The sequence below is a fragment of the Anolis sagrei genome, chromosome 3 (genome assembly GCF_037176765.1).
Source record: "Anolis sagrei isolate rAnoSag1 chromosome 3, rAnoSag1.mat, whole genome shotgun sequence".
NCBI lineage: Eukaryota > Metazoa > Chordata > Lepidosauria > Squamata > Dactyloidae > Anolis > Anolis sagrei.
In genome coordinates, this window is record NC_090023.1 from 209,777,162 (window position 1) to 210,041,293 (window position 264,132).

Genomic DNA, 264,132 nt, shown 5'->3' on the forward strand with positions numbered 1-264,132 from the left:
ATGCCATACATAAAATGCATAATAAATAAAACAAACAAATAGCCAACACCTGTAGGGAAAAGGTCCGCAAGGCTAAAGCACAAAACGAGCTCAGGCTTGCCAGGGACATTAAAAACAATAAAAAGGGCTTCTTTTCTTATGTTAGTAGAAAAAGGAAAAACAAGGAGGCGATAGGGCCTCTTCGAGGGGAAGATGGGGCAATGCTGACAGGGGATAGGGAAAAGGCAGAACTACTTAATGCCTTCTTTGCCTTGGTCTTCTCACAAAAAGAAAGTCATCTTCAACCTCAGCAAGATGGAGTAGATGAGGGATTTGAGGACATCCAACTCCAAATTGGGATACAAGTCGTCCAGGCCGCTCTAAATGAGTTCAAGTCCCCAGGGCGAGATCAACTACACCCAAGAGTACTGAAGGAACTAGCGGAAGTCATTTCCGAACCATTGGCAATCATCTTTGAGAGTTCTTGGAGAACGGGAGAAGTTCCAGCAGATTGGAGGAGGGCCAATGTGGTCCCAGTCTTCAAGAAGGGAAAAAAGGATGACCCAAACAATTACCGTCCAACCAGCCTCACATCGATACCAGGCAAGATTCTGGAAAAGATTGTTAAGGAAGTGGTCTGCAAACACTTAGAAACAAATGCGGTCATCGCTAATAGTCAACATGGATTTATTAAAAACAAGTCATGCCAGACTAATCTGATCTCTTTTTTCAATAGAGTTACAAGCTGGGTAGATGCGGGGAATGCCGTGGATGTAGCGTACCTGGATTTCAGTAAGGCCTTCGACAAGGTCCCCCATGACCTTCTGGCAAGGAAACTAGTCCAATGTGGGCTAGGCAAAACTACAGTGAGGTGGATCAGTAATTGGTTAAATGGACAAACCCAGAGGGTGCTCACCAATGCTTCCTCTTCATCTTGGAAAGAAGTGACGAGCGGAGTGCCGCAGGGTTCCGTCCTGGGCCCGGTCCTGTTCAACATCTTGATTAATGACTTAGATGAAGGGCTAGAAGGCAGGATCATCAAGTTTGCAGACGACACCAAATTGGGAGGGATAGCCAATACTCCAGAGGACAGGAGCAGGATTCAAAATGATCTTGACAGATTAGAGAGATGGGCCAAAACTAACAAAATGAAGTTCAACAGTGACAAATACAAGATACTCCACTTAGGCAGAAAAAACGAAATGCAAAGATACAGAATAGGGGACAATGCCTGGCTTGAGAGCAGTACGTGTGAAAAAGATCTTGGAGTCCTCATGGACCACAAGTTAAACATGAGCCAACAATGTGATGTGGCGGCAAAAAAAGCCAATGGGATTTTGGCCTGCATTAATAGGAGCATAGTGTCTAGATCTAGGTAAGTAATGCTACCCCTCTATTCTGCTCTGGTTAGACCACACCTGGAATATTGTGTCCAATTCTGGGCACCACAATTCAAGAGAGATATTGACAAGCTGGAATGTGTCCAGAGGAGGGTGACTAAAATGATCAAGGGTCTGGAGAACAAGCCCTATGAGGAGCGGCTTAAGGAGCTGGGCATGTTTAGCCTGAAGAAGAGAAGGCTGAGAGGAGATATGATAGCCATGTATAAATATGTGAGAGAGGAAGCCACAGGGAGGAGGGAGCAAGCTTGTTTACTGCTTCCCTGGAGACTAGGACGCGGAACAATGGCTTCAAACTACAAGAGAGGAGATTCCATCTGAACATGAGGAAGAACTTCCTGACTGTGAGAGCCATTCAGCAGTGGAACTTTCTGCCCCGGAATGTGGTGAAGGCTCCTTCTTTGGAAGCTTTTAAACAGAGGCTGGATGGCCATCTGTCAGGGATGATTTGAGTGCAATATTCCTGCTTCTTGGCAGGGGGTTGGACTGGATGGCCCATGAGGTCTCTTTCAACTCTATGATTCTTTGATTCTATGAAATAAAATACATCAACATGAAAAAAAATACATTACATGAACCAGGTATATAAATAGGGTAAAACAACTTCTATTAAAAATAGAATCAATTAAAAGATCCATGTAATCAATATAGCAGCCCAGCTGAATGCACAGAATATAGATGATATAAAGTGCGAAGTGATTGGCAATCCATTTTGGTTACTGTCTAAACATTATCAAATGCCTGCTGGAAAAATGGAGTTTTTGACTCTTTCCTAAAGTGTTGTAGTGTAGGGTCTTATCTAAGTTCACTGGGGAGAGCATTCCAGAGCGCGCCGGGGGGGGGGGGGCACCACTGAGAAGGCCCTCTCCCTTGTCCCCACCGAACCGTGAGGCCATGTGGACTCAGATAACCCAGTTCAAAGCAGAAATTGTGGTGTTTTCTGCCTTGATGTAAGTTATATAGCTGTGTGAAAGGGCCTGCAGTTCAAGTCTCAAACCACAATGCTATACTAGCTCTTACAGGGTACTTGGAGATAAAATAAGCCACAATAGAAGGAATAGATTATGGACTCATTGGTGTGTTGATTTTTTGGTATTTTCTAAACAATGGCATTTGGCACTGGGAAACCAGGGGACAACCTTTCAGACTGTTTTCCCTGTTGTAGATTGTTTTATTGTTGTAATGAATGCTACATCCTGTAGCAGGAAGATGGAAAAATAACAGGAAATGTACCAAGGAGAGAAGGGAGGATGCTCAACCAAAGAGGTAGGGCTGTGCTGCATGTTCATACAGCATCCTGCAACATGATCGGCTGTATGAGGAGACACGATTTCATTCTTCATCCTGTTTAAAAAGCTTCCTTATAGTTCAGTAGTGTTGTGTAGTGTTTTGGGTGCCTGGTACCCAAATCACACATATTAATTACGACACACAAAGTTGCTTGTTTAGTGGATCTTCCCCGTCCAGGATAAGGATAAGGCTAAATGTGTAGAAAGGCTATAGGTTGACATTATAGTAGTGTATCATTTAAATGTGATGGCAACCGCCCCCCCCCCCCCCCAACCCCACCAATATTCAATGTTGGCTATGTAGGTGGTGTGCCAAGTTTGGTGCAGATCCATTGTGGGTTGGATTGAGTGAACTATATATACTAACATCTTTTCCCCAAAGTCCACCAGTGTTCACATTTGGGCATATTGAGTATTCATGCCAAGTTAGGTCTACATCCCTCATTGTTTGAGTCCACAGTGATCTCTGTATGTAGGTGAACTACAACTCCAAAACTCAAGGTCAATGCCCACCAAATCCAACAAACCCTTTTTTCTTGGTTCTGGGAGTTCTGTGTGCCAAGTTTGGGTCAATTCCATTGTTGGTTGAGTTCAGAATGCTCTTTGATTGTTGGTTAACTATAAATCCCAGTAACGACAACTCCCAAATGACAAAATCAATGCCCCCCCCCCCAACCCCACCAGTATTCAAATTTGGGCATATCGGGTATTTGTGCCAAATTTGGTCAAGTAAATGAAAATGCATCCTGCAGATCAGATATTTACATTAGAATTCATAACAGTCACAAAATTACAGTTATGAAGTAGCAACAAAAAAAATTTTATGGTTGGGGGTCACCACAACATGAGAAACTGCATTAAGGGGTTGCAGCATTAGGAAGGTTGATTACCACTGCTCTAAAGCTTCTATTTATATAAAGAAACTGACTTCTTTTGTCCCTTCTGAATTACTTTCCATTCTGCCTCCAGGCCACACATAACCTGAAATCAAGAGGAAGTCTAAAATGCCATTCCTGGTTTGACAGGTCATAATATGAAAGCCTTTAATGAAACTGTTAATGGCACTACATTGGGAGGTCATCCAAGCCAAACGAGTTATGTGTCTTCCCCTCTCTACATTTTTCCCATCGGCATGCACCCAAGCAGTCTAAAACATGGGTGGGTGCACTACAGCCTCAACTTTTTTTGTACCCCAATCCCTGAAGGCACCCACAAAGATGCCAGCCTTTTATTTTAAATTACCATGTACAGTACCCTCTGTTCTCTCAGGAGACATTTAAAGTCCCCTTGCTCATTCATGACCACTCGCTGGGGCATTAAGCAGGAAAAGGTTTTGGACAGAGGCACATTGGGTGGCAAGAATATTAGGGAAAAAAAAAAGAAAGCCTGTTGGTTGATAGTTTTAAGCATGCCATAAAGAAAAATTACAATTTTGCAAAATAACTCAATGCAATGAACACGTGGCTATGGTAAGATACTCCCTTTTGTCCCAATGTTACTTTGGGTGGGGTGGTCTGTGTGGCTGTCAGCTCATATTAGAAGGGGTCTTTGTGACACAAACAGGGGTCAAGCTAGGACAGGATACTGCACACTGGAGCTGAATGATTTTGCTGGTGTGAATCCAGCCCTAATGGATTCAGCATTGGGAATATATAGCAACATTTTCCTACAAGGGCCCGTGTTGTTTTCTGTTATTTAAGCTGAAAAGCAAATGGCTTTTTAAATGGATCAGTGCCTGAGTGCAGCTTAATTAAACTCATTGAACAGAAACCACTTGCTGCTTGCTTTAGTGCTGCTTTGGAGAGGTTCCCTCTCCATGGAAATAAATGAAGCAGCGTGTGCTTGCTTTCTGGTTTGTTTACACTGTTTTGGTTCCTCAAACGTGGGACAAGAGGCAGTTTGGCAGGGCTCGAAGTAGCTTTCAGGCATAGATCCTTACTGCCTCCTCTTTTAAGGGGCACAGAGTAAGAATTAAGCTATCCTTTTGATTGTAACATTGGACAAGATCATAGGTTTACATTTTGGTGCCAAATTGAGGTTCCATGACTGTAAACTAGAAATGGCTGTTGTATCTTTAATGGTTGTGTAGAAGAGACAATTTCAGTAGATATTGTCCCTTGTTGCATGGCTGCATGACAAGCTACACCTGCTGAAATATCCTCTTCTACACAACTGCACAACATGTTTGAATGTTGGGATAAGAGAAGTAGCAGCAAAGGAGCAAGATCCACCATGCCATTCTTTGAGAAGGACAACTGGGCTAATGAGTTAATACTCTCTTTCTCTCAGTGTTGGATTATGACTCTGGAGATGAGGGTTCACTTCCCAGCTTCGTCAAGTCACATATTCTCAGGCCCAGAAAACCCCATGCTAGATTTGAAAAAATAAAACAACATAAATTGCCCCAACCAAGGCTGCACAACAACAGTTTTGCACAACAACAGAGCACCCGATGAACCAACCTGGACACAGCATATTATTTGAAAACATAGAAATTCTGGACCACTCTAAAAGCTACCATGTCAGACTACACAGAGAAGACATTGAAATCCACAAGCATTTGGACAATTTCAACGGAAAGGAGGAAACTAAACAAAATCTGGCTTGCCAGCTTTTAAAAAAGCCTCTAAAATCAGGACAGTAAATAAAGAACAATACTCAAAAAACAGGGGAATTCCAGACAAGTATCAATCTGGGCCAGCTAACACTTCCAAACAAAGGATTCCTCAGCAATCAGCGAGGCTTTGAAGCAGAAAGGCAATTAAATGCTTATCAAGGTGGCCAACTGCAACATTCACTCCTTCCTCAAGCAGACAAGAGTTCTTTCTCCCACCCTGGACGTTCCACAGATATATAAACCTCACTTGCCTAGCTTCCAAAAGACCCCTCAACCTCTGAGGATTCCTGCCATAAATGTGGATGAAATATCAGGAGAGAATGCTTCCAGAATATGGCCATATAGCCTGGAAAACTCACAGCACCCCAGTCATTCTGGCCATGAAATCCTTTGACAACACATTGAGCAACAGTCCCTGCTCTCTTGCTTCCTGATTTTCAGCTTTTTCTGTGGACTCTTTTCAATGATCTCATGCCCCACTTGGAATGTTTTTTGGGCTCAGACCCTGACTTGCATCAACTACACTCCTACTGTTATGGACCCTCTGTTTTGACCCTTGTCTAGCTTTACTTTTCCCTCTGGTTGCTCTCCTGAATCATCAAGATACTCAGCACTTTAAAACAGAACACTCTGGTCTCAGGAATTTCAAATGGTCAGCTCCTGAATAACCAGGATACTCAACACCCTGCTTGCTTTCCCACATCACTAGGACACTCTGATCTCATGGATCTGAAATTATGTAGTCAAAATATGGGGGAGGATGTCAAATATCAACATACTACACATGAGACTAACAACTACCTCATGTTGTGAGAACTCTGCTGATATCCAGCTTGACCTATGCCCACGTGTTGTTCTGTGGAGAAAGGAGCAGATAAACCACCTGCATAACACTGAGAACTTTGGACGAAGTGTGGGCTTGAGATGTAATAAACAGACACTACCATGCACCATTGATTTTTCTGTTTCTAGCAAGACATCGACACAAAGGAAATGTGGCAAAAATATCCCCAACTTTCTCATTGCTTTTTATGTTTTTCATCCCACCACTCTCAAAAACAAGAAAGAGAATTTATTGGCTATTTGAAGCTCCAGATGGGAATTGTTATTCTGAAAGACAACTCAGGAGAGTGACATGTATCTGCGCTGCTTGGAACTCCTGGGAACATTTTGATTGTCATATTTCGGTAGCTGATAATAGACATGGCTAAATAGGATGTAATTAAAACGCTGCGTCTTGTGTCTTGAATTAATGTGGCACTTCTCTGCTCAGAACCATAGAAATAATTAGCCTCTTCAAGGCTGTATGTTAATTATCTGCTACAAGCCCACTTTCTCTTACATAATGGGAAAGAAGAATCAACTTGGCTACCTTATAATAACTGGCTGATGAAAGTGATAACTGTTAAGCATTTGGCTCTTTTCCTTCTAATTGCTTCCTTTATCCAAAGAGATGTATGAGGATTAGACTGTTTACATAGAATAAAGAGCTACATCTCCCTCCTCCGTGCATTTCCTGTGCTAAATGGGCTTTATTTAGCGCAAGGATTCCATTCCCATATGCTCAAAAACAGGGTTCATGCTATTCCTCTGGAGATGTAGCTTCAAGTAGAACCTGAACTTTGTTTTGTGAAATGTTATGTATTTTAGAGAGAAACCCATCCCCAACTAGATTTGACTAGTCCCAAAACCATGGATCCTAATTTCTGTAGACGGGCCATTTTCTCTGTATATATGCCTGCCCCAGACTTCAGGTTTGTCAAATGGGCTTTTCTGAGTTCCACAAGTGGAGCAGTACACTATGGGAACCATGGGAAAGGGCCTTTTATGCTGTGACATCCCAATTATGAAATGCCCTCCCCTCAGAGTTTAAGCATTGGACTGTGGTTCTGGAGACAAATCAGCCATGAAAGCTATTTGACAGTGTAGACTCACTGCTTATCTGGCAGTGTAGATTATCTGGATTATATGGCAGTGTAGAAGGGCCATACTTTCTCAGCCTCAGAGGAAGGCAAAGACAAACTCCATCACAACAAATGTGGATTAAACTCTTATGCTGGAAGGATTGCTGACTGATCAGTCAGTGGTTCAAATCCGGGGATAGCAGGTTGAGCTCCCTCTGTCAGCTCCAGCTCCCCATGCGGGGACATGAGAGAAGCCTCCCACAAGGAAGGTCAAACATCCAGGTGTCCCCTGGGCAACATCCTTGCAGACGGCCAATTCTCTTCCCTCCCAAATCTATATAAATAAAAATGTAATGTTCGTTTGTGGGATTAACATAACTCTAAAACCACTGGACAAATTGACACCAAATTTGGACAGCATATATATAACAACCCAATGTATTTCCTTCACTCTAAAAATTTTGATTTTGGGAGTTGTAGTTGCTGGGATTTATAGTTCACCTACAATCAAAGAGCATTCTGAACTCCACCAATGGTGGAATTGAACCAAACATGACATACAGGACTCCCATGACCAACAGAAAACACTGGAAGGGTTTGGTGGGCATTGACCTTGAGTTTGGGAGTTGTAGTTCACCTACATCCAGAGAGCACTGTGGACTCAAATAAGGATGGATCTGGACCAAACTTGGCATGAATACTCCGTATGCCCAAATGTGAACTCAGATGGAGTTTGGGGGAAATAGTTACTGGGATTTATAGTTCACCTCCAATCAAAGAGCATTCTGAACCCCACCAACGACACAATTGGGGCAAACTTCCCACACAGAACTCCCATGAGCAACAGAAAATACTTAAGGCCATCCAGTCCAACTCCCTTCACCAGGACAAGAAAATGTAATCAAAGCCCTCCTGACAAAGAGTCATCCAGCCATAGATATACATAGATCAATATGATTCACGCACATGGAGATATAGTATCATAGATTTGAAAGGGACCCCTAAAGAAGGGCAATTATATGTTGCATGTTCCAGAGTAGGCAAACCAGACAATCTCCACATCAATACTGACAAAGAAACAGCAAGAAGTGCTGTTTACCCACAAGCATAAAGAAATTGCATATATTAGAAACCAACACTTTCTAATTACATTATTTTCCAGATCACCAGACTGGGCCATAGCAACGCATGGCAGTGGACGGCTAGTGAATTCATATATACAGTCCTATGTTGTCTCTACAAGAAAACCTCTCTCACTCATTTCATTTGGTGTAGTTCCTGTATCAAAATATAAATGTATATGTAGACCAATTATTATATTTGGAAACAACATAGTAAGTAATTGAGCAGACTATTTTCACTGAGTGATTTTTGGATCATCCCAAATCACATGCTTCTCCAGAGACAGGAGATGGAGGACATGTGTTCCATTGCAGGGGCATCATCAGCCTGCTTTGCAAATTGGCCTGGCCATGCCTGCCCTGAGGCGGTTTCTTCTCTGTTCCTTGCCCTTCATCCGCTCACGCTTAAAATGCCCTTGTGTCATTGTATCGCATGACTGGATCGAGAGGCAAAGCCACCAAACAAGCAGGCACTTGTGGAAACAAAACTGGCATCTTGTTATTACCTGTTTCTAGCATTCTCTTATATTAAAATGCCTCATGCTGGAAAGGGTTTATGTGGAAATCACAGCCAAAGAGCCCTTTGATGTTTCAGTAGTTTGTCAAAATGTGACCATCAGGTGGTTGATTAAAATCCCATGATACTGGAACCTTACTCCAATTTTTGGGCCCTACTTCAGTTCTTTAGCCAGCTGAAAAGACAAAGACCAGATCAATGTGACTCAAAAATGGTGGCCTCTGTGGATCGGGACCCCTGGGAGAGTCATGAAGGGGGTTTCAGAGGGGTCACCAAAGACCATCAGAAAACACATATTTCTCATGGTCTTAGGAACACTTTTGGCAGAGAAGGCAGAAGAACTCTCTGCCTGTCCCTCTTTTCCTTTTTGATGTTGGTGAACCATTGGCAGCCAGACCCCTTACATATTTACAGGAAATAAAGAAACAAATGTAGACAATGAATAGAAATAAGATGCTGCTCCCTAGCACACTATAAAAAAACCTGGCGATTTTCCACATTAGGTAGCTTGAGAAGCAACAACTTAAGAGTATTTTTAAAGTGCAATGTTTATCCATGGTGCAATCTTTATATTCAGGTCAAAGTTGAGCACTTACTACATTCAAAGAATCATAGAATCACTGAGTTGGAAGAGACTTCATGGGCGATCCAGTCCAACCCCCTGCCATGAAGCCGGAAAATCTCATTCAAAGCATCCCTGTCAGATGGCCATCCAGTCTCTGTTTAAAAGCCCCCAGAGAGGGAACCTCCACCACACTCTGGGGCAGATAGTTCCACTGTTGAACTGTTCTCACAGTTAGGAAGTTCTTCCTAATGTCTGGTGGCATCTCCTTTCCTATAGTTTGAAGCCATTGCTCCACGTCCTAGTCTCCATTGCAGCAGAAAACAAGCCTGCTCTCTCCTCCCTATGACTTTCCCTCACATTTTTATACATGGCTATCAAGTCTCAGCTTTCTCTTCTGCAGGCTAAACATGCCCAGCTCTTTAAGCAGCTGCCCATAGGGCTTAGTCTCCAGACCCTTGATCATTTTAGTCACCCTCCTCTGGACACATTGCAGCTTGTCAACATCTCCCTTAAATTGCGGGCCCAGAATTGGACACAATATTCCAGGTGAAGTCTGACCAAGGCAGAATAGGGAGGTAGCATGACTTCCATGGATCTAGAAAAGTGGTTCCCAATCTTGTTTTGACCAGGGACCACTTTCCAACATTAGTACTAAATGGGTTACGAATCAGTTTTTGGTCAACTTTAGATTTGGTTTGGGATGCTGATTCAGAAAATTGCATTGGTTAGAGGACATCAGCTCTAGTTTCTGATACAGAACATATGCCATGGTCAGCGACAGGGAAGGAGTGGCTGGTGGCATGAAAGGAGCAGAGAATAAATAAATAAATAAAGAGGAAGGAAGCTTGCAGACCAGATTTTTGTCCTCATGGCACACTGGTGGTCTGCAGCCCACAGGTTAAGAACCACTGATCTAGACGCTAGACTCCTATTTATGCAGGCCAACATCCCATGGGCTTTTTAGCTGCTGCATCTCATTGTTGGCTCATGTTTAACCTGATGGGTTCAGGATTCACCATCCTTTTTTTGCAAGCAAAGAAGCATGACTGAATTTCAGCAGCTTACTATTGGTTTACAAAATTGGGAAAGACTTGTAGTTTACTAAATGATTTACTACAAGCTGGTAGGGCGTTCACAAATTTATTCTTTGCTATGCCGTAGAGACAGTGTGCAACATGGAGAAAAGAAGCAACACAGACAAAATCATCACAGGACAGACAGAGGAAGGTTTCATTTTATGAAACATGATTTTTCATTTGTCAGCTTAGCTGACAGCTTATCACATTTGACTTGAGTTTGTAGAAATTGAAATGAATTGAGGACAAAGGGGAAAGTAGAAAGAGTGGAGAGAAACTGAGGTCCCTTCCACACAGTCCTATATCCCAGAATATCAAGAAAAGCAGAATAATATCTGCTTTGTGAACTGGGTTATCTGAGTCCACACTCAGATAATGTGGGATTTCCTGCCTTGATATTTTGGGATATAGGGCTGTGTGGAAGGGCCCTGAGACACTTTAAAAGGAGCTGAAAAAGTGAGATGACAGTAAATCAGCTGTCCTTGACAAATTGGGACATTTGGTGGGCATAGTACATGTATACAAAACAATGGTATGAAGTACTTCATCTTGGCTTCATCCTATAGCTTGGCTATGACACTCAAAAGACAAGCACTAGATTGACAGAGACCCCTTCCACACAGCTGAATAAAATCCCACATTATCTTCTTTGAACCGGAATATATGGCAGTGTGGACTCAAACAACCGAGTTCAAAGCACATATTGTGGGATTTTTTGTCTTGATATTCTGGGTTATATGGCTGTATGGAAGGCCCCATAGCTGCTTTTCCCTTATTACTAGCTGGACTAATGCTTGCATAGGCAAGGCTTCTGCTCAATTGGGTCCACCTATGTGTGGCTAGACCTTCAAACATTACAGCAGCCCCATGAAATCTAGAAAATGACACTCTCTCATACCATTTCTGTTAAAGCAGAGGCAAGAGAGATACTTTTGTTATATTTTTGTATGGTGAGGCATTGATGTTACCGCATATCCACATTCACCGCATATCCACATAAGCAAGATGTATCTGGACATGAATGGTTTCCCCTACAAAAAAGCCCACATGTGACTGGAGGGCCATATGAATTGGACTTTTGTCTCTTTAGACCAGGGTTGTATAATTTCCGGAGGGCCTTATACAGCTTTTTATCAGAATAGAAAACCAATTTCTTGCATTTGTGGCTGAAAGGGTGCATAATAATGTCAGTGTTTTTAATATTTATATTGCAGGAACTAGAATAAAAATAATAATAATACAATGTGCTTAAAATTACTTTATTTAGCGTAGGTGGAGGGGGGGGGGGGCTCTGGAAGTGCAAGAAGGTAAAATGCAAGATCTCAAAATGTTGCGCATCTCACTGCTTAATTCCGGTCTCTGCTTGTCTGGAAGAATAGATGATTCATCTGTTCAGGAAATGCATAGTATTGAGTCAAACATTAATCCACATCTTTGATCTGCTGAGTATAATAATATTATGATGATACTAAAATCATCACACACACACAGTGGGAATCTTTAACAACAATTTATATCATTTGTTTGTTTCCCCTTCTAAGGGGAAACTAAATGCAAAAGCAACCTACAATTTTATATGTTTGCGTCAGTCCAGTACCCAGATATGCCATTAGAGAGAAATTGGTTTTTATTTGTTGAAACAACAAATAAGTTGAAGCCCAAAGTATCAGAATGTGTCATGCAGAGGTGTTCTTCTTTCAAAAGGTAGAAGAATGAACAAATGGACCAGAAATCCTGGACATGATCTGAACCAATAGAAATAAGTTGGCCATTGGGATCAAAACAGAATTTGTGACTGGTGAAGAGCTGACTGAGGGATGACATGATGGTACTCTTTAAAAACCTCAGGGACTGTCACAGAGGAGAGGGGATAGGTTTGATATCTGCCACCCCATTGATTAGGACCGGGTATAATGTCTAAGTTACAAGAGGATAGATTTCAATTGAACATTAGAAAGGACATCTTGACAGTAAGAGCAGTTTGGCAATTGCATAAAGAGATGATGAGATCTCCTTCGCTAGGCCTCTTCAAATAGATGCCGGGCAGCTACTTATAGGAAAGGTAAAGCTTTTATCTTTCCTATAAGTAGCTATAAGTGGCCCTGGTGGTTATTCTTATCGACAGTTGGTTCCAATTTTTTTTCGTCGTGTCTGGAGCAACTTGAGAAACTGCAAGTTGTTTCTGGTGTGAGAGAATTGGCTGTCGGCAAGGACGTTGCCCAGGGGACGCCCGGGTATTTTGATGTTTTATCATCCTTGTGGGAGGCTTCTCTCATGTCCCCACATGAGAAGCTGGAGCTGATAGAGGGAGCTCATCCGCCTCTCCCCAGATTCAAACCTGTCTTCAGTCCTGCCGGCACAGGGGTTTAACCCACTGCGCCACCGGGGGCTCCTTAGTTAAAGCAATGTATTCCCCATAGTCACCTACGGATGTGAGAGCTGGACCATAGAGAAGGTTGAGCGAAGGAAGATAGATGCTTTTGAACTGTGGTGCTGGAAGAAAGTTCTGAGAGTGCCTTGGACCATGAGAAGATCCAACCAGTCCATACTTCAGGAAATAAAGCCCGACTGCTCATTGGAGGGAAGGATAGTAGAGGCAAAGATGAAGTACTTTGGCCACATCATGAGAAGAAAGAAAAGCTTAGAGAAGACAATTATGCTGGGGAAAATGGAAGGAAAAAGGAAGAGGGGCTGACCAAGGGCTAGATAGATGGCATCCTTGAAGTGATTGGAATGACCTTGAAGGAGCTGGGGGTGGTGATGGCCAACAGGGAGCTCTGGCGCAGGCTGGTCCATGAGGTCACAAAGAGTCAGAAACGACTGAATGAATGAACAAGAACAATGATGTATTGTTTGTATTCATTATTTGTATTTAATTTATTATGTATTTGTATTTGTATTTGTATTGTGTATTTGTGCAGCATCGAATGGCTGCCATCTATGTTGTAAGGCCCCGAGTCTCCAAGGGGAGATGGGGCGGGATACAAATAAATGAAGTAACTTGAGATGGTTTACCCTTGCTACCTACATTACCCACACCATGCCCATTAGAAGTGAAGTATAACAGGTAGGAACAGTTGTGTATTGAAAACTGGTTTAATAATGACCTCTCAAGCTCCTTCTTTCACAATCTGCTAAAGGAAATTTTAAAGATGTGTTAAACCAGTCAGGCAAGTTTAGCTTGATAGATGCCCTGGTGATTAGCTGAGCAGTAGCTGTCCTCATCAATTGCGTGTTTGAAAGAGAGTTACTTTCTCTTTATCCTCACTATGGAATAGAATAATTGAGTCTGTGTCTTGAGTATAATCGAGGCTCCTCCAGCTGGATCACATATGTTGTTGGGGGCCACAATATTTCTTCTTATATTCCTCTGTTTTTTAAAATTGAATGATGATTCTGTTGTCCAGACTTGCTTCCTTACTGAGGCAATCCCTCATTGTCCGAGTATGATGGCACTATGCTAACCCCACTTTTTCTTCTATTTTTCTTCTATTTTCACTTATGTAACTAAAATTCACTAATAAAAATAATTAAAAATAATCTGTTATCATTTCTAGCTAGCAGAGCCATGGAGGCCGAATACTGTCAATTGATGTCAACAAAAGTAGATCCCTCAAATAAAAGATACTTACTAATACACTGATTCACTATTCAAAAACTGATTCAGTGCTGTCTAGTTCCACTGAGACAACCAGTAAACAGTTTGTTTTGAGTACAACTCCCAGAATCCTTCCAGCCACCATGACTGCTAACCATGCTAGCTAAGATAAGGATTCCTCACATCTGAGGGCTGTGAGAATATACTGAATAATAACTCCTGGAGACACAAAACCACAACATGGAAAACTTATGTCATTTTCCTAAACTTTTGGATAGCAGCCACCAACTAACCGAGTGAGCAACTAGTGGAGATATGCTATAATCTTCATTCACACACCCACATCCACACCCATTGGCCATCTGTCTCTAGATTATGGTATTTAAACATTCTTTGAAGACTCCTTTGTAGCTAGAGATGCTTCCATACAATTTCGCCTCATAAAGCCATAAATAGATAGAGCAATAGACTCAGTCCATTGAATTTGGAAATGACAGTCCTTGTTGTTTCAGCATGAGACAGCAGCTAATAAAAAGCATTGCTTCTCAGGAATGCTGAGAATATGATTCAGCAGTAGCTGCATTCTTCTCTCTTTCTAGTTTTGGGGAGTGGTTCGACATAGGGAGCAAGATAGAGCCTATGTTATGTCATTGACAGGAGAAATGTGAACTGAGAAATTCATGACAAACAGGAAAACTTATTTCAAAATGTTTAGAAAACAACCTCAGCGACTCATGTAATGTTGTTACAGTAACTATTTAATTATTAGGTGGTTGGTTTCACCTGTGGGAAAAAATTGCAATGATTACACATATTCCTTTCAAGAGAAGCCCGGTTTGTTTTTGTCAAAGGCCACCAAATTGGTTTATTTAATGAGGATTCAAAATCTGGCCTCCTACTGTCTTGGTCCAACACTCAAACTACTATGGCACACTGCCTCTCTAAGCAGGATCCTCACAATTTAGGATTTGCATTAAAGACTATCAACAAATACAAGGTGTTTAAGGCTATATTTCAGAGGAAGAAACTGGCAAAACCACCTCTGGTTATTCTTTGCCTTAAAAAAAATCCTGAGAAATACATGAAGTTGCCATAAGACAACAGGCAGCTTGAAAAGGCGTAAACACATACAATCTTGTAGCACTTAACAACAGTGCTACAAGGTCTTTAGTTGGTGAACTGTTGCATTCTCTCCAGAATAACTTTGATCATATTAATTTTGTTATTCTTAAGTGGAAAGTAATACTGTTTTGCTAATAACAAGGACACTTGTTAGTTGAAGTCCATCAGCATTTTGAGGACGCATGATTCCCAGTCATGGATTACAGTGTTGGACACTTACCCTTCTCACCAGTGAGTCATAATAGAAATAGGATATTGTGGGATTGTATCAAAATTCTATGGCTTGCTGGCAGGAGTGGGCTAGATGCAATCATGCTAGTGCTTCAGAAATATTTCATTATGGCTGTCAGGATTTTTGGTAGATTTTAGAGCTATTTGGAACGACAAAACCAACACCAATAAAATATGTGACGACAACTAGGTGTGGTAAAGAGGAGGGTAGTTGTGTTTGAGCATTTTTATATTTATATGTATTATATTATGTTTGTGAGAGGCTTGAGTTTTAAAATGCTTGTTTGTGTCTCCTTAATATGTGTAACCCAGTACTATAAACTGTATTCAGATCCAATATATTCTTCAGCCGTCTTCCTGTAGAATATCTTCACTTCAATAACTTGACACAAGTCTTTATTATAAAGATTGAGCAAAGAAATGTTTATTTATAGATTCTCAGGCACATAAAGCATAATGGTTACACAGTATTTTTATTCTCAGTACTTCTTGGATATTGTTACAGTTGACTTTTATTATTATGAACACATGAAATCTTTAAGATGTAACTCTTTCTCAGTCTCCTGACGGTATCTTAAATACTGTAGTTTCTTCTTCTTATCAATAGTTTAACTGTAAATTCTTTTTCTCGGAGAACACTTTTCTCCTCAGTCCCACTGACTGACACTTAGGCACACATTTCTGTCACTGAAGGCACAATATAATACTGAGAACTTTTTCGCCTAGTGCTTAGGCTAGATTCTTTTTCAAAATTGATTCCTTTAACTCTTTAAAATTAAGGCTGAAGACTTTACTTATAATAGGAAACTCCTTACTCCAGCTCCCATGTAGCCAGAGACATCTTCCCTTTAGCTCACCTGGCTAAAGACTGGCTCATATTTTTAAAATGTCCACTCTCCTGTTGTCAGTTAGCTCTGCCCCTTTTTCCTCCTGGCTCTTCTGAAATGGATACCTTTCTACTACAGGAGCTTCGCCACTATGGCAACGCACCAACCAATCAGCTGTAGCTAAGGCTGGCCTGCACTTGCCATATACTAACATTAATAAACACCTTCTAAAATAATTAGATATTTTGTTACACCGGTCATGGCAGTGGTGTAATGATTGTAAGTGTGCATACAAAAGACATACAAGGTCATACTTTGGCTGTATCACAGGAAGGCATGACTCACGAGCAAAGGCAATTATGCTTGGTAAGATAGGAGGGAGAAGGAAAAGAAGGCAGCCACCGATGGATTCTCATCCAGGGGAGCCACAGCCCTGAGTCTGTAAGACCTGAACAAGGTTTGATGATAGGGTGACGTGAAGGTCTCTCATTCATGGGTCACCAGAAGTCAAAGCCACCTTGATGACAGTTAACAGCAACACCACAGTCTGTTATGTCATCATAATAGCTTAATAGGATGCCAACCAACATCTATATACATACAGTTAAATTTTTGCCTGTTTCTGTGTTAGCACATTCAACAAAAACATCAAATTATACCAAATTTGGTGGGTATGTTTGGAATGGTTGAACTCGGAATACACACAATGTTTGTTGTTGTTACATGTCTTCAAGTTGGCTCTGACTTGTGGCAGCTCTATAGTAAGTTTTTCTTGGCAAAATTAATAAAAAAAAAAGGTTTGCCATTGCCTTCTGTGATATATTTTGTGGTTTATTCATTTAGTCGCTTCAACTCTTCATGACTTCATGGTCCAGTCCATGCCAGAGCTCCCTGTCGACCATCACCACTCCCAGCTCCTTCAAGGTCAAGCTAGTCACTTGCCCTTGGTCAGCCCTTTTCCTTTTTCCTTCCATTTTCCCCAGCATCATTATCTTCTCCTGTATTCTCATTATGCTTTCAAAGTACTTCATCTTTCCCTCTACTATCCTTCCTTCTAGTGAGCAGTTGGGCATTATTTCCTGAAGTATGGACTGGTTTGATCTTCTTGTGGTACAAGACATTCTCAGAATTTTCCTCCAGCACCACAGTTCAAAAGTGTCTATCTTCCTTCATCCAGCCTTCCTTATGGTCCAGCTCTCACATCCATAGGTTACTACAGGGAGTACCATTGCCTTAACTAAGCGGATCTTCATTGCCAGTGTGATGTCTCTTCACTATTTTATCGAGATTGGACATTGCTCTCCTCCCAAGAAGTAAACATCTTCTGATTTCCTGGCTGCAGTCTGTGTCTGCAGCAATCTTTGTGCCTAGAAATAGAAAGTCTGTCAGTGCCGCCATGGTTTCTCCTTCTATTTGCCAGTTATCAGTTTGCCATAAACTTGGTTTTTTTAAATGTTTGTGATATATATGAAATCTATTTTAGGGGGAAAGTCTTGGCAGGGTGCATCAGTCATTATCTCTAATTAGGGAAGTCTGCTTGTTAAATAATTCAATAAATACAATTTGTATTGATCAATAAGATGATGCTTCCTGATCTGCTTACTTTCCAAATGCATACCTCCTTTACCTTTATGGCCTCATAATTACATCATTGCTTCACGAGCGTTGCAGTGAATATTTCAAAGGGAGAAAGCCTGAGGTGGTTATTAAAAATAAAACCATCAAGACTAACCTACGTAACAGTCCACAGAGACTGACCCAGTTTCTAAACTGCAGCAATCAAACAGGAAGGAAGTTCGAAGTATGCTAATTGGAAACTAATTATAAAAAAAATACCTCGAGGCAAGTGGGCACTGCTTTGCCAGTGGGCAATGAGCATCACTGGAACGTCAGTCTTCACAGTATCCCAGGTTTTGGCAGACTGTGGGCACGGCTTAAGAAAGTAATGAGCCTTTTCTACCACATAAAGTTTAGACTCTAAGATAGAAAATAAATTAAGATTCTCAAGGAACCTGAAGGTAACTGATTTTGTCAGCTGAAGAATGCCAAAATCAAAACTTTTCCCAAGGATCTTTAAATGTTTACAAAAACCAAATGCTATTATTTTTTTTACTATATCAGTTCTTTTCTTTGGTATTTCATATTTGTTTTGCCAAACATAATGTTCTGCTTCCCTAAGTTATGTTTGTTGGGGGTTATAAATGTAAATAAAAAGAAGCTTTACCACAGTTTCTGAACCAAGATATACCCTGCAGTATAATAAAGTGTCACTTGGGCTTGTGTAGCAAGTAACAGTATCTTTATTTCCATTCAAAAGTTCATACAGGGCAACTATATATACAGCAGTCTCTCTGAATTCACACAGAGAACAGAGGGAATAAACAGTCCTTTTAAAAATATGCTTCACACCTTAGAAATGACCAGGCTTCAGAGAGCTGGCAGTCATTTTCTTCCTGGCTGTTTTCAGTCATCACTCTCTTCACTCTCTGAGAGGAAAGTGACAGTTAAAACCATTTGTCTCAGCAGCAAGCCAGAGACAGCAGCCAATCAGAATTCTGGCCCCTGGCATGCTCAGCCAATCAGTTGCTGACATATGTCTTTCCGGTCATCCCACCACATCATGGTGTCTCTTTACAAATCCTCACAACGTTGAGGAACTTGGTAACTCTGTGAAGGCTAAAGATGTTTGCTTGGATAACAGTGAATCACAAACTTGAAATGCCTCATTGTACAAGATCTTGGGTGTGTCGTTTGTTGTGTTTGTTCTTGTAGAATTATCACAGAATCTTTAAAATACAAATAATAATTTTAAAAGATGGTTTGTCCATGTAATGATGAAAAGAAAAAATTGCGGACCATGTCTTCCCCCTTTCACCATCTTATTAGCAACTAACTCCTGGTCCTCTTCTTATTTCTTTGCCTTGTAAGTCACTAGATATTTATATACATCTTATAGAGTGGGAAACGGCAAGATCTGGACACAGCTAGTAAAACGTCCCTTTAGTTTTGTATCCTGGGATTTGTCTTTGTAGGGATTGTTGGGTTTTTTTCCTGTAGTAGTCTATTTGGATTCTGCTGATCTATATACTGTATTAATTGCACTGGAATTTGTAATGTTGTTAGTCTTGGCAGACAGCTAAAATCAATCAATTTATCAATATTTTATCATAAGTTATCTTGATAATATATTTCAATGTAAGTATAGAAGTAAATAATAAATAAATACAATCCTTTGGAAGCTGTCTGTTGTATTTTTCTGTCCTATTCTTTGTTACAGGTTATTAATTGATTAACTAATGTCCCATGGTAACAAGGGAAAGAATGAAAAACTCAATGACAAATAGGTATTTCACAGATCCAAAACCTGAGGTTATAGTCTGAACCTTAAAATAGTTATTCAAGCTCAAAATATCAAAATAGATATAGCACCCTGGACAGCACATTTAAAGTTGAAACTAAAACTTGGAATAAATTCATTACTTCAGTGACAGAGGCTGGATCTACACTGCCAAATAATGCAGTTTGAACTGCATTACATAGTCAGCTTATACCCATATAATGCTGTTCAAACTGCATTATATAGGTTAACACTGATCGTATAATGCAGTTCAAACTGTATTGGGTTGCTGTGAGTTTTCTGGAGTGTATGTTCCAGAAGCATTCTCTCCTGACATTTCACCCACATCTATGGAAGGCATCCTCAGAGATTGTGAGGTCTGTTGGAAATTAGGCAAGTGGGGTTTATATATATATGTGTTCCAGAAGCATTCCAGAACCATGTTCTAGAAGCATTCTCTCCTGAAGTTTCACCCACATCTATGGCAGGCATCCTCAGAGGTTGTGAGATTTGTTGGAAACAAGGCAAGTGAGGTCTATATATCTGTGAATTGTCCAGGGTGGGAGAAAGAACTCTTGCTTGTTGGAGTTAAATGTGAATGCTGCAATTGGCCAGCTTGATTAGCACTGAATAGCCTGGTAGCTTCAAAGTCTGACTGCTTCCTGCCTGGGGGAATCATTTTTTTTTGTTTTTAGTTTTCCTTTTTTTTTTAAAAAAAAAAATCTTTATTAGAATTTTTCTTAAAATATACAAATAGATTAAAGGTTTCCAAAAGAAAAAAGTTAAAGCGAAGAAAAAAGAAGCGGAAGAGAGAAAAGGAAGAAAAGAGAAAAAGAATAATTTGTCGGGAGGTGTTAGACTGCCCTAAATGTATCCTGTCTGCAATTTCTCTTTTTTCAGTGGGTTTTTTTTTTTTGTGTGTGTGTAAGGAGCAACATGAGAAACTGCAAGTCACTTCTGGTGTGAGAGAGTGTTGTTCTTTATTTACTGTCCTGATTTTAGACATTCCAGCAGACCTCACAACCTCTGAGGATGCCTGCCAGAGATGTGGGTGAAATGTCAGGAGGGAATGCTACTGGAACATGGCCATACAGCCCAGAAAATTCACAGCAACCCAGTGATTCTGGCCATGAAAGCCCTTGAAAACACACCAACCTGCATTATTTTGCAGTGTTGATCCAGCCATAGAGTCAGTATAGATGTAGTCATAGAATCACCAGCTGTCGCTAAAAGTTGTTTAGCTGGTTAACCAATTGAAATGTCATTTTAAAATATAATTATTGTTCCTTTTTCCCACCTGGCTGCTCCAGGTTGAAGAGCTGCCAATTTCAGAAATGATCATGGGCTGCAACTCTTACACTTTTATGTTCTGCAGACATCTGCAAACACTTTTCCAAGTCAAAGAGGGTCCATCCTCTTGATTTATGCCCAAGGACTGTTGCCATTCAAAAGAGAAAAATCATAAATTCCAGCAAGCACATCCCAACCCTGGTATGAACCTAAAGGAGGTCTTTGGAACCTGGCCAACATTCTCAGCTCCTGGGTTTTCTTTTCTCAGTTAATTACAGTAGCCTCATCTTTCCCTTTATAGGACAGGGAAAGGCTGAAAAGCTTTAGCCTTAACAGCTGGATCTTTTATTCCTTTTCACTTGATCCTGGAAGTCAATATTTCAAATTCAAATTTGCAAGCAGGTATTATAGACATAACAAAAATGCCAGCTCAGGGGGCCTCCTTCTTTTAAAAAACGCTTACATAAGCAGCTAACATTCTTCTTTCCAAAGCTGAAATGGGGCTTAACTTTGTCACAGCTCGGAAGCAGTTTGCAGCCCAAACATGGCTATACAGCCTGAAAAACTTATAGCAATCCAGTTTGTAGTCTTATGAAAGAGTTACAAACAGCTGCTAAAAATTCTTTTTTTCTTTCCACTGTAACAAACAAACAATAACAAAATCAAGCTAAATTAATGATTGTGGCAAAGTAAATCAATAAGTCATGTATCCAAATATTATGTGGTCAATATCACAGTATCTACTATAATTAGGAGTGGTTGGTATCTCCTAAAATTAGGAGCCATGGTGGTTCAATGGGTTAAACCCTTGTGCCAGCTGAACTCCTGACCTGAAGGTCAGTGGTTTGAATCTGCGAAACAGGGTGAGCTCCCATCTGTCAGCTCCAGCTTACCATGTGGGGATATGAGAGACGCCTCCCACAGGATGGTAACACATCCGGGCTTCCCCTGGACAACATATCTGCAGATGGCCAATTCTCTCACATCAGAAGCGATTTGCAGTTTCTCAACCTTCTGACACAATAAAATAATAATAATAATAATAATAATAATCTTTATTTATACCCTGCCACCATCTCCCCAATGGGGATTCGGAGCAGCTTACATGGGGCCAAGCCCAGACAACATATTACATCAAAATAAAACCAAAACATAAACAAACTAGCAACATCATCAAAATTACATTAAAAAATATGAATACAATAACAAAATAACATTACAATAAATACAGTCGCAGTATCACATTGGAGACCAAGGAGTGTGTGCCAGTTCTTTTGTGCGCTTCAAAGTTGGCCATGGATAAGCTTGGTATGAACCACCTTGAAGCCAAATTCCTTATGCATAAAATTCATCAACAGAAGATACAATGACACATAAGTGCTTGCATTTGTTCCAGCAAATTACAGTACGTTGATTCACTGGGGCTAAAATGACTTCAGCCTAAAATGCCATCCCATCATCCTGATATGGCAAAATGTGGGCTGTAAAATAGAGGCAAAATTACAGAAAGTACTACTTTAGAAAGAAACAGGCTTGAGGAAATTGGAGTAGAAAAGTCGTGCTTGAGTGCTGATTGCTGAGGCAGCTCATGTCTGAGTAAAAGTTTGAAATATTTATTTCCAAAGCCTGGTTGCAACTCTGTGGCTAATTTACCTGAGGGGAAAAGATCCAATTTAATTTACTAGGATGTAAAATATTCAAGGGATGCAGTTCAGCAGGTTAAACTGCTGAGCTGCTGAACTTGCTGACCGGAAGGGCTGCTGTTCAAATCCACCGGATGGAGTGAGCTCCTGCTGTTAGCCCCAGCTTCTGCCAACCTAGCAGTTCAAAAACATGCAAATGTGAGCAGATCAATAGGTACCGCTTCTGCAAAAAGGTAACGGCGCTCCATACAGTCATGCCGGCCACATGATCTTGGAGGTGTCTATGTCAACATTGGCTCTTCAGCTTAGAAATGGAGATGAGCATCACTCCACAGAGTTGGACTCGACTAGACATAATGTCAAGGGGAAACATTTACCTTTGGAAAATATTCAAGTAGTCTGCCCACAAAAGCTAAACCTATGAATTTTGGGGGCATTAAAAAAAACAGTTATGGGGGAGTATGTATTTTATGCCACTTGGCATTAAATTGGGGCTAGAAACTTCTGGCTGGATCTGACCATACTCAATTCAGGTGACATGAGTCACAATGACTTTTTAAAAAGAGGGCAGTTTTTGTCATTATCTTAGTTCTTGGTCTTCTTGGAGATCCCTTAACCTCTATAGAGAACTTCTATCCTGGTATTTATTTATTTATCATATCAGAAGTGAACTGAGGGTACAATATTAATGTACTAAAAATATCCTTGACATTATATATAAATTTCCTTTGACGAGTAACTAGCTGGCCACTTGGAGTGCCTCTGGTGTTGCTATATGAAGATCCTCCATTGTGCAGATGGCAGTGCTCAGACTGCATTGTAATAAGTGGTTTGCTCTTCTTCACACTCACATGTCCTGGACTCCACTTCGTAGCCCCATTTCTTAAGGTTAGCTCTGCATCTCGTGATGCCAGAGCACAGTTTGTTCAGTGCCTTCCAAGTCTCCCAGTCTTCTGTGTGCCCAGGAGGGAGTCTCTCATTTGGTATCAGCCATGGCTTGAGGTTGCAGGTTTTAGCCTGCAACTTTTGGACTCTCACTTGCTGATATCTATAGATCTTAAAAAACTATTTCTTGATTTAAGGCCACTTTTGTACTCTTGCTTACTGAGGTGTTCCTGTGAGTATCTCTCTAGATCTTAAAAAACTATTTCTTGATTTAAGGTGTTGCAGGACATGAGGGAAGCCTCCCCGCAGGATTGCAACATATCCGGGCGTCCCCTGGGCAATGTCTTTGTAGACGTCTGATTGTCTCACAACAGGAGCGACTTGCAGAATTCTTTTCTGGTTATGATGACCAAACCACACAAGTGATTCCTCAGAACATGACTTTGCCTTAGGATGAATGTCTTGTACTTTAAGCAATTAACTTCCATCAAAGTCTTTAACACTAAAGACTGAGTGGCAGAGAAAGCTAATAATATATGAAGCTCAGAAGCTCCTCAGTTCCAAATTTAACTCTACCAGGCTGGAATTTGTAGTAGAGTGTTAATCTTTGTTATTAAGTAGTTATGGAAAGGGAGATTTCCTTTGCATAGGGCTGCAATGGGAGCATTCTGCAAAAATGGGAGCGAATCATCAGTTGCCTTTGTGTCCTGTGTATGGTTGCTGCAATCCAAACAAGTTTATCCAAATGGAATACATTTCAGATGTCATTTTCATGTTTAAGATGGATTAGAATAACACGGCCTCAAGAAAGATGGAAGAATAATGGTGCTTCCTTACCAATCCCTGGGTTCCTGCTATTTTTTCCCCAACCTTTAAGGCTGAAAGTCTCTCAAAGAGAAAGATTCAAGGTTCCCAGAGTATGAGTATCATGGAAGGCAATGTCTAAAGCAGCAGTTCTTAACCCTTTCTGTTCCACAAACCACCTTTCAGAATGAAGTGGCAGATAGTTTTATGACACTCAACATGGGCATGTCTTTAATTGAAAATTTAGGATTATTTAAAATTATGTTTTACAATCTGCCCACAATTTCAGTACCCAATCTCCTTCTGTTTGTTACCAATTCTTTGTTGCCAGATAGTTGGCCAACGATGTCACACAATAGTTTGTACACAGCAAGATTGTGATCATGTGCAATGCTTTTGACACAAAATAAATAAAACCCCAGGCAACAGATTCCACGGTTGAACAGCTCAGATGCCAACTGTAAAACCATGGAATAGCTGATGCCTCTGGGGCATGATTCCTCCCCATCTTCCAATCCTCCTCTCAATTGAATGCAAAATGGCAACAATCCAACTGAGCATGTGCCCTTTGGGGGAGATGAAGCAGGGTAATAATAATAATAATAATAATAATAATAATAATAATAATAATATGATAAGGAGGAGGAGGATAAATTAATTGAGCTACTCTACTCAAGGGAGATGGTATATGACAAGACACCCATACACAGCTCACTACTCATCAGATTGAACAAGAGTTTCCATGATTATTATAGACCACAGCAAGAGGAGAGTGGGTGCTCTTCACACATCAGGTATTGGTAAAAGAAGAAACAATATTACATATACCTACAGATGCGCATTTATCATCTCTAAAAACAGAAGTCATTTGCATTCCTTAAACAATCCTTGTTAGTTTAATGAGGGCAGTAAGAGCTGACACCAGTGGAGCATCAGGGAGGGCATTTTCGAAAAATCAGCAGTTCATGTCTTCCCCTCAGGAAGACAAGGGATGATAACAGGCATCAAAATGTACAAACCTGTACATTGAATATATGTGCAAGGCAGCAAGTGTTCTCCCTATGGGACCAGGGATGCAAATCCTGTTACTGCTGGTTTGCTATAATTAATGTTATGAACCTCCAAGGATCCAAGAGCACTTCTCTGTCACAAATTCTTGTGGAACAAAGCCTCGCGAAGACACTGACATTTCTAGCAATGCAATGATGATTTGCCATAGGGGCAGCTAAGTAATTCAAACCCTGGATTTAATAGGGAGCTGCACTGAGACATGGATTTAATGGGAGGATCTTGTTTGTCTTATCAAACTGAGAATGTGCAATTAAACATTTGCTCTTTTCAAATCCCCTTTCCAATGCCATTCTGTTCTTGACAGTTTCTTCAACAATTGCATGCTGCAAGTTGCTTCTGGTCACTTCCAGTGTGAGAGAATTAGCCATCTACAAAGACGTTGCCCAGGGAACACCCAGATGTGTTGCAATCCTGTGGCAAGGCTTCTCTCATGTCCCCCATTGCATGGAGCATTGCAGCACACCAAAATACCTGGGAGTTACCCTGGACCATGCTCTGACCTATAAGAAACACTGCTTGAATATAAATCAAAAAGCGGGTGCTAGACACAACAAAAGCTGACTGGCACAATCTGGGGATCACAACCAGATACAGTGAAGACATCTGCCCTTGTGCTTTGCTACTCTGCTGCTGAATATGTGTGCCCAGTGTGGAACACATCTCACCATGCTAAAACAGTGGATGTGGCTCTTAATGAGACATGCCGTGTTATCACAGGATGTCTACGCCCTACACCACTGGAGGACTTATACTGTTTAGCCGGTATTGTACCACCTGACCTCTGCCGGGGAAGTAGCAGCCAATAATGAAAGGACCAAGGCAGTGACATATCTGGCCCACCCCCTGTTCAGATATCAGCCAGCATGCCAATGCTTTAAATCAAGAAATAGTTTTCTAAGAGATACTCATAGGAACACCTCAGTAAGTGAGAGTCCAAAAGTGGCAGGTTAAAACCTGGAACTTCAATCCATGGCTGATACTAAATGAGAGACTCCCTTCTGGGCACACAAAAGACTGGGTGACTTGGAAGGCACTGAACAGACTGTGCTCTGGCACCACGAGATGCAGAGCTAACCTTAAGAAATGGGGCTACAAAGTGGAGTCCACGACATGCGAGTGCAGAGAAGAGCAAACCACAAACCATCTATTACAATGCAGCCTGAGCTCGGCCACATGCATAATGGAGGACCTTCCTATAGCAACACCAGAGGCACTCCAAGTGGCCAGCTACTGGTCAAAGGACATTTAGTATAATGCCAAGTTTAAAAACTTTGTGTTTTTTAAAAGACGTTACAACTATACCCTCGCTTCACCACTGATATGATAAATAAATAAGTTTCTTCTACATTTATACAATTGGAGATTATAGAACTGTAGAGTGGGATGGGATAGTCCTGTTGATTTTGGAAATCCACAGCTAAGGCATTCATGACAAATGGCCATCCGGTATCTGCTTTAAAAAACTTTAACAAGGGGTCAACTATTTTCTAAGGCAATTTGGTCTACTGTTGAACAGCTCTCACCATCAAGATCTTAATCATACTTCTCATAGATGAGGTGAGAACAAGTGTGCTCAGTTTTCTGTGTGACTTTCCAAAAATCTGTCTGGAGAAACTGACCTAAGTTATTTCCTTAAAATGCTGTATGTTGACATTTCAAATTTAGGCTTTGTTGTTGTTGCATCATTGGAAAAAAGTAGTAAAAGTAGAGGTGACATCAATTAATGTATTGCACAACTTTATAGACTACAGCTACTACTAGACTACTGCTGAGTTCCTTTTAATAATGCAAGATACGCCAGTAGCATGAGAGTGAAATCTCCAAGGACATACTTTCATCACAGAGTAGTCTCAATCCAATGTAACATAAATATCTGAATGCAGACATGCACTTCAAATAGATATTTACCTTTTCACCCACATACTGATAATCCCCTGGTATGCTTTTTAGACATGAAATGATCACATCACAACTAAGACCAGGGTTACCCCTGGCTATGGGGAGACACAGCCAAATGCTGCTCTAAGTCTACATCTGCACTGTAGGATCACTGCAGATTAATACCATTTTAACATGTTTAACATAACTCATGTTATGTGTAGTTTTACAAGGTCTTTAGCCTTTTGCACCGAAGCTTGCTGGTACCTTGCCAAATTACAATTCACAGGATTTCATAGCATTGCGTTTTGGTAGGTTTTTTTTTTTTTTGGTCATGTCAGGAGCGACTTGAGAAACTGCAAGTTGCTTCTGGTGTGAGAGAATTTGCCATCTGCAAGGATATTGCCCAGGGGATGCCCAGTGTTTTCGATGTTTTTACCATCCTTGTGGGAGGCTTCTCTCATGTCCCTGCACGAGGAGCTGGAGCTCATCTGCGCTCTCCTTGAATTCGAACCTGCGACCTGTTGGTCTTCATTCCTGCCAGCACAGGGGTTTAACCCACTGCGCCACCGGAGGCTCCCATTTTGGTAGTTAAAGTGGTGTCAAACTGCATTAATTCTACAGTGTAGAAGATGCCCCCTTATGAGATGCATGTGAATGCATTCCCCCATAATCAGATATGACCCGGGTAGATCTCAGTTCTGAGGTTATAATTTTGCATCTGGCTATGGGGGACGTTGGGATTGAGAAAAGAGACAAAGTGTTGATGTGCTGAAAGAGATCATTTTATTTTTCTATTAGCCCAGTGTGTTTTGGCTTATAATATTTAATTCCTTTCTTCAGGGAACTTTAAAACCATCTGCAGGGATTAGAAAAAGGGTGTTTGATGAGCTTTTGACTGGCAGCTGATCCTCTTTTTCAAAACCCTTCAACTTTTTCTCTTCTCTATATAATTTCTATTGAATTTTACCATTCTTGAATGGCTATGTTGGTAGCATCAGAGTCCTATTGGTAGATTGTGGGGACTTTGCCCTGTGCAGGGAGGAAGGGAATATTAACCCACAGAGTAACTGAAAAAGGACATAATGGAAACCTATGCATGTGGATGTCCCACCAGAATTCTTGTCCTTGTTGGAGTCTGTGTAAGTACAGGCAGTCCCCAAGGTATGAACAAGATAGGTTGTATAGGTTTGTTCTTAAGTTGAATATGTTTTTAAGTCAAAACATGTACCTTTTAAAGTGTAACTCCATGTATACTCTGAAGATGCCTAGCTTTAGTTCCATATATCCATAATATATATATATATATTAACCCTTCCCTATGCTATCCAAAGCTATACACACAGAGATATCTATCTATCTATCTATCTATCTATCTATCTATCTATCTATCTATCTATATCTATCTATCCATCCACACACACACAGATATATATATATATATAGAGAGAGAGAGAGAGAGAGATGGGGGAGAAAGAGTGCTTTCGATAGCATAGGGAAGGGTTAATATATATGGATATATAATTAAGGTAAAGGTTTTCCCTGACATTAAGTCCAATTGTGTCCAACTCTGGAGGTTGGTGCTCATCTCAGTTTCTCCAGTTCTTCATTTCTAAGCCAAAGAGCCAGCATTGTCCGTAGACACTTCCAAGGTCATGTGTCCAGCATGATTGCATGGAGCACCATTACTTTCCCTATTTATCTACTCACATTTGCATGTTTTCGAACTGCTAGGTTGGCAGAAGCGGGGGCTGACAGCAGACGCTTACACCACTCCGCAGATTCAAACCTGTGACCTTTTGATCACCAAGTTTAGCAGCTCAGCGGTTTAACCTACTGGGGCTCTCATATCTATCTATCTATCTATCTATCTATCTATCTATCTATCTATCTATCATCTATCTTTGGATAGCATAGGGAAGGATTAACTCCCCCTGGGACATTTTTTTTTTTTTGGCTGTCCGTGCGCCTGTTCAGAAAATCTTGCCACACTTTCTGTCCCTGTGATAATTGGATTTTGGGGAAAAAATGAATTCAGTGGAGACACCTTTTCCCCATGAGTGAGTTTCCCTTCTGAAAGGTAGGTTTCTTTCACTTCCTATTGTCTCGCTCTTGTTCTTAACAATGAGTTGTTTGTAATTTGGACGTTTGTAATCGGGGACTGCTTGTACTTGTTTTGCCCCTTGCCACATTTAATGTTGCAACAATGTCACTGGGTACATCTTGGCTGCTCCTTGATCATGTGGATCCATTTATGCACCAGAATATTCCCATGAAATACCCATGACTTTGGGTTGATTTAAAGAAGTACACAAAGAGGTAAAAGAACAGGTAGAATGGTGGATGCAGTTAGATACAAAAACTGTGCCAAGACCGTTGTTTCTCAAGACCTAAAGCTAGGCATCTTCAGAGTATTGCAGATATGGCTGTGGCTTAAGGTCTAAAACAGTTTAGAGAAGAGAAGCAAGCTGCAATGAAAAGGAGTTTAAAAATGTATGTGTTTAAACATTCCTGTGTTTTAAATAGAAAATGTTTAAACAATTTATAGGGCTGAACAGCAAGAGGATCGTAAGCAAAAGTAACTAGAGACTTGATGCCGGATGAAATTTATCAAGAAAAGCATCAAGAATGACAGAGAAAGAGAGGAAGGAAGGAAGGAAAGGAAAGGAAGTTATTACAGATATGCCTGTTCCTCAATAAAACAATGTTGAAGAGAAGAAGAAAAGAAACCTTAATTTTTAGTTAAATAAATCTTAGGTGTAATATATATATTTATGTATTTTCAAAGGCTTTTGTGGCCAGAATCACTGGGTTGTTGTAGGTTTTTCGGGTTGTATGGCCATGTTCTAGAAGCATTCTCTCCTGAACTTTTGCCTGCATCTGCGGCAAGCATCCCCAGAGGTTGTGAGGCATATATATTTATGATTTTTATTCACAAATGTATCATTCTGAAATAAGAAAATAATGTTGATGATGCTGATGAAGATGTATCAGTTCATCATATCCTCCAAATTATTGCCCTGAGTGTCCAGTTAAAAGCAGTATGATTCATTTCTCAATAAATATATATTGGGTTGCTTCACCATATGCTTAATTTTAAGCTTGATTCACACCAGAAACATCTTGATGACAATCTTTAATGAAACCTGGCAAAAAGTACCACAACCCTTTTTCTATTTTCTGAAAAACTTTTCATAGAAATTGTAGCTTCTATTAATTCCCTTTTTACTATTGAGAGTATGTGTGCAGACTTGCTCTTCTTGTTGAATCAGTGTTTGGATTGAAGAGCAGTTTAATCTGGGAGCCATTGGGTTGAAGTCTGCACATGCCCCAGAAAGTGCATGTTTTTTTGGGGGGAGGGGGTCCACATGCCCTGCTGGGCTTTCCAGCAGGGTACCAGACACAAAAGAACCCCCCCCCCCATAAAAGCCTTAAAAAGAGAAATTAACTTACTCAGTCGCCATTCTCCCTTCTCTGGCACATAGAAATGATGCGCTAGGAGAAAAGGGGGGGGGGAGTATTTCTCCTCCTCCTCCTTCTCCTAGCATGCCATTTCTATGTGCCAGGAGAGCACTGGAGAAGGAGGAATGGCAGCCAGGTAAGTTGTTTTCTTTTTTAAATGATTTTCTGGGGAGTTTGGGGAGGGCATTAGAGCCCTCTTGGATATTCCAGGCTCATGGTGCCTGGAAAATGCATGAGGGCTGTGTGGATGGCCCCCTGAGAAGTCCCAGGGTTTCTGAAGGGGCAGTCCAGATTACACCCAGGTCTTTCCAGCTGACAAATTATTTCAGAACAAAGCAGGGCTTTCCTGCTTTGTCCTGAAAGCAGTTGCTTTTACATGGGGTGTCATATGGATGCTTTGTAAGAGGTCTTTAGGATTTTTCCAAGTTATAGACAAACCCCTTAAATTTGAGCAAAGTGAGTGAATTATTCCACTGCACCAACACAGCTGCGATGGCACAACAGGTTAAAAACCACTGAGCTGTTGAACTTCCACAGGACGGATGAGCTTCTGCCAACCTAGCAGTTCAAAACATGCAAATGTGATTAGATCAATAAGTACCGCCTCGGCAGGAACATAAACTGTGCTCCATGCAGTCATGCTGTCCACATGACCAAGGAGGTGTCTACAGAGAACGCAGGCTCTTCAGCTTAGAAATGGAGATGAGCACCACCTCAGAGCTGGGAGGGGAAGCCTTTACCTTGATCTGTATTTCGTTGTTTCTAGGCATTGAATGTTTGCCTTTGTGTTTGTGTATGCTGGAGTCCGCCCTGAGTCCTCTCAAGAGATAGGGCGGAATACAAACAGACAAATAAACAAATAATAATTAATATTATTATATCCCTTCTTAGAATTTGGCGGCATGCATGCAGGTGTTTTATACAACTCTACACAGTTTAAAATCACAGTTTAAAGACACAGGATAATGTAACAGGTATGTTTTCTAATCTGCCTTGCTGGGGAGCTGTGTTTCCCCTTCCCAGGATGCTTGTGCCCCACTTTGTGCTGGTAATAAAGTTTTGTATTGTATTTTATTGTACAACTCTACACAATATCAGTATGTGCTCCTTCACATACTGATATTGTATAGAGTTGTATAATACAATACAATGCACCATTATAGCACAATTATTTCACTTTAACAATCATTGCAACACTCTGTAAAATTCTGCCATTTGCAATTCATGGAAACACATTTAGAATTCTCAGACAGAGAACTTTAACCCTTCAGCAAACTAAAAATCCGAGGACACAACAATGGTAAGCAAAGTGGAATTGGTGCTATAACGCTTTACCATTTTCAATGGAAATGTTTATATCAAAGACCAGACTGGAAAAAAAATGCTGCTTCTGCTTCATTGTTGTTTTGTTCCTTCAAGTCGTTTCTGATTGATGGCAATGCTCTGATTAACCCAACACAGGTTTTTCTTGTCAAGGTTTGATCAGAATTGTTTTTACTTTGCCTTTATCTGAGATTGAGAGTGTTTCTAGCCCGATTCCTCAATAGATTTCCATGGCTGAACTGGGATTCAGACCCTGATCTCCAGCTTTGGTCTCCACTCATGATCCAGTGCTCCAACCACTACACAACGTTTACTATCTCTGCATAATCAACAGATGTCTTTTTGAAAAAACATCCTCACTTTAAAAAGTGTTGATTTGAACCATCTCATGCTCTGCTTTCTAAAAACTTGAGTTTACAATAATAATTCATTTTTCTGTTTCTGTATATTACTGTTTCCACTTCTCTGTTTAAAACCACAGAGTGAGGCCAATTAGAAATTTCTGACTTCCTCGTTTTATTTTGGTGCCTCCATCAGATAAACTGAGGAGGAATGACAGGGCATCACTTCCTCCGGTAAATGAGTGGGTTGTATATACTGTTCTCTCTCACGTAGTTTCCCTCCAGAAGGAGAGGTGAGAAAAAGTATCTGGGTCATGCTTATTTAGTGTGCAATTGAATGGAGGAAGTCCCAGAGAGTTTTTTAAAAGAAAGGTCTGTGGGGAGAAGAGCAGCTTGTTTTTCCGGTTCTGCAAATTATGCCGGGGAGAAAGGGGTAGCCACCTTCACAAGTGAATAAAAAAGGATATAAAACTGTCAGCCCTATTGATTTTTAGTCATGCTGAGAAGAGATGATTTTCCAGCTCACATTTTCCAGAACACAATGATCTGGGTGCTGTTTTTAGTCAATATGGCCTTTTTTTTAGAAGAACAACTCCCTCTACAAATATCTGAACTTCTCTACAGTAAAATTAGGCTATTATTGGACAGCAACAAGCAAATGGATCATTTTAAGGACTGATACTCCACATTACAACAAAAAGAATTTTTAAAATGATGGTAAATTTAATTCTTTTACAGTCTTTGCAACATCATATAAAATTATAGTAACAGAGTCCATAATAAAATAGAATAGTCCCAATTACACTATGTAACAAAATTTGAAAAAAAAACTGTTCCTGATTTGAAAGTGTTATTTCCTGCTTAAATGTGCAGTGCTTACTTTGAAAGTAGTTGTTATACTCCAGAAACTTCATTTTTGTGGATGCCACAAACTATGTTGACTTGGTTGAAAATCTATAAGATACTAATTGAAAAGCTATAGCAAAATATACTGCAGGATATCTTGCAAACACAAAGTTTTTACAGTTTTTGAAAAAATAAGATATTTCAATATGCATAAAATAAAAAGCAACAAATAAAAAACAAAAAAACCCACCATAGGACAACCATAGGGGTTGGGGTTGTGTGTGGGAAAGGTAAAAGCAGGGAAGTAAAAAAGAAAAAAAAAGGGGGAAGGGGGGGGGAGAAGGGATGTTGAGGACAGGGGAAAGGTAAGGTGAGTAAGGTAACTGTTGACTTCCATTCATCTTCCTTTCATTTATTACTTTCTTCATTATGCCTAAAAAAACCCAGAAAAAATCATGAAGACTTCTATTTCCCCTATAAATCAATGTTTTTGCAGTTTAATAAACCTTTTCCATGTTTTTTTTATTTATGATAGTACCAATTAGGAAATGAGATTTGTAACCCAGGAACAAAAATGTGTTACACAGTGTCATCCAAACAAATTCTTCTTTAAATTTAAGATGGCCAATGAATATGTGCAAGTGGGTTGCTGTGAGTTTTCTGAGCTGTATGACCATGTTCCAGAAGCATTCTCTCCTGACATTTTGCCCACATCTATGGCAGGCATCCTCAGGAGGTTGTGAGGTTTGTTGGAAACCAGATAAGTGAGGTTTATATATCTGTGGAATGTGCAGGGTGAGAGAAAGAACTCTTGTTTGTTGGAGGCAAGTGTGAATGTTGCAAATGGCCACCTTGATTAGCATTTAATGGCCTTGTAGCTTCAAAGCCTGGCTGGTTGCTGCCTAGGGGATCCTTTGTTGGGAAGTGTTAACTGGCCCTGATTTGTTCTTGTCTGGATTTCCCTTGTGTTTTGAGTGTTACTCTTTATTTACTGTCCTGATTTTAGAGTTGTTTAATATTAGTAGCCAGATTTTGTTCATTTTCATGGTCTCCTCCTTTCTGTTGAAATTGTCCACATGCTTGTGGATTTCAATGGCTTCTTTGTGTAGTCTGAGATGGTGGTTGTTAGACTGGTCCAGCATTTCTGTGTCAATGGGTACTCCACTACAGGCCAATGGATACTTCACCACAGACATCAGAAGAGCTGCAAGACTGAGAACAAGCCACGAGAATAAAGACAAAGATCCACCAAGAGAAAAAAGTGTTCAAGGGAACCACTGACTGCATAGAGAAGCTGATGAAGAAACACAACCTGCAAATAATCTACAGACCCACTAAGAAAGTCCAACAAATGCAAAGAACAAGCAAAGAACAAGAGGGATCCTTTCACCTCTGCAGGAGTCTACCGTATACCACGCAGCTGTGGACAGGTCTACATAAGGACCACAAAATGCAGTAATGCCCAAACATGAAACAAAGAACATGAAAGGAACTGCAGACTAATCCAACCAGAGAAGGCAGCCACAGCAGAGCACCTGATGAACCAACACAGCATATTATTTGAGAACACGGAAATGCTCGACCACTCTAACAACTACCATGTCAGACTACACAATATGTGCAAGGTTCTGTATTTCAGAGGAAGAAACTGACAAAACCATTTGTTTTTGTTTTAAAAGACTTTAAGATATCACCAAAAATTGACAGGTGAGTTTAAGGTACACATAGTTATTTAACAGTAGTATCAATGATTTCATTAGTAACATATTCAATAAAATGATTGCTTCTCAATTAACAGGAGAACAGGTCTACACTGATTCCTCCCTACATAGCCCCTAAACTGGTAAATATGTGATTATGTCACAGGTGCAAAACTGCCATAGAGGATTCTGGCCGAGGCTTTTGGAGCTCTTTTTCCACATCATCACACTAGAGAAAAAATCCACTTAAAATCCGGTTTCTGCCTCCTGCAGAATTCTAGAGTTTGTAGTTTAGTGGGGCTGTTAAAGACTTCTCCCTAAATTACAAACCCCAAGGAGACAGACACTGGATTTTAAGTGGATTTTTTCTCTAGTGTGATGTAAAACAAGCTTGACATTTACAGTTTTCCTTGAAATATAACTTGGGTGTTGATCAATAAAAAAATCAGATTGCATGGGCATCTTGTGCATTCCTTTTTCTTCTGCATCATATTATCAATAAGACATTTATGACATTCATACGTCTCCAATCATAATCATCATGCCACATACTTCACAATGAGCTTTTTAAACAGTGATTATTTCAGTGGAAGACATCCAGATCCCATAAGTAAATGATTAAAGGCAGAATATATGTTGCAGTGAAATCTTATCATGCTGAAAGGTCTAAACTGAAGAACAGAGAATATTTCTTTTGGTAGGTTTTGTTTTCTAACTGGGAATTCAAGTCTTGAAACTTGGATGGTTTTGTTTTTTAAAAAAATGATTGCTAAGTCACCCCTTTCTCCTTAAGACACTTTTTCCTGTCTTCTAGCCATGAAGACTCAAAGCAAAGCTACTCTTGTAAACAGTTATTTCCTCACTTATATAATAGAACTATTAATAATTCACATGTACCAACCTTACAACTGCCATGGATTTTCTAATTAGATCTTTTTGGATTCATAGCCCTGAAAATTTGAGGATATCTGGAATTGTCATGCCATATAACATACTTACATAACAAATATAGTGACAGCAGATAGCCAGTAAAAATCAGTTAATATTGGACCTTCATAATAACCCCTTACATCGTGTAGTAAGGTCTAATGGTGAATGTTTCTCATTTGAAGGAAAATTACATGTTGTCGATATTGGAGATTAATTCGCCAGCAATGTGATTGATGGATACTATATATTATCTCTGTGCAATTGTCTCTTTTGATTGTCCTTTTTTATTTCACTGAAAGCCTTTTTAAAAATGTTTTCTTTGGTATATATCACCTTCTTTGAGGAAAAAAAGCAAGGCATTCATGAGTTTTCTACAGATATTTTTGAAGCATGTGAGATTGTTTTCTGAAACGCAACAACAAAAATAAGCCTCCTCAGCATCACTTTGTTTTGCAAATGACAACAGCTTGTTCCATGTGCGAGGGACCACTTCCTAGCGCCCGTGCTTCTTTGAACAATTTTAATTGAGATGCATTTGGAAAAGACTGGCTGTTGTTAATTAGAGTCACAGGTCCCTTTGGAGAGAGACAGCCAACCCCGCTGTACTCTCGATTTCATAGAGAAAACAACAAGAGACACGAGGCACCATTATATTTTCCACCTGAGGGAAAAATCAATGCCCCTCTTAGGAAGCACAAAGGACTATTAGTACTTGTAATAGTGCAACTTTAAGGGGGGAAGCATATTTATCTTTCTAATAATGTATGGTTTTGGTTTATAGATACACCTACAAGTACTCTCAGAGGGACCTCTTTGTCTCTTAGATCTTGAAACTTGGATAGTTTCTTTTTTTTAAAAAAAAGATTTTTATTGGGGGGTTTTATGCAGTGTGGGTTAAAATAGTCTCAAAAAAGAGATGCAAAAGAGAAAAAAATAAAAAAGTGGAAGAAGGAGAAGTAAGAGAGGAAAAAATATATAGAAAAAATGAGTATTTTTTAGTTGGTCTTCCCAATTTTCTTCTTTGTGGTTACAAATTATTCCTTCTGATAGTATATTAACATCTTTTCCTCCTCCGTTTTTATTTCGCTAAATCATCCATCGTATTTATTTTATATCTTCATGTTGATTTTAAACTCTTTCAGATAGTCTTTAAGTAGTGTCCAAATCCGTTGTTTTTATATATCTAACTTGTGATTTTGCTACTACAAAGGTCAGTTTGTCCATACTCATTATATCCAGTATTTTGGCTATCCATCGGTCTAAGGAAGGTGTTTCCTTCTCTCTCCACACTTGCACGTATACAATCCTCACCACCATCATTAAATAGTAGAATATTTTATCCTTGTTGATGTCCCAGTCCATATTAATCATGCCCAGAAGAAAATGTTCCGGTCTAAATTGAATTTTTGTCTTTAAATTTTTTTGGCAAATTCCGCGGATCTCTTTCCAATATATTTTCGCCCTTTCACAAGACCACCACATGTGTAGGAAATTCCCTTCCTGTTTTCGGCATTTCCAACCATTGTTATTCATCTCTTTGTTAAATTTCAATATTTTTTTTGGGTGTTATGTACCATTGATATATCATTTTCAGCCAATTTTCTTGAATATCATATGATAGTGTGTATTTTATTTTTTTGGTCCAGATACTTTTCCATTCCTTCATCATAATTGTTCTCCCTATATTTTTAGCCCATTTTGTCATGCAATCTTTGACTTGTTCCCTTTCAGTGCACCATAATAGCAAAATTTTATAAATTGCTTTCTTTTCAGTCCTTAACATTCTCTCCCAAGTTGACTCCTGGGATAGTTTCCAACACATCATAAAATGGTGCAAGGTCTCCATTGCATAGCTTTTAACATTACACTAGAGACTTTCTGATTAGATATCTTTTTCACCCCAAAAGATCCAGAAAAACATCCCTTCGTAGCATCTTTTTCACAGAATGTGAACTACATTACTAAATGGATCTATCTCTTTCTATGAACTTACATCTACGATCTACTGGGGAGAGCCTTCTCTCTGTCCCACCACCTGCTCAAGCGCGTTTGCTGGGAACATGGTAGGGGGCCTTTTCAGTGGCTGCTCCCAGACTCCCTCCCAAGAGAGACCAGGAGGACCCCATCCCTGCTGTTCCTCCACAAGCAGATCAATACTTTTTTCTACAGGCAGGCCTTTGGCGAAGGATAAGGGGCACATTGCAGGAGAGGTTGTGGATGGCATTTGGGGGGATCTTAAAATGCATTTTAATTGTATTTATTGTATTGTAACTGTACTTTTAACTTAACACACAAAAAAACTGTCTAGGGTAATTGTTTTTTTTTAATTTTTGTATGTGCTTTGTTTTAAATTGATCAAAGTGTGTGACTACTGGTCACCTTGAGTCCCCTCAGGGAAGAAGACAGGTATAAATAAAGTAAATAAAATCATCATCACCATCAATGAAATAGTGTTCAGGTAAACAGACAAGATACTCGCTGGGATCTTACACCAGTGACATAGCCATGATATTGTAGCTACACCCCATCTCCTAATCCAGCCCCTGAAACCACCTAAGAGCCCGTCAACCATCCCAGGTGAATGGGGTCTACTGTGCTGGCAAGGAGAGTGCTGAAGGATGATGCAACCAGCCCCCTCCCACCAGGAAGGCACTAGTGGGAATAGACTGATCATGTCATCCTGTAGCACCCTACTCACCAATGCAGATGCAGAACTTTGTTACTCAGGATGGCTGACTGGCTTTTAGGGTGGGTTTAGGGACAATTTACAACTATGACAAGACAGTTATCCCTTATTCAAAACTAACCCTTGTTCAAACTATTTAGAACCAGAAGTGTTGTGGATTTCAGATTTTTAATTTTTTTTGGACTAAATGAAATGCAATTTGAGATATCTTGAAATTGGACCCAAGTCTAAACCCAAAATTTATATATGTTTCATATATACCTTGTAAAAATAGGGAGCCACAGTGGCACAATGGGTTAAATCCTTGTGCCAGCTGAACTGCTGACCTGAAGACCTGAAGGTTGGCAGTTCAAATCCATGAGATGGGGTGAGCTCCTGTCTGTCCGCCCCAGCTTCCCATGCAAGGATATGAGAGAAGCCTCCCACAGGATGGTAACACATCTGGGCAGCATCCTTGCAGATGGCCAATTCTCTCACACCAGAGGTGACTTGCAGTATATTCTCAATTTGCTTCTGACATGACAAAAAAAACCCTTTGTAAACATGACCTGGTGCTAATCTGATATGATATTTTTAATAATTGTGTACATGAAACAAAGGCTGTGTACACTGGACTATCGCAAAACAAATGTGTTTCTGTCTCTGCCATCCATGGGAACAATTTTGAATTTTGGAGAATTTCAGTGTTTAGAATTTTGTATAAGAAATAAGTAGTTATAACTGCAGCCTAATAGTGTAATCCTGTATATATCTTCCCATATGTCTGACAGTGCAATTGCTGTCCAAAGGTCAGTTTCACCATATTCAGTAGGACTTACTCTTTGGGTGTTTTGGTTCCAGGATTGCAGCCTGAAACAGGTTGTTCTTTCAGCTGAGAAAGGAATTTATGGGCAACAGTATTCTTCCCCTTTCCTTTCTCTCCTCCCCCTCCCATCCTTTTTTTGGTTTGGCAAGTGGCACATCTGGTTGGAAATCCAATTGTTTCAGTGACTGACAGTTGGCAGAACTTCATGGCTGATTTTCATGACAAAGGAACTTTTGTTTGGTGTTCCTCTCCAGTTAGCAGATGAGAAGCAGTGACATGCAGGAAGGCACAATGGAGGAGCACAGCAGAACGATTCCCAGGGTTATTCTCTTTGTTGCCATTGTGCGGCTAAAATAAGCTTTGCTTAAAAAAAATAATCCTGAAGCTTTTTCTGTGAATGCTCACAGAATAATTTTATTTATTTGACTGCTCTCAACATCTAGCTTTGATAGACTTTCACCTCACAGCTAGAGATAACATTTATCCAAGTTAGAATTTACACCTGCATTTTGTGTCTCTCATCCAAAGAATTGGTGGCACCGGAAGAAGAGGAAATAAAAGGCCTAGATATGCTATTGATTTTCATACGATCAGAATGAATCCAAGAGAGAAATCAAGACCATTCCAACAAGAACAGCAACAACAACAACAACAACAACAACTTCATTTTTCTACCCGGCCTCCATCTCCCCGAAGGGACGGCATACATGGGGCCAAGCCCGATCAACACAGTTAAAAATGTAACACATTAAAATACAAACAACAGTATAAAACAAGATAAAACAACAACATTATAACAAAATATCAAACCAACAAATTATCATCATGGATGGGCAAGCTGGTGCCACAATAATTTAAAGGATAGGCTAATGAATAAAGTGCATAGGTCATATGGCAACAGTAAGGATAAGCACAATAGTAACATGCGAGGTCACGATTTTGGGTCCTAGCTGGGACCATCTATCTAGGGAATTGTCAAAAGCACAGCGGAACATCCACGTCTTTAACTCTTTGCAGAAAGTTGATAGGGAGGGTGCTAGCCTGATTTCCCTGGGGAGGGAAGTCCAGAGCCAGGGGGCCACAACTGAGAAGGCCCTTTCTCATCCCCACCAATCGTACCTGGGACAGAGGTGGTAGCGAGAGAAGAGCCTCCCCAGAGGATCTTAAAGATTGTGCAAGTTTGTAGGGGAAGATGCGGTCACGAAGATAGACAGGTCCTGAAACATTTAGAACACTATAGATAATGACCTGCACCTTGAATTGGGACCGAAACTGCCCAAGGCAGAGCAACATATGAAGTCCTCCATGCCAAAATTGAATATTCTAGGCAGCTAATATATTTTGAGGCAGAGAATAACTTTCCTAGAAGTAGATACTTAATTAAATAACTAATCATTCTAACATTTCATAATATCCAAAATCTACTTCCTGAAGGTGGTTGCCTCACTTGCACTGTACTAACTTTGTCTTAAAAGTAACAATGCCTCACAGAACTATCACACTAACCTTCTATTCCACTACAGTTGTGTTAGTGCAAATAAGCATGAATGTCAAACATGTGGCCCTACGGGTGTCTTGGACTTCACCTCCCAGAATTGCTAACCATTGGACAAGCTGGCTAAGGCTTACAGAAGTTGGAATTCCAAACATTTGGAGGGCCACAGAATCGACACCTCTGAGGGATACATGCCAACTTGAGCACCTTCAATATCACACCTCACTTCATTTGCACAATTATGCTGAACTGACATTCTATAACACTGCTAATAAGAAAAAAACCTTGATGTTTTGTTTTTAGAGCTGTTCCTAGGGTAATTTGAGGCACTGATTTATAAAATTGCATTGCATCAGCTCTAGTTTCTTAGATTTGGTGTATCAAATGACTAGAAAGTTTGTATCATAAATCTGTGCTTTTGATATGAAATAAGCAGATTTTTATGTAGTATGCTTTTCGTTTAATGTTTAGTATGCTTCCCTCATGCTTAAAAGATATTAATTTAAATGCTACATTAAAATATCCTGATTGTATTTATTTATTTTCCTGAACATTACTTCTTTAATGGAAAATTTGGTACCAGATGCAGAAATAACAAGCAAAGCATAGGGATAGTTTCATACACTAGAGGAAAATATAACAGTTCCTTGATTTTCAGCAAACGTTTTATATAAAGCAGACATTTGCATATGCAAAATGAGATAACCATGCCCGATAAGCCTTGCAGGAATGAGCAAAGACATTTGAAACCTTCTAAAGTCCCTTCTTTCAAAATGCATGCAGGCTTATCTGCTCTCCCTCTCCTGTTTAGTAAGCAATTCTGGAAGTGGCTGCTGTTTACTTTGTCTGTTGTAGGCAGGCATACAGGACTACAGTAGCATCCACAAGAGTAGGTTTCTATTTTTTCTCAGATCAAGGTATGGGGTTTGTTTGTTTGTTTGTAGTTTATCTTTTTTGTATTATTTACTTCAGACATACTGCTGACAATAAAATTATGTGTTTCTGCAGTCGCCCTTCATCACCTTCCCATTGCTGATGCTATTGAAAAGCAAACATCCAACTAGACCAGTGGTTCCCAACCTTTTTTTGACTTGGGATATTTTTTGACTAGGGATATTTTTTCGAAATAAAATTTTAAAAAAAAGAAAAAAAGCAACGTCCAACTAGACCAGTGGTTCCCAACCTTTTTTTGACTAGGGATCACTTGACGAGGGACCACTTTGACCAGGGACCACTCTCCAACATTAGTACCAAAAGGGTTACGAATCATTTGGTTTGGTTATTTGGAGTGCTGATTCAGAAAATTCCATTGGATAGACCACCTCAGCCCTAGTTTCTGATACAAAACATATGCCATCCAGTAATTGCCATCTGCTTGCCCACAAAAATCATATTTAATAATCTAGAGCCGATATGGTCTATCCAATGCAATTTTCTGAATCAGCACCCCAAATAACCCCAGGAACAGGCATAACAACGAAGACACCAAGGTGCCCCAGCTTTCAGGTGCCACATGGAACAGCTCTGCTCAGGGGAAGGGAAGATGAGGAGGAGAAGCAGCAGTCAGGAGGCTTGTTGTAATGCCTTATGTGGGAAATCAGCCTCTTCCCTTCTGACATCCCCGTTGCCTTGGCACTATAAGAGGGATTTGTGAGACCAGTGTCATGTTGCCAGGGCTCTGCCGTTATTTGCAGCAGAAGTGAATCAAGCAAACACCCAGTTTGTGTTAAACAATTTAATTAAAACAGCACTTACTTTCTGGCTGTTTTAATAGTCCAAAATATAAAACATAAAAATAGCATTCAGCCACAGAATAAACAAAAACTGAATAAGCAAAAAGCTACACCGTAGTCAAAGTGTCCAGTCCAGTGGTCAAATGCTAAGAATTTAATGAGCAAAGTCCAGGGATCAAGAGTCGTTACCGTAGTGCAAAGCCAGTCCAAAGATTCAAGGTTCCCAAGAGTCCCCACAAACCTGGGGAAAAACCAGCAGCATCTACCACCAAAATAAAACAAATACATTTCTCCTGAAGTTCAGTTCCAAAGCTAGCTCCTTATATTCAGAAACACCCAGTTGCAACCCATCTCTTGCATGCCTCCACCTTTAATTGCTTTCACCCATGAACTCTTACTTACAGATTACTCAACCCTTTAGAACTAAGACTTACATTAACCCTTCCATCACCAACTGCTAGGCCTACCACCACCAATCACCATCAACTGCAGAACATATTACATGGCAACCAGTCACTCTCATTGTAACGATATCATAACGATGAGGTTGTGGATCATATTTTAGTTCTTGTGGACCACAGATTGGGAACCACTGAGCTAGACAAAGGAGAAAGAAGAAAAGATGGAGAGCCTGGCTGGCAGAAAAAGGGTTTGTAAAAAGAAGCTTGCTTGACTGAGGATTTATTAACAAATGTTTTACTTGTATCTCTTTTTATTCCGCAAACTGTCTTGAGTCCCACTTCTGAGAAAGAGGGAAGATTGAATATGGTTGCAGCAGCTTCCTTTCCAGAGATTGTTGGACCATTATTTCCATCAGTCTTACCACCACAGACAATGATGAGACATGCTGGGAGGGACAATTCAATCACAGCTGTGAGTATGCACTTTGCTGAACTCTGCCCAGTGAAACTCCATCTAGGACCAGTGGTTCCCAACTTTTGGTCCTCCAGTTGTTTTTGATTTCAAGTCCCAGAAATCCCAGCCAGCTTACCAGCTATTAGGAATTGTGGGAACTGAAGTCCAAAACACCTAGAGGATCAAAGGCTGGGAACCACTGATCTAGATGCTTGGGATTACAGTACACCAAGTGATCAAGGATTTAAAAAAATGCAAAATTCTGTTTCTGGTTTTAAAGTGTTATTTCCTGTTTAATTCTGTGGTGCTTACTTTGTAAGTAGTTGTTATACTCCAGAAACTTTGTTTTTGTGGCTGCCACAAAACAATGTTGAATTGGTTGAGACTCTATGAGATATTCATTGAAAAACTAGGAAAATGTAATGCAGGATGTCCTGCAAAAACAAAGTTTTTGCAGTTTAATAAGCTTTCCCCATGTTTTAATGATAGAGCCAATTGGGAAATGTCATTTATAACCCAGGAACAAAAATCTTGTTACATAATGTCATGGGAGTTGTCACCCAAGACATTGGAGAAAGGCTTCCATATCTCTGAGATCAGTTTTCTCCTTCGTCCCATCCAAAACAACTATTAAGAATTTTGAAAAGAACTTTACTATGAATTTTGGCAGCAATGTACTTCTTATTCAATTGTTTTTCCTTTTCCCTTCAGTGTTGCTTGGAAGGAAATGATTAGAGTAGAAGAATGAATGTATATATATATATATACACACACACAAATAAAACTTCCTCCCAAAACAGTAGTGCAACTGTTATGGGAAAATTTTCTACTAGTTGTCCTCTTCTGATAACACAAGAAAGAAATGCCATTGTGCAATATGTGCTGCATAAAAGCCATTCACAAACACAAATAGTTGTTTTGGAAGTTTCAGAAAGGAATGTGCGGTGAAGGTTTGGTATTTGAGATAGATGCATTACATTGAAGAAAAACAGCACAATACAACTCCATTTAGAAAAAAGCACAAAGCATACCCAAAATCCTGCTATGTCCTGTTTAGGATAAAATAATATAGTTACAAAAATGTATAACACTGTAGACTTTTAAAGACTTGTTTGTTAAAGCTATATGTCCTTTGAAGCATCATATGGGCCAGTGGTAAAAAGAAGAATAGAAAGTGGACTCATAACTTGTTTCACCACATAATGAGCTGATCCTTTGAAATTTGTCACTGTCCTATGTGTACATGCTGGTCTTTGTATGGAAACAGGATGAAGTGATCATGTGGCAACGCAGTTAAAAAGGAAGTGGGATCATGCGGTAACCTATACTAGCTGCCTTGGGGCTCTTGCAGATGAAAAGCAAGATACAAAGTTTCTGAACAAAAACTCAGTGAGAAGGGAAACTGGAAGGAAAAAGGTTTTGGTAGATTTGGGAAAAATTGGGACTGAAGTCCTATATGCATTGAGTCAAAAAGATGGTGGCGAAAGAGGAAGAACCTCGCTTTATTCTAATTGCAGAGTATTGGCATAACAAAGCCCCTCATTTTTGCACAGTCGAGTCACATCCTTCTAAACTCCCTCTCCTTGTCCTGATGATAGTGGTCTAAACTGAAATCATAAGAAAACTGGAGACTGGTGAAAGAAAAAAAAACATTGCTGGATATCTATAGAGAGTGTTTTTGTTTCCATATACCTTACTTGTTTTATTATTATTATTAAATAACCTATTCCTACAGTTGGTTTGGGGTAGTTGAACATGTAGAACTATAGTACTTTTCTTGTTTGTGGTGTGGGACTCTATCACTATTTTTACAAGTTATTTCTATTCCTGGGGTCAAATTTTCTGTAGACGAAGTAATGCCCAGGAACACATCAACTTCGCTGACTGAGGTATACCCAATTTTTATCACCAAAACTGAAATTCAAGGTGGCAGGATGGCATATTTAACCCAGAGGTAGGATCCACCAAATTTATTAGGATTCATTTCTGAATTTTTACTGAGAGTGGACTGTTGTGTGGTTTCTGGTAGGCTTGTGCCTTTTGGCTGAGCCTTGATCCATTTTTGATGGCCGGATTGCAGTAGATTCCATATCCATTTTCGCATGCTTCCCGAAAATGGGCAGGTAGCCAAATAGTGCTAGATCCAGCGCACTGGTGGAAATGGGGACTTTATAAGCCTCCCCCTTCTGTTCCTGGGATCCTTTTCTTTCTTTCAAGGGGACCTAGGCTTGAGAATTGAGGTTAAGGAAGCACCCTTCTAGGACCCTTCACTTTCTTCCCTTCGAGGGAGCCTGGGTTTCAGCAGCGGGGTTAAGATACATTATGGTGTTCTTCTATTCTGATTGGCCTAACAGGTAGGGCTCACAGTGAAATAACAACAACAACAACAACAACAACAACAACTTTATTTTTATACCCCGCTAACCATCTCCCCTAGGGGACTTGGGGCGGCTTACAAGGGACACGCCCAAGATTACAATTAAAACACACATGTAAAACACTTTAACCAATTAAAACATCAGATAAAACAAATAACAACTCAAACCCCATGCAAGCAGCACACGGCAGCCTCTTTGCTCGCTGTGTGATGCCAAATAGTTGAGGAGGAGCCATGATCGGCTGCCACTTGGTCCCGTAATGGACGAAAAAACATGACAGCTGGGCCCTTGCCGTTACAGCCATCTGACCAAGCCAAACAAGCTGGATTGGCTAAAGGAAACTGACCACTCCGAATCTGTGCACAAGCCTACTTTCCAGATAGTATGGCCATGTTCTAGCAGCTTTTTCTCCTGTCATTTCACCAATATCTGTGGCTGGCATCTTCAGAGGCATTTTCACTGAAAGTTCCTTTAGGATTTGGTAGAATCAGATGGTTGGTTGTCACATTTAAGGGGCATTTTTAAAATGGGGAAAATAGATCCTAGAGAACTTATATATATATTTGGCTTATGTAGGAAAATCAACAGAATATTCAAGAACAACAGAACATTCAAGATGGCTTTTGGGCCACTGAGGAACTCGCTTTGGCTAATTTTGTGTTTCTGTTTCAGACGTTTTCACAGAAGCTCTTTTCCCCATTCCATTTGGGTCTTAATGGCTATCATGCTGCTCGCTTATGGGGGAGCTTCAAAGTTAAGAACCCTCTCAAATGGAATCATAAAGGTGTCCTGAGGTGACAGAGAGTGTACTTGACCTTTCAGAGGGTCTCATCCTGTTGATTTTTTTTCTTTTAAAAAAGAAGAAAATCAGAGTGATGGAGTTTTCAGGGCATTTGCACAGCATGAGACAGAAAGAGCAGCCACCATCCGCCTGTATTTTACATTATGTTGCTTTTAGAAAGAATGCTGCTGTGAGTCTATGTGCTTCCATTATAAGAGACAACTTCCTTTTTGTGGAAGATAATTATCTGGAATATGAGCTGAATTTCCTTATCAGTTATGTTCTATAAAACCCTATATGGCTCTCACCTAGGTTATTTGAAGGTATGCCCTTCAACTCTCCTATTTGGCAGGGAGAGCCTTAATTCATTCTCTATAAGCTCCACTTTTTCAGTTGGTATTAAAACATCCAGGTTTCTCGCTCTTCCTCCCACTTTGTTTCCTTCAGTTGCTGCAAAATGAGTTCAAAATGCAAAGATAGCTTGCAGTCAGTGAACTCAACAAAGAGTAGAGAGGAAGGGACAGTACGATCAGTACGATCAGCCAAAAGCAAACTACTGAAGCTTGTCCTTGCTTGTGTGTTCTTCCTTATTAATATCATTTGCCATCTTGACCACACTCTGATGTTGCTTTGCCGCACATTCACCAGTTTTTATTTGTGAAATCTGGGAGAGCATATGAAGGACGTAGTCTCTTTTATGAGTGGGTCCATACTTTTTATTTATTTTACAGTATTTATATTCTGCCCTTCTCACCCCGCAGGGGACTCAGGGTGGATTACAATCTACATATACATGGCAAACATTTGATGCCATAGACACACAACATATATAGGTAGACACTGAGAGGCTATTTAACATTCCAGCTTCTGGCCACCAGGGGAGCTGTCACTTCACCATCCATTTGTGACACTAATAAGTACTTCCTCATTCTTGCATACTTCCTGGAGATTTTTATGGCCTCATAAATCAGTTAAATTAGCTTCCCCACATAAGTGGTACCTAAATTTTCTACTTGACAGATACAACTATTTGCAGCAGATCTCTTAGAAGGGTGCCTGTCACAATGTGTTGCATTGTTTATATTTGCTTCTTAAAAATTGCATGTTTCTATTTTTATAGTTACTTATTTTTTAACCTTTATATGCTGCAAATTTTTTGCTGTGTCTTCTGCAGAGCCCACTGTAAACACTGCTCAACAGATGCGTGTAAATGTCTAAAACAGCCATTAGTGACTTCATCCCATGAGTGGAGGGAAAGCAGAGGAAACTGTTTTACTTCGTTTCCTACCACTGAGGTTTGTCTTCTGGGATGGCCGGCTATCCCACATCCTTTCTCCCCCATTTCCCATTTCTTCATTTGGATTCAAGTAGCACCGGACTCTTGAAGATGCATTTTGGGCTCTGTTTCCATGTGTTGTGGAAATGGAGTCTCATGGAATCCCACTGGAAGTGCCCTTATGTCATGTGATGTTCCTCTGTGGGGCTCCTTATCTGAAGTGTATGGAAGTGGCACCCATAATGCATAGGATGAGATCCTAGATGACATTTAGAAAATGTTCACTGTTGCCAATTTTGGGGACCCTAATATTGAGCTAAAGGGACCCCATTTTGGGTGAAGACCCATAGTTTAAAAAGCATGGACTTAGAAGGCCATATGCTTCCCTTGAAGAGCTAGGTCTGACTTTTCTTAAGGTGGCTTTTATTTAATCCTACTCTCCAGATGTGTTAGTGCACAACTTGTTTTTGAATGTTATATATGAAACCCAAGTAAACTTGAAGCCAGATAAAAATGCAAGAATTCTGACTATGTCCTAAATCCCTCATCAGCCGTGGAAGCTCATTGAGTAACTTTGGGAACGTTACACTCTCTCAGCCTCAGATAAGGGCAAACCCCTCTAAACAGATTTTGGCAAAAAAAAACAAACCCCCAAACAAACAAAAAATTACAGGTTTGTTTTAGGTTTGCCAAAAATGAGAAGCAACTTCAAGGCAAACAACAATCTGAAATATTTTCAAAGTCCCACCATGTTAGATGGTAGGAAAGAGTTCCAGGACAAACACATACATTGTATTATGAAACACAACAGATGTCATTCCAAGAGTGACCCATCACGTACTGTGATAGATTGCTCAATGAAGCATGGCATCACGATTACCGTTGATAGCAGTCATCAAAAGCAAAGAGAATTACATGCACAAGCTTTGACAAATCAATGGGAAAGAGGCTTCATGGTTCAAAGTTTTTATCGGGAAATCGCTGTAATACTAGTATGCTCACTGGGGTGCCAGGCTGCGTTGTGGAGAGACAAAGGGCAGAGAAACCTTGCAAACTCTCTTCATCCTTTGTCACTCCAACAAAAGACGATCAGCACCCCAGTAAGCACACTACCTTTTCAATAGAAGAAATTATCACAGGACTGAAATCTCACAAACTCTGTAGCTGCCTAAAAAGTCAGTAGGCAGCCACAACCCATCATCACCGAAAGTGAATATTACAGGTCAGACATGAAAAGTAGTGACAAAATTACAAGGAGAGCAGATATTCAAGAAAAGCCATGTAGGTGAGGGATGGATGATGCTGGGATGGAAATATATATGCTAAAGCAGAATGAAAGATGGAGAATCTTTGAAGATACAAAGACCACAAAAACAGGAAACATTAGAATAGGAATGTAGAGTCTGCTTAATAAGAGAGGTTGTGGTCACTTTTAAATCTAAGTAGAGGAGAAAGAATCCCTGAAGGGCCAGGAGAAAAGGCTAGGAGGAGAGAAAATCTACTATGTTGCAAGCTGTATTAATATTGATTTATTATTTACCCTATTTATACTCTGCCTTTCTCGACCCTGTAGAGGATTCAAGGTGGCTTACATATATAGACAACAATTCGATGCCATGGAAATATACATACATAATAAAATAAACATATACTCGTATATTAAAACAATGATTAAAAACATATCAAACCTTGAAACACTTATTAAAATCACATTATCCAAAATCATAATCCATGGCCGTCCCAAATTGTTATTGCACTATTCCATAGTTCTCTAGTTGGTTACTAGCTGAATGCTTGATCCCACATCCATAAATTTAGCCTTTTCCTGAAGGCTGATCTGATTTCATAAGGGAGGGAGTTCCATATCTGAGGTCCTGTCTCTCATCCCTACCAACCGCACCTGAGAAGAAGGCAGGATCGAGAGCAGGGCCTCCTCAGATAATTGCAACCTCCTAACTGGCTCATCGAGGGAGATATGTTCAGACAGGTAAACTGGGCCAGAACCATTTAGGGCTTTATAGGATAAAGCCAGCACTTTGTATAGTTCCACAAACCAGAGTGAGGACTTTCATCCATTTCACAGGCCTGTAAAATTGAAAATGTATGCTGATTTTATAGAATTTTGTTCCAAATCCAAATGTAATCTGTATGTGATTTGTTCACATACAGTATTTATATAGCTTGTTTTGTCATTTCTAAGTGGTAAGATGTGACTGAATAAAATTCATATGAAAATTTGTTCTAAAAATTGTGGAAGAATTAAACTATGCAACAAAAATTGAAAAGTTTTCTGTTCCTGGTTTGAAAGTGTTATTTCCTGTTTAATTGTGCAGTACTTACTTTGAAAGTGGCTGTTATACTCCAGAAACTTTGTTCTTGTGGCTGCCACAAACTATGTTGAATTGGTTGAGACTCTATGAGATATTCATTGAAAAACTATAACAAAATGTGCTGCAGGATGTCCCACAAAAACAAAGTTTTTGCAGTTTAATAAACCTTTTCCGTGTTTTTGTAAGAGAACCAATTAGGAAATGACATTTATAACCCAGGAACAAGAATGCAAAGAAGTCAAGGAACACTTAAAATAGATCTGAAGAGCAATAATTATACAATTCTAGGAGAAAAATAATAATAACCTAGATCCTAAAGTATTGGCTGTGATGAAAGTAGTACTTCTCAAATCAAAAGACACTTTTTGTCAGCTTGAAGGTATATGCCCATAGATCAACTGAATGAACCTCATGGACAAGACTTCAGTCACACATCAATTATCATAGTTTTAGACATCATTTCTAACAAAAATGGCAGAAATGAGAGATTTGCATGCAAAACTCTTGGACTTAGGGTATGTTTAGCCTGTAGAATTCTCTGTCTTGTCATTGTATAATCAGCATTGAATGTTTGCCGTATATGTGTTCTGTGATCCTCCCTGAGTGCCCTTTGCAGTGAGAAGGGTGGAATATAAGAAATGTAAATAAATAAATAGATAGATAGATAGATAAATAAATAAATAAAATTAATGTAGTTGGACACCACCTTAATTATCATGGCTCAGTGCTTATGGAATCATGGGGCATGTACTTTTTACAAGGTCTTTAACCTTCTCTGACAAAAAGTGCTGGTGCCCCACTAAACACCAAAGGATTCCCTGGATTCCACAGCACTGAGCCACGGCAATTAAAGTGGTGTCAACCTGCATTGATTCTACAATGTAGATGTACCCTTAGATATTCTGATTAAATTAGTGTCATATTGGAACCGACCATGAGATCTGAATGGAGGTTTGAGTATGAACAGAGCTTTTGGAAACAGTTTTGGAGTTGTGTGCAGGATGTATTATAATACAATATAATGATTCTAATATTAGCCTGAACAATATTGGTAATCCCAACTGGGGCAGAAACAAACTGAAATAAATTGAATGTATGCAAATGTTGATTTACCATTCAGCAGTTGATTCAATGGGTGTATGAGTGGCAGCCAGGTTTCTAACTGGGGCGGCATACAGGGAGCATACAACTCCCCTGTTACATCAACTCCACTGGCTACCAGTTTGTTACTGAACATAATTCATAGGCTTTAGCTTATAAAGCCCTAAATGGTTTTGGCCCAGCTTACCTGTTGAACGTATCTCTATGAACCATTACGGAGGTTAAGATCTTCTGAGGATGCCCTACTCTCAGTCCCACCCTCGTCACAAGTGCGGTTGGTGTGGACGAGAGACAGGGTCTTCTCAGTGGCGGCACCTCGACTCTGGAACTGTCTTCGCCGTAAAATTAGATCAGCGCCTTCCCTTCTGGCCTTTAGAAAGAAAACAAATACATGGTTTTGGGACCAATCCTTTGGCCAGTAAAATAATGCAGTGCAAGAACAATTACAATATATATGCAATGACAATCGGAATGGCTATGGTGTACGATTTTTGGATCATGTGATTTTAATATTTATACTAGGGTGTTTTAATGCTTATCTTAATATTTAAATGTTGTTTGTGCCTTATGTTTAATGGTTTTAATGATTTTAATTTATAGTTATATGTTAGTGTTTAGTTATTATTATTATTATTTCTTTCTACATGTATGTTGGCATTTTTGCCATTAATATGTTGTAAACCTCCTTGAGTCCCCCCCTGGGGTGAGAAAGGCGGTCTATTAATATAGTAAATAAATAAATAAATATTCCAGTTTGTACTATAATAGGATTCAGGCAATTGGTATCTGATATTGCTTAAATCCATCATTTTAAAAAAAAGAGGATGGAAGAAGCAGCAGAGAAACACTGAGGTTCAGAAGCCACTGAATGGGTTCTTGATGGATGTCCCATGAGACCAGTCTGAGCATCCACAAAGGACTCTGAGGTTGTCCCCAACAGAGCCACATTCGGTCTTGCCTTCTTCAGTCCTTCTGTTCTCTTTTGGGCTGGCTGTAAGCCAGTGGTCTCAAACATCCTGTTCCAAACCATCACCCTTAAACAGATAAACTGACTCATTTCATAATTGCTCTTTGCTAATTGAAACACTTCCGTCAGATCAGAAATGAGTGATGTGGGGTGTCACTTCCTCATACAACATGTTTGAACGTGCATGATGCTAATTATCTTCCACCATTCAACTTTTTCTTCACAGTCGTACAGCAATGACACATGTTGTCAGTGGCACTGTCATGTCTTGCAGGACTCAAACATCTTTATTGAGGGAATACTCTGTATTTATTAAAAGGAGCTGGTTTCACTCACATCGTTGGAGCCATAATAAACCAAGCTTTTGCTATTGTGAGGAGAAGAGTGCACAGCATACCTTCTTGGGGTGTGCCTTCTTTGCAATCTGGTTTCAAAAGGATCTGCCGAGACACAATGTTCGCTTCTCACATCAGTGTGACATATGAGGTGTGACACATAACCTGTCTTTTGAGGCAGGAGGGAAGCAAGGCATTTAAAGAGTCACATAAGAAGTGACAAGAGAAACAACTAGTTTTTCTAGTCTTTCTTTTTTCTATTTTGGTTTCTAGTTTAAGGGATACTTGTTTTAGGATCAGTGCATGTAAAAAAGACCTTGGGATTACTGGTTATCATAAACTGAACATGTTTAAGGAGTGTGTTGTTGCAGCAAAGAATGCAAATAAAATTTTATCCTGCTCTGATCGTTTTCAAGACAAGGGAAGGTTTTTTTTTTTTCCAATCGTGACTTGAAAAACTGCAAGTCACTTCTGGTGTGAGAGAATTGGCCATCTGCAAGGATGTTGCCCAGGGGACACTCAGATGCTTTACCATCCTGTGAGAGGCTTCTCTCATGACCCCACAAGGTAAGCTGGAGCTGACAGATGGGAGCTCACCCTGTCTCATGGATTTGAACCACTGAACTTCGGGTCAGCAGTCCAGCTGGCACAAGGGTTTAATTACTTCCCTTGTGCAGCTCCCTCAAGGGAAGTAATAGTACCACTATATTCTGCACTACGCAGGATTTTTCTTGGACACTGGCTTCAGTTCTGGGCATTTCATTTTAAGGAAGTAGACAAGTTGGAGGAAGTTCAGAGAAGGATGATAAGAGAACCAAACATAGAGAAAGGGAATCATATTGCTCTACTGTTTAATTCATTCATTTGTAACCTTTGGTCTTAAAAACACACACATTCATCATTCCAGGATTTCTAATCTAACAATAAACATACCCCACCCCAAGCGAAGAAAAGATTCTGACGCCTATTTTGCAAAACACCTTAGATTCAGTTTCGTTATTTGGGTTGCTGATTCAGAAGATTGCATTGGATAGACCACATCAGTTCTAGTTTCTGATACAGAACATATGCCATCCACTAGTTGCCATTTGCTCGCCCACAGAAAACCATATTTAATAATATAGAGCTGATGTGGTAGTAGTAATGTTTCGTGGGTAGTCACCCTCTCCCCTCCCGACATTCCCGCCTCTTATAGTCCCGACATTCGGCACTATAAGAGGGTTTTGTGAGACCAGTCGCTCTCGTTGCTACATGCTTTTGAGGCAATGGTGTAGTAGTTGTGAGGCCCCAGACCATATTTTTGTTATTGCGGACCACTGGATTGAAAGATATTGTAAGATATTCTTACTGTATATTTGTACTTTTTTCTTCACATTTTCACTGTACATCTCACCCAAATAACAATATAGGTTTTGCTTTTAAGCAGAAGGAGAGGAGGTGGTGGTGAAAATCTCCAGAAGAACATTTCTTTCTGTGAAAAGGGCCGTTGTCAGTTATTTTTAGGTATTTGTTAAAGTTCATATCTTTAAACAGACGGCTGTGGTGGTGTTAAAGGCAGGCTTTTTTGTTTTGCCATATGGGGAGCACATATTTTTAGCTAGAAAATATTTTGTGGCCTCAAATTGCTTTTAATTGTTGCTTTGGTTTTATATTATTTTTAAAGCCATGGCAATTGGCAGATTCTGATTCCTATACAGGTTGAGTACCTCTCATCCGAGATGCATAAGGCCAGAAATGTTTGGGGTTTTCCAATTCTGGGAGATTTTGGAATGCCTGCATTTGCATTAACATATTGGCAGATCTTGGCTGTAGAACCTAATTCTAAACCTGAATTCATTCATCTTTATATACATAATTATACAAACCTTATACACATAGGGTTATTGTGAGTTTCTCAGACTGTATGGCCATGTTCCAGTAGCATTCTCTCCTGGCATTTCATTTGGCATCTTCAGAGGTTCTGTTGATAGTGAAGCAAGCAGACTGTGTATATATGTGTGTGTTTGTGTGTGTGTGTGAAATGTTCTTCGACAATACACATAACTCTTATCTGTTTAAAGCAATGTTTCCCAACCTGTGGTCCATGGACCATCAGTGGTCCGCAACAACGAAAATATGGTCTGGGGCCTCACAATTATTATATCATTCAGCAACGAGAGTGGTTGGTCTCATGAAACCCTCTTATAGTGCCAAGGCAACAGGGATGTCAGGAGGGGAGAGGCAAACTACCCAGGATAGATTATTACTACCACATCAAGTCTATATTATTAAATATTGTTTTCTGTGTATAAGCAGATGGTGACTACTGGGTGGCATATATTCTGTATCAGAAACTAGAGCTGATGTCTATCCAATGCAATTTTCTAAACCAGCAACCCAAATAACAAAATCAAATCTAAAGTTGACAAAAAACTTATTCGTAATCCTTTTGGTACTAATGTTGGACAGTGGTCCCTGTTCAAGTGGTCCATGCTCAAAGTGGTCCCTGGTCAGTGGTCCTTGGTAAAAAAAAAAGGTTGGGAACCACTGGTTTAAGGTAAAGGTATCCGACTATGGGGGTTGGTGCTCATCTTCATTTCTAAGCCCAAGAGCCTGCGTTGTCCATAGATGTCTCCAAGGTCATGTGGCCAGCATGACTGCATGGAGCGCCGTTACCTTCCCATCGAAGCGGGTAGTTGATTAAATGTCCTTTGACCAGTATCTGGCCACTTGGAGTGCCTCTGATGTTGCCGCAAGAAAGTCCTCCATTGCGCATGTAACAGGGCTCAGGTTGCATTGCAGCAGGTGGTCTGTAGAAGAGCAAACTCTAGGAGCTGGAGTTCAAAATATCTGGAAGACGAGAGTTTGAAAAACACAGTGACATACAGGCTCCTAGTACTAGTGTCCATCATTGTTCTTCCATTGCATGTAAGCTTGCCTAGATCCTCTCTGTCATTCTTCATAGAAAGGAGGAGGAATCTCAGGGTGAGAGCAATTCCTGGAAAAGTGAGAGTATTAATGTATTTGAATGACATGGTTTGTGCAACTGTAGTTGATGCTGAATGCATTATGATTAATGGCAGCACTACTGACTTCCCTTGTAACATCTGGAGAAATCTTGCCAAGAAAATCCCATGATAGATTTGCTTTAGGGTTGCCATAAGTCAGAAATGACTCGAGGGCACACAACAACAATAAATAGAATTGGACTTTTAGCAGTGACTTTAGAAATAAATTATTCAGACCCAAAGATTAAGAGAAAACATGAATGCTTACTGGGAAAGTTGTAATTGGGTAGTTGGTTGCAAAAAGAGAACCACATAAACTGGTCCAGCTTGGAAGGATTTTGTCATGCCAACTGAGCAGAAGGAATATTTTCCTTTGTCTTATCCTACAAGGATGAATAATGGACCACAGTTATGTCAGGGAAATGATTGTTATGTTGGTGAAATTATATAGATTAACAGGTCACGGCAAGTCTTAGTCATCTGATATGACACTGAGCAAATGATCATGCTGGGTATTTTTAGCACATTGTTGATTGAGCGTAAACAAAATGAATTTGCAAGTAAAACCCTGCACACCACTGAGCAGAATAAAAATGACCCACCCTCAAAACCTTCAAAACTCATTCCTAAGTGACATGTGTAAATATATTTTAACCATAAAGTCATTTTACTTCAGGCAAAGCCACAGTTGGTAAAAATATATGTGCAGTAGGGGGTGCCGTGATTCTCCTCAAACTGTGTCATTACATTGTTTATGTCATGATCAGAGCATGGAAAAGTTACTTTTTCATAGAATTGCCCATGGCTGTCGGCAGTAGTAAAAAAATAAAAAGCAACTTATCCACACCCTGCTTGTAGTACTCTCCAAGCCATCAAAGACCTTATGCTTCTCCACATGCACATTTGAAGTACATGTAAAAGTTGCAGCCAGATACTGGCGGGGGGGGGGGGGGGGGAGCAAAACCGTATCAGTAACATCAAATATTGTCTTGGGAGAGTATAGGTCTTCCTCTCTGCTTCCTCAGAAAGATTCTGAAAAGCTTGGGCTGTGACGGTATAATAGGTTAAACTCTTGTGCTGCTGAAGTGCTGATCTGAAGGTTGGCAGTTCGAATCTGCGAGGCAGGGTGAGTTCTCATCTGTCAGCTCCAGCTCCTGCCAACCTAGCAGTTCGAAATGTGAGTAGATAAATAGGTACCGCTTCGATGGGAAAAGGCAAAGAGATGCTCCAAGCAATCTTGCTAGCCACACAACCAGGAGATGACAATGCAGGCTCTTCGGCTTGCTAATAGAGAAAGCACTTCCCCAGAGCCAGAGATGAGCACCGCCTCTAAAAGCCAGAAATGAAAGAAGAAGCCTCTGCCTTTGATTGTGCTTTTATGTCTCATTGTATATGATTGTAAAGGCATTGAATGCTTGCCTGTGTATGTAAATGTTGTAATCTGTTCTGAGTCCCTAGAGAAAGAAAGAAAGAAAGTCCCTAGAGAGAAAGGCCAAATAAAGTGTATTATTATTGTTATTATTATTATTATTATTATTACATAGAACTGAAATATCAGCCCTATTATATCCTCCCAGGTGGGACTCAATGCTAGAATGAGCCCTCAAACCAAGGCGATCCTGGTCGGGGTTGGCCTTCCTTTTGGCACGTTTCTCTCTTTCACCCTCCATTCATGCCTCTTCAAATTCTGCAGCACTGCCAGTCACAGCTGACCTCCAGCTGGAGTGCTCAAGGGCCAGGGCTTCCCAGTTCTCAGTGTCTATGCCAGAGTTTTTAAGGTTGGCTTTGAGCATGATTTTGAATCTCTTTTCCTGTCTCCCAACATTCCATTTTCCATTCTTGAGTTCAGAGTAGAGCAACTGCTTTGGGAGACGGTGGTTGGGCATCCGGACAACATGGCCAGTCCAGTGGAGTTGATGGCAGAGGACTATCGCTTCAATGCAGGTGGTCTTTGCTTCTTCCAGCATGCTGATATTTGTCTGCTTGTCTTCCCAAGAGATTTGCAGGATTTTTCAGAGGCAGTGCTGATGGAATCATTCCAGGAGTTGCATGTGACGCCAGTAGACTGTCCACATCTCGCAGGCGTATAGCAGTGTTGGGAGGACAATAGCTTTATAAACAAGCACCTTGGTATCCCTACGGATGTCCCAGTCCTCGATGCCCCCTTGATGGACTGTCACCTTGTCATGGTGAGGGGACTTGCGTGTTCCAATGAACCTGCGGGCACAACGACTGGAGTTGTGCACTCCCAGGAGTGGCTGCGGGGGAGGTTCCAGACCACAGTCCGAAGATACAAAGACCTCAATGGCGGAGCAGGCTGAGGATAACATGGTACATGTTACAACAGCTGTGAAGGCAGAGGTAAGCTGCAACAGATTGAGAAGCCACGGTCATCTTGGTAAACTATGCCACCCGAGGAACCTCACTCTGTGAAGACTGTGTGTTGATCAGTGTGCACTGACCTCCACACATTAAAAAAATTCACGCACAGGCGTCTTCCAAGGGACTGGCCATGTAGTGATGTCAGCATACAGCTGCATCTTTGTATTGTCGAAGGCTTTCATGGCCGGAAACACGGGTTGCTGTGAGTTTTCCAGGGTCTATGGCCATGTTCCAGAAGCATTCTCTCCTGCACCTATGGCAGGCATCCTCAGAAGTTGTGAGGTCTGTTGGAAGCTAACATACAGGATGGGAGAAAGAACTCTTGTCTGTTTGAGGCAAGTGTGAATGTTGCAATTAGCCACCTTGATTAGCATTTAATGGCCTTGCAGCTTCAAGGTCTGGCTGCATACTGCCTGGGGGCCAGCTAATCATCTCCCAACAAAGGATTCCCTCAGCTCTGAAGATGCCTGCTCTGTAGATGCCTGCCATAGATGCAGGTGAAACATCAGGAGAGAATGCATCTGGAACATGGCCATACAGCCCGGAAAACTAACAGCAACCCAGCTGTATTTTAATTCGTATGTTGTACCAGCAGTGTGGCATGTGATTTTTCTAGTTATTTCTCTTGTAAGGTCTCTCAGAAGACCCCACAGAGCCTGCATTCAGAAAGTCCATATATTGTACAGTGCCAGGGTACAGTTGTGTAGGGAAATGTTGTTACTTTCGTCCCTTCCTCCCATTTGGGAGACATTCCTCTTCCTCCTGAGGTGGGTGGGTGAATGCATCAACTCATCACCACGCCCTTCTCCTCTTTCTGTGACATACCAGGGCATGAGGGTGAAGGCACTCCATCCTCACCCTCTTCCTGGGGAAATGGAGAGGGCAGGCATTACAACTGCTATGTCTTCCTGCAGTTCCTCCCTCCAGGATGTATATATGTGCTGCCTTCTTCTTTTCCTCTGGTAGGGATTATAACAGATGGGATCTGACTGTTGCATCCTCTTCCTTGTTGGGATGCTGGGCATTAGATAGGCATTGCAATTAGATATCTACTTCCTCTACCATGGGATCAGTTGGCAGGGGACACACGTTGACAGGAATAGGAAGAAGCTCTCCCCGCAGAAATTAGCTAGTTTAAGCTGTATGAATCATAGAATAATACAGTTGGAAGAGACCGCATGGGGCATCTAGTCCAACCCCCTGTCATGCAGGGAAAGCACAAACAAAGCACCTCTGACAGATGGATTAGCATTTGTTTTCTAAATCTGGAAAGTGTTACTGATAAGTTTCAGACAGCTCACAAAAAATATTGGAAAGAGCCTGCAGACTACATTTTGTCTCATTCTGGGTTGGGTTTTTTTTAAACTGTAATTTGAGAATAAATGGCTATATTTAGCTGTCTCTCCAAGTACACTTATGAAATGCTAGAGATAGTAGTAGGTGAGTATGCTGAAGACTTGATTGATAGTGCCTAATTTTTTTACAGAAACTGTACATAGATAATAGTCTTGAAAGGAAACAGACAACGCAGAAGACTGTGACACATTTGCAGAATCTCTTTTTTCTTTTCTTTTTTAAAAAACAGCATTGCCACAAGCAGTAATAACCTCTTTATATCTTATCCTGTGTGTATATTTAAAGGTGTCTACAAAAGGCTGTCTGATATGAGTCATCTGAAAGAATTGTCATTATCACTAAGGAGGAGCAAGCTGAGAATTTGTCACAGCAGAGGAATCTGGGGGTACCTGCTCAGCCCTAATAAAGGGAAAAAGATGGGTGGGGGGAGTCCTTAGAATAATTGGCTGAAAAAAGAGTGAAGAACCCTATTTTGGCTGGGTTTTTAAAAACTTAAAGTAAAGATCTTTCTATTTCACCCTCTGGAGTCCTAGTTCCATACTTCGAGTGCTCAGTCTTCCGTGGGGCCTCTACTACGTGACTGTGTGGGAGGGAAGCTATTCAGTTGCACAAAATGCAGGCATTTTTCGCACAGTTTATTTCAGGGGCCTTTTTTCTGTTTCTTCAGTGATCCATTTTTAACTCTCTGTTTCAGAGTCACATATTTTACCAGCAATAAGGAGAGCAGATGGGGGGGGGGGGTGTTTTATGCAATAAAATCAACTGAAACTGACCATTCTGCACTTCTGCAGTCTAATATATAATATATAATATATATATATATAATTTCATGATCACTGCTGCCATTATCTCTAGTAAAGGTAAAGGTTTCCCCTGACCTTAAGTCTAGTCACGGACTTAAGTCTAGGATTCTGGGAGGTGATGCTCATCTCCATTTCTAAGTCGAAGGGTCTGTGTTGTTCATAGACACCTCCAAAGTCATGTGGGCAGCATGACTGCATGGAGCGCCATTGCCATCCCACAGAAGCGATAACTATTGATCTACTCACATTTTGCATGTTTTCAAACTGCTAGGTTGGCAGAAGCTAGGGCTAAAAGTGGGAGTTCACCCTGCTCCCTGGATTTGAACTGCTGACCTTTCAGTCAGCAAGTTCAGCAGTTCAGTGGTTTAACCTGCTGCACTAACATGGGGCTCTATCTCTAGCACTTATATAACGTGGAATCCAGTAATTACCAAAACTTGGAAATAATACTATGGGCTATAGCCCTCAGAATTCATGGCCATATTGGATGGACTATTCTGGAAACTGCAGTACATCCCCCCAAAGTCTTGACCATACTCTTAGTGGAACCTTGCTTGTACTGAAGGAAAGGATGAGGAGCTACTTTTGTTGATTTTTGTGGTCTTTTGTGCCCCTATTCTGGAAGACTGGATCACTGCAGGAGAGGATGCAGACATACTGCAAAGCGCGGCGAGGGGAGGGGGTCAATATAATTTTATTTCATCCATGATGTGTTCAAAATATGCTCTGAGGCATATTCTCTGTCCCTTAATTCTCTGAATTTATATAGTAAAATATAAAAACAAACAAGAACAAAGTAGCTCTGATAGGACAAAAGACTGGAAAGACTAATCTGAAAGGTAGGCTAGGGAAAGTACATTATATAAGTCGTCTTGGTGAGTTCATACCAAGGCCAAGACTCGAGATTCTACTTCACGGGAATCTGAGGATACCTGCTAAGTTTCTAGGCTGATGCATAATTTTATTGTCATAGAACTGCAGAGTTGGAAGGACCTAAGGTTAACCATCCTTTTGCCAATACTGGACATCCACAGCCTATGCATCCTTGACACATTTGGCAACAATAATAATATAATAATAACTTTATTTTTATACCGTGCCAACCATCTCCCCAAAGGGATTTGGAGCAGCTTACAAGGGATAAGCCCAAAAATTACAAATAGAACACAACCAATTAAAAACATCAGATAAAATATAAAAACAATCACAATTGTAAACAATATCAAAACAATATGGCTGAAAAAGAACATAGCTGAGGTCCAGGGTCTATGAGTGCAATACATCCTGAAGGGAGTGCAAGGAGAGGTCATATAGTATGTATATGTCATATATACCATATGTAGGCTTTTCACTCTTAATCAGCTCTGATACTGTCTGAATGTTCTTTCTAATCTTTAGTTGAATGTTTATTATCACTCTGAGATCTATAACTATCAATTTCCACATGAAGGCAAGAAAAAGATAGAAGCTACATCTCACTTTGTGTGTATGGCAGCTCTTGGGAGCCATGGCTGATTATTTTTTATATATTTAGTAAAACAGTTTAACCCATTTTTCTATATATCATACAGCCAAGGCAGTCTAAAAAGAATGCAACTCAATAGCATAAAGCATCATCAAGTGCAGAAAATCTATATATATGCTCTGTTCATTTGGAGTGACATCATAACTCAAAATCCACTAGATGAATTGCCGCCAAATTTGGCCACAAGACACCTACTAACCCAATTACAAAAATGATTTTGTAATTTTGGAGTTGTAGTTGCTGGGATTTATAGTTAGCCTACAATCAAAGAGCATTCTGAACTCTACCAACTATGAAATTGAACCATACTTGGCATACAGGACTCCCATGACCAACAGAAAACACTAGAAGGATTCGGTGGCCATTGACCTTGAGTTTTGGAGTTGTAGTTCACCTACATCCAGAGACATTTGGGGGTTGAAGTTACTAGGATTTATAGTCCACTTACAATCAAAGAACATTCTGAACCCCACCAATGATAGAATTGGGCCAAACTTCTCACACAGAACCTCCATGGCCAACAAAAAAAAAGTGTTTTCTGGTAGTCTTCTGACACCCCCTCGTGATTCTCCAGGGGTCCCGGCCCCCAGGGTGAGAAATGCTGCCTTAAGGCCATCCAGTCCAACTCCCTTCACCAGGGCAAGAAAACATAATCAAAGCCCTCCTGACAAAGAGCCATCCAGCCATAGATATAGATAGATAGATATAATTCACACACACACACACCTATATGACAGACATAGTATCATAAATTTGAAAGGGACCCCAAAAGAACATGTTGCATGTTCCAGAGTAGGCAAACCAGACAATCTCTACATCAACACTGACAAAGAAACAACAAGAAATACTGCTTATCCACAAGCATAAAGAAATTACATATATTAAAACCAGCACTTTCTCATTACTTTATTTTCTAGATCACCAGACTGGGCTACAACAACGTGTGGCAGGGGACTGCTAGTATAATATAAAACCAGTCTTATCTCGATATGACTTTTTACTTAATACATCACTGAATAACACAGATTTTGCTGCTTGGCTAAAAGGAAGCAAGGATCAGAGTGGGCATGTTATCTCTTAGGGAGCTATTTATACATCTCTTCTCCATTAAACGTGCTGGATCACGTTCCTGTACTTGCTACTTATCTAACACAGAGCCTGCAAGAGAGAGATTAATCAAAGCAATGGCAGGTAGCAACACAGTTGGTCTAGTTGTATAAAGTCACCTTACAAAACTGGGCATTGCTGTACTTGATGTACAGCATCAGAAAGGTGGAATCTGTGCTTGTTCAGGAGAAGTTTGGGAGGACAAATATTCTCATCAGGGCCAAAACTGTTCTATTTATAGTGATTTGAGAATCTTGCCTTCCACATCTCTACTGTCTATTCTGTTTGATTCTTCCTCTAGACTCAGTCCATGCCACTTGGAGAAAGCAGGTAAGCTATCAGCAAGAATAAACAGGAAGAGCAGGAAGATTAGGAGATTCCTAGACCTCTCAGGCACTCAATGCTTCTAGTTTAGATGGAGTTCTTACATAAAGAGTAATTCACTAGGGAATGATATTTTAGCTGTCCCAGTGACAGCGAAATATCACTTCTCTTCCACTGGGGAAAGTTGACATTTTCTGAGTAACAAGAGAGCTAAAGATTTCCCACAAGACTAATTACACAAAATTCTCAGACATGCTACAATATTGGTTCAAAAAATATGCAAACACTTATTTGGGTAGCATCAACGTCACTCTTGACATATTCTCTCTACATGTTAATTGATGCGCAGCTACTTGCTTCTTTTGAAGCTATGAGCTGTGTTGTTTGAGCAATGTGATTGCTTCCCTTTATGTGCAGAAACTTAATTAGTTGCTATAAAACTTATTTAGATATTTTTAAATAATTCCTCTGAGATAAAACTTGCTAGGCCATCAGCTTGTCAAGGATTTAAGCTCCTAAATCCTTACCACGTGCATGAGTATTGTGAATGAACATGGAACCAAGAATTGGGGCAAAAATTTAGATGTGTGAAAATATTATATTAAAAGTAATACATAATGATCCACAGACAGTAATGTAAATGGTGGTTTCAGTATCTTAATCTAATATTATTCCACTGGAGCCCCCGGTGACGCAATGGGTTAAATCCTTTTGCTAGCAAGACTGCTGACCAAAAGGTTGGTGGTTTGGATTCGGGGAGCAGGGTGAGCTTCTGTCTGTAAACTCCAACTTCTCAGGCAGGGACATAAGAGAAGCCTCCCACAGGATGGTAAAACATCCAGGTGTTCCCTGGGCAACATCCTTGCAGATGGCCAATTCTCTCACACCAGAAGCAACTTGCATTTCTCAAGTCGTTCCTGATACAAACACACACACACACAAATGATTCCACTGGTCTTTTAAAAATCATTTCTCCCATCCCACTTTTTTATCGTGTCAGAAACAAATTGAGGGTACAGTTATAATGTATATAAAAATATAAACATAAAAACATAAAACTCGGCATTATGTTAAATGTCATTTGACCATAGGCTGACCACTTGAAGTGCCTCTGATGTCGCTGTGAGAAGGTTCTCAGATCACATTGCAATAGTTGGTCTGTGGCTTGCTCTTCTCCACACTTGTATGCCGTGGACTCTACTTTGTAGCCCCATTTCTTAAGGTTTGTTCTGCATCTCGTGGTACCAGAGCACAGTCTGTTCAGCGCCTTTCAAGTTGCCCAGTCTTCTGTGTGCCCAGGAGGGAGTTTCTCATCTGGCATTAGTCACTGATTGAGCTTCTGGGTTTTAACCTGCCACTTTGGACTCTCGCTTGTTCCTGTGAGTATCTCTGTAGAACTTAGAAAGCTATTTCTTGATTTTAGGCATTGGCATGCTGGCTGATATCCGAATAAAGGATGGGCCGGAGATGTCACTCCCTTGGTCCTTTCATTGCTGGTTGCTACTTCCTGGAGGATGTCAGATGGTGCAATACCAGCTAAACAGTATAATTTCTCCACTGGTATAAGAAGTAGACATCCTGTGATAATGCAGTATGTCTCATTAAGAGCCACATCCACTGTTATAGTGGTGAGATGTATTCCCCACTGGGCATGCTTATTCAGCAGCAGAGTAGCAAAGTGCATCCCATCCCACTAAAAACAATGTAATGCTTGGCAACATCAACACAACTGCTGTGCACAGTTCAGGAGATGCGGAAGTGCCACTCTATTCTGACTTATCACCTCATTTTACAGAGAGAAGGAAGCGTTCTAGCATACTGTCAGGATGCTCAACAGAGCTCACTGGACACCATCACATGAAATAAGGCTATTTCCAGTGTGTCCTGGCAGCATGCTAGAACACTTCCCTGAGAACATGCGAGGCTTCCTGTAATCCATAGAGAAGAATGGGGTGGGGGGAGCTGGGTGGTGTGAACTGTGGGACAAGAGTTTCCTCCTGCTGCCCCACGAATTTGGACCTCAGTGTGATGAGGTCCTTAGTCAGACCTAATCTGATATATTGTGTCCAGTTTTAGGCAACACAGTTCAAGAAGGGTATTGGTACACTGGAAGATGTCAAAAAGAAGTGACCAAGATGGTACAGAGTCTGAAAACTAAGCCTTGTGAGAAAAAAGTTGAGGAAATTCAGTATGATTAGCACGGAGAAGACTGAGAGGCAAAATAATGGCCAGTGGATTCAAAATGCTAGAAAGACGGTTCTGATTAAAGATTAGGGAAGGGGGATTCCTGATAAGAAGTACTATTTGGTAATAGAATGGACTGCCTTAGGTATAAGGATCTCCTTCATTGGAGGTTTTTAAACTAAGGTTGTGTAGACCCTGGGTGGTATGTTTTACATGTGGACTTTTTAAATAGACAGGGGCTGTTCTTGGGATTCCTTCCAGCTATCAAATCATGATTTGATATTATTATTTTTACAGTACTGTAGTTATTTTTAGTACCCATTACCATTCATGCTGAACAACGTTTTAGGACAACTTAGATCGGATATGACCAAATTTGCAGTTGTCAGTATGTTTGTTGTGGGAGTTATTCAGAAAACTAGAGGTTTTCCTCTTGGTATTACAAGGAAGCGCCCCTTTGCTTGGTTACTGAGAAATGAGTAGGTTTCCAACCACACAAAGGAAGTGGTATTTTGAGTTCATTAGGCCATTTGTAAAAAGTAGTATTCTTTAGATTTCTGCATCTCTCCACTTCCTTCTTTTCAGGTTCTACCCCCGTGTTACCAGTTCCTTACAGATGTTATTTCTTCTGAAAAGAAAAGAAAAAGGAAGAGGAAGGAAAGAAGATTGCTTGTAGATCTTAATCTGGACTTTCATGTCATTTATCATTTGGACCTGGCAAAACATGCCACTTCATCTACTTTGGATAGCTTTTGCTCTCCAAAACGAACATGGTGAGAGCACTTACTAATCATCTTTTGAATAATCGTCAGTAATTTCTGGAAGGATGGGTAAATACAGAAAGAAAGAGGCTAAATGAAGCACACCAGCAATGATATCACATTTCCCCATATCTTCCAACATTTCAGGGGATTTCAATACCTTATGCAATAAAGTGTGGAAATTGAGACAGATTGATAACAAAAATATCATAATGGCTTTCATTACACTATGTAACATGATTTTTGTTCCTGGGTTAATAAATGACATTTCCTAATTGGTTCTATCTAAATACATGGGAAAAGTTTATTAAACTGCAAAAACTTTATTTTTGCAGCACAATTTGCTATAGTTTTCCAATGAATATTTCATAAAGTCTCAACCAACTCAACATAGTTGAAGGCAGCCACAAAAACAAAGTTTCTGGAATATACAACTGCTTTCAAGGTAAGTACTGCACAATTAAACAGGAAACAACACTTTGAAACCAGAAACAGATTTTTTTTCAAATTTTGTTACATAGGTAAAGGTTTTCCCCTGACATTAAGTCCAGTCATGTCCAACTCTGGGGGCTGGTGCTCATCTCCATTTCTAAGAGCCGACATTGTCTGGAGACACTTCCAAGGTCATGTGGCCAGCATGAGCTCTGTTACCTTCCTGCTGGAGCAGTACCTATTGATCTATTCACATTTGCATGTTTTCAAATGGCTAGGTTGACAGAAGCTGGGGCTGCAGCGGAAGCTCACACCACTCCCTGGATTTGAACCTGCAACCTTTCGGTCTACAAGTTTAGCAGCTCAGCAGTTTAACCTACTGTGTCAACAGGGGCTTCCTTGCATAGTGTTATTGATCATCCACAATAGGTAGAGATCATGCAGACAGTATTAAACAGTTGTTACCATTGACAGCAGAAATCAGATGCGCTTGCTAGGTGTTGGGAGTCCAAGCCAATTTCCCTTTTCCATTTCACATTGTGTACTGCTGAGGTAACTGTTGTCCATCTGGTTGGCAAATGGAGATATCTGCCTTTGCATAAGCAACTGCATCAACATGAACTATGAGTTCAGAGCAAGTTGGTTTAGGATAAGGACCTCATCACATTGGTCTTTGGCTCTGTCCTAGGATGCTTTCTAGGGAGCTTGCCAGAGCCCATCACATGACGCAGGGCTATTTCTGACAGGGCTTTATGCTGGAAGTGTCCTAGGATGGAGCCCTGAAAACACAGGAGGCTTCCTGTGCTGTCATTCACTTAGCTGGGGAAAGCATGAGGGGAAGCCGAGCAGCAACGGTTTTAACTTTTTGATGGGGTAGGAGGTGATGTGGATGATGTGGGGCACGGGGCATCAGTTTCCCCTGCTGCCCTCACTGTTCCTCAGCTTTAGTGATGAGCCAAAAAATCATGGCCACCAATTCCCTCTCTCCATCTCTCCCTCCTCCTTCCATTCCTCCCTCCCTGTTTCTCTCTCTTCCTAGCAGCCCTGCGGGACTCCAGTTAAGGGCTAAGTGGAAAGAGATATCTACTGCATACCTTCCAGCTGTCCTGATTTGGCAATGGCAGTCCAACTAATTGTCTGTTTCACTTTTTTATTTGCTTTTGAAATGTCTCCACTTTCTTTCTTCTCCCCCCAATTTCTCGCTTTGTCAGTGGCTTACTTCCACTGGTAAAAATGGAGTTCAAAGTCCAAAAGTAATTTGCATTCAACTCTGCAAGGAAGAGAAGAGAGCAGGCTGAAGAATCTTGCCCTTCCCAGTAAGGTCAGGCAAAAGCAACCTGCTGCAGCTTCTAGCACCTTGTGCATACATTGCCCATTTCTCCTAGCTTCTGTAATACTTTTTGTCATCTTGACCACACTCTGATGTTTCTTAGTCACAAGTCACGATTTCAATTTGGGAACTGTTGGAGGATATTTTTGCAAGATGATGAATGAAGATACCCTAATCCAGAGGTTGGCATCAGCACACTGAGATGGAGAGAAACCTTCACTTCTTTCATGTCTTTCTTTTGTCCTGTTCCTTTTTTCAGACTGTTTCTCCCTTGATTTTCAGCATCCACCCACAGGCTTCTGAATGGTACATTACACATTTTCTGCCTGTTGTGCAATTACCTTTTCAAGCTAGAGAAAAAGAATTGCTCATATTCCATTCTTGATGTTTGGAAAAGTGAGCCTATTTCTCTGCTGCAGTGCATTACATTTGGATTCCCTTTGTCCCACTATCATTGCCCTCATCATTTGTAGCATGCCAAAAGAGGTTCTGGAAGTCAGTGTCTAAATAATGGGATAGGTAAGTAGATATTACAGGGGAAACACATTTTCTCTGTAGTCACAAGGTTCTTGGTTGTTCGTAGGCACTGACTTTCTTTTTACATTTATGCACCTAAAAGGTGGATACTTTAGATTCAATAATAATAATAATAATAATAATAATAATAATAATAATAATCTTTATTTATATTCCACCCTTCTCCTCTAGGGGACTCAGAGGGGATTACAGCATATACATAAACAGGCCAGCATTCAATGCCTGTGAAATCATATACAACGAGACTAAAAGTGGGGGGGAAAATCAACTTAAAATCTCGTTTCTGCCTCCTGCAGAATTCCAGAATTTGTAGTTTAGGGAGGAGCCTTTAACAGCCTCACTAAACTACAAACCCCAGAATTTTGCAGGAGACAGAAACTGGATTTTAAGTGGATTTTTCTCTATTGTAATAAAGTGGATACAAATACAAACAAAGGCTTCTCCTTTCCTTTCCAGCTTCTGGAGGCAGTGCTCATCTCTAGTTCTGGGGAGGTGCTTTTCTCAATTTTCAAGCCAAGGAGCCTGCATTGTCACCTCCTGGTGGTGAAACTGGAAACATTGCTTGGAGTGTCTCTTTGCCTTTTCCCATTGAAGCAGTGCCTATGTATCTACTCGCATTTGCATGTTTTCGAACTGGTATGTTGGCAAGAACTGAAGCGGACAGATGGGAGCTCACCCCGTCTCGCAGATTTGAATTGCCAACCTTCAGGCCAGCAGTTCAGCCAACCTTCAGGTCAGCAGTTCAGCAGCACAAGAGTTTAACCCATTGGGCCACCAAATTTAGACACTGCTTTAAACAGAACTAGGATATGTCTAAATCAACAAATTCTTTGATCTGAATGTAACGACTTCATCACAACCGGCAAAAGTGTCCCACGTCATTCCGCTTCACCAGGAATGGGTGTGGGGAAGCTGCCACCCCATGCCCTACATTGCCGGGCTCCTCTGGCAGCTGATTTCATGCAGGGAAGCTGCTTCCCCCCATGAAAGTCAATGGCGACACTGGAAGCCTCTTGTGTTGTGTGGTGGTGGCATGCTGGTTCTGCCCTCCTTTACCCACAGAGCCAGCATTGTGTCGTCTGATGGGAGCTCGCCAGCTTCATGAATGACTGGAGTGTTTGCCACCAACATTAGCCCCATATGATGAGGCTGAAAATCTAAGCATTTAACCCATTGTGAAAAATTATTTATAATTTTTATTTAGAGGGACAGAGAGACATAGTTTGCCTCCCAAAACTGATACATTCCTTCATAAGACCCGTCGCAAACTAGCCTCCTGCGAGAGCAAACTGTGCCAGCACATCCCTGACGTCATGAGACTCCGCCTCTCTCCCCGCCCCTTTCTCTGCCTCTTTCTCCGTGCCAGAGTGGTTTTTCCTTTGCTAGGGCAGCATTGCCAGTGTACTCTCGTTGTTGAATTCTTATTTATTTATTTACTGCTCTTATATACCGCATTTCTCAGCCCAAGGGCGACTCATTCTGTCAACAACGAGAGTACGCTGGCAATGGTGCCCTAGCAAAGGAAAAACCACTCTGGCATGGAGAAAGAGGCGGAGAAAGTGGCGAAGAGAGAGGCGCAGTCTCATGACGTCAGGGACTTGCTGGCACAGTTTGCTCCCGCAGGAGGCTAGTTTGCGGTGGCTCTAAGGTCTGTTTATCAGAAGAATGTCCTCGATATATAGGACTACGGAGAGTAGAGGGGCCAAGAAAAAGACAAGTATGTGGCATTGTAACTGGTACCTCCAGAGTCCAATCACAATGAACAATTTTACCATGGCTCTCCAATCTCAGTGCTTTGATGAGCAGATGTTGAAATTACAGGTCACAGTCCAACATTCAATGCTCTTTACTAGTTCTCTTTTCAAAACATTTTGATGGAGTCGGTGGGAACTGGAAGACAGGGTCGGCTCAACCCATTACGCAAAGTAAGCATTTGCAGTATAGTTGATTTTGCCCAGGGGCGCTCTTGAGACGCTCTTGGGGGAAAATAGATCTTGACATAGGTTAGTTGTAGTTACTGGGATGTATGGTTCAACTACAATCAAATAGCATTCTGAACTCCACCAATGATGGAATTGAACCAAATATGGCACACAGAACTCTCACGACGAACAGAAAATATATATCAGTGATTGGGCCGGGGGGGGGGGGGGGAATACTGTTTGCTTACCATTGAAAATTACCTAGGGCCGCCTCTGCTGGGAGAACATACCTTTGGAAAATGCTGGATATTTGGGCCCACCTGCTTTAGTTGCTATATGCTCCCTATCCATCACCCAGTCCTCTCCAACTGCACTGTTTTTGATGTTGGTGCCCAACTAAAAAGAAAAAAAATAAACAAAAAGCCTTACAGTGTTGTTCATTCATCCCCATCCTGTGGACACTTACCACTTGAGTTTGCTGTCAGAAGATATCATATTGGAACACTTTATTCTATTTCAGTGTCTAATGAAGAAGAAAGAAGAAAGCATTTTAAGGACAGTATAGTGTGTCGTGTTGTTGTTACTGCTGCTTTATGATTTCAAGTCCTTTCCAACTTATGGCAATCCCAAGACAAACCTATCATGGGGGTTTCTGAGACAAAGAAAAGTCAGTGCGTTTTTATGGCTGGGCAGGGATTCGAATACTGTTCCCCACAGTCCTCTTCCTACACTTATGCTGTTACACCATTTTGGCTCCTGACATCTCAGACATTGTTCATCACAGTGATGCTCCTGTGTAGTCAATATATAATTGTGTATGTAATATGAATTTTGTATACAATCAAGCTATATTCTCTGTTCTATGAAGTCTCAGCATATTCTTGGAACACTTCAAAAACATATCACAATCTAATGTTAACTACGTTAACAAGTGTTAATGTGCCGTTTTAAATCTAAGAGCCTGTGTTTCCTGGTATAATGACTATCCTAATGACTCCTTATGCCATCCAGGCTGTATTTTAAATCTTTTCCCTTTCATATGGAAACAGCATCATTTACACATTAATAGCTATGTTCACATTCCTAGAAAATGTGAATTACATCTTTTCATTTTGTTTGCAACCTGATTGCTTATAGGTTTTTGTATTCACAATAAGAAAATCCCCTCTGTATTATAGTTGCACAGCTACATGCTTCTTGCATCTGACTTCAGAATTATGATTATGAATTAGTACCAACAGCATTAGTAGTATCAACGTGGGTGTCTTTTTTTCTTCAAAGAATGAGTCTGTCTTGAACTACATGAAATCTAAAATCGGAGAGTTCACTATCTCATTCTCTGTTTGCAGTGGAGGAAGAAATTAGTCCATCTTGTTGTGTAGCAGGGAACAGAACACCTGTCAACCTGAGCTCCACTTCCAATCTCCATATGGCCTGTGATATCAGGGGAATCCACCCACATTTCCTGGCAGCTCAGCCAATCAAACTAGGCTGCAGGGGAAAAACAGTTACTCCCATGTTGCTGTCATTAATGCTGGTACCAGTGGCCCATGGTCTCAGTAGGTGGGTGAGAGTATGATTCATTCTGCTACAGCGGGAGGCTTGTACCAAGAGTTGCTACTGTATTCTATCGCAGTCTTGTCTGTTAGGATCTCTTGGGAACGGGGGGGGGGGGGGGGGGGCTGTCCCATTTTCCACCCTGCAGCATTTATGATGTGTCTGATATAACTTTTTCCATGCTACTAATTTTGGGGACCACAAGATAAAAAAGGACAGGGACACAGACATATCAATGCATACATGCATTCACACCCCCACGTGCACACATTTGTTCAATCCTCACTAAAATAGTTTCTCTCTGCTACTTGTTGTGAGGAAAGTCCTGGGAAGCTGGAGAAACTAATTGTAAATGGAAATGGAGATGGAAAATTCAATGGGTGCTACAATTGGAGGTTCTCTACTACACATACAATTTCCCTGTATCTCAGGATCTTTTCCTGATCAAATCGATGGGTGTGGAGGGATGGAAAGTTCCCTATTGAAAGTCCATTTCTAGATCTTCATGGGCATGAAGGGGAGGCTAAAATCTCCCCATCCCTATGCCCTGAGATGTGGGCATGAGGAGGAGGAGGAGTGAGAAAGTATAGTAGAGAATGTTTCCATCCCATCACATCAAGTTAAAGCCAGTGGGAGCAAATACCTTGACCATCTCAGGCCTATTAGAAATTTGTTATGGGTATAATTCAGCCATTGGACTAATTCAACCTGGGAAATAAGTCCAGAAACTATGGGGCTTTATTACTTGCATTTCTAAGATGCAGTCAATATCTTGACAATTAAAGGATATTTGGTTTTTCCATCGCCTTCCTCAACATTTTTGAACCACTCTAAAATCAAAGTGATGGTATTCTCCAAGAGGAAGATTACACATAAATGGCAACTGGATGGCCATCCAATAGAACAGTGTCACATCTTTAAATACCTGGGCATACACTTCTCATATAATTGTAACTGGAAGAGTCATATAGAGGCAGCCAAATTATCCACCTGGAGGTCAGCAAAATCATTTCTAGCCTTTGGGAAAACAAAGAGGGGGTCCTTGCTTTTTGAATGGCTTGCAATCACATAATCATAAAGTTGGAGGGAACTGATTTTGCTGACCTTCAGGTGAATAAGTTGGCTGCCTCTATATGACTCTTCCAGTTACAATTATATGAGAAGTGTATGCCCAGGTATTTAAAGCTGTGACACTGTTCTATTGAGTGGCCATCCAATTACCATTTATGTATCTGCTTCCTCTTGGAGAATACCATCACTTTGGTTTTACAGTGATTAATCCTCAACATCTCTTGATCACAAATTCTACCTAGTGTCCTCAAGAGTCTTCTAAGTCCTATTTGTGTAGTTGACCTGAGGACTATATCATCAGTGTATAATAAGATTTGATTTCTCCTATTACCTTCTAATGGTGATCAGGGGAGCTCAATTCAGCAACTAGATTGTTCATATAGTCAAAGCAAAATATTCATAGCTCCCTAAAATGCTCCTCGTGGTGCTTGGTTACCAGACCTTTACCAGTGTTTTATTTGGATATGTTCATTCCCCTCTTCTTTCTGCTTTCCAGATATTTTTCCAATTCATGTTCTCCTTTTGTTTCTGCCTACAAAAATTCTCCTTTCAATTTTAAATATTATTTTTCATAATATTTCTCAAATACGAGGCTATTGTCCCTCTGTTGGGATGAGATCAATCTCTACTCCATCTCACCAGCTCACAACAGTCTTGCATAAACCCATTCAACATAAATCTGGATTGTGGCCTACAAATAGGGTTGCCAGCTTTCAGGGTCTACAGTTTTCATGAGTAATCTCCAGGTGGAAGACAAAGGTTAAGGCAACTTTTCAAGGAGTGTATGTATTTCTTTAGTTTGTTTCCTACTTCTTCCCAATTTTTGCTGTGCCACAGCTCACTCTTCATGAATTCATCATCAATCTAGAAGAAAGATAGCTTATGTGATCTAGCTCATCTCCTTATGTCAGTGAGAAAGAATGAAAAAAACACATGATACCTTGATTTGGGGAGATCTCATTGAACTAAGAAAAGTTTATTTTCTCTCTGTATGGGTATTTGAATGGCAAGGTATGAATACCTGTGGATGTTACTATATGCATAATGTTCAATGACACCACAAGAGCTTTCCCCAGTTTTGGCTTGGAAAATTCAGGATATGGGATAATCTTGAACTAGCAACCCAAACTTTATAGGAGCCCTGCAGGTGACTCATGGAATGTTTCCTTGTCTTAAAAATCGGTATGAATATGCACATCTTTGATGAAACTCGAAATTTATGCATACTAGACCAGATTCAGAGTGGATGGGGGAGCAGCCAGTATAAATGACCAGAGTCTACAGATCTGGAAGGAGGCAGGGGACCTCATCATTTTGCAGCCCTAGAGTCTGTATTTTGATTCAGTGGGAGAAGGAAAAGCAGACTTCGACCACACTTGCAATAGACCAACTCCTAATCATTTGATAGGCAACCAGTGGCTTCAAATTACATACCAAATACTGCAGAGGTGTATTTGTTCTGAGTGTCACTGATGCACACTTTTTCAGCTCTCAGTTCCCTGCAGACCAAAATGACTTGAGGCAGGTAGTAATGTGAGGCTGGCCTATATAAAATGTGTCTCAAGTTTCATGAGAGAAGGGACCCCCATGAGAAATCCAACTCCCACAAAATCTCTTGCCAAGGGAGAGCCTGAAACCCTCATGAGAGCCGCTCCTCTTATAAGACTTGAGGTGGTCTTATAACTCCTCCACAGTGTTTGTGACAGTCCCCAGTCATCCTCTATCACCTCAAGTCTTTTGGCTGCATCTACTTTCCTCCTTTGGCCTAAGTTTGTTTTAGTTGCAGAAGCAGTTTGTACTAAAGTAACTCAACACTGAGTAGAATAGAAGAATCTTATTCTTTTGTTCCGGGGGGGGGGGGGGACACGACTGCTGCAGTCTTTCCCAGCTTGTGTGTGGTTCCTAATTATTTTTGTTATTTTGACCACTCTCTGATGCTACTTGGCCATAAACATCCCAGTTTTCATCTGTCAAATGTTGGGTGGTATGGCTTTATATAGGTGATGTTCCTGTTCAGCTCCTTTATATAGATTAGTGTTTCTCAACCTTCCTAATGCCAGGACCCCTTAATACAGTTCCTCATGTTGTGGTGACCCCCAACCATTTTTGTTGCTACTTCATAGCTGTATTTTTGCTACTGTTATGAATCATAATGTAAATATATGATGTGCAGAATGTATTTTAATTCACTGGACCAAATTTGGCACAAATACCAGATACACCCAAATTTGAATGCTGGTGGGGTTGGGTGGTGGTGGTGATTTTGCCATTTTGGAACTGTAGTTGCGGGAATGTATAGTTCACCTACAATCAAAGAACATTCTGAACTCCACCAATGATGGAATTGAACCAAACTTGGCACACAGAACTCCCATGACCAACAAAAAAGACTGCAGGGTTTGGTGGGCATTGACCTTGAGTTTTGTAGTTGTAGTTCAGCTACATCCAGAGAGCACTGTGGACTCAAACAATGATGGATCTGCACCAAACTTGGCACGAATACTCAATATGCCCAAATGTGAACACTAGTGAAGTTTGGGAAAAATAGAATTGACATTTGGGAGCTGTTGTTGCTGGGATTTATACAAAGAGCATTCTGAACCCACCAATGATAGAATTGGGCCAAATTTCCCAGAACCAACATGAGCAACAGAAAATACTGTGTTTTCTGATGGTCTTTGGCGACCCCTCTAACACCCCCCCCCCGCAACCCCCCCCTGGGGTCCCAACCCCCAGGTTGAGAAACACTGATAAAGGTGATGTTTCTGTCGGAGGAGTCACCGCAAACTTCAGATGGGATTTGTGTCTTCCACAGCAGTAGATTCACCTCTATTTTAATACTACTCAATTGAAAGTAAAATAACCAGGTAATTTTGATAATATAAAGTGCATGTAATGGGATTCAGACTTGGAACAGGAGAGACACTTACACAAAATGAGGGAATTAGTGGTTATCTTTAGGTTTCTGGGTTTGTTTTGTTTTGTTGAATCAGAGAGGCATTAGATTTGACCGAAAAGTTACATTACTGCAGCAAAGAGATGTGATTCATTGCTAATGCCTTTTAATGCATAGCCAAAATTTGCTTCATTATCCATCACAAAGGCCCATGTGATGCATACACATCCTGTGTCCGGTGTTTCACACATTATTACATATTCACCCTCCCATTAACAGCCAAATCTTTCTCCCACTCCTTGCCAAACACATCAGCCCTCTTGCTTGCCAACTTCTGATAGAGATGAAAGATTGTTATAGACAAGCGACTTGCTTGTTAACAACATGCTTTCATTTTTTGTGGTAAATAAATTTGTTCTGTGCTTATTAATAGTAGCTTCAAAATAAATAGATAGTTATAAAAGTCTTCTTCTTCACAGCCTTTAAAATTTAATTCCATCAAGTGATGATCATCAGTGAAGTTATATAACTGCAAATAAACAAGTTTAATAACCACAACAAAAGGACCCACAGTTCTGAAGACAGAAAGCTTGTTGTAAATCGGTATGATTATGAGCCCTGGAGAAATGATTGGGTTGGATTCTGATGAGGACTTTAGCATCTGTGTTTGAGGCAGCTGCCTTGTTTTGCCTAAAGGCAGAGCCAACCCTTGGACTTAGATATGAACATGAACACAAGATAACTGAAGGAGGTTTAATAACAGGGGGATGTGGGAACAAAATCTTCCTGCATTCCTATTTGTTGTTGCATGCCTTCAAGTCATTTCTAACTTAGGGTGGTTGTGTTTTCTTACTTACCTCTCTAAGCACCCACAAACAGTACTGTTATCCATTGAAGCTGCTGCATAGAAGCAATGGTTATGTAGTGCCATGAAACCCACTCTTGAAACAAGTACATAAATTCCCTCGCCTAAGGTCACCGGAGCTTACATGTATGACTTCATATAGGTAATGTTCCCATTACCTATAGTGCGAGTTGAACCCTAGCTTCCAGAATCATAGCCCAATGCTCAAACAATTACACCATAATGGCTCCTGGATTCCTATTAGAGAAGGGTAATTGAGTCTCTTGAGTCGGAGTGAGAAGGGCGGAATATAAATATTTTAAATAAAAATAAATAAGGGTAATTTAAGAGAGGGATCGCAAAATTTTTGGGAAAGAGGGTGTCTGTAACATGACTTTTCATTCATGTCACGAAGAAAGAAGAGAGCTGTCAATGTAACAGTTCATAGAGACATTTGAGCACAGTCATGGGCTTCTGTTACAATCGCTGCATCTAAATTTTGCTATTACTTTTGAATTTGCCAGCTAGCATGGGAAATCTGGACAATAAGGAAACCTTACAGGGGAACACCCGTAGTGCCTGGCAATAGGCAACGATATGCATTTCATTGGACAAGGAATACCCAGAGGGGTTTTCCCCAGTTCCTTCCTCTGAAATGTTGCCCACAGCATCTGATGATAGCGGATGGTCTCAATATTTTGCCGTCATAACCCATTACAGACATTTTTTTTATCATTGCAGAAGGAGTGCTTTGATTTCAGAAGACCAAGTTGCACTGCATCACTTTTGTGATTTGGAGAAAATGCGCAGCAGATGGGGAAGAAACTATTAGGACTTGTTAAGGCATTTACAAGCTCTCCTGTCCATTCAAAGATGTCATTGGTTCAAATCCGGGGAGAGTGCGGATGAGCTCTGTCTATCAGCTCCAGCTCTTCATGCGGGGACATGAGAGAAGCCTCCCACAAGGGTGGTAAAACATCAAAAAACATCCGGCCGTCCCCTGGGCAACATCCTTGCAGATGGCCAATTTTCTCATACTAGAAGCGACTTGCAGTTTCTCAAGTCGCTCCAGACATGACAAAAAAAAAATTGGAACCAACTGTCAATAAGAATAACCACCAGGGCCAGATCCAACTTTTCCAGAAGGAGGAGCAACGTTTTACCTGCAAGAATGGAAGTGACATGAAACCAGTATAATCCAGCAAAGCCCAGAAGGCTGAGAAGCCAAATAACCTCAAAAATTTCTAGCCACATTACAGCCTGTCTGGGAAAGTCAGTAGGTCTCCTGGATATTTCTTGGACACTGTTTGAAGCCTGTTTTGAACCAAGAGCAATATGTCTCCATCAAAATTTGAACATTTTGAGCAAGAACTTTGTAAGAACAGATGTTGTAGTAAACAATTGTGACTGAATTTCCTTATTTTTGTTTTCTCGCAATGGATGGAGACTGTCGATTCAATGCAGTTTGAGAACGCTTTATCTCTCACAGCTCAATGCTATGGAATTGTGTGAGTTGTAGTTCTATAGTTCTGAGACTTCTTTGCCAAAGAGTGGTAGTCCTTCAGCCATCTACAAACCCCAGGATTCCATAGCATTGGGCTGTGGCAGGTAAAGAGGTATGAAAATACACACACATACCCCATCCCCTTTTTGTTGTTGTCTTTTTAGATTGTAAACCTGATGGCACAGAAAGTGATTTTAAAATATAATCTACTCTGGGATTCTTTCCAGATGAAGAGTAGGCTATCCATGCTATCAAACACATCCATTAACAAGTTAACAGTTGTCACAAACCTCTTGTGAAGCAAATTCAGACTCTCAGTGGATTTCAACAGTGAATTTCAGCTGAAATATGTGAGCTGACCTGTTCTTTAATTAGATGGCTGTAAACAATACAAATGTGTAAAACTTAAAGTTACAAAAAGAGATCTTCCAAGTCAAAGCAGTAAAAAAACTGTTATCATCCAATATCTAAGTATAATTATATATCTATTATCTATAGTTGTGCAATAATGCAGTCACCATATTAGCAAAGTGGAAGAGTAATTCTGAAAGCTCCATGTGGCCTGAGTCATGCTGGGAACTTTTTTTTACTGTACTTTTATTTCTTGTTTTGACCATCAATGGTAATTGTATTCATGGGATGTTGTCATGTTATCTTAAAGCTCTTAACCCAAATGTGGTAATAATGTTCTTGTTCATTACAGAAGATCAAGTAAATTGGACATTCAGAAATTTATGAAAGAACATCAAAACTTCAACTGCCCTAAGTCGATATGTATTTTCAGCCCCAATTCTAACCTGCTTCCAGGTGCAGAGATAAAGCAGAGACAAGGCAATACTTAAAATTCAAGTAAACACATTACAAATGAACATTTCACAACATACAACTCTACATCTGCACATCTAAAAGGACAGTTGACTGTTTTTGTTCATCACCAAGGCATTGAATTTTTGCCTTTTTTTGCTTGGAAGCCACCCTGAGTCCCCTTGGGGAGATAGGGTGGTCTAATAATAATAATAATAATAATAACAATAACAATAATAATAATCTTTATTTGTACCCCGCTACCAACTCCCCAAGGGACTTGGTGCGGCTTACATGAGGCCAAGCCCACAGTACATCAATAAACAAAAGCAATAACAATAATCAATACAAAACAGTTAAAATAAACTCAAAAACAGAAAATACACAATAAGCAATAGACAATAACAATATTAAAACATACAGCATTTAAAAACCTATGGCCGGGCCAAATGTAATAATTCAATTTTAAAATCAAAAAGTGCTGGGCATGAACAAGGTAAGGCAAATTAGAATAGGGTTTTCAGAGAAAGATGAGGGCGTGTAGACAATCCTAAGTCAGTATTACAGTGCATTTGAGGACATATTGCTAGGAGTTTTCCTTATTCTGGGAAGGCACACTGGAACAACCACATTTTCAGGCTCCTCCTAAAGACTGCCAGAGTTGGGGCATGTCTGATGTCCTTAGGGAGTGAATTCCAGAGTTGAGGGGCCCACCGAGAAGGCCCTCTCCCTCTTCCCCACCAATCGCGCCTGCGAAGGAGGTGGGAGTGTGAGCAGGGCCTCTCCAGATGATAGAAGAGAACGTGTGGGTTCCTACACAGAAATGCGGTCACACAGGTAGGCGGGTCCCAAACTGTTCAGGGCTTTGTAGGTAAGAACCCGCACCTTGAATTGGGACTGGAAAATGAATGGCAGCCAGTGGAGCTCCTTAAACAGGAGGGTTGACTGCTCCCTGCAAGAAGCACCAGTTAGTAACCTGGCTGCTGCTCGTTGTACCAGTTGAAATATCTGGGCCGTTTTCAAGGGCAGCCCCACGTAGAGTGCATTACAGTAATCCAATCTGGAGGTGACTAAGGCATGGACCACCCTGGCCAGATCCGACTTCACGAGGTACGGTCGCAGTTGGCGCACGAGTCTTAATTGTGCAAATAATAATAATAATAATAATAATAATAATAATAATGGAAAGTTACAGAGAATGAACACGCCAAACTCCCCTGGGACTTCCGGATTCAGACAGACAGAGTTTTGGAGCTAATCCTCCTGACCTCACAATCGTGTTAAAAAACCAAGTATGGATCATCGATGTCGCAATCCCAGGTGACAGCAGATTGCAGAGAAACAACTGGAAAAGCTGGCATGATATGAGGATTTAAAGATTGAACTGCAAAGACTGGCACAAGCCAGTAAGAGTGGTCCCAGTGGTGATCAGCACACTGGGTGCAGTGTCTAAAGACCTTGGCTTGCACTTAAACACAATCGGCGCTGACAAAATTAAAATCTGCCAGCTGCTTAAGGCCACCTTACTGGGATCTGCACGCATTATTTGGGAAGTGTCTGACGTGTGATCCAATTCAACAGCCAGCAGAGTGTCTGCTGTGGACTCATCTTGTTGTCTTTCAAATAATAATGAAGAAGCCTTATTTTGTATTTTGTATTAAGGACTATGTAAGTTTGTTGTACTGCAAGTTTATGTTTTAACTCTGCTGATAAGAGTAAAACTTTTTCTGTTCATTTTCCTCTTGCCTGTGTGCATTGTTATTGTGTCTTCTGCATTGGACCTGACTGAAACCTGTTTGAGTGCAACAGTCTGCAAGGACATTGCCCAAGGGATGCCCAGATGTTTTGATGTTTTACCATCCTTGTGGGAGGCTTTTCTCAAGTCCCCGCATGGGGAGCTGGAGGTGACAGAGGGCGCTCACCCACTCTCTCCCTGGATTTGAACCTACAACCTGTCGGTCTTCAGTCCTGCCGGCACAAGGGTTTAACCCACTGCGCCACCGGGGGGCTCCCATATTGAAAGTACATTGAAAGTACATATTGAAAGTACATTTTGGTGATTCTATCCACAAGCACAATATTCCACCAGTGCATCACATACTCCCACTATGTTAACTGGTAACGAGTAGATGATGAAACATGGTGGGTGCCTATGAGGCATATGGAGGGGGCAGTTGCCTTTGTGTGCTCACTGCAACCTCCCACACTCCTCTGAACTCTCCATCCACCAAGCCGCCTGCTTTATGTAATCATCCATGATCTGAGCAGACCAGGAAACGGTGGCTTTTGCAATCTAGCCTCTTTTGGTCTTGCTCATTCTGAAGCAAGAGACAGGATGAGAGACCTCCAGTATCATTAACAGGGAATTATTTCACTACAGAACCAGGATAAAAGCAGGGAGACTTGAGGAGAACTAATCTATGCCTGGCAACCCACACTTTAATCACATGCCTATTACTTTGTTAGTCATCTCTTTCTCAATGCTTTCAGCCCACTCCAACTCCTTTCTCAGTAAACTTTAATAAACCAAAGAAACATTGTGTAGGAGACACTTAAATTAAGAATGGTAGGAAAAGGAGTAGTGGTGGGGAGACGAAAGACACGAAGCCATCAGATGTCTTTAAGAGAGAGAGAGAGATAGCAGCCTGTGCAACTCATAAGAATTTTTCTTGGTAATGTTCTGTATAAATCAAAATACAGGATTTATGGATTTTTCTTTCCTTCATCAATATCCATTTTACTGTACTATTGGAATCAATCCACAAAAAGCACAGAAGTGAGTCACGGCTCTATAAAATTACCACTATTTGCCTGCTCTTATGTCGTGGGTTTTTTATTTCTTTTCTCTTTCTTTTCTTTACTCTAAAGATGTAATTGTTGGTCTCAAAGTCAAAAAAGGAATGACAAAATATACTACAGTGTTTTGCACTTACTCCCACATGAACTTGATATTAGAGTGACGGCTCCCTTTTTAAAATTTTTCCCTTTAAAATGTAAAATAATTATATTGTAATAATAATATTATTATATTATTAATAACCCAACAGATTAGGAGAACTGTGGAGAACTGATACAAAAGGGGCTATTCTTGCTGTTGCTGTGTGGGTGTGTTAATTGCTGGATTATTGCCACTTCCCTGGAGTTGTCCAAACAGTGGAACACGTAGCACTGAATGACAAAAATAAAATCTGTAAAATTTTATCAGCTGGAACAGGCATGCAAGAGAAATGTCATGTTGTCTTGAGTCTCAATAATTCATTGCAAGAGGCAGTACTGCACAACGGTTGGGATGCTGGATTAAGGTCAAGGAGACCCAAAGTCAAATCTCCCTTCATTTTAAATCTCCTTGGAATTTCTCTCTCCGCCTAATCGATCCTGGAAAGTTGTTTTAATAATAAGGTCAGGAGAATGGGAGAAACCGTGCATGTTGCCTAAGAAGCTTGGAGAAAGGCTGATACCAAAAAAAAAAAAATTCTATTTATATTTGTATAATAATACAATTTGGTATTCCCCGTAGTCACCTATGGATGTGAGAGCTGGGCCATAGGGGAGGCTGAGCAAAGGAAGATAGACACTTTTGAATTGTGGTGTTGGAGGAAAGTTCTGAGAGTGCCTTGGACCACCAGAAGATCCAACCAGTCCATACTTCAGGAAATAAAGCCCGACTGCTCATTGGAGAGAAGGATATTAGAGGCAAAGATGAAGTATTTTGGCCACATCATGAGAAGAAAGGAAAGCTTAGAGAAGACAATTATGCTGGGGAAAATGGAAGGAAAAAGGAAGAGGGGCTGACCAAGGGCAAGGTGGATGGAAGTGACTGGATTGACCTTGAAGATCTGGGGGCGGTGACGGCCGACAGGGAGCTCTGGCGTTGGCTGGTCCATGAGGTCACGAAAAGTCGGAAGCGACTGACTGAATGAACAACAACACAGTTTGCCTACTGTATCCATGAATTTTGTATCTACAAATTCAAACAGCCATGGCTTGAATTCTTTAAAAAAATCCAAAAGGCAATCAATGATTTTGCTATTTTATATTAGGGACAACATTTTATTACACCATTGAATATAATAGATTTGAGTATCCATGGATTTTAGTATCATGGAACAAAACTCCAGTGGATACCATTTATTTATTTATTTATTTATTTATTTATTTATTTACAGTATTTATATTCTGCCCTTCTCACCCCTCAGGGGACTCAGGGCGCATTACACTGCACATCTACATGGCAAATTAGATGCCATGTATTAAATGCCAATTAGACCTACAACTTATAGACAGACACAGAGGCAATTGAACATTCCAGCTTTCCGGCTTTCATGAGGGTATGCTCAATTCTGGTTCAATTCCAGCCACAGGGGGAGCTGCTGCTTCACTGTCTGTTTGTGACACCAAGTCCTTTGATGGAGTACTTCAGGCCCATAGCCAGGATTTTGTTTCGGGTGGGGGGGGGTGATTTTTTCGGGGGGAGGGGTTTGGGGGGGGGCTGAGTTTCAGGGGGGCTGAGTCTGAGTGAAAGAGGGTCTAGCCTAGCAAACCTTTTGTATCATTACCCCAATACCCCATGCATATGGGATATATTGAGTATGGTGATCAGATCATGATATGAATAAACATAACAGTTTAAATAATGCACCAGTAAGGCCTTTTTGCGAACCACCATGAGAATTTCGGGGGGGGGGGGGCTGAAGCCCCTCGAGGCCCCCCCCCCCCCCCGGCTACATGCCTGGAGTACTTCTTCGTTCTTCTGCACGCTGCTGGAAGATTTTTTACCAAGGGCTCATTATACCAACCGATGCTACTTGGGTGAAACACATTTTCTGATATTTTTGTAGGTTCTGGGAAAAGACTGATAGTAGAGTTGTTTGTTAGTTGTTGCCATCAAATTGACTTTGAACCAGTGAATGAGAGACCACCAGTTATCAACATCTCTGTTCAGGTCTTTCAAACTCAATGCGGTAGCTTCCTCCATGGCTGTCTACCCTTCCACACAGCTGTATAAAATCCACATTGAACTGGATTATATGGCAGTGTGGACTCCGATAATCCTGTTCAAAGCAGATATTGTGGATTATCTGCCTTGAAATTCTGGGGTATATGGCTGTGTAGAAGGGCCCTTGGAGAACCCCAGCTTGGGGAAAGATAAATGAATGTGGCACAAGTCATTCTTCTGCTTACGCCTGAACTACCTACTTGGGTAAAAAGCTGAATCATATCTCCACAAGACCTTTTCTCCTCTTTATTGCATGTAGGAGTAAAGTTAGGTGCATAATTGCCACATAAGGAGAGAGAAAAGAACCAACGTTTCTTTGCAACCCACATTACAGCTCCTTAGTCCCAAATAATGATTTAGTGGATGACACAGTGAGTATGTGGCATACTCTAATAAGATGAATTTTACATGATCTGGGTGAGACATATTTTTGCTTGCCTAAAAATGAGTAATGGAAGATACACTGTGGTTTAAAACTTTTTTCAAAGGCGGAGAACTTTTGTGTGTGCAACTGGAGAATAAGTTTAAAAGGCTTGATATGTAGGTCTTATAAAGAAGTTGAAGGGCTAAATATTGTGAAGTTTAAGCTTTTGGAGGCATTGAAATAATAAAATGGTGATCAGCCTTCCATTCAGACAAGGAGCCACCACTGCTACAAATCCAAATGTTGTATTAATTATAATAAGAAAAGTTATGTTTGAGATATACATATCATTGATGTGCGACATGATCCCCATAAGTCCCTTTTTCGATTTATCAGATGTGAAATGTAGTTTGATTCTACCCATAAATGTGGGATATTTATCCCTTTTAGGACAAGAGAGGCAGGAGGAAGGTTCATTAGACTCAAAACTTCAAAAAAGACTTACACAGAAATATGAGAATTTGCAGAGCATATTTTAGGAGGATTCACTGGAATCTCTTTTATATACATACTAATAACATGAGTTACTGAATCTGAACTGAAAAGTAATCATTTGTAATGTGAAACACAGAGAGAGAGTTCCCTCTTTCTCTTCTTGAAACTCATAAGATGTACAGAATTTACTGTAGGTTGGCTGGGACGTTGGCTAGAAGGAACTAAAAGGCCATGGTAAACAGAACCATGGTTTTGTGGGAGGCGGAAAGAGAAAAAGGTCATCTGATTACAATGTGATGATTTTTCTGGTTTTGGAGTATGAGAAGAACTCAACTTAGCACTCTCCAGATATGTTGGACTTCAAAGCCCATCGTGTTTTGGAGACAATAGGAATTGTACTATACTACATCTGCAAGATAACAAGTTGTACAAGGCTGCAATGAAGGATGACAACAACACTCAAGGGTTTTGTCTATACATATAAGAGAAAAAAACAGTTTCCCATTTTGGGAAGTGAGTTGCAAAAGGTCATATCCATGCTATGCTAGAATAAAAGGGGGAAAAGGATATTCCTCTGGGGCAGGGGTTCTCAAAGTGTGCTCCGTGGAGCCTTTGGGGGTTCCGCAAAGCATACTGAGGGGCTCCACAGTACCCTCCTCCCACTCCAAGGTTTCCCTCCTCTTTTCTGCTCCTCCCCTTCCCCGCTTCCCTCACCCCCCAAAACCTTTTTTACTCACCTCCCTCACTCCCAAAAGCATTTCCCCTCCACATTCCTTGCTTCCAAAACCCTATCCCCCCAGTGCTCAAGGGGTGCTTCGATTGTGCTTTTTCTGCATTGCAGAAGGGAGTTAAACTGAATGACCCTGGGTTTTCTGGTATTATTATTATTATTATTATTATTATTATTATTATTATTATAGAGTCTCACTTATCCAACCTTCACTTATCTGACATTCTATATTATCCGATGTGCCTTGTCTGCTTTTGGCTTGGAAAAGTGAAAACAAGGCTCTTCCTCTTCCTCAAAGAATTGCAACAAAGCTCCTCTTCCTACCTTCTTCTCTTCCTTCTCTGGTTCCTGCTTCAGACTCTGCTTCCCTCCTAGCTGGCTCTCTCCTTCTTGGGGCCTCGTATTCAGCCCAGGTGACACTTCAGGGAAGCACCCTCTGTGTGGGTAAAGGGGAGCCCAAAGCTGCCTTTGCTTGGGTTTGATAGGCTTTTCCTTTATCCCTCCATATTGTCAGAGATTTTTGCTTATCCAACATTCTGGCAGCCCGTTTATGTTGGATAAGTGAGACTCTACTGTGTTATTATTTGTTACAAAGGCTGGGAGACAATCTTTGTTTGTGCTTTTCCTGCATTATAATAATATCATATCATATCATATCATATCATATCATATCATAACATAACATAACATAACATAACATAACATAACATAACATAACATAACATAACATAACATAACATAACATAACAACATTTCTTGAGGCTCCACAAGAAACTTTTATTTCAAAAAGGGCTCTGTGGCTGAAAAAGCATTTCCCCTCCACATTCCTTGCTTCCAAAACCCTATCCCCCCAGTGAGAACCCTTGCTCTGGGGCATTCAATCTTTGCCAAGGCTTTATGGTATGCCATTTCAGTGTCTCCCAAGCTATATGGTAACTGAACAGATCCTGCTGTTCTCTGAGTGAAAAAGTAGGTGAATGACCTAGGCAGATATGAGACCAATCACATATATCTTTTCCCAAGGAAACAACTTCTTTTGGTCTTTCCCAGGTCCATATACAATCAGCCCATTTCACCTGTTTTATTCATTTGCGAGGTAGTGGTTTGCAGAAGTACTTTAGCAAGATGAGAATACAGCCAACACATAAATCTTGGTATTAGCATCCTCTCCACTTTAGTATGTAGCTATATTCCTGGCCTTTCTTTCTTACACCAAATGAATCTATTATTACCTAGGTGGAAGAAAAAGAAACCCTTTCTAAATTCTCCTTTTTCCTTCCCAGAAGCACTTTCTTAATTTTCAAATTGATTTTTTTTTAAAAAAAAAATCTTTACATTGCCTATAATTTCTGGAACACCCAGCAAACTAATTACCAACAGCTTTTCATTTGTACTATCATTACATTCACAGCTGCAGTTTAAAGTGACAGCCTGCTATCTCGCACACCCAAATGAAAACATACAAGGGAAAAAACTGCCTCCCATTTAATAGGAGTCCAATTAATCCTAAAGAGAAAGACAGGCAATTGAATATAATGAAATGATGTAATTTTTGTGTGGCAGCTTTTAATAGCAAGATCCAGAATTGAATAATGTTTGGAAGGTCTAGCTCAGATTTCCCCACATATTCTCTAAAAGACAGCATGATTGTGATGTGCGTGGGGAGAAGTCCCACAGTTGTCATGGCAAGGTACACATTTCTTTTGCCCCAACATCCTGACTTTTGGATGTGAAGTAAGGATCACAAGAGCTTCAGGCAAGGATAACACTAGAATGGATGGCTAATTCTTTTGTTACCCATCCACCATTTTTTCTCTACAGCAGCAGATGAATCATGCAGTCCTCCTGGTGTTGTTGAGCCCTAGTCAGTGCTAAGAAAATCTAGGACTTGTTGTTCAACAATGATTCCCACTCTACACCTACAGTAATAACCATAGCGTCAATTGTCTGAAAGACAAATAAAATGAGCTTGAGAGCATGTTAAACCTGAACTTTCTCTAGAAGTGAAATGAGGCCATTACACTCTGAATGCTGACACAAGGCTGGTATCACACTAGAGCTGAAAGAGTATAATTCCCATTAAAGTTGAAAGGCTGTAGGAAGAGAAGGATGGATTGAATCAGCCAAGAAAATAATGAGACAGAGTTTGCAAGAGCTGATCAGAGCTAGTGACAAAAGGATTTCTTGTAGGTCTTGCATTAACAATAATTTGAAGTTGAATTAATAATAATAATAATAATAATAATAATAATAATAATAATATACTTTATTTATATTCTGATCTATCTCCCCAAGGGGACTCAGAGTGTATTACAGAACACATACATGGCAGACATTCAATGCCATTATACAATTAATAATGAACAAAGATGGACGGTACAAAGACATAAGCAAGGCTTCCCTCTTTTTCATTTCTGGCATCTGGAGGCTGTGCTCTACTCGGCCATGAGGAGGTGCTGTTGTTCCATTTTCCATACCACGGAGCCTGTTGTTCATGGGCACCTTCCTGATCAAATTGCCAGTATGACTTCTTCAAGGCACCTTTTACCTCCCCGCCAAAGCAGTACCTATTGATCTACTCATGTGCTGTTTTCAAACTGCTAGGTAAGCAGAAGCTAGGGCTGACGGCAAAAGCTCACCCTGAGCCGTGGCTTGAACTGCCAACCTTCTGGTCAGCAAGATTTTCTGTAGCTGATGGTTTAACCAGCTTTTAATGGCACAACAAAACCAGCAGTTTGTCTCTTGAAGGATATGATCCTTGGACAATCAAAACTCTGCATGGTTAGTCCCAGTTTTGTAATTTTGATAGCTTACTTTTTTTATTACAACTCTCAGAATCCCCCAGCTAGCATGGCAGGAGCTGCTCTAATAGAGTGTTTCTGGTAACTAGTCCAAAAAAGCAATGTATGTAAGCTTTGTCCATGTACAAATTCATAAAGTGGATTCAAGAGAAAAAGGGAACACATGCAATATGAAAGAAACAAAACAATCTCATGTGTAATTGAGTGCAATTAAGTAGCTGTGTTGCTCCTGCTGCCACGATCAATAGATTAGGGGTGAATGTCTCCATAGACCAATGTTTCAGTTCACAGAACCATCTAGTTCAGGGGTCCTCAAACTTTTTAAACAGAGGGCCAGGTCACAGTCCCTCAAACTGTTGGAGAGCCAGATTATAATTTGAAAAAAAACATGAATGAATTCCTATGCACACTGCACATATCATATTTGCAGTGCAAAAAAACACTTTAAAAATACAATAATTAAAATGAAGAACAATTTTAACAAATATAAACTTATTAGTATTTCAATGGGAAGTGTAGGCCTGCTTTTGGCTGATGAGATAGAATGGTTGTTGTTGTTGTTGTTGTTGTGTGCTTTCAAGTCATTTCAGACTTAGGTTGACCCTGAGCAAGGGCCAAGAAAATGACCTTGGAGGGCCGTATCCGGCCCCCGGGCCTTAGTTTGAAGACCCCTGGTCTAGTTCATGAAGTGGTTTTGGTGACAATCCTTCCAAGGTGCTGATACAGCTGCTGAACCCCAGTAATCATGAATGAGACAATAATGGCCATCCATAGCTTGATCCTTTATGAGTATGATACATGGTTGGACAAACCTGTGTTCAGTCTTTCCCAGCTTTGTTCTATTCAATTCTTTGGGCAGTGGGAGGCAAGATCTGCAAGCAGGGAAGCAGAGCTATACAGTTGTCCATTATGATTCTGTCCTCATAACCGTGTATCCTATCATGCAAATTTGCAGTCCTGAATGTGAAGAAAGAGGGAAGGAGTCCTTGTGATGAGGAAATGGACCAGAATGCTCAAAAGGTTGAGTTGAAATGACATGCATATCTAAAAATGTTACTTTGGATGGATGAAAGATTCTGCTGCTGAACTTCTCATTTCACTGATCCAGAGCATGACCAGCCCTACCATTTGGCAGAGTGGTGTCATGCACAGCAGATTTGGGCTATCGTGAAAGGGCAAGCAATTGCTAGTCACTTAATTGATGGTTGTGCTATTTTTATTGCTAGGGACGGAAGACAGGTGCTTAAGCAATGTTCTGCTTCACGCACTAAATACGTAAATTACCTGACTCAGTATAATTTGCATCTTGATTTGGTTGGATGTGAATATCATTCGTTTGCTCAGGTCAGGTAGAAAAATGTCTTGGACTGGCCCTGCCCTGGATTCACTCATCCTGAACCAGGTTTCCAGAAGGGTGCTGGGCTTCAATATACTTGTTGAAGTTAACTTGTTTGGGATGACGCAGGACTTCAAAGCCTTCATGACTATCTTTATCTCACAGGGCACCACCTAGGTCTGGGTTGTTGTAGGTTTTTTGGGGCTGTATGGTCATGTTCTAGAAACATTTTTTTCCTGATGTTTAATACTGGTAAAAAAAAAAACCTCTAAAATTGTAACTGTAAATAAAGAACAACACTCAAACACAGGGGAACTTCAGACAAGAAACAATCAGGGGCAGCTAATCCCCTCTCAACAAAGGATTCCCCCAGGCAGTAACAAGTCACACCTAAAACTATCAGGCTATCAAATGCTAATCAAGGTGGCCAATTGAAATATTATTTATTAATTTATTTATTTATTTATTATTTGCACTTATTGACCGCCACTCTCAGCCCTAGGGCGACTCGTGGCGGTGAACAGCAACATGGAAAAGACAGTGTACAGCAAATCACGACAACACATACCAAAACTACTACTACATAACATACACTAAAAATCCGCTTCGTCAAAATCCTGGGGTCATAGTCAATTTCGTAGTCATAATCCATTCCAGTATCGTTCCAATATCGTTCCAATGATGCACTCAGTTGAAGGCCTGCTCGAAGAGCCATGTTTTCAGGCTCCTACGAAAGGCCATCAGGGAGGGCGCCTGTCTAACTTCAGTAGGGAGGGCGTTCCACAGCCGGGGGGCCACCACCAAGAAGGCCCGCTCTCTCGTCCCCGCCAGACGTGCCTGTGAGGCGGGCGGGACCGAGAGAAGGGCCTCCCCGGATGATCTCAAGGTCCTCGTGGGCTCGTAGGCCGAGATGCGGTCTGCAAGGTATTTTGGGCCGGAACCGTTTAGGGCTTTGTAGGATAACACCAGCACCTTAAATTGGGCCCGGTAGCAAATCGGCAGCCAATGGAACTGGGACAGCAGGGGCGTTGTATGCTCTCTGCGCCCTGCTCCTGTTAACAACATGGCTGCCGCGCGTTGGACTAGCTGAAGCTTCCGGGCCGTCTTCAAGGGCAGCCCCACGTAGAGAGCGTTGCAGTAGTCGAGGCGGGATGTGACCAAAGCGTGTACCACCGTGGCCAAGTCAGACTTCCCAAGATACGGGCGCAGCTGGCGCACGAGCCTAAGCTGTGCAAATGCTCCCCTGGTCACCGCTGAGACCTGGGGCTCCAGGCTCAGCGATGAATCCAGGGTCACACCCAAGCTGCGAACCTGCGCCTTCAAGGGGAGTGCGACCCCGTCCAGCACAGGCTGTAACCCTATACCCTGTTCGGCCTTGCGACTGACCAGGAGTACCTCTGTCTTGTCTGGATTTAATTTCAGTTTGTTCGCCCTCATCCAGACCATTACAGCGGCCAGGCACCGGTTCAGGACCTCGACAGCCTCCTTAGTAGCAGGTGGGAAGGAGTGACAGAGTTGGACGTCATCTGCGTACAGGTGACACCGCACCCCGAAACTCCGGATGATCTCACCCAGCGGCTTCATGTAGATGTTAAACAGCATGGGGGACAGGATGGAGCCCTGAGGAACGCCACAGATCAACGGCTGTGGCGTTGAACAGGAGTCCCCCAATAACACCTTCTGGGTACGACCCTCCAGAAATGACCGGAGCCACGGCAAAGCAGTGCCCCCAAGACCCATCTCTGCAAGGCGCCCCAGAAGAATACCGTGGTCGACGGTATCGAAGGCCGCTGAGAGGTCCAGGAGCACCAACAGGGACACACTCCCCCTGTCTAGCTCCCGGCGCAGATCATCCACTAAGGCGACCAAGACCGTCTCGGTACCATGTCCCGGTCTGAAACCAGACTGTGCCGGATCCAGATAATCCGTGTCTCTCAAGAATACCTGGAGTTGTGAGGCCACCACGCTTTCCATGACTTTGCCCAAGAAGGGAAGATTGGAAACAGGCCGAAAGTTGTCCAATTTAGTGGGGTCAAGTGATGGTTTCTTCAACAGCGGCTTTATAACAGCCTGTTTTAGGCTCGCTGGAATCTTGCCTTCCCGGAGGGAGGCATTAACCACCACCGTTACCCACTCGGCCAATCCCCCTCTGGCCTCCTTCAGAAGCCAGGATGGGCAGGGGTCTAGGATGGACGTGGTGGGTCTCATTCCTCCAAGTATCTTGTCCACATCCTCGGGTTTCACAAACTGAAAAGAATCCAACAAAATCGGACAAGCAGGTGCTTGTGTCACATCCACGGAGACTGCATTTAATGTGGCGTCCAGCCCAGAGCGGATCAAAGCGACTTTGTCTGCAAAGAACCGAGCAAATGCTTCACAGCGCGTTGCCGCATTGTCAGGGCTCCCACCTGAGATAGGAGGAGTTAAAAGACCTCTGACAATCCGAAACAACTCCGCCGGACGGTTTTTTGCAGACGCAATAGTGGCCGCAAAGAAAGTTTTCTTTGCGGCTTTTATTGCCGCGGCATATGCCCTTAGAAAGGACACAAACCGTGTTCGATTTGGCTCGCTTGGGTCCGAGCGCCACACGCTCTCTAGAACCCTCTTCCTTCGCTTCATCGCTGCCAGCTCCTCAGTGAACCAAGGAGCTGGTTTAGCTCGGTTACTTGAGAGGGGACGTTCCGGAGCGATCCTGTCAATTGCCCTGGTCATCTCCCCATTCCAGAGAGTGACCAAGGCCTCGACATGGTCACCTACCGAAGTGGCGGGAAACTCCCCAAGAGCCGTCAGGAATCCATTCGGATCCATTAGCCTCCTGGGGCGGACCATCTTAATGGGTCCTCCACCCTTGCAGAGGTTAGGGGGCGCAGTGAGCCTAAATCTAATCAGGAAGTGGTCGGTCCATGGCAACGGAGAGATAGACAACTCCTCCACGCCGCCACCTTGCTCCCATCCCTGGCAGAAGACCAAGTCCAATGTATGTCCAGCACAGTGGGTGGGGCCAGTTATTCGTTGGGACAGCCCCATGGTTGCCATGGTGGACATGAAGTCCTGAGCCGCTCCTGTGAGGGTTGCCTCGGCATGGATGTTGAAGTCCCCCAGCACAAGAAGCCGTTGGGACTCCACCGCCAGGCTCGAGACCACCCCCGCTAGCTCAGGTAGGGAGACTGTAGTGCAGCGAGGTGGACGGTACACTAACAGAATCCCTATTCTGTCCCGGTCACCCACCCTCAGGTGGACGCATTCAAAATTTGTGGTCTGCGGGATGGGGCTCCTGGTCAGATGGATGGAATCTCTATAGACCACTGCGACACCGCCTCCCCGTCCTCCGGCTCTTGGTTGGTGTTGCACGGAGAAGCCTGGAGGACAAAGCTGGGAGAGGTTTACGCCCCCCGCTTCATCCAGCCAGGTCTCCGTGATGCACGCCAGATCTGCCCGCTCCTCCAGGATTAAATCCTGGATCCAGGTCGTTTTTCCGTTGACAGATCTGGCGTTCAACAACACCACCTTCAAGCCAGAGGGCCCGCTCACCTGGTTACACCAATTTACCTTAGGAGACCGATTGGGAATTGTTAATTTGGATAAGCGTTCCGAATTAGGCCGAATTCGAGGTCTCCTTTTACCGCATCTCCTCCTTCCCACCACGACCTCTATGGGGGCCCCTCGGCTAGTGGAACACCTCCCCCCCTCCATGCCGCAGTCCGGAGCCAAGAGATTACTTTCTACTTTGCTCCTTATTAGGTTTTTTGGTACTTGCCAGCATCCTCTCCCCCCCTCCTCCCCCCTCCCCACCACACCTTCATTCACAGGCTCCAACCCACCTCCTCCTCTGCCCCCTCCGCTACACAAGAGCAACAGAGACAGTACACAAAAGGGGACGGGGGACCACATGGGTAGCAGCGATACAGGTGGTAGTCAATGTTCCGGCTACTCCAATGGGATAGTTCTTAAAGTGCACAGATTAGGAGCAACCCGTCAGTAATCGTATTCAGTCAGCAGCAACACATTATAAAGTGCTAGATCTAAAGTGCTCTATTCAATGATAATTAAAGTGCGGCACAGAGGGACGGGGAAGGGGCGTAAGTGCTGGTGCAATTTAGCAGCAGATGGCAGGCGCCTGAGTGCTCTATTTCGTTCTTATCACATTGGCGACAGATAACAGATGACAACCAGGAAAGTACTAGTTGGTAATATATGATCACCCTCTTATGGGGGTGGAATGGTGTTAGTTAGCTAAATATTGCTATGACCCCGGTGAGTCTCTAGACGGTTGGTATACAAGCAGATGGGGCTTCCGGAGATGATAACTCGGGGGTGGGGCAGCACGGATGGTCAATCACACTCTTACTCAACGAGTAACAACGTAAGAGAGGCCAGCTTAAAGGTCTACACAAGAATCTACATAAAAGGGCAGCACAAGGGTCTACACGTAGGTCTCCACGAAAAGGTCAGAACACAGTATCTTATAGAGGACCACACAAAAACGGTCAGCACAAGGATCTACCCAAATCGTCGCTTTGCCCTGATGGAGTTTGGGCCGGAGAGGGGGCCGTGATTCAACAGCCGCCTGATGGAAGAGGGGGCTGGAGCATAAAGATGGAAAGTGGCAACGGCCCCCCAGTCACGGCAATGGCGACGGTCCGGCGATCGTTCGGCCAGTCCCACGGGATGGTGATAGTCTCGTCGGGCGGCGGCCTAGGCAGCAGAGGCCTAACGATGGTGTCAGCCGCGGCCTGATGGTACTGACCGTGGCGGCCTGGTGGCTGCGGTCCAGCGGCGGCCTGGCGATGGTCTGGCCGGCCCAGCAACACTCCCGGTGGCAGGGACCGCTGCAAGGCAACGGTCTCTTCCGGGCGGGCGGGAGCGATCTCCTCCGGGCAGCAGCGCCGGCAGCGGCCCAATGATGGTGTCGGCCGCGGTAGTTGCAGCCGCGGCAGCCGCGCCTGGTGGTGGTCCGGCGGCTGTGGCAGTGGCAGAGGCGTCCGGCCAAGTCCTCCCTGAGCTCAAGAGGCCCCAACGCCGAGGCTTTCCTCAAGCGCGGCGGCGCTAGGACCCAGAGTGGGCAAGATGGCGGCAGCGATCTCCTCCGGGCAGCAACGCCGGCAGCGGCCCAATGATGGTGTCGGCCGCGGTAGTTGCAGCCGCGGCAGCCGCGCCTGGTGGTGGTCCGGCGGCTGTGGCAGTGGCAGAGGCGTCCGGCCGAGTCCTCCCTGATCCCAAGAGGCCCCAACGCCGAGGCTTTCCTCAAGCGCGGCGGCGCTAGGACCCAGAGCGGGCAAGCGCGGCGGCGCTAGGACCCAGAGCGGGCAAGATGGCGGCCGCGACGGCGGCCGCAACAAAGCTCCCGCCGGGCCAGACGGAGCCCACGCAGTGGCCCCAGGCCCAGGCGGCGGCGGGACCACCGGCAAGGCCGCCCAAGCAATCGGCCAGCCAGGAGGCCCGCAGCAGCGCCAGTGAGCACTCTCCCCAGGGGCTGCACGCAGTCTCTCCCTCGGCCGCGGCAGCAGCAAGGCCCGGAGGCAGGCAAGATGGCGGCCGGGACGGCAACCACGCTAGATCCCTCGCCGGGCCAAACAGAGCTCCCGCAGGGGTCCCAGGCCCAGGCGGCGGCGGCGGCGGGACCGCCGACAGGAGACGCCCAGGCAGTCAGCTCACCAGGAGGTCAGCAGCGCTGGTAGGTATCTTCCTTAGGGAGCCGGTTACAGTCGCGGCGCTCCCTTCCTCCGCCTCCTGCCTCTCCCCGTCTCCTCGGCCCTTGGTTCTTTCGAGTTCTTCTGGGCCTCGACACCTCGCCCTTTGGTACCGGTCTCACCTCCCCCCGTTTTTGATGGTTCGAGGGGGGGGGGGTTTCCAAGGATTCCTTGGGATTCCTTGGGATTCTGTGCAGATGGCTAGCGCAGCTCGGCGTTGCCGCTGCCGCTCGCCATCACCGGAACATTTATCTCCAACAGACAAAAGTTCTTTCTCCCGCCCTGGACATTCCACAGATATATAAACCCAATTTTCCTAGCTTCCAACAGACCACACAACCTCTGAGGATGCCTGCCATAGATGCAGGCGAAATGTCAGGAGAGAATGCTTCTAGAACATGGCCATACAGCCTGAAAAACCTACAACAACCCAGTGATTCTGGCCAAGGAAGCCTTCGACAATACCACATAAGTCTGTTTTGTTTCTGGCAATAGGGTGGTGATCTGGGCGTACAATGATCTACAGTTCCCTGGACAGGTCATTGCTTCATGTGCATTAGATTAAGTGCAACTCGGCTGCTCTGCATGGATAGAAAACCAAGTCAGATAGGTGTTGCTAGAAGGCTATTGAATCTGAATGCTTTCCTAGCAACTATTGATAACTTTTCAGTCACCTCAACAGGAACTGAACAGGGACGTTTGTTGCTGTTGTTTTTGCAGGAACTCTCTTGCGATTTTTGACTCCATCAGCCACTATATCTAGAATAAGACCAGGAGAACAATTTTATAGAGGATCTGCTCTATTCGCATGGTGACTGATTAAACTGATGTCTAGCTAGCTTCAGCACTGCTTCTGTGTCATATGCCTTCAGACCTGATTATGGTATTTTGGGTTGCTGTGAGTTTTCCAGGCTGTATGGCCAACATTCCAGAAGCATTCTCTCCTGATATTTTGCCCACATCTATGACAGGCATCCTCAGAGGCTGTGAGGTATATTGGAAACTAGGCAAGGGAGGTTCATGTATCTATGGAAGGTCCAGGGCGGGAGAAACAATGCTGCAATGAATCACCTTGATTAGCATTGAAAAGCCTTGCAGCTTCAAGGCCTGGCTGATTCCTGCCTGAGGGAATCTTTTGTTGGGAGGTGTTAGCTGGCCCTGATTGTTTCATGTCTAGAATTCCCGTTTTCAGAGTGTTTTTTCTTTATTCACTGTCCTGATTTTAGAGGGTTTTTTTTTAATACCGGTAGCCAGATTTTGTTCATTTTCATGGTTTCCTCCTTTCTCTTGAAATTGTTCACATGCTTGAGCATTTCAATGGCTTCTCTGTGTAGTTAGGCATGGTAGTTGTTAGAGTGGTCCAGCACTTCTGTGTTCTCAAATGATATGATGTATCCAGGCTGGTCCATCAAGTCTTCTGCTATGGCTGACTTCTCTAGCTGAGTTAGTCTTCAGTTCCATGTTCCTTGATTCGTGCTTCGGTGCTGCGCTGGGTGGTCCTATGTAGACTTGTTCACAGCTACATTGTACAGGTGAGAATCATATGGTATTATGATTGGCACAATCCGTTTGTTCATGCTCATCTCATCTGAACCATTCATTGGGGACACAGCAATGCAACACATAGCACATTTTGTTTTCTCAAAGTGGGAGACACAGTAGTATTGAAAAATGCAAATGGGGCTTCTAGGGAATGTTTCAGACAGTCTTGGGGTCCTCACTGACCACAAATGAAGGAAGATAAGGAGCATCCCATTATTTGTGCAAACTCCTAAGGAAGAAACAATGGTTCAGATATTGCTTTTCTAACTATAACCTCTTTTGTCATGTGCCTTCAAGTTCCAGCTTATGATTCCATTATTTGGACTTTGGGGCAATATTTATTCAGGGAAAGTTTGCCATTGCTTTCCTCTTACGCTGAGTGCATATGACTTGTCCAGGGTGATTCAGTGGGTTTCCATGGCTGTGTGGAGATTCAAACACTGGTATCCCAGGGTTCCAGTATAGCACTTAAACCACTATGCTCTGACAACTAATACGATTGCATTAATTTGCTCTGCAAATGACACTAATAAATGACTGGAAATTTGTATGCATCTGAGGTTTCGAACAAGACTTCGCTACTTATAGAAATGGCACGATGTTATTTCTAAAATCTATACAGCTGTGATTTTATTCCAATTGTAAAAAAAAATGCTTGAAAGGAAAGATTGTTTGTATAGTAAATGTCATTGCTGTTTTTGATGAGTGTCAGATGAAATTCTTTCTCTGGATCTGTTATGCACAATCCCCAAACAATTTCATGTGCTGTAATAATACAGTCGTTTGATAGATGTTTATCATGTTTCATAGCAAAGTGTTTTCAGCAACTTCCCTGCAGACACATTTGGAGCAATAGCAGTGTGGGCTGAATAACAAATATAGACGGGAAATGTAAATGTAAGTACATACATGGAAAAGAATAAGGTTGCCAGGAAATGTCTGTAATTCTTGTAGAGGGGGAAGACTGCAGTAGTTTTTATCATTTCCAAAGTTAGGATAATACAAAGTTTGTTTGTTATTAGAAGCAAGGTTAAATTCAAGCTACCTATCATGTTGTTTGCTGGTAAGATTGTTGGAGAGTGGAATTGTAGGCTCCGTCGCAAGTGAATAAATATGATCAAATACATTGGATTTTACTTGAGTAAACATGTAAAATACCATACTGCATATTTTCTATGATGAATACCTTCTTAATTGCTCAGGACACAGGGGCAAATGGTGACTTCTGTTAGGTTTGTGCATTTTGGCTGAACCCTTATCCATTTCTGCTGGCTGGATACCAATAGACCCCGTATCTGGTTTTGCGCGCCTCCCAAAAACAGGCAGGTAGCTGGATAGCCGTTTTCGTATCACAGCCAGAAAATATGGCCAGATCCTGCCCACTGGCGGCAATGGGGGGGGGGCACTCCCTGGGCTCTCCTTCCTCTCATTTTAGGCAATGGCATCGTTTGTCCATATATGTCTCATTACAACCTTGATTAAAAAGCATAAGAGTAAAGATACCACCCTTTCTGCGATCCTTTCCCCTTCAGTCTGTAGAGGACACCTGGGCTTAAAGAAAGGGCTTAAGTTACCACTCTTTCTGCAATCCTTCCCCTTTGGTCTATAGAGGACACCTGGGCTTAATGCTTCGTTAAACCTGTTTCTACTCTAGAGGAGACAGGCGCTACAAGTGCTCAGGTGCACACTCTCTCTCTCCCTGCATGCAGTTTTCCAAGGCATTTTAAGGAGGCTTCCCATTTCCCAGGGAAGAAAAAGTGATGACCTGGAGCTGTCCTATCCTGGGCTTTCTTTTTAAAAGCACTCTCTTTTCTCTTGATTTGCACTGCAGGCCCTGCTTGGAGTAGTGCCCCCCCCCCCCCAATGCCTTTCTCCTTCAGGTTTAATGCTTCCTTAAAGCTGTTTCTACTTTCTACTCTAGAGGAGAGGTAACTTAGTGGTAGTGGTTTTCTGAGAATGAGGCTTTTCTTTTTGTTTGCTGGGATTACTAGCAACAACAACAACAACAATCTTTTAGAAATATTTTCTGATGGATGGGGGAGAAGAAAAGACACTAAAAGGGTGACTCTCCAAGCCTCCAAACACATGTATGCATCCCATCCACCTGTCCCGCATGTTCCCAACTCCCAGTCAGTCTCACTAAATTAAAAAAAATCAAGATAAATAAAGGAAGATCAAAAATATTCAAGAGATAGGCCAATCCAGAAGCCAAGCCAAAAAATACACAGAAGCCAGGACGCAACTGTGATGCTGAGTAGGGGAGGAGGAGCTGTGATGGGCTGTCACATGGTCCCATTACACACTGGAAAACGTGATGGCTGGCCCTTGCCATTACAGCCATCTGGCCAAGCTAAACAAGCTGGATTAGCCAAAGGGAACCAACCACTCCAAATCTGTGTACAAGCCTAACTTCTGTGCCAAGGTATGATTAATCTATTCTGGGTTTTAGTTTTCCAGACTTTAAAGGAGCTATCCAATGTGCTGAATCCTAAGATATTAGAGAACACTTAGAGATAGCTCAGTTTGGTTCAGACTTCAGTCTGGGACGGATTCATTGCCATACTGATGAGAGATATACTAAATGCCACTGTAAAAATAGTCAATAAAAACTGTGCATGAAACCTAGGCTGTTTCACACTACACAGTTATAGCACTATGATTCCACTTTAACTGCCCTGGTTCAATCTTATGGCACCAGAATTTGTAATCTGGAGATGTTAGCCAAAGCACCCCGAATGTAAATATAAAACATGGCCCTGAGTGCCCAGATATTTTAAACATTACATTTTTTTGATTTGGAAACAGTATTTTTTAAAAAACACAATCACCAAGTTTCCATAATGCAGGTCTTGGGTTTTACATCAGAAAAAAGGGGTGATGTATAAACTAAACAGCTAGCCAAACAAACAAATATTATAGCTGAAAAAAGTTAACATTAATGGCAATGTCTGGCAATATTGTATGCTAATTTAAAGCCTGTGGTTATTGAAAGATAGAATCAGTTGTTAGAAATGAACAATGGTTCTACTGCATTCATGCTCATGCTCACAGTGGTATATTGCATAACAATTTACCTGGGATCTATTTACACTACACAGTTATACTGCTGTTATTCCACTTTAACTGTCATGGTGTCATCAAATGGAATCCTGAATTTTGTAGTTTGGGCACTACAGTTCTTTGACTGAGAATGGAAATAATCCTCCCGTTTCTAGGATTTCGAGGATAGAGCTAATATGGAATCATAGTGTTGTAATTGTGTAATGTGAATTGTGTAATGTGATCTAGTTGTCGTGCAAAATAAGAGTTTGTAGTTCTAAAAACTACTTATTCAGACTGTAGGTAAATGTTATAGTATTGAAAACTGAGTTCCAAAAAACGTATTTTGCATTTCTGAAGTAATAATCACTATTGTTTTATATTTTTGTTTAATTTTTTGGGAGTCTTTTGTACATGTGTGAGATTTGCCCAGAAAACATTTGTTCAGGGACAGCTAGTAAGCAAGTAGGTAATTGAGTAAGTAGATAGGTAGGTAAATAAATAAATAAATAAATAAATATTCTCTGCATGTAATCAATTAGTAATTCAAACTGAAAGATTTGGTGTGACCCTGTCTTTGTTTACACCATGCCTCCCTTATGGCCTCCCTTATAATATGATTCTGGAGGCCATGGTTTGAATTCTCATTTGGCCATGAAAACTACTGGGTGACATTCAGCCTCAGAAAATGCTTTGATAGATTTGCCACCACAAGTTTAAAAGGACTTGAAGGTACAAACATCAACAAGATACGAGTATTGGCATTCTTTAATTGTATGATCCAAAATTCAGTTCTCTCAAGAGCCTGGCTATACTTTCATTAAACACATGAATGTAACCAACTTTTGACTGCTGAGCATGTCCTCCAGAAACCTGAGGGAAACTTGAAGGTGTTTGCTTCTCCTGAGAGAGATGGAGAGAGAAACAGTGTTCACTTCTGAGTGTTTAATCTCTTGTTATCTTACTCCACTAATTTTCAATTGCAATTGAAAAGCAGGGGAAATTAACTGAGTGAGATACCAAGAGATAAAAGCCAGCAGCCTTTCTTTCTTACTCCACTTGAGCAAGGCACTCTCAAGGAAAACATCTCTTAGCTTTCCTTGAATACCAAGTCATTCAGAACTGTAAATAGATAAAGCCTAGCTACTTTTTATGGGATGAATTTCAGTGAACATGTAACTAGGCTGCAGTTAATATGCAGTGCATTGCTGGGATTCCTAGGTTTCACGCACAGGTTATAGTCTTAAGCAACTGCCATGCATTGAAGTAACAATTTTCAGGGTGAGCAGTATTGGAGGAGGAACAAGTTTATCTTTGTACTTAAAGAAGCTGTAAAACCAGGGTGTATGAATATAATGACTCCAAAGGTCACTTTGGATTTTTTTAAATTTTAGCCTAGCTTTTTCCTAATTCAATGTGACTTACAACATACATTGAAAGCTTTCTGTCTTGGGACCCAAGACAGGATTGCCAACTCTCCCCAAATCACAAGAACTCCATGTCTGATTTTGAAAAATTGGACTGACATCCCCTTGGAACTTAATGTGCAGTTTACAATTATGTTCTTTAGGATTAGGCATTACTCAGTGGCAATATTCCCAGCAAGGCAATGTTGCGATAACTGGAATTATAACACAAGCAGAATGAACAGTATGGTCATTATGCAATTGCCATGATGCACAACAGAATGGCAACATGCAATGACAATGTGAGGGAGGGCAATTGTCCCCATGGACAATTGTCATGGACAGAGGGCAGTGGAAAGGCATAGATGTACAGCAGCCAGCTGGAAAAATGGCACCACCCTCCTTTTTACTCGGCTGAGGTAATGGGAGAAGGTTCACACTGATATTTGTTATCCATCTTTTCTCAGTTCCTAATTCCAGAAATGTGAGAAGCTCATAGAAGCTCCAACAGACTGACACTTCAAATGCTCCAATGACAGTTTATTGGATTTCCTGCCACCAGCAAGGGCCAATCAACGAAGCTGCTCCAACTGGACCACACATCCTTGATGGACTGTTTCCAATCAATCAAGAGTTGAAACAGGTTTCTTGAATAGCTGTAAAATAAAATAAAAATGCTCTGTATTACAATGTGTGGTATGTCAGTCTTTGGGAGCACAGACTCTGCTGACATCATTTCTGGCCAGGAAGAATAAAAACTTCTATTTTTGCCTTTGAATCTGCCTATGTTTGATTTGGGTTTCTGAATTAGCTAGGCACACCAGGCTCCTGAACCTGTGATTTAGCAGAGCAGATGATCATAGAGATGTAGCAGACCTATGTTATTCATGTTTATAGGATGGTTACACCCATTTAATTTCAGGAACACTAAATATTTATTTTAGTGTTAAGCTGAAAGGGAAGTAATGTTGCAAATAACCTCAAGTACAAATAAAACTATAATTAATTCTAATTTTTATTTATTTTAATGTAGTCAATTAATGTAGATGCTGTACTAAACAAGGTATTACTAGAGTTATATGAAATGCAACTATTTAGTAGTTAATGCCAATCCCAAACAGTTAATCAGGAATTGCTGAAATTCAAACATTTTCTGAGCTACCAGAGCAGATTAAGTTCTTGCCAAATTTCAACTGAGATTCTGCCATATGTATTGTTTTCTTTAGAAATTCGCTGCACTATTTATAACATTCACTCTCAAGAGTCAAAAGTTGACGGAGTAGATTTCCTTGAGGCTTACATCTCCACTGAACCTACTGTTTCACACAGTTCTAGGGAGGCCAAAAGGTTACTAGATGGTTGGGCAGCAGATTCAGGAATTAAATTAGTTTGAGAAAATTGATTTTTTTTGTTGTATTTATGGGTTTGTTAACCAAAACGCTAGAGGGTCTAAGAGTTTTCTGATAATGCATCACTGGGTGAGTCACTGTGCAGTGGATTAGTCATAGCTGTGAGATAAATACCCCCAAGTTTCCTCTAAAGTGACAGATTTACCTGATCTCATTGAATTATATGTTGCAGAAGTCAGATTTATCTGAAGTCATGGAGCTTCAGAACCTTCTGGCTATAATAATCCAGTGTCATGCCATACCACTTGTCTGGGGATTTTAATGAAATGTAGTATTTTGCTCAGAGATCATACTGAAGTAGCATGTATTAATGAAGCCAGCAGAATGGCAGAAGAGAACAGCTTGTATACAGCAGAGTCTATGAATACCACAGCAGAGCATCATGATGACTTGATGCTATTTTAGACACAACTAGTCCCCAAACAACTACAATGCTCCAAGCTCATCTGTTCCATGTGGTCCCTCTCCATAGCAAGGATATTTGTGCACGTTGCCAATAAAAAATAATCCATCTTTTCCTGTGTATATCTTACAAAGAAAATGTTGTCCAGATAAAGTAATATAGTTGGGTTGAGCACACAAGAAAAGCTGAGAATGAAGTCAATTCATTCTTTTTCTTATCACCACCTTTGGAATTTTAACATGATAGCTATTATTTTATGGAATTGTTTTCATTTGCTAGGTCTTTATAGTAAAGTGGTAAGATCCATTATATAATGGAGGAATGATTGAAAGTGAGTGATAAAGTCAGTTGTGGTGTAGATACATGAAGATCATGTCCAGGAAGCTAAAGCCATGGCATATAAATGCTGTATTATTATTATTATTATTATTAGTAGTAGTAGTAGTAGTAGTAGTATCATGCTTTTATTTCTAGATTGAGACGCTAGGCAGCTCACAACATTAAGAAGGTGCAATTTAAAACCCACAACATATTTAAAAAATTAAACAACCAGTAAATTAAAATCCCTTAAAACATTTTAAAAATCTTAAAATAATCAAAAACCTGTAAGTTAAGGTTGTGGGTGGAATTTATAGACCATAGTCCACATTAGACAGAATCTGGCTTCTTGGGGAAATAGGAGTATTGTGGCCAGTGTTCCCAAATGAATTGAGGATTGCATTACATAGTTCTGTTAGTTTCAAACCATTTTATCAGCTTTGGGCTCAAGCTATCCTAGGAGTTGCAGTTTGGAGTATTCCGTGCTAGAGAACTCTACATCCCCAAACTTCAAATCCAACCCTCTGGGTGCCAAATCAGGTACTCTTATTCCCTATTTAAACTATAGTATTAAGGTAACCCAATCCTTAGTAAAAAGCTCCTGGATGCAACTCTGCCCATCCGCAACAGTGATATCACACAGAGGGTGTGTCTATACTGTAGATTCAATGCAGTTTGACACTACTTTAACTGCCATGGCTCAATGCTATTGAATCCTGGGAGCTGCAGGGTGGTGAGGCACTAGCCCTCTTTGGCAGAGAAGGCCAAAAACTTTGTAAAACTACAAATCCCATGATTGCATAGCATTTAGCCATGACATGAAAGTGGTATCAAAGTGCTTACACCCAGAGTGTGCTGGGAGCTCCTGGCCAGATGCTGGGGCTGTCTGTACTTCCACTAAGATGGCTGCCTCCATCCATTCTTCCTACAACCCCCAAAGCAGGCATGTAGCCGAAATTTTCATGGTGGTTTGCGAAAAGGCCTTACTGGTGCATTATTTAAACTGTTATGTTTATTCATATCATGATCTGATCATCATACTCAATATATCCCATATGCATGGGGGTATTGGGGTAATGATACAAAAGGTTTGCTAGGCTAGACCCTCTTTCACTCAGACTCAGCCCCCCCCCCCGAAACTCAGCCCCCCCCCTGAAACCCCTCCTGAAAAAAATTCAGCCCCCCCCCCCCCCGAAACGAAATCCTGGCTACGGGCCTGCCCCAAAGTATTGTGATGCAGCTTTTCCTTACCACTTCTTTTCAGTAGGACTGCACCCCCAAAACTTTGCCAGTTCTCTGTAGAAACTGTTACTGTTGTTGAAACAACAAAACTAATATTAAGCAAATGGTGTGCATGCCAACGGCTTCTTGCACTCAATTGTTTGTATGTATACATAAGAAAAATAGCTCTGTCCATTCCCTTCATTTATTTGAAATAACACTCACAAACTCTGACTCATTCCTGGGAGCTGCTTGCTTTCTGTTGAACATGACCTGTATTAGCTTTGTTCCTTTTAGCCGTACAAATTGGTCATCAGTAACACTGTGGGAAGTAGCTCTTTATTAGTCATAGCCAGATATGCAATATTAATCCCGAAGGCAGAAATGGTCTCTTTTGATCACCCTAGTCTGAATTGTAATTGCACCATGTTTTAGAATAAAGAAATATTTTGGAGGGGTGCTAACCACTCTTAAGTATTATAAAGCATTTTCCAAAAAATTGCGCTGGCTCCATTTGGGCCCCTAGATTTGCCTCATTGCTTCAAAAGTAGGTCTGTTGCATTTCCTTCTGAGCTAGCAAAGATGATAAATAAGTTAAGCTACTGAAGTGTTCATAGGTCATAAGAGGAACTTGAGGAGCATCAATGAAACCCATAGAAAAAAATAGTGACATCTCAAGATGTTCAAAAATGGTACTTGTATTAGTGTTTTGGTCTATTGGTATTCTTAAAGCCTTCCTTAGGAGCTGCTTGGAATCAAAATTCTGAAATTTCTGGATGAGGAACTCTCAACCTGTTTTCTGGATGATTCATTATCACCGTGGTGGAGTTAAGGGAGGGAACTTACCTGGGTTGACTAATCGTGATTGTTCCACCCATATTTTCTATACTACCAGCAAAATTGGATTAACACTGGTGAATTAGTCAACTACTGAAGCACACCTTGTCCTCAGTATGTCACACTGTAGGTGGAAGAGGCTTATCCTATAAACTCATGTATAAGTCTAGAAATTTTAGTTAAAAAAACAAGCCCCCAAAATTGGGTTGACTTATCCATGGGTCAGCGTAAATACTGTACCTTAACTCTTATCAAAAAGGAACTATTCTCCGAGTGGTGAAAGGTGAAGGTTTTGTACATCCCGAGAGGATATACAAATTTACCAACTCTCTGCTATCTTCACCACAGCACCACTTCTGAATGTCTGGGCAGGAAAATGGCAGTGTCATCCAGAGGTGGCTGGCCACATGAGGAGACATTAGCAGTTCCCCTCTCCATAGAATATTCATTGACCTAGTCATAATTTTGGACCTGCCCTTGATTTATACATGAGGTCAACTTATATATTAGTGTATATAGTACATTGCTAAATCTTCTTCCATAATAATATAATGAGGAATGGAACACAGCTCACCACACTAAAAGAGTGGATGTGGCTCTTAATGACATGCCGCATTATCACGGGGTGTCTGTGCCCTACACCACTGGAGAAATTACACTGCTTAGCCGGTATTGCACGACCTGACATCCGCCGGGAAGTAGCAGCCAATAGTGAAAGGACCAAGGTAGAGATATCTCCAGCTCATCCCTTGTTTGGGCATCAGCCAGTACGCCAATGACTTAAATCAAGAAATAGTTTTCTAAGATCTACAGAGACACTCACTGGAACACCTCAGCAAGCGAGAGTCCAAAGGTGGCAGGCTCAAATCCAGAGCCTCAAAAAATGGCCGATACCAAATGAGAGACTCCCCCCTGGGCACACAAAAAACTGGGTGACTTGGAAGGCGCTGAACAGACTGCGCTCTGGCACCACGAGATGCAGAGCCAACCTTCAGAAATGGGGCTACAAAGTGGAATCCACATTATGCGAGTGTGGAGAAGAGCAAACTACAGACCACCTGCTGCAATGCACCCTGAGCCCTGCTACATGCACAATGGAGGACCTTCTTGCGGCAACACCAGAAACACTCCAAGTGGCCAGATACTGATCAAAGGACATTTAATCAACTACCAAGCTTGCAAACTCTGTGTCTTTTGTATGTTTGTTCTGTCAAAAATGTAATACAACTGTTCAGTTGCCTGACACGATAAATAAATAAAATAATGAGGACTGATTGCATTGGGAGCTGGATGGTGGGTAGTAAAGTTCTAGCATGGCTTCCTCCCCAGTGTGTTAATTTGAAGAATGATTTTTTATTTTAAAAAGCATCTAAATGAGCCTAAGCATTTAATTTCAAGTAGTCTGCATAACTTTAAAATCATTTTCTAAGAATTTGATTATATTCTTGTGCACTGTCTGCACAAAGCAAAAACTTGTGACTGATGTTGGGCATACTGGCATGGGGAAGATGAGATTCTGAGAACCAAAGTCCAAAAAGTAGTCTTTCTAAGGTCTGAGCTGAACAGAGCAGCAGACATGAACCTGACACTGAAGCCTGTTAAAATTTACTAGTTTTACCTAGCTTTTCTGATATATTATGCATATGAATGCATAAGCCTGCTAATTAAACTTAGCATCCCTGCCAAGGCCAATGAGGGAGAGGAAGCTGGTACCAAATACTGGAACTTGCCAGTGAACAGTGGGCCCATGTCCCAACTATGTTGCATATACTTTTGACTTTCCCAGTAGTATCATTATTTGCTCATTATTTTCGACATCCTTTGGTGAATTTCAGGGAAAATAATAATGATGTAAAAAGGAGCCACGGTGGTGCAATGGGTTAAACTGTTGAACTGTTGAACCTGCTGACCTAAAGGTTGGCAGTTCATTCACCGGTTGGGGTGAGCTCCTGCTGTTATCCCTAGCTCCTGACAACCTAGCAGTCTGAAAACATGCAAATGTGAGTAGATCAACAGGTACCAGTTCAGTATGAAGGTAATAAAGGTATCCATGCAGCCATGCCAGCAAACATGACCAGGAGTTGTCTACAGACAACAGGCTCCTTGGCTTGGAAATGGAACAAGAGTCTCTCCCCATGGCCAGGGTTGAGCACCGCCTCCAGAAAGCTGGAGATGAATGGGGAAGCCTTTTCTTTTGTTCTGTGTATTTTTATTTCATTGTCATTCCACTGTATTAAAGGCACTGGATGTTTCCCTATATGTGTATGTTGTAATCTGCTCTGTATCCCCTCAGGGAAATAGAGCGGGATATAAATTAAAGTGTTATTATGTTATTAATGTGAAGATTTTAGCTGGTCCGACCTATTGTGCTGATCAGCTACTGGCCAACTGCTGGGAGCCCACCTGAAAAAGACTCACCTGAACCCAAGAGAGGGAGGTCACTTCACTATATACTCCTGCACTTAAGAAAAACATGTGACTTCATTGCTATACACAGGTGTGCACTGTGTATGTGAGCATGTGCACATTTTAAAATCCTGAAAGAGCTTATAAGGGCTGTAAACAAATGGAGCCATGGAATCTTAGTTGAGTTCTTCTTTCACCAATGCAGCCTAGATGCCATCTAGTGCTTGATATTTACAACTGCATCTGAAAAGATACTGTTCTCTTTTTTGAAGTGACGTATTTGTTTTTTCTTTAATCTGAATATAAAGTTTAAAACATGCATTTTGTTTAACACTAACCCTCCTTCTGGCTGGAGGCATTTACAAAAGATATGTCTCAAATTAAGACGCATTCCTAGCTCTTTCTAAAAAGTTATTCTGTTGGCATTTTTTAGTCTAACAATTGCTTTTGTTAATAAAAACTGGTATTGTCTCTCATTTATTTCCCTCCAAAAGAGCTTTATTCTTCTGGTATTGGAGTGATGAGAATATACAACTCTGAAATACAACAAATATAATTACTCAGTCCAGAAAATAGTAACAGCAACAACGAACCCTATGTTACAAGCAAAAAGATACGTAAGCTAGGTTTTCTGTTCCACTTCTCTCTTTAAAGCCTTGTTGGTGGGACTGGAGCCTCCTGAACAGAATGGATTAAGGAACCAGGATGGGGAACCTGGAGAAATGGAGAAAACTGCACCACCATGGAAAGTAAAATGAAGAATTTTATAATGGGACTACGGTAAATCTGTTATCGAGAAATTGGACCAGGCTCATGGTCTTATTTTTATTTTATTTTAATTTTTATACAACTTTGCAATTCCAAGAAAGTGGTTACCCCTTTTGCCATCCTTTTTCCTACTTTCATTTACCATCATAGAATCAAAGAGTTGGAAGAGACCTCATGGGCCATCCAGTCCAACCCCCTGCCAAGAAGCAGGAATATTGCATTCAAATCACCCCTGACAGATGGCCATCCAGCCTCTGTTTAAAAGCTTCCAAAGAAGGAGCCTCCACCACACTCCGGGGCAGAGAGTTCCACTGCTGAACGGCTCTCACAGTCAGGAAGTTCTTCCTCATGTTCAGATGGAATCTCCTCTCTTGTAGTTTGAAGCCATTGTTCCGCGTCCTAGTCTCCAGGGAAGCAGAAAACAAGCTTGCTCCCTCCTCCCTGTGGCTTCCTCTCACATATTTATTCATGGCTATCATATCCCCTCTCAGCCTTCTCTTCTTCAGGCTAAACATGCCCAGCTCGTTAAGCCGCTCCTCATAGGGCTTGTTCTCCAGACCTTTTATCATTTTAGTCACTCTCCTCTGGACACATTCCAGCTTGTCAATATCTCTCTTGAATTGTGGTGCCCAGAACTGGACACAATATTCCAGATGTGGTCTAACCAAAACAGAATAGAGGGGTAGCATTACTTCCCTAGATCTAGACACTATGCTCCTATTGATGCAGGCCAAAATCCCATTGGCTTTTTTTGCCGCCACATCACATTGTTGGCTCATGTTTAACTTGTTGTCCACGAGGACTCCAAGATCTTTTTCACACGTACTGCTCTCGAGCCAGGCATTGTCCCCCATTCTGTATCTTTGCATTTCGTTTTTCCTGCCAAAGTGGAGTATCTTGCATTTGTCACTGTTGAACTTCATTTTGTTAGTTTTGGCCCATCTCTCTAATCTGTCAAGATCGGTTTGAATCCTGCTCCTGTCCTCTGGAGTATTGGCTATCCCTCCCAATTTGGTGTTGTCTGCAAACTTGATGATCCTGCCTTCTAGCCCTTCATCTAAGTCATTAATAAAGATGTTGAACAGGACCGGGCCCAGGACGGAACCCTGCAGAACTCCGCTCGTCACTTCTTTCCAGGATGAAGAGGAAGCATTGGTGAGTACCCTCTGGGTTCGTCCATTTAACCAATTACAGATCCACCTCACTGTAGTTTTACCTAGCCCACATTGGACTAGTTTCCTTGCCAGAAGGTCATGGAAGGCTGACTTGCACATCTCAGAGACATTAACATATTGCCCTGTGAATAAGTGGATCGCCTCAAGGAAAGGCTCCATGGGAAATGCTTCTATGATTCCCAACCCCCAGACTGGTATTTTCCCTGAATGTTTAAGAGCCATTTAAAAGGGATTTTCTTCACTACTAAATCTGTCTGTGTACTCTCTTGAGATTGATTCATAAACTCTATACAACTTCATTCATAATTCTTACATGGTAATATGTTCATAGATAAAAATATAACTGTGTTCACTGATGATGTGTAGGGAGATGTGTGCTTATTTGATCCAGTGCATAAGTCCTGGATGAAATTAACACCTGTTAAATAATATGTCTGTTTGTGTACCTGTTAAATAATATGTCTGTTTATGTCTGGTTTCCCATTCATTGTGAAGCTAAAACCATCATGTAGGGTTTTTCCAACTTATTGATAGGATTCAGAGTTATCTGCTCCTGGGGATGGGCACACAGATTGCCAGTGTATATCTTCCATTGAGCCGTTACATCAACATAACTGACCATTGTGTTCACAGGACACTGTTTATAAACTGGACTGAGGAATTAACCCGATATATTAACAATTTTTCCATATTTTCACACCTCATTCTGAAGGTCTACATATCCCTTGGGGGCGGACCTTTAAAAGGACCCACACTTCAAACCAATGAATGACAGCTCCTTAAATTTCCGGCCACCAGGAGGACCAATCACTGGACTGTGGGTGTTATGAATAGTTGTCAAAAGTGTACAAATGTTCTATATTTTGGATTGGGATAGGTCAGTTCTTTGAGTGCAGACTCTATTCTGACCTCCAAAAGAACAAACTTCTTGTTGCCTAGTTTGTTTTAATCTGACCTTCGGAGTAGTGAAGTGTGCCAAATTCCAAACACCAATCTTTAGTGGATAGCTGAAATCACTCATCATATCCACATTATATCTTTTTAACTATCATGGCTTAAAGAATCCTGTGACATGCACTTTGATGATTACTTCATATTTTCTTATTTATCTCAGGATTATGCACCAGAGCTTAATTCCTACTACTCATTACGAAACTATAAACTCTTGGAGTTCCATTGGATGGAGATTTTAAGCTTTTGTATTAAATTTCAACAGGTACAATATGTACAATATCATGGTTGCATAGTAGAGCAACAAGTCACAATCTAAAATCTTACTTTATCCCGATGATAATTTTTCAGGTTAAAAAACCACCCTGGTTTTTACATATGAATTTTAATTGGTTAACCAAATTCCCATGCTAAGTCTATGGGAAGCAAATAAACGAGCCCCTCCAGAACTGCAAGTACTATTTCAAGCAAATTTTGAGTTTACTCACATGCCATTACTTGCAGCAATAGCCAATATAGTGGAAACAACCAAGTTGGGACACCCATAAATGGCAAGCAAAGCCTAAGGCATTGGCCGGGGGGGGGGGGGCAGGATTTGAAGGCCCTCTTGAAGGAGACCAGACCTGGTGAGGGTGGTTGACAGGGGAGGAGCTGCAGGCTATTTAAGGCTGCTCTGTCCCCCTGCTGTGCTCTTTGCCACAGCTTGAGGTAGGAGGCAGGTTCCTAATAGACCTTTTTCCCCTTGCTCCCCCCCTCCCCACTTTCCAGATACTACGATTCCCATTGCTATGCCTATGTATAGATTGTTTTCAACTCTTAAATGTTTGAAAACATACATAAGCAGCAAATGGGGCAAGAAAGATTGATTGGACTTGCACTCTTGAGTGTCCACCAAAGTCTATCAATGGAGCCTGATTTCTGTCAAAGTGTATTGACACACTTTTCAAATGTTTCCAGCAGACGTAGTATTCTTTTGTAACTATACACTACCAATTAACAGTCATTTTCCGTTATTTTAAGACTCGAAACTTTGTAACTAAAATAGAAAATTGATTTAATTAAATCTATATAAAATGTACTATAGAATGAACTATACTATTTAAATCATTTTATGTTATGGAACTATTCTTTGTGATTCACTAAAAAAAATTCAACCCCCCTCCCAATTTTTAATGGTCCCTCAAACTGGGTAACGTTTAGGGTTTAGGTTAGAGTACAGGTTAGGGTAAGGTTTAGGGTTTGGGTTAGAGTATGGGTTAGGGTTTGGGTTAGCATACAGGTTAGGGTAAGGTTTAGGGTTTGGGTTAGCATACAGGTTAGGGTTAGAGTATGGGTTAGGGCAAGGTTTGGGTTAGCATACGGGTTAGGGTAAGGTTTAGGGTTTGGTTAGAGTATGGGTTAGGGTAAGGTTTAGGGTTTGGGTTAGCATATGGGTTAGGGTTAGAGTACGGGTTAGGGCAAGGTTTGGGGTTTGGGTTAGAGTACGGGTTAGGGTAAGGTTTAGGGTTTAGGCTAGAGTACGGGTTAAGGTAAGGTTTAGGGTTTAGGCTAGAGTACGGGTTAAGGTAAGGTTTAGGGTTTGGGTTAGAGTATGGTTTAGGGTTTGGGTTAGCATACGGATCAGGGTAAGGTTTAGGGTTTAGGCTACAGTATGGGTTAGGGTAAGGTTTAGGGTTTGGGTCAGTATAAGGATTAGGGTTTAGGTTAGAGTACGGGTTAGGGTAAGGTTTAGGGTTTGGGTTAGAGTAAAGTTTAGGTTAGTGTACGGGTTAGGGTAAGGGGTTAGGCTTAGGGTACAGTTCAGGGTTAAAGTAAGGGTTAGGGTTTCTCTATTAAAGAACTCTTACATTCCCCTTCTATATTATCTATCTCCGGCCTGGCTTACATTAGCTAAGTTCCTCTGGCATAAGCAGCGCTCCTAAAGAACGATATGGCACCTAAACCTTACCCTAACCCGTACTCTAACCTAAACGCTCGGAGCTTCCGGACTCAGCTATCATACTATTTCCAAGGTTTTCCCCTGACTTTTAGTCTAGTCGTGTCCAACTCTGGGGGTTGGTGCTCATCTCCATTTCTAAGCCGAAGAGCCGGCACTGTCCATAGACTCCTCCAAGATCGTGTGGCCACCATGATTGTATAGTGTGCAGTTACCTTCCCGCCGGAGCAATACCTATTGATCTACTCATATTTGCATGTTTTCGAACTGCTAGGTGGGCAGAAGCTGGGGCTTATGCTGCTCCCCGAATTCGAACCTGCGAATTCATCAGCTCAGCGGTTTAACGCCACCGGGGGTTCCAAGGGGAAGGGGGGGCAGAAAACAGGGAAAGAAGGAAGGAAGGGGAAGGATAAAAGAAAGAAGGGGGAACTTTTATGGTTCAGAAGCGGAAGCAAGGGAAGCACGCGCGCTCTTGTATACAAACACACACCACGTGACAGCGCGGATCTCTCTCTCTCTCTCTCTCTCATCCCGCCTCCCTTCGGCCACCTCTCGCGAGAACGCTCATTTCCGGCGACGGGGGGAGAGGGGCGGGGTTTACGTGCGTCGTCGCTAAGGCGCCCTTCAGGAAAGGGAAGCGCTCCTACGTAACGTAACGTAGCGTGCCGTGCGCAGGCAGGCAGGCCAGGCAGCTTTCCGGCGTCGAGAGGCCCTCCTCCGCGCCTGAGGCCAAGGTGAGCGAAAGCGGGGGGCGGCCTGGCCGGGTTTCCACCGGCCTGTTGTGCCGCCAAGGTCGTCCGGTCCGGGCCTGAAAATCCCCCTCCTTCCTCGCAGTTCCCTCCCTCCCTCGCTCTCGGCCTTCCTTTGTGAGAGGCGCCTCAGCTGCTTCTCCTTGGCCTGCAGGCCCTTGCGCGCCTCCTTTCTTGCATTCTTAATTTTTTCTTTCCCTCCTGAGATATATATATATATATCCCAATCCTGATTCTTCCTTTCCGTAGGATGTACTGCCTTTATCGGGCATCACCAGTGTTACAATCATACAGGAAGAGGGCGGGAAAAAAAGGAGGACGTGAGAGTTACAGGCCGACATTTTGTCAAACTGTGTTGTTGTTGTTGCCGCTAGACCATCTTAGCAGACAAAAACAATATCTTTTTGTGATTTCTAACATATCGTTATTATTATTATTCTCTTACATGGTTTTTATCACTCTTGAGTCAAAAGATTGCATGGCATAGCCTGAAACCATCTTACTTTCTTTCCACCCCAAATCATTGTTGTGAACGTTGTTTATTAATATTAACCAGCTACGGTCTCTTATTTCCCAAGGAACAGTTTATCCCTCTTCTACACTGCCATATAATCCAGATTATGAAAGATAGTTATACCCTTTATCTGATTTGAAGAGAGTTCTCTACTGCCATATTATCCAGTTCAAAACTGATAATGTGGGGCCCCTTCCACACAGCCATATAACCCAGAATATCAAAGCAGATAATCCACATTATCTGCTTTGAACTGGATTATATGAGTCTACACTGCCATACAATCCAGTTCAAAGCAGGTAATCTGGATATTACAATGTAGAAGGGGCCTTAGAATAGGTCTGAGGTTGTAAAGCAGGGGTCTCAAACTAAGGCCCGGGGGCCAGATGCAGCCCTCCAAGATCATTTACCTGGCCCTTGCTCAGGGTCAACCTAAGTCTGAAACGACTTGAAAGCACACAACAACAAGAACGGAAAAAATGATTTTAGTGATGAGACACTGATGACTTGTGTTGTATGTTTTTTATTGTTTTATTGCCTTTATATGGTTTATATTATATGTAATGTTTTTAGCTGTGTTTTATGTTATTTGGGGGCATTGACTGCCAACTGTAAACCACCTCGAGTCGCCTTCGGGCTGAGAGGGATGGTATATAAATATGTTAAACAAACAAACAGATAAATACATCTCAGCACCCAAAAGTATTATTTATTTATTTATTTACTTCGCTTATATACCGCAATTCTTAGCCCAGGGGCGACTCACTGCAGTGTACAACATAGAAAAACAAGTGCAAAATACAAGACATAATGTAAAATAATCCACAATTCTTCATTATCAAAAACATCCTCATCAAAAACATCAACATTACTACAAAAGCCATTCCGTGTCGTCTCATCGTCAAACCCACAATCCAGTATCATTTTCCGATGTTCCATTCCTATGGTCAAATTACCAGTCATTGCACTTCCCACACTCCACATTGAAATACTAATAATTTTATATTTGTTAAAATTGTTCTTCATTTTAATTATTGTATTGTTTTTAAGTGGCTTTTTTTGCACTACAAATAAGATATGTGCAGTGTGCATAGGAATTCATTTAAAAAATTTTCAAATTATAATCCAGCCCTCCCAACAGTTTGAAGGACTGTGACCTGGCCTCTGTTTAAAAAGTTTGAGGACCCCTGTTGTAAAGTGAGACATTGACACAGCTTTCAAGACTATCATTGGAATACCACTTTCATTGCTGTTTTTCAACGTACTGTCTCCAAATGTCAGCCCAGATCGATGCAACAATCAGGAGTGTTTATTATTTTTGATTGATATGCAAGTTGCTACCCTTCCTAAAAATGGAACAAAAACTATGGTAGTGCACAGACTGGTAACTTGAAGTTGGACTTCTATAATGCACTGTGCATTAGGCTACCTCAGTATCAACTTTGGAAACCCCAATTAGTTCAAAATATGGCAGTCAGATAGGTTACAGGGACATCTAGGTGTGATCTTATCACAGCTATATTAAAATCACTCCAGTTGATTTCTGGGCAAAGTACAAAGTGTTGTCCCACACAATAATAGTAATTGTAAAACAATTTTAGAATATTTATGTCATAGATTGTTTTATTTTATGTGTTTGTTATTTGTACTGTTTTTAAAGTGCTGTGAGCCATTTTGGGTCTCATTCAGTGAGAAAAGCAGAATACAAATAAAATATTATTATTATTACTACTACTACTGTATAGCATAACATCATATTGTGAAAAAATGTTTTTGAAGACCATGTGAGAAGTGCAACCTCTATGTAAGGATGTGATCTAAATATTATGCAGGAACAGTTAGATATCTCTTCCCTGTGTTAATAATGTTGAGGGATTGTGTGCATGGTTCTAGTGTGGTTAACAAGCTAATAGCCATATCGTATCCTGGTATGTCAAGAGCTTTTTACAGTGCATCTACATTGTATAATTAACACAACTTGATACTACTTTGATTACCATGGCTCAATACTATGGAATCCCAAGAATTGTAGTTGTACAAGGGCTTTCTCCTCTCCCAAAGAGTGCTGGTGCCTCAGTGAACTAAAACTAAAGTGGTGTCAAGCGGAATTAATTCTACAGCATAGATCATGTAAAATTAATTCCCTCAGTATCCATAGACTCAACTATCCATGGCTTGAACATTTTCCAGGGGAGGGGATAAAAAAGCAAACCTTTGTTTCTATTTATTTTATCTGTACTTTACTTTTCTCCCAAAATGAGACTTGTCAGGCCTGTCACTAGTAACTAATACAGTCCTGAAACTTTGGATTATGTCTGGATATTAAGTTTTTAAAGACAAATTATGGCTTGGGTGTATACCTCAATTTACTCATAGACATCCAACACTTTTTACTTCATCCTTGTGTTGAGAGAAGTGGAATTTATTGACCCAATCTCAGTGGGTCTACTGTGGTCAGGACTAATATTGGATTTAGTCTGATCAATCCATTAATTTCGGTGATTTTCTGATAGGAGCGAATGCCAAAAGAAATATTTGGCCAGAACCCAACAATGGATCTGGCTGTCCAATGCAAGGCTTAGAATGATACAGTGACTAAAATGCTTGCAGAGAACTAAGCATTGTGACAGGGGCATGTTTACTCAGAATTGACCCTTTTCTGAACACATAACTATAAATGAGTGTTTGTGTGTAAAACATTGATGTGTCAATTTATAAGCCAGTCTAGGACTAACAGGACACTGTACAATGTATGAAACAACAGAATAACATTATAGTGAAGTCCTTTGGCTTCAAATCAGAATAGGAGGCTTTAAAAATAGACAATGAAAGCTTTTAACAGTATCCCTTATAATGAATGGAGTTGTATCTGCAGGGCACCTGAAATTGGGGCTATAGCACACATATTATTTGATTGTAAATTGTATCAAAAGATGAGAATCTTGTACCTTGGACCATATATCAAACAATTTATTGGGAATCTCACATCAGAACAACATATTTATGTGTGGCCAGCACCCCAAAATAACATATAAGCAAAACAATGTATTTTAGAACCACATATTTGGGACTGAGGTGTCCAAACAAGACCTCAGATTAATCTGGTTTAACCTGAAATGAACTTGGATTTCCAAGTTTACTCCTGGTTCAAAAATTGGTGGAGATATATATAAAAATTTTGAAAGCCTCATTTCCTCAGAGGAAATATTTTGAATGTTCCCTCTACTCCTCAAATAACATTTCTCCTACAGCATATCTCAAAATAAATAGTTACTGTTTTCCTATTCAGGCATGAGCAAAATTCAGTTCTCCAGGTATTTTGGACTTCAACTTGCACTGTTAGGAATTGTGTTAGTTGAAGTCCAAAACACCTGGAGGATCAAAGTTTGCCCATGCCTGATCTAGAGCCCTAGGTTACCTATTCTTGCTCCAGCACTCTTTGGGAATTCTGATAAAAGATACAAAAAAATTTAAATAATTCTCTTCAAAGTTATTGAGATAGCAACATGTTGAGAGTGGCATAAGAAAGACCTCATAATAATATATCGTTTAATATTATTGTTTCAAGAATACTGTGTTCTTTGAGGCTCACTACTATGATTGTTAATCACATTTGCTTTATTTAATGGATGAATACTTAGACACTTGTGGCAGAATTCTTAGTAAATGACTAAGTCATTTAAGTTCTAAATGTTACTTTCATAAGACAGTTTCATTCAAACCGTCTTATGATATCTGATTCTGGAATTATCTTTCCTATTTTTAGATGTCGGAAGATCTTGCAAAACAGCTAGCTAGCTATAAAGCTCAGCTCCAGCAAGTGGAAGCTGCTTTGACGGGGAATGGAGATAATGAAGACCTACTAAAACTAAAGAAGGATTTACAGGTGAGAATTCAAAATATACAACTTTGCAATATTCATATTTTCTCACATAGTGAAGAAGGCTTTCTACCTTGTCAGGATTGACATCTTGGGGATACTAAAAAGTGGCAACTCAATTACCACTTTTAAAATGGTGCTATGCCATATCTAGCTTTTTCAGGTGTCAATATTAAAATGTAAATAATATATATAGTGGCACACTCCACATATTGTAACACTAATTAACATTGCAGCTTCACGAGAAGTCTCTTGATCAGTTTATCACATCTCCTTTCCCATTCCCAGCCAGTATCACATTCCAGAAACCCGCCTTTACCATTCATATAGTTGGCTTCTCACTTTGGTTTCAACCAGCATCTTTCTTCTTGCTCTTAACCCCCAGCAATCAATGTTAAAATAGAATTTGTCAACTCATCACCACAAGTCACAAGTTTTGTTACTATCCACACATGCTCCCTGCTCATTCATAATCATGAAGGTACATCTGATGAGGAAGGTTTAATTCTACAAAAGGTTACACTACCAAGTTAGGGTACATCTCCAGTGTACAATTACAGCAGTTTGACACCACTTTAACTGCTATGACCCAATGCTATAGGATCTTGGATTTGGTGAGGTACTAGCAGTCTTTGGCAGAGAAGGTTAATGACCTTGCAAATCTTCAATTCTCATGATTTTATAGCATTGATCCATTGCCGTTAAACTGGTATCAAATTGCATTCAATAATGTAGATGCGCCTTAACTTATCTCAGGTACCACAAAATCCCTTTGCATACTGATCCAAAATGACACAGCTAAATCTTTTAATTGTACCTAACCAGATTATACACAACAAGCTGAATTACAGATCCCCTAAACTAACAAAATGATGTTGAATAGTAAACAGAGTTTATACTGTGTATTTTCAATTTTTCCAAATATTTATGTAAAAAATAAAAGTTTTTTTTCCTCTTGTGGTTTCAGAAGCTCTGGAAATTATACATCTCTAGCAAATATAAATATAATTAAAACTGCAGAACTCAGCAATTAGGAAATGTCCCTGTTTCAATGTTAGTTCCTGCTGACTTCCTTGAAATTGTGTTACAGTACTATGGATGTCAGTTCAGGAGCTATATGAGAGATTTGCTAAGATGACAAGTACAAATGAGTTCATTTGTTGTTCAGTTTGCCACCCTTTATAATACCGTTGCAGTTGTGAAAAGACGTTAATGGGGTGGGTAGCAGTATGTGAAGATTTCTCTCCTTTTTTCTTCTCCCAGGAAGTGATAGAACTAACCAAAGATCTCCTTTCAACACAACCTTCAGAAACGCTTGCAAGTTCTGATAGTTCTGCTTCAGCTCCCCCAAGTCACACTTGGAAAGTTGGTGACAGATGTATGGCCACATGGAGTGAAGATGGACAGTAAGTGTAGAAAACAAACTTCTGTAACCGTTACATGAAATAATACAGTTCCATGGTAAGACATTTCGACTTAGTTTATACCCTACCTATGTGCATCCTGGTGAGGACTAACTTGGGAAGTGTGGTAGTTGAAGAAATTATGCAATGCATACGTTGTTGGACTGCAAATCCTAGCATTTCCCCCCAATTGACTGAAGGATAGGGCTGTTGGGAATTGCATTCCAATAACATATCACCCTTGGTTTGAGAGATTTTACATTTAAAATTTCAAAGAATATTTATTGGGTGTAAAATTTATTGAATTTTGTAAAGTTTCGCATACATATTGTGAAATATAATTTGGCCTCTCATGTCCTTTTAAATTTCCTATTCTATATAGATATCCAATAAGTAAAATTATGTACCGTAGGTCCATAATATCCATTGGATTTGTTTCCAGGACTCTGTGGATACCAAAATCTATGAATGCTCAAGTACTATTCAGTGATATAGTTAAGATAGTGTCCCCTTACAAAATGGCCAAATCAAGGTTTGCTTTTTGGATTTAAAAAATAAGGCAAATATTATCAAATCCATGAATATAGAGAGCCAACTGTATATGCATTTCAGCACTAATTTGGAAAAGGAAGAAAACAGGAAAGCCACTTGCTTATAAAAGCTTGAGGCCTTTTTGGGGTTATGCAGAATGATGGGGTACCATAAAACTAGAGAGGAAATAAGTATAGTGAAGGAAGCAAAGAACATCTTTGACATTGATATGGACTGGACTCATGACAGGCTTTTCAGACACAAGAGGAAATACCAGTCCGCTGTATGTACTTACTTTAGGAAGAGTAGGGACTACAGTTTGAATGATTTCTAACATAACAAATTTCTCAGAGTCATCGTAATGGGTACGCTGTGCTGGCAGAACAGAGAGCTAAGGTGTCAACTAGCACAATTTTTCTGCAAGACCTAGGGGTAGCTCATTTGAGCTGGTGTCATTGTCAGGGACTTCCCCTTAGGACTGTGGGATTTGTGCCACGCCTACCCCCCAGCTTGGATAATTTGGGAAATGAAATACATTTAGGCTGACCACTTGTGAACACATATACCTTTTTAAATTGATATATTATCTACATTGAATGATGTGGTTAAGATATTAGATAATAGCTGTAGTCTTTTAGTGTCACTGTTGCAGAACACGTTTACCAGTAATACATGTTCTTCTAAATGCTTCCTTAGTGTTTGCACTGCATTATTTCTTTTCAGAAATAGATTATATGGGAAGTGCGGATCAGGTGTCAAATTACAGATAGACAGTATCTGTCGCCTTAGAAGTAAATTTCCTTTGTGTTCCATGAAGCTTATTCCCATATACTTTTATATAAGGCTGTAGTCAGAATTGCATGTATAAGAAGAAAACAATACACAGAATGAAAATGCAGTAAATACATAAAAAATATAATTGGCTATATTCTTTTAAAAATTCTTTATCTTGCCAAAAATTTGAAAGGGAATGCAGTTTATGAGCTCTTTAACTTGTAAGATCACCAGCATTTTGTGTTATGTATATACTAGGCATTTGGCTATTGTTTTAGAAAGCAAGGGAGAATGCATGTCTAAGGCTGACATGAGATGCCAGTACAAAATTGAACAGAAATGTCCTAAAGCATGATATTAATTGCTGCAAGTTTTCTAGGGCTGAGTCTTAAACCTTTACTCACATGCTTACAGCCATGATATCTTTACAGGTGTTATGAAGCGGAAATTGAAGAGATAGATGAAGAGAATGGTACAGCTGCCATCACCTTTTCGGGATATGGTAATGCGGAAGTCACACCTCTGCTCAATCTGAAACCTGTGGAAGAGGGAAGGAAAGCAAAAGAAGACAATGGCAACAAGCCCATGTCCAAGTAAGTGGCTGAAATTAACTTTCAGCATTCAGTGGTATGGTATAAAGAAAATTCTGTGCTTAGGCTGCCATTGCTGATGAATTGTCTCCCCCAGGGATAATTTTACAGCAATTAAAAAATCTGTGTTCTTCTATTTTCTTGTGTCATGTTCTGCATAGTTCTTGCAGATCTGATAAAGAGTTGCAGGTTTGCTATTTTTCCATCTATCCAGTTAGAGTGGAGTTTAGAATATTAGCTTGGCTGTCCATTTTTGGAGGCCCAGGGTAGAGAATTCTACTTAACTTCATTTTAACCATTCCAGAATTTACTTGCTACTGTGAATGCGTAGCACCTAAATTATGGATTGGGATTCTGGTGAAAAATTATATCATTTTTGTGCTGTTAACTTTAATGCATGATCAGCATTAATGAGACCAATTAAAGACAGTACCTTTGTTTTATCTTCGTAACTGCACTCTGACTGTAGTGCACTTCTATTGGATAAACTCTTGAGTTACATTTTAGTGTTCTGTGTTTAGCAAAAAGATTAGCTACAATTCTTAAAAGACAGCCTTTGTTCTTTATAGTGCATGAAAGTAGGATTCCTGTGCTTTATTGAAACTTGCAGTGCACAGATTGCTTTACAGAAGGAATGGCAGCACTTTCTACAGCTGGAGAATGAAATGGGCCTGGACAGCTGAAACTCCATTGTACTGAGAGTTTATCTTTACATTCACCTAGCCCAAGGTGAGGCTCTCTTAATCAGTGCATTCTTGCTTTTGTCTACATGTTCTGAGAGCAATAATGAAGTTAAAGCAAAGGAGATACAACATAATGAGGTACATAAGTAACAATCAGTGCCATTTGTCTTTTAGGAAAGAAATGATTGCTCAACAACGAGAATATAAAAAGAAGAAAGCCTTGAAAAAGGCCCAGCGCATCAAAGAGCTGGAGCAGGAGCGAGAGGATCAAAAAGTCAAATGGCAACAATTCAACAACAGAGCTTACTCAAAAAACAAAAAGGGACAGGTATGTGTATGCTATGGCTTTGTATTGTGAAAGTATAGTCACTGTAAAGAAGGCACGAGCAAACTTTCTAACTTGGGGGCCACATGGCGGGCTGGAGCTGGATAGATTGGCCAGGATGGAGGGGTTCTCCCCAAGGCCTGTCCCTGCCCTTTCCTCCCTTTCCTATTCTCTTTCGGAGGTAGAAAGTAAAGGAAAGAGAGGAAACGTTGTTACTGGCCTGATGTGTGGGAGATAAATTGGGATACTAGTTGTAAAATTAAAAGTTCAGATTTATAAAGGTTGTGACATATTTATTACAACATAATGTTTAGATCAATGTTACACAATCTGCAGTATGAAGATAACTTATTATTGTTTAATGTAGGATAAAAATGAACAATTTTTTACTTTTTAAAATTACCCCCATCTGTACAATTAGTAATAGTGCTTTGTGATTTCATGATATCTAAAAATATCTACAAATGGCTTTTTAACATTCGTTTCACAGGTAAAGCGGAGCATCTTTGCATCTCCTGAGAGTGTAACAGGGAAAGTTGGAGTCGGGACCTGTGGAATTGCAGACAAGCCCATGACGCAGTACCAAGATACATCCAAGTACAATGTCAGACATTTGATGCCACAGTAATTGAGGGGAGAAATGACTAAACATCACCTCTGCAGGGCTTTACATTTACCTTTTTATTGTTATATTTTTCTAAAAGTAAACACGGTGCGTAGTGAAAATGGTCATTGCCATCAGTTGGCTTATGCTGGTACAAGCCTTAAGTTAAAACAATGGGAGTTAGTTCAGAAGGACCCCTTTGCTGTTCTCAAACTGAATATGCACAAGTCAGACTAATGGGGACATTCTCTTTGTGTTACCCAACAACTCTGATTTCTAGAGTGTCCTCACTCACATGAATTAAATTATTGTGTAATTAAAATAGTAATCCCAGCTTTCTTGGCCCTTCTCATGTACTTGTAATCATTACTTTACCGCATGGACAAATACTGAGCACTCTTCTTCTCTGTGTAGCTGGTTTTCCTCCCTATTTCATTCCTCATGACATTACTATGCTGCATTATGCTATATAGGATTCTAGCCAGAAGCCTCCCTTTTTATAATTGGGAGGGTCTTCCAGTTTGAACTAGTTTTTCTTGCCATTAATTCTATTACTTTCCTAAAGATAAAAGATTGGTGTGAAGTCATGCTCGATTTCAGAAGAGTCCTGGTGTTGGTTCCGCTGCAGGAGTTTGCCCCATTCCTCTCTTTTACTGTCAGACCAGAAAGCATTGAGAGAGAGCCTCATTGCTTTTATGTCGCAACTCAGAGATGCTGAAAAGGCAACAAAACGTAATAACTGTCTTTCCAAAGCCAGTGCAAAGTATGACCACAGGTTGGTAAAAGAGTAGAGAGATCTAGAACTCACATAAATTTTGGAGGGATTTGTAAGACACCAGTATCTCTTTCTTGCTGCTTCCCAAGGATAAGGCTAGGCCTGCCCTTTGAAAGTATGGAGAAGTGCTGAAGGAAATCTCATTCACTTGCACATTCTAAATTCCATACAAGGTCTTGACAACCCCCCCCCCTTTTTTTGTGAGATTTCAGAGAACAGAAAGTGAGTTTTTTTCAGTCTCAGGCTGGGAAATGTGCTTGCGTGTATCTCAGCAGAACTTTATATTATGCTCATAATGTAACCATGGGCTGAGTAAGAGTTGTTTGTTATTTTCCAAGATAGGCTAGCACTTTAGATGTTGGAAGAGTTAAATTTCACACAGAGAAGTAGTTATTTCCATGGAAGAATTGAGCTATTTGATACATTAATATAACTGATAAATACACAGAAATTTTACACATAACGTGCTGAACCAATTTTATTGTATATCCAGCTGGTTAACTGCATCAAGACGTTCCCCTCATAAGAATTGCAAACTTTGACTTCATTAGTATTGCTGGGCCACTTTGATTTTTATTTTGGAAACCATGTGTACAAAGTTCTGGCCGTTTTGTATCTTGTGGATGCAGTTGCTTCCCTTTGCCAGTATGTATCGCTTAGGGTGGTAGTGCCATCTCTCACTCTTGAAATGTGTTTGAAGCAAAAAGTTAATGTATAGCCCTGTATGCAATGTAGATAATTATTTTTGTAAAATATGGTGTTAAGTTAATGAACAAGACTGGATTTCATTCTTTCTTCTACTAGAGTAATTCTTGCTCATTAATCTGAACTCCGTTTCCCCATGTATATTATGTTAGACTGTAGTTGGCTTTTGTAATTTGGTTTTTGGAGTTAAAACAAGATCAGGTACCATCAGGATTCGTTGATGCACAGATTAGTGAACATGTCTGTCAGTTTACCCGAGTCTAAAATTTGTTTTTAGTAGGCTAGAATACATCCAGAGAGAAGGACTTCCTGTCAATGAAAAGAGGAGGTAATTTTTATTACTGTGTTGATTTCAGTTTTGTATGTTTGACTTTTATTAAAATAAAGTGTTCAAAACCTTTTGGCTATGTCCTCCCAAAATGAAAATGTAAATTTTTTTGAACTGGGCTCATCTGAAATGACATTGTCAAAAAATCATGGAAGCCATAAGAAACAGGAATTTGCTGAACTTGCAGACCAAAAGGTCGCAGGTTCAAATCTGGGGAGCAGCATGAGCTCCCGCTGTTTGCCCCAACTTCTACCGATCTAGCCATTCAAAAACATGCAAATGTTAGTAGATCTATAGGTACCATGGGAGTGTCTACGGACAACGCTGGCTCTTCGGCTTAGAGATGGAGGTGAGCACCAACTCCCAGAGTTGGACACGACTGGACTTAATGTCAGGGGAAATCCTTTACCTATGTATGGTCAGTTATTTTAAAAATTCTTCAGCCAAATTTGGCTTAAGGGCTATCAAACTCTTATCTGGAGGTTTTGCTGCACGTGTTCTGAAATTAGTTTGACTATATTTTGAGTTTCTGAGGGGAAAAAAACCATAAGGAAAATTTATAATTTAATTAACAGATAAAACCGAACTTCCTGTTGAATAACAGGCAGGACCAGAATTCAGTGGAGGAAGTGCCCAAATAAAAGTTACATCAAGTTTTATGTGTATTTTTAAAAGTATGTTGTGTATGAGACAATTAATATTGAAATTGAATCACATTTCAAAAGCATGTGATCACATTTCAGAATGTGATTGAATATTCCAAAGGAAAGTGGAAAAAGTACAGTAAAAAACCACAGTCTGTATGCCCTTCATTTTGCTTCAAAAGTAGTTCTTTAGATCCATTAAAGGTGCAGTTCTCACGAGAAAGAGTGTCTGCCAAGAAGAGCCCTCTTGTGCATTCCCTGCAGAAGCATGTGCTCCACTTTGAAAAATTGGATTGCAGCTCTTAAAAATGCAGAACACATAGAAATTCCAATACAGAAGGAATATACTACTGCACCCTTCGAAGATGGAGCCAGCAATACAACCTGTGTTCAGCACATAGTGGTATTTGTGGCAACTTCTTTGGCAGTTTAGATTTAAGATATGGGACAAGAGGAAGATAACAGTCTTACTAGAAGTAAAATTTCATAAAATTTATTTGTATATTTTAAACAAGTAAATATAGATGGCCACAAACAAAAGAAGAATGTTTACAGTGATGAAAAATGCAACATCTTTGTCAGCACCATCCCTGCATCATTACAGATAGAGCTCTGGTCAGCATTTCAACAGTTCGTTTTTGTTTTTTTTAAGACTGGTACTAGTCAATCTGAGCACCAGTCAGAGATTAGTTAGGACTTTTTGTTTTGTTATCTTTCACTTTTTCAAAGTAGCAGTTGGCTACAGCACCAATATAGTAACTGCACCACATTTCAGGAAAAAAAACACAGAAGTGATCTGAGAAATTATTAAAAATAAGCTTGTGCCAAGCTATGTACATATTTGAAAATATGTGCCAAAGGATAGTTTGACTTGGAATTGCATGCCTTGATTGGTACAGTCAACTACATAGAAACATAGCACTGTACATTCGGTTTCCCATTTAATATACAAATTGCAAAGGAAAATCCATAATTTAGTGAAGGCTGAAATATTACTGATAGATTTTTTTCTTTATAGCTGGGGAAAATGATAATGGCACATATCTAGTTTGTGCATCAGATATTGGCTAATGGAATAAAAGAAACAGAATGTACTTACTGTGTCTAAAAATCTGCAACAAATTTATTTTACACCAGAATATAATAGCTGCATTTTATGTTGGAGTATAACTAATAGCTGCAAAATTAAGTAATATGAAAGTTAACTTGCAATTTCAGTAATTCCTTTCTGTTAAAATAGCAAAGTAAAAGAAGCTTCAGAAGACAAGGAATGGGATCAACAAGCTAAGTTGCCATGCCAGAATTTTTGCATTCTTTTTGTGCAGGATGCATGTGTATATACTAAAGTTTAGAAAGACTGTAAACTTTTAAAATCCAAGAGCTACATAATGTGACACTTGGGCTGGTGAAATAATTGCAATAGAAAAATGAAGCTGCTTTTTCTGAGCTTGAAACAAGTCAATCCATGTAGCATGTCACATGCTGAATTGGGGCAATAGCTTATCTCAACATAAGCAACATCAGAAAAGTCTCCAGAGAAGCACTCAATCTGGACTATTTGGGTTAAAATTTGATTACTTTTTTAAAAATAATGGCTAAGGCATTTTATACATTCCAGGTGTTTCATTGCTGTACTTGGCAAGTACTTCATTCAGATACTCTTGTAGCCAAGGAAAAAATCCTGCTAACCTGTGATAAACATATCCATTCTGTGTCGAAACTGCCCCTTCTCACTGGCAATTTCAGCTTCTCTGATGGAGCCCCTGGTGGCACAATGGGTTACCAGTGGTTCTCAATCTCGGGTCCCCAGATGTTTTTTGCCCACAACTCCCAGAAATCCCAGTCAGTTTACCAGCTGTTAGGATTTCTGGGAGTTGAGAGCCAAAAACATCTGGGGACCCCAGGTTGAGAACCACTGGGTTAAACCCTTGTGTCGGCAGGACCACTGACCAATAGGCCAGCGGTTCGAATCTGAGGAGAACAGGTTAAGCTCCCCGTCAGCTCCAGCTCCCTATTCAGGGACATGAAAGAAACCTCCCACAAGGATGGTAAAACATAAAACATCCAAGCATCCCCTGGACAACGTCTGGACGGCCAATTCTCTCACACCAGAAGTGACTTGCAGTTTCTCAAGTCACTCCTGACACAAAAAAGCTTCTCTAATACAGAAGAAATATTTTGCTTCCACAGCAATTCACCTGAAGCCAGTGTATGAAAGGCTGTAGAAAAGCAGACCTTTAGCTTCCCGAAATACATAATTTTGCTGTGTGTTGAAACAATTACAAAGTGATGTCTTGGTTCTAAAACTGTGGCTTGCAGTGTGCTCTAGAAACAGTACTTCCTGTTTGATTTATTGCGGTTCAGCCATTCTGTGCTGGCCATATCTTGTAGATTTTAATTTTGTTTCTTATATGAAGTCATTTTTGCAGCAGCCTTTATAACTGAATTTAGTCGAAAAAGCCCCTTGAGGGAGAAGGACCTTCCATCACGCTAAATAAAGATAGGCATCCTTTGGGCGCACTGCAGTCATTGGGCTTCATCCTGATTATTCACTGTTAAGTATTTACCTTCCCTGCAAATATGTCACATGTAGAGAATATGGGAGAGATAGTAAAGGATGATGCATGAATGCAGTAGGTTTGATGGTAGTATCCAGTACAAAATCCTGCACATGTTCCTTCTAGCTTCTTACTATCTTTGCAAGAAATCTTTGTTTGCTTAAAAGTTGGGTTGACGGTTTGACTAGGGAAGGATCTCTTTGCCCTTTTCTCTGTCCAGCAATCATATGACTAGGCCCTGAAATCTCTGTCCCGGTTTGCTTTCTTTCAGAGAAGCAGGATCTACCATATTCAATGGAAGCTTTTAATGCTGTGAAACATAAATTGTATTATGTATAAAGAAGTGCTGTGAGGAGAGATGGTAACTATGTGAATGCTAGATGTATCAGAAATACATAGTAGTGGATTGTGAGTGTAACAAAGTTACCATGAGTGGCTAACTTAATGCTTAGGTGTGGCGTGAGTGCTGTAACTTCAGTTACTTCGGTCTGTTACCCTGTTTATTAATAAGCATACACACATTCCCCCTTTTTTAAAAGAACCTTTAGATTTCTTAATTTTTTAAATAATAATAATAATACCCTGCCGTTGGACCAACTGTACTAGTACTGCATAGCCTTCATTATGAGACAATGAGATTTTTATGAGCATTTTCACTGCAGAGAAGAAAAGTAGACCATTCCAAAGAAACATTGATAATTTTTTTCCATTGTTTCTTCTCTATTAATTGTTCAACCATTACATACATTAAAGGAACCTGTGCACACTGTCCTATCAGGTGTACATCTTCAACCCAGAGCAGTATGATGATGGACAGGTTTCTAGTCAAGTGAAAAAATGAGAAAAGTGACACCAACTATTGCTACTTCTTTCTAACAGAGTTTCCTAAGGTTTGGTTTGAGAAGGGACCATGGTTCCTGATGTCCCTGCTCCTTGAAGCTGCCTTAATGATTGTTTCATTGCTTCCCTTAACATTAGTAATCAGTCCCAGTATTCAGTTGTTGTGCAGTATGAAAAAAGTACATGTATATTAAAATCACAGACTTTTCTAACTCCTCAGTGCATGAAGATCGAAATGAAAATGATGACTCAAGGATGATTGTGTTTCTGAGGATCTTGAGTTACAGTTCATTGCATGTTATGGTCTGTATTAACCCAATGCCATTAGCATAAGTCATACTATTGGGGAATCAGAAGTGCTCTGTCACGGGGTACGAGATTAAGGTAAAATGCAATCCAGTGGCTTCACTCATGACAGAGAGGAAAATGTGCCCCTGAGTATACAATGACGGAATATACAGTTTCTTCTTTCAGATTTAGAAGGGAAACTGGGAGAAGCATTTACAGCTCCAAAACTGAGTTCATGATTTACATGCAAAATATTCTGGTCCAGTTCATCTCATTTCCAATCAAGTATCTATGGTATTATGGATTCATTATAGGTTTACAACTCTCAGCCTTTAGAGCATGCATCTCCCATGAATGAAGATCTGGCGGTACATCTGAGTTTGTTGAAATCAAGGTGCATATACAGTTTTGAAGCTTGCACCAATGGGGAATTTTACACCAAGGCAAATCCTACAATGCAATTTCCTCTCTCTGGTCTGCTTGGTGGCATCCTGTTCCAGCCTTTCTCCCCATTCCTACTGCTTGCAGTGAAGAGTATTTGCATTTTAGAAGCAAAAGGCATTTAACCTGGCATGACATTTGCCACAAGGCCACAAAGCTATGTCCACTGATCTGCGAGAAAGCCCTACTGAACATAGTAGGACTTATGCCAAAGAAAAGATGCATGATTGCTGTAGAAACAACCATTCATGTTTTTGGACAGGGATGAAATGGAATAAAATTATCCCAAGTGTGAGAAGCATACAAAATCACAAGCTGTTTTCATAATTATCAACACTTGGAAGAACAGAATATGAGGGACATGATTTCATCAAGCAAAACACCTCTTATGTGCTATAAAGAAGCTTGATCTACTTTCAGGCACTAAACTAGCATTAATTTGCTACAGAAAACACTACTCAATGTACATTGCACTGATACATTTCTTCCCAGAATGGGTAGCATGCCACCCATAGAGTTTGGTCCTGATTGCTTACCGATTGATAGCTTATTGAAAAATGCAGCAGTTCATATGTTAACAATCCTATTATGTTCATCATAAATAAAAGGTATGAAGGGTGTTGAATTTGGTTTAGATCTCAGAAGGTGTTTTGGACTATATTTCCCAGATGCCCCTAGCTAGCCTGTCCTAGCTAGCCTGCCTTCTGAAAAAATAACTTTCCAAGTTCTCACACTTCTTATTCCACCCTCCCATAAACTTAAAACACATACTTTTAATACAGAGTGAAGAACTGAACCAGAACATGATCCAATATAGCACAGAATTGTTGATCCTGAGAAAGCTTTTTACCTTGCTCATCTACAACTGCTTTTATTTACAGAACATGTGCTTTTGCGATATGAGCCTGTGGGGTCCTCTCCTGACTCACAAGCCAGTTCGAATCACATTCACATTGGCTGATTTTGTGAAACGTGAAATTAACTATGGATGCTAATGTGAGTCAATGCTACTTATTTTGTTTGTTTGAGTTTTCATCAGAGAGTCTGCCCCATAGAATTGTGCTAAGGCACAATTGCTTCACGCATGCAGATTTATGGGCCAAGCAGACCTCAATACCATAAAAAATAGTTCCTATTGGTTCAGTTGAAAGTTTTATCTCCCATTCACTACAACTAATGAGCTCTTAGTCCCACCGCTAGAGGGAGAGATTACCGCATGCAGCAAACCAGAGTGTTACACAGTCACAGGGGGAGATTGATGTATAATAACAACTGGATCCAGGCTTTAATGAACAGTAAAATTAAAACCCCAACTAGGAACATACGATATAGCCCTGGAGATATTATGGTTCTATTTCACGAAACAGGTTCTAAACTTGTGTCTTGTTATTATATAACACAATAATAGCTTTGGGCTGAATGGATAACATATGTGGGTTTCAAGCATACACAGCGTATCAGTATTGAGACAAGATCTATGTGAGAAGTCCTTTGGGGTCATCTAATCACATGGCAAATAATTAGTTTAAAAATAATAATTCCAGGCACAAATAACATAGGTATTCTAAAGTCTCATGAGTGACCAAAATGGCAGAACACAGTGCATTTCAAATACAGAAATGTTTAATGGTGTTAAAGTGCTACTATAAGCAGAACCATATGCCAACATTTAAACACAATTCCACTGCACAGCTAAATGAGGTTACCTTGTTTTTTTTTAATTATTTTGTCTTTTTAAATTTTTGTTGCCCAGCCCTATCTAAAAACAATAAAATTAAAAATCTACAGGACTGAAATTAACAACCCAGTAATTATAATCAGCAATAAGTTATGAATTTTATAAAGCATTTTTCTTTTTTTTTCTTTTTTGTCCCTTAATAATGGGGGGAAGGGTAGACAAATTACTTAAAAGTTTCAAACAAGTGTCATAAATGAGGTCTCTAAAAATATGAAACAGTAAAGTTTAAATGTGGTAAAGGAACATTAATAAGAATCCTTGTGGTTAAAAAGCTTAAAGGAAAAGCAAAGACCTCAAAGTGCAGGTTAGAAAGCTCATCTTGAAGGGGAAAAAAATATGATAAAAACATTGGATACAATCTTTTTCTTGTTAACAGCAAGACAAGAGCAAGCGTTCCTCTCAGATGGGAGTGAAGATACCCCACTGGGGACCAAGTGCTGGCCGGCTGTTACAATGAGACGCGTGCTATGTGTTAACTATGGATCCAAGACTATGGGAAGGATCCAAATGGGAAAGGAAGTCCAGAAAGGAAACCAAAAGGAAGAGCCATCGAGCCTGAGGAGAGTCCCCGTTTCTTTTGTGCCTGGCAGCAGAAAAGCAGGTTCCTTTCCATTGGTTGGTGTCAATTATAAAAGACATTTGCAGAATCATGCCTCGGAGTTCTAAAAAGACATTGTCGCATGTAGGTTCTCTCACCCAAACAACTTTTACAAACATTTATCAAAATAATTTGCAAAAGAAAAAAACTTTTGCAAGAAGAAAAGAAAGATCAAAGATCATTGTGGCTCAGAATGGAGGCTGTGCCTTTCCTGCGCATCCCCATCATCATCATCTTCATCATCATCTCCATCTTTCACCGGCTTCTGTCTGTCTGCCTCTGCATCAGGAGCATCATTCTAGTAAGGAGTTAGCTGCTGTAGCCATTGAATCCAGAGAGCTGGTCGTGCTGGTATTTTACAGCTCAATACTCTAGTGCTAAAATCATGCGGCCCAAGCTCTTGCCTTGAAACAATGTCCAGCAGAAAGTTGTACTGAATGAGAATTGCTTCCAGATCTGCAGCACCTCTTTTCACAGGGCATGAGCAGAGCTTTTCACTTTTACTGTTATTTCTTAGGTACGTACAGATCAAAGTTGGTTGGAGAAACCCAAAGGGTAGAAGGCGCTGATTGGACTAGCTTCTGCTGGTGAGAGTACACAAAAACTGTCCAACTTCATAGTTTTCTTAAAGAAAAGAAAATGCTTAAATTGCAAGACAGCATTTTAAAGAGCCTGGAGCTCTGTAGTTCAGGATATTGTGCAAACTCATCGGGAGAGGCTGATCCAATAAACTATGATCACCTTGGCTACTTTTGTCCCAAAATGTGGAACAGACACACAGCTATCCCATGTGTGCTCTATTATAGATAACTGGACAAACTTCTTTCTTACTAGCACCATTTCCATGGGAGAATGGAAAAACGGGCCACTGTGGGGATAATTTCTCAGGAGCTGTGACAAATCAAGAAAGAAGTTTTGACAATTTAAGAATCCAATAGCCAAGATCCCATGTCCAATGAAATAATCTCTGAGCAAAGCTATCCATTATACATGGGCTAATCTCAGTCCAGCAGTACACAACTGGAGTGCTGTCTCTGACTTCAGAATAGCTATGAGCTCAGCACTAAGTCAGGATTTCAGGACTGTGACAGTGTAGATATTAGTTGGCTATCCAATTAGGTTCCCACCCTCTTGTGGACCCATGGTGCTATTCTAGAGTTGCATCTTTCCAAGCTTAGCTGTTGAAGTGTGGTTTGGAGAAGAAAAATACTGTGTCTTAAGAGCTCTGCCAGGTGAACGTCAATTGCCCCAAAGAAACCAGCTGTACTGCCCCTAGCACCATGCTCTAGGAAGTGAAGGAGAGCTTGACGCTAGCGCTGGAGTAACCCTCATCACTCCCAATGCTCTGCAAGCTGCTGTGGTCATCAATGTCACTTGTACTGGTTGTGCTGATATCATCCACATCTCCATGGGAGAACTCTGTGCTTTCCACATCCACTTCGATTTCTTCTGCAAAAAAAGACAAGTGGGCAGCGTTAGTCTAATGTTGTTGGTGCCAAATCAGGAGGCTTTAATGGCAGAATATGTCAAGATCTCATGATGGGACAGAAGACTTCAGGTCAATATCTACTGTGGGGAAAATTACTGGATGGGTTGTCCCCACTAACCCACACTAGGGGCCCCATGCATACACCGGTGGCATAGATGGAGGTGGGAGACAATAAAGATCTCAGCCATGCTAGTTACTTACATAATGGGACAAGATCCTCCATATCAAAGAGGGAGGGAACATTTCCTAACAAGATCTTATAATGCAACAGAAGCCAGGAAAGTTATTATTAACATAAGTTATTATTGTAGATTCTAGAGCAGAAGTGAAAATTGTGTAGCCCTCCAAGAAACTGTTGGGACTACAGTATAGTCAACTTGCAGATGTTGTAAGTCGGGCAGCATGGTTCCTACCTCTGCTCTTGGCAAGAGAAAGGCAGACATTATTTAGACTGTTTGGAGCATATTTAGTCACATCAATTGGAAGGCTCTTGACTGGATTACTACTTTCAGTGGGGCACACAAGGCTGAATATCCATATAGAGTAGCCTTGCCTTGAATTAAATTGATTGTGGTCAGAACAATATTCCAAATTTGGACTAGTGCCATTGGAGAAAATAGAGGTTGTCTTTTCCCAATCCACATGGAAAACCTTTGCTGCAAACTGTACTTTACAAACACTACGTACACTGTAAAACATTCAGTGCTTTAAATAATCAGCAGAAGAATCATAGAATCACTAAGTTGGAAGAGACCTCGTGGGCCATCCAGTCCAACCACCTGCCAAGAAGCAGGAAAACCGCATTCAAAGCACCCCAAACAGATGGCCATCCAAGTCAATTAAAATATTCTTGCTTAATTCACTAAACCTATTGCAACCATTTGGGTTTCAGATATAACATTTGCCAAGGCAAAGCTGGTTGAGGACAGAAATCATGAAACACTAGGATCAACTGTAGGACATTATAATGAAGTTGGCTGGTGGACCACTTAAATCAGAGACTGACTCAAGCAGTTAAAAAAAAAACCACACATACTGTAGAAGAAAGGACTAGCCCTAGTATCAATGCAAAATTAGAATGTTTAGCCAGGTATATAAAAAAAATCTAGATCTTGAACACCATGCCATCTAAGTATTCATGAAGGTTGCTAAAGCAAGCAAAAATTGGAGCAAAACTAACGAGTTGTATCAGGTTTGAGAATACAGCCTAGAATAATGAATTAATCAAGGTATTTCAGGTTGAACAAGATCAACTTCTGAGTTACGAACATTTCATCTCAAAACATCAGGAATTTATCTTCTGCTCATTCATCTCTCCACCCTCAGCAATTACTACTTTTTGTACCTGCCGTACATAATTATTTGGGTTGTGGTGCTTTACAATCCTGTTTATCATTCCAAAAGATCCCATATTTACATGGATTTTATTCAAAAAGAAGGGTCAGGTTTAATTGTGTTAACTGGCCAAGCAGTTTCCCAGTCCCACAATGTGCCACATGATAGGAGTTGTAAATGTCTTTCTTGCATAAAACCATTAGTGCATCTCTTTCCTTTTTAAACAACTTTGGTGCCAATTACGCCCAACGTGGGCTGTAACACATGAGTTTCAGAGATTTGTAAGATGGGCTTTATGGCCCCTTACAGCTACAATGAAGGTGCAAATTCATGCTTTTATTACTATATTAATCAAATATTTCTACACTACCTTTTGAGGCAATGTTGTGTGATTTTTCGGAAATTGACAAACGTGACTTTAATTATGGTCATACATGATTTCAATAAAGACTGAGAACCAGTAAGTCTTTGGATTGTTTTTGAAAGAGAACATTGATGGGGGATTATCAGTATGAGAATTTGAAGAATAATAGGATTAAATAATATGTAGAAAGTTAAGGTATATAGCTAAAGGAAAGAGTGGTAAAACACTATAAGCATTAGCTGGAAAGTCATTGTCTTTCCAACCTTTTTGTATCTTTGTATTGTGTGATATACTTGTAGAGTTTTCAGTATAGTTTTGTCAACTATAGTTGTAGTTTTAGTTTAGTTATATTTGGAAGCACCCTCTGTCTCAGGTTAGAGAATCGAAAGGTAGTATTAAACAAATGTGGTGCTGTAGCTGAGCGGCATGGATTTTGGACAACAGCGCTTGAGGGATTCTGGGATTTGTAGCCCAAAAGAATAACTTTTCTAAATTCTGGTGACCTGTGAAGCCATCCTTACCTGACTCCATCTGTGAATATAGTTAAGGGGAAATGCTAGCAATGAACAGCAATATTTAATCAAAGAAAAGGCACTCAGGGGCCCTTTCCACACTGTCCCTATATCCCAGGATCTGATCTCAGATTATTGGTTTATCCCAGGTTATCTGGGAGTGGAGACTCATATAATCCAGTTTAAGCAGATTTTTTATAGTGTCAGAAGTGACTTGAGAACATACTGCAAATCGCTTCAAGTGTGAGAGAATTGGCTGTCTACAGAGACATTGCCCAGGGAACGCCCAGATGTGTTAGCTGGGAGGCTTCTCTCATGTCCCTGCGAGCTAGAGCTGACAGACAGGAGCTCACCCCATCTCACGGATTTGAACCAGCAACCTTCAGGTCAGCAACCTAGCCAGCACAACACATTGTGCCACCATGGTTCCTTTTAAATCAGATAATCTGAGATGAGATCCTGGGATATAGGGGCAGTGTGGAAGGGGCCAGAGTCTATGGTGAGAAGAAGGACTGGCTGGATAGAAGAGTGAAACATTTGCTTGCTTAACTTAACACAATTATGATAACATCAAGACCACAGAACCAATACTGACCCCGCTCTGAATCAGAGCGATCTGAGGAAATGGTTGATCCAGTGCTGTCCATTCGTATTCGCTCAATGTCCTGAGTGCCCTGCAGCTGCTCCAATCTCCGCTTTAAGAACCTCTGCTCTCTTTCCAGGTTCTCAAGCTGGTGCTGGCTTCTCCGGTCTGCATCTTCAAGTTTCTGCCAGGACAAAAGCACAGCCCAGTCACCTTTTGCTTTCAGGATTTCCTTAGCAATTTTTCTGCGTGGCCCCTTAGGCTTGATTTGAGAAAAAAAATCCCTGCTCATTTACTAACATCTGAAACAAATCTCTGCTCCCACTGTGGCACCATATCAACCTGCCAGTGGCACCCTCCCTTCCCCCTTCCAAAACAATTGCATGTGCCTCGGACAGGATTTTCGTAACAACAAAACAAAACAAAAAGATGGGGAAAGTCAAGGGGAGCTTGAGCGAAGTGCTTAATTAACATGAGACGCACTTGCCAGTTCCCTCCCATCGTTTCCTAACCTAGAAACCTGCAGACCTCGTTCAGATTATTTACATGGAAAAGGCATCAGGAATAAAAAGACTGGAACACCCGTGTCAATTTGGTTTATTAGGTATTTCTTCAAAGCAGTTTCCCGTTTGAGCTGGGGTTTATGTAATCTGCTGCAGACTCCTTTGATCGCAGCTGGGAAATCTTACCAGGCCAATGCACAGGGCTTCCTGATGGCCAGCATGTTGCATAACTCCAAAGTCATCTCAGGCTAATGCCGTCCATTTAAACAAGCAGGGTTCCCCTCCCTTGCTAAGCTTGAGCTGTTCCAGTGTGTTTAAGCACATCCTGATCCCTGTGAGCCTGGCACTAACCCTTTGTGAAATCCAGCCGCCAGGAGACGAGTCAGAAATGCTGCAGACCTGCAGACGGGGCACCTGCTGCTGGGCTGCGATAAACAGTCTGGCTCCCTTGTCTTTTGCAATGGACTATGGCACTTGCTCTCCCATTGCAGCTTTACATTTTGTATCCTGGCCATCAGTTTTCATATATTGTCATTGCTGCTGTGTCCCTTCTAGTTGTTTATGACCTCTAGTCATGCTAAAGCGAACCCACACCAGGGTTTTCTTTGCAATACTTTTTTAGAAGAGGCTTGCCATTGCCTTCTCTGAGGCTGAGAGAGTGTGACTCACCATGGCTAAGCAAGGATTCAAACCCAAGCATAGCCCAATGCTCAAGCCATTACATTATTTTTTAAAGCATAATCTAAACAGTTAATCCATGCAAACTGACCACATTCCCAAAGCATCCTTTCTTGGTTTATGTGGATTCATACATATTACTCTATAGATTCGGAACAGGTGACTAGAAAAAGACTTGATAAAAAGCAGCTTCTTTTTCACAGTCTTTGTGAACTGAACTAGGCCTGAACAGGTATCACCCAACACCACAACTGTTACCCCTCCTACTCCTTATATTAATTTGAGCAAATTTGTCCCTCCTTAATATGGTGTAGGAATCTTGGTTGCAACATTTGTTTTATACTGATTTCAAAATGAAATTGCCAAATAAACATCCTCAAAAAAAATTAACTACTTAGTTCCAATTCTTCCATCAAAAATATCCAATGTAAACTCAGTGTTCTACATAAGGTCCCCGAGAGGAACAATTTCCAAATCACACCACCAGCAAGGTATATTATTCCACACAATTTAATTCTCTTGTTCATATATTATATATTATATATTATGTTTACAATAGACCCTCAACTTTTGCTGTGTTAGGCATACAGGATCTCTGCACTACAGAAACAAACAGTTTTTGTAAACCTGAAGGAACACCTCTGTATGAATCCCTAGATCCCCTTGGACAACTCTATGATCAATTTCTGCCAAAAGCTGATCAAAGAATCAACCTAGAAGATCTAGAGATTGCCAGAGAGAACAGATTAATCAAATCCATAGATAATCAAAATTTCAATCGCAAATTTGAAGGGCAATTAAAACATTAAAATTAAGTACTCCATTACCAATGTTGCGGTAATTTCAAATCCTGGTCGTAGTTAATGAAATATCTGAATTAAAATATCAGGGAAATGGAAAAAAGGAGCTAAGGAAAAGAAAAAAGACCTCAACCTACATCCTTTGCACAGAAGCAAGGGTCTAGTGCAGGCATGGACAAACTTCAGGCCTCCCAAGTGTTTTGGACTAACTCCCATAATTGCTAACAGCTGACAGGCTGTTAGGAATTGTAGGAGTTGAGATCCAAAGCATCTGGAGGATCGAAGTTTGCCCATGCCTGGTCTAGTGTGAAATATAATGATAATGTCTCTTTATTTTAAAATATTGGATATTTTAAGACAACAGGAATGCAATGGGAGCAATCTCACAAAAAACAAAAAGAAAATGGGCTTTGCAAAATAAGTATTTTTCTGTTGGATTGAACTAAATAGTTTGCAAAATGAAGAGTCTTTAACAAAGTGCTCCATTTAATGTCATTGATGAAAAAATTCTAGGTAGAATATTAATATTACATTTGGGTTGCTGTGAGTTTTCTGGGCTGTATGGCCATGTTCCAGAAGCATTATCTCCCAACATTTTGCTCACATCTATGGCAGGAATCCTCAGAGATTGTGAGGTCTGTTGAAAACTGGGCAAGTCACATTTCTATATCTGTGGAATGTCCAAGGTGGGAGAAAGAACTCTTGTCTGTTGGAGGCAAGTGCGAATGTCGCAATTGTCCAGCTTGATAAGCACTGAATAGCCTGGCAGCTTCAAAACCTGGCTGCTTCCTGTCTGGGGGGATTCTTTGTTGGGAGGTGTTAGCTGGCCCTGATAGTTTTTTGTTTAGAATTCCTCTGTTTTCTGAGTGTTGTTCTTCATTTACCGTCCTGATTTTGCAACATTCACACTTACCTCCAACAGACAAGAGTTCTTTCTCCCACCCTGGACATTTCACAGATATATAAATCCCACTTGTCTCGTTTCCAACAACCTCTGAGGATGCCTACCATAAATGTGGTAAAATGTCAGGTGATAATGCTTCTGAAACATGGCCATACAGCCTGGAAAACTCACAGCAACCCAGTGAATCCGGTCATAAAAATGTTTAACAACACAATATTGCATTTTATGGAAAATGTCACGAGTAAAAGATTTCTGTAAAATTAAAGAGTAAGAATTTCAGCACTGATACTTTATAGTTATCAGATTTACTTATGGACCCAAATAAGGCAGCTATCTTATGCAGTCAGATTACAGTAATAGCATGATACAAACTCTACAAAGCAGGGTAGTTATGGCTCCTTAATTCAGCAGCATAGCACAATGATGCCTTCCGGATGATTGAAACGCAAGCACAAACATGCCAATTGACAGGTACTAGAAAAGACTGGCAAGATGGGAATTTTTTGTTACCTTGATATGTGCTTTGGCTTTGTTAAGCAGCCCCAGGGTCGTGTGTCTGGTGCAATCAGGTCCCAATGGTATCAGGACTTTTAAACGTTCTAGGCACAGGCGGAGGTGAGCTCGTCTGTGAAGGAAAAGTCATAGACATCAGTGATATCTCATGAAATTAAAGTGTCCTTTCACCAGATGATTGCCTGACACCAGTTCCATTAGTTATATCATCCTTCCTGGTATATTCAGTTGTTTCATCAATAACTGACATTCATCCATATTCATCTATATGTGGCTGACTAGAATCCAATGTCAAAGCACCATGAGATCCAGGCTCTCCGCTGCCCTCATAGCTGGGCTGTAAATTAAATGACTGTCAAGCTCCACTTTTCTGTTCACACTCATCCGAACTGTCTGCTCAGTCCCACCAACTACTCGAGATTTGTCAGATTCAGAAAAGACAGGAGGAGGGAAAAATGGATACTATTAGAAGAAGAGCATATGAACTGAGAGAAGATATGAGAAGGCAAGGTAACAATTGGTGAAAGATGACAAGGCACATCACAGCGAGTAAAAGAAAAAACAGAAGGCAAGGATTATTTGGGTAAGGATAAGAAATGGTGCACATGTATATATATGAGGCAATTTTTAGAGAAAGTACTTGAAGGATTCAAAGTAATGTTTTTTTTAAAGGGTTTATGTCTTCCTCCTGCCTTCTAACCAAAGTTCTTCAACAACCTGCTTGCTTTTGGAGTCACTAATTCCACATTCTTTGAAATCAGGGATTTGTCATATTGTTTGTCATACTATTTGTCATACAAGTACTGCCATATTGTAGTTCTTCATAGCAGCCACTTTGAAATAGGACTTTCTCAAAATTTCCAAACGTGCCCAGAGGCCCCAAAATGTTGGGGACACGTTTTTATTTCTTGCCTCAACAATATGAACTTGTACAAATATAGTAAAGATAACGGTTACTCCTTGGTATTACATCTACTCGTGTCTGACTCTGGGGGGTGGTGCTCATCTCCATTTCTAAGCCGAAGAACTGGCGTCCATAGACGCCTCCAAGGTCATATGGCCAGCATTACTGCATGGAGCATCATTACCCTTCTGCAGAAGCAGTACCTACTGATCTAGTCACATTTGCATGTTTTCAAACTGCTAGGTTGGCAGAAGCTGGGGCTAACAGCGGGAGTTCACCGTGCTATCCTGATTCGAACCGCCAACCTTTTGGTCAGCAAGTTCAGCAGCTCAGCGTTTTAACATGCTGAGCCACCAGGGGGACCTTGTATACATATTCAAATACAGGCACCTTGAGTGTGTTTCCATATCCACAATAAGCAAAAAAGTAGAAAGTTGTCCTGTAAATTTTGGTGCAATATTGCCTTCATTCTTCGCTGTTTCCTGACTACACAAGGAAGTTTGGAATATCAGTAAGGCATGTGAACAAGTGAAGTGCTAAGTATATTCTTATATTAGGGATTTTTTTTTGTATAAATGTTTATTGTGGTATATAAGAAAAAAACAAGAATTATTTCAGATATTTAGTTCAGATATTTGTACCCCGTCCTTCTCAATCCCGGGGGGGACGGAACTGAGGGCGGCTGGTCCCCCCCCCCCCCCGACTCAACATACAATCTTCAAAATTCAACAGCATTCATGCTGTGCAATTCAACATTCAAAATACAAGCATGATTTCTCCTGTAGTATGTTCTTATATTAGTGTTTGGGGAAATTTTGCATAAAGAATTCCACAGTTTACTTCCATCACTGCAACCATATTTCTAAGATTGCTTGCAATGTTTTCCATCATCAGCGGTGACACTGCACAGTCAAGGCTTCTCAAAGGTCCCAGCTGCTCCCTGACCCATGCCCAGCTGCAACAAAAATCCTCCCATATTTTGTGTTGTCAATGTCACACAATACACCTGTGAATCTGTAGTAGCCATCTTCACATGCTGATATTAGATGGATAGTCCATCATATTACCTATTAGTATAATTTAGCCCTGCGATAGAAAGAGATAGAAAGATGAACTGGCTGTATTTTTACCTGGAAATGTAATGTAAGAACGTCACATTCTATAATGTCATTGTTGAAATAATATTGCACAACACAGATCTCTTTGCTGAAATGCTTTACGTTGCATACTGCAGATAAAAAGGTGAAGAAAAGGAATAAAAGGGAAATGGGGAATCCAGTTGGTTCTACACCAACTTTAGTATAGAATTTTACAAAGCCAACTACCTTAATCACAGTACTTCTTGATTGCTAATTTCATATGCTCATGGAAATTAATCAAGTGATTAACTGACCCATACAGTACAGGAAAAGTAAATACACTAATTTTCCATAGTTCGGTATTGTATGATAATCAGCACTAGCTTCTGCTTTGGAGGACTCTATGCAAGATACCTTTTCTAGTGAGCATTTTCTCACCGACCTAGTTGCCATCTGCTGATGCCATTTCTCCTCTTCCCTCAACATTGCGACACCTGCTTGCTTACCAGGTAGAAGACTCACAAGCCAAAAAATTAGTGGCATCTCTTACTCCACTTTTGTACAACCGCCATTATCTTTGCCACAGCAAGAAGAGGATGAAGATATAGGCTGAAACAGCAAGGAAGAGGAAGAGGTCCAGAAGGTTCTCATCACTGGACTCCATTATGGGGTGCCCAGTTATGCTCTGCAGACTGACAGTGATGCCAATCTTTAGTGCTAGCCTGGGATAAGAGCCATTTCTAGTCACAGATGGACAGTATTCAGCACATGAAACTTTTTTTTAGCATTCCTAAAATGTTCAGCTTTTGTGTTATTTTCTTTTCCTTAAAAAAAGACCTGCAGTTTCTTCAAAATACAACATCCAAACATTCTTCGAAAAGCAATATATAATAGAAAACATGCTCCCAAAATACAGATTATTGAGATAATTCATCAGCCAAAGTTTTTTTTTAAGGGCTAATCCCATGCTTAGGAGTAGAGCGTGGTTCTCAACCTGTGGGTTCCCAGGTGTTTTGGCCTATAACTCCCAAAAATCCCAGTCAAGTTTACCAGCTGTTAGGATTTCTGGGAGTTGAAGGCCAAAACATTTTGGGACCTACAGGTTGAAAACCACTGGAGTAGAGAGACATCTTATCCCGGGGCCAAATAATGATGTAATGCCCATTAAGTTGGAAATGGGAAATCTAGCAGCAAAAAACCTTGAAAATGCAGTGCCAATGCATGATAAAGGCAACTCAACTCAGAAGGCACCTTCAAGCACTACTACTTGCATTTTTCTTCCACCTTCTATACTGATTTATTAAAACTTTTTTACTGATTTTTTTTAAAAAAACTTTTAGCTACTGTTGTATAGTAATTAGAGGATTTGACTTAGGAAACCTAGGTGCTAATACTCACTGAATGATAAAATACAACAGGTGAATTTGGACCAGTCACACTTTCTGAGCACTAGACAGCCCTACATTCTGCTTTAGCTGCCACAACTACATCCTATGGAATCTCAGCTTTCTAGTTTGGTGATACACTGGAGAATTTGAAATGCTATCCTATATTACACATCCCAGGATTCCATCAGTTGAAAACACAGTGTTTGGAAATAGAATCAAATGCTATTATTTGAGTAATATGGATATATTCAACAGCATTATTCAACTAACCCAATCTTAACATTAAGGTAAGTAAAGGTAAAGGTTCTCCCCTGACATTACGTCCAATTGTGTCCGATTCTGGGGGTTGGTGCTCATTTCCATTTCTAAGCTGAAGAGCCAGCGTTGTCCGTAGACACCTCCAAAGTCATGTGGACGGCATGACTGCATGGAGTGCCGTCATAACATTATCCTGATATAACTCCTGATTGCCAGTTCATCTTTAGATACAAAGAATTACAGCCTTTGAATGAAACAGCCATCACTCTAAAAATACTGGACGGGAAGTGGCTGCCACCCATAGATTTGTCCTGTCCACATGTAAAGTGGGGGTGAGATACATCAATAATTTTTATGAAAAGGAACATATGGGGAGGAGCATGAACACCAATTCTTTCCCTGTTTGATCTTTTTTCCTCCAAACTTAGACCTGAAACAAGTTGGCCCATTAGTTGGCCCATTAGTTGACCCACCAGCTAAAGATTTAAAGTGACATAACAGGGGGACAAGTCAACCCTTCCTCTTTCTCATTATTTTCCCAGCCTTACAAGTTGAAAGAACAGACAAGCAAACCAAATATGCAGGCCTGCTCCTGTTGTGGCTAGACTAGCACTGAGGAGTCTGAATTTCACCAGCCATTATGGGTTCTGTATGCCTATCTTCTTGACACGTCCGCAAAACAAATGGACTTTGATCTCGTCTGCAAATTGACCTAACCACACCTAGTTTCCAGCCAAAGCCAGGCTTAAGCTTTGAAATATTTACATATTAAACAGTCATCGATGCCATCTTGTTCCAGCATCAATTGATGCTGGAACATTCTAACAGCCACTATGTCAGACTACACAGCATAGCCATTGAACACTATACAATTTTAACAGAAAGGAGGAAATATGAAAAAGAACAAAATCTGGCTACCAGTATTTAAAAAAACTTCTAAAATCAGGACAGTAAATAAAGGTGAACACTTAAAAAACCAGGGGGATTCCAGACAGGAAACAATCGGGGCTCGCTAACACCTCCCAACAAAGGATTCTTCCAGGCAGGAAGCAGACAGGCTTTGAAGCTGCAAGGCTATTCAATGCTAATCAAGGTGGCCAACTGAAACACTTATACCTAGCTCTAAGACAAGAGTCCTTTCTCCCACACTGGACCTTCCACAGATATATAAACCCCACTTGTCAAGTTTCCATCAGACTTCACAACCTCTGAGGATGCCTGCCATGGATGTGGGTGAAACATCAGGAAATAATGCTTCTGGAACACGGCCATACAGCCTGAAAAACTCGCAGCAATCCTGTGATTCCAGCCATGAAAAACTTCGACAACACATTCCCACCTTTGTCCTCTTGTTCCCTCCATTCCTGCAATTTCACATGGACCACTGAAGAAGGAAAGTATGCAGAAAGATTGACTGATTACTACTAGTCATGTGTGTGGGCTTTTTCTTTTGGGCTACAAAGAGCCAAGAGACATAAAATGCGGATGATGAGATATGTATGTATATATGTACACCCTTTTATGGCAGAAGTCATTCCCGAATCTTTTGTTCCTGAAGCACACAACTCAAGTCACTACAAGAAAGCATTGAGCAAGAAAACTACACCCAGGGCCTAAAGTCTCCTTCCTTTAGCCCTTTTAAATCTAGGAGTGATAAACACAACATATGCTATGCGCTTGGGAGAATTGCTGAGGCTACTTACACTGTGAACTAGCTGAGTTTGTAAGTGCTAAATACAAAGTCATACAATTTGTTGTCTACAACAACTCTTTTGGTGCCAGTATAATTGCCGGGGTTGGGATTGTGGTATGAAAGCAAGAGCCTCTTCATGAAAGGAATTCCATCGTCTTTGACACAACACACACACACACATTACACATCATGCAAGGCCCCTCTCAGCAGATCAAAAAAGATCTGTACATTCTTAGATTAAAATAAAGCCGCCCCCAATTCAATGAAGACACTATCAAGCTGTGCCACACCAAGGGAACACACACCTAGAAAGCGGCTGCAACTCATTTTTCATTCAGTTAATAAGCAAATTGATGGTTGCTCCATGAATGTTAGAACTTTGAAAAAGTTGCTTTTTGACTACTATAACTCACATTATTTTCCCCAGCCATCATGCCACCAGTTCAAACTCTGATTACAATATTTAATGCTACAGTAGAGTCTCGCTTATCCGACATAAATGGGCCAGCAGAACGTCGGATAAATAAAAATTTCGGATAATATGGAGGGGTATAAAACATGTGCACCTCTTTTTCCGAGGGGCTTAAAAAAGGGCCTCTTTCCCAACCCCATTTTGTCCTCCCTCTTCTCCCTTCCTTCCTGGCCCACCTGACTAACTTCACCACTAGTGGGGGCTTTAATTTAATGCCATTCCTGAAGGGCACCCTCCCTCCCTTTCCTTCTCTGCCTCCCTTACTGGCCTCTCCAGCCCAGGATTTCCTTGCAACAGCTTCCCTCCCACTAAGGAGGGAAGCTGATCCTTCACCCTCCTTCCTTGGGTTGCAACAACAGCCGCGGAGATGGTCACCAAAGCTGCCCAACCCACATCCCCCTGGGCCAGGAACCCCTTCCCTTGGATCCTTGGGAAGTCCTCGGCCGAGATCTTGGTGACTTGAAACCCTTCTGGATCCTCTTGCTTCTTTCTTCCATCTGGGAGCCGTGTGCCATCCTTTTACCGAAGACACACCAAGGAAAATTGTGTAGGAGTCTCTCGCTCTCTCTTTGGAGAGAAGTTTGCAATTTTTTGGGAGGGGGTTAATAATTGGGGAGGGGGGCAATAAGAAAAAGAGGGCCCACCCTCCGAGGAGCACCTGCTTCATTCCCTTTCCTCTGCACCACGTTGTCCTGGTGGGTGAGTTGGAGGTTATAAATATAAAATAAACAGAAGCTTTACCGCAGTTTCTGAACCAAAATATGCCTTGCAGTATAATAATGTGTCATTAAGATTTGTGTAATGAGTAACAGTAACTTTATTTCAGTTCAAAAGGTCAAACAGAGCAACAATATATACAGCAGTCTCTCTGAATTCTAACAGACAGGTAATAAAGTCCTTTTAAATAGTCTTTAAAATATGCTTCATGCCTTAGAAATGATCGGGCTTCAGAGAATTGGCAGGCATTTCCTTCCTAGCTTTTTCCAGTCAGTGCTCTCTTCACTCTCCAAGGTGAAAGTGGCAGTTAAAACCGTTTGTCTCAGCAGCAAGCCAGAGACAGTAGCTAATTAGAATTCTGGCTCCTGGCATGCTCAGCCAATCAGCTGCCAATGCATGCCTTTCCAGTCAACCCATTTCATCATGGTGGTTGTTTTTTTTTTAACAAATCCCCACAGGATGTGGCTAAGGGCTGCATGCTCCGGCTGGTGCAAAGCAAAAGGGAAGAAGAGACCTTTAAGTACGTATTGATGGAGTTTCAAGGGGTTAACCTGTCATGATGTGAGTTGAAGTTCACCCACAACCTTATGCATTTTGTACAATTAAAAATTGACTTTTTCAAATAAGGCCTTCCATATCTTCCGTTAGATAAGACAGAATGTTGGATAAGCGAATGCTGGTTAAACAAGACTCTACTGTACATCCAAATAGATGGGTGTTTTCAGCAATGGAACGTAATGTAAGATTCCTCTCCTCAATTTCCACGAAGCAAAGAAGGAACAGCAAGGAGAGACCAGGTAGAAGAACATTGTTTTCCCATTGGTGTGCTGTCATTTTTGGGCCTCCCTTCTGGAGCCATATTTTAAGAATGAATGGCTAGAATATATCACCTCATCTAAAACTGACTCACGTCAGATTCTTTTCCCTTTTTATATCCATTTGTTCTTGTGTCCCTATCTGCCTCCGCCTGAACAAATCTGCCTGATGCTCATTCACAACCTGTGACTGAAGCTGAAATCCCTGAATCAATAACATAATGACGTCAGCCTCTCCGGCTTCACTGAAGGCATCCCGGTTCCTGAAAGCCTTCGCCGGTCACATTCAGAGACAAAGTGTGAGGAGGACGAGGAGGCAAGCCCCATCCACCCCATCCACCCCAACGAAGGCCCAAAAATTAGTCTGGGTCCTTCATTTACATTTTGTATTCCAGATCCACTATTGTGAGCCGCTTGAAAGGAATGGGGAGAGGGGAATACGGGGTAAATGTGCAATTATATCACTGACAAGCAAGGATGATTAAGGGTTGTAGGGTCAGGGGTTTGGCTGATGAACTGTCAGAAGAACAGCAGCACCCACTAGAGAAGACAGCCTGTCAATGTTTGCATTCGAAACTCCCTTTACAAAAGGACTGTAATTCACTTGGAAAAACAGCCCCAAGGCACCGACTTGGCACACAAGGCCTTTTGCTCAGGAATGTCTTTGTTGAATTTTTCTTCCCCCTTTTTATTGTTTTGTATGGAAAAATTACCAAACTCAGAACTCCGCCTGAACTCCCGTCTCCTGCGCTAACCTTAGCAACCTCCCCTAACAGTGAAGAGGCTTTTGGCATTTAATCTATATTGCCATCAAGCCGAGCTCACAACTCAGATAATACATTTAAGTTGACAGCTGCTGACCTCAGAGGGTTACACTAATTAACCATGCCTGCCCCAGAAGCAATAGGTATGCTAGTAAATGCCTGCCAAAGTTACTTTTATCATTATTCCTAGATGCGGCTTTTACCAATCTTGGCCAGGGGTGCCAATTTTTAAACCGGGAAACACTGGGAAGTTCTGCTATCCCTCATATGAATGTAACAGGCTGACACATGCTCTATTAGCATGTCTAACTATGCATAGTCTATTAGCATGTTGTCCTAATTAATAATAAACAGAGACAGGAGCCCCCAATGGTGCAATAGGCAAAGCCCTTGTGCCGGCAGGACTGAAGATTGACAGGTCGAAGGTTCGAATCCAGAGAGAGCACAGATAAGCTCCCTCTGTCAGCTTCAGCTCCCCATGCAGGGACATGAGAGAAGCCTCCCACATGGATGGTACAACATCAAAACATCTGGGAATCCCCTGGGCAACCTTCTTGCAGATGGCCAATTCTCTCACACCAGAAGTGACTTGAAGTTTCTCAAGTTGCTCCTGACATGGAAAATGAATAAATAAACAAACAAACAAATGTCTTTGTATAGCACCACTGAATGTGCTTGCACTGATGCAAAAAAGCATGGTTTTTCAAAAAAAAAAAAAGATAAACAAAGCATCCAAAGTGTTGGGGAATCTGAGCTGTTAGGCTCAAAAATTAGGGCAATTCCACCAAAATATAGCAGAGTACCAGGAGTAAACTCCATAACCAAAAGAAACTTATATGGATAGGGATATGAGGAAAGGAATCCCTGAGCTAGCCCTGTCTCTAGTCTAGCTACTAATTGAGGACGAGAAACTTGATGACACAAAGGACTTGTGCAGTCCAGGGATAAAACCCAACACAAAGTCTTGAGTAACAGCAGATTAAAACTACATATTAAGTACCACAAAAGCATTGATCAAAACTCACACAATAGTTTTGAAACTCCTAAAAGACCTTGGAGAAGAGAAAGGACATTTGTTTTGCCCTGCTTCGGGGAGTAAATAAAACCCAACAGAAAAAAAATGTTTCAGGCCCAGAACCACAACCCCAAATCTCTCTGTTTTCCAACTGCTTTTCCTCTGAAGACAGAAGCACCTAGAGAAAAGTATTGGGTGACAGACGGAAAGATTGCCTTCAAGGCAATCCAACAAGTACTTGAATCTCATCTATGTTGGGTTTTAATGATGTAGGCACCGATTTTTAAAACTGAATTTAGACTGAGCAGTAGCTGTACTTGGAACTAAATAGCATCCCATGTACAATACATTGCGGGACACCAACATGCAGCTTACCAGAGGATTGAAAACTACCCAAGCCATTTTTGACCTTAAGAGACAACAGGTAATGTGCTAGTTCTATGTGTTTTTTTAAAGTACCTTTGCTTCCAGTGACACCCTAAGATCATGAATTTTTAGAACTGAGTGGGCAGCTGAGGCTGGTGGACCAAAATTCCCATGAAATGGTTAAGGATGATGAAACCTGAAGCCAGCAAACTCTAAGGGATCGCAGCAGCTTATACCTGTTTTAAGAATAACTCCTTTGCAGCATTCATGCTGTGCAACCTACGTAGATGATTTCCTGCGGTGTTCCCAAACGAGTAGTTGGCATAGAATGGGCTACTTTCTGGCATTCTGGAATCTAAGCAGGATGGGTGTCAACCAAGTGGAGTTTGATGTTAGAAAGAACTCAACTTCAAGCGGAACAGGATGTTTCATAGGCAAATGAGCCATCAGCTACCCTGTCCATCAAACATCCCTACTTGGTAAGCCTAGGAGCTACTTGTATTCTGGAAATTTCAGTTTTCCTCTTGTGTCTGGAACTTTTTGATAGCTTATGCAATAAAGTTCACTAAATATTCTATGCACTGGACAATTTGGACTGTGAAATGACCGAGTATAAAAAATGGAAGACAAAAGGCAGATATAAGTTGGAAACAGCTTATATCTTAAGGTCTAAGACCCCATCTACGTAGCCATACAGTTTGAAACAGCCCTAAAATATAATGCAGTTTATATGGCAGTACAGATGGGATCTAACAGAAGAAACTGAACAGTGGTTCTCAACCTATGGGTCCCCAGATGTTTTGGTCTTCAACTTGCAGAAATCCTAACAACTGGTAAACTGGCTGGGATTTCTGGGAGTTGTAGGCCAAAACATTGAGGACCACTGAAATAGTCAGAAATTGAAGGATATGATCAGGAATACAAGTTGGGTTGCTGTGAGTTTTCCAGGCTGTATGGCCATGTTCCAGAAGCATTCTCTCTTGACATTTTACCCATCATCAGATGTTATGAGGTCTGTTGAAAAATAGGCAAGTGGGGTTTATATATCTGTGGAATGCCCACAGGTCCCCAGACAGGAAGTAGCCAGGCTCTGATGCTGCAAGGCTATTCAATGCTAATCAAGGTGGCCAATTGCAACATTCACACTTGCCTCCAACAGACAAGGGTTCTTTGTCCCACCCTGGACATTCCACAGATATATAAGCCTCACTTGCCTAGTTTCCAACAGACATCACAACCTCTGAGAATGCCTGCCATAGATGTGGGCAAAATTTCAGTTTGTGAAATTCCAGCTGCGATAATTTTGTGCTGGAGTTGAATGTGACCCTCCTTGCTGCAGTCATATCAGTCATAACCACAGGTCTTTATGGAAGGAGGCTAGCGACAGAAATTGTCTTACTACTCTGGGGAGGATGTTCCAAAGGTGGGGGGGCACCACTAAGAAAGCCGTCTCCCTCATCTCTACCAACCACACTTGAGACAGTGGTGGGAGCGAGAGAAGGGCCTTCCCAGTAGATCTGTCCGTGCTGGTTCACTGGGGGAGATGTAATCACAGAGATAGGTAGGGCCCGAGCCGTTTAGGCTATATAGGTCCAATTGCCAATAAGTTCCTGGGCACCTTGAATAGGGCCCTGTAACTTATTGGCAATAGTCTGACTTTTAACTGGTTGTACCATGAGCCTTCTGCCTGGTTCCACCCACAACAGAAGCAGCGTATAAGTGAAATGCAGAGACTTCACATTTTCACTTCTTAGGGGGAGTTTGGAGTCATACCACTCCAACGATTACAGCTTTCAGATCATATTTGTTTGGCAACAGATACTACACCCTTCCCACTGATATGAGCAGACAGGTATTATCTGGCAGCCTCTCATCCTCACTCCGAGCCTTTTGTTTTGGTGAGAACAGCTGAGGTAAGGCCCTTTCAGTATGAGTGTGTGCCCGAGACAAGAAGTACCAGTTCATAAATACAAGATTCTTTGTAGGGCTGGAAGATATAATTACGAAGTAGAAGAGTGTGGGAGGAATGCCAAAGGCCTGCCTCCATGTTCATATTGTCTCTCTCCAAGGAATGCACTTGGAATGTTCAAAGGACTCTTATATTTAAGAGAACACAGATATGACTGCAGCAAGGAGGGTCACATTCAACTCCAGCACAAAATTATCGCAGCTGGAATTTCACAAACTGAAAACGTTACCAGTTCTAGGGCAGTCTTTAAAAGCAAAAAGGGTCAGATGGTAAGATCAACTTAAAATGACCCCCCCCCCCAAGAGTTTGCATGGAGGTGATCACATGCAAACTCCTAAGAAGATAGAGGGTATTCAGTTGCAATACAAAGAAAAGCTATGCCCATTGAATTCCCCTGTGTCGGTGCCACACACAGATATTATCCTATGCCTCCCTCAAACGAAGTGTACATGACTTGTGTGGGTGTGCATGTGTTTTGAAATGGATTGTTCACCCTGCCGGCTGGTGTTTTGTCCTTCCCGCAAAGCATACAGCACCACACTGCAGTATGTCACCAACTCAGAGCTGCCTCCTCCTCCACCTCCTCCTCATACTTGGTGAGCAGTTGCCCATCTGTGGAGGCCTGCAATTTCAGAGATCCTCTCCACAGTTACCAATGACATCATTCCCTCTGATTATATAATGCTCTGGGAGCAAGCCTATTTTTATGAGCATTTGCTGCATCGCTCTGGAGTCTTACTGTACCATGCAGACCGAGAGCCAGAAACGGCATCCTCTGTCTCTTCTGCACAAGGAAGGGCAGAATTCTGCCAGAAGCCCTTAGTTTGTGAATGATAACTGCAACTCCTCAGCTGGGATTTCTAGGGACCAATTCAGTGAGCATGTTTACCACTGGAAGGTTTAAACAAGATTAAGCTAGCATGAGAAGACTGCATTGGGGTAGCAGTCGTGACTCATTCTCACATTACAGTTGCCACTCCAAAGGAGTTGAAATGCTTCTTTTTATGATTAGTTTCAAGGGCAGCTTTAACATGCAAACCCCAGTCGCAATATAGATTACCCCTTCCCCCAATGACTAAGGGTGCATCTACATTATAGAATTAAGCAGTCTGACAGCGCTTTAACTGCTATGGCTCCATGCGGTGGGTTTGTATGTAGTGTGGTGAGGAATCAGAGTTCTTGAGCAGAGAAGAATCAAGACTAAGTAAAACTACAGCTTCCAGGATTCCACAGCATTGAGCCATGGCAGTAAAAGGACTAATTCAACCTTGCAGAGTTATCCATAAAGTCTCCATAACATGTTCCTAGTAGGAAGTAATGCAGGTGTCATGTTCCTTATACTTGCCAATCATATCCCATACTACTACTACTAATAATAATAATAATAATCATAATAATAATCATAATAATAATAATCATCATCATCATCTTTATTTATACCCTGCCACCATCTCCCCAAAGGGGACTTGGGGCCAAGCCCAACAGTACATTACAACAGAATAAAATAAAATAAAACCAGAACACCAAAACAAACATCACAATTAACTAAATATAAACATAAGAATACAATAAAACAATACAAAATAATACAATACCATATGTGCGAGATAAAATGATAAAATTCAGGATGAGATAGAGATGAAAAAGAAATATTTGTGTTGGAGAAGCTCATAGGAGACAGAGTAGTGGAGACAGGCCTTCAAACAGGCGGGGGAAGTGCAATATGAGGACAAACATTATGGGAGGAGCAACAGAAGGAAATATCTGATCACTCTCCAAAGGCACAACGGAAAAGCCAAGCTTTGAGATCCTTCTTGAAGGCTGCTAAGGTGTGGGTATGATTAGACCATCTCAAGCTATCTGACCTGGGTGACCAGGAATCTACATACAGAGTTGCTGTGAGTCTTCTGGGCTCTATGGTCATGTTCCAGAAGCACTCTCTCGTGACGTTTTGCCCACATCTATGGCAGGCATCCTCAGAGGTTGTGAGGTCTGTTGGAAACTAGGCAAGTGAGGTTTTAATATCTGTAGAATGTCCAGGGTAGGAGAAAGAACTCTTGTCTGCTTGAGGCAGGTGTGAATATTGCAATTGAATAGCCTTGCAGCTTCAAAGTCTGAATGCTTCCTACTTGGGTGAATCCTTTGTTGGGAGGTGTTGGCTGTCTCTGATGGTTTCCTGTCTGGAATTCCCCTGTTTTCTGAGTGTTGTTCTTTATTTACTGTCCTAATTTTAGAGTTTTTTCTAATACTGGTAGCCAGATTTTGTTCATTTTCATGGTTTCCTCTTTTCTGTTGAAATTATCCACATGCTTGTGGATTTCAATGGCTTCTCTGTGTTGTCTGAAATTGTGGTTGTTTGAGTGGTCCAGCATTTCTGTGTCCTCAAATAACATGCTGTGTCCAGGTTGGTTCATCAAGTGCTCTGCTATGGCTGACTTCTCTGATTGAAGTAGTTTGGAGTGTCTTTTGTGATCCTTGATTTGTGTTTGGCCATTGCTGTATTTGGTGGTCCCTATGTAAACTTGTCCACAGCTGCGTGGTTTATGGTAGACTCCTGCCAAAGTGAGAGGAACCCTCTTGTCCTTTGCTGAACTTAGCATTTATTGGATTTTCTTAGTGGGTCTACACACACGTGCCAGACATCAGTATCATGTTTGTGTACATTGGTTATAGCTCTTTCTTTCTCCCCCCCCCCCTCCGGGGCCAGCGCTAGTCCTTGGCCACCACTCTGGAGGACATAGATTTTTCTGGATAGATATTATCTCAAAAGATAGCCTTTAAAAAACTTTCATAGGGTTCTTCTGCCCCTAAACCCAGCAAATGTGGAGGGTTGGTTGTATTCTTGTTCTACAAGCTAACATTACTGTCATATTATGGCTGGTGACTGAAACCATACAATGTAGAAATATGTTTTCTACATGATGAGTATAATGTAAGAATCACTTGTCACACCCCAGCTTTTTCAAACCTATCATAAGATATTGTTTACTGTTCATGCTAGATATCCATGTGGATTTGTTTCATAAAGACTTCTGTTTGATGTTAAGCAGACCTGACTTTTCAGTGTTGCTATAATTTCCTAAATGCATCTTAGACCCTGCCCAAATCTCGGAGCCATACAGTCCTCTAACATGAAGGTGAATAAACAATCATCTGAATAACGTGTCAAACTTAAGCAAGGTACTATAATAGCAGTTGTGTCTGGTTTGGAAATGGCATGGTTTGCATTAAAATGCTGCAGTAATTTTAGTCTTTAAATACAGTAGGAAGCACCATTTCATTTACTGTTTGATTTTGCAACAAACAAGAAAAATGTTTTTGATAGGGAAGACTTAATTAGAAGTTAAGGCTTATAATTTAAAAACTGAAATGATGCATTCAAGAGAAGAAGCTATCTTATATTGTCTAGCCTGTGTGTGTGTGTATTCATTATACTTTTACTTCAACATAATCAATAAGAATGAATCTAAATCAGGAATCATTTGAACAATATATGCTTTATATTTTAAAATAAAATTAAACCAAAATGGTTATGAAATTAGGCAAGAAACAAAGAGTGATGGTGGATCACAAAACTTACAAATCCCTGGATTCCATAGCACTGAGCCATGGCAGTTCAAGTGGTGTCAAACTGCATCAATTCTGCAGTGTAGATGCACCCCAAGTTAACAACTTAACTCTTTTTGTGATGTTCTAAGATCTATTTTTTAATGTTTTATTGTAATTATATCCATCTAATCCATTGAAATAAGCTTACTTTATATATCTCCATAAACAAAAAAAACAAAAAAAAAAGGGGGGGGGGGAAATGAGATACTCGCAGGAACACCTCAGCAAGCAAGAGTCCAAATGTGGCAGGCTAAAACCTGGAGCCTCAACCCATGGCTGATATCAAATGAGAGACCCCCCCTCCCCAGAAGACTGGGTGACTTGGAAGGCGCTGAACAGACTATGCTCTGGCTCCACGAGATGCAGAGCCAACCTTAAGAAATGGAACCACAAAGTGGAGTCCATGACATATGAGTCTGGAGAAGAGCAACCACATATTACAATGCAGTTTGAGTCCTGCCACATGCACAATGACCTTCTTATTAGCAACACCAGAAAACACAAGTTTTTAAACTTTGTGTTTTCTTAAATACATTATAACTGTACCCTTGGTTTGCTCCTGATACAATAAATAAAAATAAAATTCTATTTAATGTAATACTTTAGGAGTGTCTGGTTTAACCAAAGGATAGAAAAAGAATACAACACAGTTCAAGTTGTGGCTTGTGCTGCTGATTCATACTCTGGGTGATGAGATGGAGTTATATTTTTTGAACCCACAGACCACATTCTGGTACTTTTAAAAAAGTAACTAAAAATAGCTTTTCTGCTACTTTAGAAAAATGGGTTAGTAAACTGCTGCTTTTCAAAAATACGTGCTTTAAAAATAATTCACGATGGAGGAAGAAGCACAGAGCTACACTTTCTAAAAGTAATTTCCCGAATCCTGATTCTGCAAGGCAATGATGTGTCTCGGTAAGGATTCAAAATACAGATACTATTCAGAAGGGAGAGAAACGCCCCTGAAGAGATAATTTTTGTCCCTTGTAATCGTCATCCAGCTTACCTTAATCCTGAAAGCAGAAGCTATTATTTTTTTCACTTGAACAGGAACTAAAAGAAGAGGAAGAGAGCAAAGGACGGGGCTGATTTGTTTTGTTATGCAATAGTTAAAGGAGCAAAACACCTATAAATAGACACACTGCGTTTTCAGGAAATCAGCTGTACTTAACATATAAAATTGTTCCAGAAAAAGTAAATAGTGTGCATGTGCACGCATTTGTCTGTAGGGGAAGACTATTTAAGAAACTAGTTGCTGGAGACAAGTCGCCAAGCCTGTGTCAATAATACATCATTGCAAGAGACTCGTTTGGGGGCCAAGTCATAACAGGCATCTGCATAAAGCTGGCCTATTTCCACAGAGTGCAGGAAAAGCAAGCAGTGCGCTTCCTCTCATAAACAATCCCCAGGTCATATGCTTATCTTGTAAAGCCATCATATGACTGGAAGGGTTTGCTTCTCCTCCAACCCAAAAGGCAGTCGGATCTCTCCCCCGCTCCTGCCCACATCCACTTTTCCATTGGCGGTGGCTGCATCACTGCCTTCGCCGATTGGACAGTTTGTTCTCAAGCAGCGAAAGGATGAAAACAAGATTTTTTTCCCCTAAGTAACAAACCCAGAAATGGAGAGCCAGTCAATTGCTAGGGATAGAGAGAGCCTGCACTTCCTTTGCTCCAGCAGCATTACATAATCACACTGAGCCCTTGAGCCGCGGCACACAGCAAAACTGACGTGGCTTATTGCCAGTCTTTGGGAACTCGGCACATGGGTGCATCATGCTTTCAGACAAAGTTGCAAAACAACAGCATCTAAAACACACTGGTTTATTGACATCACATATCTGGCAATACCTGCTCAGCTTCCTCAAACGTAGAACAACATCCACCCAAAAAAAAAAAAACAACCCCCACAAGCTTGCATTCTCTTTGTCAAACACAGCAAAAACTGCTGTGGCTTTTTGTCAGTTACCAAACTCGGCACATCGGCGTATCATGCTCTCAGAGGCAAAGTCAGAAAACAATAGCATCTGAACCACAGCTTTTTATTGGCACCATACATCTGGCAATGCCTGTTCAGCTTCTTCAAATGTAAAACAACAACCTCCCCCTCCCAAAAAAACAAAAACAAAAACCAAATTCAAAACCACAAGCTTGCATCCTCTTTGCAAAATTATTAGTGCCAGAAGGAAAGTATGGTTTTATTCAAGTGTACATCAGGAAGACTCATTTAATTCTCACACAGTTGAATAAAATATATTCTGTACCTAAAGAGGAAGAAACCACTTGAAAGGTTTTCCTTGATGTACATGACACACTTCAGCTTCTAGGGCAAACCATAAAACAATTCATTTTTTAAAATGCCAGTTTATATAAACGTATGGTTCAGCACCATGAATAACAACAACAACAACAACAACAACAACAACAATAATAATAGCTAAAATGGAAGCAATATGCAATGATATAAGAAAGGAGATCTCCTCTCATCAGGGGTTAATTGGAAAGGAGAGACAGAATTGTGCAGTAGCTTGAGTGTTGTGCCAGGATCCTGGAGACCAGAGTTCAAATTCTCACTCTGCACTTGGTGACCTTGGGCATGTTGCATGCTCTTGGCCATAAAAGAAGGCAAGGGCAAACCTCCTCTGAATATATCTTTAAGGACAAGAGTTGCCACAAAAAGGCACATAACAACCACACCAAACAGGGGTAACACTGTCTTTCTCCTGCTCTCCTATCTATCTTTCCTTCCAAAGTACATAACAAATTATAGACTATGCTGGGTGCGATCATGCTCAGTCTTGGAAACAAAGGAAAACTCTTATACTCTCAACCTTTTGCAAGAAAAAAGCAGGGTGAAAATATACGTGCATACACCTTGGAATCCTCTGTCAATTTCTCCAATGTCAAGCACTGCTAAGTAATGTGATTTAAAAACAAAGTAAGGAAGGAAACCCCTTTTCATCCCAGTCTCTTGTCTATGAAAACCTTGATTCCTTTTCCTCTCAAAACAATGTTCGTTCTGCCAGCCTGCCTAAGACAATTTTGCTCCTTTTTTTTACTGCAACAGTATGGATTTAGGAATGCGAAATCTATACAGTCCTGTTGTTTATCCTCCAAAAGGAAGTTTTTTGTATCCTACTCGATCCTTGAAAGTCAAAAGAGAGAAGAGGGAATCCCATGCTGCTTTCTCTGTTCTATTTACAGTTCTCTTCAGCTGTAACAATTGCTGTTGACCGAGTTATTCCCCTCAAAGGGGAGCGAGTGAATTTTAAATGAAACCAGGCAATGGCACTGTGCCCTCATGCTGCAGTTTCTCCTGCTCAGATTTCTCTAGTGCAGGTCCTAACTAAAGTCAATGGTGTCAGTGTTAGCAAACTGGATCTTAAACTTCTATGCTCTAAGTGCACACTCACACACACACAGATTTCCTTGCAAATAAGGGAACAATTTCATGGTGCCACAGAGAATCTTATTTCCAAACACATGTTTTTCCTATGAATGCTGCCATTCACCAAAGGCAAAGAATAACCTACTTCTGAGATCAGTCTTAAATTGCTAATGGAGGACATTATCACAGAGCTTTTTTGGCAAGCATGCAAGATAGCTATTGAAAGGTCTAGCCCTTGTTTGTATTTGGTTAGGCTTCAAAACAACTGAGCAATTCAGAGGGCTGGATGACCTACAGCTAACTGTCCAGTGCAACACAGCGGGCAGAACAGTGAGTCCAACACCAGGCTGAAATGCAATTTGCCTGGAATCCTGAGTTGACCTTACTCAGCCCTTCACTGGGTAGCAATAGCCAGTTGCTCCAGCGTCAAAGAGGCAATGAGGACTCACAGGAACAGCAAGTGAAATAAAGAATATGGCTGGTATTCAGTATGGCAGTTACAGATTCATAACTAAGAATTTAAGATCTATGTTGGGAGCCCAACATAGTGGTGCAATGGCTTAAACCCTTGTGCTGGCAAGACTGAAGACTGACAGATCAGAGTTTCGAATCTGGGGAGAGTGCAGATGAGCTCCCTCTGTCAGCTCCAGCTACCAATGCAGGGACATGAGAGAAGCCTCCCACAAGGATGGTAAAACATCAAAACTCCGGGCATCCCTTGGGCAACATCCTTGCAGACAGCCAATTCTCTCACACCAGAAGCGTCTTGCAGTTTCTCAAGTCGCTCCTGACACACACACACAAAGATTTATATTCATAAGACTACATAGTCCTACTGTTAACCTGTGGTGGAAAGCCAACTGTCAAATCTGGCAAAGGACTTCTGCTCATCTGGCAATTGGAGGATTTCCAATACACACCTTCCTACTACCCAACAAGGCTCTTAAGGTAGACCAGGGTGAAGAGTTGAGCATTACTTAGTTACATCTCTTTAACTACCTTAGAACATTACAAAGGAAGTGTTAGCTTCTGCTAACAAGGCAAGCAAAACAATCAAAAGTTTGGAGACCATGCCCTATGAGGAATGGCTTAGGGAGCTGGGTGTGCTTAGCTTGGAGCAGGCCCGTAGCCAGGATTTCGTTTCGGGGGGGGGCTGAATTTTTTTTCAGGGGGGGGGGGTTTCGGGGGGGCTGAGTTTCGGGGGGGGGCTGAGTTTCGGGGGGGGCTGAGTCTGAGTGAAAGAGGGTCTAGCCTAGCAAACCTTTTGTATCATTACCCCAATACCCCCATGCATATGGGATATATTGAGTATGGTGATCAGATCATGATATGAATAAACATAACAGTTTAAATAATGCACCAATAAGGCCTTTTCGCGAACCACCATGAAAATTTCGGGGGGGGCTGAAGCCCCCCGAGCCCCCCCCCTGGCTACATGCCTGGCTTGGAGAAAAAAAGGCTGAAAGGGGACATGATAGTCATGGTAAAATATTGGAAAAGATATCATATTGAAGATGGGGCAAGCTCTAAAGACTAGGACATGGAACAGTGGATTCAAATTGCCGGAGAAAAGATTCCACCTAAACATTAGGAAGAATTTCCTGATGATAAGAGCTCTTTGGCAATGGAATATGCTGCCTTGGAGAATGGCGGTCTCTTTCTCTAGAGATTTTAAAGCAGAGGCTAGATGGCCATCTGTTGGGAGTGCTTTGATTCTGTGTTCCTGCATGGCAGCAGGTTGGACTGGATGACCCTTGTGCTCTCTTCCAATTCTATGATTCTATGCTATAGAAGACAAAGTAGAAATGTATTATTAGAATGGTATAACAACAAACCCAGTCAATCCACATGCACTGTTTTAAAAAATACCCAGAATAAAAAAATGTGCTGACCACTAGGTACGGCTTTGGTGGGAAGATAATAAAGGCGCCCATGTAGCCATGCCGGCAACACGATCATGAGGTGTCTACGGAAAGCAGGCTCCTCCGCGTGGAAATGGAACAAGAGCACCTCTCCATGGCCAGAGTTGAGCAGCGCCTCCAGAAGCCGGAGATGAAAGGGGAAGCCTTTATCTTTGTTCTGTGTAATTATTATTCCACTGTATTAAAGGTATTGAATGTTTGCCTATCTGTGTAAGCTGTAATCCTCTCTGAGTCCCCTCAGGAAGATAGAGAAGAATATAAATAAAGTGTTGTTGTTACTGTTGTTGTTTCGGCATCATCATCATCATTATAATATTAGAAACCCAGTCACTTGGTAAGATCCATTATGATTCCATTGTATTAAAGGCATTGAATGTTTGCCTATCTGTGTAAGCTGTAATCCTCTCTGAGTCCCCTCAGGAAGATAGAGAAGAATATAAGTAAAGTGTTATTGTTACTGTTGTTGTTTCTGCATCATCATCATCATCATCATCATCATCATATTAGAAACCCAATCACTTGGTAAGATCCATATGAGATAACAATGGGAAAAACCCAGTTGCCTTTGAGCTCCTTTTAAAGGAGCCAAATCCGTAGGTCAACTGTGTGTTGTATAAGAAAGATCCATTTCTGGTTTCCCCTCAAGACTTCTGCCTGTTATTCTGATCAGGTTTCCCATTTCCTTAGTTTTGAAGAGAACTGCAAAGCAAGATGGGCAAAGGAGAAAAGTCTGCCAACCATAAAGCCAAGATTAGCCTAATGAAGTTTTATCTTTAAGTTAAAAATAAAAAAGGACTTACCCTGTAAATAGTTGGCCATATATCCTGTGTCCTCATTCTGGTTAATCCCATTATATCAATTCTCTTCTAGAACCCATTCCATGTTTGTTTGTTGGGTTTTTTGCAAAACAATTCTGATTTTCAAATGCAATACTTGTCAGAATATTAAGAAGCCAGCCCTGAGTCTAAATTGTGCCTAAATTTAGAAGTCATTACATTTTCCATTTCAGAAACTGTTCTGATTCAAAGATCCAATGGAATGCACAAAATTTACTAATCTTTACTATCAGCAGCCACAGTTTCTTAAATCCTCTAAGCCTAAACCCTTGTCCATCTCATATCAATTCTCTACAAAATTAGTTGCTTGCACAAATACTTGAATATCTTGAACCAAAGAAGCAACTGAATGAGCGAGAAAGATATTGCTTTGTTTGTTCATGCAGGGATAAAACTCTATATAGGCATGCTTAAAACGAGCAGAATATCTTTTTCTAGTGGATACCTTGATATAATTTGCAAAATAACTCTCAACTACAGTGAAAATCCTTGAATTCATGCAGAGGAAAGTCACTTATAGACCTGTTAGCAATCTCACAGCGTCAGTCACGACACCTCATTTGCAACTTTCTGCCACGGACTGGCTCAGATTCAAGCCTGCAAGGAACAAAAGAGTACCCAAGGGGCAGGAAGGGCGGGGGCGGATAGACGAGAACATATAGTTCATGCAGTAGAAATGAAGGACAAAACAACACCTCCTGGGAGGGAGGCAAAGCACCTTGCAAACAAGAGCCAAATAATTAAGATACTTATCACCTGGTATTGGACAACTTCTATTACCTTAATACACAGTGAAATCTAAACACCAACTGGAAGGATGCCTCTATAAAAGGGAGTAGGCCAGCTGTCCCATCAAACGACAAAAAAGAGCCACATCTTAGAGATCCGGTTTGTTTTATATTAAGAGAACAAACAGCTCATTGAATGGGAATGAGAATCGTCTTATGAGAAAAGTGATCCCGTTTCATCAAGATGGGCATTATAACCTCTTGATATGATATTTCAAAATATGACTAAAATGCTTAAAAAATAATCTGATCATATTGTCACCTTCAGCTACCCCAAGGTCCTATGTCCACCCAGCCTAACACACTCACAGGGACAGTCATTTTTCATAGTAGTGCTTCATGTAATTCCCCTAACCCCGTGTTTCTCAATCTTTCTGATGCCGTGACCCCTTAATACAGTTCCTCAAGTTGTGGTGACCCACAACCATAAAATTATTTTCCTTGCTACTTCATAACTAATTTTGCTACTGTTATGAATCATAATGTAAATATCTGATATGCAGAATGTATTTTCATTCACTGTACCAAATTTGGCAAAAATACCCGATGTGCCCAAATTTGAATATTGGTGGGGTTGGGGGGATTGATTTTGTCATTTGGGAGTTATAGTTGCTGGGATTTATAGTTCACCTACAATCAAAGAGCACTCTGAACTCCATCAGCGATGGAAATGAACCAAGCTTGGCACACAGAACTCCCATGACCAACAGAAAATAGTAGAAGGGTTTGGTGGGCATTGATCTTGAGTGTTGGAGTTGTAGTTCACCTAAATTCAGAGAGCACTGTGGACTCAAACAATGATATATCTGGACCAAACTTGGTACAAATACTCAATATGCCCAAATGTGAACACTGGTGGAGTTTGGGAAAGTAGACCTTGACAATCAAAGAGCATTCTGAACCCCACCAACGATAGAATCGGGTCAAAGTTTCCACACATAAGCCTTTATGGCCAACAGAAAATACTGTGTCATTGGCGACCCCTCTGATACCCCCTCGTGACCCTCCAGGGATCCCGACCCCCAGATTGAGAAACGCTGCCCTAACCGATGTAGCTCTCCAAAGTTATTTACCTGGCTCCTGCTCTAAACTTTAGACTTAGGGTCTGAAACAACTTGAAGGCACACAACAACAATCCTAATTAATGGGTTGCTGTAAGTTTTTTTGGGCTGTATGGCCATGTTCCAGAAGCATTCTCTCCTGACGTTTCACCTGCATCAATGTCAGGCATCTTCAGAGGCTGTGAGATCAGACCTCACAACCCAGTGATATAGCAACCTAGTGATTCCGTCCATGAAAACCTTCGACAATCCTAATCCATTTGACTATCTTATCAGCGAAACGCAGACCCACATTTCCCATTGAAACGGCGGTGAGTTTATTTTTGGTTAAAATTATTCTTTAATGATAAATATTGCATTATTCTTATATATATATATATATATTGCACTACAAATAAGATATGGGCAGCATGCATAGGAATTTGTCCATGTTTTTTAAAATTATAGTCTGCCCTGAGGGATTACAAGTTAATCTTAAAAGTTTCAAAGCTTTAAAACTTTGAGGACCTCTACTCTACACAAAATGCCTTTAAAACCCCTATTTATTGCAGGAAGCAGAGAGAAGGACATTCCTCAAAGTAGCACACAATTCCTATGTATGTACACAGGACTGCAGAGGCTGCTATGGCCACTCTGTTGTTCATGCCATGCAGTCACGTTCCAACCTTTCAAGTCCTTGGTTTTGGGTTGTTTGTTTGTGTGTGTGTATAATTCTAAAATGTTTTCTGCACATGTGCATTACATAGCAAACAGAAAGCTTTCAAGTTACCGTAATGTTCCTAGTCAACAAAAGTTTAGAAGGAGTCAGTTGGAGAACATAGTCACTGTACATTTCCTAAAAGGGTCATATGACCAAGGATATCCTATCGGGACAGGTTGTTATTTAGATTTGCTTTATGACTTCTTCAGGCACCGAGAGGACAAAGTTGTGCGCTATGGGAGGAGTAGCATGAATATATTGCTATGCTGAAATCTGTGCTTATGTCATCATCATAGAATCATTATGCAGGCCTATGAACATTGTTGTTTACAAAGTCTTCCTTCTATTGGCATTTGCTTTAATTAGTCTTTGGTGTCCCATTATGATTTTCCCAGGGACCTCTAGTTCACTAGCGATTCTGGGATTGTAAACACATTCTTTCTGTCACTTGTTTAATTCTCAGTGAGAGCACACTAGAGTATGTATAACTGAATAATGGAAAATTATATGTATGTCTCCCATTATATTTATACATTTATTATTACATTTATAGCAACTTTTTCCTGAACATACTTCATAATCTTATGAAGCATCTTAGTCTGAGAGCCAACAATTGGCCAAAGGTCACTCATTGAGTATTACAACTTAAGTAAAGATAAAGTTTTCCCCTTGACATTAAGTCTAGTTGAGTCCGATTCAGGGGGGTGGTGCTAATCTCCATTTCGAAGCCAATGAGCTGGTGTTGTCCATAGACGCCTCCTAAGTCATGTGGCCAGCATGACTGCATGGAGCGCTATTACCTTCCTGCTGAAGCAGTACCTATTTTTTTTAAATCTATTGATCTACTCACATTTGCATGTTTTCGTACTACTAGGTTGGCAGAAACTGGGGCTAATAGCGGAAGCTCATCCCACTACCAAACTGCCAACCTTTCGGTCAGCAAGTTTAGCAACTTAGCAGTTCTGCTGTGCCACCACAGCCCCTTGTTACAACCTAGGTTTAAAAACAGTCTTCCCAATCTAGTCTAACAATTTTAATGACTATATATTCCTGGACAACTCTTTCAAACTTCCTGATGTGTGATGAAATTAGTCCAGGCTGGGAGTATTGTTGAAGTCAGAGGAGGAATCCCATATGATGCAAATCTATGATAGAAATAGGACTGCATGGAAGCAGATGTGCTACACATCCTGAATGGTGATTGAAAATTGACTAACCATAATTGCAAATGCTACATGCTCCGTATAACTAACGAAAAGGACTTGTGTGGAATGCTAGAGGCTGTGGGATGGGAAAGAGAAATGTATGATAATTTGCATAATCATAGGCTACAACTTATACCTATGTGGATTTGTTATTTTCTACTATAGATTCTACTTGTCTTAATTCCTATGAGGAACATAAAGGAAAGTTACTATTGTATAATGAACATTATGACTATAACAACAACAACAACAACAACTTCTACATCATCATCATCATCATCGTAATAATGATGATGATAATAATAATAATAATAATAATTATTATTATTATTATTATTAGTTTCTAACCCTAAGTGGTCCAGAAAAGTTAGAGAACAGCACACTCAAAGCAGTCCCTGCAAGTGAGCCAATCCACATTACAAGGAAATAAAAAGAAAACAACATCTACTGTCAGCCAATCCAACTAGGGACATGTTTTCCTGGGTATCTCAGACATTATGCTTTGCAGATATCAAGCACAGGATTCTGTTTCAGGCAGTTAAAACTTTTTTTCTAGCTTTAGAATACAAAATTTCTACGTTGTATTGTTGTTGTGTGCCTTCAAGTTGTTTCCAACTTAAGATGACCCGAAGATGAACTTATCATGAGGTTTTCTTGGCAAACTTTCTTTGGAGGAAGTTTGCCATTGCCTTCCTCGGAGATTAGAACAGAATGTGACTTGCTGGAGTCACCCTGTGGGTTTCCGTGGCCGAAAACGGATTCAAACACTGCCCTCCCATAGTCCTAGTACAACTCTCAAAAACATTATATCCATGTTGGCTCTATGCAATATTCTTGCGACAAAATCAGCAAAAAATCTTGCTACACAATATGTTTTTTCCAACATGTGTTTATCATAACTGGGTAAACAGTACATGTAGACCATGCATGGGCAAACTTTGGCCCTCCAGGTGTTTTGGACTTCAACTCCCACCATTCCTATCAGCCTACCAGCTGTTAGGAATGGTGGGAGTTGGAATCCAAAACATCTGGAGGGCCAAAGTTTGTCTATGGCTGATGTAAACGGAAAATGCAACACTTGAAAAAGTCAATTGCATGATGTCCTATTTTGAAGGTAGAATCTATTTTTAATCGCTCAAAAGGCAGCAAAAGGCTATTTATGTCAAAAAAACTTAATCTGAAGATAATGAAGTTATATTATATGTGTGTGTGTGAGTGTGTAAATTGATGTCATGTATAGATTGATGATAGGTTTGGCGGTTAAAAGTATGGATTTTGGTATGACCCATGAATAAGTAGAGGGTCATTCCACAGAGAGGGAGAAATAACAATGTGGCCCCTATCGCTTACCATCTAAGCATTCAAAAAGTCCTTTTGCTAGTCTACTCAGAGAAGAAGATTGTTTCTTCAAAAATAATAAAAGACAAGGTACACAGAAATTTGAGCGCCCCTCCAAAATGAATACCTTTAAGGTAAAGGTAAAGGTAAAGGACAAGGTTTCCCCTTGACATTAAGTCTAGTCCTGTCCAACTCTGGGGGGGTGGGGAGGTGGGGTGATGCTCATCTCCATTTCTAAGCTGAAGAACCGGCATTGACTGTAGACACTTCCAAGGTCATGTAGCCAGCATGACTGCATGGAGCACCATTACCTTCCCGCCAAAGCGGTACCTATTCATCTACTCATACTGGCATGTTTTTGAACTGCTAGGTTGGAAGAAGCTGGGGCTAACAGCAGGAGCTCACCCAACTCTCTGGATTTGAACTGCCAACCTTTTGGTCAGGAAGTTCAGCAGCTCAGCGGTGTAACCTGCTGCATCATCGTTAAAAAGTTTTATCAAATACAAAGAAAAAGACTAAATATTTTGAGGGAGGATATTCTTGCAATTTCTGGTAAAAATAGAACTATTTATGGTAGTCTACAATGCTAAAGGCTCTGAACGGAGTTATTAGACTGGACACAGTTCTAAATAAAAACACATAAGACTGTGCTGTTAAACAACGTACCTCAAATCAGCTTTTCTATGTTGCAAGAGTTCATACAATTCCAGAAATAATTCTGCTTTCAAGAATTTTTATAACCTATTTCTGTCAATGGATTTGGGTTTGTAAGGCAACAAAGCACCACTAAATATTTTTTTTCTGTAACATTCTAAAAACATTGGATTGTGTGCTTGTTTCCACCACATCAGGAGATCGGAGCCAGGTATGTATTTCAGACTAGGATTATAGGGGAGCCAGTTTTTCACAATCCAAGGACCACCACTTTCAATGTCAGATCTGAGACTCTATTTTAGTGTACAGAGGTGCCATTAGACTTAGACTATATAGACTCCATTAGACTCTCAGGGATGCTTTAGACCAGTGGTTCTCAACCTGTGGGTTCCCAGGTGTTTTGGCCTACAATCCCCAGAAGTCCCAGCCAGTTTACCAACTGTTAGGATTTCTGGGAGTTGAAGGCAAAAACATCTGCTTTAGACTATTGACTGTTAAGAACGAACTCATGATTCAAAGAATGATGCCCTGTGTTATCTACACAGAGAAACCACTTCAAATCTATCTGGAACTGGATTGATAAGCAATGCACCTGTATGCTGAATACATGAAGTTTGTAAGTAAACAAACTATGCCATTTTTAACAAAGACTACTTCTTTTTGTCTCTTGAGAGTATGATTTTAAACCAGTATATTTTATGGGAGAGTAGATGTTTTTAGGCAACTGAAAAGAACACTTCTGAAATTCTGCTGTTTTTGTGCATTGGCATATCTTTGTTCCTGACAGTTCAAAGAGATATCCAGGTATATCTGTCTAACAGCTGAAAAACCTAATTGCCTTGCATAAGTACATGTGGATATATACCACTAAAGAGAAGATTGATTCAAACAAGTTTTTGGCTCTTCTCAAGGAGAAGATCATACTTTACCAAAGGGTTATGATTTTCCAAGTGGTAGTGAATGCCAATTAATCTCCAAAAGGTCACAGTTCCAAAAGGCTTTAAAGATTCTGGTTTTCCAAAAGGTTATGTGTCCAAAAAAAAGCAATGTCTGTAATGGCACAGGGAGCTATACAAATACAAATACTTCCTGTATTTCAGATTAGTGTTAGTTAGAAGCACTGAAAACAGAGCCAATGCAAATAGTGGGCATCATGAACTAAATCTGACACCAGTCCTACTTAGAATAGACTCACTGAAATTTGTAGATCTTAAATTAGCTGGAACTAAAAAGCCCTATTCCATTCTACTCCATTCAGTTCCATTGTTTATATTCCCTCTTTTCTTCAAAGTTGGGATTTTAAAGTGTATTCATTTTAACAAGCCTACACTAAGGAGAATTAATGTTGAATTGAGCCATATGATTTTCCGAAGTATTGTACATTTTAGAAGGCTATTAGAAATGTTGAGTAGCATTCCAGATTGCCAGTCTTCATATTTATACCGGGTGTCTGTATGTATTAATTATAGCATTATATTATCTAAATACAATCAGACTGTCACACCCTGACCTCCAAGAGTAGACAGATACACAGACAAATAGATAGACTGCATGATGTATTAGCAGAAAAGTAGATACCAGAATGCCCCCATCCCATGTGCTATTATATAAACCATCTCTCTACTTCTCTGCTAGGTAGAGAAGACTTCTACCTAGCAGAAACAGAGAAAAAAAATCAGAAGACACAAAACTTCATATAGAATCAAGTGTTAGAACATATAACAAGGCCTTATAAATGATATAACAAGGCCTTATAAATAATCTCTCTCAAAAGCAGTTTCTGATTTCCTCCATTTCTTCCCCAGGCTGATTTAAAATAGGTTCTGTTAAAAGCTTCTCCCTTTGTGGAGCACAGTTACAGTACTGTTGCTTCATACGAACAACAATTACTTAGTGGTCTGACCACACACAAACAAATCAAACACACGCACAAGCTGCATTCTATGGGCAAGTATGGGGAAACACTGCTATTGGCAGGATAGCAAAATATGGAGCTAAGGTGAGGGAAAATGGTGAAGACCTCAGCATCTGTGATGCTCCACAAACAATTCTCCCCAAATGTCCATGTGGGCAAAGAGATACATGTATGACTGCAACCAGTAAAATATTTGCATGTGAAACATCTACCACATATCCAACCTGATTATTTAATATATTTCAATGAAGGTAGTTTGATGGACATTCGTAAACTCTCTGTAGATAGTCAAGTCATGCAATTCCAGTTGTGAGTGCAGAGTAGCCTCCTGTGTTCCCGTTTCCTTATGTTGTAAAGGGAACAGTCTGAGGAAAGAAGACTACAGAAAATATGTAGGATTCTGCTGTGATCTACAACTGTGAGAGTAAGGGTGAAAACACAACTAGTGGGACTGTTCATGCTCCAATGCTAGTCCCTTAGCCACTTGATGGTTCCTGTAGAGCAGCGGTTCCCAACATTTGACCAGGGACCACTTTCCAAAATGAGTACCAAAAGGGTTACGAATCAGTTTTTGGTCAACTTTAGATTCGGTTTGGTTATTTGGGGTGCTAATTCAGAAAATTGCATTGGATATACCACCTCAGCTCTACCTTTTCTGATATAAAACATATGCCATCTAGTAGTTGGCATCTGTTCTCCCACAGAAAACCACATTTAATAAGCCTTGGCACTATATGAGGGTTTTGCGAGACCAGTCACTCTTGTTGCAACAGTGTAGTAACAGTGAAGCCACGGACCATATTTTAGTTCTTGCAGAACACTGGTGCTCCATGAACCACAGGTTGAAAGCCATTGCTGTAGAGCTTCCAGAAAAGAAAAACACTTGTAACCAATGGACACCAATATGGTACCCATCCTTGGCCATTGGGAAAAATACTGATAGTCTCCCAAGTGTGATAGTTAAGAAGAACCTGCACAGACTGACTCTTAGGGCCCTTCCAGACAGGCCCCATATCCCAGGATCTGATCTCAGGTTTTCTGCTTTAAACTGGATTTAAAGCACACACTCATGTAGGGGTGGATTAACTTTTATTCCCATACCAATAAAACAGATACTGAAAATTTAGGAGTTATATTCAGGATTAGTCGTATTGATTATACAGCAAAATATAAGTCCACAATTTGGTTACTGGCCAAACGAAATACCCAAAGCACATCATGCAAGCGTTTGGAACTTCATGGGTTTCAGGCAAGTATTTCTAGAATCTGATCAATTCAGATTCCCTAACAATAATGTTCATTCCATTGCTTGCCACCAACACAGTGCATTAAAAAAATAAAATAAAAACCCACACCTACAATGAAAAATGAAGACTTCCCAGTCCTAGTTAGGCAAAGTGGGCTAGTATATGAATTTTAGAAGAGATATAATCTATTCTTGCTACAGAAGGTAGTTATTCAGCTCATAAACACTGGATTTCCAGGGTTTGGAACTGAGACTCTGCTGCATATTAATAGCCTGTTATCAATCTATAACTCTTTCCCTGTAACCAAACGGTTGGCTCATTGCCCTCTTTACCTTGCCATGGGCAATGACACAAACCCAAGTTATGAAGAAAAGGGAGAGAAAATGGTACTGTCAACACTTTCAAGATCACAACTGAATGCAGAAACATGAACAGTTATGCATGCACACATTAAGGGAATGTCCATGTTTCACTGGACTGAAAGTAACTGCTAGCCTTATTAAAAAACAGAAAACAAAAACAGATTAAACATTAAATGCTCACACATCTTTGGGATGCTGTCATTTTTGGGGTGTATTGATCTTGGAAAAAGTGTTTCATTCTTACAATAATTTCTCGAATGATAGAACTTGTAACATTTTGGTCTGAATCCAGTTCCTAGTGTAAACTAGAATATATCATTTGAATTGATGAGATTTACAAACATGTTAGTTCACTGGGTTGCTGTGAATTTTCTGGGCTGTATGGCCATGTTCCAGATGCTTTCTCTCCTGATGTTTTATCCACATCTATGGCAGGCATGGTCTGACCTCTCAACCTCTGAGGATGCCTGACATAGATGTGGGTGAAACGTCAGGAGAGTAGACTTCTGGAACATGGCCATACAGCCCAGAAAACTCACAGCAACCCAGTAATTCTGGCCATTTGAGGGGGGGGGGTGTTAGGAGCAACTTGAGAAATGGCAAGTCACTTCTGTGTGAGAGAATTGTCTGTCTGCAAGGACCTTGCCCAGGGGACGCCTGGATGTCTTGATGTTTTACCATCCTTGTGGGAGGCTTCTCTCATGTCCCCGCATGGGGAGCTGGAGCTGACAGAGGGAGCTCATTCACACTCTCCCCAGGTTTGTACCTCCGACCTGTCGGTCTTCAGTCCTGCCGGCACAAAAGTTTAACCCATTGTACCAACAGGGGCTCCTATTCTGGCCATGAAAGCCTTCGACAACATATTAGTTCACTATTCTCACTCAATGCATCTGTGTCTATTTATTTGTTTATATTTTATCTATTTATTTCCTGCCTTTCTGCCAATTTTGTGCCCAAACCACTTACAAAATAAATTAAAATATCAGTAGCTAAAACAATATGTGGTTTCACAAAAGTGAAAAAAGCATTAAATAACCAATTCAATTAAAACACAATTATCTGCATATCTTTCTACCCTAACCACTTAAAAGCCTGTTTAAATAAGAAGCTCATTGCTTACGGGAAGGAAGAGAGCTAGGAGGTACATGGTCCAGGAGCAGATATCAGAAAGGCCCTCTCTTTACTAGAGAAGCTGGTGAGGTAGGATGGAGAGAAAGCTTTCCCCCCAAATCTTAGTACTCCAAAAAGATCATGCATGAGCCTGTAGTTGGGTCTAACCACAGGGCTTAGCTTCTGATTCCAGAAGCTAAGCTCTTCTTAGTACTTGGCTAGAAGATCAACAATGAACACCTGGCATATATTTCAGAGGAAGGAATTGGCAAATCTATTTCTGGACATTCATTGCCTAAAACCACTATGAAATTAATGGGGTTGCCATTAGTTGAGAGACAACTTGAAGGTGCATACCAGGCGTCCCAAAACTAGGGCACATGGGCCAGAGGCGGCCTTCTAAGGTCATTTTCCCAAACCCTGCCCTAAACTTTAGACTTAGGGTCACCCTAAATCTGAAACGACTTGAAGGCACGCAACAATAACAATCCCAATTAACTTGACTATCTTATCAGGCAAAAGCAGGCCCACACTTCCCCTTGAAATGCTGGTAAGTTTATGCTGGTATTTGTTTTTCCATATTAGACATTGTATTGTTCTTTTATGTTTTTTGCACTCAAAATAAAATATATGCAGTATGCATAGGAATTCTTTCATATTATTTTCAAACTATAGTCCAGCTCCTAACAGGTACTGTGAACTGAAAACTTGAGGACCCCTGGCTTATAGACTATTGTCTGTTTGGCACATGTTCCTCCTCCCACAAGCTCAACTCTCAGACTCCTTTGCTAAAACGATAACATCCATAAAGTATTAGATGCCTTGTGTGATATATTTGAGGTATTTGTGAAATGAGACAGGCAGTAATCTTTGGTCCCCTACACTTTGGGCATCTGGGGTGAAATCCAATGAAGTTAACTTTCCTCCTACAGCCTTCTAAATCTAATTTGGAAAACTGAGGGACACCCTAGAGCAAATTGGTGGGGGGCTATACTGGAAGGAGGAGAAAATGGGGGAAAGTCTAGTACCATTTGCACTCCTCCTTCCTTCCACCTACCTGATGTGCGCATATCCGCTGTTCAATCATACTATGCCTCAAGCAATATCACGCCATTCCAAGAAGTCTTATTTTCAAAATTCATTTTCTTCGAACAGTGTGTTTTCCATTTCCCCGCTGCATTTTAAATGCTTTCCCTTGAGAACAAAATGAATTAGACGAAAAACTGCTTGAGACCTTTCCAAGACGTCAATTGCAACACTCCAATCATCAACTTGCATACAACTGCTTTGCATAGTTCCAATCAGGAATTGGGTAGCGGGGATTGTGCCTTTCCATAATGTTTGCAATGGACAATTCTCAAGCTCCCACATCAAGGATACCATCATTGTAACAATGGATAAAATAGATTGGTTGCCTACAAAAATCTTCTATGTATTTAATGAGATGCACAGTAGCCAAACGGCTGAAGTACTGGCCTGCCTTTTCAGAAAATTGAGGCTAGGAGATCCTTGTTCTTTCACTCTGGATTGTTCTCTTCAGTTCCAGCCGCTTATAAATAGAACCTGGCCATGTGTCAAAAGCAAATCCAATTTAATTTCCAGGGCAAATATTCAATTCCATATCTGGAACAGAATGGAAGGAAGTTGTGGCCACATTTCTCTGGGTATTTCAGCACTGTACTAATATAGCAGTTCGATCCGACTATAACAGCTGTCACTTGATCAAATGGAATCCCGAGATTTGTAATCTGATGGAATACCTGGAATTCTTATATAAGAGTTCCAGTTTAGCCCCCTGAACTGCAACACCAGAGCAACCTGGAAGAAACGAAATCAAGTACCCCTTACCAAACTACAATGCCAGGAGCCTCTGGTGGGGCAATGGATTAAACCCTTGTGCCAGCAGGACTGCTGACCGATAGGTCATTGGTTCAAATCCAAGGAGAGTGGGTTGAGCTCTGTCTGTCAGCTCCAGCTCCCCATGTGGGGACATGAGAGAAGCTTCCCACAAGTATGGTAAAACATCAAACATCCGGGTGTCCTCTGGGCAATGTCCTTGCAGACAGCCAATTTTCTCCCACCAGAAGTTTCTCAAGTCACTCCTGCCACACAAATGTACAATACCAGGAATTAATATGATGTTGCCATGGAAGTAAAAGTGGCATCAAACTGCCATAACTGTAGATGCCTTCTGTTCTCCCATTTGTTTCTTTTCTTTTTCTTTTTTGCCTTATAAATTGTAACAGCAGTGCCTCAGAGAGTTCTCTGTGGTTTCTCTGCCATAGAGTGCTGGTGTCTTAGCAAACTAAAAATCCATTCAGCCATTATAGTTAACAGGATGTTAAACTGCATTGATTCTACAGTGTAGATGTACTTTAAGGAGCCCTCATTTAGAATTTGGACTTGTACTCAATAATTACAACCAAACCACTCAATCTTTGAGCGTCAACCTTTTACACATTGAGCACCACGTACCTAGGAATGATAGTTGCCAGAGAAATGCAGAAAATCCTGTTTAATTTATATGGATATATGTGTGTTTGTTTATGTATAAACAAAGAACTTTTCATGGCAACACATGAAGAAATGAAGTAACAGAGATTGAACCAACAGCAGTGCTCTGGCTCACCAGTTAGCAAGGATGTATCCAAAGAGGAAAATACAGACCCTCTCAGTTCACGTTCCTGGGGAAATCTGTAAAGGGGCCAGTATAGGATGACAGGTAACTACAACTTTCCTGAACTGGAGGACACTAAGCTTGAGAAAAATGAGAACTTGGGAAAGTTCCTTTTGGACAACAATACCCAGAAACCCAGACAACATAACCAGATTTGGAATGCTTATCCAGAAAGCTAAATGTTCTGCATTCTGAAGCTAGCATATAATATTCTATTAAACTGAATCTTTGGTTGAAAGTTTCTTGGACACTCCTGGGGAGGAAGGGGTTGAGAGTTAGAGTCCAAAAAATTGTTGTTGTTGTTTATTTGTTCAGTTGCTTCTGACTCTTCGTAACCTCATGGACCACTCAGAGCTCTGTCGGGCCATCGCCACCCTGAGCTCCTTCAAGGCCAAATCAGTCACTTCAAGGATACCATCCATCCACCTTGCCCTTGGTTGGCCCCTCTTCCTTTTTTCCTTCCATTTTCCCCAGCATCATTATCTTCTCTAAGCTTTCCTGTCTTTTCATTATGTGGCCAAAGTACTTCATCTTTGTCTCTAATATCCTTCCCTTCAGTGAGAAGCTGGGCATTATTTCCTAAAGTATGAACTGGTTTGATCTTCTTGCAGTCCAAGGCACTCTCAGAATTTTCCTCCAGCACCACAGTTTAAAATCGTCTCTTTCTTCGCTCAGCTTTCCTTATGGTCCAGCTCTTGCATCCATAGGTTACTACAGGGAATACCATTGCTTTGACTATGCGGATCTTCGTTGCCTGTGTGATGTCTCTATTCTTCACTATTTTATCGAGATTGGCAATTGATCTCCTTCCAAGAAGTAAATGCCTTCTGATTTCCTGGCTGCAGTCTGCGTCTGTAGTAATCTTTGCACCTAGAAAGGCAAAGTCTGTCACTGCCTCCACATTTTTTTTCTTCCTCTATTTGCCAGTTATCAATCAGTCCGGTTGCCATAATCTTGGGTTTTTTTTTTTACTGTTTAACTGCAACCCAGCTTTTACACTTTCTTCTTTCACCTTGGTTAGAAGGCTCCTCGGCTCCTCGCTTTCAGCCATCGAAGTGATATCATCTACATATCTAACATTGTTAATGTTTTGTCCAGCAATTTTAACTCCAGCCTTAGATTCATCAAACTCCGCATGCCGCATGATGTGTTCTGCATACAAGTTGAATAGGTAGGGTGAGAGTATACAGCCCTGCCATACTCCTTTCCCAATTTTGAACCAGACGGTTGCTCCATGGTCTGTTGTTACTGTTGCTACTTGGTAATTACACAGATTCCTCAGGAGACAGACAAGGTGATTTGGGATCCCCACACCACCAAGAACTTGCCATAATTTGTTATGATTCATAGTCAAAAAGTAATTTTCCAGATTCTGAAATTGACCTATAGTATGTGCTAATCAATTTGCAACTGAGAAGAGATCATCAGAGAGATGAAAATGCTGGTGCAAACATACTTCTGGACACCAGTTTTCACACACTTGTGCCTCTTCCCTCAGTTGTAATGTGCATTTTGGTTGTGTGTGTGTGTGTGTGTGTGGTTTTTCTTTTTACATTTACGTAATTCTTTCCCTATTTTCATTAGGGCTTACAGAAGCCAATGCATAGACCTTCCCTTAATTTCTCATTTACAGTGCATGAAAGGACGGATTATCACCCTCAAATCCATTTCCTTGCTTCCTTTGGCCAAACAGATAAGTAGTCATAGTAAAGTATAATCCTTCCCTGCTGCTTACAGTGCCCAATATGTAACCCCTGGTATTTCAATTTCACCAGTGCTCCCAAATCCCACTATACCAGATTTTTCTGGAAAACATCAACAAGTCAGCAGAATTGTGTGTGTTCAAGTGTCTCTTGATATATAGCAATCCCATTAATTTCATAGGGCGTGACCTTCTCTGATTTCACAAGGTAACAAAAGCCACAGAAGTCCTTTCCTTTCTTTTCTGCTCGTCTTCAAGTACTCCTCTGGTTACATTATTTAGGGGGGGGGGGGTTCAAGGTGCCTCTAAACCAGTGTTTCTCAACCTGAGGGATCGCCAAAGACCATCAGAAAACACAGCATTTTCTATTGGTCATGGGGGTTCTGTGTGGGAAGTTTGGCCCAATTCTATCATTAGTGGGGTTCAGAATGCTCTTTGAATTTAGGTGAACTATAAATCCCAGCAACTACAACTCCCAAATGTCAAGGTCCGTTTTCCCCAAACTCCACCAGTATTCACATTTGGGTATATTCGTGCCAAGTTTGGTCCAGATCCATAATTGTTTGGGTCCACAGTACCCTCTGGATGTAGGTGAATTGAACTCCAAAACTCAAGGTCAATGCCCACCAAACCTTTCCAGTGTTTTTGGTGGTCATGGGAATTCTGTGTGCCAAGTTTGGTTCAATTCCATCGTTGGTGGAGTTCAGAATGCCCTTTGATTGTAGATTAACTATAAATCCCAGCAACTACAATTCCCAAATGACAAAATCAATCCCCCCCCCCCAACTCCAAATTTGGTATTTGTGCCAAATTTGGATCAGTGAATGAAAATATATCCGGCATATCAGATATTTACATTATGATTCATAATGGCAGAAAAATTACAGTTATGAAGTAGCAATGAAAATAATGTGATGGTTGGGGGCCACCACAACATGAGGAACTGTATTAAGGGGTCGTGGCATTAAGAAGGTTGAGAACCACTGCTCTAAACACACATGCAAATCAGGATTCTCCATTTCCTCCACCTCCATCACTCAGAATTGGCTTCCTTCCATATTTACAGCAGATTTGACATATAAACTGGTCAGTGACTCAAAATACTGACTGAGTCGTCTTTCTGGCTTCTTTGCTAACGCTCCAGGCTCGTTGTCTGCCTTTATTTCAAAGAGCTGCATGTCCATTTGTTCAACAACATGTGTAAAAGCAGAATCATTTTGAAAACTGAAAAATTGTTTCTGGAGGAGAAGGAGTAGGATGGATTCGTGACACCATTCTCTAGCTAGTTTCTGCTGTGAAAACATATGCAACGGGCCTCCCCTAAACAAGACTAAGAAAAGATGGTATTTTTAAACAAAACGTGCGGAACACATTCCCGCCTACCACACAAATGAGGCAACCTTTTTACACACTCTGATGTCACAAAGGGAGAATTATCACTTAGAAACAGTCTGATTCACCTCCAAACAGAAACATACGGGGAGAGGAGGGGAGCGGGGAAGAAACACCCTCTGTTCCAGTACTATAAATCATTTATTTAATTCTAAAAGGATCATATACAATTAGCTCAAGCTATACTTGCAAAGGCTTCTTCCGTCAATAGAACATGGCAGAGGCAATTCCCATTCCCTTCTCAAGATCTAAGGCAGTGTTTCTCAACCTTCCTACTGCTGCAACCCCTTAAGACAGTTCCTCATGTCGTGGTGACCCCCAACCATCAAATTATTTTTTTTGCTACTTCATAACTGTAATTTCGCTACTGTTATGAATCGTGACGTAAATATATGACATGCAAGATGTATTTTCATTCACTGGACCAAATTTGGCACAAATACCCGATACGCCCAAATTTGAATACTGGTGGCGTTGGGAGGGGTTGTCATTTGGGAGTTGTAGTTGCTGGGATATACAGTTAACTTACAACCAAAGAGCATTCTGAACTCCACTGACGAAGGAACTGAACCAAACTTGGCACACGGAATTCCCATGACCAACAGAAAGTACTGGAAGGGTTTGGTGGGCATTGGCCTTGAGTTTTGGAATTGTAGTTCACCTACATCCAGAGAGCACTGTGGATTCAAACAATGATGGATATGGACCAAACGTGGCATGGATACTCAATATTCCCACATGTGAATACTGCTTGAGTTTGGGGAAAACAGATTTTGATATTTGGGAGTTGTGGTTGCTGGGATTTATATTCACCTACAATCAAAGAGCATTCTGACCCCAACAATCATAGAATGGGCCAAACTTCCCACACAGAAACCCTATGATTAAAAGAAAATACTGTGTTTTCTGATGATCTTAGGTGACCCCTCTGATACCACCCGTGACCCCCCTCCCCAGGGTTCACGATCCCCAGGCTGATAAATGCTGATCTAAGGCATTTTGGGGAAAACACAGGGAAGAGGAGGGATAAATCTCCTTAAGATGAAAAGTTTTACCAAAAAGTCATATCCCTTAATGAAGCATGATGTTTTTGCTTTCAATATGTTTATGTAAGAAGGCATCCTGCGCTTCCTTACACAAGGAGTCTGACCCAATCACTTGCAATATAGACATCCTGTGATAATGCAGCATGTCTCATTAAGAGCCACATCCACTGTTTTAATGTGATAATATGTATCCCACACTGGGCATGCATATTCAGCAGCAGAGTAGCAAAGTGCAGGGGCGGATGTCTTCAGGATGCCTACGCCCTACACCACTGGAGAAATTATACTGCTTAGCTGGTATTGCACCACCTGACATCCGTAGGAAGTAGAAGCCGACAATGAAAGGACCAAGGCATGGACATCTCTGGCCCATTCTCTGTTTGGATATCAACCAGCAAACCAATGCCTTAAATCAAAAAATAGCTTCCTAAGATTTACAGAGATACTCGCAGGAAAACCCCAGCAAGCAGGAGTCCAAAAGTAGCAGGCTAAAACCCGGAACCTCAATCCGTGGCTGATACCAAATGAGAAACTCTCCCCTGGGCACACAAAAGACTTGGCGACTTGGAAGGCGCTGAACAGACTGCGCCCTGGGACCATGAGATACAGAGCTAACCATAAGAAATGAGGCTACAAAGTGGCGTCCATGACATGCGAGTGCGGAGAAGAACAAACCACAGACCACTTACTACATTGCAACCTGAGCCCTGCCACATACACAAAGGAGGACCTTCTTACAGTAACACCAGAGGCACAAGTGGTCAGCTTCTGGTAAAAGGAAATTTACTTATAATGTTGCTCTGTGTAACAAAGAGTAAACACCTTATTCTTTAGTGATAATCTATTTGGCATACCTTTTCTCTGGCAAGACAGTGTGTGGATTGGTAAAGACATGAACTACACGTGATTTTCATTCTGCCACACATAGCAGAAATAAAGGCATCTGATCAAAATTCAAAGAAATCTCTTGAGCTTTTTGAGCCTCGACAGAAAGTCTCCAATATTTTCAACAATATTTTTATATTCAGTATGCTTACTTACAACATAGCAACACTAAGTACCTAAAACAAATATTTAGATTTTAAGAAGTACATTTGATGTAGTCTGGCTGAGAATGCAAAATAGTTGACCTCATTTTAGTGGTTTCGTTTTCAGAATGAATCAGTGAGGTCGAGGGCAGAATCTCTGTTGGGTCTTCCTACCACGCAAAATTGTGATGGCAAAAAACCACAGTACATGAGGCCTAGGTCAGCTTCCATTGCATTCAAAAGCATACATGTATTGAATATGTATGCTCTATTCCTATTAGGAATTGTAGGAATGGACTGCTTTCTTAATGAAATCTGAATTTGTAGCAACCTGACCATGAACTATACTTCAATTTGATTTCGCTTCCTAAAAAATATGACTTAGGGAGACCATTTGGTTCTGGGATATTGAAATCATCCCATTTAGTTCTGGCAAAAAGATATATACAGAGAACATTAGCAATGAATTTAGATTGGAAATGGGCACAGAGTATAAAAGAACATGTTGACTCTAATCAAAATGTCTATTCAGGTTAATCACACAAAATTTTGTGGTTTTGAGACAGATATTTTTAAGCAAACAATGAAATTGGAAAAAGAAACTGGCAGAAGGTGACCAAACAAGAGAAAACATCAACTGCGACACTTTCACAATTTTCTGAAGCATACCACATGAAAAATGACAAATGAACTATTCTGTTTTCATTTGATTGCAATTTAGAGGGGTCCATGTTTGATTGGCTACCCTGTTTAAATTAAACCAAAATATTTCATTAAAAAGACAACCAAGGTATTAGAGCATTGTGGTTTGTTTGTTTTTTAAAGCAGCCTAAAACAAACATCTGCTTCTTCTTCTTTTTCTTTTTTTTAAAAAGGAATATGAATACTTCAATAAACAAAGCTGGCAGAAATGAAAAGATGGAAGTGATTTGCAAAAGCTTGTTAAAAGAAGTTGTTGAAGTGGTTTTATTAAAATATCAGCCTTGGAATAGACTTGACCATTTAATGCAGGTATGGGCAAACCCAGGCCTGGGGGCCAGATGCGGCCCCCTGGCCTATTTTCTCAGGCCCTTCTCTCGCTCACCATTCTATCCTTCCTTCTCTCTTTCCTTCCTCCTTACCTCCTTCTTTCTTGATTCCTCCCCTACCTTTCCTTCCCTTCCACCCTTTCATCCTTCCTTTCCTCCCTCCTTCCTTCCCTTTTGTCTTTCCTTCCTTCCCTTTTGTCTTTCCTTCCTTCCCTCTTTCCTCTGTCCTTTCCTCTCTTTCTCCTTCCTTCCTTCCTTCCTTCCTTCCTATCTTTCCTTCCTTCCTTCTCCCTCCCCCCCCTCCATTCCCTTCCCCCCTTCTCTTCCTCCCTTTCTTCCTTCTTTCCTTCTCTTTTCCTTTCCTCCTTTTCTCCTAGGGGTATTTAGTTGGGAGAAGAGAATGTAGAGAGAGAACATGTGAACCTTGTTTCAAGATTTAAAAGGGTGTCCCATTGAGGAGGAGCGGGGAGGTGAAACTAACTTTCCGCTCCTCTAGAGACCAGGTCACAAGGGAACAATGGTTTGAAATGACAGGGAAAGAGATATAACTGAAAAGATTTGGAAGAATGTCCTGAGATCAAGAGCTGTTGGAGAGTAGCATAGGTTGCCTTGGAGTGGGGTGGAGTCTCCTTCTCTGCTTTTCTGTAGAGTCTATCTATTGGGAGTGCTTTGATTGTGCCTTCTTGCATGGCAGGGGGTTGGATTGAATGGCCTTTGGGGATCTCTTTCAATTCTAGGAATCTATATCAGGAATAGGCAATACTGGGTCTAATGAGTGCACTTTTTCTCTCCCATCCACCATTTCATCCTGACCAAGGCTAACCCTTTTGGGATCCAAACGTTTCCTGTCTTTTCTTCACTTTATGCCTCTGAAAGAGAAGAGGGTTAGGGCAGAGAGGGGATTTGGAGAGAACCTGCTTCCTCCCAGCCCACCCTCCCTGCTCCAGCCTGCCATGTGGCCCCCAAGTTGGAAAGTTTGAACATGCCTGCTTTAATGTCTCACTGATTTCCAAATGTGCCTTTAAATTAAAAAAAAAAAGGCCACACCTATCTGTTCTGAGTTTGCTAAACATCTAAATCCTACATCAGCCAAGCAACTGTTTGCAGACAAGAGAGAAGTAAGAAACTGAGCCAGGTATCTAAAAGTGGGCAATTTTCAAAATTACAGAGTATGACAATAATGGAGGATTTTAAAATGAAGTAATCATCCCCCCAAAAAATGAGATGCAACAAAGCCATTAGATGCTGGGCTTTTATCTTGCCAGAGTTAAGTCAGGAGACAGAAGCAGACTTAAAGATGCTACAAATAGTAATAGATGTTGGGAAGTATTGTACTGCTTCGTGCATATATACATGTATATAGATTTGTTTCACTGTTTTTAATGAATGTGTAAATTGAAAATTAAAAAAAGCATATTTATGCAAATGGTAAGCAATGAAAACTGGAAGGTGAAGCAATCCTTGTGTTTGCTTTGGAGCCCAGAAGTAGAGTCTTCCAGTAGTATAAAAATGTTCTGGCTGGTTCTCAGGGGTTTTTTGTTTTGTTTTGCTTTGTTTGTTTTGGGTTACTTCTGCTTTTAAGTGTACCAGCAGGACTTCTGAGAACTTTTCTTGGCAGAAACGAGTCGAGAGAATGGCCTGAGAAACAACACTGCAGAAGAATCCTGGACCTGCAGTGGGACACTGGGCCTCAATCCCAACTGAACCGACATCTCAGTTTTTTAAAGGCTTCCAATAAACTCATCTCAGCAAGCTTTCCTCTTCCTTCCCAGGCTCTTCTGCCTTTTGCATTGTTTCCTCTTTGATTATATGCCTGAGGTCTTGACATAAGTTAAGAGAGGAGAAGGCAGAAAAGGTATTCTAAGACCACTTCCAGATGCAAAGCAGTGTAGATGCTGTGAGTTTCCCGGGCTGTATGGCCATGCTCCAGAAGAAGTATCTCCTGACATTTCACCCACTTCTATGGCAGGCATCCTCAGAGGTTGGAAACTAGGCAAGTGGTGTTTATATATCTGTGGAATGTCCAGGGTGGAAGAAAGAACTCTTATCTGTTTGAGGCAAGTATGAATGTTGCACTTGGTCACCTTGATTAGCATTTAATAGCCCTGCAGCTGCAAAGCCTGGCTACTTCCTGCCTGGGGGAATCCTTTGTTGGGAGATGTTAGCTGGCCGTGATTATTTCCTATCTGGATTTCCCCTGTTTTCTGAGTGTTGTTCTTATTTACTATCCAGATTTTAGAGTTTTTATAATACTAGTAGCCAGATTTTGTTCATTTTCACGGTTTCCTCCTTTTTGTTGAAATTGTCCGCATGCTTGTGGGTTTCAGTGGCTTCTCTGTGTAGTCTGACATGGTGGCTATTAGAGTAGTCCAGCATTTCTGTGTTCTCAAATAATATACTGTGTCCAGGTTGGTTTATCAAGAGCTCTGCTATGGCAGACTCCTCTGGTTGAATTAGTCTGCAGTGCCTTTCATAGGGACCACCAAACGCAGCGGCCAAACACAACTCAAGGAAAATGTATGGCACTGCAGACTCACAGCAACCCAGTGATTCCAGCCATGAAAGCCTTCAACAACACAATGTAGATGTTATAAATATATGACAAACAAGTACTGCCCAAATCCTTATTCGTTTATTAGCCCAAGTTACCTAGTGATATATCTGCAGTATATACAGCAACAAGACAAGGAATGCTTTCATACATAGTAGAGGAAATGTAACTCCTGTGGGCAACCAGGATTATAGGAGTTGTAAATTAGAAAAGTAATTTTCCTAAACTCTGCACAGAACAGGGAAGAAGGCCAGGTTGAAATCAAAAGCAAAAGTGAGAGTACAAACTATGAAGTGTTCAAAGTCTACCGTTGTTGATACACAACACAAAGGGGGGGGGGGGAAGACTTCGGGGATTTTGAAATCAACTTTTGAGTATGGAAGCAACACAAAGGAAAGGGAGTTAATTCAACAGATCAAACAACAAGTTGCTCAACTCCTGGATGGCAGCATGCTAATCTTGGCAGATTTATGGCTGTGTTGGGACAGTAGAGACTCCAGAAAGGACATAACAACATTAATGGCAAAGCCAAACCCTGATTTTGCTACTGCTGCTGCTGCATTACACTGGCTACATGAAGCAACAGATCTCATACTCACCAAGGACTGTGCACACATACATTAACAAGAAAATGAAACACAATGTGCAAAGATGTGGTTTACAGTGGGGATTTATAAGTAGCATTGCTCTCTGTCTACATATTTCTCCATGCATAAAAATAGTTCAGTAGACATTTTTTCATGGAAAAAACAGCAGACTTTTCCACCTAAACAGCTCCCAAAAAGGAGAAGACTGGATTTCAACCAGACAAGCATATTCCTGATTATAAAAATAAATCCCACACTATGCAATGGTACAACAATCTTCATGAGTTTTAACTACCTAAGGGGGAAAGAAAGTTACCGATTAGTGTGTTAAGAAAGGGTATTATTCAGGAATGCCTGCAGCAGGAGTAGGAAACTTTGGTCATGAAGCTGCATGTGCCCCTCAACCAAATATTTTTGCAACCCTTGACCTGTCCAGATTCCCAGGATTATCATGTTTTCTGACCCTCCCCAAATTGCCTTTTTTGAAAGCTTCCAGGAATTGTGATTCACCTTTGAAACACTTCAAAGGGCCTTCTTGCAATGTTCAACTTAAAAAAAATACCTTTTTGTCAGAAGTACAAAATGTTCAAAATAAAAACCTGTTGCCAAAATAGCTTCTGGTCACTCCTAGTTTGGTTTGATGAGATTTTCGTGACACTCAAGTAGTCTCTTGCAGGATCTCGGGGCAGAAAATGGGCCTCTAAAATGCCACAGTTCCCAACTTGGGACTGCAGCTAATATCTGTGGCTATCTATCCCAAGGTATATTGCCTAAATCTCAGAAGTGTCCTGCTTCAGTTTGTTGCTTTCTTAGCAGGAACATATTACTATTTTGGAACACAAGTACACTTCTTGCAATGTGCCGTACTTTGGAAGGGCAACTTGCTCTGTGTCAGTTGCCCACGTTTCATCTCCAAAACATTTTGTGCAGCAGAACCAACCCTAACACGAGACAGAACACGACACAGACCTCGGGGCAAATGCTGTGGACTAGCAACCAAATTCCCTGGCTGTTCCTTTGATTTTCCCTGGCCATTCTCCCGTCTTGGAGGAAAAGAGATGTGCATGCCACATAGTTTTATTCTGATCCCCTAATTTGGCCTGCTACCTCAGAGCCTGTAAAGGTTATTTTGGAGACTAAAAACTCCAGAATTGTCTTGCTAGCATGGTGCATGGCTACAAGATTCTTGGAACTGTAACCTAAGGAGGAAATATTTCCTAGACTCAATGTTGATATATTCCTGCATCAACAGTAATAAGAGTTAGCTAGCTGTTCGCTCAGCTTAAGTTTGAGGAAATATTTTGTCCTCAGAAAGTGAAATGTATTGCTCCAATCCTGTAAACAGCTCGGGTCCAAGCTATTTGACTAACTGCATCTCTTCCTATAAACCAACTTGGGCACTGAGATCAGTGGAGGAGGCCCTGCTCTCGGTCCCACCCCCATCTCAAGTCCAGTTGGGGGGAACAAGAGCGATGGCCTTCTCCGTGAATGCCCCCACCTGTGGAACTCCCTCCCTAAAGAAATAAATATGCCCTCTCTCCTTCTCCCCTTCAAAAACAACTTAAAACTTACTTTTGCTCATTAGCGTATGGAGAGGAGGAAGATCAGATGATGAGAGGCCGCTACCAGACCTCGGATTGAAAACTATCATTGTATTTGGGCTTCGTAAGACCATGTTGGCCTAGTTAACATCACCGTCCACAAAACCAACCCAAAAATCTGAGTGAACCTTTGTTGGCTCTTGTAAATTAATGTGGATGTATTTGATGTTATATATTTAGGTTTTATGTTAGAATATTTTTAGATAGATTGCATTTTAGTTAATCTATACATTTCATGTTATATGTTATTTTCACATGTGGGGTTCTTATGGGATATTACGTTGACATTTGTTGCTGACTGGGGCATTGAATGTTTGCCTTTTTTGTTAGTTGGAATCCACCCTGAGTTCCCTCAGGGAGATAGGATGGAATATAAATAATGTTTATTATTATTATTATTATTATTATTATTATTATTACTAGTAGTAGTAGTAGTAGTAGTAGTACACAATTGCTTTTTAAATTTTGTTTATTTATTTAGTTTTATTTCTATAGATTCATGCCTTCTTTGGATTTCCACAAACACAGCAGATGTGTCACAACTCCCCCAACTCTCTCTCACACACACCAATAAAATAATGTTGTGTGAGAGAGCTTTTTGCATTTCACATTAGTCATAGCTGAACTCAGTAGAAGCACCAGCTCAGCACCAACTCTTGACAGAAGAAAGTAAACACATACAGGAAGCACACTAAGAACAGTCTTACGAAGTAATGGGACAAGCTAGGACACCAAAACAAAACAACAGTTACAAAACACTGTGATGAAAGGAAACCAGCACATGCAAACTTTTCAACACAAACTTTTACTGTTCCAACTAGGACACTAAACCAAAACACTCTTTATTTTCCTCCTTATCAGCATATTCTCAACAGGTCCTAAATAAGTCTACCTTCCTTCTGTATGAATGTTTTCCCTTCCAACAGACTACAGCCTGGGAACGTAGAGCCAACCAGCCTCCCCATCCCGAGGATAAATTTATAAATAGGAAACCCCGGTACAACACTCGCATCCTGAAAGAAATGCTACAACCTGATCTGCGTGTGAACTAACTCCCTGTTGTCTCAGTAGTATTTATATTACTCTAACTCTTATTACAAAGGAGATGAGTCATAGAGTAGAACTAGCCAAGCAACAAAACTGCACAGCTTGCTGAAACTTGGGCTCAAGGATAATAATAAAAAAGAACCCGGTGTCCCAAAGTAGGTTATAAGAGCACCACTCCACAGGAGCGAACAGTTTGCCAGACTCCAGAGACCACTGGACAATGCCGTTTTCCTGTAATGAGGCAGGGATTATGACAGGCCTGATAGGCAGAGAAAAGAAGGGAAGGGCTAAACACACACAAGCCACAGTGCTTTAGTTAACATGTGCCAGTGCTGGAGAAATCCAATACCCTAGCAACCTTGTGTATGGCCACTGACCCAATCAGATTTCAGTTTTCAAGGAGAAGAGAAACAGTATTTCCTCTGCATACAGATTAGCATCAAAAATGGGTCACTTCTTTGCATTTCTGGAAAAGTGGGGGAAGTCAGCCCCCCACCCCACACACCCAAAATAAAACCATTACAGAACTTCTGTTATTGTTGCTTTTTAAACACTCACCTGATACACCTGCAAGAGTACACCAAAGCACAGCCTTCCTGAATTTGGCACTCTCCTGATATGTTGGCCTACAATTCCCATTATCCCCATAACAGAATAGATGCCATAGGCCAAGTTTCAAAAAGAAGCCCCCACATGGATAACATTTGCATTCCTTGGAAATCTGTTAATTGGTGACTTACCGGTTCTTTTCAAGTTCATTGTGCGTAGACCTGGAAGACAAACCAAAGGGGGGAAAATTAGCCAACTGTGAACTTATAACACAAGACTTTTCCTTTTTCTTTCTTTCTCCATTATAATAGATCAGAGTAACAAATTCAACAGATTCAATTAACCTCTATTTGCAACACTGTATTTCTTACACTGTATTTCTTATTAAACTCAATGTTCTTCAGAATTTTGCTCTAACTATATCCATTTTGCCCATTGCTTCAGTCACCATCAGTACTTAGAGTGAAGTAACTGCATCCAATTAGTATTGCAACTATAATGTTGTTTACATAGCTCGATTATCCAGAAATGGAGCCATTGCATTTTTTACCCCTCTAAAATTGTAGTTTGACGCATGGTAACATAACAAAGCAAGAAAACCTGAATATATATGGAAACTGTGAAATTATAATGTATAATGCTTGGTAATGTGGAAGCAGTAGGAAAAGGAGACTGCACTACAGCTGGATAATTTCAAGCAAAGGAGCTCTGAGTTTGGAGATCTCAAAGATCACTCATTAATAAAGTCACCATAAGTCAATGCCAACATGATAACAAATATGACAAAGATTATAAACAAAACAATTTGAGTCAAATTAGTCTCTTGCAATAAACTACCTTATGACACGCTTCCAGAGGAGTAAAGGGGTGCAGCTACAAGATGAGCCCCCCTCCAAAGGCATTTTTCTTCCACTCTCAAATCTCTAGCAGTGCAATATCTAAAAACTTCAGATGATCATTTACAAAAGTACTTTAGGCATCCAATGAAAAAGAACAGGCAAATCTGCCGAGGGAACGTGAATGCAGCAAATACAAGAGTTCCAGGTGCAAATGATTTTCAATGTGAAATGTGAGAAATGTGGGGACTGCAGCAAAATTTCATGACCCTTTCCTCCAAAACTACACCTCTGGAAGAGGAGCTGTGCTAATCTCTTAAAAGGTCTGTGATGGTGTTTTCGAAAGAGATTTAGGCCAAATAATGGCCTAAATCCATTTATTAAGCCAAAGTAGAACAGGCCCATTGAATAAGTGTAATCTCCATAAGTATTGATTTACCAAGTTTCCATTAGCTCTGTGGGCCTCCTCCAGTTGGCGCGAACAACTGAGTTTAGACAAATATCTTCTAACATCAGCTTGGACATTTTTTCCAGGGAATCCAAATGATTGTTAAAGTGAACTCACAGTGACTTCCAAGTTCAAATGCAAAAAGAAATTTTATATTAATAAAAAAAAAACTCTTCAAGGAAATGTGGTAAGGGAAGTGGTGAATAGATGCTAAAGACTAGGGTTATACATTTGGACTAAACCTTGACTTGTTTTCTGTCCCAGTTTTCAGTGGGGACCCCGATCCATTTTTTGGGAGCCTCCCAAAATTGGGAGGGCAGATATCTGTTTTTGCTCTGGGGTCAAAGGAGCCGTTTTCTAATGACCCATTACTGGGGGGAAGGCTTCCCACCCACGCTTCTCTTCCAGGCGCATGCTTTAAGGAGGCTTCTTCTTACCTGCTGTTTCTATGCTAGAGGAGGTGCTTGGCTTCAGGCATTGGCAGGTGTGGGCATTTTCTGGGCCTGCACACCACATACACACTTGGAAAGCCTCTTGCTCTAGAGTAAGAGTCACTTGGCTGCCGGCACTGGCAGGCGCAGGTGCTTTCTGGGCCTGCATGCCACACACAATCTTCTTGGAAAGCCTCTTACTCTAGAGTAAGAGATGCTCAGATGCAGGCACTGGCAGGTGCCGGTGCTTTCTGGGCCTGCACAACACACACACACACACACTTTCCAAGGCAAGGAGGCAAGTTCAGGGAAGGCATTTGGCTGCAGGCATGTACGCTTTCTCTCCTGGGCTACACCACGCCAGCCAGCCTAGCACTCTCCAAGGCATTTTAAAGAAGCTCCCCACTTTCAGGTAAGGAAGAGAAATGACCTCCTTGAAGAGGAGAGTAGTTTTCAGGGAATGAGGGTTTACTCTTTTTTCTTTTCTTTTTTTTTTTGCTAGGGGATTAATAAAAAAAGATTAAACTGTGATGCTGAAAAGCAGGCTTGGAACCTGTACTTGCTCCCATTTGCTTTTGTGTCAAGCTGATTTTTGTACTGGGAGGGGTCTTCCCGTTCTGTGCTCGCAAAGTAACAAATGAAACAAATGAGATGGGAGAAACAAATTCTGCACATAACACTACTAAAGACCCTTCACTGAATGCACTAGACAAGTAAAACATAAAAGGAAACTGTAAAAAATAATAATACTCTGGATAATGCCCCATTCCTCCAGCCTGAAGATGAATCACTGGCCCAATGTAAGTGCCACTATATGTAAAGAAGAATTTTCAAAAAATACTACCCCTTGTTCTTACACGAGAAATGAATGTGTACTATATCATTGCTCCTTAAACTGTGGGTCCTGACCCTAAATGGGACCCCTTAGCTCAATACTGGGGTCACATTTTTCCTGAATGTCGCCTTCTAGGTCAGCGGTTCTACACCTGTGGGTCCCCAGATGTTTGGCCTACAACTTCCAGAAATCCCAGCCAGTTTACCAGCTGTTAGGGTTACTGGGAGTTGAAGGTCAACCTTTTTTGTTGTTGTTGCTGGGGGATTAATAGGTCCCCTTAGGTTGAGAACCCCTGTTCTAGCTGTTGTGGACATTTATACAAATCTGTGCAGTTTAGAGTGGGCTCCTCATAGGGCTTGTTCTCCAGAACCTTGATCATTTTAGGAGGGTGACTAAAATGATCAAGGGTCTGGAGAACAAGCCCTATGAGGAGCGGCTTAAGGAGCTGGGCATGTTTAGCCTGAAGAAGAGAAGGCTGAGAGGAGATATGATAGCCATGTATAAATATGTGAGAGGAAGCCACAGGGAGGAGGGAGAAAGCTTGTTTTCTGCTTCCTTGGAGACTAGGACACGGAACAATGGCTCAAACTACAAGAGAGGAGATTCCATCTGAACACGAGGAAGAACTTTCTGACTGTGAGAGCCGTTCAGCAGTGGAACTCTCTGCCCCGGAGTGTGGTGGAGGCTCCTTCTTTGGAAGCTTTTAAACAGAGGCTGGATGGCCATCTGTCAGGGGTGATTTGAATGCAATATTCCTGCTTCTTGGCAGGGGGTTGGACTGGATGGCCCATGAGGTCTCTTCCAACTCTTTGATTCTATGATTTTATGATTCTATGATTCTCTGCAGAAGGTGTGTCAGCTGCACTCCATAAAAAGGAAAACCAGCCTGTTTAGCAAGGCTTGCAAATGCTGATTTGTTTTCAGTAAATGTTTGATTTTTATACTTATTTTATCTACCCATATACCTGAAAATTTCTTTGGCAGAAATGGGTCATGAGTGGAAAAGTTTGAGAAGCTCTGTACTATATACTTGCCCCGCAGAACTAACTAACAACAGAAGTAACATCTGTAAGAAAATGTGGGCCTGTGACACTTCTCCGCTCCAGTATGATTTGTAACATCTTTATCTGGTGAAGACGCTAGTGAAGCTTGAAAGCTTGCATAATGAATTGTGTGCATTTTAGTTCACTAAATAAAGGTATCACTGTTTTGTGGATTTTAAGATGTTGTTGTATTCTCCTGCTATCCAAGTTATTACAAAGCTCTATCGAAACGTACATGTGTAGTGACAACCATTAAATGCTTTTTAAATGTGTATAGGACTGCACATATTTTTACAATGGTAGAGTAACATTTGGGAGCTGGTGCAGAGATTTGAGCATTAGGCTACAACTCTGGAGACCAGGGTTTAAATCCCTGCTTGGCCATGGAAACCCATTGGGTAACCCGCGATTGCACCACCTGACATCTGTTAGGAAGGAGCAGTCTGTAATGAAAGGAACAAGGCATTGACATCTTCAGCCCATCCTCTGTTTAGATATCAGTCAGCAAGCCAATGCCTTAAATCAAGAAATAGCTTCCTAAGATCTACAGAGATAATCGTAGGAACACCTCAGCAAGCAAGAGTCCAAAAGTGGCTGGCGAAAACGCGGAACCTTAATCAGTGGCTGATACCAGACGAGAGACTCCATCCTAGGCACACAGAAGTTTGAGCAACTTGGAAGGTGCTGAACAGGCTGCACTCTGGCACCACGAGATGCAGAGCTAACCTTAAGAAATGGGGCCACAAAGTGGAGTCCACAACATGCGAGTACAGAGAAGAGCAAACCACAGACCACTTACTGCAATGCAACCTGAGCCCTGCCACATGCACAATGGAGGACCTTCTTACAGTGACACCACAGATACTCCAAGTGGCCAGCTTCTGGTCAAAGGACATTTAGCATAATGCCAAGTGTTTCACTTTATTTGTATTTTTAAATACATTATAACTGCAATTTGCTTTTGACATGATAAATAAATACCTTGGGCACGTCACACCCTTTTATTTAGTTTCCTCTGATTAAATCTTCTTGAGAAAACTCTGGGATAGGTTCACCTTAGTGTCACCACAAGTCAGAAAGAACTTGAACAACAACAAATGATCTCATTTTTACAATAATCACTATGTTTTCTTATGGTTTGTGTTATGCAGAAACATCAAAATTAAAGAAGAAGGGAACAGAGTCACTTTGGAGTCCACTTAAGCAACAGAAAAATGGAAATTCTTCTCAACCATTTTGAGCTCTATTTGACTGGTTCCTAAAATGTCTGGCATGTAACAGATGCATTTCTGCTCAATTTTTCATCTGCCCGCACAATAGCTAATGGTGACCAGAATAAAGACCTTAGCCTTTTACTCTCCATTTGGAAAAAATAAAAAAAAGGGGGGGGGGGACCCAATGCCTAGACAAGGTGCTGTCTTAAAATCTATGCACTACAAATATTTAATAAGGGTTGAAACACTCTTGTTCTGCTTCTGTCCAGATGAAACCCCTTCGTACTGCACATCAAACACCAGTATTTAAAGACTGAGAAGGAAAACTCACACCATAGTGAACTTACTCATTTGGAGTAATCTGTGTGTAAATTTCATTAGTGTATTATTAGTTTTATTTACCATATGTCTCAGTCTTCTTGGAGACTCCATTAAGCGTTACAAGCCCAAAGATATGCAACGGATTGAATTCCAACATTATAATGAAGCCAGTCATTGAGGTTGGCGCTGAAAGAACAAAGTTCGGTCCACCGCTGGGAACAAAATTAAAACAGCAGGCTCTCCCCATTTCTCACACACAGGAGACTCTTTATTACTTATCTTCCTTCCATCAAAAAAAACCACAAGTGAGGAGGGTCGCCATCTTGTCATGAAGCTGGCTAATTTATCCTGTGATTTATAACCATATTGGCACCAAATAAAATAGTAAGAACTTTCCCAGACAAGGAAATGGGGGGAGCGGGGAGATGATGGTGGTGGTGGACTTCTGCAGCTGCTAAATACACCCTGCCAGTCTTTTATGAGGCACAATCCTTAAAATAGAAAACATTTTGAAATACATCTAGTGTTCTCCTTGGCAACTTCAGGGGCATCTGGAATGCTCTGGTCAGAAATCTTGCTGTCCTCCAGTACCAGTTGAGTATCCCTTACCCAAAATGCTTGGGAGCAGAAGTGTTTTGCATTTTGTATTTCTTCATATTTTGGAATAGCTATGTTTGGAAACCATGAAGTATCATGGAGATGGAACCCAAATCTAAGCACATTTATGGTTCGTATACACCTTATACCAGTTATGGACAAATCCTATCCTTACTTCCGCCTGTCTTTCCTTCCTCCTTCCTACCTTATCTCCCTCCCTCTTTCTCCCTTCCTACTTTCTTCCCTTCCATCCTTTCGTCCTTCCTTCCCTATTTCTTCCCTCCTTCCCCCTCTGTCTTTCCTTTCTTCTCTCTTTCCTGCCTCCCTTCTTTCCCTCCATTCCCTCCTACCCTTCCTTCCTTCCATCCTTCTCTTCCTCCTTTTCTTCTTCCCTCCTCTTTTTCCTTCCTCCTTACTTCCTGGGGGATGATTACCTTGGAGAAGATAGAGAGGAAACATGAGAACCATGTTTCAAGATTTAAAAGGGTGTCCCATTGAGGTGGAGGAGGGGAAAAACTGACTTTGTGCTGCTCTAGAGAGCAAAAGGGAACAGTGGATTCACATGGCAGGAAAAGAGATTCAAGTGAAAAAATGAGGAAGAATTTCTTGAGAGTGAGAGCTATTGGAGAGTGGCATAGGCTGCATGGGAGTGTGGTGGAGTCTCCTTCTCTGGAGGCTTTTCCATTGAGGCTGTCTTATCGGGAGTGCTTTGATTGTGCCTTCTTGCATGGCAGGACTGGATGGCCCTTGGGGATCTCTTCCAGCTCTAGGATTCTAGGATTCTATATCAGGAGTAGGCAATACGGGGTCTAATGGATACACTTTTTCTCTTCTGTCCACCATTTCATCTGAACAAGACCAACCCTTTTGGAATCCAAACGTTTCCCGTCTTTCCTTCACTTTTTACCTCCGAAAGAGAAGAAGAAAGGGAGGAAAGGGCAGGGAGGAGACTTGAAGAGAACCCCCTCCTCCTGGCCCGCCCACTCAGTTCTAGTCTACCATACGACCCCCAAGTTAGAAAGTTTGTTCATGCCTGCCTTATACACATAGCCTGCAAGTTAATTTTAAATTTTAAATATTTTAAATAATTTTATGTATGAATCTTAGTTTGTGCATGATGGACCATCAGAAGGTAAAGGTGCCGCTATCACCTCCTCATGAGGATCATTTTAGATTTTGGTGTATTTTGGAATTTCAGATAAAGGATGTTCAATCTGTATGTTGAGCAGCAACCAAAATCAAAAGTCTTGATCATCCTGCAGGGCTGTCTGTGCCTATATAATCATTTAATGCAGTGACATTCATATTCTTGTTAGAAAAAGTCTATGTAGTGATTTAAAATGATGTATGACATCACACACATTTTATAAGCACAGTGGCCCCTTGGAATCCACTTAGGCTTGGTTTCAGGAGCCCCGTTGATGCTCAAGCCCCATTATAGACAATGACACAGTAAGATGGTGTTCCTTATATAAAATCAAGGGTTGCTTTTTTGGTTTTTTATTGAAATGCTTTCAAGCCATGAACAGTTGAATAAGTTCATACAGAGGGCCAACTGCACTCCATATGTGTGGTTACAGAAATGGTTAGACATTATGTCTAAGTAGCAAAGTGGTTTAGGAGCAGACAAGGTCAAAATCCTTAATTTTTGTGCAGGATCCTTACGAACATTTAGTCACGATCCACCATAATTTTCAGATTCCCCTCCTGTCTTAGAACAAAGCAATCTATATGCCACCATTCTGTCCACAAAGTGCCAACAGTTCACTTTGTCACTTTATTCTGCTATGTTGTTCTACACTCTGGTCTTACCATTTTTACAAGGCCATGCTGATCTTGAGGGCTAACCCCAATAAAAAATGTATTGTTCCTCAATGTGTTTTACCATGCAGCAGCACATTCAAGAAGGATAAATAGCCCACTGCTTAAGGAGGTGCTAAACAACCCTGCTCCAGAAACTGATATCTCAGGCAAGGCACTCCCTTACCAACACAACACTATTGTAATCTTTGGGTGTAGTTTAACAATGTATCACATCAATGACAGAGTCTGAAATCATCCAGTGTGGAGCTGTTGAAACTAAGTAGGTGAAGTACTGATTAGCACACTGATCAAAAGAAGAAAAAAGGATAATGTGTGTATCTCTGTGGGTTGCCATTCTACTTCTGCGCTAAATACAAAGTGTTGCTCATTACCTATAAATTCCCTAAACAACTTGGGTCCAGACTATTTGTCAAATCACATCTCATTGTATAGACCATCATGTGCACTGCCAGCTACAGAGGAGGCCCTCAGCTCAGTCCCACCCCTGTCACAAGCATGGTTGGTGGGAATGAGAGAGGGGGCCTTCTCTGTGATAGCTCCCCATCTCTGGAACACCCTCCCTAAAGAAATGAAAATGGCTCCTACTCTCCTCTCCTTTGAAAAACATATATGCACTTTAGAGTATTGCGAGGAGGAGGATTAGGACTGCTGGCTAATCTCTGTGTATGTAAATGAAACACCATTGTCAGCCATTTTAAATGTAATATCACATAACTTGGTTTTAGGGTGTACATTGTAATGTTCATGTTTCAGTTTTTATGTCTTAATGGACTGTTCTTGTTTTTATTTTATTTTGATACTTAATTCCTTTGTTGTAAGTTTTCTGTTGTTACTCTCCATTATTTTGTATTATTTTGATGCGTCTGTCTATACCTATTTTGAGGCATTGAATGTTTGCCTTTTTATGTGTAAACTGACCTGAGTCCTTCTGGGGAAAGAGAGCCATCTAGGAATAAAGTTGTTGTTGTTGTTGTTGTTGTTGTTGTTGTTGTTATTATTATTATTATTATTATTAGGTTCTTGTGGGTTTTTTCGGGCTATAGGGCCATGTTCTAGAGGCATTTCTCCTGACGTTTCGCCTGCATCTATGGCAAGCATCCTCAGAGGTACCTCTGAGGATGCTTGCCATAGATGCAGGCGAAACGTCAGGACAAATGCCTCTAGAACATGACCCTATAGCCCGAAAAAACCCTCAAGAACCTAGTGATTCCAGCCATGAAAGCCTTCGACTATTATTATTATTATTATTATTATTATTATTATATATTATATATATTATATATTATATTATTATATATTATATATTATAGATTATAAGATATATTATATCTTATAATCTTTATAAGAATTAGGACCACATTTTATCTCATCACAGTATATCCAAGGGTGGGAGGAAAAATGATCCCACTGGAAAGAATTCCTCTCTGGTCTCATCCTGCAGATGTATAGTCATTCCTTCAGTTCTTCTCACCCTTCAAACTGACCTTCTTAGTGGAAGAACTTTGTGAGCAGAAACTGAACTGAAATCCAGACATGTTTTTTCAGTATGCACCAGATCATTTTCTCTCTCCCTTCCCCAGATTTCATAGGTCGGGACTGTTTCTTGTAGAAACCAGTGGGCCTAGAAAGATAATGTAGCAGCTGCACAGCTTCTGTTCAGACACCCAGACATTCTATTCTGTTTTTCTGTCCCTTTTCCATTTAATCATTTAGCATTTTGTTCCTGCAGAGCATTCTCAGTCCTCACTGGCTATGGGGTTGCCTGAATGAAAACCTCTAATGGTTGTATAGAACCATTTTGTAAACCTTTTATACTTGCAACTCCTTTCTGCCCGAGAAAAATTTACATGACCCCAGGTACATAGGTATATAAAATAGGTATAAAATCAAACTTTTATGGATAATAAATCAGGATTTGCAAGGCTTGCTAAACAGCCTGATTTTCTTTTCTTTTCTTTTCTTTCTTTTTGGTGAAGTACAGCTCAAGCATTTTCTGCAGAGTCCACTGCAAACACTGCATGTTGTTGCTGAAGGATTTTGTAAAAGGGTGGCATTCAGAAACCACATACTGCTGCCAAATATTTTTGTGGCCTCAACACTGAGCTAAGGGAACCCCAACTGTGGCCAGGACTGAAAGTTTAAGAAGCAGTGATATAGTAGTTATTGCTTGTTATGTGGTTGTGTGACAAGCAACATATGCTGAAATCCTCCCTTCTACGCAACTGTCAGTGGTCCAAGAGCCCTCTCCAGTTTTCACTCTGGCAAAGCTACTGGGCTGTTGTAGTTCTTCCCTATCCACCAGGTCCTTTGCATTAATACTATGTCCAATACTATGTCCAATTAATACTATGTCCAAGGGAGATGTTGACAAGCTGGAATGTGTCCAGCAAAGGATAACTAAAATTATCAAGGGTCTGGAGAAAAAGCCCTGTGAGGAGCAGCTTAAAGAGCTGGGCATGTTTACACTGAAGAAGTGAAGGCTGAGAAGAGATATGATAAACATGTATAAACATGTGATGGGAAGTCATAGGGAGGAAGGAGCAAGCTTGTTTTCTGCTGGCCTGGAGACTAGGACAATGGCTTCAAACTACAGGAAAAGAGATTTGACCTGAACATTAGGAACAACTTCCTGACTGTGAGAGCTATTCAGCAGTGGAACTCTCTGCTCCAGTGTGGTGCAGGCTCCTTCTTTGGAGGCTTTTAAACAGGGGCTAGATGGCCATTTGTCAGGGGTGCTTTGAATGCGATTTTCCTGCTCCTTGGCAGGGGGTTGGACTGGATGGCCCATGAGGTCTTTTCCAACTCTATGATTCTATTATTTCCTCACTTCTTAGGGTCCATCCTAGCATGGCAACACCTTCCTTTTGTGCATTGACGCTATTTTGGCAACATAAAAACCAACGCTGCTATCACCATTTTTCCAACCACGAGCGATTCAAAGTCAAATGGCAGCAAATGCATTCAGTGTCTCACTAGGTTGGAGCTGGAGATATTTGCAAGTAGACTGCTTTACAATCTTATAGATTTGGGCATAAAAAACAGCTCCCATAGTGGGGAACCGTTTGTGCTTCAAAATTCCACCCTGCAAACTTCAACTTTTTCAGCTTGCACAGGCACATAATTGCGTGATCCCTTTGAAGCTCTAGATTCCTTGTTGCACCAAGTGTTTCTGGTAGGGATTGCACAAAAGTTCACAGAAGGGCATCAACAAGCCAACTTGTTCCACTCGTGTTTCTTTGTATCAAATCCATTGTCTTTTCCAATTTGGATATTATTATGTAAGGCAGGAAACTTGCTTATCTACATCAGCTGGGAGGTAGCTTAAAATCACTGCATATCATATCATTTGCAGAAATATGTGGTAAAAAAGAAAGGTCAGACAGTCTTTCTCTCTCTCCCTGCTCCACCCTATTAAACCACAAAGCTCTAGCTGGGGAAGAAAAGTCTTCTGCACATATTCACAGCAATGTGTGAATGTCAAAAATGGGACAGATGCCATTAATTCTGTGCCTGCACCAGATTCACTGAAACACATGGGAACTCAAGAGAAGCCACATTTGGACTTCCATATGCTGAAACTCTATGCAAAAAATTCCTTGCGCAGTGCTGCCAATGTATAACTTTGCTAACATTGTGCTTTCCAGCTATCCATGAGACCAATAACTGTTGTTTCATTCCTCTATGTTTGAGAAAATATGCCCTCTCTAGGCATTTTCTAAGTCCTCCAGTCCAACGCGATGGTATTCTTGGGACATGTTCTTCATTTCAATAGGGCTCTGTATTAGCAGCCGTTTTGCATATCCACACAAAGCCTGACAATGTATTCCCTACAAATACTGGGGTCATACTTGAATGTACTGTTGAAATATTAAGCAACGTCAAGATCTCAACACAGGCAAGACAATGTAAATAATACATCTGCTTAACCCAGTTTCGTTATTTGAATAAAATATGTTGTTTCTAGGGATGGAAAAAACGACCTTTAGAAATATAGTCTTGTGAAGACCCAAAGTTAACCCTTCTAGTGGCATAGAAAGCAATGCTTGATTGGAGCAGTAACCTATCCTGGCAATTTGTTACAAGTATTGGTTTACAAATTCCCTGGAGTGCTATGCCACATGCAGAAGCCTCTTCAAGGGGCAAACCTTGTTGCCATCAATACTTTGGAAGGTACCACTGCTTGCACAGATCCATTCGTGGGCATGCATGAAATGACATTTCCCCAGAGCCTGGATTCCCCACCCCCCTTACAATTTCTAGAATTACCCAGGTAGTTTGGCCAGTGCCACAAGTTAGGTAAGTCATTAAAGAAGCTATAGATTCAAAAAGGTTTTTTTCTGTATCAGAAGCAATTTGAGAAACTGCAAGTCGATTCTGGTGTAAGAGAATTAGCCATCTGCAAGGATGTTGCCTAGGGGACGCCCTGATTACTGATGTTTTAACCATCCTGTGGGAGGCTTCTCTCATGTCCCCACATGGGAAGCTAAAGCTCGACAGACAGGAGCTTACCCAGCTCCCCGAATTCGAACTGCCAACCTGTTGGTCGACCAGTTCTGCCGGCACAAGGGTTTAGCCCATTGCGCCACTGCAGGCTCCAAAAAGGTAACTTCTCTAAGCTCAGTTTTCTTCTGGGTGCCTCTCAAATAGTAAAATGTGTTTACAAATCAAAACTCATTCTTTTGGGTTTTGCAAAAGGTGACAAGATACAGCCTTTTAACATGAGCTTTAAAATATTTTAGTGGGTTGGTTTTCTTGTTTTGAATAATTTATCATTTGCTTACATGTTTCTGTCTTTGTTTTTCTTCCACTGGGTAGATTTTGCAGTAAAGTGGTATAAAGACCCTTAAGTAAATAAACAGCTAGAATTCTTGTCACACGATATAAACTGTTTTTACATTTTCTGCTGATCTAGCTTGCCAGAAAGAAAAGTTCAAATACTGATGTAAACACAGAAGCTGTGGAATGGTATAGGAAAGCTTAATAATGGAATAATAATAATCATCATCATCATCATCATCAAACTCCTCTGGGACTTTCAAATTCAGATAGGCAAGAGTTTTGGAGCACAATACTCCTGACCTCACGATCGTGTTGAAAAACAAAGTATTAATCGTTGATATTGCAAACCCTGGGTGACAGCAGGATTGCAGAGAAACAACTGGAAAAGCTGGCATGATATGAGGATTTAAAGATCGAACTGCAAAGACTCTGGCACAAGCCAGTAAAGGTGGTCCCAGTGGTGATCGGCACACTGGGTGCAATGCCTAAAGACCATGGCCTGCACTTAAACACAATCGGCGCTAACAAAATTACTATCTGCCAGCTGCATAAGGCCACTTTACTGGGATCTGTACACATTATTCGCCGATACATCACATAGTCCTTGATACTTCGGAAGTGTCCGACGTGTGATCCAATACAACAGCCAGCAGAGTGATCTTGTCTGTTGTGGACTCATCTTGTTGTGTGTCAAATAATAATAATAACAATAATAATAACAATAATAATAATCATCATCTTTATTTATACCCCACCACCATCTCCCCAAAGGGGACTCAGGGCGGCTAACATGAGGCCAAGCCTGAAAATACAATACAGCAAAATAAAATACAAAACAATGAAAAATTACATCACAATAAAATACATAAAGTAACAAGACAAAATACACAGTGCAAAATAACATAATGAAAAGTCGAACACAAAGGGCGGGCCAAATGCACAAGATAAAATGATAAAACCCTGGATGAGATAGAAGTGGAAAAAGTGTATTTGTGAGGTAGGAGCCAAAATTCCAATTAAACCCCTGCCATTCCACTTTTTCACCTGCTTTAAAAATGTCCCAGGTTCTCTCTCTTACTTCCACTTTTCCACTTCAATTTGAGATTACATCACTTTCTTCAAACTGAGTAATTTGCACTCAACAGGAAGGAGAGAAAGGGAGGGCAGCTTGCCCTACCCAGTAGGCTCCAGGAAAAGCAAACTGGTGCAACCACTCCTTGTTTGTGTGCTCTTTCTCGGGAATAACTTATTCCATCTTGACCACAGGCTGATATTACCTGCCCTCGCTTGGATTTGTTTTCATCTGTAAAACATTGGGCTTTTTTTTACACTTGAAAGAGAAATGCGGTCATTTGCAGCCCACATTCTTCCTCCTCAAAGGGGAGAAAGATAATGGAGCAAGGGTCAGCCAGAGAAAAGGTAGTATTTTCCCCAAGACAAAACATGCCAAGAGTCGATATCCACACATGCAGGGCTGGCTTCAAAAAAAGAAGAAGGATTTATATCCTATGTTCTCGAATCAAGATATTCAGGACTGAGGAGTAGAGAGGTTTGAGCCACATTGAAGAGTTCTAGGCTGCAGCAACAACTTTATTTTGTAGTTTGATTTCCCACTAAGAATTTAAATATCATCATTTTAAGTAGTTTTTTTAAAGACCTTTTCAGAGTTAGTCAGTGAAGAATTTTGTACATCATGCTTAGCTTATTTGAGCTATTTCGATTTTCCTTATAAAAGGGAAATGCCCCTGATATCTCTTAGGATAAAGAACATTGTGTACACTTCTGATGTGCACTTTTAGCCTGAAATAACCCAGGACAGTAGTCTTTAAATACAGATGCTCAGCTACTAGAAACATTTGTCAGACCAATATTTGTCAGACCAATGATCTACTCTTTTTTGTGCAGTGATTTGAACATATAAAGTGATATAAAGCAATGGTATCCACTGTAGTAACCTATGGATGCGAGACAGGCCCGTAGCCAGGATTTCGTTTTGGGGGGGGGGGTGAATATTTTTCAGGGGGGGTTCGGGGGGGCTGAGTTTCAGGGGGGGGCTGAGTCTGAGTGAAAGAGGGTCTACCCTAGCAAACCTTTTGTATCATATGGGATATATTGAGTATGGTGATCAGATCATGATATGAATAAACATAACAGTTTAAGTAATGCACCAGTAAGGCCTTTTCGCGAACCACCATGAGAATTTCAGGGGGGCTGAAGCCCCCCCGAGCCCCTCCCCCCCCCCCCCCGGCTACATGCCTGATGCGAGAGCTGGACCATACCTAAAGCTGAATGAAGGAAGATAGACGCTTTTGAACTGTGGTGTTGGAGGAAGAAGTGCCTTGGACCGCAAGAAGATCAAACCAGTCCATACTCCAGGAAATAATGCCCGGCTGCTCACTGGAGAGAAGGATATTAGAGACAAAGATGAAGTACTCTGACCATATAATGAGAAGACAGGAAAACTTGGAGAAGGTAATGATGCTGGGGAAAATGGAAGGAAAAAGGAAGAAGGGCTGACTTAAGAGCAAGATGGATTCAAGCCAGTGACTGGCTTGACCTTGAAGGAGCTGAGGGTGGTGACCACCAACAGGGAGCTCTAGCGTGGGCTGGTCGATGAGGTCACAAAGAGTCAGAAGCGACAGAACAAATATAAACAATAACATGAACCTTGGATTAAGATCGCAGGAGACTAGGATCTCTGCTCAGCCACGAAAACCTACTTGGGCAAGTCTAAGTTTAAGGGAAATGAAATGGCAAATCTCTTCTAAATAAATGCCAAGAAAACTCTTGGAGTGGATCATCTGAAGTCAGAGACAAGTTGATGACATATAATAAAACAACAGCAACAGCCACAACTATCTGTTCAACCGTAAGATCAAGCACACTATGGTAAGTCAGGCCCACTGAAGGAAAAAAGTAGGCATGAAGCCAGTCAACCAATCACTAACTCTGGCTAGAAAGCCTAGCAACAGCGATGTTCCCTTTTCTAAGAAATATATGAAGTCCATTTCTGATAATGAAGGCGGCTCCTGCAGCTGGCCTCCTGTGATCAACCTGATAGGAATATCAGACTGTTTTCAGACCTACAGGAAAGCTATGCTGCCTCCAACTATAAGACCTTAAAAGAGGTCATTTGAGATAATTTGGGGGGATCAAGGCACTCAAACACTGTTAAATTGAAAAAAAAATGTCTGAGTGTGCCAATGTCAGCTGGGATGCTCTATGACTGCATGACCATATGAGCACGGACCTCTCTCATCTAACCTCTATCTAATACTGTCTGCACCAATGATTTTTCCAAAGGGTGGGTTTAACCAGAAGAGCATCTTTGAGTCAGTAGTATTGAATAGTTCTACAGCAGTCCTTGGTTATAAAGCAGTCATTTCTAGTGCAATAACTTCTAGTGCTGGAATAACAGAAAGATCCAGTCATCTTGCTGCACAACCAAAATATCCAGCCCATCCATTTGGGCGGCAGCTGAAACTGAGTACTTTCAAGATGGATTAGAAACCATTGAAAGGCATCAAGATGTATTTCCACAATATACACCACTCCTATTTTCTTGGCCAACAGGAAGAGCAATATACGGGTAGAAGTGAGCAGCCTAGTTCTGTCAGAAAGCATCACCTATTGCAAGACTCTCCCTTTGCCACAGGGATCTGGAATGAAAGTTCAAGCAGAACAGGTATTTTGTGTTGAGCGCACATCTGCCTCCTACCATGAAACCCTCTCAGTCCACAAATATTTGCACTTGCAAGGCATTACTAGAAGCTGAACAGCATCCGTATTTTTGTGGGCGGCATAGGATAAAAAATTCAGAGGCTTTCGCCCCTTTTAAGTTGTCATATCAGAAAGAGGCAGAGACAAAAGATGTGTGTCTTAGGGATGACTCAGTACCAAATAATCTGATGCTTTCTAAGTTATTTCTAAGTGGCTGTGCTGGCTGGAAGAACTCTGGGAATTAAAGCCCCAAAATGTACCTTTCCAAACTCTTCATGCAGTCACAGAAAATTGGAGTAACACTAATGCCATCAATACAGTTGTGCTTCATTGATGTTCAAGTACAGTGGTGGCTCATCTGCCTATCAGCATCCAAAGATTTAGTCATTTTTCACAGAACAGAATGTACAAATATTAACTATGTCTCTACAGATCAGTGGTTCCCAACCTGTGGGCCACAGTCTACTCGTGGCCTGCAAGACCTAAAATAAGGTCCGTGGCTATAGATTATTAAATATGGTTTTCTGCGGAAGAGCAGATGATGACTACTGAATGGCATATGTTCTGTATCAGAAACTAGATCTGATGTAGTCTATCCAATGCAATTTTCTGAATCAGCACCCCAAATAACCAAACCGAATCTAAAGTTGATCAAAAACTGATTCGTAATCCTTTTGGTACTAATGTTGGAAAGTGGTCCCTGGTCAAAAAAGGTTGGGAATCACTGCTATAGATACATATGTATTTGCAAACATATATTTGGGTCCAAGCAGAGTTTAGGTGACTTGCATTTACACTGCAATAAATCTACGGGCACCCACACCGAAACGATGAGGAATTATACAAAGAAGTAAGGAGCTGAATCCCAAGTCTGTTTATTGCAGAGAAATCTAATCACTTAAACATCTGTGAATCACCCATAACCAAGGGCACCACAATTATACTTTATTTACACTCCAGTGGTTAGATTTGCAAGACTTTTTAAAATACAGATGAATTGGCACTTCTAAAAATGACTTAATAAGTTTCTCATGAAGTTATGCTAAATTATGTTATATTAAGTAATAGAACAAATGATCCCATGAAGCTATGTCAATATTTACATTTTAAACACAGAAAGAACAGAGAAAGGTGGGGTGTTTCGGTCAAAAAAGAAAGGCAAATATATATTTTAATGTACAGTATCTGTTTAAAAAGGAAGATTGGGAATTCTTTGCTTCTGAGCAGTCAAAAAAGGAAGCTAAAATCCACACCAATATTATCTTCTAATACATTCTGAACAATTTTTAGGGAATTCATTTAATATTGCCCAAATGCTTCAATTTATCCTTCTCCCTCTCAAATCCCACCAGATAAATACTGCAAATTCTGACATCCAGAAGAGAAGCTCCAATGGATTAATGCATAAGAATTGTAAGAACAGGGCCTTGCTTTCAACTGTTATCTGTTCTTAAACTGTTTTTGAAATAAAGCCAAACCAGATGTAGTCATCAAGGCTTTTAAAGAACAACAAAATGCTATTTTATTTGTTGTTTTATGTAACCGTTCTCTATTTGTTTATTGCTTTTTGTTTGCTGTTGTTTCAGGATGACTTATTTTATTAGACGCCTAGTTTATCCAAAGGAGCGATACAAATACCAACAATAAAGCAAATCCGTGAAGACAACAATCTTTTGTCCTCTTACATGGGAGTTGGTCCAGCCTAAGACAGTGAAATTTACTTTGGAATAAGCTTGCATAAGATCAGTCTACATATATATATACATTCCTGTGGTGACATGGTGCAAAGTAACTATTTGTGTAACACAATTGCCATTCCCTACAATGAGCACAATATGCACTCAATAGTATTTCCAGTTTTAACAAGAAAACGAAAAGGGAGATGTCAGTGCATACAGCCTGAATCTGTAGACAGCACACAATGCAATGGAAGAGACAATAGAGACTTGGGTCAGAATTGTGCAAAACCTTCATTGCATTTAAAGCGAACACTATGCAAAGGATGCATTGGAGTGGGTAAAAGGGTTTCCAATACACCCACAATGCACCCAGTCACTCGTACACCCTATTTCTACTCTTTACAAATAATAAAAATGTATGTGTCTGTGTGGCTGAGGTGTCCACTTACACAAACAAGCTCCTGCCTCCACAAACAGATATAGCTCAAGAGACACCAAAGGCCCTCCCTCTAATGACACTGCAGGTTATAGTGAGTGCCATGGACATGTACAAGACCCAAGTCAGTGTCCTCCACAAACACCATATTGCCCACTACCCAAGTGAAGGCTTTCATATGGGGACAATTTAATCCTAGATTTTCTGTTTCCTCCACCACAGACATCCCAGTGTTTCTGACTTTCAGCTGGTGTGGATTTGCATGACCCCGTCCACTGCCTATCCCATAGCCCTTCCCTATTATTTTCTATAGCACACAGCAAACACAGGAATTGATCAGTAACTGAACATACTAGAGAAGTTTGGGGAGAATTCACCATTCTTTATAGGAGTTGTAGGTGCTGTGATGTATAATTCATCTGCAATCCAAGAGCACTCTGAACTCCACCAATGATGGACCTGGACTTAACTTGGCACACAGAACCCTCATGACCAACAAAAAAATTGAGAATTTGGAGGGATTTATAGGAGTTGTAGTTCACTTACATCCAGAGTGCACTATGAACCCATACAATGATGGATCTGGACCAAACTTAGCACACATACCTGATATGTTCAAATGTGAATACTGGTGGGTTTTGAATGGAATTGACCTGGACATTTTGGAGTTGTAGGTACTGGGATTTATAGTTCACATGCAATCAAGGAGCACTCTGAACTCCACCAAAGATGGAATTGGACCAAACTTGGCACACAGAGCCCCCATGACCAGCAAAAAATACTGAAAGACTGGGGAAAATTCACCTTGATTTGGGGGAGTTGTAGTTCACCTACATCCAGAGAGCACTGTGAACCCAAACACTGGTGAATCTGGACCAAACTTGGCACACATACCTGAAATGCTGAAATTTGATTACTGGAGGGGTTTGGGGAGAACTTTCTTCCTGGGAGTTGTAGTTCACCCACAACCAGAAAAACTGTGATTTCCACCAATCATGGACCTGGTCCAAACTTAGCAAACAGAACCCCCATGACTAATTCAACCTACTGGAGGGGATTGAGGGGACTGACTTGCCATAATGGAAGTTGTAGTTTACCCTACAGCCAGAGAACACACTGAACTCCACCGATGTTGCATCTGGAGCAACCTTGCCCAACATAACAAACTTTAAATACTGAGTTTTTCAGAGTTAACCTGGCATGATGTGAGTTGTAGTTCACCTACAACCTTATGCAATTTTTAAAAATGACTTTTTCAAATAACCCAGGCAATGCTGGGTACTCAAGCCAGTCACACGATAAAATGAAAAACTGCCAGCAGTCCAGCCAACACAGCTGAACAATTCCATAGCACCAAGTGGGAGTATATGATGACTTCATGAAAGACCAATGCTCTCACTCTGCAGAACCTAAAAGAAAGGACAACAGGCTCATAGGACAAAAAACCAGATGATATCCTTTCTCCAGAATTACTTTTTGAATATATGAATTAATATTTTGCCCCATCTCTCTTCCTGCAACACATCACAAGCCAGGTCAGAGCATTCATTCCAGTGCAAAAACCATCTTCCCACCCTGCATTACTTTCATTGGGATGTCTGTTTATTGGGCAGCCATTTGCTTTCTTAAAGATGTAGCTGAACTGGGGCAGAAGAATATCAGGCTTGGCAATAAAGTTCCATTACTTCAACCACTGCCTGCCAAAATAATAGTTTTATACCCTTTTCACCAAGGGTCATGAAAAATTTCTACAAGAGGGTTTTCTTTCACATGAAATGTAGATCTCACCTTCCATTTTGACTCAAAGCTATTTCAAATTACTCAGAATTATGCCCTGAATATCCACGACAGTGTGCCTGGAAATAAATAAGAATGAGGTCTGCATGTATCAGCAGACATGGACAAGTCTTTTAGTTTCCATTACTGCAGATATATTCTCAGAAAAAGGACAATAGAGTGATGTCAGACATTGCCCTCAGCAACTGATTCATAAGAATGGGAAGACTTTATTTTTATCGGTGCAATAATGCTCCTCCTGCTGCCAATATTTTTTTTTCTTTGAACACTCTTAAACTACACGACTTTACTCCTCTGTAAGCTTTTCCATGCAGCATGTATATCGACATAGATCCTTCTGCAGGATATCATACACGTCTGACAAATTCCCTAGAGCCTATGAAATAAGGGATACAGCAGAGTTCATCTTCCTGTCAAGCTATTCATTCCCTTGATGTTTTATGTCTCTCTATTACAGACCAATGTGACACCTACTGGGATTAGGGTATTTTCACATACTGGTACATTTCATTTGTCTGTAGCTCTTTTTCACAATCAGCTCATTTGTAGTCTTTCCTCCTCACTAGTATGTTCACAACTATCTCCAAATCCAAGCATGACCTCATGCATATCTGCTTGGAAACAAATCCCGGTGTGTGTTCAGCGCAGCTTCATTGTCAGGTAAATATGGAAGACTCTAAAAAGCCAAATTCTGCATTCTGAAACATTATATTTGCACGAGTATTCTCAATACTGAATTGCTTGTTCTGAAGGCAACATTTGCTGTTACGTGCCTTTCAAAACAATGTGTCACAAAAAGGATGCTAGCAGTCCTGGTTTTTGCAGGGAAGGGGAAGGGGGAGAAGAGGAGGAAGAAATAGGATGAAGAAGAACAAGAAGAGCAAGAGGAGAAGGAAAACAGCCAGAGAGAGAGGAAAGGGGGTACTGAAGAACATGCTATTTCCCCATCAACCCCAGAAAAGTTACATCTTTCCCAGATCTACTTTGCTTTCAGACCTTTAAAATGATATTCCTTTGGCACACAATCACTTTATATGGCTTGTTTTAACAAAATAGAAATATAGTCATGGGCCAAAATGCCATAGCTTCATACACCAAGCAACTATGGCCCTTCCACACAGCTGAATAAAATCACACATTATTAAATGGGATGTATGGCAGTGTGGACTCAGATATTCCAGTTTGTGAGTTATTCTGCCTTGATATTCTGGGTTATATGGCTGTGTGAAAGAGTTTCATCAACTCGGTCTCATCAAAGAAGAGATGTTTTTAAAAAAACTAAGCTGGCCCCCATGAATATTTTGCTCCTATTTTCCTGCATAATCTGGGCATGAAGCTGCACCTCCTGACCCTGCCTACTAATAGCCACCAGTGCACTTATCCCCAATTTGTTGTGTCCTTTCATGAACCCAGTTAGATTGTTGGCTTACACAACAGTCCATTTTAACTTCATTAACCTGATTATATGTTGGAAAAAACACCCGTTCTCATGCATGTGGTTGTCTTGATTTCCTGCTCATGCAATAATGCTTTGGCTATGGAAGAACCTCTGCGGCAGCCGTCCACCAGACTCTACTCCCACACAAGTCCTATTGAAACAATTAAGGGCTCTGTAGGAGTAGGACTTGATGAGGCACGGCTTTGGTGTACACAGTTAAAGAAGTGATTCACAGGCAAACAAACTATTAACGAGACAAAATGGCATCTGTTTAGAAAAAAGATAAAATCCAAGCCCAAGTCCAATCTATCATGAGTAAGCATGAAATGGGAAGCATATACAGTCAGCCCTCCACATTTGCTTGGATTGGGAACACAAGACCCCACAAAAGTGAGAAAAAATGCAAATAAAGAATTTGCTATGAATTTTACTAAGAAAACACCTTCCTATGAACTTCTAGGCCTTCTAACGTGACTCTGTTGGACTTCTCTTGGAAGTTGACTATAGAATTACACTCAAGGACCTAGAGCAGTGGTTCTTAATCTGTGAGGCACGGAGCAGCAGTGGGTCGTGAGGACGAAAATCTGGTCCGCAAGCCTCCTCTCTCTTTATTTTATTTCTGCTCCTTTTGCACCACCTGCCACTCCTACCCTGTTGCTGACCATGGCATATGTTCTGTATCAGAAAATAGAGCTGATTTGGTCTATCTAATGCTATTTTCTGAATCAACACCCCAAACTAAATCTAAAGTTGACCAAAAACTGATTTGTAATCCTTTTGGTACTAATGTTGGAGAGTGATCCCTGGTCAAAGTGTTCCCTGGTCAAAGTGGCCCCTGGTCAAAGAAAGGTTGGGAACCACTGGCCTACAGTCCAAGAGAGTAGTTTTCACAAGAAATCTGTACGTCCCCCAGCATGACCACAGGAAACTAAGCCACACTGGAGAACCTGGAGATTCCTAGAGAAAGCACTTTAATCAAATCTGTGAATAATTAAATCCAGAAAACCCAAGCCATCTAATGTGGGAGGATGATTGTACAATATTGATGGCAGTAAATCTGTATAACCTTTTGTGATGTGACTTTATATGCTTTTATGGTTTTAACCTGGATTGTTTTAATATTAATGTTGTTTAATACAGTTTTAATATTTGTATATTTTAAGTTGTATTGAAATGGTTTTAGTTGTGAGCTGCTAGTAGTCTCCATACGGAGATAAAAAAGTGGGATATATATAAAAAAAAACAACAACAACCTTGCTGTTGTTGTTGTTATTGTTTTGTGTCTTCAATTCATTTTTGACTTATAGTGATCCTTGGCAAAATTTGCTCAGAAGGGGGGGTGCCCTTGACTTTCCCTGAGACATAGAGAGCGTGAAGTACCCAAGGTCACCCAATAAGTTTCCATGGCTGAGTGGGATTCAAAACCTTGTCTCCATAGTCATATTCCACAGTCAACTACTACAACACGCTGGCTTTCCCACAAGCCCTAAAACATGCAGAGGTCATGCAGCAGAGTCTAGCTCTCTACACTTAAAATTAACATGTACATGTAGTACCCAAACAATAATTCTTGAAGGAAGGAACTTGATGTTCTTGCACCCATTGCCATTCAAGCAACAAAGAAAATTCCCAATCATCTACTTGGACAGCAGCAGCCTTTCCCAAACTAGTATCTTCCATATATTTTGGACCACCACTCGTGTGAATGGCAAAACATCTGGAACCCACCATGATGGAGAACGCTGTGCTACAAATTGGTTTTGAGGTTATTTGACTGATTCAGTTATTGTCAATAAAGAACTTGTGGAAACCTGGACTCAGTGGAACTCCTACAGCACAAATGACCACCAAGTGTAGTGTTTTATATGAAGTTCTCCAAGAGACTCCAAGACGTTAGTCCTATTCAGGATTTTTAGAGACTTTATATAGAAGCACAGAGAAGAAGCAGGTGGTTCTCTGCTACAATCACCCTCCCACAGCTACAAGGAAAATGGGGACAGAAGGAGAGCATAGCAAGTGCATATATATTTCCTGCCCCCTTTCCTCATATACAGAGGTTATGGATACAGTACTTTATTCCATCTTACTGTCTCTAACTAATCAGATCATGCAGATTATTCTACTGAAATAAACCTTATTGTTGTGACAAACCTATAATTGGTATGTTATAGAGATTTCAGGAATTATAGAGTTTTGGACTAAAAAATCATCATCATCTTCTTCTTCTTCTTCTTCTTCTTCTTCTTCTTCTTCTTCTTCGTATTATTTGGCTAAAGCTATAATTCCCAGAATCCTACAGTCAGTGTGATTCTGGGAGATTTAGTCCAAAAAAAATCTATATGTATTTGGATTTTGTATTTCTGCATGGAAGGGGTTGGCTGGCCTTTGTGACCTCTTCCATGATTTTATGAACATATGATGACAAGTGAAAGAAGAGCACTGCGTGCACCACATGGGGAACATAACACACAGTCCTTCATTACATTATCTAAAGGAGGCCAAGGCTGGACCAGATGTGATGGAGTGATCACGTCTGGCTATTTAGAGCTGTACAATTTTCATCTGAAGTGGTGGTATCTGTACATGTCTGTAGATTTACATTGTTGCTGTGTGTCTTCAAGTTCCATCTGACTCATGGTGCTCCTAAGTCAAAACCAATCATGAGGTTTTCCGAGGCTCTGGATATGTGACTCAACCAAGATCACCAAGTGGGAAAAGCTCTTTTTAAGAAAGTAAAAGAAGGTTGTCAAGGGAAGCCATGTCTCCAAGTCCTTTGACTTAACTTTGTATTCTATCAATTTAGGTACTTTTTGTTTGGACAGGTCTTTGGAATTTCACATTGGGTTTGTTGCCGAGTCTTTGACTAGTCAGGTACTGCTGGTTCACTTTATTCATGTGTTTTTAATTGCATTTTAAAATTCATTTTATGCCTTCTATTTGTTATCTAATTAGCAACCTCAAGTGCTATCTTGGCAAAAAGACAGGAATGTGTTAATTAAATTTACCAATTAATACATCTCTCCTAACCCAATTCACTTTTAATATCAGAAGCAGGATGGTAACTTAACACAGGAGTGCAAGATAGAGGACTAAAAAGGTTTCCTTTGCCCTCATCCATGTCCACGTCATGCTGAAAGACAAAGGGATTTTGGGAACAATATTCTTCACCTTCTAGTCTATGCAGGCATATTGACAGAGAATCAAACAAGACCAGGGCTGAGATAAATAGTGAATATATTGCAATTGCGATATATTATGCATAGTACAATACAAATAGCAAAAGAGAACCAGTTCATGTCTGTCCAGTTTACAGTTCTTTTTTGACATTTTGGAACAAGTACAGGTTTCCATGCTGGGAGTGTTATGATACTCAAAAATTGCCGTTAGTCTGTAATCAGTAAAAAGACAAGGAAAGGGAAAGAAACCAAGCAGTGTTGAAAATAATATTTTAAAAGGTATATAACTTCACAATCGATCCAGTGAAGACAACTCTTTCATAGCAGGCAAGCAAAATGGTGCCAAATGAAACATTTATCCCGAAGTAACACAGAAGCAAGGAAATAATAATTGTCCCAACTTCAGCCGTCCTCATCGTGAAAACCCCTTTGCTTAAACAAAATACAGCATGCACTTTAAAAATATATGATTCAAGCCATATTAGATATTCAGAAAGAAATACATGACGATGACAAAGGTTGACTGAATGGTTTATTCTCAGTTCAGCCTTCTTCACCTGCTTACACACTTCTGTTATCAAGCATTAAGACACATGCAAAGACACACACACACAAGTACAGTGAGATTTTCTTCTAAACAGAATTGTTTGGGTAATAAACTCAGCCTTGGCAGGTAATATAAACAACTCCAATACGACACGAGAATGATGTGGCTTCTGCCACTTCAGAATCTTCTTGCCAACAATGTATGTCTATAGACTATGTGCAAAATTTTACTTACAAAACACTGCATGGCACCAAAGGAATTGAGGCTGCAATTCTTTATTTACTCACTTAGGAATTTGTTTCAGGACATTTACAGGACTGATGCATGTCTGTTTGCATGCATAGAATTGGGCTGTTGGGTGTCAGAATTGGAATCACCGACACGCCTAAGTCTTCAGACTTTTCATTTTAACATATCCTCTTCCTCTGACATCGAATCATATCTTTCCTTTTATACCTGATTCCTTCCAATCTTAGCTTCTGTTCTTTCCGTCACAATCCCGAATCTACTTTATCCTGTTTACATTCCTATACATAATATTTAGATTAGGGTACTAATCCTGCATGCTCCCACCCCATTGAAGCATTTAAGTCAAAAGCCCAGGCAGAAGTAGCCTGAATTTTGGGGGGAACTGGCAAAAATTGACAAAATCTGTATGTTCTGTTTAGTGTGACAGGGCATTCGATTGGAATGGTATCCACACAAGAAACACACAATGACGTAGCTAATTCTGAAGGCATCACTTGGTTCTGATAAGACTGAGGCAGTGTTATTGAAGTGGTTTGGGAGTTAAGACCACGACTCTAGAGGTCAGAGTTCAAATCCTTGGTGGAAAGCCACTGGGTGAATTTGGAAAAATCATAATCTCTCTGGGTTGTTGTAGGTTTTTTCGGGCTATATGGCCATGTTCTGGAGGCATTCTCTCCTGACGTTTCACCTGCATCTATGGCAAGCATCCTCAGAGGTAGTGAGGTCTGAGGATGCTTGCCATAGATGCAGGGGAAACATCAGGAGAGAATGCCTCTAGAACATAGCCCGAAAAAACCTAAAACAACCCAGTGACTCTGGCCATGAAAGCCTTCGACAATACATAATCTCTCTGATTCAGAAGAAGCCATGCACGTCCTCTCTGAACAAATCTTGCACACATACAAACATGATAGGCTTTCCAAAAGTCAGAAGTGACTTGAAAGCACACAACAATTAACCTTAGTGCAATATTCCTTCCGCACACACATACATTTTATGATACAATTACTGACTGTCACACTCTCTGGGGTACATTTGGTTAAGGTGGTTCATCCCCGAATCATACAAATATACAAAAATTATTCTAGTGTTCTTTACTGCAGATCCTACTTCAGTAAAGATCACTAGAATAATTTTATTTTTGGGAAAAGATCATTATTAAAGTGAAATTATGAATGTGGTGTACTGGGTTACAAAATATGACTTGGATCCTACAGAATGCTGCAGTGTCCTGTTGTGCATGGCTCTATTTATGTTCTGCCAATCACTCCACTAGCCTAGAATCACAACTGCACAGTAGATATTAGACAAACAAAGGAAGGCAGGATTTTACCACTTGGCAACCCATTCCCATGCTGGTAATGTAGTTTTGAGTCTCTGTGGCACATCGACATTCAAGGTAATGTACCAAACAGATGGTTATAACAATGCTACAAAAAAAGCAACACAAGAAGCTCGCAGTCATTTCTGTTGGTAGTATTCAAATAAATATGACCAGATCCTGCATCTTAGATCTCTATGCTGTCTTGAATTTGAAATATTGTAACTGTGTTCCTAACATACTTACCTGGAAGGAAGCTCAAATGATTGCATTAAGGACTGATTCCTGAGTAAACATGCATAGAATCGGGGTCAAAATCAATTCAATGCCCCTAGAGGAAATTTGTCCTTATTTAGAAAAGCTTTCCATGAGAATGAATGATGAAAGTTACATAAAAAGGAGCATGGCACAGACAACCTGCAGAAGGCTAGGCATTACGTATCCAGTTAGCAAGCTGGCTCTGCTAGATTTAAAGAGCCAGTTCCCTCAATCGCACGTTGGAAACATCTATTAAAAGGCACAAGGCTGCAGATTATCAAGGGCCGAGGGGAAGTGAGACTGCAAAGGAAAAGGAAACCAACTTTCAGCAGATATGCCAAGTAAAACATCACCTATCGTGCCCAATGGGAGAATGAAGAACTTGGCTCGTTCTCTCCTTTATGGCCTCCCAAGCTCCCTTTTGGACTTCCTTGGGGCTGTACCTGTTAGCAGTGCCCGTACTGCTCCCTCCACTGCTATGCTTCCTTGCTCGGCTCAGCCGCTGCGGTGGCTTTGGGTCCTGCAGTCCAAGGGTCGGCATGGAAGGGAAGGTCGAGGCATAACCATGTTCGCATTCTGCAAAAATCATCAGCAAAGAGGAAGAGAGAGAAAGAAAATCAGTCAACAGGGATGCAAACTGGAAATCCCAAGGACAACCAGGCTTGGGGGATGCTCAAATAACCCTCAATGAGTTCTCTGGGTTTAAGACAACCACAAAAACAAAACAAGAACTCGTGGATTATGGACATATTGCTTTCAAAAGGGGTGTTTCCATAAAAAGATGTGTAGCTTAATATCAGTTGCCACAGAAGGACCCAGAACACTGGAAAGAGATTTCAACACACAGTGAGCCTCTCTCTACTAGGATCCCCAGTGGGACGCAATGGGTCAAACCCTTGTACTGGGAGGACTGGTCAACCGACAGGTTGGCGGTTCGAATCCGGGGAGCGGGGTAAGCTCCCATCTGTCGAGCTCTAGCTTCTCATGCATGGACATGAGAGAAGCCTCCCACAGGATGGTAAAACGTCAATCAACCAGGCATCCCCTGGGCAACGTCCTTGCAGATGGCCAATTCTCTCACACCAGAATGGGTCAAACCCTTGTACTGCCATGACTGGTCGACCGACAGGTTGGCGGTTTGAATCCGGGGAGTGGGGTAAGCTCCCGTCTGTCAAACTCTAGCTTCTCATGCAGGAACATGAGAGAAACTTCCCATAAGATGGTAAAATCGTCTCGGTGTTCCCTGGACAACATTCTTGCAGACAGCCAATTCTCTCACACCAGAAGCGACTTGAGGTTTCTCAGATTGCTTCTGACATGGAACAAAAAATCTCTCTAATGAATCCAAGGCCTTCCATCTTTGTTGACTAGCATTCTTAGCATCCAGATTCCACAGGTCTAAGAGGTCTGCTACATCTGGGATGCATCAAAGGAGGTGTGGAAGGTTGATCCGCCAATACAAGTACATCTCCACTGTAGAATAAATGCTGTTCGATGGCACTTTAATTCCCATGACTATGGAATCAGAGACATCAGAAGTCTTTGGTAGAGATGGCTAAAGACCTCCTAAAACTACAACCTCTAGGATTCCATAGTATTTCGCCACGGCAATTCGAGTGGTGCCAAGCTGCATTCGTTCTACAGTGTAGATGCACCCTTTGCGCCTCCTCGCACCCATGTTTTGTCCCCCACCAAACCTCTCCTTCCCATTAAGAACAATTCGCCCTCCCCGATTTCCATGAGGAGGGGTCCCTCCTGCCCCCAGTTACCTCTCTCTCTGCGCTCCAGGTACTCAGCGGCCTCCAGAAGGCGCTGGATGTTGATCATCTCCACCCGCTCCATAGCCCTGGAGGCGGATGGGTCTCCCTGCCACCCCAAAGAGCAGGAACAACCCTCCTCTTGGGCACTGGATGGGGCAGGAGCTTTGCCTCTCCCTTTCCTTGCCCTGCCACTGGCCTCTTCACAACAAGTCACCCTACCAGGGAAAGAGGAGGGGAGCAGGCAAGAAACTAGAGGTTGCCACTTTTACTGCTTCCTAGAAGTTCACCAGGGAAAGAGGTCTTGGAGAGGCACCACCATTCCCACTCCTGCAGAGCCTCAACTCCTTCCTTCCACCAGAGGCTGCCTCTAAAGGACTTGCTTCTGCCCTGCCCCCAGACCCCTTCCTCCTGATTTTCCCTCTTTAACTTGCCATTGATTTTCTTTGCCCCCCTTTTATACACCCCAAGTCCTGACCTATCTCCCTGATCTTGCCCCCCACCCTCTCTTTCCCACTAACCCTGCATTTTCCCCCCTCTTGCAGCCCTTTTCCTCTCCTGACCCTACACCTTTCCTCTCCACTTCAAGGCTAGACTGCTCTCCATGGTCCCAGGTCTTTCTCAATCTCTTTCTCTCTTGTTTTTGATCTCGGGATCTGGCCGCTTTCTTTCTTTTTGCCTCTCTCTCTCTCTTTCCCTCCGCCTCCTGCAGCAGCAGCAGCAGATCCTGTCGGTCCCTGCCTCTTTCACAGTTTGTTTACCTCTGCTTAGAAATCATGGGGAAGGGAGGGGAGGGGGAGGGACAGCCAGGCACACGAGACCCTGCCCCGGCGGCGCCTGGGAAATGGAGTTTTTGGAGAGCTCGGCGCGTGCGAGGAAGGGAGCAAAACAGCCGGCGTTGCATTCTGGGGAAAGTGGAGGGACTGGGACGGGATGGGGCTTGGCCGAGGGAAGGAGGAGGAGGAGGAGGCTGCTCAGGCATCAAGGCGCCTCTCCTCCATTGCTTCCCTTTATGAGCTCTCTCTCTCTCTCTCTCTCTCTCTCTCTCTCTCTCTCTCTCTCTCTCTCTCTCTCTGTGTATTGGCATTCCTACAATATACTGAGGAATGTGAGTGTATATATGCATACTTATATGCATGCATACGCATACTGCTTGACTGTGTGTGTACACAGTCTAATGCACACATATTATTATTATTATTACTACTACTACTACAGCAAAGGTGGGGTGCTTTGTAATAAGTTTTATTTTGCACACTTCTAAATATTGTTATGCACACATATTATTATTATGCACACCTATAATAATAATGATAATAATCAAAGGTTGGGGTGCTTTGTAATAAGTAACTTTTATTTTGCACACCTCTAATTACTATTATTATGCAAACCTCTAAATATGATTATGCACACATTATTATTATTATTATTATTATTATTATTATTTGATTTATCGTGTCATCAGCAACCATTGTATTACAATTCTAACAGAGCAAAACAAACACAGAGATTAAAAAGAAAAGGAAAAAGAAGAAAGAAAGAAAAAAAAAACCATACAGATTTTGCAAATTTGGTATTTGGTTAAATGTCCTTTGACCAGTATCTGGCCACTTGGAGTGCCTCTGGGGTTGCCGCAAGAAGGTCCTCCATCGTGCATGTGGCAGGGCTCAGGGTGCATTGCAGCAGGTGGTCAGTGGTTTGTTCTTCTCCGCACTCGCATGCCGAGGATTCCACCCTGTAGCCCCATTTCTTAAGATTGGCTCTGCATCTCGTGGTGCCAGAGCGCAATCTGTTCAGCGCCTTCCAAGTCGCCCAGTCTTCTGAGTGCCCAGGGGGGAGTCTCTCATCTGGTATCACCCATGAATTGAGGTGCTGGGTTTGGGCCTGCCACTTTTGGACTCTCGCTTGCTGGGGTGTTCCAGCGAGTGTCTCTGTAGATCTAAGAAAACTATGTCTTGATTTAAGTCGTTGACGTGCCGGCTGATACCCAAACAGGGGATGAGCTGGAGATGTCTCGGCCTTGGTCCTTTCACTATTGGCTGCTACTTCCCGGCGGATGTCAGGTGGTGCAATACCGGCTAAGCAGTGTAATTTCTCCAGTGGTGTGGGTCGCAGACACCCTGTGATAATGCGGCATGTCTCATTATTATTATGCACACCTATAATAATAATGATAATAATCAATGGTCGGGGGGCTTTGTAATAAGTAACTTTTATTTTGCACATCTCATATTATGCACACCTCTGTTGTTGTTATTATTATTACAAAGGTTGAGGGGGCTTTGTTATAAGTAAGTTTTATTTTGCACATCTCTTATTATGCACACCTCTGTAGTTATTATTATTATTATTATTATTATTATTATTACAAAGGTTTAGGTGCTTTGTAGTAAGTTTTATTTTGCACAACTGATTATTATTATTATTATTATTATTATGCATGCCTCTATTATTATTATGCACACCTATTATTATTATTATTATTATTACAAAGGTTGAGAGTGCTTTGTAATAAGTAAGTTTATTTTGCACATCTCTTATTATGCACACCTCTATTATTATTATTATTATTACAAAAGTTTGGGTGCTTTGTAATAAGTTTTATTTTGCACAACTCTGATTATTATTATTATTATTATTAATGCCTCTGATTATTATTATTATTATTATGCACACCTATTATCCTTATTATTATTGTTACAATGATTGGGGGTGCTTTGTAATAAGTAAGTTTTATTTTTGCTGAACTTGCTGGCCGAAAGGTTGGCAGTTCAAATCTGGGGAGCGGGGTGAGCTCCCGCTGTTAGCTCCAGCTTCTGCCAACCTAGTAGTTTGAAAACATGCAGATGTGAGTAGATCAATAGGTACTGCTTTTGCGGGAAGATAACAGTGCTCCTTGCAGTCATGCCAGCCACATGACCTTGGAGGTGTCTACGGATAACGCCGGCTCTTCGACTTAGAAATGGTGATGAGCACTAACTCCCAGAGTCATACACGACTGGACTTAATGTCAGGGGAAAACCTTTACCTTTACTATTATTATCATTATTACAATGGCTGGGGTGCTTTGTAATAAGTAAGTTTTATTTTGCACACCTATTATTATTATTATTATTATTATTATTATTATTATTATTGCTACAAAGGCTGGGGGTGCCTTGTAATTAGTAAGTTTTATTTTGTTTTCAAAAGGGGGAAAAAGAAGGACCATAAAAGGATATAATATGTGAGTTGTGGAGCCATGTTAGTTAACTAGTTCTGTACATAAATCTGTTGTATCATTAGAGACATAGAGGGATGGGAGGGGGCAATTATCATTATACATATTCTTTAATAAAGGAAGGAAGTGAAGTAAACTACATATATAAGACATAGATATATATTGGAGCAAAATATATGTAAGATGTGTATACACAGACCTATATAATGGAGCAGATGTTTATGGCAGTTCACAAGTTACAGAACAAGATAGGTTCTGTAGGTTTGTTCTTAAGTTGAATTTGTTTGTAAGCTGGGACAGGTACATTTCAAAAGTGTAACTCCATCCATATATATATCGCTCTGTAATGATTAGATTTTGAAAAAAAATTGGCTTGTTTTGGAAACAAGGATTGGCGAGAAAGCTTCAGTGGAGACACCTTTTCCCCATGATAACTCTTTCAGGAGTAGATTTCCCTTCCGAAGGGTAGATTTTTCTCACTTTCTGTTGTCTCACCCCCGTTTGTAACTATGAGCTGCTTATAAGTCAGAAACTGACTGCACATACATACATACAATAGAATCTTACTTATCCAACATAAATGGACCAGCAGAATGTTGGATAAGTGAAAATGTTGGATAATAAGGAGGGATTAAAGAAAAGCCTATTAAACTTCAAATTACATTATGATTTTATAAATTAAGCACCAAAATATCATGTTTTACAACAAATCAACAGAAAAAACAGTCCACGATAACGTTATGTAGAATTTAGCACTAAAACATTGCAATGTATTGAAACAGCTGTGGATCTGGGCAGGAGGCAGACTGTGTTAGATAATATAGAACATTGTATGAGCAAAGGTTGGATAAGCAGGACTCTACTGTATATGTATATATACGAAAAATATTGATACTGGAGCAAGATGTAAGTAAGATGCTTACACACACATATGACCAAGATATAACAGCAGGATATGAGCAGATGCATATATACACACACACACACACACACACACACATATACACACACATATGCATATAATACATAGATATAGATTGATACATGCAAGATATAGATACTGGAGCAAGTTATAATTTTAAAAATACTTCCACAATTAAAATACACGTAAGGTAAGGTTAAAGGTTTCCCCTGACATTAAGTCTATTCTGGAGGGTGGTGTTTCATCTCCATTTCTTTGCTGAAGAGCCGCTGTTGTCCGTAGACCCCTCCAAGGTCATGTGACCAGCATGACTGCATGGAGCGCTGTTACCTCCCTGCCGGAACAGTACCTATTGATCTACTCACATTCGCATGTTATTGAGCTGCTATGTTGTCAGTAGCTGGGGCTCACAGCGGGAGCTCACACCGCTTCCTGGATTTGAACCGCTGACCTTTTGGTTGACAAGTTCCGCAGCTCAGCGGTTTAACCCACTGCACCACCAGGGGCTCCAAAATACGTGTATAATACAGTAAAGCCATGCTATATTACATTTGTGTTTGTCTTCATTTGCTTTTAATTACTGTTTCAATATCCATAAGTCAATACAGAGTTTATAGTATGGCAAAATATGGGATATGGTATGAGTTAGGCAATTTTTTAAAAATAGCAACTCTCAAGCAACCAAATACCAGTTATCCAACATCTACCAATCGCCACATGTGCTGGTTAATTGATAGTATAATGAATATATATAAGCATCTTGCTCCATTGGTGCTCCTTCCTCCAGCCAATATATATGTATGTGTAGTGTACGCATGCATACACACAAAGATATGTCAGTATTAGTCAAGAATACCAATACCATTGGATCAAGAAGAAGAAAACGTTTTAGGATTTATCATATACCAAAGTTTTAGGAATGTATAAACATCCCATATGGAAGTGCATTGGCATCTTAAGGGTCAAGGATTTATAGGCATTTTATTTTAAGGGTCCTTTATTTTTTATGGATTAAGCCATGAAGGTCATAACAGCCCAATCTCTACCTGCTACACTGGGGGGAGAGAGAGCTGCATCACAACACTAGTTCAAAGGCACAGATTTGTCTGGACAAAAGGATGTTTTGGCATAATGGAGACTGCTAGTATGCAACATATATACAGCATGATTCCTTTGTATACAAAATGACAGCTAACTGTATCCATGTTATTTAAAAAGACAAAAAGAAGCTATGAAAAAAAATAAGCCAATAGAGAGGAAACAGTTGTTACGTTTCCACTTAATCTGTGAGGGCTTTAATTTCCAAGGGAAATCCATGTGCAGTTGATCCTCTGTATGCATGGATTCTAAATCCATGGATTCAACTATTTATTTATTTATTTAAATAAACAAATATTCATTTATTTAACCCCCCCCCCCCAAAAAAATACTTGATTTCCCTTTACAAGGGGTACCATTTTACAACATGATAGGGCCCACTGTATCCTGACACATCGTATTTTGTGTGTGTAGCAGTGCTGCTAAATAAAACAATAGTAGAGAGGCAGCTAGTCAGATAGGATGTTTGTTGCTAATCCATTCTAGGTGGCGTTAAAAGCACAAGGTCAAGCATATTCAGAACCAGCCTGCCAAATCTCAGCTTCTGGAGGCAGGAATATCTTCCTCTAGAGCTGTGTTTCTCAACCTGGATGTTGGGACCCCAAAGGGGGGGGGGGTTAGAGGAATCGCCAAAGATCATCAGAAAACACATATTTCTGATCGTCTTAGGAACCCCTTTGACAGAGAAGATCTCTCTGCCTGTCTTTCTCTTCCTTTTTGGTGTTGGTGAACTACAACTTCCAGAGTTCTAATCCCACCGGTATTCAATGTTAGTCATGTAGGTATTGTGCCAAGTTTGGTGCAGATCTATTGTAACTGGGTTTGGAATGCTCTTTGACCATATGTTAATGATACATCTCAGCAATTACAACTCCCAAATGTCAAGGTCTAATTTCTCCAAACCCCACCAGTGTTTACATCTGGGCATATTGAGTATTTGTGCCAAGTTCCAACATTGTGCCAGATCCAACATTGTTTGAGTCTAGTGCTCTATGGAGGTAGGTGAACTGGAACTCCAAAACGCAAGCTCTCCCATGACCAGTATTTTCTGTTGGTCATGGGAGAGCCAAGTGCCAAATTTGGTTCAATTCCATCATTGGGGGAGTTCAGAATGCTCTTTGATTGTAGGTTAACTATAAATCCCAGCAACTACAACTCCCAAATGACAAGATCAATGTCCCTCCAACCCCACCAGTATTCAAATTTGAGTGTTATTTGTGCCAAATTTGGTCCAGTGAATGAAAATACACCCTGCATATCAGATATTTAAATTACAATTCATAACAGTAGCAAAATTACAGTTATGAAGTAGCAACAAAAACAATTTTATGGTTGGGAGTCACCACAATATAAGGATCTGTATTAACGGGTTGGGCATTAGGAAGGTTGAGAACTACTGCTCTAGAGCAAGGCTTCTCAAACTTTTCCACTTGCGACCCAAGATGTATAAGTACATAAATGAGTATAAAAGCCAAACATTTACTGATAGCAAATCAGCACTTGAAAGCCTTGCTCAATAGGCTTGTTTTATTTTTTTTTAATGAAGTACAGCTGAAGCATCTTCTGCAGAGTCCAATGTAAACTCTGCAGAACAGATTCGTGTAAATGTCTAAAACAGCCACTAAGTGATGTTCAGAAAACTTTCACTCGTGACAAAAATTTTGGAACCCTAACATTGAGCTAAGGAGATGGCATTTGGAGTCACGATCCGCTGTTTGTGAAACAGTGGACGAGAACTGTTCATTTAGCTGTATTAATGAAAATCTCACTGTGAAGAATAATGTGTGAAGTGTGAAGGAAAGCAAGGGCAACCTCCATCATTCATCCAATGGCTGTACTTCCAGAATTTGTACTTAGAGCAAGGAAACTTCTCAGATATTAAAAAACTGCATCGTCAACTGGAAATATAAGAAGGCTGCAGCCTTCAGCATGTTTACCTTGAAAGCCAATTCTATCAAAATCAATTGGACATACTTCAGAGAAAATACGTTTGGGCTGGGAATGTCAATGTGAAATGTAGTTACTTCTCAGAAATCTAACATATGGGACAAGGGCTGCCACTAAAACACAACAAAATACAAAAGCAACAGTAGAAGCATATTTTATTAGGACCAAGTGTCAAACCACAAAAAATTTTAGCAAACTCTTGAGTTGATCAGGACTTTTCTGCAAACCAGATATTACATTTTTTTAAATACCTCACAAAGAGTTGCAGCAGAGGAAGGACAGATTATGCAAAACCAATATCTGCAATTGCTAATACCTGAAGATAGACTAGAGATGTGCACCACAACCTAGTGCATATTTACTCAAAAGCAAGACCTACTATGTTCAAAGTATCTTATTCCAAGGCAAATGTGCACCAGATTACATTTGTAATTAAATAATGACGTACTTGTTACTCTTGCAAATTGTGTAGAGATAAACATGAATGTGTTGCATATAAAAGCTATCAGCTATTCTCTTTAGGACCTGTGGTGGTGCAATGGGTTACCAGGGGTCCACAAACTTTTTAAACAGAGGGCCAGGTCACAGTCCCTCAAACTGTTGGAGGGCCGGATTATAATTTGAAAAAAAAAAGAAAAGAATGAATTTCTATGCATGCTGCACATATCTTATTTGTAGTGTAAAAAACACTTTAAAACAACACAATAATTAAAATGAGGAACAATGTTAACAAATATAAACTTATTAGTATTTGAATGGGAAATGTGGGCCTGCTTTTGGCTGATGAGACAGGATTGTTGTTGTTGTTATGTGCTTTCAAGTCGTTTCAGACTTAGGTTGATCCTGAGCGAGGGGCCGGGTAAATGACCTTGGAGGGCCGCATCCGGCCCCCGGGCCTTAGTTTGAGGACCCCTGGGTTAAACCCTTGTGCCAGCTGAACTCTGACCTGAAGTTGGGCAGTTTGAATCCACGAGATGAGGTAAGCTCCCATCTGTCAGCTTCAGCTTCCTATGCAGGGACATGAGAGAAGCTTTCCACAGGATGGTAACACATCCAGGTATCCCCTGGGCAACATATCCGCAGATGGCCAATTCTCTCACACCAGAAGCGACTTGCAGTTTCTCAAGTCGCTTCTGAAACATTTTTAAAAAGCTATTCTCTGTTACCTTAGTCAAAATTAGAGCTAAGGAAAATGTTGGTTTTCCTTATACCAACAAAGTAGAAGATTCATTTTAGGTGGCACATTGACTATAAGGTCAGTAGAAATTAAAAAAATGTAATGTTAGTGGTTGGAAGCAGTTACCTATGGAATGTGGGAAGAATGAAGGCACTTCCATCTAAAATATTCTGCATGTAATGAAATTTTCTTTCAATGCTCACATTTCAGAAATTGACAACAATTAAAATTTCTGCTGAGCATTTAGAAATAAAGGTTAGGTGCTGAAAGAAAAGGAGCAAAGTTACCAAGGGGTTGTGAATACTGTAAATAGAAGGATCCTAGGTTTGAATAATTTTTCAATGTTTCACTATCTGCAATGTTAAAAATCTGGAGAGTAAAAGGAAATGTTAATTGTTCATGCAGCATACTTATTTGGGAGGGAATTTCCCACATTTTCCCCTTATAGTTACATTCCTGGCTATTAAACATGGGATGGTAACATTTTTATTACTATTATTTTGCTAATGTAACAGACACAAGTCTCATAATTTGTGCCCTTTGGCTATAACTGTTTCTTTCTTTTCTGAAAACAAACTGGCGACCTGTGGCTTGAGAATTATTATGGGTCCCATCATCACTTTGAGTAGCACTTAACTATATATTTTTGGATTTTCAGGTGCTATCGGGTATATGTTAGTCCATAAACTGGACTAAAGACCTGTGAATAGTACTAGTACAGAAGTTGACAATACTGAATCCAACTATTAGAGCTTGAGAGTCCAGTTGAGAATCAAACAAAAACTACTGTAACACTCTGCATATCATTCTTATGAGGGAAAAGATACCGTATCTACTGGTCCTGCCTCATAAAAGTTGCCCAATTGCCATACATGGAAGAAAATGTCTATGTATACAAAGCCATTCCAACTACACAATCCCTCCCCAACACCATTTTCACTGTAGAGATCATGTGGTTAGAATCTATGTGCATTGGGATCAATGTGGCCAGTATAAATCATATGTGTACAACTTCAATACACAGAAGTAAGCCTTATGAGAAAGGAGGATCATTCATCATGATTGTCACCATTGTGCCTATAAAGTGTTGGCCACACAAGGTTCTTTGAGGAAAAGCAGGGTTACAAGTATAACAGATAGATTGACATTTATGACTCTGTAATTTGGGCCTTAAGGGGGCTGCCATTCACATTTATTGCTGTCACACTTCCAGCACTGGCCAGAACACTACAGTCTTCACTGAAATGATCTCATTGTAGTTGGGAAACATTGGCCTTTCTTTTCAGGACACAGAGATATGTGTGGCAAAATCAGGGTCAGATTATAAATGGGTCATTTGGTGCAATTGATCCAGGCGTAGCCGCCTTCCTTTTCTTATGTAACCATTATCAACACTTTGTGTGTTGCGTAAGTAAGTGAGTACAAGGCATAGGAATCAATCCATTCATGTCTCTGAAGGACTAAGAAGTTATAAATGAAGATGCCTGTGCTGCTTTCTAACAACCTTGCACTTTAATATTCATGTATTAATTTCTACCAGAATCGCTAAAATGTTCTCTATTTTTGGAACTGCTTTGGGACCCCAACCATTTGATCTGGTCTTGGGGAAGATGCTCCATTGGAAGAAGATAGAAAGTTGCGTTTTTCATGGTCTAGCCCCAATATTACGCCATTTTTGGCATGCTGGGAATTGGGTGTAGAGTTTATTTTCCCAGTAAATCCTATCATGTTGTAGTTGTAAAATTAGCAAAAATAATGCAAGTCACTTCTGGTGTGAGAGAATTGGCCATCTGCAAAGACGTTGCCCAGGGGATGCCTGGATGTTGTTAATGTTTTACCATCCTTGTAGGAGGCTTCTCTCATGTCCACAAATGGGGAGTTGGAGCTGACAGAGGGAGCTCATCAATGCTCTCCCCGGATTCAAACCTGTGACCCATCGGTCTTCAGTGCTGCTGGTACAAGGGTTTAACCCACTGCGCCACTGGGAGCTTAAAACTAAGTCCTATTGAATTCCGAGGCTCACTCCACATTATAGAGAAGAAATCAAGAAATATGTATATAAAAAGATTTTAAAAATTCAAACATGCTAGAAAATATGGGCCAAATTTTACAGAGGTCAAGAATAGGCAAAACTAGACTGCAGTATTTCTCAGTGCTAACTTATAATTCTATTTGCAAAGAAGGAACTTGGGATGGGAGAACGAAAGTGGGGCATTTTAAAAGCAGCTGAAAGTAGAATTCTTTGGTAAATCATTGTCTTCTCAGTTCAACCCTCCATCTAAGAAATGGGGCAATTTTGTGCGGAAACAGTTTCCCAAGAATTAAGGAAATCTGTGTTATTAACTAATTTACATACTAAACATGATATCCTAAACTCGTAATGTTTTTAAGCAATGCATATTATGTTTGGGAGGTTTCTTTTGAGATATTCAAAGGTTTCTATTCTGATATCCCAAACACTCTTCCCCTCTAACAATGAATTGTGCAATTGCTTCTGTTGCCTTATCAGACAAGGAACCTGAGAAGACTGGTGGTCTCATTTACTAAATGTATTTTATAATGCAAAATTAGATCACTAGCTATTGGTTTATTTTTTCCCCCCGTTTCAGTGATTGTGCAACCTGGAACTACCAGATCTGAACGAGCAAATCTTCAACTTCCTCCCACATCCCATCTGAAGATCCATGCAGACCTCATGATTTCAACATTGCCTCTTTCTCTTTTCTTCATCTTTCCTTCCTTACGTTTTTTTGGCAACATCACACCAGAGGAGATCTGGAGGTCTTGAAAATGTGCACATTTTGGCACTATTCCTTTGGCCTAATTAAATTACTTCCCTAAGAGGGATGTTTGAAACATCACAAGTAGCATTTCCATTTCCTTTAAACCAAGGATAGTAATCATGTGGTCTTTCAGATATGGTTGGGCTGCAAGTTCTAGTAGCTCTAGCCAGCATAGCCAATGCTAAGGAAAGCTGGGAGCTATAGTTCACTACATTTGGAACACTACGTATTTCTTGTGTCTGCTTTAAAAACACTATATTTCTCATTGATTTCAATGAAAAGATTCATAGTTATTGATGGAGAGCCACTTAGTATCACAATATGAGCTGCTAAGTAGGACCACTGGAATTCTCAAATCAACATCAAATTAGAGGGCACTCAAGAAATACGCATTATTTCAATCAGAAAAAAAAGAAGTGTGTGTGTAAAGGGCAGCAGTATTATGTGAAATTCAGTTTCGGATTTAAATGTTTGTGGTTCTGCATCTCCTCCAGAATCTGAGATATCAGTGGGTTGTGTTCTCCTTCCTGACCTTTTGAGAAAGGGAATGTTTATACCTTATTAAATGGCATTTCAGCAGCCAAGCCCTTTTTTATCTGTAACAGTGTCTGGAAATTAAGAAGGCACCTACCTGACAGAAACCTGATTCATAAGCACACACCCAACTTGCCAAACAGAATAACTTGGGCCCGGTTTGAATTAAGGAAGATTTTTTTTGGTGAGGAAGTCCAAGAAGCACTTTAGACAAAATGCTAGTCTCAGCATGGAAAAGGAAAAGAAGCTATACTGAGATTCTGACGTAGTCATTTAAAATCTTATGAAAATGTGTCACAGCAGGCACATTGATAAATATGACTAAGTATAAATAGCAATAGTTTTTGTAATTTAACTTTGGACAACATGTTACCATTCCAGTTTTACAGTTTTTTATATAGTGCATTGTAAACTGTCAGGTTAATGAAGTGATTTTACGAGGAGTGATATAGTAATAAACAAATACACAAAATATGTTGGAAATAGCAACCTTCTTCAAGCCTCCACTACTAATTTGTTGGTATAGAATTCAGATTGTTTGCTGTATTGTATATGTGTGTATTGGTATGCAGTTTTCCTTAACTCTATATTGTGCGTTGAAGACCATGTGATCAGATCTGGGACTATTCAGATCTCAGACTCCACTTTAGATTTTTTTTTCCGTGTCAGTAGCGACTTGAGAAACTGCAAGTTGCTTCTAGTGTGAGAGAACTGGCCATCAGCAAGGATGTTGCCCAAGGGATGCCTGGATGTTTTGCTGTTTTACCATTCTTGTGGGAGGTTACTTTCATGTCCCCACATGGGGAGCTGGAGCTGACAGAGGGAGCTCATCAAGGCTCTCCCCAGATTTGAACCTACAACCTGTTGGTCTTCAGTCCTGCCAGCACAAGGATTTAACCCATTAATCTCAGAACAGAAAGATGCTTTAGACTTTGGACTGTTGATTCTAAGAAAGATGCCTTGTATTATCTAAACAGAAAACTCCTTCAAACCAAACTGTAACTGGATTTTTTTTTTTTTGTCGTGTCAGGAGTGACTCTTGGTGTGAGAGAATTGGCCGTCTGCAAGGACGTTGCCCAGGGGATGCCCGGATGATTTGATGTTTTTATCATCCTTGTGGGAGGCTTCTCTCATGTCCCCGCATGAGGAGCTGGAGCTGATAGAGGGAGCTCATCTGCCTCTCCCCGGATTCGAACCTGCGACCTGTCGGTCTTCAGTCCTGCCGGCACAGGGGTTTTACCCACTGCGCCACCTGTATGATGAATACGTGAAGTTTGTGAGTAACCCAACTATGTTATTTTTAATGAATACTACTCTATTTTGGTCTCTTGAAAGCATGATTCAAACCAAGATGTTTTAAGGGAGAGTAGTTTTTTTTTGGGCAACTGACATAACACATCTGAAACTCTGCTGGCTTTTTGTGCAATGGCATATCTTTGCTTCTAACAGTTCAAAGAGATATTTAGGTATATCAGTCTAACAGCTGAGAAACCTAATTGCCTTGCATGAATACTAGTGGATATTTACCACTAAGGAGATGGTTGACTGAAGTGAGTTTTTAACTCTTCTCAGGATAATCATACTTTACAAAAGGTTACAATCTCTAACAGGAGCATGCCTTCCCAATAGGTTATGATTATTCCAAATAGTATGAATATCAATTAATCTCCAAAAGGGTCACATTTCCAGAAGCCTGTGAAGATTCCAGTTTTCCCAAATGGTGATGAATGCCATTTTCAAAAAAAAAAAAAAAAGTCTGTGCGATTTCTCCCCCTTAACATAGGCCCTAGGGCACAGTGCTGATAAATTTGAACATTTGCACCACATATATTAAGCAGTTTTTGCACACCAGCCTTCCCCCATCATTGCTACTCAGTGGATCATACATCCACCTGTCTATTCTCCTCAGTCCCTGTCTGCTTGAAATACAATAACCATATTTGAAACAATAAAATAAATGGTTATCCAGAGGCAGACACTACTTCATTTGGCAGTATTTGCATATGACCATACTGGGGTGTTCTATTAATGGTGTGTAGCATTTCATACCCTCCAGAATCTGACAGATAAAAATCTGCACATTTGTGGCCAAGCAACGGCAATTGCTAATTGAGTGCAATCTACTTTTGCACTTTGAACTCAGCAATCAAAGTAAGCCAGGACAAAGAAGGAACTTGGGATGGGAGAACGAAAGTGGGGCATTTTAAAAGCAGCTGAAAAAGTAGGATGACCAAGGATTAATAAGGTCTGTCCCTGCCCAATTTGAACAGTTGGGCAGGCGAGGTATTCCTCACTGCGGATCTCTAAAACTTGTTCCAGCACGAATGTGTTTACTACAAAAAACAAGGTGGGGTCTGAAAGAATATACGGCACTAGTTATTCTAGTTTTTTATATTTCCTCATTGATGGTATATGCCAGATACTTTGGTAGATGACCATAATAACAGGACCTTTTTAGTGATGCAATTCTGGTTGTGGAATATACTACCCAAACAGATTTACCTTTCATTTCCTTCTTTTTCTTGTGCCAAAATGAAAATATTTTTATGTTTGCTAATCTTAATTTTGTAAAACACAATCCTATTCATTTTTACTCAGCAGTGGATTCCAGTCTGTCGTCCAACAAGTGCCTATAGATACCATCACGCAACATTGTTATAGCATTATTATTCCACTTTAACTGTCATGACAACATTCTACAATTTTATAGGCTTTGTAATTTAGAGAGGTTCTAGAGCTTCCTGGTTAAGAATACTAAATGCCCTTCCCCAAACTTGAAATCCCAAGATTCCTTATGCCACGTTTCCATGGCAGTTAAAGTAGAATAATAGTGCTACAACAGTAGTTTGATAGAACTTATAGATCCTCTCAGTGTTTTCGGAGCTTTCAGATCTGTGAAATGTTTGGTGCTGCTCACTTTTGCTGTATTGATTGCATCCACAGTTGCTGGTTTTGCATTACTCTGGAATATATGGATTTATTTTTGTATTTAGTTGTTTTTCCTGTTTGATGTTAGTTACCCAGCGGGCTTTTGGTATTGGGCAGCAATTAAATGTCAAAAAACATACAAGTAAGCATACTATCAGCCACCTATAATTTCTGTCTGGGTCCCAGCAGTAAATAGTTTCTAATTGCCTTTTAGGTAAGGGACTTTTGGGAAAGAAAGGAAGTTGCTTGAAACAAAGTGACTTTGGGAATCTTCTAGTGCAACTACTGTAATATCCATACGGGACAACTTTTGCCATTATTCCTTTGAAGATAAAAGTGGAAGAAATGTTCTGTTATAATGGGACAGCCACAGAGATTCTTCGAAATAGTCACCAACAGAAATTGTTCAGGATCCAGTACCCCATTAGAAGAGCCTTCCTGAAAAATTCACATTCTGGATGACCACTATCAATTTTATTTCATTTTTTTCCATTATGTACCCTGGAGCCCCCGGTGATGCAGCAGGTTAAACCATTGAGCTGCTGAACTTGCTGACTGAAAGGTCGGCATTTCGAATCCATGGAGCGGGGTGAGCTCCTGCTATTAGCCACAGCTTCTTCCAACACAGCTGTTCAAAAACATGCAAATTTAAGAAAATCAATAGGTACCGCTTCAGCAGGAAGGTAACGGCATCCTATGTAGTCATGCCGGCCACATGACCTTGGAGGTGTCTACGGACAGTGCCGGTTTTTCGTCTTAGAAATAGAGATGAGCATCACCACCCTCAGAGTTGGACACAACTAGACTTAATGTAAAGGGAAAACCTTTATTTTTATCTTTTATCCTGTTCCTTCTACCAAATACTTTCCCTAAAGGAAGTCTTGTTAAGAAAAAAACCCAGCACGAACATTTACTATTCATATGGCACATTAATCTTTAGAAAGTGTTTAGACACCACCTGAGAATAATATTGTGGTCATTTTCTGTTGGGACCCTTCACCCACACATATCATTCCTCTCTGTGTTACTCAGGATGTGTCTAGGAATCCATTGGAAGTGCCTTGAAAGACAGAGAGAAGCCATTAAGCTTTTTAACCTGTCTATTCTCACATTACATGAGCAAGCAGAAATGGAAAATATGATCAAAGTTTAATTTTAAAAACCCTCAAGTCCTTGCTGCTAGTGATTCCCACAGGGACGAGGTTCTCAAAAATGCTCCTGGGGGCATGTCAAAAAGCCAAGCAGTTAGGCGAGCGCTTAGCACCTTTGTAGGCAGTCCTCAAGTTTTATTCCATGTTGGTTGTCAATGATGCAAGCTAAACATGACATCTGGATTCTGGAGGCACAATAAGGCCGCCCCTCCCTGCTCCGCCTGCCCTTCTTCTTCTGCGTCAGACACATTCCTGTTGTCTTTCACTCAAAGCCCTTCATTTATCTGCCTCCTTAATCAGGTTTGCCAACTCCTGATGTTCAGGAAAGCAAGTCTACTCTCATCCTCATCCATATTGCATGGGAGGCTTATATAGCGTGAGGCTTGAAATAAGACATTTTAGATTGCTTTTAGTTGCCATCTGGTTTCCAAACCTTTAGGCTATGCTGAGCACAGACTATTATTATTATTGTTACCACCGAAGACAGGTAGCTAAGAAAGGAAGGGGAAAATCGGGTGATATTCTCAAGATTTTAGCACCTATTTATTAAGAAAATAGGAGAATGAACTAGACCAACAGTCTTCTGTTTGCATTTGCAAGAGCCTAAATATAAACCAGGTATTACTAATGAGAAGTTAATACGTTTCCTAATTAATTACTGATTCCAATGCAGTTTCATACTAGACGGGTAAATATTAAAACTATCCTAATGCGTGTAGAATAATATAACCCAATGTTCCTTTTTTGTGTTCATTGGCTAGATTTGGGAAGAAATACAGAACTTATCTTATGCTTTCCATCAGCACAAAAGGAACAAGCAATGTCAGCCTTGATTGTTAGCTTTGTGAACCCAACCACAAAATCTTTTGCAATTCCTTTTGGACAATCTGTTTACTAAAGCAAAAAGCTTCTGCTTCAAGAATATAAACAATGCTATTCTGTATGTAGACCCTAAGCTGCACAAAAACAGCTAACAGACCATGACAAACCACTGAAGACCACCAAATTTTAACCTTATCCCCTGTATCCCTGCCTGTCTTTTCCTGATTGCAATTCTCCACTTAAAATAGTTGTAATTTGGTCAACTCAATGCACTTCAATGGAAAAAGCCAGCCATGAGATTTTTTCGTAATGACTTTGAAATGTCACCTTCAGAATGTCACTGACTAAACACACTTCATAAAAGCATTTTTTTAAAAAAAAACTCCTTGAAAGTGACATTTGTGGGCAGACTGAGGAACTGTGAAAATCGTGTCCATGTTGCAGACATTCAAAGGGTGTAAATATAGATAGCTAACTAATCATATTGTTAATATCTTCCATTTCTTGAATATATGCTAAAGCACAGAGAAACACATCTGGTTTTATGGTCTGTTTTGGGGGAAGAATGAAAGCTACTTCCATGTTAGATTAGGCTTTGTTAGCTTGCCTTTATGGAAACATCCATACTACACCAGCATCTATTCATGATCATCCTGTTTCTCCTCCATTGTTTTGCTTTGTAGCAAATGGAATCATCCATTATTTCCAGCTATATATACCTTTAGCCCCATTCTTCCATGTTTCAAAAGCATTAGGCTTTCATGTGAGCAATGATATATTTGGAAAGTAAAACTATCACCATTTGGTACATATTTATTAAAACTCAAGGCTTGTATGTGATTTTATTGCCCGTCTATTTTTATTTTTACACCATTTTTAACTTAACACTAAAATACCTCTCTGGCTATAATGTTTTTAATGGAAGAGAATTGTAGTGTATAACGCCATAATGTTTTATGCTGTGCCTCTCTATCTGCCCTATCTAACCTGTCATCCAGTCTGTGCAATAAACTGAGATACTAAAGCACTGGTGACGGGGAAGTCTTTTAAGAGATTGTTTGTCGAAGGAACTGGCAAAACCACATCTCAGCATTACCTGCTTGAGAAAATTAAATTATAAACAGGTTTATAACCTGACACCTACCACAACTGTATAAAATGTATACTGAGATTCAAATTATCCCACTCATAGCACCTAAATCATGATGCAAACTTGGTTCCAGCCCTCCAGGTGTTTTGGAATCCAACTCTCACCATTCCTAACAGTCTACCAGCTGGTAAGAATGGTGGGAGTTGAAGTCAAAAACACCTGGAGGGCTGAAGTTTCCAAAACATCTGGAGAGACAAGGTTTGCCCATGCTTGGTGCATAGACACATGAACACAGATATGCATTTTCAGAAGTAGGGGTCCTTCTGCTATCATTAGACTACAGCCACAGCTTTTGATTCACAGTACTTTTTTCTTTGTATTTTTTCACTATTATTATAATCAACAATGAAGAACTATGGAACATATGTGCATTTGTGCATATATGTACACATTGTAATCTGGCCAAAAACAAATAATGAAAGAATGCTTGCTTGATACCTTCTAGTGAAGATCAGATATACAACTAGAGCTGTTCCACCCCACAGATGGATAATTCCAGAGGGATTTTTCACTCGAAAGCAATAGATGTTCATTGAATGTTTTAAAAAATGCCCTCGTATAAGTGCAACTATCTCAATCTTTCAAAGTACAGAAATTTTAAATTTAAGGTCCGAAAAACTATGCTGAAAAGTCAGAAAAGACAATCTGTTCCAAGACTATTCTCACCATGCGACATCTTTTGTCCAGTGTTATCTTCTGGCCTGGATCAGTGGTACAAACAATAAAATAATCACATGGCAATGTGATAAAATTTATCACTTGACAAGGCCTCTAATACTTATTACGCACCAGAATGTGTGGGACAGAATCACATCTCATGTTAAACAAACAGATAACTGTGAGATGGCCTGATAATTTGGTGGTATGGTTGTTGCTGTTTTTGTATGGGGTTGTAAGGTTACAAAGCCACTTAAGATGCTCCATAGTGAGATATAACTACAGGCAATCCCCAAGTTATAAACAAGATAGGTTCTGCAGATTTGTTCTTAAGTTGAATTTGTTTGTAAGTCAGAAAAACACATTTTAAAAGTGTAATTCCATATCCCTCTCTCTCTCTCTCTCTATGTATACACACACTCACACACACAGTTTGGATACATGTGTTGACTTTTGTGAAATGAAGCGTCTCTTTAACGATGTTTAATAATTGGATCTTACTTGGAGGGATTGTGAGTTTTAAAGGCTGTGTTAAGTGTATTTATTATATTGTTATCTGTTATTTACCTTAATAAACACTCTATTATTGGCTGCAAGGCCATTCAATGCTAATCAAGGTGGCCAATTGCAACATTCACACTTGCCTCCAACAGGCAAGAGTTCTTTATCCCACCCTGGACATTGCACAGATATATAAACCCCACTTGCCTAGTTTCTAACCTCTGAGGATGCCTGCCATAGATGTGGGTGAAACATCAGGAGAGAATGGTTCTGGAACATTGCCATACAGCCTGGAAAAATCACAGCAAACCAGTCATTCTGGCCATGAAAGCCTTTGACAACACATTTTGGTATTGTGCATTTAAAACTATGACTAAAGTGTGTAATTGTTAGCCACTTTTGAATCCCCACGGGGGGAAAGGCAGAGTATAAATAAAGTAAATAACAACAACAACAACAACAACAACAACAACAACAACAACAAGAAGACATGCAGTTTAATCCCAGATCCCCATTTCCGTTCCTTGTGGCTATTATTTGAAATGATATCACTTTTGGGTTTTATTTACGTACAAAAGCTTTCATGGCTTGTACGTTTGTTCAATATACTGTTGGTCCTAAAAGTGTCCGTAAAAGGAACTGTGAGTCTCTTAATCTGTAGACTATAAAACTACATTAAAGGGACAGAAAATCTCCTTGACTTTTCATTAAATAAGACAGTTACCTGTACTCCTGATGCAGAATAAACCAAATATATAGTGAAATGATGGGTCCCACTTTTAATCAACCACTAACTCCTTAAAACTCAAATATTAACTTTGGTGGATCTCTATACTATTGCAATATTTGTTCTCTTGGAGAGAAAGAGAGATAAATATGATCATGCTTTTGATTTCAATAATAATCTCCAAGGGGTCCGATTCCCTGGCAAACTGATTTATAACAAATTTGGGTAATACATTATTTTCCCAGATGATCTTATATATATATATATATATATATATATATATATATATATATATATATATGAACCACTGCTTCACAATTCTCACAAGACCACATTCTTTTATGTTTATTTTTGCAGTCAATAGGGCTGAAGTATGCTGCCTAACCTTAATTTTTCCTTTTTCTTTGAGTGCATCTACACCAGGCATGGGCAAACTTTAGCCCTCCAGGTGTTTTGGATTTCAACTCTCACAAGAACCAAAGTTTCCCCATGCCTGATCTGCACTGTAGAATTAAGGTATGACAGTTTGAAACTACTTTACCTTACGGTTGGTGGGGACGAAAGACAGGGCCTTCTCAGTGGTGGCCCCTGGGCTATGGAACTCCCTCCCAAATGAAATTAGATCAGCCCCCTTTCTCCTGACCTTCAGGAAAAGGCTAAAGACATGGGTCTAGGATCAATCATTCAGTTAGTAATGGAATAGTGCAACATTTTGGAATGGCCTAGACTACAGTGTTGGAAACATGATTTTAATAAGTGTTTTAAAGATTTGATATGTTTTTAATGATTGTTTTAATACATTTGTTTAGTTTTTTTATGAATGTATGTTAACATGGCATTGAATTGTTGCCTATGTATGTAAGCCACCTTACGTCCTCTCCAAGGTTGATAAAGGCAGGGTATAAGTAGGGTAAATAAATAAATTTAACTACCATGGCTCAATGCTATGGAAGTAGCATTGCAGCTGTTTTTGCAAGGTCTTTAGCCTTCTCTACCAAAGCTGGCTGGTTTCTCCCCAAACTACAACTCCTAGGATTCTACAGCAGTTAAAGTGGGATCGAACTGTATTTATTCTACAGTCTAGATCTGTGGTTCCCAACTTGTGGTCTGTGGACCACCAGTGGTCCGCAAGGACTAAAATATGGACCACAATTACTACACTGTTGCAACAAAAGCGACTGGTCTCGCAAAACCCTTTTATAATGCTGAGGCTTATGAAATATGGTTTTCTGTGGGCGAGCAGATGGTGACTATTGGGTGGCACATGTTCTGTATCAGAAACTAGAGCTGATGTGGTCTGTCCAATGCAATTTTCTGAATCAGCACCCCAAATAACCAAACCAAATCTAAAGTTAACCAAAAAATGATTTGTAACCCTCTTGGTACTAATGTTGGAGTGAAAAAAAAAAAAACATTGGGAACCACTGGTCTAAATGCACTCTTGGACTCTGCAGCTCAGCTGCTTGGTGTTGCTTCCATTTTCCTTCACAACACAAAAACTTGCAAAGGATGAAGTTGCAATGAACAAAATGTGTATTGAGTTGTTGCATGTTTTTTGGGCTGTATGGCCATGTTCCAGAAGCATTCTCTCCTGGCGTTTTGCCTGCATCTATGGCAGGCATCCTCAGGCTTCCCTTTCCAAAACTCCCCTACCATATATCGTGGGGGAAAAACGCCACTAGGAATCTGCAGCGGGTAAACAAGTGATGGTTCCTAATTCGAGATGCGCCTCGACTCTGAGATTTACGGCAAGGGACAAGCTGGGCCAGTCTTGGAAGTTCCAGTAAAGCAAAAGCAAAGCGACAAAAGTCTGACAAAGGCTTCCTCTACATCCTGGAAACTTTAATCTAAATTTATCCAGCCTTATTGCTTTCTGATATCGTGATGAGTATAAAATACATCAATTTATAAATACATTTTTTAAAAAGAGTTCTCCCCTCTTTCCCTGCTCCAAAAGGACCAATCTAAAGGTGCATCTACACTGGTGGTTCTCAACCTGTGAGTCCCCAGGTGTTTTGGCCTACAACTCCCAGAAATCCCAGCCAGTTTACCAGCTGATAGGATTTCTGGGAGTTGAAGGCCAAAACATCTGGGGGGCCAAAGGTTGAGAACCACTGATCTACACTGTAAAATTAATACTCTGATACCGCTTTAACTGCCATGGCTCAATGCTATGGAATCCTGAGAACTGTAGTTTGGAAATTGTAGTTTGGCACCCATGCATGCCCTCATTGTAGAATTAATGCAGCATAAACCCGCTTTAACTATCTTGCCTCATGGGAGTTGTAGTTTTACAAGGTTTCATAGAATCATAGAGTTTTGGTCGTGTCAGGAGCGACTTGAGAAACTGCAAGTCGCTTCTGGTGTGAGAGAATTGGCCGTCTGCAAGGATGTTGCCCAGGGGACGCCCGGATGTTTTTGATGTTTTTATCATCCTTGTGGGAGGCTTCTCTCATGTCCTCGCATGAGGAGCTGGAGCTGATAGAAGGAGCTCATCCGCGCTCTCCCTGAATTCGAACCTGCGACCTGTCGGTCTTCAGTCCTGCTGGCACAGGGTTTTAACCCACTGTGCCACCAGGGGCTCAGAGATCTGGTGGGTCATCCAGTCCAAACCTCCTGCCAAAAAGCAGGAAAATCACATGCAAAGCACCCCCGACAGATAGCCACTGTAGTTTGGCACCCATGCATGCCCTTGTTGTAGAACTAATGCAGCATAAACCCACTTTAACTATATTAGCTCATGGGAGTTGTAGTTTTACAAGGTTTCATAGATCATAGAGTTGGAAGAGACCAGGTGGGTCATCCAGTCCAACTACCTGCCAAGAAGCAGGAAAATCACATTCAATGCACCCCCAACAGATGGCCATCCAGCCTCTGCTTAAAAGCCTCCAAAGAAGGAGCCTCCATCACACTCCGGGGCAGAGAGTTCCACTGCTGAACAGCTCTCACAGTCAGGAAGCTCTTCCTCATGTTTAGTTGGAATCTCCTTTCTTGCAGTTTGAAGCCATTGCTCTGCGTTCTTGTCTCCAAGGCAGCAGAAAACAAGCTTGCTCCCTCCTCCCTATGACTTCCCCTCGCATATTTATACATGGCCCTCATCACTTCTCCTCTCAGCCTTCTCTTCTGCAGGATAAACATGCCCAGCTCTTTAAGCCGCTCCTCATAGAGCTTGTTTTCCAGGCCCTTGATCATTTTTGTCGCCCTCCTCTGGACACCCAATCTCCGCCTCACCAACTGCATAATAAATTCCATCGCATTGAGCCACAGCGCTCGAAGTGGTATCAAAATGCACCCACTCTGCAGTGTAGATGCACCCACTGTTAAAGCGGCGCTGTCACTTTAAGAGGAGATTATGACATCACCCGAGTGCAAACTCCCAAGGAGGAACCCTGGCTGGCCCGCAAGTCCCGCCCCGTGATCTCCAGGCTCAGCAACGCGTGACATCATAAGGACTACAGAAGCTGCCATTGGCGGAAAGGAGTAGGCTAGCCACGCCTTCCGAGTCAAGCCTGGACCAATCAGAAGGGAAGTGTTTGTCTCCATGTGGAAACCATGTGGTTCTCCGAAGGAGGCGGAGCTTAAGTTGATGATACTGTAAGCCAGCCAAGCGGATAAGAGGGCAGCCGAGGCAGCGGCGGAGCCTCGGTCAAACTTTGAGGAAGAGGGATGGTGGCCGCAAAGGGCTAAAATACTCATCGTTCTTTGTTTACGTTTGATTTTTAAAAAAGTTGTGCAAATTTGTACTGAAGAGTCCAATCGAAAAGTTTTAGAATCAGGCGTGAGCGCTTGGGTTGCCCTTATTATTGGCTCCTAAAGTGTAGCCTTCCAGGTATTCTGGACTTCAACTCCCAGAAGCCTCAGCTGCCTTGGCCAATGGACGGGAATTCTGGGAGCTGAAGTCCAAAACACTTAAAAGGCCAGAGATTGGAGTGATTAAAAGCCAGAAGGTCTGCATCTGCAGTGTGGACAATAATGCAGCACGAACCCTCTTTAACCGGCATGAGTCAGTGCTATGGAATCATGGGAGTAGTAGTTTTACAAGGTCTTTAGCCTTCTCTGCTAAAGAGTGCACCAAAGTACAACTCATTGAATTGTCAAAGGCTTTCATGGCCAAAGTCACTGGGTTGTTGTAGGTTTTTCGGGCTGTATGGCTATGTTCTCGGAGTATTAATACTTCTAGAACATGGCCATGCATCCTAAAAAAAACCTACAACAGCTCATTGAATTTCATAGCACTCAGCCATGGTACTTAATGTGATATCAAACTGCATTAATTCTGCAATGTAGATGTACCCAGAGAAGAAGAAACCAGTTTACCCCCCCCCCTTTTTTTTTTTTTATTTTGGCAGAAGAGTCTAAAAATCCAAGGGAAAAGGGACTGATTTGCTGGTAACAAATCAGACTGAGATTGAATTGGAGTGGAATTTTAATGTATTTTAATATTTTAACAATACAAGAGTTTCATTGTTTTTCATATATATTTATAATTATAATATTTATAATATGTAATGCATTGACATAGTATATATTGTAAACCATCCTGATTCCCTAGATCTGAAAAAGGTACAAGGAAAATAAATAATGAAAAAGGTACAAGGAAAATAAATAATAATAATAATTATTATTATTATTAATGCCCTCCTCCCCACCAAAGAGGAGACAGAGCAAAACATGCTCCAGTTCCCATAAACCAACCATGGAGGTGACAATCTGGCAACCCCCAGGCTTCAAAGGGGCCCATGGAGACTGCGCTTGTGACTCCATTGAGGTGTTATTAATATCTCTCTGGCTAAAAGCTTAATTTTATCCCTATTTTATCCAAATGGCTTGGAGAGCGTCCAAAAATATATAAAAATACTGGATGATAAAAACAGATTAATAGAGTTGCTGTTGTTGGTATCAGCACAAACCTTTCTGTGGGAGATTCCTAGGGAATCATTCCCCCTTTTAAAGGGCTGGAGGTAAGCAGACCTCAAAATATATCATTAGATAGACATTAGTATTTCACAATAAACAGCCCTCTCCTGTAAGTGAAAAAAATGCTGTCTGGTAGCATCCCGACCCATACAAGAATAACTGTTTTCCCCTGAAATCTACCCAATGTAAAGGTTTTACATTTGGGGTGAGAAATTGTGGAGGGCAGCTTGCCTTTCCCTGTATTTTATTTCTGGATCTTGAAAACAGCAACAACATTATGTTGGTAGTGGGAGAAGCTGGTTGAAGGTGGAGAAAGAAAGAACCAAGGAATCAACAAACATGCTCTAAAATTAACTTGATGGGGATGAATCCCTTGGTGCATCTGCTTTTATTTTTCCCTCCTGAGCTTAAAGTAGAGTGAGAGGGAAGCAGAGAGAGAAATGAAAAAGATAGAAAAGGAGAGTGAAAGAGAAAGAGAGAAGAGAAAGAAAAACAGAGAGATAGTCTATTCTGCCATATAATGAGTTTGGAAACTGCAATATATGGCGCGTGTAGAGTCATATAATACTCTTCAATGCACTGACTGTATCATGAAGTTTTAAACTGCTTTATATGGCAGGCTCGATTGGGCCGTAGAGAGGAGGCGAAATAGACATGAGGGAGAGATGAGGGGTGCAAGAGAAAGAGAGAGAGTAAGGGAAATAGAAAGAGAAAGAAAAATTGGGAAATATATATAGAGAGAAGGGGAGATAGAGAAAGAGAAGGGGAAATAGAAAGAGGAGGGGAGATAAGAGAGAGAAAGACAGAGAAGGGGGAGCGAGAGAAAGAAAGACACAATGAGAAGGGGAAATAGAGAGAATGACGGGGAAGAGAAACATAGAGAAAGAGAAGAGAAGGAGAAAGAGTAGTGAGAGGAGGACAACTGCAAGGCTGACCCAGATATGTATATATCTATTGCCACTACATCACCTACTTGAATGAAATGAGGTGACCAGTTTAACCTGATTAGCCCTACTCTGGCCAAGTCCTCTAGAAAAGAAGCCAGAAACCTAACAACAACAACTGGCTTCTCTTTCCTTCCACTGGCTCCCTGGTCTACCTGGCGATGACTCCTTTGCCTACGTGACTGACTTAATAAGGAAATAAAGGAACAGGGTGGTGGTGCTGAAGATAAACCTGTCCTCCATTCACTTGGCTTCTCTTCCTTAAGGGAGGAGGAAGGTACACACCAAAAGTCACCCTTAAAAAACAAAACAAAAAGTCTGGTTGGGGCAAAGAACTGGCTGGACCAGCAAGCCTGCCTTCTCCACATCCACCCCTTGATGCCAGCCAGGCCTTGCTTTGCCCCCTTGCAAAAACTCAAATGAGAGAAAGGAGGAGGAAGACTTAAAAATAAAACCACCTTTATTGAAGTCTTGGCCTTGCGCTCCATACCATCCACCCGCAAACAATACCCAGAGCGAGCCACTTCTTCATGGAAATATAAATAAATAAATAAATAAAAGAAGGCAAGCCAGCAACAAAGGCGAAGCAGCGGAGTTGGACTGCAATGGAAAAAATCTGCGCTGGGGAGCGAAACAGAAGGGGGAGCCTTGCTTTTTCCTATACGGAACCCCTTTCTATTCTTCTAAACCCAAGGAGATAGAAACAAAAACAATCTGAAGCATGCAAACAATGAAGTTGAAAACCAAGGAAGTTAGATGTTGAAATAAACAGACCAGGTTAAGATAATACCTGGCTTTCTTAGAGGGAGGAGGAAGGGAGACAGAAAGGGGAATCCTTATTTTTCTTCCTATAATGATCCCATTTCAACCTAAGAAACCAAAACACAGTCTGAAGCATGCAAACAATGAAGTTAAAGACCAAGGAAGTTAGATATTGAAATAAACAGACCAGGTTAAGATGATACCTGGCTTTTCTTGGGGGGGGGGGGGGGAGAGAAGGAGAGGGAGACAGAAGGGGGAATCCTTATTTTTCTTTCTATCATGATCCCATTTCCCAGCTTTTCAACCTGAGATACCAAAACACAGTTTGAAGCATGTAAACAATGAAGTTAAAGACCAAGGAAGTGAGATGCTTTATAAAATAGGCTGGGAAAATGCTTGGATTTGGGGGGGGGGGGGGACAGAAGAGGGGCTCTTTAAAAAAAAAATAAGGACCCCCCTATGGAACAATTAGAACCACTGTAAGGGCCTGTCTTTCTTTCTTTCTTTTCTGCCTTCCCTTCTTCCTTTTCTCTTTTTCCTCCTGACCTTCGGGGTGATTAAACTGGCTGCATCCACTGAGTCCCGGCTTGTTATTGTTCTCGACAGACGCTGCAAAACGAGCCATTCTCGGCGGATTATTCTTTTTCGCTGACGGCAACATGAGCCAAAAAAAAGGAAGGGGGGAGGAGAAAAAAAAGAAAGGGGAGAGAGCAATATTTGGCTAAGATTTCCCCCCACAAAGGGGGGCAAAAGGGGGAGATCCTATCCGTGCCTGTCTATCTCGTCCCCCCTTTTGTTCCATTTCACTGGATTTTCTCCTCTTAAGCTCGCAAAGGGAGGGGGAGGCGAGTTGACCAATATAAACAAGCCTTTTTTCCTCCCTTCCTTTAAATATATATATTGGATTTCCCTTTGCAAAGAGTCATAAAGTTTGTTTTGCATTCCCTGCTCCAGATCCCCCCCCCCTCCCGTTGCCTAGTTTGGTCAGTTTCCTGGCATTTCTTGACATATTAAGTGCCTCCTTTGAAGAGCAAAACATGTCATAAAAATCCTATGAAGACATGGAGAGAGAAAAAAAAGGGGAAGAGGGTGTTTTTGTTTCCAAGAGAGGTTTCCCTAAATGGATCATTCTCACTCTCCCTTCCCCCCTTCTTTAAATGGTGCATTCTTTGTGTTGTCGAAGGCTTTCATGGCCGGAATCACTAGGTTGCTGTAAGTTTTCCGGGCTGTATGGCCATGTTCCAGAAGCATTCTCTCCTGACGTTTCGCCTGCATCTGTGGCAGGCATAGCCTGCCACAGATGCAGGCGAAACGTCCGGAGAGAATGCTTCTGGAACATGGCCATACAGCCCGGAAAACTTACAGCAGCCCAGTGCATTCTTTCTTTCTGCTGGACCTGAAACTAGCCACAGTTTAATCTGGCTCAATTGGTTCAGTCTTGTTGCATATTTTCATATTTCCACCTCCTGTTGTCACTGGATAGAGTGATGTTCTGACTGATTTTCCACCTTTATCACTTGTTATTGTTATTTTTTGTCCTCCTCTAAGAAGCAGCAGCAGCAGGCAGGCAGGCAGGCAGGGAGGAGCAGGAGCCCAAGCCCAACTCCACTTACTTTTGTTTTCCTTCTCGATCTGCTCCAGGTAGCTGGCTGCCTCCAGCAGGATCTGCACATTCTGGAGGAAAGTGTTGATCCGCTCCATGGAGTCCTTCTCCTCCTCCTCGCTGCTGGGGTGGTTGAAGATGTCACTCAAGGGCCACCTGGGCAGCGCCTCCGACCCCGAAGGCAGACCCGGAGCCTGGGGCGCAGGAGGAGGAAGAGGAAGAGGAGGAGGATGCCCCGCAACCACCACCACCGCAGCAGCAGCAGCAGCAGCCCCCTCGCCCCGCAGCTCCTTCCTCGGCCTGCCACGTTTCCCCATGTCGCTCCTGCGGGTGGAAACTTTGGGGTTTCTAAAGCCCTTTTGGCCGACTTTCCTCCTCTTGTTGCAGTTTGTGTGTGTGTGTGCTTGCGTGCGTGCGCGCGCCTGCCTGTGTGAGCCAGCCAGCGAGCCAGCCAGTGTGTATATGTCTAGGAGAGATTGAATGAATCAAGGGACCTCTTCATTCAAAGACTCCCCGCAGGTCCTAGTGCGAGCTGGGTTTCCCTTTCGCGCGGCTATCCGTAGGTCTATCTAGTCTCTCTCTCTCACACACATACACCTCTCTCTTTCATCTATTGGTCTACCTATCCCATTCTCTCTCTCATCTATCCATCTATCTATTCTCATACACACTCTCTTTCGTCTATCCCCATCTCTCTGTCAAACACACTTCTCTCTTTTATGCATTTGACAATCTCTCTCTCTCTCTCTCATATCCCTCTATTCCAGTGTTTCTCAGCCTAGGGGTCGGGACCCCTGAGGGGGTCGCGAAGGATGTCAGAGAGGTCGCCAAAGACCATCAGAAAACACAGTATTTTCTGGTGGTCATGGGGATTCCATATGGGAAGTTTGAGCCAATTCTATCGTTGGTGGAGTTCAGAATGTTCTTTGATTGTAATGAACTATAAATCCCAGCAGCTACAACTCCCAAAAGTCAAGGTCTATTTTCCCCAAGCTCCACCAGTGTTCACATTTGCGCATATTGAGTATTTGTGCCAAGTTTGGTCCAGATCCACAGTGCTCTCTGGATATAGGTGACCTACAACTCCCAAACTCAAGGTCAATACAAACCAAACCCTTCCAGTGTTTTCCATTGGTCATGGGAGTTCTGTGTGGCAAATTAGGTTCAAATCCATCGCTGGTGGAGTTCAGAATGCTCTTTGATTATAGGTGAACTATAAATCCCAGCAACTACAACTCCCAAATTACAAAATCAATCCTCCCCTAACCCCACTAGCATTTACATGTGGTTGCATTGGGTATTTGTGCCCAGTTTGGTCCAGTGAATGAAAATACATCTTGCATATCTGATATTTACATGATTTATAACAGTGGTAAAATGACTGTTATGAAGTAGCAACGAAAACAATATTATGGTTGGGGGTCACCACAACATGAGGGACTGTATTAAGGGGTCACGGCATTAGGAAGGTTGAGAACCACTGGTCTATTCCCATCTGTCTCTCTCTCTTACCTCTCTCTCTCTCTCTCTCTCTCTTTCATCAATTTGTCTATCTGGTCATTCTCTCTCTCAACTAATAGTCCAGTGGTTTCCCAACCTGTGGGTCCCCAGATATTTTTTGCCTTCAACTCCCAAAAATCCTAACAGCTGGTAAACTGGCTGGGATTTCTGGGAGTTGTAGGCCAAAACACGTGGGGATCCACAGGTTGAGAACCACTGTAATAGTCAATCCCATCTCTCTCTCATACACACACACACCTCCCCCTTCTTTCGTCTCTTTATCTATCCCCCCCCCCTCTCTCTCCCTCTCTCATCTATCTGTCTATTCCCATCTGTCTCTCTCACACACCTCTCTCTCTCTCTCTCTCTCTCTTTCATCTATTTCTCTCTCTCTGGCCATTCTCTCAACTATTAGTCTATCTATTCCCATCTCTCTCACACACACACACACTCATCTCTCTCATCAATTTGTCTATCTGGCCATTCTCTCTCTCAACTAATAGTCCCGTGGTTCTCAACCTGGGGTCCCCAGATGTTTTTAGCCTTCAACTCCCAGAAATCCTAACAGCTGGTACACTGGCTGGGATTTCTGGGAGTTGTAGGCCAAAACACCTGGGGACCCACAGGTTGAGAACCACTGTAATAGTAAATCTATTCCCATCTCTCTCTCATACACCCCCCCCCCTTCTTTCATCTGTTTATCTATCCCATTCTCTCTGTCTTCCATCTATCTATCCCCAACTCTCTCATACACACACTCTCTTTAATCTATCTTCATCTCTCTCTCAAACACACTTTTCTCTCTTTTATGTATTTGACAATCTGTCCCATTCTCTTTCTATCTCTCATCTACCTGTCTATTCCCATCTCTCTCATACACACACACACACCTACCTCTCTTTCATCTATTTGTTTATCTGGCCATTCTCTCTCTCAACTATTAGTCTATCTATTCCCATCTCTTTCTCATACACACACACCTCCTCCCCCCTTTCATCTATTTATCTATCCATCCCATTCTCTCTCTCTCTCTCTCTCTCTCTCTCTCTCTCATCTATGTATCCCCAACTCTCCCACACACACTCTCTTTTATCTATTCCCATCTCTCTCTCAAACACACTTCACTTTTATCTATTTAATAATCTATTCAATCCTCTCTCTCTCTCTCTCTTTCTCTCTCATCTATCCGTCTATTCCCATCTGTCTCTCATATACACACACACCCCTCTCTCTCTTTCATCTATTTGTCTATCTGGCCATTCTCTCTCTCAGCTATTAGTCAATCTATTCCCATCTCTCTCTCATACATACACACACACACCTCCCCCTTCTTTCATCTACTTATCTATCCAATTCTCTCTCTCTCTTCCATCTATCAATTGCCAACTCTCTCATACACACACTCTCTGTTTCATCTATCCCCCCCTCTCTCAAACACACTTCTCTCACTCTTATCTATTTGACAATCTATCCCATTCTCTATCTATCTATCTATCTATCTATCTATCTATCTATCTATCCCTCTATCCCTCTATTCCCATCTATCTCTCATACACCTCTCTCTCTCTCTCTCTCATTTATTTGTCTATCTGGCTATTCTCTCTCTCAACTATTAGTCTATCTATTCCCATCTCTCTCTCATACACACACACCTCCCTGCTTCTTTCATCTATTTATCTATCCCATTCTCTCTCTCTCTCTCTCATCTATCCATCTATCTATCCCCAAATCTCTCATACACACATTTTCTTTTTCATCTATTTGTCTATCTGGCCATTCTTTCACTCAACTTGACATAGCAAGGCATTTCTCTGCTTTATTTATTTATTTAAAGCATTTATATTCAGCCCTTCTCACCCCGAAGGGGACTCAGGGTGGAGCACAAAATATAAATGGCAAACATACAATGCTGAAACATATTAGACCATACACATACAAAAGCATTAAAATCACTTATCTTGATGTTAACATCCACTAGTCAAAACTGTCTCAACAACCATATGGAATATGGTTGGCATACTAAGGGTTCCTATCGCTGCCTCATTGCACAGTCCCAAAGGCTCGGTCCCACAGCCACGTTTTTATCATCCTTCTAAAGGACAAGAGGGAGAGGGCTGACCTGATCTCATTAGGAAGGGGGTTCCATAGCTGAGGGGCAATTACTGAGAAGGCCCTGTCTCTTGTCCTCGCCAAATGCGCCTGTGATGGTGGTGGGACTGAGAGCAGGGCTTCCCCAGAAGATCTTAATCTCTGTGGTGGTTCATAGAGGGAGATGCATTCGGACAGGTAAATTGGGCCAGGGCTGTTGAATATGGACTGTAAGTTTCTCGGTCGAAGGAATGTGTCAATATTGGGTGGATCTACACCATAGAATGAATGTAGTTTGACACCACCTGAACTGTCATGGCTCAATGTTGTGGGATTCTGGGAGTTGTGGATTCATGAGGCACCAGTACTCTTTGGCAGAGGAGGCTAATGATCTTGTAAATCTACAACTCCCAGGACTCTACCGATCTGCCTCAGTTAAAGTGGTGGCAAGCAGCATTCCTTCCATATTGTAAATGCACCCTTTTTCTCTGTCTCTCTCTGTGTAAAAAGCAGCATAGAATTGAAAGATTTTTTTTGCATTTTTCCTTTCCCCCCTTGTCTCCCTCTTTCTTTTTCTATCAAGATTAAGTAGATATTGTATCATTTGTGAAGGCCACTCAAACTATTATTTTTTAAAAGATAATAAAGCACTGCACTTCAGAACCCATTTGCAGTTGGCCTTTTGTGTCCGTGGATTCAGCCATTCACAGATTCAGTCATCCCTGGCTTATATTTTAATCATGGGTCCCTGTCTTTTAATACATGTGTTTTAATGATCTTATTATATTAATCTATGTATTATTGTATCCTGCCTCAAGCCTTGATGAAGGCTTGGAGGAGGAGGAGGAGGAAGAGGAGGAGGAGGAGGAAGAGGAAGAGGAAGAGGAAAACTTGAGCATCTATAGATTTTGGTATCTATGGGTTGTTCTGGAACTAAACTCCAACCAATAGTATGGGCCCACTGTATGCAGTTAAGCTGTTGCCATATTGCTTCCTTTTGAGCCAAAGTCTATTTATTTATTTACTTACTTACTTACAGCATTTATATTCCGCCCTTCTCACCCTGAAGGGAACTCAAGGCAGATCACAGAACACATACATGGCAAACATTCAATGCCGTTAAACAGATAGGACAGACAACAGATAGAGGTATGTTTTATGTTGACAATTTTCCCATCTTTGTTGTCCTGGAGGTTTTGCTCAATTCCAGCCACAGGGGGCGCTGTTGCTCCATCCTCTATAACAAAGAGCCTTGATCACAGACTTCTTCCTTTCGATTGCTGGCATTTTTCTGGTATTTATTTTATGGTGCTGTAAAATACCTCCCCGCTTAAGCGGTGCCTAATTTCTCCCCTCACAGTTCACAGTTGTTTTCAGACTATTTAGGTGGACATAAGCTGGGCTGAAGGTAGGGCGCTCACCCCGACCTGGGCTTTGAACTGCCAACCTTCCTTGCTGATGGTGATTAACCAGGTAATTGCTGCTAAATTCTCTGATCAAGACCACCCATTAACTTGTAAAACCTTTTAAACATCACAAAACAATTGTGACTCTTCAACTCCAAACACCAACCTCCTAAGAGGCCTCTTCTACACCGCTACATAACCCAAGTTATCAAAACTAATAATCCACATTATCTGCTTTGAATTGGGTTATGAATCTACACTGCCATATGGAGCCCCCAGTGGTGCAGTGGGTTAAAGCGCTGATCTGCTGAACTTGCTGATCAAAAGCTCGTAGGTTTGAATCCAGGGAGCAGGGTGAGCTCCTGCTGTTAGCCAACCTAGCCATTGGAAAACATGCAAATGTAAGTAGATCAATAGGTGGGAAGTTAACGGCGCTCCATGCAGTCATGCCGACTACATGACCTTGGAGGTGTCTACAGACAAAACTGGCTCGTCAGCTTAGAAATGGAGATGAGCACCAACCCCCAGAGTTGGACACGACTGGACTTAATGTCAGGGGGAAAGCTTTACCTTACACTGCCATATAATCCAGTTCAAAGCAGATAATCTGGATTTTCTTTGGCAGTGTAGATCCAGCCAGAGTGTCTGTGTCATTCAAAACCTCAACTTTTTAAAAAGAGAAAATAAAGCTCTCAAGAAATAGAATAAATGGGAGAACGATCAAGAATGAATACATACATAGAAATGTCTGTATTATTCCATCTGGATACACATAGTAAAATACTCATAGTCATTGCAGTTTCACAATTCGAGGAAGTGCTAGAGGAGCAAGTGTGAACAATATAAGCTTTCTACACAGAAAGCACATCCAAATATTGTTTCATAACAGGGTGTAGGTAAGAGTTAGGGTTTAGACAAGCCCACAAATATGAACCTTGGGCCTTACACATTTAGGAGGAGCAAAACCAGCTTATTATCACAACCACAAACCTGTGATTTAAGCACTGAGGCCAGTGGTAAAAGGTCACCTTTTCTTCTCACAACTTCAAGGTTTGGCCACAAACTCAACTATTCATAAAAATAAATGAAACAGCAGGAGCCTACTTAAAAACTTTCAGCCTTAGATCTATTAGTTTCTCAATTATAAATATGCAAAATCAGGGAGAGACTGTTGTAAGCCAATGTAGGATCCAAGCAGATGAGTAAATACAGCTCTTTTAAAAAACAATTTGCTCTGTGTTGAAAGACTATGATATGTATAATAGGCCTAGATGATGACCCAGGAAGATGCATTTATGTTAATTTTGGGTGGTGTTTGTCAATCTATTGACATTTGTGCATTCAATGGCTTTACACCAGGGATAGGCAAAAGACAGTCCTTCAGGTGCCATTGGAATTTAACTCCTATCACCCCTGCCAGCATCATCAGTGGTGAGAGATGATGGGAATCTAATACCATCTGGAGGACCCCAGTTTCCTCATTCCCAGTTTACTCTCCCTCTCTTTAATGGTGGTTTCTTTCTAAAATATGGATTTTCTCCACCTGTCCTTAATGGTGTTTGTGCAACACAATGTGGCCTATCACAAGATGGTAAGTACATGCTACCTTGCAATCAAGAACACTACAGAATGCAGTTTGCGTGTTATTGCATGCAATAATGTCCAAGAGGATCATGCAATCTTCATGCTGTATCCCAGTCAACCTTCAGTTGGTACCATTCTGTACTAGTCTGTACTAATTGTTGTCTAGTTTTCATTGTTAGCTCTATGGAGAAAATGTTGGAAATAGCAACCTTCTACAAACCTCCTACACTAGTTATTTGTTATGTGATTGCTTACTATATTGCATGTATATTTAGTATTTTTCTTAACTCTATATTGTTAGAGTTTGTGGGAGGGACTACAGACTATGTGACCCAAATCTTAGACTGTTCAGAGTGAGACTCCATTTTAGAATGCAAGTGAATCAGAAGTCAGTCGGAGTGAGTTAAGGTTTGAGTCAGTTAGAAGTTAGAAGTCAGTTGAGTTGGTTGATGCTAGTTAGAGTAGAAGTATAGTCAGTATGCTGCAGTGAGGTGCTCAGTTAATGTTGAAATACTTCAGAAGTATAGTACAGTTGATATATCATTCAGTTAACATGAAACCAATAAGCAATGTACCCATATACTAAATACACAAAGTTTATGAGTAAATCAATATGTTAACTTTTAATAAAGACTACTTATGTTTTTCGTCTCTTAAGAACACGATTTAAAAGGAATATATTTTATTGTATTGTCGAAGGCTTTCATGACCAGAATCACTGGATTGTTATAGGTTTTTCGGGCTGTATGGCCACGTTCTAGAAGCATTATCTCCTGAAATTTTGCCTGCATCTATGGCAAGCATCCTCAGAAGTTGTGAGGTCTGTTGGAAACTAGGAACATTGGAGTTATATATCTGTGGAATGTCCAGGGTGGGAGAAAGGTCTCTTGTCTGTTGGAGCTAGGTATGAATGTTTCAATTGGCCACCTTGATGAGCATTTGATGGCCTGACAGTTTTTAGGTGTGGCTTGCTACTGCCTGGGGGAATCCTTTGTTGAGAAGTGATTAGTTGTCCCTGATCGTTTCTTGTCTGGAATTCTCCTATGTTTGAGTGTTGTTCTTTATTTGATGTTATAATTTTAGAATGTTTTAATACTGTTAGCTAGACTTTGTTGAAATTGTCCACATGCTTGTGGATTTCAAGAGCTTCTCTGTGTAGCCTGACATGGTAGCCTGGACATAGCATATTATTTGAGAACACAGAAATGCTGGACCACGTTAATAACTAACAAAGCAATTCATTTCCAAAAGGTTATGATTATTCCAAATCATGTGAATGCCAATTAATCTCCAAAAGGGTTATGCTTCCAAAAGCCTGTGGAGATTCCTGGTTTTCCAAATAGAAAATTCAATGTAGTGCAGTAGAGATGCAAGCCATATATGCAGGACCAAGCATAAGATCATATTCTTTTTATTGTTATTATTATTATAGTAAACTCTCAGTTAAACGGAACTCAGGCAACCAGAACTCTCAAACAACTGGCAAAAATAGTTTTAAAATAGTTTAAAACTGTGTTACATTCAGTTTGTATTAATTTGCTTTTAATTACTGTATTTCAATATTAATAGCAACTCAGTACAGAGTTTATGGTATGGTATAGTATGGAGCTCCTGGTGGCACAGTGGGTTAAACTGTTTTTGGGCTCAGAACTTATTTTGCCGCAATTGAAGTAAGCAGAGGACAACGGGGTAATAAGAAAGGAGGAGAGAGAAATAAATACATCTGAAAAAAGTGAAATATAAATAATTAGTTGGGACTGGCTCTGCCAAATTGGTACAGCTAGAGGACATGTTAGTGTAGGTATATGAGTGCAGGAAAGTACTTCTTTTGCAATAGCCTTTTGCAATATTTTTTTTAAAAAATCTGAAGTGGTATAGTACGAAAGCAGTAAACTGTAATTCTACTACTATATTTCTGTTTGTTTCCACGCAACACGATCACCTACACAGATATACACTCCCTCCTATTTGAACTGGGGCATTGAAAGACTCGGTCTACAAGGGAGTGTGGGAACTGGATCTTTTTACAAGGAAACAAACACAGCATTAGTACTATTATAGTTTGTTATAGTGTCACTAAAGAACAATACAGCCAACTCTCAGCTAACTGGAACTCAAGCAGTCTGAACTCCCAAGCAACAGGCAAAAAGAAAATGAAGATATAATACTTCATATAATACAGTGGTTCTCAGCCTTTCTAATGCTGCAACCCCTTAATACAGTTCTTCAAGTTGTGGTGACCTCCAACCATAACATTATTTTCATTGCTAATTCTGCTGTAGATCATAATGTAAATATCTGATATGCAGGATGTATTTTCATTCACTGGACCACATTTGGCACAAATACCCAATACGCCCAAATTTGAATACTGGTGAGGTTGTGGGGAGGATTGACTTTGTCATTTGGGAGTTGTAGTTGCTGGTATCAAAGACCATTCAGAGTTCCACCAACAATGGAATAGAACCAAACTTGGCACACAGAACTCCTATGACCAACAGAAAATACTGGAAGGGTCTCATGGGCATTGACCATGAGTTTGGGAGTTGTAGTTCACCTATATCCAGAGAGCGCCGTATATTCAAACAATAATGGATCTGGACCAAACTTGGCATGAATACTCAATATGCCCAAATGTGAACACTATCAGAGTTTGGGGGAAAATAGACCTTGACATTTGGGAGTTGTAGTTGCTGGGGTTTATAGTTCACCTACAATCAAACAGCATTCTGAACTTCACAAATAAGAGAATTGGCCAAACTTCCCACACAGAAACCCCAGGACTAATTGAAAAAAAAAACCACCCTGTGTATTCTGATGGTCTTTGGCAACCCCCTTGACACCCTCTCGCGACCCCCCCCCCCCCAGAGGTGCTGACCCCCAGGTTGAGAAACACTGATATATTATATTGTATTATATTATATTATATTGACAGAATATAATAATACTTCAGGGAAGAACCTTTAACAGCCCCACTAAACTACAAACCCCAGAATTTTGCAGAAGGCAGAAAGTGCATTTTAAGTGGATTCATTCTCTAGTGTGACGAAGTGGTAAGACTGTTACATTAAAACTGTGTTACATTAAGTTTGTCTCTATTGGTCTTACTTTGCTTTTAACTAGTGCATTTCAATATGAATATCAAGTCAATGCAGAGTTTATGGTATGGCATAGTATGGGATATAGTATTCATTAGGCTTATTTTGTAATAGTAACTCTCAAGCAACCAGAAATGAAATTTACTTGGCATATACCAATCCCCATGGGTGCCAGTTAACTGAGAGTCTGTTGTATAGAAGAGGCACCAGGGAGAAACAGAAGGGGTCATATGAAGATTTCAACACATCTGGAAATATGTTTGAAGATGGAGGTGAAGGTTTTGGATATGCACACCTCTGCAATCACAACACAGGTTGCAAACAAGATATATGCAAATTAACTAAAATGTCCTCTTTTTAGTCAAAAGAATGTTTATATGGAAAGGCGAGAAGAAGCGTCAACAAACAACAATAAATGTTGAAATATTAATTGGCACAAATCATAGCCTTTTATTTGAGGCTGATGCATTTGGTCAAGAAGAGCCTTTATTAGACATTGTACATTCCTCTACATAGATAAACCTTTACATTAAGACTGTAATCCTACATGTTTCCACCTCCTTGAAGCATTTGTGTCAAAATCTCCGGCAGAACTCATGTGTCTATTTGGAGAAATAGGAAAACTATTGCACCCAAAAAAACCCTGCCAATTCTTCTTTGGATTCAATACAATTGTTTTAACTTCTAAACTAAAGCATTACACAACCTAGATCCCCCTATGTCCTTTTTCTGGTTTTCTCGGGTTTGTATTCTTCTCACTCAATCTAAGGTTTCCTCTTCCTTGGCTTGGCTTTGTCCTTTTTCACTTGCTGCACCATTGCTCCGGAATTGCCTCCCTGAACATTTGTTTCATTTTATATTACTTTGGTTTTTGTATTTCCATTTGGATAATTTGTTTACAATCTTACTGGATAATTTTATATTTGTAACACTCTTTCCATCCTCTTGTGTGTGTGTTTGACAGCATCCCATTGGCTGTTTGCTCTTGTCACTTTGTAAAGTGTCAGATACACCAAGATACATAAATGATAATACAGTACACTCTTAGTTAACTGGCACCCAAAGGGATTGGTAGATGCTGGTAAATGTTGTTTCTGGTTGCTTGAGAGTTACTATTAAAATACTAGGACTAAATGATACTATACTCCATACTATAGTAAAGGTAAAGGTTTTCCTCTGACATTAAGTCCAGTTGTATCTCTCACACCGAGGGCTTAGTGTGTTAGTAGGCATACTAACACACTAAGGCCTTCGAGGCCTTTCTCCCACTGCAGCGAACTAACACTGAGGCCTTCTCTCACACTAAGGGCTACCTCAGACTGAGGCCTCCCTCAGACTGAGGGCTACTAAGCTGCAGGTACACCTGCTTATATTGAACTGCAGCTTTTGCTGAGACATTGCATCCATTTAACCCTTTCAGTGCTTGACTCACATTTTTGTAATTAAAAATACCTAGTTTTTAATATTTTTAATTTCTAATGTTAATATTTTTGACAGTAACCTGGTGAAGCACCAGCAAAGAAAACTAAAACTACAAGTCTTGTGATTCCATAGCATTGACCCATGATCAGGCATGTAGCTGGGGGGGGGGGGGGGGAGGCTTAGGGGGCTTCACCCCCCCCCCCCCCAAATTCTCATGGTGGTCTGCGAAAAGCCCTTACTGGTACATTATTTAAACTGTTATGTTTATTCATATCATGATCTGATCACCATGCTCAATATATCCCATATGCATGGGGATATTGGGGTAACGATACAAAAGGTTTGCTAGGGTAGACCCTCTTTCACTCAGACTCAGCCCTCTTCCCCCCCCCCCCCCCCGAATCAAACTCAGCTACGGACCTATTGTAGTTCTACTGGGGCCTGAAGCAATGTCTCATTCAAGAGCACTGCCCTCAAATGCATATTATATTCTGTTTAGAGGTTTCTCGTCTTTTATGTAACTATCGATCACATAGCTTACATATAAATCCAGCACAGATGGATGGTTATGGTAGATGGTCATGGTAGCTGTCCAAATCTGGTATTTGGGGAGAGATACAAGGAATATAGATGTGCACGTGGCAATTGTCCTAATCTGGTGTTTTGGGAGAAATTCAAGGGATATCGACGTCCATAGCAATTATCTTCATCTGGTATTCTGAGAGAGATACACCAAAAGCTCACCCTGCTCCTTGTCATCTTTTTCTTTTAAAAAAGATGTCCAGTACAAAGGTTACATGAAAATGCCCATCATGATGGCAACTGCCTTTTAATTGCCATTTAAACGAGAGACTCGTGGATGACTGCCAGTCAGCTGCAAGACATCAGCCAGAGAACTTCAGTGCTAATTCTGATATCACTGTTGATGATTTCATCTTTGCAGAAAATAGCGAAAGTCAATGAGCGGATTGTGATTTCCCAGTATCCCATAACATGATAGTGTGTGACTCTGAAACATACACAAGGCAAATGAATATATATGCATATACCCATTGAATAGAAAATTATCAGACAACTAGATAGAAGCATCTCCAGATTAATTTAGAAACATTCCTTCTTTATTATCAATGACGAATCCACTGTCTCAGCTGCAGATTGGCACATATGTATTGCATTGCCTGAAATAATTCAGATGCAGATACATAACTGCTTTTGAATTGGGTCTTGGTTACAAATCTGCTCCGGGGAAGAAGATTAACGGAAGCCTAGTTCTATATATTGCATAGCACAGCCTGGATGATGCTGAAAGACCTGACCCAGCTCCCTACTGATATCAATATTGTGGCATCTAGTTTTCATATAAATAGGCAGTGTGTCAGGAGCAGTAGATTTGGCTTGGATTCCATGTAGAACATGTTTCCAGAGGTGAGCTGTAATAAATAAAGTGGTATCTTTGTTCCAAGCTGAGACAGTTTTGATGGATTAATTGTATAGAACGCTGTGTTCTGAAAGACAGAAACTGGCCAGTACTAAGGGATTTACACTCCCAAATATTGCCATGTGTTTCTATTGATAAGCTCAATTTCAGTAGCAGGTTTCAGCAAATGAATTGCGAGTGGAAATGCTCCCTAAATACAAAAATACGTTCCACTTGCTTTGATATTTAGGACCACTTTGCTTTATGGGCCCAAACAAGTTAATCTCAGTGACAGAATAAATAGGAGTTGTTAACATCAACATATCATGTGTTATAACTCGTGATTTATTGAATATGCTTTCGCCCTCCTGAAATTATTCAGCTGTTGTAATCTGGAATTGTTTTAAACTGTTTATATTGTTTCAATTGTATGCCAGCCTGACATCTTGCAATAGAAGGTGGGATAAAAGCATCTGAACAAAGAAACAACAACAACAACAAAACCTTCACTGGGTTCCATGGATTTGATAGGTCTACGATGGCTGTGTTTAAGAATGGGCTTTAGCACAAAGGGCCATTCTGGGCAAATCAACCCGGAGAGAGGTTGAATTTCCACTGTTACAATTGACTAAATTAATGAGTATTCATATTTATTTATCATGTCAGAAGCGAGTTGAGAATATAGTTATAATGTATAGAAAAACCACAAACAGAGTTAAAAGCTTGGCATTGTAATAAATATCCTTTGATCAGAAGCTGGTCACTTGGTGTGCCTCTAGTGTTGCTATGAGAAGCTCCTCCATTGTGCATGTGGCAGGGCTCTGGTTGCATTGTAGTAAGTGGTCTGTGGATTGTTCTTCTCCACACTCGCATGTCATGAATGTCACGTTATAGCCCCATTGCTTAAGATTGGCTCTGCATCTCATGTTGCCAAAATGCAGTCTGTTCAGTGCCTTCTAAGTCGCTAGTCTTCTGTGTGCCCAGGAGGAAGTCTCTCATCTGGTCTCAGCCACTGGTTGAGGTTCCGGGTTTTAGCCTGCCACTTTTGGACTCTCGCTTGATGAGGTGTGCCTCCAAGTATCTCTGTAGATCTTAAGAAACTATTTCTTGATTTATGGTGTTGCAATGCTGTCTGATATCCAAACAAAGGATGGACTGAAGATGTCAGCACCTGAGTGTTGTAATTTTACAAAATTTTCTCCGTCCATGAGTCCTAGTGGCTCACCAATCTACAAACCCCCATGATGTCATAGTACTGGGCCATGATCATTAAAGTGGTGTCAAACTGCATTAATTCTACAGTTGAGATGCACCCGAGGACATAGTAAAATAATTATAAAAGTGATAAAGTTCAGAAATAATAATGGAGACCCCTTTCTTCCACCATCATCATCTCATCATCAATAATAAAATTAGTAACCCCAATGAAATGACTCTTGAACACTTTCAGAACATAAAAACAAAGCACTGTTTTACACAATGTAATTAATTTATGGCTTTCATTGCTTCTGTGGGCAATGGCATCCAATAGTTTAGATGTGGGCATTAGACTGGTTATGTGCTATTAAAAAGAGATTGGACAAATTCATCAGCAGTAGTTTGTTAGAACTAATTAAGCATGATAGCTCAAAGGAACCTTCAGGATCATAGGCAATATATCTCTCAATCCCAAATGGAAAAAGTTCTCACATTTATATCCAGCACAGTTAGTGGTTTCAGCATTGCAGTATAATTCTGCAGACCAGCGTTTGAATCCTTGCTCAGCTATGAAACCCATTGGGCAACTCACATTCTCAGAAGAAGGCAATGGCCAAGAAAACTCTGTGATAGATTTGCCTTGGGGTAGTAATAGATCCCCCTGGTGGCATAGCAAGCTAAACCGATGAACTTGCTGACCAAAAGGTTGGCAGTTCGAATCTGGGGAGAGGTGTGAGCTCCCACTGTTAGCCCCAGCTTTGGCCAACCTAGCAATTTTAAAACATGCAGATGTGAGTAGATCAATGGGTACCACTTCTGTGGGAGGGTAATGGTGATCCATGCAGTTATGCTGGTCACATGACCTTGGAAGCACCTACGGACAATGCCGGCTTAGAAATGGAGATGAGCACCACCTCCCAGCGTTGGACACGACTAGACAATATCAGAGGAAACCTTTATCTTTACTAGTAATAGGTCAGAAATGACTTTAATGACATAGTAACATTAGTTTCTCAGAAGGATGTTGTTGGCCATCAATGGAAAGAAGATCCTGGCCCAAAAAAAGATGTTTAGTCTGATCCTGCAAAATCAGCTTAAGTCCTTATAGAGAAAATGTACAGGCACTCAACTCTTTTTCTTGGTTTCCAGCAAATTAAATGCAAACATTAATGGCATATTAGAAATGTAGGTGTACAGTAAGTTAGCTAGCTATATTATGTTTTTATTGAGATAAATTCAAAACAGCCTTTATGATAAAAAATATGTAATACATATAAGCACATGAAATATAATCTGACATCCCCCTCAACCCAAGAGTGATCAGAGAAGTCAGTACACTAAATAGCAAAGGCAAGACAATAATCCACTCAGATCTCTCTGAGACAGGCAGGCTGTAGTCAAAGGTCTAAAAGGAATAAAGTGCTTAAATCCAACAAAGCTTTCTTGGGAGGGCATTCCAGCAAAGCAGGTGAAGATTTGGTTTGAAATTAATACTTCCAATTTGGAAATATTTGCCCACTTTGTGAAAAGTTCTCCTGAGGATGGATCTACTCAAACACGTAACTCGGAATTAATCTAGTGTGGTGAAGACCAGATTGGCCTCGGGTATGGTCCCTGAAAAGACTCCTCCAGCCATTGCAGAGGCCAGGGAATCCCCAATGCTCAGTGGGGTCAAACACAGTTCAGCCCTGTTGGGTGGCCATCATAACTGCCTTTACTCTGCCCACCGTTTTGTAGCAGTCTCCAGCCGTGACATGAGTCCTACCTGTCCATCATCGTATGCTATGATGTCAGGCAGAGCTACTGGGCACCCAGGGAGGGGTAAAGGAGGAAAGCTCTCCTCCTCTTCCTCCTCCTTTCCAAGTGCACCTGTTGCCTAAGCTGATATTATGGCATGTGACAGCAAACAGGTAGGGCTCATGTCATGGCCACCACAACATGGAGGAGGGGAGGAAGGCCCTAGGTTGGGGGAAAACCAAAATCCTGTAGCAGAATTTGGACTTTTCCTCCATTTTAGGTAACACAGTGCAAGACTATGTTAAGTTGGCCTTGCCCCGTGTTACCCCAGATCAATATTTGACCACTGTGGGGCTGATCCGAATCTGCATTGACCTAAAGGATGGGGCTCAAGAGTCTGGAGACTAGGGGTGGAATCATCACTCAGCCACAGATATCCATTGTGTGTTACTCTAATAAATGTCAGAGGAAACAAAGACAAATCAGCTCTGAACAAATCTTGGCAATAAAATGCTCATGTTAGGCTCACAACAACAACAACAATCTCCTGAGCAAGCTCTGTTGGAACCTAATACACTAAATGACCGAAATCTGTCTGTTTCAGAGAACTTTTACCTCCTGCTGGTAGACTCATTTATTTAATTTGTAAATGATAAACTTTAAAACATATCTGAAACACCTGTGTTCATATCGGGACTAATATTTCCTAGATCCTTTTAACAGTTTCTAGCTTCTTTGCAAAGTTGATAGCTTCCCATCATGAAAGTCAGACTTCCAAAAGTACTTCATTCTGTGCATTGTGAATGATATTAAAATGGCAACATAGTTTTATTTTAAATCCCCTCTTTTCAGTTCATGAAATCACTGTTAAGCCTATTTCATTTTCCACCCTGAGTTTGGAAGCAAGTGACCCTAGCTGGTTTTGCCCACAGGCACTTGGAGTGCTATCAAGGTACTTGACAATCTGTGGGTTTAAGTGAAGTTGAACCCTGTTAGAAGTTTCACAATCTGAATTGTATGAAACAATGAGAGGAAGGAAGGAAGGAAGGCCAAAGTAAAATAGTGAAAGTGGTTAGGAACAGAGCACTGGTAAAATATTAAAGAGTACAATTACTTTCCAAAGAGTATGAGCAATTCAACATATCTAGGGGGTCAAATGGGGAAAGATAGTATTTATTCAAATAGCTGGCATAGTGCACTCAGTACTTAGTACTAGGCTTGTGCACAGATTCGGATTGGTCATTTCCCTTCAGCCAATCCAGCTTGTTTGGTTGGCCATAATGGTAAGAGCTCAGCCGCCATGTTATTTTTTCCTGGAATGACTTGCATGGCTGCGGGGCACGGCTTCTTCCCTTCTATTTGTGAGCACTCAACACATGCTTCCTTAACCCCGCTCCTCAAAACCAGGCTCCTCTGAAAGGAAGAAAGAAAAGGAGGCCTGGAAGGGTATTTCCTTAACCCCATTGCTCAAACCCAGACTCCCTTGAAAGAAAAAACGAAAAGGGTCCCAGGAGGGGTGCTTCCTTAACCCCCTTCTTCAAACCCCGATTCCTTTGAAAGGAAGAAAGGAAAGGATCCCAGGAGCAGAAAAGGGAACCTTGTAAGTTCCCCATTCCAGCCAATGGGCTGGGTCTCCCTGGATCTTTCAGGTTCTTAGCCAAAAACAGATTTTCCCATTAGCTGATTTTTGGGAGGCTCTTGAAAAATGGATTTGGGTACTCAATGAAATTCGGATACAAAAACGGATCGCCATCCAGTTGAATTGCACAATCCGACTTGGCACAATCTCTACCCACAGAAAAGAAACCTGAATTAGAATAATAGAATCATAGAGTCGGAAGAGACCTCGTGGGCCATCCAGTCCAACCCGCTGCCAAGAAGCAGAAAAATTGCGCATGTATTGTGTTAAAAACTACCTGAAAAAGCTTTTGGAATTTTCCTTGGTCTCTAATGAGTTCTTTTATCCTGAATGAAATGTGATGCTTTTAAGAGCTCAAGAAAATATATATAAATAAAAGCAACAGATTCACAAAATGGTGAGGCTTTACTTGGAGAACAAGAATAAGTTTGCTGGTGCTCACTCCATTTTTTTTAAAAAAACGTTTGCTTCACATCATTTCTAACCTGCCTTTTTCTGTATCACAGCATGTTCTCTTACTGGATAGCATTGTTTGGTCCTGACAAGCAGTTCTTATTAGTTCATTTTGTTTTGCTTTTCCTGAAGCACTTGCCAGCCACCTGTGGTATGAAATTACCTGACAAACAGAACATATAATTCAGAAGAGCATATTCATGCCTTCTAATTGGTTCCTATCTAGTTTTCCTCTCTTTTTCTACAATTTTCATATGGTTCTTTGGACAAATAGCCATAAGAAACTGCCTTGCAATGAATCTTGTAATACAAAAATGAAAAGGGGGTACACAAATCAATTAGATAGGTTAAATTTGGTGCACCAATGAGTATCTGTTTAAACTTTTCATCTTTTCCAACCCGATGTCTTCCAACAATTTTGGACTATAATTCTAATCTGCACAGGCTAATGTTGCCAGTTAGGAGGGATCATGTGAATTGAAGTCATCTGGTGAACACCATTTCGGGCAACACTAGTGTAAGAGTTTTCTAAGGTCATAAAAGGACTGTAGTGGATTACTTCTCTCCCTTCTTGCTTGGCTTCAGATATTGCTTTAATTGCTGTGGGGTCAGCTGGTGTTTGCTCCATAAAATGCATTTACCAGACTAGACTGCCAGAAGGCAGCTGTGGAAACCAAAGTTTACTTTTATGCCCCATGTGCAATCTATCGGGCTCTCCTTCTTCAACAGATTGACCTAAATCCTTTGTACGAAGGAAATGACTTTACACAGAGTGATGGGTAGTTCATTCTCTTTCATGACATATTCTCAAATACTGCGAAGAACAAGAAGCTCACTCCACCCTTGAGAATGTAGAAATATACACTATGGAGAATGCCCTTTGAAGGAGCAGGTCAAATTGCTGCCAAAATGGGAAATGAATGTTTTCTTTTAAATGTACCCTTTGGGGTTTATCCATTTCAGAGAGTCTATTGATACATAATGCTCTTAGATGGAGGGCAGCTTAAGCCTACGCTTACCTACTCAGAAGCAAACACCACTAACTTCCATAGGACTAACTCTCAGATAAATAGGACCACTGTCTAAATGAGAACATGCTCGGTTAATGCATTACTGAAGCAATTAAATTGGGAATTTTCATATTTCGAATTTAGATTGATACCATATTCTGATGGATACCATTTTTGTCTTTGAAAGGGGAGGCATGGATTCAAAGCTCTTGCTCAACCATGACTTCAATAAACAAATAAAATAAATGAAGTTGAAATAAAATAAATGAAGACGGTGGTCCACGCTCTGGTTAAATCCCATATAGATTACTGCAATGCACTCTACATGGGGTTGGCTCTGCTTGGAAACTCCAGCTAGTCCAATGCTCGGCAGCCAGGGTACAGGGAGTGTACAACTCCCCTGTTATGCCAGCTCCACTGACTGCCTATTAGCTTCCAAGCACAATTCAAAGTGCTGGCTTTGGCCTATAAAGCCCTAAACGATTCAGACAGTTTACCTGTCTGAATGTATCTCCCTCTACGAACCTCCAAGGACCATAAGATCATCTGGGGAGGCCCTGCTCTAGGCCCCACCACAGTCGCGTTTGATGGGGACGAGAGACAGGACCTTCTCTGTGGTGGCCCCTTGGCTGTGGAGCTCCCTCCCTAAAGAGATTAAGTCTCTTTAGATGATGTTTTTAGTGGACTACAATAGATTGATTTTGATGACAATTTGAACCGGCGAACTGTTTTAATGTATATAACTGTTTTAATTTATGCTGATTGTATTTTGTGCTATATTACTATATTGTATCGGCATTGAATAGTGCCTGTTGGTAGCCGTCCTGAGTCCCTCTTCAGAGGTTGAGAAGGACAGGATTGAAATGTTCCAAACAAAAATAAATAAGTTTATAGGGTGGTTTTGTGTCAGACTCATCATAACCTAGCATACAAGGAGAGAATAAGGGCAAATGGGGAAGGGGATGGTGCTATAAAACTCTGCTAGAAGGAAATAGACAAAAAATAATTCAGGAGGCCAAAGGGCCTGTGGCTAGTTCCCAATTTTGTGTCTTGTAGTGGCCCAGCAGATGTCTCTAAACTGTCCAAAGACATGAAGCCAGACGCCTTTCCTATTGTTGTTCTATAGTTATTGGTATTTGATGGTAAGCTGACTAATTCTTGAGGGAGTACATGTCCCTGAACTATTGATAACTTGGTTTTACATGAATACCTTTTCAAACCTACATGCATTGACAGCTACCTCACCATCTTGTGAAATCGAACTTCATTGTTCAAATATGGAGGATTTTTTTCCTTGTCAGGAGTGACTTCTGGTGTGAGAGAATTGGCCATCTGCAAGGACGTTGCTGGGGATGCCCAGATATTTTACCATCCTGTGGGAGGCTTCTCTCATGTCCCCACATGAGAAGCTGGAGCCAACAGATGGAAGCTCACCCCGCTCCCCAGATTCGAACTGCTGACCTTCAGAGAAGTTTTAATTGGGGGTGTTGATCACACAGTACTTGCCATAAATCCAAAGGATACATGATTAAGGCAGCAATAATATGTTTCACCCTTACCCTACATTAAAAGGAAAATGGAAAATTAATAAAAGGCCAAGGGATGAAGCACTGAGACAGCTTCCAAATTACAAGCTAGGTTTTAGTTTCATTGGCAGTTAATGGAATTTTGGGATTTGTAGTTTGGGGAGAGGTGCTTAGATTTCTTTGCTGAAGCAGTGTAGTATTATAGCCCCAAATGACTAATACCAGGGTTCCATAGCCATGGCACTTAACAATAGCATCAAACTACAGAGTGTTTCAAAAAGAGGGACTTGATTTGAAATTGCCATATCTCTGCAACTACACATCACCCATGAACGAAACTCTTACCCCTTGGAAGAGGGGACATAGGGTTTCAAAGGATTTATTTATTTACAACATTTATATCCTGTCCTTCTCACCACGAAGGGGACTCAAGGTGGCTTACAACAAAGGTATAATTCGATGCCTCAAGTACATATAAAAATGAAACAACATATACATTAAAATCACATGATTAAAACATATCAATTAAAAAAATTACTTAAACTCACATAATCCAGAAACATAATGCCTGTCCCAGTACATATATAGCTGCTAGTCTCAGTCTTTTGCAAGATAGTGAATCTGAAACATAAGGCCTAATGAGATATTTTCCATTTGTGGAGCTATTTTTTAAGATTTGTTTTTGGCTCAAAGTGATTAGTAAAACTTGACAACTTTATAACTCATTAAACCATTTGTAAATTTTCTATAATTGTAATACGTTGGTTCCATGAAATATACAACTTTGAAATTGAGTCCATCATTTTGGAACACCCTGTACTGTAATTGCATAATTTGGATACACCCAGTATCAAAGAACATTTTAGGGACGATTTTCATTAGAGATACATCATTTGAAAATGTCAGTATAAACCATCAATCATTTTTCACTGGATGCTATATTCCTGTTGTGAGAAGCAGAGATACATTTATACACCACCACTGTCTCCCATGAGCCAGCTTCTCATCAGAGAAACCAGGACCATAAACTATTGTAAAGAAGAAAAACACTGGGATTGATAAAAAAAGCATCACAGTATCTTGGAGCATAAAAAGGAGAAAGGGGAGAAAATACAGCAGTACTCCTAAGACTACTTCTATCTGTACTGCAACCAAAGAAGAGGGTCTATATGCCAAAAAGCTCATGCAAAAATAAAACCACTTAGTCTTAAAGGTGCTGCTACACTCCCCCCCCCCCCCCCGCTTTTCCCTTTCGTTCTTCATTTTTATGAGCATCAACAAATATTTTGAGAGACCAAACTGCTTTTGGATTGTAGCAAACCATATAACGAATTAATTTTTCCCCTTAGAAGGAATTAATTGTTTGGTGTCCCTTTACACTGCAGGGAGAATCAATTCTCCTGTTAGGTTGATGTAATGTTGCTTTGA

At 40.9% G+C, this 264,132-nt stretch overlaps 2 protein-coding genes across 4 annotated transcripts; one reads left to right on the forward strand and one right to left on the reverse strand.

The window, feature by feature from the left end:
- The first annotated feature begins 113,272 nt into the window (after positions 1–113,272).
- SMNDC1 (survival motor neuron domain containing 1) lies at positions 113,273–124,580 on the forward strand. The gene is made up of 6 exons (XM_060768387.2): positions 113,273–113,381; positions 117,677–117,796; positions 119,054–119,196; positions 120,930–121,091; positions 121,946–122,099; positions 122,587–124,580. The coding sequence occupies exons 2-6, from the start codon at positions 117,677–117,679 to the stop codon at positions 122,722–122,724; spliced, it is 717 nt and encodes a 238-aa protein (XP_060624370.1). The 5' UTR covers positions 113,273–113,381; the 3' UTR covers positions 122,725–124,580.
- A 1,049-nt stretch (positions 124,581–125,629) lies between these two features.
- MXI1 (MAX interactor 1, dimerization protein) lies at positions 125,630–243,110 on the reverse strand. 3 transcript variants are annotated; one of them, XM_060768385.2, is made up of 6 exons: positions 242,638–243,110; positions 213,471–213,603; positions 186,270–186,299; positions 139,294–139,408; positions 135,911–136,082; positions 125,630–133,061 (listed from the first exon to the last, which is right to left on the reverse strand). In XM_060768385.2, the coding sequence occupies exons 1-6, from the start codon at positions 242,942–242,944 to the stop codon at positions 132,901–132,903; spliced, it is 918 nt and encodes a 305-aa protein (XP_060624368.2). In that variant the 5' UTR covers positions 242,945–243,110; the 3' UTR covers positions 125,630–132,900. The 3 variants fall into 3 exon arrangements, with proteins under 3 accessions (XP_060624368.2, XP_060624367.2, XP_060624369.2); XM_060768384.2 differs by having other exon boundaries at positions 125,630–133,064; positions 242,638–243,109; XM_060768386.2 differs by lacking the exon at positions 242,638–243,110 and adding an exon at positions 214,797–215,577 and having other exon boundaries at positions 125,630–133,064.
- Positions 243,111–264,132: the final 21,022 nt, after the last annotated feature.

Coding starts and splice junctions, on each gene's coding strand:
- MXI1 (XM_060768384.2), bottom strand. CDS start 242,944: ATGGGGAAACGTGGCAGGCCGAGGAAGGAGCTGCGGGGCGAGGGGGCT. Junction 186,300..213,470: donor AGTACGGGCACTGCTAACAG/GTACAGCCCCAA, acceptor TTTGTCTTCCAG/GTCTACGCACAATGAACTTG. Junction 139,409..186,269: donor AATGAACTTGAAAAGAACCG/GTAAGTCACCAA, acceptor TTTCCTTCACAG/ACGAGCTCACCTCCGCCTGT.
- SMNDC1 (XM_060768387.2), top strand. CDS start 117,677: ATGTCGGAAGATCTTGCAAAACAGCTAGCTAGCTATAAAGCTCAGCTC. Junction 121,092..121,945: donor GGCAACAAGCCCATGTCCAA/GTAAGTGGCTGA, acceptor TTTGTCTTTTAG/GAAAGAAATGATTGCTCAAC. Junction 122,100..122,586: donor CAAAAAACAAAAAGGGACAG/GTATGTGTATGC, acceptor TTCGTTTCACAG/GTAAAGCGGAGCATCTTTGC.